Source organism: Poeciliopsis prolifica, unplaced genomic scaffold (genome assembly GCF_027474105.1).
Source record: "Poeciliopsis prolifica strain line A6 unplaced genomic scaffold, Auburn_PproV2 SCAFFOLD012, whole genome shotgun sequence".
Classification (NCBI taxonomy): domain Eukaryota; kingdom Metazoa; phylum Chordata; class Actinopteri; order Cyprinodontiformes; family Poeciliidae; genus Poeciliopsis; species Poeciliopsis prolifica.
Genome location: NW_026562387.1, coordinates 13,944,862 through 14,233,219, shown reverse-complemented (window position 1 = coordinate 14,233,219; position 288,358 = coordinate 13,944,862). Strand labels below are relative to the sequence as shown.

General features: G+C 38.3%; 9 protein-coding genes across 13 annotated transcripts; 3 read left to right on the top strand and 6 right to left on the bottom strand.

Annotated features, from left to right (window-relative positions):
• Nucleotides 1-58,101: 58,101 nt before the first annotated feature.
• myca (MYC proto-oncogene, bHLH transcription factor a) lies at nucleotides 58,102-60,568 on the bottom strand. Its single transcript, XM_055037631.1, has 3 exons — nucleotides 60,388-60,568; nucleotides 59,414-60,104; nucleotides 58,102-59,116 (listed from the first exon to the last, which is right to left on the bottom strand). The coding sequence occupies exons 2-3, from the start codon at nucleotides 60,069-60,071 to the stop codon at nucleotides 58,482-58,484; spliced, it is 1,293 nt and encodes a 430-aa protein (XP_054893606.1). The 5' UTR covers nucleotides 60,072-60,104; nucleotides 60,388-60,568; the 3' UTR covers nucleotides 58,102-58,481.
• A 9,848-nt stretch (nucleotides 60,569-70,416) lies between these two features.
• ankha (ANKH inorganic pyrophosphate transport regulator a) lies at nucleotides 70,417-84,407 on the top strand. Its single transcript, XM_055037790.1, has 12 exons — nucleotides 70,417-70,926; nucleotides 73,927-74,143; nucleotides 74,335-74,453; nucleotides 74,627-74,710; nucleotides 75,376-75,546; nucleotides 75,629-75,763; nucleotides 76,790-76,882; nucleotides 76,969-77,061; nucleotides 80,701-80,830; nucleotides 81,137-81,260; nucleotides 81,373-81,472; nucleotides 83,667-84,407. Exons 1-12 carry the CDS (start codon nucleotides 70,831-70,833, stop codon nucleotides 83,772-83,774), a joined length of 1,470 nt encoding a protein of 489 aa, XP_054893765.1. The 5' UTR covers nucleotides 70,417-70,830; the 3' UTR covers nucleotides 83,775-84,407.
• A 506-nt stretch (nucleotides 84,408-84,913) lies between these two features.
• LOC129364866 (uncharacterized) lies at nucleotides 84,914-96,712 on the bottom strand. 2 transcript variants are annotated; one of them, XM_055037789.1, is made up of 11 exons: nucleotides 96,423-96,712; nucleotides 95,125-95,333; nucleotides 94,116-94,652; nucleotides 93,193-93,360; nucleotides 92,711-92,959; nucleotides 91,567-91,643; nucleotides 91,351-91,457; nucleotides 91,111-91,254; nucleotides 90,437-90,568; nucleotides 87,156-87,425; nucleotides 84,914-86,777 (listed from the first exon to the last, which is right to left on the bottom strand). In XM_055037789.1, the coding sequence occupies exons 2-11, from the start codon at nucleotides 95,253-95,255 to the stop codon at nucleotides 86,568-86,570; spliced, it is 2,025 nt and encodes a 674-aa protein (XP_054893764.1). In that variant the 5' UTR covers nucleotides 95,256-95,333; nucleotides 96,423-96,712; the 3' UTR covers nucleotides 84,914-86,567. The 2 variants fall into 2 exon arrangements, with proteins under 2 accessions (XP_054893764.1, XP_054893763.1); XM_055037788.1 differs by having other exon boundaries at nucleotides 91,111-91,457.
• A 1,289-nt stretch (nucleotides 96,713-98,001) lies between these two features.
• otulina (OTU deubiquitinase with linear linkage specificity a) lies at nucleotides 98,002-99,966 on the bottom strand. Its single transcript, XM_055037679.1, has 3 exons — nucleotides 99,756-99,966; nucleotides 99,511-99,632; nucleotides 98,002-98,548 (listed from the first exon to the last, which is right to left on the bottom strand). Exons 1-3 carry the CDS (start codon nucleotides 99,867-99,869, stop codon nucleotides 98,146-98,148), a joined length of 639 nt encoding a protein of 212 aa, XP_054893654.1. The 5' UTR covers nucleotides 99,870-99,966; the 3' UTR covers nucleotides 98,002-98,145.
• Nucleotides 99,967-111,761: 11,795 nt separating this feature from the next.
• pou6f2 (POU class 6 homeobox 2) lies at nucleotides 111,762-195,541 on the bottom strand. 3 transcript variants are annotated; one of them, XM_055037954.1, is made up of 10 exons: nucleotides 195,428-195,541; nucleotides 194,538-194,725; nucleotides 177,059-177,156; nucleotides 170,384-170,603; nucleotides 149,508-149,836; nucleotides 133,380-133,517; nucleotides 126,081-126,290; nucleotides 123,509-123,662; nucleotides 119,883-120,051; nucleotides 111,762-113,811 (listed from the first exon to the last, which is right to left on the bottom strand). In XM_055037954.1, the coding sequence occupies exons 2-10, from the start codon at nucleotides 194,707-194,709 to the stop codon at nucleotides 113,304-113,306; spliced, it is 1,998 nt and encodes a 665-aa protein (XP_054893929.1). In that variant the 5' UTR covers nucleotides 194,710-194,725; nucleotides 195,428-195,541; the 3' UTR covers nucleotides 111,762-113,303. The 3 variants fall into 3 exon arrangements, with proteins under 3 accessions (XP_054893929.1, XP_054893928.1, XP_054893930.1); XM_055037953.1 differs by lacking the exon at nucleotides 195,428-195,541 and having other exon boundaries at nucleotides 194,538-194,878; XM_055037955.1 differs by lacking the exon at nucleotides 195,428-195,541 and having other exon boundaries at nucleotides 111,762-113,703; nucleotides 194,538-194,878.
• Nucleotides 195,542-202,408: 6,867 nt separating this feature from the next.
• On the top strand, nucleotides 202,409-219,436 carry vps41 (VPS41 subunit of HOPS complex). The gene is made up of 28 exons (XM_055037831.1): nucleotides 202,409-202,605; nucleotides 202,887-202,925; nucleotides 206,696-206,803; nucleotides 208,245-208,322; nucleotides 209,971-210,045; nucleotides 210,887-210,949; nucleotides 211,406-211,471; nucleotides 213,091-213,210; nucleotides 213,287-213,433; nucleotides 213,515-213,581; nucleotides 214,188-214,285; nucleotides 214,366-214,495; nucleotides 214,630-214,745; nucleotides 214,833-214,951; nucleotides 215,612-215,693; nucleotides 215,776-215,868; nucleotides 215,966-216,093; nucleotides 216,179-216,323; nucleotides 217,035-217,076; nucleotides 217,164-217,214; nucleotides 217,297-217,434; nucleotides 217,522-217,576; nucleotides 217,645-217,785; nucleotides 217,885-218,021; nucleotides 218,716-218,815; nucleotides 218,898-218,942; nucleotides 219,020-219,099; nucleotides 219,181-219,436. Exons 1-28 carry the CDS (start codon nucleotides 202,585-202,587, stop codon nucleotides 219,259-219,261), a joined length of 2,565 nt encoding a protein of 854 aa, XP_054893806.1. The 5' UTR covers nucleotides 202,409-202,584; the 3' UTR covers nucleotides 219,262-219,436.
• Nucleotides 219,437-220,806: 1,370 nt separating this feature from the next.
• On the top strand, nucleotides 220,807-236,365 carry LOC129364706 (titin-like). Its single transcript, XM_055037517.1, has 10 exons — nucleotides 220,807-220,831; nucleotides 223,180-232,492; nucleotides 232,577-232,676; nucleotides 232,783-232,885; nucleotides 233,849-233,918; nucleotides 234,023-234,154; nucleotides 234,387-234,476; nucleotides 234,584-234,727; nucleotides 234,815-234,999; nucleotides 235,333-236,365. Exons 2-10 carry the CDS (start codon nucleotides 223,181-223,183, stop codon nucleotides 235,499-235,501), a joined length of 10,305 nt encoding a protein of 3,434 aa, XP_054893492.1. The 5' UTR covers nucleotides 220,807-220,831; nucleotide 223,180; the 3' UTR covers nucleotides 235,502-236,365.
• Nucleotides 236,366-237,671: 1,306 nt separating this feature from the next.
• Nucleotides 237,672-248,446, bottom strand: LOC129364832 (uncharacterized). Of its 2 annotated transcripts, XM_055037731.1 has the most exons (5): nucleotides 248,370-248,427; nucleotides 247,574-247,733; nucleotides 246,593-247,241; nucleotides 245,604-245,760; nucleotides 237,672-245,238 (listed from the first exon to the last, which is right to left on the bottom strand). In XM_055037731.1, exons 3-5 carry the CDS (start codon nucleotides 247,226-247,228, stop codon nucleotides 238,886-238,888), a joined length of 7,146 nt encoding a protein of 2,381 aa, XP_054893706.1. In that variant the 5' UTR covers nucleotides 247,229-247,241; nucleotides 247,574-247,733; nucleotides 248,370-248,427; the 3' UTR covers nucleotides 237,672-238,885. The 2 variants fall into 2 exon arrangements, with proteins under 2 accessions (XP_054893706.1, XP_054893705.1); XM_055037730.1 differs by lacking the exon at nucleotides 247,574-247,733 and having other exon boundaries at nucleotides 248,370-248,446.
• Nucleotides 248,447-265,613: 17,167 nt separating this feature from the next.
• On the bottom strand, nucleotides 265,614-268,199 carry sox17 (SRY-box transcription factor 17). Its single transcript, XM_055037633.1, has 2 exons — nucleotides 267,707-268,199; nucleotides 265,614-266,800 (listed from the first exon to the last, which is right to left on the bottom strand). The coding sequence occupies exons 1-2, from the start codon at nucleotides 268,023-268,025 to the stop codon at nucleotides 265,908-265,910; spliced, it is 1,212 nt and encodes a 403-aa protein (XP_054893608.1). The 5' UTR covers nucleotides 268,026-268,199; the 3' UTR covers nucleotides 265,614-265,907.
• Nucleotides 268,200-288,358: the final 20,159 nt, after the last annotated feature.

Sequence of the window (288,358 nt, the reverse complement as noted above, 5' to 3'; positions counted from 1 at the left end):
TTATGTGTAAGATTTCTGCATTTATTTGATTCTCAGAATGCAGATAAGGTGCAGAACTGAATCAAAAAAAAAAAAAAAAAAAATCAATAAACCATGGCCGCTGAGTTAATTTGTCTCTCTAAAGTGTCTTCAGGTGCATTTGTCCTGAGATATTTTTCATGGACTGTGTTGCTTATGTGGGACAAAAAACAGCAGCAAAGGAAACTGCTTTGTGTTTCTCTGAAAGAAAACAACAAAAATACAAACATTAATCACTAAAATTTGTCAGAAAAAATTATTTTCTGACTTGCTGAAGAGGAGGTTCTAATGTGTGGCTAAAGAGGATTAGAGGAAAATGTGCTGATCCATAGTATTTCTACTGTATTCTTTTGATGGCTCAGTTGGAGCACAAAATGAATGAAATCCAAAGGTTTATTCTTCTTTACAAAGGATGCCAATAAGTATGACTCCCTGTTTGTGTTTTACTCAGAGGAAATCCCTCCATTCTCTCTTGGTTTTGGTAGATAGAGGGAGCTCCTCTCCTGTAGTTAGCTTCACTCTGATTGGGTGACTCACAGCTTGAAGATGAGAGTCATTCCAGAACCATTTATTTTTGCATTACTCATTGTTCTTCTCTGATGAGTCAAATGCAGGCTAAGTGTTGGAAGGCAATTATTTTGAAGTCTTTAAAAAAGAGATTTTATCAATTTTTTGTTGAACTTGTAAAGAGAGGAGATTGTGGGACAAACCTCAGCTCTTTTCTCTTTTTAACCATCTATTTATTTGATCTGAGGACGACTCAAATGAATTCTCTGTGCACTGACCAGCCATCTGCTCTAACCTTGTTCCATCGACCATAAACAAGCCGGCTCCATCAGTGAAAGAAAAAAGTCCTGGCCAAATATTTACCGCTCTGCGACCCCCATTTGGTCGAGCGTGTTCTCTGTTTGCATTTCAATGACCCACGGTCAGTGTCAGAAGGGAGACACGTGTGTCCCTGACGAGCTTTCCCCTGATAAGACGCCGGCAGAGGAGAAAAGGCAGCAGAGGGGCCTTGTGTGGATGGGAGTGGGGTGAAGGATGGAGCAAACACAGACACGCTGCTGGTTCACACATGAGCTCTGGCTTCAGTATCTCCACACATCACACAGCGCAACCAGCCTCCTCATAGCAGCTGATAGTTTCTTTTTTGTTTTCCGTTTCCTAACAGTTCATAAAGTAACCCCACTGAGGTGGAGGAGAGACGATTGTTATTCATTGGCTTATTATCTGAACTCCATTTAGTGCACCTCCCACTGCTCAGTGGAGCATACAGCAGTATCTTAAATCCCCAAGCCTCTTAATTACAGCTCATGCAAATCACAGATCACATTTTTTGTGAAAGAGAAAGTGAGAAAGCGGCTCTCGGTTTGTGTGTGCACCTTTTTTTCCCGCAGATATGAAATTAGCTGAGGAGGATGGGATTGTGTGTGGATTAGACAGACAGATTTCACCAAATGTGGACTTCCTACGTGTAATTCATTCTGGCGTCCTTGAAATTGCTACTGTGAGAAATTCAGCATCTGCAGTGCACACCCCTCCACCCCTCACCACCACACCATTATCACCACTCCCATGTTTGCGTGAAGCCCAAGTGCATGAAAGCCGCTGCTGGTGCTGCTGGTGCCGCTGGTGCTGCTGGTGTGGGTTTTTGTGAAATTTTTACCACTCCTAAAAAAAAAATTTAAGTCTTTGTGGGAATGTTTGACGTCTCAGACAGTTTGATGCCTCCCTCTGTGAACCGCTGATCCGCTGAAAGTGTGGGTTTCCATAGCATCACAAAAATGCTCCCTGCACTCTGTTTTAAAATAAAGAAATAGGGTATCCTGACAGGAAGCCAGCTTTTATGTTTTAATCTTTTTGGTTATTTCTCCTGGAAGTCTTTCAAAGGTGCGCTCTGAGGACGGAGTGGCCATGAACACATCCAGTATCGCTAGGAATTCAATAAATTAAATCTCATGCGGCTCGTTTGTTAGATTAAAAGAACCTTTTTAAAATAATCTTTAAGCAGGTATTAAACATACTTTTCACAAGTGGAAAACCATCATAAGTAACAGAAATAAAGGCCTGAATAAAGCAGTTTATGTGTAATTAAACTAAAAGCTTTCCCTTATGGGTGCAGGGCATCATTGTTGGTAACAGTGTCATTTTGCAATAAGGAAGCCCTGGGTTCAAATCATGGCTGAGGGTTGATAATAGATAGTGGTAGGGTTTATTAAAAAAATTATTCTGAATAGTAATCAGTCCAAAACGTTTTTCATGGGACATAAAATTCTCAATTTATTTCAAAAGACACCTGACAACACCAAAAGAAAGCATTTGAAAAGCCAAATTCTATTTGTTTCTGTAGCTTGTTTACTTTGGTAAATGACATCATCAATTAATTACCACTTTTTGAACTTTCCAACTATTAATTTTTTTGTTTCGTATTAAATATTTTCATAATCTGAAACAATTAAGTCTGACAAAAAAGGCAAAAACATCCAGATGGTGGTAAATACTTTTCGCTGCACTCCAGACGAAAGGTCACTTTTGTTGAAGTATTTTATTTATTTATACATTTTCCCCTATAGCACCTCGAAGCTGAAGAACAGTTTCTAGTTTCTTCCCAGGGCACAACCTGTATAATAAGACGTGGGCTAGGTGTCTCAACTCTCATACATTTCTTATAAATTCCCTTTAGAGTAGCTGCAGAGAAAAACAAATGGCTGAGTACATAAAAAACACATGAAATATATGAATAATATATCATTAAACATGGTGGTAAAATACCATAGGCAGAACAGATACACAGTTCAGGTGCTCATAAAACTGTAACATGACATCATAAAACATGATTTTACGCTGCAGTTTGCAAGATAAGAAGCGTTTACTCCAGTTAGAGAAATAGGGGAATGCAGTAATGCAATCTGTACGGTTAAAATTATGGCATCAAATAATTTAAAAGGTTTTTACACCAAAAGTGGTCATAAAGTGTCCAATAGCTGCTACCTATTTTCTGAAACTTAAAGGTCAAGGTCTGAGTTTGTGTGAAATTTATGTTTTTTGTTTTTTTTGCTGAGGCCCCACAGGACAGATAACAGAGAAATCTGTCAAAGTTCACATAAACCATCACAGAATGTAATGTGTACAGTGAGAGGATTATATCACCAATCACCTGATGTAAGAGGGATTGGGGGCGGGGCTTAGCTCATCGTGAACCCCGTCTCCCGAGGTTAAACACTGACAGACGTCATCATCTGCTCATCAGGGTACTTCTCCACGTGCTCAGATGTGCCTTAGTACCAAAACCATTGATGAACCGCCCACAGGTCCAGAACACAGCTCTGGTCTGGACCTGCACATATCCTGTTTTTTCATGTTTGGTCATATCACAGACACAGTTAAAACCAGCGTTCACACTCTGGCCTGAAAACTGTAAATCTTTCTCTGCTACAAGGGGCCATTCTGGGTCCGATTTCCCACTTCATAAAAACAGCAAAAATCCTCTCAGTCTGACAGGAGTCAGCCAAAGAGTCACATGATGAAGGGAAGAGGTCAGGAGATGATTTACACAACAGAAAAGGGGGGAAAAGTCAGAATGATCAGGGAAGCTGCACAGGAAGGTTTCTTTTCTTTATGTTTTAAGCAAATGTAAAGTTTGCTAAAGTTGTGAAAATTTCCCAAAAAGGAAGCAGAAAACTCCCCAAATTTATTTTTCTTTTCTTTTCTTGCTATTTCTTATGCTTCACTTCCAAGAAACGTCCAAGAATCCAGAGTGAACTAGATGCTTCTAAAATGTGAAGACAATAATAAAGAAGCTGTAGAGGACCCAGATACAGCAGGACAATGAAAAAGTCTTTACATTCTTTCTGAAAACACCTAAGGCTTTTTTTTATATTTCTGAGACAACTTTGGGAGTGGTCTAGTCAAAGTTTGAATGTGACATCTCAACATAAGCCTGGCTGGTGTCAGAAGATGTTGCTCTAGTAGTTCTCAAAATACTATTTTCTAAACTATACCATCCCCCAACAGCATATTGCTGCCACCCTTGTACTTTACAGCTGTAATGGCATTTCCTTTTTTTTTTCTACGTGTAACAACTGCCTCTAAATTCAGAAAGTTCAATCATTGTTTCTTCAGACAAAACATGTCTGCAAAAATTCAAATATTTAGATCTTTGTCCCAGTATGCATCTAATGGCTCCTTTCTCTCTGATTGGCCCATGTTGGTATTGGACTAATTTATGACAATGTATTTATTATTAGCTTCAGTCATCATCTTCACAAGCTCTCTAAGTATTGATTGGGAGTTTATACACACATTGTGCACCAGATTACACTCATCTCAACTTTATGAAAATGATAAGTCTAAAAAAATTAAAAGGGTTTAGATTTTTTTATGCGGATAATGTTAGGAAATGCCTTTTTTTCTTGAGTCCTTTCAGTAAAATTTAGCATTTTAGGGTAAAGTTATGTTTTATTTTCTTCTTCAGAAAAAGAGAAGATGAACACTGCATTGGAAGCAAATTTCAACTTTTCTCCAAGCATCAACATTAGCAAGCATGTCTGTGTTATTTTGAGGAGCTACGAAGCCTTTGTTACAACAAACTGCCAGTTCAGGTTAGTCCTGCAGTCACAGAAACAAGTTTTCCACCCAGATTCTTCTGCTTCTGAGTGATTTCCTGTTCATTTCTCCTCCTGCAAGCAAAGATAGCTTAAAAAAAAAAAAAAATCCAGGTGAAAAAGATCTGCAGTATGCAATCTCAGCACTTCAGGCCAGGTTAGTCTAAAGGCTGCTCTTTGTGTTTTTGGTTGCAAGCAACTGACTGCTACCTGGGATTACAGCACTCCATTAGTTAATCACCCTCCAGCTAAATCTGCTAAAGCCTCCACGCAAACAATAGAAAACATCCCATATAATCAAGCAGCGTTTTAAGGTGGCACTCAGAGAGATCACCGCTCCAAGCGTCGTTTAATTCACACCGCTTGTAAATTGGTTCGTCTCTGTTCTGACATCTGCTGAGTTTTATCTCTTGGAATGAAATCTGGCAACCACATGGCACGCATTTTAAGTAAATTACCCAACACATTCTTCTCCCCCTTCAGGTTTGTGTGATGACTTTATTGTCACTAAAAGGGGTTGCGCTGCTTTGATGTCCGGAGCTGTAACACTCCGCGGGTAGTAAACGTCCAAACAAGGAGGGAGCACGGCGTGGATTAAAGTTTTCCTGATTGCAGTTCTGTATCACTCACCTGCTCTTGACCCTTACTGCTTGATGTACCGTGAGTTCAAAGAAGTGGGTCAGTCTGACTACACTGGATAAAAAAAAATCAAAGGAAACATCAAAAAAGGGATGAGCTAGTCTGTTTTGGTAATGATTAATGATGCTTTTTGATTTAATCACATGTCAAAGAAGAGGTTTGCTTGATCTTTTGTGTACATTTTGTCACACAGGGTAAATATCCAGCTCAAGTTGTGTAATTTCTGAAGAAACTCATTCATAAAGCTTCTTATTTCCGCTTGCAGGCGTGACTTTACCCCTGATCTTCAGACACAATGATTTGAAAAGTCATAGGAGTGTTTATGACCTCTTCTCAGTCTCTCTACTGCTGAAAACGCTGGTGAGGTATTCAGGGAATGTGACTTCTCGGCACAGATCAAAAAGGGTTGAACATTAACTGAGTTGAACTCTTCAGCCCTCCGGTGTTCCTCACACAGTTTTTGCCTCTGAAGTTCAAGGGTCTGCCAGGAACCCTGTTCCAACGCCAGACGTCAGCAACAGCTTCGCCGTGCGGAGCGCTCACCCCTGAATACTCGTCCTTCTCCTTTCTTCCTTTGGTTCTCGTCAAACGTATTATGACGCCACCATTCAAAACTCCAAGGCAGCCATTCTCCCGGTTATCTTAGAGTTTCAGTGTTGCAACACGTTGTTTTGCAAGAGCTGCCGGGTCTTACCCAACCTGAGGTGATGACTGTTCTAGATGAACACCGGTCAAACACTTGCAGCGTTCGAAACTTTGGAGACTTTGAGTAAAAACGAAAGAGGCGCCTCCAGTATCAAGGAGCTGTTAGAGCAAAAAAGAAGGCCTACAGATAAATGAGCCAGATTAGAGATCATAAACCATTGCTCTTTGGTCTTCTCAGTCTTCCATCCGATTGTTGTAAAACGGCTTAATTTAACTAGAAGGTTCCGATAAACCAACATGAAGTTGTTCATACTAGTAAAGGTATAAACTACTTCACATGGTGTTAATAAATGAAACATGAAAGCCCCCTTCAGTCTGATACATTTAAATAAAATCCGGATGTTCTGTGAAGGTTTTTAAAGCGACACAGCAGCTAAGTTCAACACAAATCGTTTTTTACCTGTATGCATCCCAAATTAGACGTTTTCACAACAGTCTGAGCAACGCAATTTTAGTCCTTATACCCCAATAAATATTTGATCTATGGCAATATATCAATATTTTGCACTAAATCAAATATCTGATTGCTTTCAAACCGTCTGCAGTCTCATGTTGCATTTTGTCTGACTTTAATATTGTTGATGTGAGACTCGCGCTATAATTCTGCACCAGAAAAGGTCAGATATGGTAAATGGCTGAAAATTATGATAATGAACTTATGAAAGACGTCTGTGTCACTGACACACATAACAACCAGACCAATTCTGGCTCTGTTTACACATCCGAACAAACTTTCTTACAGAAGTTACAGTCAATACTCCACAAAACGCCATGTTGTGTTTTCTTTTTACTACTTTTTGTTGTGTTATGCTCCCATGATGATATTGTTGGATCTCATCGCTGAATAAACTTTAGAATTGTTCCATAAACGTCTCCATTTACTATTACTTCTGTAAGCTGTGTCACGTCCACCCTCTTCTTCTGCGCATACGGTTCACTTTGGGGTTGTCACACAGAAATCTCTTTGTGGTTGGACTGAATTAGTATTATGAGCAACAACACAAAAAATAATCCGATTTTGGCAAAAAATCTGAACTGCGCATCAAGACCTGTTGTGTGATAGAAGCCTTAGAGAATAGAGCAGAAAGATGTGAAGAAGGTTTAGGTTAAAAGACAATTTCCAGAAAAATTTCAGAAGTCTGTTCTAATCACAAGATTGTAATTGACAATGCTAAGACCCGCCTCCTGTTTCTGATTGGCTGTTTTTAGTTAGCAAGGCAGACAAGCCCAATTTAAAAAAAAGATTATCTGCCTTATAACAAATCTTCACAATATGGTGAAAGTTTCAATAAATATGTAAAAAAAAAAAGAACAAAGTTGAGTGTCAGAAAGAGCAGGAGTTTAATAGAGAGAGAGGCTCATTTTCAAGGTGCTAAACTGCGAAGTCAAATCTCTTTAAACTTAATGCTGTATTTTTTTTATATCAACAGTATTTTTATAACAATTGAAGTTATAAAATGGCACTATATGCTTGGAAAATATATTATATTGGCCTTTTGAATATATGTTCATGGCAAAAATGCAATACAACTTTACGCGTATGAATATTTCTGCAAGATAAACAAATTTTAAAATAATGAAATGAAAAGGAGATGGTGCGCAAGTTGTCTTTGGTGATAAAAAATAAAACAGCAGAAATTTTACTCAGCATCAGAGGGATTGGAGTCAAACTCTAATATGGAACATCTAGCATAGTTCCTGCAGAGTTCCTGGCAGCAGCGGCGGTTCTCTAATAAGTAGCTTCTGCTGGATTTGGGTGCGTGCCACAATTTGACAGTGAGGGATGAAAATGTCCACGCAGCAGCTGTAGGTCTCTGTCTTGGAGCAGGACGGGGCGAGAAGGTTGAACAATCCAGCAGGAGGTTGAACCAGCTTCCTGCTGTGACGCCTGGACAGATTTACGACCCGGCAAATGATACACTGAAGGAGAGAATGCTTGGAGGGGCCAGAAGACTGGGTGTGGAACAATCTGCATATCTGCCATGCTTCAGGTCAGAGGTTTGGGGTGGTCACTTTGCCACCTTGCTGACCTAAAGCTACTGGAGGAATGCTGTTTTATGGTGGCTGAACATTTGGACACCTCAAATCCAGATTGCAGAAGGTGTAATTTTCCCAATCACTTTTACAGCACAGGGACTCCACATCATGACCCTACCACCTTTGTGCTTTACATAGAGTTGGAGTTAATTTGCCCTTAATTTGTCATCTTTAAAAAACAAAACAAAATTTTTACTGCAACATAGTAAAAATCTATGTTGCAAACTATCTTCTTTTTATTCAAAATGCTCAAAGAGACCACTGTTTTTTTTTTACTGGTTTACTAGCATTTTTATGACTGACTTTTTGACACTTCAGGTCAAATTCACTCAGTGAAAATTCTTTCAAAGCAAAGTTTTTGACCAAATCCCTTGCACACTCAAAATGCTGAACATTTCTTGGAGCAGTCTTGTCGATACTCGTCTTCTTGTGAACTTGTATAAAAAAATTTATTTCCAGCTTTAAAAAATTGAAGGTGTGGGTGATCTGAGAAGCCTTGCATCAGGTCTCATTGATTTAAAAATTAAAAAATGATGCTTAAGTTTTCTTGGCATAAAAAAGGAAGGAACTCAAATTTATTAAAGTGAAAAGGGAACACAAATGTGAAAAACAAGAACAATTATTTAAATTTCAGTTTGTAGGGTAACCATTTATTCTTGTACTTGTATGGTATGCCAAAATGTGTAAAATATACGCACCATTGACAGAAACTTTGCCTATACAGTCAGGAAGTAATGTGAAGCTCTCTGAAATACAATTTACTACCAACTGTTATATTATTTTGAAATAAGTGTAGATTTTTTTTGTCAGTTTTTGGGGAACTTCCTGGTTTTAAATGTGACAGTGTATATTACTTCTGCCAAAAAAGCTCAATGGATGTTAAACTTTTACTGCATTTTCTGTACAGAATCACTCACTTCCTTCCTGCAGAATTTTCCTCATGTTTACTTTCTTTCCTGCCTGTCTTCTCAAAAAGATTTTGAAATACTTTCCCACAATGCTGGTGTAGTTTTGATAACATTTTCTCTTAATAAATGACAGCCATATTTGAAAATTGTATCTTTGCTTGATATTAAAATTAGTTTGGTGATCTGAAACATTGAAGTGTGACAAAAAAAAAAGCGAAAACAGAAGCGATCTACAAGGGGTAAATCTCTTTTCACAGCAACCTATGATGCTCTGAAGGTGTAAATACACACTCGAGTCTTGTATTTTTGCTCAAAATGCAACTAAACTACCAAAAGAGTTTTAAAAAATGAATCTATAAAGGATTTTAACTCATTGATTAGCATGAGCCCCACGAACCACCTTCAGTGGCTCAAGATGGAGAGCGGTCACCTTCATGACCTGCCAAGGTCGCGTGAACAGACTGAAATGGTAAACAGGCTGCTGCATGATTTTCCAGGGGACTCATTTAAAGAACCTTCAGTGGTATTTCTGCTTCAAGCTGCTGTTAATTAATGACCCAGGCTAGTGTATGTGTTTATGTTAATGTCTTTGTCTCAGCTCTTCACTTACTATGGAGGCTAGTTATTAGATAGCAGTCTGACCTCCAAAATCTTTCAAAATCTTTCCAAGAGGAGGGATTTATTTTGCTGACACGGCTATCTTTAAGTTGTGAAATCTGAACCAACAACTTTCCCTCCTAAAATATTAAAGAGATATTTATATCCCCAGATATTTATATCCCATTTCTGTCTGCCACGCCTCAAAATGGGTAACACAAGAGAACATCATGTAAGAAAAAGTGTGTGGATTTTATATGTAAATTTCTACTCGCCTAAACAAACATATTTGGAAGGAAAACACAGGCAGTCACTGCTTGAGAACTGCTGCAATAGTTTCATTTTGAGATGAAATAGTTGTTTTTGCTAATGCTTGTGTTAACCAGATGAAACGCCGCAAACAGATTGGGAATGAATAATGGACAAATGGCTGCGCTTAAGCATGGGGGAGGAGCTGTGATGCTCTGGGCTTGTGTCTCTTTGACAGTAAAGGGATTTTTCAACAGGAAGAAACCAGAAGTTCACAAGACATAAAGAAATCCACCTTCTTCTGTGGTGGTAATGAGCTAAAGAGATTAGAGCAAAATGGCATCATTATGAATGTGTCTATTTGTTGTTAATTACATCTTCTTGTTGTTATTTTGTTATTTTTATGTTATTTTATATGAAATGTTATTCCTCGTGTCTTTTTAAGATTGTGGAGTGTTTTGGGCATTTTTTGTGTATTTGTTGTTAAATTGTATTGATTCATTTCTATATGAACAGTTATTTCTCGTATTTTTGTTGTTATATTGCGTCTATTTGTCAATATTTTGTCACTTTCTGACTTCAGATTCTGTCAATATCTCTTTATTTTTTGGCGTTTTAATGGTAAATTTGTATCAAATTGTAGCTATATGGAAGCTACAGCTTTGGAAAAAATTAAGAAACCCCTAAAACCTAAGGGTTTTACCACATTGAAGACCTCCTTGTTATTCCACCAAATATTGATTTCTGAACTAGTACCAACGTTCCTGAGTTAAAACAGTTATGCTTGTTGTAAATTAATATAAGCATATTTTCTTTGCATCATTTGAGGTCTGGAAGCACTGCATCTCTTTCTCATTTTAAATAAATAAGTAATAGCAAGAACAATTTCCAACCAAAGTTTTGCTTGGAAATTCAGAGACATGTCAATAAGAACAATGTTCATTTTACTCAAACATACATCTAAAAAGAGTGAAATCAGAGAACTGATCATTTTAAGTGGTCTCTTAATTCTTTCCAGAGCTGTATTTAGTTTTGTTTTCATTTTACCTGTTTTATGTCTGGTTATTTTCATTATCCATTTTTTTGCTACACATTGCATTTCTGTATCTTTGTGGAGGCTTTTCCCTCTTACATGTGTTATCTTGTGATGTACAAAAGACTCACGTGGTTAGGTGGTGGAAGATTTTATTGCAAGACTTAAAACTTACATGACACAAAAACCAAAGATTTGTGCATCTATTTTAGAAGGTATCCCAGTCCACCACCTTTAGATACCATTAAAGGGATAGCAGCTCTGATGATCCTCTCCCAATTATGCGCTCTTGTCTTGTCCTGTTTTGTGGATGAGCCAAACCACACAGTGATGAATGTGCACAAAAAAAAGAAGACGTCCAGCAGCTCCTTCATTAGACTTCTTGTACCTGTCTCTGCTGGGATTTCTGCTGAATAGTGTCAATGTGAGGACCACAGAGATAAGATGGTTCCAAAGTAACTAGAAAAAAGTCCTCAGAGTTGTTCAGGATGAGAAAGCAGCGTGAATGATGTTCTCTGAAGTCAGCGTCATCTCCACCATCTTAACCTATCAATAGACAGAGAGTAAATGTTAATAGTAAAAGAACTGAAAATTATTGGAACGACATTGCCTGTTGTAGTATAAACATTTTTAAAGTGTGTTTGTATGCACATTTTCAGCTTTAAGGCAATTCCAAGTGCTTTATCTAATTAAAAGGAAGATGAAGCAACAAATAAAAACACTAAAGTAAAGAAAAACAATAACAATTGGATATTAACCAAAGGCAAGTATAAAGAAATTACATTTTAGCCTTGATTTAATGGACCTCAATGTACCAGCAGTTTTACAGTTTTATGCAAGTTTGTTCCAGATTAGAAGAAAATAAAAACTAAATGCTGCTTCTCCATGTTTGGTTCTAGTTCATGGGTTGGCGAATCGACTGGAACCAGAAAACTTTAGAAAGCTTTTTAACGTATTTTGGTCTTTAGCTACTCAGTAACTTATAAACAAACTAAAGTATTTTAAAGTTTCTGGTCTGAGATGTGCTCTGTTTTTGACAGTTTTAGTCAGAATTCAAGCTCCGTCTGGATCAGTCTGATTGGCTTTTTAGGCGGATCTGTGACGACACTGTTGCAGTAATCAATGCAACTAAAGATAAACACATGGAGAAGTTTCTCTAGAGCAGACTTGGACATTCGTTCTTTAATCCTAGAAATGTTCTTCAGGTGATAGAAGGCCTACTTTGCAATTGTGCTTTTATGTTTCTGGAGGCTCAGGTCAAAGTCCATCACTCACCCAGTTTTCGAACCTGATCAGTTTCTTGATCAGTCGGAGTGAAAGACATTCTCCAGTCTCCTTATTATCCACTTCATGGTGAATCTGAGCTCCAGCCATCTGGAAAAAGATTCAAACCACCTAAGAAGGACCAACACATGGAAAAACAGTTCTATTACTTCAGCCATTATTCAGATAAGTCTAAAATGCAATTGGGCTTGATTGGTTTCTAGTTTTAGTTTGATGCATTTGATTGATATTTGTGTTGATGGTTGAGGTAGTTGTTATGTTTTTCATCTGACTACAAGGCAAATTTTGATACAAGGACAACATTAAAGAGATATTTTAATTTATTGGTATTTTTTTAAGTGCTCACAGTTGTTTTCTTGTTCCTTTTTAAAACTAATTGCTGTTGTTGATAGTCATTTGACACATTTTGGCTTAAATAATGTTACACTTCATTGCTCATTTTAGTTGTTAGATATTTTCCAGGTCTTTGTAGCTATTAAAAGAATGTGCATAACTGTCTGATTGTTTTGCATGACTCAGTTCATTTGTGGCTTTCAGTAAGTCTAAGACTTTCCTGTAAAACATTAAAGCAGCAGTTTTTTTTTTTGATGTTCTTCAAAGTTTGTCTTGGATCGTAGAATACAAAAAAGTTAGACATGGTTTTAAGGTTTTGCACAAATTTTTATTTCTTCGCTGTTAAGTTTTCAAGAGAAAACTGTTGGACAGGATTCCACGAATGATATTGAAGATTGCAGGTCAGAGCTCAGCTAAGGTGGCTGTAAACCCAAAAACCAGAGGCATGGAGCTAGTCCTGTCCAAAGTTAGTAATGAAATGCATATTTGTGTGCACAGCAGAGATAGAGAAAGCCCTTCATGTTCCCTTCATCCGAGAGTCTCCTCCTCTGTGAGTCAACACAGCCAGCCTTTCACTGTCTGTCACACTGGCGCACATGATCCTCACAACCACAGCCATCATAATCAGCCCATTAACAAACATGGTGGCAGATTATCTTGTGGCTATGACTGCGCACAAAGACAATAATTGATTTATTCAGTTTAAATAAAGAACGGTCCTTCATGAGGTCAACAGCGTTATTCCCCTGCAGGCATTACTGAGGACAGGATCTTTTACTACGCATCGATTCATAAAATTCTGTGTCGTAGCTGACCTTTTTTTCCTACTGCATCTGATCTGTTGATAATAAAAAAAGGAACTGTGCATTAATTTTGTGTGCTGTGATGTTTGCACTCTGTGAACCCAGCCTCCTCTGAGCCTGAGCTGTCATTTGTGGATGTGTATGATTCTATGCTGCTTTGCCACAACTATACTCAGCCCATACAACAAAAGCTAGATCAGACATAAACGCCACCAGGCTGAAAATTACAAGCTTCCACTTGTGGTTTCTGCATGTGTGTGTGCGAGAAAAAAAGATGTCACATGGGACAGAGCAGCTGCCTCTCTCTGTGTCCTCATTGTCTCCACCGAGACTCCACAAATCCAGTGAACCGCCATTATCCAGTTAAATGGACATAATAAGGCTGCTGGAAGCATTATTAGATCAGGAAGTCCTGTGATGTCATGTTTAAGTGCAAGGAAAATCTCTGACCTAAATCTAAAAGTGTTTCTCAACTTCTTCTCTGAAAAGGTCACCTGACACCAAGAGCTCAAAAGGATTTTTTTTGGCACGTTTCTTAAGCTGTCGTTGCTTTTTCCTACCTGAAAGAGATTTTCTCCAAAACACTTTTGAACAGTGTTCATAATCAGTATAAATATTTTAAAAGTTTAATAAGACAAATGTCTAAAAATGTCTTTGTTAAAGTTGAATTCCCACATTCAATCATTCTGCAACCAACCAACCGACCAACTGGCCAATCTTCTGGTCATCCAGCCAATGTTTGGTTAACTAACTAACAAATATTCTGGTCAGCAAGCCAACTAACCAACTAATTAACTAACTAACCAACTGACCAATCTTCAGGTCGACCAACCAATCTTAAATTAATTAGTAACTAATTAAGCTTAACTAGTAATTGATGGCATCAGAGTTATGAATACAACCTCATATCTAAAGAGAACTTCTGCTTTAAGTAAAACGGTTTACTGCTTTACTTATAATCTAGTTAATTAATAATCTAGAGCCACAGAAAATTAAGCGGTGGAGCTGCACCAGTGTTGTTTAATTAACATTTCCTCCAGCTCCTAAAGTTGTGTCTTGGTCCATCAGTGGATCCCATTACTTGGGAAGTCATAAACCGGGTCACTCAGATGTGATTTAGGAAACTTTGAGATTTCAATCCAAAAAGATGTCTGAATGCCAGATAGTATATTTGCACAGTTTCATTTGTTAGTTATTTTTGAAAGAAATGTATGACAAATACATAAAAATCAACATACACGGATCATTAAATTGTCTACCTTTTGGCTCTGTTCCTACCTCACCAACACAGACCACATCTATCCACCTCCAGCTCCATCCTCTCTCTACTCATGCTCAAGACATCAGGAACATTAACTCCAACTTGAAACTGACTTGCTAGGGCAGAGGAAGTGGTCTATTTTTTTTCCAATTCAGAACTGAGACCTCATAAATCACGTGAGCACACTTTGAAATTCAGAGCTTTAAGACCCTAACAGAAGCACACAAGCCACAGAAAGTCCAAATAAAGACAATCAGGAGGTTTGATTAATTAAAGCGTTGAAGTTGTAAATAAATAATGTCTAAAAGGCATTTATCCTCCACCTTCTAAAGTAATAGATTGTCCACGATTAGTCACACTGATAAATTGATCATTTCTTTAGCTGTATCCTTCCGAAACGAATCAATGGGAGTTGTTCCTTTCCACTGTTTCCGCATGCTTGCTAAGGATGAGGGATTACTGCAATGCAATCAGCTGTCCAATGTGCGTAACTTTTCAACAACTGAATTGGACTGCACTGCATTTTAAATAGGACAGAACTGAATTTGAATCCATCTATATGACTGCATTCTGCTGGACTGAGAATCAGATCTACTTGTCTTATAAAGCAAATCTAATTCTGACCAAAACCACTGTATGATGAGATAATGAGCTCATAGCATAGAAATGAATTTCCACTCTAGCGTTGCACTGTTGGAGTTCAGATTACAGCATCAGAACCTGACATGCATGTTGAATGTCAGCTGAATTTGAATCCAACTATATGATTGTATTCTGCTGGACTGAGTTGGATCTGCTTGTCTTGCAAACCAGTCTTTATGTCTCTAAATCAATACACATATCTGTATATCTTTGTCTATTTCTAACTATCTGCTGCTTAACATTTAAAGGTCGTTGCAAGCTCCACTGTGTAAATATTGTGACAGTGGGGCAGTCAATGGGAATACTAGGTTTGTATTAGCTGTAATATGAGTGGGCAGTTTGTAGTCAGGGTGATCTCACTGAAACTAAAACCGCCACCATCCCTGCTTAATGATTAAAGCCACTGTATGGGGAGATAAAGAGCAGTATAGTAATGCATTTCCACTCTAGTGTTCCACTGTTTGGGTTGTTTACGCCTTTAAATACCAAAACCAGGGTTCAGATTGCAGCTTCAGAGGCTGACCACTATGTCCAACTGGCCCAGTCTTAAACACATTGGTGGTTGTCTGCTAGGTAAAATTTGTCAAAGTAAACTTTTAAAGCTATATTCATTTAATGTTTCAACATAGGAGGTAGTTTGTTTTGAAGTCAGGATGCAGAGATGCATTTTAAATTAATTTAATCTTCTAAAGTTGGTACAAAACTTTGAACTTTTCTACTCTTTCTCATTTTACACCCACAAATTTGAATATGTTTTATTTGGATTTTATGTGGAAGAAACCAGTGTGCAATTCTGAAGTGAAAGAAAAGCTTGCTAAAGCTGCTTACAAATGAACGGAGAGACATTTGTGTACTTCTGTTCAGCTTCCCTGAAATAGGTTCATTGAAGCTGTACTTCAGGGAAGCTGAACTTTTGAATGTTTCAATTTTACAAAACATTGTAAAATCGTCTTCTGGTGTAATTACAGTTGAACGTCTTCTGAGGGATGAAACCATTGTGTTTTTGCAAAGCAGCTCAAGATCAAATGGTTTGAGTATTGCGTAATATTCTCAATTCAATTTAGATCAAGGATATTGTAACACAGGAATGTGTCTTGATCAAAAACCATTGCATTGTTGCTTTGTCTGCATGTTTAGGATTGTTCATGATGTCCACACCACCATGCTTCAAGGTGATGTGCAGTTCACTGTTTGGGTTTGCCAAACAGTGTGAAGGCTGTGGGTGTGTGTGCACATGTTCCTCCTACCTTCTCTCTCTTCAGGGTGTGACAGCCGGATTGGTTGCAGCTGGAGCTCATCAGGCAGCAATCAGGAGGAGTATTTAGAAGAGCGGCTTTTCTTGAGGCAGACCACAGATGATTCACTCACTTCAAGTAGTAATCGGGCCTGAAGTAAACACTTGTTTGTGACTTTCATCTACTCACTTGCAGTCAATTTTTATGGATTCCTTCATAAGTCTTTCTGCCACTCAACAGGCCTTTCCTGGAAAGAAACAAAGGGAAACAATCATCTCTGTCTAATGGACTTCTTCGTATTTAATTAAATTTTTTTTTTTGTCAATTGCTTTCTTTTTGCTGCTCTTCCATAAAGGCCAGACTTATGGGAAGGCTGACATTTTTTTTTGTCTGGTCAACAGATTCTGCAGTTTATCCAGAGATGGGTTTACACTTGGAATAAATAACACACAATTGGACTTCTGTAGGAAGCTAGCACTGGATTTCATTAAAAGAATATTAAACTAAACTTATGTTGTCACCATATTGTAACATCTGCATAGACTCATAGTTGTTTAGCTGTAGCACACAGTTGGAGTGAGTCTATCAACCTTGTAGCTGAAGCAAAAAGGAAACTGCTGTGTTATTTTAGGGCCGCACAGCAAAGAATATGATCTACATTCTTTGAAGACTAGCACTGTTCCTAGAAGTGTCAGTGAGACAACAAACATAGCAAGGACTGAGGTAAAATTAAAAGGCTCAATGCATGAGGCATTTACACGAGATACGATAGCGTTCAAGCTGCAGAGTAGTGGTTTACCGCATCAAAATGAGCATGAGCAGCTTTACTTTCTTCTTAAAATCCTGTGAAGCAACTTCCTATGCTGTTGTGCAACTTAAATGTTAAACCATATGCCTTCTCTGAGACTTTCAACAAGAGAAGTAGGCTGTAATCGGTGCATGTTTCATCTTTCTGTTTTCACATTCCATGAGGTGTGAAGCCCACGTTAGGAGAATTTGAGCAGATGTAAGTTTGCTTAACTCGGCATTTACACACTCTCGCCATCTGACCCATTCCCAGAAAGAAAACCCCAGGAGGGCACCCACAAGACGAACCCACTTTGGACCAGCATTAAGCTGAAAACAGACAAGTTCAGGGGAAGAAAAAAATCATGCACTCTTTGCAACCTGATCCCCCGTCGTTCGCCTTTCTCATGGCCCTGTCTGAATGCCAGCATCTGTGTAAACGCTAAGGTAATTCACTCCCCGCTGTGAGCGTGGATGTAGCGTAAACCACTTTTCATTGCACACATCCTCTTAGATCAGCTTTGACTTCTTCCAATTGTGTCAAGACATATCATCAGCATAGCACTGCATAATTCAGGTGAACACTTTTCAGAAGAGCAAGAATGTTTCCCCTAAAGGACAGATACAGAAACAGAAAATGAGCCTAGGTTAACAGCCTGTTATAGTTTGATATTTCCCCTCTTTTCTTTGAAGAAGTGACTGACTGCTCTGCAGATAAGGGTCAGCCCCCAGACACTGTCTGAATCTAAATGACACCCTATAAAAGCGGCGCTAACTTTCTCAACAAAAACAACTTCCCCTAACAATGACTCAGACTGAAGATGCTGAACAGAATAGATTAAGTAAAACTGAAAAATTTCAATACCTAAATGATACGTTTGCCACAGTCATCAACGGACTCTTGGTTTTATTTCACTAGAATCAATAAATATCTTACTAGATTCTGTTACTGCTGCAGCTGCTGGGTGACAAAGGGAAATTACTTTGCAACTACTGAACCATGAAAGCTTAACTCTTTCACGATAAAACAAGAAAACAGGTGGAAGTTCTTACAAACACCTTGATCCATGAACAAATCAACTAAAAGTTGGAAAAAACTACAGACTTTCAGAAGAAAGTCTTCAAGGAAATTAAGTGACAGTTTGGTTAGTGCTAACGTTAAAAGACATCATAAGACGATCTGCATGAATGACTCAAGGGTTAACATTTGGATCTACTGTATGGTGTTACACCCAAAGTATTATTTGGTCATCCTTTGCCTTAAAAACCAAAGTTCCTCAATGAGCTCCTTTCAAAACCAAAGTGGAAGTTTCTGCAGCTCTGTTTGAGATGTTATAAAAATTGGTCAAGTAGATGTTTTACACAGTTGCCTTTCTGGCGACAAAAATAATAGACTGAAAGATCTCAAAAAGTAACTAATCACACCCAAATTAAGGAACAAATAAGAAACATTGGGTTATAATACCATTTTTAAGGCTTTGGAAGAGAACCAATATCCACAAATAGATTCACATGGAGCAGTGAACCTTTCCAAGAGATGTCTGTCTACCAAAATCACACCAGAGTGCAGCAACTATTTGTAGAGGTAACAAAATAAAGATAACCATAGCACTGCAGACTTCACTTAACCCAGGTAAGTCTGGTTCTCACGATGCGACGATAAGAAGACTCAGCAAAAATGGTATAAACAGTGAAATTCAAGGCCAAAACTAATGAGGACAAAAACACAAAAGTCCACCAAGTTTAGGACTGACAACATGGTGTCCATGTCCTACTAAATCATGACCTGGACCATTAGTAGTAGAACCATGAATCCTGCTTTCTGCCAGAAAACCCTGATGAGGAATGTCCAGCCAGACAAAGATCCAAAGCACATGAGCAAGCGCTCGTCTAAATACCTCAAACAACAAAAAAAAAAAAATTGAAAAATGGCATAACAAAAAACACATCAATGATGTCCTAGTCAAAGATAACAAATAAAAGTTTCTCTACAGTAATGTAAAATACTTACTGGTAGTTATTCAAACTAGTTTGAAATAACTGAGACCACAGCAGAGACGTTTGTTCATGAAGCACGGTACTAAGTTTGGTGGAACTAAACCATGCCAAGCGTTAAACTGTGTGGTGGAAGTGTGATAACTCTGGTTTCTTTTTAATCCACAGGACCATCAATGAGAGATGGCGCTAAGTTTCACAACATTGATTAATCATTTAGCATAAATTACAGTAAACCCTGTAGCTCAGAAACAGAAAATCTGGGAAAAAAATTGAGCCCCTCTGACTTCTCCTAGTGCTAAGCAATCGATCAGAGCATCGAGGACAGTCTTAGCTCAGTCAATCATGATTGTGTATGAGCTGCTCATTCCCCTTCCCTTCATCCCTTCTGTGGTACAGCTTCTTCCTGATAGCAGAGCCTGTCGTGAATGCTCATGCTACTTAGCATAGCCACCGATGACGGTGGATGAACAGATTTCCTGGGATGCTTAATTGTTTCTGTGCCATTAGCACATATAGCTGAGCAAACATGAGGACAGCACTAAGTCACTCCTCCTGGCTCTGATTGGTTTCTTCAGATGGTAAAAGTAGCTCAGGAAGAAGGTGGAGGATCTGTCTCACATTCCAAAATCACAGCATGGTGACAGCTTTAACTAATATGTAAAACATATATTTTTAAAATAAAAATTACTTGCTTGCAGCTTTAACATCTGTTAATATCCTGATCTGCCACAAAGCTCAGATCCTCTCAAACTGGACATGGAAACCAGTTTGAGACAACAGAGCACGTTTGCGATTTGGTAATTCACATATCAACCTGAACCAAACTGAAGAAAGTTTCTGAAATTTTATTGAGTCACTAATATATTTTAGTGACTATAAATGATCAAGGAGGAAATATGGACGTAGAGGCTGATACCTGAAAGCCACTTAAGACAGAACGCAGCGACCCACATTAAAAACGACCGGAACGACTGGGATTGTGCTTGGAGATGAAATCCAATCCCAATTCCTTCATAGTTTAAAGGTGAAACACAAACTAGAGAGGCTCAGGAGAAGAGGGTGTACCAGTCTATATTTCAGTTTCCTTGAATGAGCAAGGAGAAGTAACTGAGCCTTTTAATATAACCCCATCAGAGTTCATCCAGAATGACAGCTCAGGAGACCGAGGCTTGGTATGTATCTGCAGGGTGTTTACTCTAACCATTAGGCTCATTTTCGGTCGTATAATAACACTTTCTTTGATTGAATGTCTACTAATTTTACAGCCTTTCCGTCTATCCTTAGTAGTAATTTAAAATAAAAGTACCCTCTGATGAAGAATGATGGAGCATGATTCCTGGAAAGTGCTTTCCCAAGATGTGAGGAAGAAAAAAAAATCAGGAAGTAGCTGCCTGTGTGAATGCTCGGCTTTTTCAGCGAAGTCTTGCACAAGCGTCCTGGGAACACAGAGGTAACGGCTCACCTGCAACAAGTCGGGACTCTTTTTAATCTGCAGTTTCTTTGCTTCGGGGGATTATGACAGCTCACATGTGACTGAAAAAAAAAACTAAGATGGATGAGATACAATGTACTACTGAACTGTAGTAGCTTATGATGAGATAAGATTTTGTCACAGACAAAAATAAAAGACACACGTGTGTATGTTCGCACACGTGTGCACACGGGTGTAGTGAAACAGATCCTTTACATAAAGGGATTAAATGACCGGCAGCCTGAGCAGTTATTTTAATTGAAGATTTGCTGATGGAGACACTTTAGAGGCTTAATAGCCTTTTCTATTTTTACCCCCAGCACACCCTCACAGACCTTTGGTAGTAAAAATAGTCAAAGCAAAGATGAATTAATGTCATTATAACCGATATAATATAACTACTTCGGACCCACCTAGAAAGCTTCAGTGGTGAGATTTCAATTTGCTGCATCTGAGCCTGTATTTCTGCACACAAACCCTCAAAATCGACATTGTAAGAGAAGGGTTAGTTGAATGCATGAGCACCATTTCGGGGGAGTCCAAAAGGAACTGCAATGTGCATGCATTGCTCAGTGCATTTTGCAATCTCAGAATGTGCCCCAGCCGTCTGTTGTGGGTTGACAGAACAAATTTGTGAATGAAGTTCCCGCCATGTATGATTGTTAGGACAAGAGGAACAAGGAAACCGAGTGTTTCCTCTCTTTGGTTTCAGCTGTTGCATTTTCTTGTCAATGAGCTTCACAATGGCTGAAAGCTAAGTTTACTACACTGTCTGCGTTTATAGATATCCTGCTTCAGCAACATGCTGAGATCAAGCATATCAAAAATACACAAGCTTCTGCAGTGCAGCAGCAACACATATCAGGCAGTAACCATAGATTCATGTAAACTGTCCAAACCTCTAATAGTTCCTGTTTCTTTGTGAGTCAGACTCTTTGTTTCTCGGCTTCAGAAACTACTCTGAATAACAGTCTACAGTCTAATAACATGAAAGTCTCCGCTTACTTTTATCACAACTGCCATCCACCACTGTGTTTTAAAGCTCAGAGGAATGGAGGCAGCAGCAACCTCAGGGAATGACTCAGTTTCAGGTACACTGCAGACTCACCGCTTTATATCCCCAGCATTAATATATGCAAACAGATGAGTCAGAAGGCAACTTTCCCTCTTGGTGTACAGTAAAATCACAAGCTTTGACAGATTAAAACCACGCAGGATGTTTCAGAAGCCATCTCACTCTTGCTATTATTTTACTTATCGAGAAAATAGTTGAGTAAAATAAAAAGTAAATATATTTTTAAGGTATTAAACCTAGCAAAAGGTAAATACTACTTTGACAAAGTTGAGTCATTCTTACACAAAAGGACATTTTTGGCATAAAAACAAGATGAGAAGGAAAACTACAGAGACATCCATCCATCCATCCATCCATCCATCCATCCATCCATCCATCCATCCATCCATCCATCCACCCACCCACCCCCCACCCACCACCCACCCACCCACCCACCCACCCATCCATCCATCCATCATCCATCCATCCATCCATCCATCCATCCATCCATCCATCCATCCATCCATCCATCCATCCATCCATCCATCCATCCATCCATCCATCCATCCATCCATCCATCCATCCATCCATCATAAAAATTATTATTATTCCAATCCTCATCAGTACCTAATTAATAAAAATAAAATAAATTACTAAATTACTCGAAATAAATGTATTTAATGAAATGGAACCACTACTTACAAATAACAAAAAGCTAATAATTACAAATCAATAAACTTGAAATACTCTAATCTCTTAACATAAAAATTTTATTAAAATAATCAAATAAAATAAAAAGCATCATCATAATTAATTGATCTTATCAAATCAAGTCCCTCCACAACATAAACAAACATATAAGTAAATAAAATCCAACTAATAAATAAATTAACTAAGGAGTCAAAAAGTTATTAAATGCTACTTATAACAACCTGAGCTCATATATAAAACCACATGTGGAATAATAACAGCATGTTGATTATTGCATACAATGCAATAGTTTTTGTTATTTTACAACAAAACAAACTACTCTTCCTTTTTTGGCATAAACATCAGCTCACTGACATCATCACCATATCGGCAGCGTTCAAGAGTCAATAAACCAGATCGCTGCTCCAGGGAACATGTTTATGTTTTTCACATTTCAGTGGTCAGAATTGTTTCTTCTTCACATTTGCAAAAGAGAATGAGGTTAAACTCATGGTTCCCTGTCCATTCACCCGTAATGCCTGAGTGACGCAGGTTTCATCGTCTGCAGCAGTCGGTGGTAACGAACCTCGGCGGCTGACTGCGTGCAGTCCAGAGTTGTGACCACGCAGACTGCAGCCTGAATGAGGACAGCGCTAACAACAGGTTGCTGCTATCCACATTTAGACAGTTTATAGCTTAGGGAGCACGAAGTGCATCAAGTTTTGGTCAGAAACCACTAAAACATCTGCCTTTTTCTCTTTTGAATTCACACATTATTGCACACTTTAGGATGAAGTGTTAACTTTAAATTCACAGCGCGACTGACCGCCAAATAGCATAAGGCCAAATAAGTGGCTACAGAAAGCATATCCATCAATTATATGGCTATAAAACTTAAATCTTCAAACCTAAAGCCCAGCTGTCTGATGAGTCCTTATTAAACTTGCTGCTGGAAATACTCAGGCTTTAATGGAGAACAAACACCACAAAAATGCAGGAACAAGCAGACAGGTCAGGCAGAAAGTCACGGAGAAGTTTATAGCAGGGTTTGGTTAAAATAACAGCATGCCAAGCTTTTAATATTTTGTGGAGCACTGCTCTATCCATCACCTTAAAATATATTGTAAAAAACACATTCCTCGTGTGAAAAATAAATCAGATAAATTTCAGATAGGGGTTGGTAGGAAAACAAAACCCCAATTAAAGCAGCAGAATGTGACTTTTACAAAAATGTGTTTTTACATTATTGCTAAAACTGTCACTGTTTCCTGACAATACAATCTGAAACAAATAATCTGTGAAAAAAAAATTCAGCTCCACTACTTTCTCCCTGTAGTCCTACTGCCATCTGAAGAAATACACTGTATTACTGTCAATCACGCTTATATAAATGTGTGATTGACAGTAATACAGTGTATTACTGGAGCTGCTATGCTACAGCTCCTCCCTACAGTAAAACCAACCATGAAACGAACAGAGTAGTTAGTATAGCCACAGTTTTCCTGCAATATTAAGTTGTTTAACAGCAAACCGCCAATCTTAAATTTGAACATGCTGTGTATAAAAATGCATGAGTACCATGTACATGAGTCTGACTGACTGCACTAAGACCTTTCTCTGGCTCTGATAGGTTGCGCCTGACCTGGAGTTTGTATTTCTGCAAATGGCACTAGGACGACAGGGATGTGATAATGTGTCTCACATTATGCTCTCAGAGCATAGTGACAGTTTTGACATATGCAAAAAAACAAAACAAAAAACTGGTTTTACAGAAGTTACCTGCTGCAGCTTTAAGAAGTTCAAACACATTGTTTGTGATTGTAATGAGCCAAAATGTAAAAAGGTTATTGTGTAAGGCTCTATGCGTAGTAGAATGCTGTAAGGAATACATTCCTGCAAATCCTGCTAGCTAATAAAAATAGCCACTAGCTGCTGTTCAGTATATAAAATCCTGCAAAATATTTCCCACAAGTTGTAGAAGAAAATTGGAAAATAAAACAATATATTAATCAACATTCTTAGTGACAGAAAGTAAATTGTTTAGGCTCTGTTTGCATGTCAAAACATATACAAATCCCAATATGGGTAAGGTGTTTCATGCTATTTCCTGTTTAATATAAACAATGCTGCAGATATACTTAAATGTAACACACTTTTTGGATCTTCTGTGCATTACACAGAAGGGGCATTGATGCATTTCCAGTTGCATCAATAACAATTGATTAAAAATGCATGTTTGAATAGCGGAGTGGAGAGGAGAAAAAGCAGATTACATCATCCAGAAATTTTTCTCTGGCTGTGTGTTCATGAGAAACAGCTTAATAAAAGCAGAAAAAACTTTCAAAACATCAACAACAAAAAAAGAAGCAGGTGAGAAATCTCACCTGATCTGAGCCTTGCAGGCAGCGGTTGTGACACGTGATGTGCAAACGAGGTTGAACGCCTCGCACTCTTGGTGTTAAATGCAAACAATGCCACCGGTGGAGCCCAGCCAGCATGTGTGCGTATGTGTGCTGCATGTGTGTGTGTGTGTGTGGCGGAGTGGGAGTTTAACAAGTGAGTCGATAGCTGAATGGGAGAGAGCAGACCGCTGGCGCTGGTGAACAAACAGAGCAGTCACATCAAAAGGCCGAGGGCGTGAACACTAAAGATGAAGTCAGACGTTTCCCTGAAGTAAAACACCCTGAATGATGACAATAAAGAAAGTTATCGTTTAGATGCATTCCTTTGAACTGATTCAGGCAGGAAATAGACCAGGGTGGAAAGTCTGGATAGCCAAGGTTACAGGGATAATGTAACAGAGAAAGTAGTTATTTTATTGGAAAATATTAACTTTGTGAAAAGTGTCTCAAGATGAGGATTAAATCAAATCTATTGACAAATGCCTTTGTCCTTTACTTCACCCTAAAAGTAAAAACAAAAACTGGGAACATAGCTAACATTACACTTTTCGCAAATTTATCAGGTTGTAAAACAATGGAGTCAATTGTCCATGTTTTGTCACTGCAAACGTCAGTGTTTCTTTATTGCTGTTTTATGAGATACACTCCACTTGGTGAAAGCCTCAGAGTGAAATGAAAATAAAAAGAATACATGGTTTCATTACAAAAAACAAAAAAACCAGAAAGTGTGGCACACATATGCATTCTGCCCCCTCAACTCAATTAGCCCTCAACTCAGTTAGTACTCAAAATGGGGCAATCTGCTTAGAGGGCAATTATTAGTCATGCATTCCACAAATCTGAATTTTTTGAAAAAGTGACAATAACAAAGTTACTGTTGAAAGAAAACAAGTCCTGTATGACATTTTACATGAAGGACGCAAAGCAAACCTATGGAAGAAAACATTTTGGAGAACTTACCTCATACTTAGCACTTCTCTGAAAACATCAACCCCACAGTCACAGATGGTGGTGGCAGCATCATCATGTGGGCATGCTTTTGTTAAGCCAGTTCTGGAAGAAAAAAAAATGTTAGAATTTGCAAAAGATTTGAGACGACACGACAACAGCAATAAACAGCAAGAGTTAACGAGGGGCCCAGTCAAAGCTCAGTCTAATTGAGAATTTATGACTAGATGTGAAAAAAATAAAAATCCACAGATGCTCTTCAACCAATATGATTGACTTCAGGTATGTTGCATAGAAGAACAGAGGAATATTTCCAATTAGACATAAACAAGTTAACTTAGGCCATAACCAAGATATTTACATATGTCACAACTTTCCACAAACATTTTAAGATTTACTAAGACAGCTCTTTATGGGTAGTTAAAAGGTCAGGACCAAAATACATATGAACATTTCTTAAAAGCCATGTCAGTAAACATAACAGCATGTTATCTGATGAGGTGTCATAGTGGTGGGAAACTCAGCCAACCTTTACCATTCGTCTTTGTGCTCTGCTTACTGAGTGGACATCCCCAGTTCATTCATTACCTGAAGTCCTGCAGCAGCTATGCGTGGGTTGTGACGCCTGACAGCACATTCCTGTACAGCAGTGAAAAAAGAAAAGGGAGTAGGAGTTCACAGAGGTTTATTTTAATGAGCTTTGTGTTTGTTTAACCTCCTTCCTGCACCTCCAGATCCCAACATGAAAGTGAGCAGAAGTCAGAATCAAAAAGCTTGACCTGGCACAGTGTGTGTTCGCATGATTCTTCTCAGAACAGGCAAAAGTGCCCAGGGTGTTTTCCAAAGAAAGTTCAAGCATGCAAAGAAGGGACCTACAAGGTACAAGAGAAAGGGTGATAAAAAGTGACACGAAGCAATATCCAGTCTAATGAGCTTTGCTTTGCTTTGCTCAGCTGACCACATCTAAGAGTTTCTGGAGACTAGCCAAAGAAAAGGTTTTTAAAATCTATTAGATGGCTTACACCTGGTGTACTGCCAAACCTGAAGAATACCAGTCAAATGACCACAAACCAACTAAAGAACAATTTCAATCTCTTTGATATAAACTGTGATCAAAAGTCACTTTAGCACAGGAACTCCATGCTAATAATTTACACAAAACAGGCTTGTTAAATTTTACAAAACGTTACAAATCAGATTTTAGGAAATGTAAATGAGTTTACTTAATAATCTAAGTTTGCTTACATTAACTTATCTAGCATAAAGTATCTTAAATAAGCTAAGTTATCTTAGCATTAATATTCTTTATGATACATCCAGTAATATAATATTTCAAATTGTTTCCCACTTTTTGATTTAAAAAATATGTCATATGATCTTAAAACATTATACTAGCAGATGATAATGATTAAATTCATCCGGGCTAGTTACATGTTTTTGTTTGATTAGATAAATTAGCTTATATTAGCTATTGTGACCTAGATTTAATTTGTGCATCATATAGCATAAAATCTAAATCTAGTGCAACTTTAAAAAGTTTGTGTTTTAAATGTCAATTTTCAGCCTGTTTATTTGTAACAAAACATCAGTTTTGTTTTCAGAGCAATGAAGGGGACAGTAGTTGATAATTTAACAATAATATAAATATATTCTACAAATATATAATAGAGAAATTGTAAGGTAATCATTTCTCCTAAAGAACTTGTGAGTCAAACTTTAATAAACTTATTTGACTCTACTTGTTACTTTATAGAAAGTGGCATAAAAACAATCCCATTTCTACTTTTCTATCTTCCAGAATAAGCTAGCTGTGCTACAGCACTGAAGTTAGCTTGTGTGGAACAAAAAACAAACAAGTGGAGTTCTGAATCCAGTCGTGTTATTTCTTTCTTGCCCTCCTCTTTAACAGCTTTAATAAGTTCACTCAGCATCTCTGCTTGTTAATTTTGTTTCCTCGCCTGCTTATGTAACGTTAAAATTAGGTTGCCATGTTCACCACTTACCACAAGGGGGAGCTGCTGCCCAGGCAGCCCTGATATCTCCACCTATAAACACACCGCTTCAGGCACAATCGACTGAAGTCAACATGACAATTAAATTTTGAGACTGAAACTGAGAGTGAAAGATTTTGTATCGTTATTTATTCGCTGTTGCGCAGAAGAACGGTGCATGCACAACTATTTCAGCCTTATGGTTCTCAAACGAACGGTTTTTCATTCCGTTACCTTCGGTTTCATTTCAATCATTCTCAGAAATGTTTGGGCAAATGTGTAGATTACATAACTGGGGTGTTTTCAGGATTCAAGACATGATAAAATAACCCACTTTTGGTTTGTGGTGCACTAAACCCAGACACTTAAACCAATAAGGCAGTCGATGCTGTCAACAACAGTCGGAACAAGCAACCTCTATCGAGGACTAGCAGCTTTACTGCATGTTTTTCTCAATATTTTTGATGGTGTACATGCTCTGTTTCACTCACTTTTCCTCTAAAGTCATCATCTTTCGCATTTATTTTGAAATATCTCGTCAGACTTTTAGCTGATGGGAATTGGTGCCGCTACCGCAGCTGTTAATCACATGTAAAAACAACAACACTGAAATTCTCCAGTAAGGTGTCTTGTGGGTGTAAAATGAGCTGTTAAAAAGTACAAGTGGCTCATAAGTAGAGTGAAAGGTTTTCCCCTGTTGCAGTAATCAGGCTCCCTTGATTAACTGGATACCACACATAAAGAAAGCAATGAGGATACTGCTATACTGACAATTTCATTTATAAAAATGTGCATCTTTTTCCAATATTTGACAGTAACAAGTGCCTAACATGATCTACAAAAATGCTGAAAATAGGTAATTTTTAAAAAATGTATATAGGTTTAGGATTGGCTGCGAAGCAAATCCCTCCCCTTTTTCACTTGCATCTATATATAGTCATGTCTTGATTTCCAGGTCTCAAATATCAAAGTCCTCATGACAACATCAATAATACACAACAAACCTAAATGTAAGCTAAAAATGTTTCAAACATTCAACAATCTGACCTCTTGTTTCATGTAAATAAAACACCCTGCTGGCCCTTTAAGAGCAACTGTGACAGTTGTACTACTAGGTACTTCCCAAACTCAATGAACCACAGGGGGGCCCAGTCAGGGGTGTATCTGTGTCCTGTCAAAGAAAGGGGAAGTATGTACTATTAAAACTCATTTGGGTGTCCGTGTATGCTTCTAAAAGATGCTGTGAAACTGACACTGTCTGCTTCCATCTTTGCATCCTTCATATTTAGACCAAAATCCTCAATTGTGCGTTAATTGAATCCACAGCAGTGCGCTTCTGTGGCCCCAGCAGCAGCAGCAGCAGCTGCCTGCAAGACACAGAAAAGGAGACATGTCCTGAAATGACTGTCTGCGAAAAAACAACTTTCATCTCTCATAGCAGGTCACTGAGAAACACTTAATGCAAACATTAGTGTCTCTTTCACAATGAGTTGATCATCGTTAGAAATGCATTTGGTTTTTAGTAAACAGCGGGGAAAGACTCATGTCATGTAGCAAAAGAAAGTATGCACAAAATCTACAACAGTATACAAACACTCCATTGTTATATATTCAATTGCTGCATTTATATATTATATATTCAATTGCTGCTCCACTAAAACTGCTACAACAGAGAACTGCAGGTTTTAGCAGATTAATATTTGCACTCTAGTAATGTATTGGTTGCTAGACAATTTTAGTTGTTTCATCTTTGGTACATGTGTCCCAATAGGATGCTAGCCAGTTAGCAAAAGCTCCAAACTGCTATAAAACAAGTCAGGATCAAACCATTAGCCTACAAATCGGAGGAGGCAGCTGAAAAGAACTCAGTGTATCGATTGAGACTGAGTGATTTATATAAATATAAATAAAAGTATGAATACTTTTGCAATTTCATAAATATAGTTTTGAAAAGTACATAAACTTCAGTACTTTGGTGATTTCCTGATCACCCTTTTTCCTATTGGGGTTGGGAGTTGCTAGTTCACCCTGCACAAGTTGCCAGTCTGTCGCAGGGCAACACAGAGACAAACCATACACACACGCACCTAGGGAGAATTTGGAAAGACCAATTAACCTGACAGTCATGTTTTTGGACTGTGGGAGGAAGCCGGAGAAAACCCACACACGCACAGGGAGAACATGCAAACCCCGTGCAGAAAGACCCCAGGCCGGGAATCGAACCCAGGACCTTCTTGCTGCAAGGCAACAGTGCTACCAATTGCACCACTGTGCAGCCCCACTTTGGCAATTACATTATTTGCCCCCTTACATGCATAAACCAAGAAAATGTAAAGAGTAATTTTCAGATGGGAATTTAATTAATTATAGAGAAAAAAGCCCTCCAGATCATAGCTTGTAAGTAAAACAATACTGCCTCCCTAAATGCAACAGCTAATTGTTTCTGCTTATATCAAACTTTTGTTACAACTGTGAATTAGTTTTTTGCATCACAGTGGAGGAATTTTGAGCAGCTCTTCTTTCGAGATTGGTTTTACAACATGCCAAAGCATCTCATATATGCCTGGACTTCGACTAGGCCACTCTGAAACACAGTTGTCGATTTTTTTGAGGTATTCAAAGTTGGACTTGATGGTGAGTTTTGGTGCAAAGACAGGTGTGTGGAAGGTGACATTCAAGAATCGATCACAGGACGTTCTTCAAGAGTTTCTGGCAGAGAGAAAAATTAATGGTTCTGTCAATCATTTTCTTAAATCATTGCCTGAATATTGCAGAAGGATAATGATCGAAGAATATGATCAAGTCCATCTCTGCTACTTACTGGGAAAGAATATTTTGTAGTGATCTAGTCAAAGTCCAGACCTTGTTTAAGACCATGATCTTAAACTGCATGCTTATGCTTGTAAAACTTCCAATGTGCTTTAGTTTAAAAAACTCTACCAATTAGAGTAAAAAGCATTGTTAAAGGGCAAACAGTTTTTTATCTCATCACTTGAACAGTTTTTTTACATAGGTTATCTTCGTCTGAATTTAAAATTAATTTAATAACCTCAAATATTCATGTTTAAGGGCAGACATACATATTTCTTTGAAGCTCTTAAATGTCTGTAAAGCTGAACTAATCACTCACACAACCACTAAGCACACTTCTCTGGAACACCGTAAAGTTTTTTTTATCTTGCTCAATAATGTGTTGAAATGTGAACTGGAAGATCATCGCAACACAAAGCTGCATGGTCTGAGCCCCAGCAGCTTCATTTAAACTTTTAAGCAAGAAGGTAGCAGTCACAGTCAGTATCACAGCAGAGCTTAAGAAGCCTCTGGCTGAAGACAGTTTACTGTTCTTTGACAGAGATGAAACAACAGTAAACTCAGTGTTTTCCATAAACGTCTCATTTGGTGAAGAACCATCTTTTGCACAATCATCTCCAGACGTGCCAGAAAAGTCCCCAGAACAGAACCAGCCATCTTCAGCAGCTTGTTTTGCTTTTCTCAACACATTTTACAGGTTTTATAATTATAAAAACAACAACAACAACAAAAAAACTGTGATAATTGTCAAAAAGAAAGCGGCAATTTCATTATTATATTTAAAGGACAGACATGAATGATGAATCTAGTAAGGAGTTTCTCCAAGTGCCCTATTTTGTATTTTTGTTCTTTATTAAATTTTAAAATCTTATAATATTGATCATATTTTCTGTGATTGCTATGTGTATCTTTAACTAGTTTGCATTTTCTTGTGCAACTTTGTCACGTTTTAGATATGGAAGATGATTTCCTCTTTAAACTTGAAGCAGTTCATCTCAGCGGTTCAACTTTTTCGCTAAATGGTCAGTCTGTTGATGTGCGAATATGTCACTGACTCATTTAATTATCTCTTGTATTATGTGATTTTATTTAAACACAAACCGCTTGGTAATTTGTAATGACAGTGATGATGGCCATGCATTAATCTGAAAATTAAGTTATTTCTTTTATATATATATCTATATATATCTATCTATATATATATAGATATAGATATATATATATATATATATATATATATATATATATATATATATATATATATATATGTGTGTGTGTGTCTAAAATCTCAACTATTATTATTTTAGTTGAGATTTCAGACATGCCCCACAAAAAATTTAATTGGACAAACTTTTCGGCAAGTTTGTCCAAATCAACAATGCATAAAAAATAAATAAATTATTCTTTTACTGGATGAATTCTCACTGAACATTTTGTGAGAAAAAAACAACTGAATTGTACAGAATTACTACTGGCACAGTTAATTCTGTTCCAGCTGCCGCATATAAAGAGTCCATCAGATTTTTGCCTGAAATCATCTCAAACAGAAGACAGGCCCACAGCATCCTTGCTCCTCCACCGTACTCAAAACCAGGCATAAGGAGTTTTATTAGCTTTAAGTCCCTGGAAAATAATCGACTTACAGTAAAGCTTCATAAAAATCCTTCAGTAACATTTGGCTAAGATAGTCATTTTATGTATCCTGTCCAGCCCCATTGAGGAAATTTACCTAAATTACAAGTTTGAGTTTTCAAATTTATGAAATTGTAGGACCTGTTTATTTAAATCCTATTGGTCTTAAACAGGCCCTACAATTTCGTAAAGACCTTAGATAAAACTTCCAAACTATTTCACTGAGCTCATGTCTTAAACAAATACTTAATTTTACCCCCTATACAATATAGTATGTTTAATTTACTCAAACAAATGGTTGGATTTCTCAAAAATTGAGCTGTGCTGCTAGAGTGAACAAGTATACATGGATTAAACTGACTTATTTATTTATTTGCTTTGTAAAGCTTAAGGATGACTAAAATAATCTCAGATTTCTATTTTAAAATCAATAATCTTTATGATTGAATGAGGTTACTTATCAAGTTTTCAAGCATAAAGCAGAAGACGAGTACTTAATTGAACTCTCTCCTTTTAGGAAGTTGTAAAAGCCACGTCAGTTTGTCTCAGTGGTTGTAAAGCTGGGGTGGAAACCGCCTGAAGAGGAGGCGGTGACGTCGTAATGGACAGCTGTGTCTCGAACTGGAGCTGCTCCTCCACTTCCTGCACTTCAAGGCAGCACGCCCGCTACAGAAAGCCACTCAGGAAAAAATGCAGAAACCCGTCATAGAAGGCGATGAACTGTTTTACGTTCAAGTGGGTCGCACTGGCACATGGGGACTTCACCTAAGTGATGACAAAGAGCTGAGGATGGATTTGGGGTTTTGTCTTCAGGTGATGATTCAGTGAAATCAATGCATTAAAAGATGCCTCACTAGTATTTCTGAAAGTTATAGGGTTGATGTCGGAAACTCATTTTCTTATTAAAGTTGCTTCTGAATCCAGTCAAGTTGTTCAAACATGCAGAACAAGGAACCAGGCAAAAAAATAACTGAGGAAAAATAATTTTAGGTTCTATTCTTAGTGTAGAAATTAGAGATGCAAAACCCTTGCACAACCACCTCTGTTATTACTCATTAAAAAACATTTCACTGTTACTGAACAATCTGTTCTTCTTCACTGGTGTACTGTCCTGTAAATTATATTACATTTTACTACCCACATTTTTGGAAAAGTAATCCAACTCAGTGGCACATCCCTTAGATTATGAGTTAGATTTTTTTAATTTCTAATAACGCCACAGGATATTCAAGAAATCTTGTTTTTTTTATATACTTTTTACACTTTAAAATCGTTATTGCTGATGCACCAAAATTACAAAATTACCAAAATTACACCAAAATTTCCCCTTCGCTCTACATTAAAAGTCGTTCCTGTTCTGTTAGCACTTAAAAATGACCATTTGAAGTGGTCAAATAACAGAAGACATGCTTCCTCCTGCTGTCACGTTTCCAAACTTGTCCTATCATTCGCTGTAAAGTTGATTTCCTGAGCAGCTGTAAAAAGTGGCAGCAGAAATCCGGGACGCCACGTGTCATATCAGGGAATGTGTTATTTCCAGGAGCCTGACAGAGTATGAGAAGGAATGTGGGTGAGGTTAGCAACCAACACGGCTAAACTGGTACAGCTTTCTCCTCCTCCTCTTCTTCTTCTTCCAGTGATCTCACCCTATTTGTAGAGGTCTGGTATCTGAGCTTGGCTGAAACGTCAGCTGTGAATCACATGAACCTCTACACTGCGGCCCGGCTGGACCGGGGCCCAGCTTTGCTGCACGCTCATATCTGAACCGGCACTTTCACTAGCGTGCCCCTGCTATTTATAAGTGGAAACCAAACTAGCTGCTGCTAACACACTAAGCCATGCAGGAGCGCTTGGGTGGCATTTCTCAGTGTGACTCTAGAGCTCTGGGAAATCCCATTTTCCTCTGCTGCTGAATAAACCAGGTCAGCCACTTGATCGCTTGATATTGCTGGGAGGCATTGTCTGATCTGCAGCGGGTCATGCAGGGTACTGGTTGGCTACCGTCCACTGAAAACTGCAACGCCACAGCCAGAAATTCGCAGGAAGAAATATGATTGTTCTTTTGGTTAAACAAACAAATACTAGGGATAAATATCAAAAAAGTACAACAGAAAATAAAGCAGAGTAGTAGAAACTACACCTACTACACTCTCACCGTTCTCACACAGAGGAAAACAACCTGTTTAAAAACTAAGTGGATAATTGAAGTCAATAAATATACAGTGAATATTGAAAGAATTTAGTTAAAAAGACAGATGTCTGATATTTAAATGCCAAAAGAGATTGTGGAAAAACACCTTTGTATTTACTCTTAATCCATTAATAATTTATCTAAAGTAAAGTTAAGTTTTCCAAGAAGAATATTCCTGATATTTGTAAGTCGGTCAATCTGAAAATCAAGACTATTTAAGATGTTTAATAATGAATCTCCCAAAAATATGCTCTGGAATCAAGTCTACAGAAATGAAAAAAATTACATCTAAACTACTATCAAAATTACTTTTGATAATAATAACAATCACAAGTAAATATGGCAAATTAACTACTCTCAAATTAATCGCAAGATCCAAATTCTGGCTTGATACTTTCCATACTTTCTTGTCACTTTCTGCATAATTTGTTAACATACTGCTCTGTGTTTAAACTTCAGCTGCCCAAACACATCTTATGTGTTTGCAGGGTGGTGCAAACACATAACCAAAGACCAAATCTGGAAGAACATACATACAAAAATATATATTTTGAAATAATTGTTTTCATAGTTATTTTGCATTTGTAATTTTTGGGCACCAAAAAACATGCAGCGCTTTACAGCGCAACCAAACCAGGCTGTAGATATTTGCATCTTTCAGCTAGAATTTGGCAAGAAATGTCAAGTTATCAGTCAGAAGAAAGATAGAAAAAAAGTCTATGCTTTATGTGAAATTTAAATAACTTCAGTGTATAAAATAGTGCAAGTGTAATGTTTTGGTAGACTAAGATACTTCAGATATCAGGCATTCACACTGCAAACCAATAATATATCTAGCCAAGTGGAATATCTTTTATGCAAAATGGTAGTCATCATGATGGTAGAAAACAGCAAGGGAAATGTGGTTTAATGTTGCAATATTCAACAATAATATCACAATATCACTCCATGCAGGCCTATTGTGTCGCATTAAATCGTCTTGCAGTAAAGACAGTTGATCCAGCATTGACTGGAGAAAATATGGGAAAACAACGACATTATATAAACTGAATGTTTCTGCAAATCATAAAGAAACAAAAAATGTCACGACAGACTTGTTTTTCAGCAACGAGGCCGTTTAAACTGCTTTACATGAATGATAACCACACAAAACACAATGAGCAAACAAAAAATAAGCTTTACATCACAGTGGCAGAATAAAGAGAAGTAATAAAAAGCTGAAATTCAGACAAGAATGAATCTATTTTGCCGACAAAGCAACTCTAAACAGGTCCGGTGTTCGTCTGGATTTAAAGAAATTCAGCTTTTTCAGCTGTTTTGTAGTTTTCTAGAGTTTTTTTTTTCCAGTTTCTGGCGAACAGAAGTAATCAATGCGACTAAAGATAAATACACGGATGAGTTTCTTGAGTTTCACAAAAAGCAGCTAGTTAGAGATGCTGCAACGAAGTTGACCTCGACACTAAAGGAGTTGCGGGATTTTCAGTGAAACTCTTGTGTTTGTTTTATATTCAATATTTTGAATTATCCACCTGTCCACACCAAGGTCACCAACTTTCACAACCTGGGGAGCCATTTTGCAAAATGTAACCACAACAAAATCCTTAAAAAAAAAGAAAAAAAAGATTAACTTTCAGAATGTAAAATCTGTGTTTATTTCATAGTTTTATCAAAGGACAACAATTTCATTTATATTAAGAGATCAACAAACTATAATATAAATGATTATGAAAACTTTATCTTCAGTGGAATGTAGTTTGATGCCAAAGTTTATCTTTACTGGTCGAACTTTAGAGCGACAGTGGAGACGTTGAGCATCTTCAGACCCAGCCATCACAATAAAACTAGGTGGTGGCAGCATCATAGTGTTTTTCCTTTTGTTCAGCTGGAACTGAATATCATCAACCCACTTTCACCAAGACAGTTAGGATGCTCTGAAGTTGACGATTAAGAGGGATTTCATTGGACTGTAATACAGCCAAATTATTAAAGGAATGTGTTCAGGAAAATGCTAAATTGAAGGAATGGCCTAGTCAAAGCTCAGAACTAAATCTGACTGAACACATGTGGGGTCACACAAAAAAGCCTGAAGTTTTGCGAGTTTAGAGTGGACTTATACTACCAAATCAAGGCTTGGCATGAGGGCAGGCTGATTCTTGGTTGTCTTATAATCGCAGTCAACATCTAAGCTGAAACACTGAGCAACGTATGTTACCTAAAGAAGAAAGAAAAGATTTATAAGCCTGCTCTGAAAAAGCTCACTGCTTAATCTGGTCTGAACACAGAGAAAAATACAACTTTAGCATGTACAACTGGCTCAGACCTCAACGGCCTTTCAGAAAGCTCTCCAGCACCCTGACAAATCCACTTCAGTGGGTTAATGGGTCATGAAAGATCGGTTGGATCTGCTTCTAACCAGCTGAATGAAACAGCATCCCATTTCTGCCGCCCAAACCAAGCTGCTCCAGCTGCTTCTTATCTCAGCTGTAACGTGAACCGGCAGGAATCCGCAGTCAGTGCTGTTGCTGGCGTGAGCTTTCATCGGCAACAAGCTCATTACCCCAAAAACCTCTCAGGGCGAGATGAGAAGCAAGGCGGCACCTGTCAGTGCAAACAATCCAGGAGGAAGGTCAAAACTCTGATCTGGATTGTTCCAGAGCTTACGTCAGAAGATGTTTCTTCAATGCAGCACGGGACTCTCACCATTTAGTCATTCTGAGTTCAAGAAGCTGTTGAAGCTGCGGCTTCATTAGCGATCTGTATGTCTGACAGACAGCTTTCTCCTAGGACAGCCTCCAGGCTCCTTCAGAAAACAGAAAATTCTCCTCACAGTGAAACACTCTTATCCTGTGGAAGTGGGCTGCAAGATTCTTTTACGTTCAAACCAGAAATAAATTGGCTCAAGACGTTTGAGTTATTCTTTGTAATGAGTCAGCATTGCTAATGTTTCTCCTTACGCAGCTGCTCGACCCATAAAAACTCCATTTTCTGCTGCCAAGGACCACACATATGAAGAACTGGGGATATTCCAAAGGTCTTTTCCGGCCTCGCTTTCAGGCTTATGAATGGCAACAGATGAGGCCATGAGGAGAAACTAAAAGTGCCTCTTTTGAATTTTCTCTCTTGAAAAAATGTTTTAATCAAACTTGAACCCGGCCGTGTCAACTGGCGCCGCAATCAGGTTCAAGGCGCAGAGGGAAACGGAGCGCCCTCGCGTCGTCTTTTTTACACGAAGTCACCACAGCTGCTGCCGCTCTGCTGCGGAGGCCGAGCGAAAGGTCGGCTCTCCAGCTGAAGGTCGTAAATCCAAGACGTAAAAAAAGGAAAGACTTACGCACTGCTCAACAGGTGCAGATCCAGAATGAATGGTCACTCCTCTTTCGATTTTTTTCCCCTCCCTCCATAGTGTCAAGAAGAAAAAAATTAAAAGAGGAAGCTGGAGCTGGAACTTACAGTGCCTGGCAAGAAGAGGAGTTTGGCTGCAAAAGACAACACTGAGTGGTGCATGATCATAAAGTGGAAGGAAAATTGTCGTTTTATTTTATTTTTTGCAAATATAAATCTGAGGTGTTTAATTGCAGGTCTTTGAGTTTGTCTTAATCAGCATTTTACAGAATCCCTTTTATTCTTAAGTGTGGGCTTTGACTAGGCCAGAAGTCTGCTCTCTTTACAATCAAGAGACATTTTTGCCCTCATTCCAAATAAATGAAGCTTCACTAGAGCCACAAATTTACCTGACATACTACAGAAATTTTGTTGGTTATTTTTAAAGAACCACATTTTAATTTTGTGTTTTTAGTCTTTAAATTTAAGAAAAACTTTTTTTTTCCCCAAAAGAGAAGATGCATCTTTTCTCCTAAGGTATGTTAATATTTGTGGAAATGAAAAAAAAAAAATATTGGGTTACAAAAATATTACCTCATCACTACAATTGTTCTAAAAAGCCTTGCCGGCACCCGTTGTGACATACTGTGGTGGAAACTTAGTGCAATAATTCCCTGAAAAAAATGGTAAAACTGACATGCTTTATTATATGTACATTTAAAACATTTTCTTCTCATATACTTTATTTGTATTACTAAAATTGGGTTGTTTTAAGTCAAAATATACTAAGGTATTTATGGGTTTATCAAGGTTAGACATAAGATTGTTTTGGAAAGTCTTGACAAGTGACATATTCTTGTTCTGTTGGCAGTTTTATTTTCAGCAATATATATAGAAATTAAGAGCCCACTGCACTGAATTGAAAACGTCATGGTTTTGCCACCAAATATTGTTTCTGAACGCTTCCTGATTTAAAACATCAGCATTATTGTTTCTAAATAAATATGAACTTGTTTTCTTTGCACTATTTGAGGTCTCAAAGTACTGCAACGTTTTCGTTATTATAATCATTTCTAATTTTCTGGAAATAAATGCTACATTTTTGCTTGGAATTTCAGAGACTTGTTCATAGAACAAAAGAACAATGTTCATTTTACTCAAACGTATACCTATGACTAGTAAAATCAGAGAAACTGATCATTTTGAAGTGGTCTTGTAATTTTTTTCCAGAGCTGTACACCATTTGTGCTTTTCTATCTCATTTTTGAAAGGTGTTACGACTGGCGTCGTTTAATTATGCAAATATGACTGTGCAGGTGCCTGTCTCTGATTGGTTCCCGGAAGACGACGGAGCAGGTGACGGATATAAAAGCTGAAGATGCACTTCCTGTCATCCGTCCTCAGCTCATCTCAACCGGCCACAGCTGCTTGTCTGTAAAATCATATAAAGTCCTGGAGTTTGTAGGAGTGAGCTGCCGTTTATGTTTCATTAGTTTTCTCCTGTTTTTCTTAGTTAGGGAGGTAAGTTTTTGTCATTTGGTTTCTTTTAATTAGGTAAGTTGGTTAATATTCAGATAGTTGCCTTTCGTTTGTTGTTTTCGGCATTAGCTCACTCTGAAGTCATATGCTCCCCTTGTTGTAACATCTCAAACCAAAGATACATCCTTTTAAAATAAATAACATTGTAAAATGTTCAACTTTATGTGTGTTGGCTGCTTGAGATCTGAAGAGGATGGATCCTTCGTGTTATGACCTGGCCACCCCTAGACGGGGTCGTAACAAAGGTGAATGTTTGCAGTGTTGATATGTTTTATAACCCGACACTTCTCCACAAATTTGTCTCAGACTTATATACTGTGTTCCTTTGTCGTCATGTTTTTATTCTCCAATGTTTTGTTCTAACAAACCACTAAGATTTTAATAAACATCTGAATTTATACTGAGATTAAATCCACAGGTTAGATCAGGTGACTTCTGAAGGTTATTGGTTAAATCAGATTTTACTTGGGTGGTATCAGAGTAAATGAGACAGAATACAAATACCAGCAATCTTTTCAGATTGTTTTTTTTTATAAGAACAATGAAAATCATGCATAATTGTCTTCCTTTTTGACTATTATGTAGTAATTTGTGTTGGTTTGTCTCATAAAATGGTAATAAAATACAATAAATTGCAGTTTTAACCTGACAAAATGTGAAAAACTTCCAAGGGCTGCAAATGTTTTTGCAAGACACTGAAACAAACATCAATTAAAAACAACCCTATTATGTCTTGAATCATTTTTCAAGCATCAGATATTTATGAATGTATATTTTTACCGACCATCAAACCTTCAGTGAAACTACAGTAAAGCGATTTGAAGCCCATCTCATTCATTGGCTGCACCTCTCAGCTTCCTCATAATGAAAAGCTTTGACACATGAGCTGCATCCAGTGAAAGTGAAATAGTGACCATGGTTGTATATTTCAGCGTGGACGACAGGACATGAATAATGCATGCACGGTGGTGGTGTTGTTTTTTCTTTTTCTAGCATAAATCTGCAAACGGATATGCATTTAATTTCCTTACAAGCTGACAGCTTAACTTAATAAATAGGCAACTGTGATATACTTGTTTGGTTCTTTAAGTCAATTTGCAAAGTGATGAAGATGTTTGGGACGCCCCCAAGGAAAATTTATCTTTTGGGTTTCAAACACTGACACAACCTGAGACATAACTTCACAGAGATCTGATGTGGTCAGCTTGCAACTCACGATAATTATGTAAAAATCTACTCCTGAAACGTTATCTACTCCTCCTTAGTGTGTCTTTCTCAGCTTTGCATCCTCTCAGATACAAAGCGCAGAAGTTGAAACTCAAGAAGAGTCACTTGTCTTCTCCTCCACACTCTTTGTTACACAGATCAGAAATCCCACCCAAGTTGAAGATTTAAAATAAGAAGGTGTAGAGTTACATTATTATTTATTTATCCAATTATCTTTAACAAGCAGTTTCAATTCCTGGAGCTGAAAAGTAAATCTTCCCTGAGAACAAAATTGAGGTCAAAGAAAAGAGAAATGAGACAGTTGGTTGATCTGCCCAGCAACAGTGACCTGAAATTCAAAAGTACCCTTTTTTTTTGTTGCTATTAGTAAATGCATTGAATCTAAGAGCTTCCAGGTTACAGGGAGCAAAAGGTGTAACTGAGTAAAGAATATTCACGTTTAGCGATTTCCAGGTTTAGTGGAGTGCTTAAACAAGAAAGTATTTCTAAAAAACTAGTAACCCATAAGGCCATTTAAATCTAGATTTTCTTCTTCTGACATGTATAACAATATTTAGATATTTATATCACATATGTTACATTATTAAAACATGTTGTATGGAAAACTCTGAAGAATAAATGTTAAAAAAATATATATTTTCTTCTTTTTTTTTCATGCCTAAATGAGTTTTTTTTTATTTGCTCATTTATTTTTATAGTAAATACAGATGTTAGCTGATTACATAAAAAAACAAACAAATATTTAACACCAAAAGTGTGATTCTGAGTCACTAAGTGCTGATAACTTGTTGAACCACTGGCTCTATTCAGTACCGACTTCCTCTGGAAATGAACATATTTGTGTGAAATTGTTAGAAAACACATGATTCCTGTGGAAATCTGTCATATTAGCTAACGGCGATGTAAGACTAACTGTTCTCTTCAGCATTCGCTGAATTCCTCAAGCTTCGTTCTCCTTTTATGTCCACATCCAGTCATTAACAAACTTCCCGGACAAATCCAATAAAGGAACAACAAGCCTTCTCATCAAGCTGTCTGGCGGCACAACGTTTGTTTCCTGTTGTAAGAATGACGCTATTATCATAAAAAACCACCATTAAAATTTCATTTGACGTCTTCCCTCTTCCCGATTAGGAGAAACCACGCAAACTCAGGAGAAAATTTATTTAAAAGGAATCTTTTTTTTGCCTTTACTATAAAAATAATTACAGGTATTTTTTTGGTAAAAGTAAGTAAACCTGAACCATAATCTTGAGAAATTAAGAAAAATCTAAAATTAGATCAAGCTTAGAATAAATCTCTCAATAAGAAATATTCATTTTAACTGGCTCTTCAATGGAGGAGCTATATAAACACTATTAGTTAATAATTAATGACTCTCCTTTCCACTGGGGTTCACCTATAATGTGGCAAACAGGCCTATTTGTCTGAGCCACTGGCAACAAGTTTGGACCAGAACCCATATTTATCTTAATCCCACGCACAGACCAGAGGATGGCGGTAATGGAAAAAAGAAAAACCCAAAGCTCACTGTCAGAAAACTGCAGCAGAAATTGGTATTTAGGGGCTATCGACTCTCCATTAGAACCATTAGTCACTAACTGGTTGTAGAGAGAAGAAGAAGAAAAAAAAACATTCTCTGTTTCTGCTTAGAAATTCAAACGTGGAGTTTTATCAACTTCTCAGCAAGGCTTGGATAACTTGTGGTACTGGTTGCACTGGTGGACCTATTGTCTTTTCTTAGGTGCACCAGAACAGAAATTAACTGCATTGCATTTTTATGGGTTTCTCCCCTGCAGCAGTCTCTTTTTTTTAATTACTGTAAAAAAGACAGTTTTTACTGATTAACTAACAATCTGAACATAAAGTTCTTAGTTCTTAATATAAGTACCTTCCTGAAAAAAGGTTCTCAATCTGAACATTTCTTTACTTAGACATTTTTCTTACAAAGACTTATTTTGGACTTAAACTTGGTATTAGTATTTTCGATGGGTTCAGGTCTCAACTTTTCAATATTTTCTCTCCTCATTCATGCTACATCCCCAACATTCAACTCTCTGTGTGACTGCAGAAGCAAACACCTACAGAAGTTAAAGGAAGCGTCCACCATCTCTGATCGATTTAGAAAACTTTGCAGGCCTACTGTGTATCTGTTGACTTTTGTTAAACAGCCACCGATGATATTGAGAAATTAGTTTGCATGTGCGAATAAAGTCCTGGATTTGCCTCAAAAGATAAGAGGATAAACTGTAAGAGAACCACAAATGCCAACTGATAAGTACAGAGGAGGATCTGTGATGCTGCGGGCTTATGAATTAAATATACCAAGAAAATAAAAAATAGATCTATTAGTAAGACACATTTAAATTTACTATGAAATCTAACTTAAGGTATTAGAATTTACAACTGCAAAAAGGTAACTTTTTATTATTATAATGGTATTTACACTCCTTATCCAGATGTGCCAACAGCTGTGGATGGTGCATTAAAGGGTAAAGATCCATCTTCTTTTAGTGCGTAGTTTTGCAGAAATTTTGTGGCTGTGAAGCAGCAGAAGCTCGATGTGTTAAAGAAGGAAACATAAATATGCCTGAAAGTGTCTCAGAGTGAACTTCATACCAAAGTGACAGCTGATATATGAACCTCAAGATGAATGACCTTCTTAATTCACTAATCAATACCTTAACTTGTATTGTTGACCTATTGAGGATAAGCCCTCAAAAAAAGAATATTAACACCACTTAATGTGGAGTTTCCAATGAAGTAAAGCAGTCGAAATGAGAAAGTCTTATAACTGCTGCTCTGACAAAGCACCAATGCTTTTAAAAGGTCGTGACCTTAGCAACAGGTCTGTCTGGAAAGATGATACTGATGAACTTTGCCTAGTTGCTCAGCAAAAAATACTTTGCAATCCACTCATTCAGGTCATTTTTTCCTAACAGCCAGCAGCCTGTAGCAGTCTCTGCTCCACTGGCAATCAACAATTTGAGTTTATACAATCCAGAAAGCTTTCTGTAATTAGTTATGTTGCAAAGAATACAAAGTATTTTCGGTCGAGTTTCTAATGCACATTTGAACATTTGAAATAAGACAAAACTAAAATGCAAGTAAATTTTCAGCAAGAAAAAGGAGCTTGTTTGAAATCTTATTTAATATGAATGAAGAAGCACAAGTTCCACTGGCAGATTATTTTACTTATATCTAACTTTTTCAGCAACATTAAGGAATTAAAACGTTACCTGTAAGTTTTTTGGGATTATTTCAAGTGTACTAAGATACTTGGACAAGAAACTAGACCAAAAATACTTGGTAACATTTTATCTTTTTGAAGTAAACACTGGTTTGTGATGTATTATTGCTCCTTCTTATCAATGAAAGCACAAGTCCAGGCACACACTTTAATCCAGCTTGTTTTATCCAGGTTATAAAAGTTGGAGGGTCTCCGTCCCTTTCATTTCTCCATGCGCCTTTCAATCCTCTCAAACAAGGAAGGCTAAATATTTACACGTCAGGCTTTGCTTGCCTACCGATAAAGCTGAACTCACTCAACAGAGCAAATTAATATTTTTTTTTGAGGGGGAAATGGAGGGGAAGTTTCAGACAAAACACGATGACATGATGAGCACCAAGCCGCTTTGCGACGGCGTTCCCTTCCCGCAGGTTCGACCTCCTTTTCAGGACATGGCAGGGCTCAGAGACCCCGGGACCCGCTCGGCGCAGCATCACAACCCTGCTGACGCTGCGGTCTTCATGAAAAGAGGCAATCTGTGCGTTTAGAAATGGCTCAGGCCCAAAAGAGATTGAACAGAGGTGGGCTGGATCAACAAATGCAGAGCGTTTTAGACGAAAGCAGCTGAGAGAACAAACATCATCACAGAACAACGAGGCCGCCGCTAAACTGGCGTTAAACGTATTTTAATAACTGTTCAACCAATCCAAAAAGAGAAAACTTTTACCCGGAGACACACGCAAATTGAAGCGATTTTGTAAATTCAGCTTTCATTCATTTAGAAGCAGAACTGTATAAAGCACTGTCTATACTGTAAAATGTGAAATTATTTGATTTAATATAATTTTTTATTCAAAGGAGTTTGTTTCTGACATGAAACAAGAGGCATAAAACTATCAAAAAGATAAAACTATGTAAAATTAATTTTGAAATCACTTTTATTTACATTTTATTTCAAAAATAGGATATGGACAATTATTTAAACACATTTGCATCATCAATGGAGAAATATCTATAGCATTGCAGCCCTCCTGATCAAGTTCCTGCATGTTTCTACTAGAATGTTGATTTTTATGTTATTAGTGATGAGCTTTTGAAAGAGCTCCTTGCCATTGCCCTAATCTTTAGCTCCCTCCCGATTCTGAGTCAGATTTTGTGGCCTTAAAATAATAAAATGTGAAAAACATCCAGAGATTTAAACCCTTTTCAAAAACACGGACAGATATCTATTTTTCTCCAATGTATCTTTCTGCTTTTCAAACCATCCCAGGAAAAAGGCTGGAGGAAGAAATCAGTTAAAAAATGTCACCACGTGTCAAAACGCTTTCCATACATCATGTGCATGTAAAGCTATAAAACATCAAGGAGTTTTTACACCCAGCAGTCAAATGGGCTTCCCACTATACGACACGCTGCAGCAATCTCACACTAAAGGAGCTAAATCTAATCTGAGATAAATCAGCAGCAGCTAGAAATTACCCGTCCTGTTTCTGCCTGATAGTGAAAAGAACAACAGCCATCAGCAGGAAGAGGAAACAATGTCCAACATCACCACAGCAGAGGAGGAGGAGGAGGATAAGACATGTTAAAAACTGAAAATCCCCCATCGGCTGAACAATAGATTCAATTTGTACATGTGTAACAATTAATAGGGAGCGTAAAACTGTTCTCTCCATCCAAGATGTGGAATTCCTCATGAAGGGAACACAATCTGTTCTGCGGATGAAAGGCTCCCAGGAACCCGGCGGAGCGCAGAGGCTTCTGGGATGAGGCATTTCTCAGTCTGGTGCTGCATTTGTCTCGTTTGGCACAAAGCGCTGATTAGATTCACAATCTGGCTCATAAAGACGTCGCACTGTACAGAACTATACGGCTGGAGGGATTGAGGATGATAACAGGATGTAGTGCACATGTTTAACTGCAGCTGGAGAGCAATTTCAGCACAAATGAAAGCTGAAAAAAGTTTATCTAAGTGATGAGCATCCTTGGCCTGAACTGGTGTGATAATGAATAACAAATCTAGAACTGTGTCGCTCATAGTGGGAGCATGTTGGAGTAGGTCTGTCAGTTCAGATCCTGCAGGTGCTGCTCAGCGTTAAGAAAAATCTTGTGCATAACTATTTGCTCTCTCAAATTGTGTTTCCATCGGTGGCGTTGTACTTCATGTCGCTGATATAACAACGAGCGTAATACATACCACATTTCACCTGATCATGCATATTACCTGACTCTGGCAGCTTCTCCATCCTGTTGTAGTACTGTCTTTCTGTCTGCCTCTGCATTAGTAACACAATGAGTGCTCAACAGCAGGAGCAGCAGGAGGGAAAGAGCCTCAATGCAGTCCCTTAAATAGGGCCTTTAGGTTGAAAAGCTACCATTTGGGCGTCTATTTAACGAGCACATGCCACCAGATATGTCACCCTGTCAGAGTGCCTCCCTGCAGCACAGGGAGAGGGTTCAACCTGCCACACTGCGGACCCACCGATGCTGAAGAACCGGGCTGCTGCTTTTAGAGCGCTCTGCGACTTTGTAAAGAAGAAGAGCAGTCACCTGTAGATGAGACATCTTTGTCTAGGAGCATGCTCACTGATAAAGATAAAAGACACTGAAACCAAAAGGCAGGAGAGGTAGGAGCCCCAGGGGCCCCCCCATCTGTTGTGAGCAAATAAACAGTGAATGGGAATGAACGGACCCTTTCCCCTGCAGACATGCAGAACCATTAATCAGGACCAGGATGAGCCTGCTGGGTTCACACTGACAGGTCAGCAGCATCAGACTCTCCTCCTCCCCTCACTGTATCTCCATTAGAGCCTGGAGGCGTCAGTTGGCTGCCACTCACTATCACTGTTTTCACAACTGTCCTCCATGGATAACCAGAAGATAAAAAAGAAAAAGAAAAGCTGCAAAGGAGGAGCCGAATGATTTATGAGCTGCCATTTACTGCATCAATAAATAAACATTTGCTTTAGGACTGCTGTGACCGTAGGAGACTCAAGGAGCCCAGGCTGGCACACCTTTCCCATCGTAAAGGCTTATTGCGGTAAATAAACAGTTATAAAGTAGTGCTTACATGGAGTTAATGTTACAGCTGTGATCATCTGGGCCCCTAAAATGAGGATTTTCTAACTGACACGTTTTTACCACCAAAGTTCTCAGAAGATAGTTGTAACAAAATCTAGTAGTATAACATCTTATCATAATAAAACGGCAAAATATTTCTTCACTAAACCAACTTTCATTTTAACAATGAAGTTAAATTGGAACATTTCTGCAAAATGAGTCATTACTTATTATTGAAGGCACGATCATTGGTTTGGCTACCATTTTGTCATCAATAGAAAATTGTCTTTTCTGTCTAATTCTCTTTGATATTTAAACCTGGTGAATGATCTGAGGCACAAAGAGAAGAACAAAACACATTTTCAAGAGAGCAACTAGTTTTCCTTTCGAAAGTTTAGATGAGTTTAAATGCAAAGTTGGGTAAAAGCCAGGCATTTTTGCCTCTGGATTTATGTGAATCAAGCACATTCAGTCCACGACAAGCGCGGGTCCTGGTAAAATATTTACTGCTATTGCTTAACTAGCCACTGGGCTTTCTAGGAATATCATAAAAAATGCATTTCCATCCCGTTTGGGTTCGCACTAGAAAAATGCAAATGAGCTACATCTTTAAAACATGCCTGTCTAACTCTGTATCTATTTAATACTGATTCAAGAGAAGGCGGTGGGAGCATCATGCTGTGGGGACGCTTTTCTTCAGTAGCGACAGAAAAGTTGGGCAAAACTAGAAGAAAATCTGTTAAACGTTGCATGAGACTTGGGGAGAAATTCATCCTCCAGGTGGAGAATCAACCAAAACAATACAGCCAGAGTAACACTTGAATGGTTTGTATTAAAACATCTTCACTCCAGAACCAGAAATGTTCACACTTTTGCAACTCTGTGCTATTTTCAACCAGAGCATGCCCTTAAACCCAGTTGGCAAACACAACTTGTCCTGCATCCCCAGAAGTAAGATAAGACGAGTTCACCCCCCTGCACACTCCAAACGGGCTGAATGTGGAGGAGGAGCTGAAGGGGTGACAGGGTGCAAGCAAAGATAGTAAAAAAGGAGGGGCTCCAACAGTATGATTCAGCAGAGGTATCAATTCCCACAGATGGGAAGTTTTCTCCGATTGGCTTACAAAGGAGGGGGAGTGAAAAAGCAATCAAAGCCACTCCAGGGACTCTGCTGGTCAAAAATGAAGCACATCACTAAGCCTGCATGGGGCTCAAGCATGAGGTTTAAGGCGAAAAACAGAAGGCGAAAAATATAGCAGAGATAACTGAAAATGTCTGTCACTTGGAGAAGATTTAAAAGGAAAAGACTTCTTAAAAGCCTCTTAAAGTAGTCTTTTATTTCTTCGGATTACCTTCAGGCAATCTTGCAATGTTGCAGATCAAAATTCGTTTAGGCTTTCTCATTTTTAGGCAAAGATTTGTTCTTATCGTTTTTATTAAGGTTAATTCGCACCATCCCTGTTGAGTCAGCTTAATTAAAGTCTGATTTGTTTGTCTAGAAAGTCTGGATTGTTACAGAAGCTATGAATGCATGATCAAACTCTGATGCCAACAAAAACAAACAAACAAAAAAAAAAAAAACTCTGGTCCATCTAAAAACCTCTGTCTCTATTCTATTCTATTCTCTATTCTATTCTCTACACTGCCATTGATTTGAATGCAAATGTGACTACCAAGTGGACCAGAGACAGCTTCAAATGCAGAAGAGAACTATTGTCCAGGGCATACTGGGTAAATGCAACCAAAACAAACTCACAAGGTCTGCCATAGTGAAAAAAGTAGCTCATCATCTTTTGCAAAAGATTAAAGAAAAATCCCACAACTTCTAAAATCTGACATTATTCCATTTTTGTTTACATTTTGTGAAGAAGGTAGTCAGGTTCAGTGTCTTCTTCTCAGGTTTCCTTCCTTAACAAAGTCGAGATTCGGGCTGTTGTAAAAGAATATTTTAGTAATCGAATATTCTATTCAATATTTTTGTGATTGAGGAATCGGATCTCTCGCTCTCAAATCGTGACGACGCGGTCCCGACAGTGCAAAAGATATCGTACTCCAACCATTGCACCACCAAATTCAACAATCCTTATTTGTCCCCAAATCCTGACAAACCACTACACAATTCAACACCAAGCTACCAGCACAACAACTCATAGGCAGAAGTAAGATCATGATCTGGCCAGAACACAGTGCGCTAAATAATAAACATAATTTCATGAAGCTTCGAGGCAGATAAATTTTCCTCGAGGAATTTTGATAATCAAGGTACTCAAGTCAATTGAATAATTATTTCAGCCCTAGTCATGATGCAGCGCCACCACAGGTGAGGAGGAGAACAGCTTTTCTAAGCGTTTGTTTCATTTGACACAGTGCAGTGACATCAAATCACAACAGCTGAAAATTTAGCAAATGTTGCAATTTTGGTCCCCAATCATGTCTACAGAACTACTTGGTGTGAAGACACCCTTGCTAGCCTAGTTTCTGAACACCTTTGATAAATTGTAATCAATTAATCAAATTTTTTGTTTCTGAAGATTTACTATTAGGAAAATCTTAATTTTTTTCAACAATGGCTAAAAACATTTCCATTCAGAATGTTGTTAGCCAAGGCCAGCCTGTCTGGTTTGACAAACGGGTTTTACAGCCTCTAAGTATTTGTAGTTTGAATTCAGGTCAACTCAGAGAAGGAATGAATAAAAGCCAACTTTTGAAAATATTTTATCATTACCATTTGTGACTTCTTTTTAAGATCAGGAAGAGAGGAAAAAAATGAATTCAAATGCCAAATTCAATTTGGCATGAAAACACTTAGATTTTATTTTTAAAGCCAACTTTCTGCATTTTTTTTTTTTTGAGCCAGAGAGCCACTCAGCCATAAAAAGCCCTCTCAGCTCAATAAATTAACCAGTGTTGTGATATATATAGGGGAATTAAATGTCCTAACTCACATCTTCTAATTATCTTCAGAGTCATTTTGACTCTTTTGTAGACTGACTGGTAGCGGTCAGTCTTGCAACAAATCTCAGAGGCTTCTGACTAGAGACTGTTGCTGTATGAAAATCTTATAAATACCATGACATTCTAACACATCTGGGCAGCAGAGGTTATTTTCCACAGTAATTTTCCAGAAAACTGCTGAAACACACAGTTTCCATTTGTTCAAAGTTGCCTGTGATTAATAATAACTGGAATATCATAAACTGCTGTTTGTAATTGTTTTTGCTTGTTTGTTATTTCACAACACTTTGAATTACCTGATTTTATTTGGTTGAAAATGCATATAAATAAATTATTATTGGTGGATAAGATGGTTTGAACTTCCTAATTCTCTCTCTGCCTTTGGTTCTTTACACTTCTTACAGGAAGGGTCACAGCAGACTCTACCTGCTGAGAAGGCTGAGGTGTTTTGGACTGCAGGGGGCAGTCTACCACCCCATGTATGAAGCTGTTGCTGCACTGAAGAACTCCTACAGTGACAGACTGCTGCATCCCATGTGAACAAAGAAGCATTATTGTAGATCCTTCCTCCCAACAAGTGATAGATTTTATAACCATTATTGCTCCCAACAGATTAATGTGTTTCCATACGGATTTTTGTACATCGCTGTTGTTTGAACAGTTTTATGTTAATTGCCTGCTTTTAATACCCAAATACAAGCACAATTTGTAAATTTTTTCACTAAATCTTCTCAGATGCACATTCCTTTGGAACGGAGTTGTGCCTTTTAATTACTCCCCAATATTTTATGTTGTAATTTTGGCATAACTGCACTTTGTCTTATCCATAATTTTGTTTTTATATATTTTAATATTTGTTTGAATTTACATGCCTTGCAGCTATTGCACCAAAATTTCCCCAATGGAACAATAAAAAGTATTTATATTCTTTTCCATCCACGAGTACAAGGATTTGACTCTTATAGGTTATAAAAAGGACATCTTTCTATTCCACGAACTGTAAAGCTACATATGAAACGAGATTTTGGAATATTTGACAAATTTAAGATACATTGAGGATGCACACTAATTCCAATTAATAGCAGAAAAAAGTTTCAGGCCATGCCTCTGTTAGAACAGTGGTTTTATTATTACTCTGCAGTCCTTCCACTCCTTCAAACGCATCAGGCACCATAAAGTGTCGCAAGACCGGAAGATATGAAAGAACTTTGACAAAGCAGGAATTTTTACAACTTCCACCTAGGATCTAATCTTACATCAACACTCTGGAGGAGCTCTGAAACTCTTATCATGTTTGGCATCATTGCAACACCTGGGTGTCACCCTTTCACTGATGTGGATAAAAACAACAAAGGAGGTCCATCCATCTCGAGCTCCTCCTTCGCTGTCAGCTCCATAGGGGAGTATGGAAATTGGCCTAATAAACGTGCGGGCATGTTTTGTTTCAACCGCCAGCCCTCACGCTTGCACAGTGGCAGGACACATAAACATAAAATGTAGGTCAGTTAAACAGTTTGTGTCTGTTCTCCTCCCTGCATGCCTGATCTGGACCGACAGCGAGAAAATCCAACACGCCGGCTGCAGATTGTGACTCATCTCTCCCGGACAACCTGGGAACCTGGGTTGGACCTCGTTTTTCTCACTTTGTCCTCCTTCGGTCTACACCCCCTCCTCATTCCTGTTGAGCAGCACCGCTGTCTGAGGGGATCATGTTTCCTCTTCACTGACTGAACTCAGACCAAACACAGTGTTTAAAGCTGCGTGTCATTCTGAGGCATGAGCTGTGTCAGGATTCTTGCAGGGAGCAAAAAGAAGAGGATCAAGCAGTTACAGGATGAAAACACCCAGCATGTCGAGTTTTACAGTGGACCCCCGCCTATTTGCAGTTCAGCATCTGATTTTTTCTGGGGAACGTAACCATGAAATATTTGCAGAAAATTTCCTTTTTAGTGGATATTTTGTACAGAATATCTAAATACTTTGTCGCTAAGCATGTTGCAAGAAGCAATAAATCAATTAATTGCATGATAAATTAAAACAAGCTCAATAATTTACATTTGCATAATTTAATTGTTTTCTTTATTTCCTCTCTATCAAAAACTGGATGACAAAAGTCTTCAGTTTGTTGCTTTGGTCTCAATTTTATTTGCGCCCTCCAATGTCCCTCTGCTCTTGCTTATTCTCGAACCGTGTTCAGAGCTTTTATCTTTTGTTCTGTTTGATGAGTGTGTGTTTGGTCAGATGTTACGAGTGGGCACGGTTATGACCAATAAATGCTGCAGGTATTCCCAGGAGTTCTGCACTCGGGTTCTTGTGAAGTATGAAATGTCCTGCTCAGAAAGGACTTTATTCTTTTTATAGTCCTTATTCTTCTACCTTGATTAGAAGAACACATTTCTCCGTGTTTGCAGAATGTGTGCAGACCTTAGGGGGGACACGCTACACGCTTTTCTCCACCTTCTGTTCATTTTGCTAGGTATAATTAGCTTTTTTTCCCAAAATCAACGCCTTCTGCAGTTATCCATGACATTCAATTGTTACTGCGCTTTAGGCTAAGTATTCTTAAAATCTGCAACCCTGAGAAGACTGTTGTTGCGGGAAATTAATGTAGAATCCTCTGGACTTTTAAACTATATTTCATTTTTAGGTCATTAGGGGATAAATCTGATAGGTCTTATAAATGGTTTAGTGTACTCTTATTTTAGATATGTTCCTTGTTTGTGGAATCTGTAGACTGAGAGAAAGAGCCAGACCAGCAAGGATTTCACAGTATTTTCCTAGTGTAGAGCTGAAATGTGGGTGCTTCTGGATGTGTGTGTCACACTTAGTTCAATCCATCCCAAAAATGGTGATGTTACACTAGTACAACGGCAAGGTGCTACATCAAAGTCAGTTGAAGACAAAGACAAAATAGTCCTACCATTAAAGAACCAGGCCAGCAGCAGCATGCGACAAAAACCGCATCATTTTGTTCTCCGCCTTATGCTGTCCCCCAGGCAAACCTTTCCAACCTTCTACATGCAGAGCCACTGTCAGAATGTCTTGGGTGTGTTTGTTTATGCAAAAATCTACCCAAACTACTCAACTAACAAGTCGGTTTTTAAGCCAGAGAGCAGGTTGAATAGTTTTGAGGAGCGGTCGTCTGTACTGTTGGACCAAAACACTGAACTTCCCCATTTAGGTTCTGGTCCAATGGAGTGGGTTCTCGTTTTGGCTTCCGATAACATTATTAAAGCCAGGAAGACAGAGCACATCACATTTCTAAAGTCACTACACTGGATTCCTGTAGGTCAGCAAATAGACCTTAAAATTTATAAATCCTCGATTTAAAGCCATTCAATGATTTGTAAATCATTGAATGGCTTAGCACCAAAGTACATTAAATATCTGCTGCTGTTGTATCAACATTCTGGTTCTGGTCTGCTCTGCATTCCCAGAACCAGAACAAAACATGGCTGCAGCTTCTGTGCAGCACGGATCTGGAACAAACTTCCAGAAAACTGCAAAGCAGCTGAAATACTGAAACTCCTTTAAATCAAGGCTAAAAACCCATGGGTCTATAATGGCCTTTGATTAGCAGTAAATAGAATGTTGATCAACATATTTTTCTGATGATTTTAATGATATTTGACTAAATGTAATGTTTATTTATTGTTTTATAATTGATAATTGTGGTGTTTTTATGATGTAAAGCACTTTGAACTGCTTTGTTGCTGAAATATGCTGTAGAAATAAACTGAACTTAACTTTTCAGTGCGACCAAATTTCTATGTACTATATAAAATGCAGCTGATTGTTGTACTTTGATTAGCTCTAAAAGCTAATAAATAAATATATAACTATATGTATCTAAGTTTCATTTTTTGCATTTCATTACTGAAATAAACTTGTTTAACATATTCTAATGTATTGGTAGGCACCTAAAATACCGTACAATAATGAACATAAACATCTAAACACTAAATAAGACATCTCAAAAACTGTTTTTCTGCTAAATGTTTAAAAACCGCTGCAGAACCACAAGATGCAGAGCATGTGGACCTCCTCCGTCCAAACCACGTGGCAGCATATTCCTGAAAAGTCTCACATTCCCAAGCCAGACTTGAAGCTGGCAGCGAGCAGCAGGTTCATCCCCATTGACTTACGACACAGAGACAGATAGCACACGAAGTGAAGCAGGGCGTGAAGTTGTTCTATAAAACGATGCTGCAAAATGAGCGAAAAGATTCAGCTGGCAGACACGTTTAAGGAAGATCAGATGCTTTAATCTATTCCAGCTTCCAGGATGGAAAAAATACAGTCAGATTACATAAGTGCAGACCTCTGTGTCCTCGAGCCTCTAAGTATGTATCACTGCGGCGAGGAATTCAGCTTCCTGAACGTTTCCTGGAAATCACGCAGATCTTATATTTCAAGTTGCAAGACTTTAATTGTAAGCAGGACTTTAAGGATTGTTGTCGATGTCTTGGTCTTGCACTTTTATTTGCAATATTCCAAATGTAAAATAAGATAAACAGTTGCAGATTTATTAATATATTAGCCACAACTTCCAAGATTTTTTACTTTTTAATAACACAAATAAGCCACTCTGGTACTTTTTTCCATGATTAATGTATGTTTGTTGTAGTTTAATCATTTCTTCTGACTGCAAAAGTCCATATTCAGTTTGAATAAGCTCTAGCTCTTTATGTGTCCATAGAGTCGTTGGATATTGAAGACAATCTGTTAAATCTCTCTTTGTTTTGCTAAATTACAATAAAGAAAAACTCTGCAGGACGGTTGACACGTTGAAGGCCATCTGGATGACACAAAAGTGAATCTGCTGTAGACATAAAGGTTTTAATCCATTTCTGATGCAACAGTTGTTTCCAAATCTGGTGCAGATGCAGCTTTGGAAATGGAGGTAGTGACTCTTTATACTAATGTTTGGGGATTCCTAAAACACATTCAGGATGTTTACAATAGGGAATTAGCTCTTTGTTTTTCTTGGAACAAGATGATCTATGCAAATCAGTTTAAATACTTAGCATATGAAAAGATTCTACTGGATAATTCTTATCTATTCAAAATCTTACAAAACATGAGATCATCATAAAACACACTTTGTGTTAATTAAGCAATTTTAGCATCCCACAAAACAGACAATATGCTGCAAAGCTTTAAAAGAGAAACAATTCCTGACATTTCCTTCACTATGTTTTCTAATATTAATATTTGAAAACACTAGAAACAGCCCAATTACTTTGAAGGGAAAGGAATAGGGAGAAAACTGGTTCAAGTTACCAAAAGGTAATCATGGTAAAAACAAAACAAAACAAACAAACAAGCCCTCTGCAGAGCTTGTTTGATCGCTCCAGGCTGATCGTTGCCTGATTGAAACAAGATTCGAAATCTAAAGTATCAGGTAGCAAAGACAACACAAATCCAGAGGAATTAGTTGGGAAGCGGATTCATTCATGGACCGATTCATAAAAAGTAGATGAACACCATCAAATTAGCATAAGAAACTGTCTGCTTTACAGTAAAAAACATAAGGTTATATTTTGATGTGTGGAGGAATTGACACATCTGACAGAAATTCAAACTGCAGGACAGTAAGAACAATTCAACCACTCACCGTCTGATTCCGGTTTATTTCTCCTTAACCAACTTGTGATTTGTAAGCCAGTGAAACTGATCAAGACTTTGGCCATATATTTATTTATTTTAGTTTTTATCTGCAATTGAAAGAAGGTTACATTAAGTACTTTTGAACTGCCTTATTGCTGAAAATGTGACATATAAATAAAATCACCTTACCTTACCTAAGTGTTTGACAGAATTGGGCTAAACCTCAGTGCATGTATTTTTAGTGGAGCAGGAACTGGTTATATGCTGAAAATTTGGCCACAGAAATGTGGTTTGAAATGGCAGTTGTAACCAGGATAGAAAAATGTATTACTTACTTTACATCCAAAATACAGCTTACTGCTCTAGAGTGGGCTGCAAGGCAGGGCTGCATGACATCAGATAAACATCTTGCATCGTCCCAATATCCGCACTACTCTTTGTGAGCTTTAGCATCTCGCTAGCTGAAACGTACATCTTTTGTGGCCGCGGAGGGAGATATAATAACTTCTGTTATTTTTAATATTCAAATGGAAACTTTTTATTTAAAATTGGTGTTTCATTGGACCAAATGATTGTGGAACTTTCTTTAGTAGCTTGAAGCAACCAATAACTGACCATTTATTTCAAAATAATTCTATCCTGTTTCAGCTTTCTTGAGTTAACACCTGCCATCAATTCTAGAGAATCGAAAGAAACGTCAATGAAGTTCAGCTGTTCTAGTAGGATTTTCCTCATATTTGTTCATTTCCGTCAGTTTGCAGATGTTAGAAATGGTCAAAAGGATTTCACTGTACAAAGGCATCAGTCAGGAGAAGGATACACAAAATCTCCACAGCATTTTAAATACACAATGATCTCCTGCAATGCTGGCTGACACGCTATTGGTTGGCATTTGCAAAGCAGCCAGTACAGGAGTACCATTTCCTTTCCTTGATCCTGATTGGTTGTACCAAAAAGAGTAGAGTTAAATTAGACCGTGGATTGTAGCTTCTGCCACAGTCCTAAGGTGTGGTGCTTATTAATACAAATTAAGCTCATTTTGATTTGTTTGAACTATTAAATTAAGCTTTAATGAGCATTTTCAAACAGGGTCTCAAGTATTTGTGAATGTTAGGTATTTGCAGGTGACTGTGCTCCCTAATCTCTGCAAATACTGGTGATCCACTGTTGCATGTATGTAATGTATTAATTTATTCATCTACATTAATTGGTTAATGTCACATATTCTTCCCTATAGACAATAGAAACACTTCTCCAGAGGTTTTGTTTTGGAGCTCCACACCAAGACCACCATCTGGCCACCATGTCAAAACTTTCTGGAGACACCCCTGCTGTCGTGTCTGACTGAGGCTACACCCCATCCCGTTGGACTGTTTTTTTTTTTTTACAACACATATTCCCAAACATGGTTTAAAAATGCACTTTCTAAGATCTGTGCTTGCAGCATGGAAGGTTTATGCGACCCATAAAGAAAACCTGAGGATTCGAGACACATGTGCATTTCCACATAGCACTCACTGATGCCTATTGTCATCTTTTGTTATGATCCTGAACTGTGCTGCACAGCAACAGCAGAAACAAAGCCATGGTTGAAAGCAGCACAAGCATTTCTCTTTGTTAAATCCTGTCATGCCGAGCATAAAAACGGAATAAATCTGAAAACAGCATGTTTTAAATAGCCTGAGCTCCAAACTCTGCAGCATGACCAGGAGTTGATCAGACAATAGAGACGGAGCAAGCCGAGCACAACAATCCTCCTGAGAACAATCGCTGCACGCAGGTAGAGAGAGTCACATTCTCGGTTTATAAAATCCTCCATGCGGTTTCTATGCTCCCAGAAACCGCTTCATACGAAGTTTACAAGATGCAGACATGAAAGATAAACCAGCTTTACCTGCTCGTGCATCTTAGAAGAAGATTTAGTTTTAAAACCCGCTGCTGTGTCTCAGCTTCTGAGGCTCCATCTTTGTGGTCATATTCCGTTTTTATTATTATTATTATTAATGTTTGCACGATGGTGATGGTCGGAGGCGCGTCTCAACTCGAGCTCACTTCCATGTGCTCGCGACCAGGACCACGCGCTCACAGAGTGAGCTGGGATAGGGCGCGTGACGTCACGACGAGACTGGAAAAACAGCTCGAGGGACAGACTGACGTCGAGTCAGGTGTGACGTACAGGTGGAACCGACGTTTCTACGTGAAAATTAGGCATAAAGTTTTATTTTATTGATCAACTATAAGAAATGCATCACTGTACCGAGTGATGCTGAGTGAAATATTTTAGAAATATAGAAATATTTCACTTTAACATGTGAAATATTTTTTTTATCTAAATTTTGCTATTTTCAATGGAAATATTGTGTAAGTTCAAGCAGTGTTTGATCTAAATCTCAAAAATGATTTTTCAATCTAATATTTTAGGCTATTTTAAAATTTATTTACACATGTTTACTTAGTTACAGAATCTGAGCACATTTTCAAAGAGTGTGCACAAAATTTTATGGCATATTTAAGAAAAATGTCACTATTTCTCTACAATTTTGTGTATTTAATAAAGATATTAAGCCCTTCACATGCAGTTCACACTTTGAATTCCTTGCTCAAAAATGTTTTAGAAGTTATCAAATTTAACATTTTAACTGAAAAACAATTCAGATTAAAGTACTGTCACCTTTCATGAGCTGCTCGCTCCCTTTAGATAAAGATCACTTGCGTATCCTGAATATCACCACACCCAAATATCTGTCCAGCTCAGATGTAAAGGCTCCTGTATGCAGATCTACCTACTTTTCATTCTTGTTTACACCTGGATGTTTAGTGCAACACAAAAGAGGCAAATTCAAGAAAACATTTTTTTATAATTCAAAAGAGATCAAAGAACATTTTGCAAAAGAAAACAAAAAAAAGTGTGTCAACCAGACATTTGCAATTGAAAAATACATTTTCTTAAGAAATATTACCTATTTACAAAAACATAAAAATTTATATTTTACTTTGAGCCGTCTGTGAACAGGACAGACCCATTTTAAACATTTTATTAATAAAAATAAACTTTTAAATATTTTATCCACCCATAACTTCAGTTGAGGCAGTTTAAACATTGAAATCAAAGATTCCAAACAATTCAACCCATCGAACATCTGCATGCAACAACTGTACATCAATTCTTGAACTTTCATAACAAAAAAAAAAGAAAAACAAGTCTTAAATGTTATCTTTTAAACACGAGAACCCTCTAGCTGTGCAAGTCTCTGCTTTAAACGTTCACTTTTCCTCCTCAGCTGCTCCTTGAATGACAGGAGTCTCTGTTCGTCTGACTGCATGCTGTAGATGCACTCTGTCGCCTTCTTCAGGATCACCACCTTGGCCGCCTTCTCGTTGTTGGCCACCTCTGGGATCTCGTCTCGCAGGGCGAAGAAGCTCAGCTTGAGCTCGTTCCTCCTCTGGCGCTCCAGCACGTTGTGAGTCCTTCTCTTGTCGTAGTCCTCGGTGTCAGACGTCCGCGGGCTCGAACACTTGCGGTTGCTGCTTATTTGTTTGAGGACTCTGCTGGAGCTCCCTCCGCTCACTCCTCCTCCTCCTGCTGCTGCTGCTGTGGTGATGCTGCTGCTGTCCAGCTTCAGCCTCTTGACAGCCGGCTGCTCGTGCCTCATGGATGGATGGGCGGCATAATTATGCTGGTGAGTGGAGACGTGGCATCTCTTCAGCACCAGTGGGCTTGCGTGCCGGCTCTCCAGCGGGCTGGGGTCGCACCGTTTCACCGCGTGCCTTTTCTCTACGGTGACCACGTCAATTTCCTCATCTTCTTCCTCCTCCTCCTCTTCCTGATCTTCTTCATCCTCATCATCTTCTTCTACACAAAAAAGAATACAAAAACATTAATCACAACATGCAACTCTTTAAATTTAAATCAGCAGCCATGCTCTGGAGAGGGGTGTGTCTGCATGATGCATGCCCAGGGGCACATCTCAGTACTTTCTGAGGTGAATGCAGACATTCCAGTCACCAACCAGAAGAGGTGGAGGGGTGGAAGGGGGGTGGGGGAGGTGGTGGTGGTGGGGGGGGGGGGGTTCACTGCATAAACTCCACTTATATACAGAAAACGCCATCATTTTGGCGCCCCCTCTAGCGCAGCGCCCATTCAGCTTACCTGAGTCACTACAACTGCTGCTGCTCCCGCTGTTGGGCGGCGTGTCCAGCCCCAGATCCTTGCTGCGCACCGTCCCTGCAGTCTGCTTGGGCGTCTCCGCCACCGGGTAAGGAAAAACCACAGACGGATCAATGCACTCCGACGCGGACGTGTTCAGATCCTGCAGGTAGCTGCTGTTCATCCTCCACGCAGCACCCGCAGCCGGGTCCACTGAACCGGCTGCAACAGCGGCGGCTGCGTCTTTCCGCGCGGCTTGCAGCGAGGCCAGCCGCTCAGACACCACCTTCTTCAGCTTGGCCGCCGCCGAGAAGCCGCTCCACATGCAGTCCTGGATGATGATGGACTTGAGGAAGGTCTGCGAGTAGTCTGCGTCGCAGATGATGCTCTGGTTGACCACGTCGTCGCCGAGGAACTCGGTGACCATCTCCAGCTGGTCGGCGGTGGAAGGGAAGAGACTGGACAGGGACGGCCGGCGGCTCGGGGAGAGGGGAGGGGTCGGGAGGAGCTCGAATTTCTTCCAGATGTCTTCGCTCGGCGCCGGAGGCTGCGGCTGCTCCGGGTAGAAGTCCTCCTCCTCGTTGTCATAGTAGAAAAAGGGCTGCAGGGAGTCGTAGTCGTAATCGTAATTCTTACTCGCCAAAACTGAATTCAGCGGCATGATTCCTGTTATGGGGCTCTCCTTATTGCGAAGCTGGCGGAAAAAACAAGAAGAAGAAGAAGAGCAAAATACAGGTTAGGTTTGTAGCAGCAAACAGCTGTTTGGCTCCGATCCTCTAAGAGTGTGTGCAACATCACATGGTCACTCCAAAACACTGACCCCTGTGTGTGCGAGTGCACGCGTTGCATGCATGCACAGGTGCTGCTGCAGCAGGTGCATGCAGAAACTAGAACCAGTTAGTAAAATAAGTACTAAAGCCGGAGGGGGAACCCCGGCTTTCGCAATGACAACTCTGCAGATCCTCACTCATCCTTACCTTTCAGATTTCACACAGTGGGCGAAAAGAGGGTCTAAAAAACAGCGTGCAGGAAAGTTATTCCACGACGGCTGTGACATTAAATCCTTCCACGGAGGGCGTCGTAAAGCTCAGCGTAGTGGGTACGTAATGAACCATACGTACAGACGCGACTTGAACTGGACGACCCACAGCGCCTTCAAAGTAGCGTGATACTAGCAACTGCGCGTTCTGCAGCTGCTTATTTAAGCGGCCGCATCACTCCGTCTGAGATCCTTCCGCCAGTTTTTCCCGCGAAACGATGACCGGCGACGAAAATGCGCCACGACCCGGTTTTATTTGACGCTTTTACAAAACCTAAAGTAATTTGCACTCGACAAGGCTTCACTCCTTCCCACAAGACACAATGCGAACGGCAAATGTAGTTTTTGGCTGCAATATGTTTCGTTCTTTCAGGATTAAGACTGGGTCTAGTTATTGTGGGAGTGGGAGGGGTCATAGTAGTGTTGACGACCCACAAAAATACTAACAGACGGTAGTAATGACAGGTCGTTATGTCAGGACTGGGCACCATTATATTTTCTCTGCAGATTTTCAACGCAGGTCCACAAAATGTCCATCAACTCATCTTCGTCCTGGCAGGAAATCTGGCGAATTCTGGGTTTATGCAGAATCAGGTGGTTGGTTGGAGGTGAAATTTGCAAAGAAAATATATAGTAATAATAATAATAACAATAATAATGATAATAATTTTCCGAATTGTTGCACGATGGCGATTTAGGAATCTGTCAATTTGTTCTTATAATTTTGATTATTGCTGCACGTAATTTTTGGAGTTTTGACCTTTTTAAATATATATTTTTTTATTTGGTTCTCAATCTTCTGACTTGGCTTCCCAATAATTCAGACATAAATTCCTCATAATTACTACTTCTCTCTGTTACTGAGTCGAACAAGTCAGAATTACTTTTTACATTTTAGTCTGCTTCTGCACTCAAAATATATGCAAGCGAGGCAGAAAAGACTTTCAAACGTAGATGTCTAACATAATCAGCCCACAACTCATTTTTTTTTTACAAATTTTAACTCATTAGTGTAAAGAAAGGCGCAATTCCCTCTTCTTTTTCTATCAAAGTGACGCAAAACGCGTCATGTTTGCGCCGTTTAAACAACAGTTTCGCAGGATCACAGGTGCAGCAGATCACCTCGGTGTGTGTGTGTGTGTGTGTGCAGCAGCTGACAGCCTTGAACCAGCTGAAACAGGTGATTGCCACAACGCTGATTACCTGCAGTTTGTGGCTGCATGTCAAACATGCAACAACAGCTTCGAAATAAGTGTTCAATATTTACCGCCGTCCAGAGGAAAGACGATCCTCTAAAACTCGGAGGGATTGGCACCAGTTAAAAACAGGAAGGAAGCAATTAAAGTAATCAGACCCACACCGCAGTTGGACGGACGAGTGAGCACTAAGGAGAGTTTTTACGGACTTCGACCGCCCTCTGCTGGTGCATAGGAAGAGCGCAGGATCACAGATAATGGGTGGAAAAATCAACTGATGCATTAACTACAGTATAACATTTATTGCATTTGCATGAAGGAGGAGTGGACTTAAACTATCTTCGTGATTTAAGGAAATAATCTATGACTTTACTGAATTAAATTATTTTAAGATGTAGCTATTCAGCATCAGAACTAGGTCAAATAACCAAAAAGTGTACTCAAGTAAAAGTAGCACTACTTCAACATATTTTTACAAAAAAAAAAAAAAAAATTTAAAAGGAACTGGCCAAAAATTTACTCTAGGAAGAATAACAAAAATTGCATGTGGCTCCTTGAGTACTGAGATCCAAAGATCAATCATTTAATAATTAAAGTTCAGATGGACTGAAACATAGAGGTTATGTGGGGATTTTAGTATTTTAAAATGACAATAGTTTCAAACAATAAAATTAGAAAATTATTTTCCCATATATTATTTTCTTTCAATATAAACCTCATAAAACTTTAGCAAAAACTACAGATGTGCTTCATAAAAAATAAATAAATAAATAAATCATCCAAGTTATAGTAAAAAGTAGTTTAACAAAACATACTCCTACAAGTAATTTTTTTCCAAAAAGTTACTCAACTAAATGTAACTGAGTAAACATAAAGTAGTAACTGGATAAAATAGAGAGAGAGAGAGTGAAGAGTTTCTTCCAAAGATGCTTCACAATTAGACTAAGATTTGGGAAAATGTCTGCCTTAACCCAATCTTAAACCTTTGAGCCACAATATGTTTAGCACAAAAACATTTTTGAGCATCACCATATCCACAGCAAACCATGATGATATAAGTTTAGTTCTCTTCAGATGCAACTGGGAGCTTGGTAAAGCGGACAGAGTCATGAATAAATAAATATACAAATGCAAGCCAAAAGGAAATAAAGAATTTTTTTAATTTTCTAGAGTCCAGGCGTGCAGCCACACCAACAACAGCCTCCATGACTGAGAGAAATGTTAAAAGTTTCTCCTCAGGAAACTGTTGGGTTTTCTGCAGAGGGCTGTGCACAAGATACGTCTCCAATCAGATGAATTCAGAGACCTGTTGCAAGCAGATAAGTATAGTCAAATCACTGTGTGGGAGGTTCACCCCAACCACTGGCGACCGAATGCTGCAACTGAATCAAAAGGTATTTGAACAAACTACTAATTTAAGGACATTAACACTTTTGAATCCCAATTCAGCAAAACTGTAGATAAATTTCATGAGTTTCTCTTGTTATCAGAAAGAGGAGAAGGAAATCCCCAAACCGAGACTGAAGCAGATCTTCTTTCCTCGCTGCTCGGCCCTCGGAACCCTCTCTCTCACGCCTCTCCTTTCCTCGTCGAGGGATGCTGTGAGCAGGATATTGATCATAACCGGCAGGTTCAGTGGTGTGGCCGCTTTTGGTTATCAGCTCCGGATGTTTCCTGCGTTACCGTGTTTCACAGTGCCTGGGGACACAGAGGAAGGCTTTTAACAGGGACTGGCATCGTTTCCTCTGATAGGTGGGGACCCAGTGTGGTCGTTTGCTCCATCTCAGTGCTGATGGCAATGATCTCTAACCTCCAAATTAAAGAACACACCAACTTAAAGAAAGCCATACCAACAGTGAATCATGGCACTATTTAATCAGAGTCTTTATCAAGTTGAAAGAAGTTATGAAGAGTTTTGACCCTAAACTTTCACTTGTCTGCTAGAGAGGAACATGAAGTAGCAATGTATTTTTTAGGATCACAGTGTGTTAAAATTTAAATCCAAACCCACACAAAAACAAACATTAAACATGAAACTATCGATTAGAAATCTTTACCAAGGGAAAGATTTCTAATCGATAGAATTAGAAATTCTATCGATTAGATAGAATTTCTATCTAATGGCCTGAAAACTTTAACAAGGGAAGTTTTCAGGCCACACTCTACCTGACTGCAGTTCTTCACCTGCAGGAACACATTTGCGGCACTAAATCTAACAGTGATGATACCAGATGCTTGAATGTTTGAAAACCAAGTGAAGAAACTCAAAAACTAAACTGAGAAGCTAATTTCCTCCAAATCTCCACCTGCACATTCTCCTTCTTGGATGATACTCTTCAGGACATGCAAGACTAATTCTGCAGTTGGATTTCTCAAATGTTGAATTAGTCATCAGCTTGTTCAGCACACTTTGGAAGAAACAGCTTCCTTTGTTCCCTTTCTCTCGGATGCTGCTGGTCTGAACTTCCTTTGTTTCTGACCACAGATCTAACGATCTAAGCTGTGTGGCTTCGAATACATTTCAGCCTTCAGGCATTGTGCTGACATCTGCTCACGTGTTAAGACTGTGATGAAATCTAAGGATATGCATATTTTTGGGATTTTTTTTAAATACTCAAAATCTTTACATTCTTCTCAGTTCCAAAGTTTTGTTATTTGATTATAAAAACAGCTCCAGTGACATTTAAACGCACTCATTATTGGTGTGACTTTTCTGTTTATTTTGGGATTTTAATTATTCATTTCAATGGCTGGTTGTGATGAAACTAAGAACTCAGATTATTTCTAAAATAGAGGAACTAGATGAATACATTTGAAGTTCTTGCAAAAAACTAATCAACACAAGCTCAAAGGTACCAAAACAAGGGTATTATTTGGTAAAATGTCCATCAGCAGCAGAAGTTTTACATCAACTTGGTCTGAGAAGTTGCTGACAAAATGAGAAACCAAAACTTTTAGGATTGATATCTGCATAGGAAATATTTAAAAACTTCTGCGAAAAAAACTTTCAGAAGATTTTCCAGCGCTTGATTGAACTTCCATAGGCGGACAAGCGAAGATGGAAAAACCGATCCGTAATATTTGTGCTTCAAAGAGTATGCTTTCTAAACTTAATGCTTTGGGAAAAGAAAAAAACAAGTTTTCCCCATTCTGATTGTCTATATTTTTGCATGTGTGTTTCAGTTCAGTGTTTCACAATATCAAACAAATTTATAAATATTTGTCAACAGCTTCAAAAACGCAAAATGCAGTTTTTAAATAGAAGTGTTTATTTCTAAGTGAAAAAACCTATATGGTCCTGTGTGAAAAAAGTGATTAGAGCCACTGAAATAAATGTTAAAAAAATATCTAACATACAAGGAAAAAATTTGAGACTATTTGACACAAGAACAATAAATTTGGATTTTCCTCCAACTTATTTATATCGTTGAAAATTATTGTAATTTTTTGTGTTTTAGTTCTGATTAAAGATAATCAGGCTGATAATTTGGTTTGATTTGGTTGGCATGTTGCTTTCTTCTCCAGTTTACAACTTAATCACAACAATCTGTCACAATTAATCTCAAATTCAACTGTTTACATCAGAAAAATGGTTCTTAAACTTCTGCAGTTAGCCACATTCATTGCATGTCATTGACGTTTTTTTCCTTCACCAGCATCAGGAGAGTTGTCTCCACTGCAAAACCGCTGATGGTGTTTGACCAAGTTGTGCATACACTGCACATAAAAGCATTTAATGAAGAGCCAGACGGACACATGCTGATGTTAGGCAGGCGGACACATCAGCAGAGACGTATTGATAAATCAAGGCCACACTCCTCCTCATCCAGCCAAGACACGAGTCAGCATGAAGAGCTGGAAGATCAATAGCTGCACAGCTTCAGTCAGTGAGAGGACAACCCAGAGCTGGGCGGATCAATCGGCCTGCTCCAGAGCTAATTGTGTCATTAATTATTGATGGTAACAACTGACAGTTATTGACAAAGCCTGAGACAGCTTACATATACGGCATGGTCATGTTAACAGAGTGATGGGTTTGTGTTTTTATTCTTCTCCACTTTGATTCATTTCCCTTTGTGCTGGAAAGAAAGGTGAAAAAATCTCAGCCTCTCTGGAGCTCTGTTGTGGAAAAAAACTGAATGTTTTATTGCGGTAACAACGGGTTGTTAAGAGAAGCGTAACATAAAGGCAGCAGCTGCAGTTTCACATTGTTTCAATTCCTAATTCATGATTTATGGCACTTTACAACAGCGTTTGAGTAATGCAGTATTGAAAAGTTCAGTTTTTCCAGGTCATTCAGTGTGTAGTTGAAACCAGATGATTACACACTTCTGTTTCTTACCAACTGAGGTTAAATCAGACTAAATGGCTCGTTTCAGGTCAGTCAGAATACCAACATTATTTGTATTTGGGAAATGCCTCAATGAGAGAAAGAATACGTCAGAGATTATTGTACTTTTTGTCAAAATCAGAAGTTTGTCTACATTTTCCTAGCATTTTTAACTATGACTTGTGGGAAACCTTTTGGGTTTCTTTCCACAAACACTATAATTATGAGCCTTTGAAGTGGTCTAGTCAAATAAATTCAACTGAGATGGTTTTTTGTATTAATAGTTAAAATCATCATTTGAAAATACAATTTCTGTTTGCAAAACATTGTTTGATCATTTGTTACATTTAATTGTGATAAAATGAAGGAAAGAGAGTAATTTTTTCCCCACAGCTTCAGATGAGGAATTTATTCTCTAGAAAAAGGAAACTATTTTTGAAAATTGGCAAATATTAAGCATATTTGTGGAGTGTCAAGGCAAATACTCCAGGTGAGTTTTGTGTGAATGTACCTGAGAATGTCATTGAGTGCATGTCATCATAAACTTAAAATACAAAGATCCTCAGTTAAAACGTGGTTTTTATACATGCTTACTTATTTGGTGCAGAAAACTTCTTGAAAATTGATCAATTCACTGTTATTACTGGGGAATGTAAAAAGAAAAATAATAATCCTCTGTGTTCACTAGGGGGCTCCACACATTCAACAACTACTTTCCCCAATTTTCTTCCAACTTTACAATTTGTTTCAAAACTATATTCAACTTTCTCATTACAAGGCAGCAAAAGAAAAACTAAAAACTATTTATCTTTATTTATACAGTGTCATTATTGTCTTAGATTACACAGGTACTTGGTATCTTGATATAAATGTGTATTTTGTGTATTTTTTTATGATTTCTGCCTGCATAATAATACAAAACATATGGACAAATTTACCCAGAAGTAGTTCAACAGACACAAAATTAAACATATTCCATAGCCATCTTTATCTCCAGGCCCAAATCCTGCAGAAAACCTGTAGGATGAGCTGAAGAGAAGAAAGCATACTGAAAATATTTCTGAGGACAGAGTGATTTTGCAACAACGAAAGGTCAAAAGTTTTTGTTTGTGCTCTGAACTTTTGAAGGCGAACACTAAATGTCGCCCATGTGGAAAAAAGGGGCATACGAAGAGGAATTTGAAGAACCTCCGATGTCAAAGGAAACATAAAAAACAACTTATTCCGGTTTTCTTGCATTTATTTTAGGAGGATTTTCATCAGTCCTGGGTTTTCTGAAGCATCAATTACTTTAATATGTATTAATTTGATGAATTTGTATGATAATCAAGGATATACAGTGTGACAAAACAGTCAAACTCACATATCCATATGAGCCTCAACATATGACAGATGAAGAGGGCTCTTGTGTTTACAGTAGAGTATAGGGATATTTTTATAAAGCATAGCATCTTAAATGTGGAAATCTACATATATTTTTAGAAAAGAGATCATGAAAGCTGAAAATTATAGTAATTAAAATGCACTTATTTAAATTTGAACATTTTATTTTAAATTATTGACTGAAATACTTTGTGAAGGACAAAATTAAACAAAAAATTCAGCACCAGATACATCAGCTTCACCAAATCAAATAGCAGAAAAAAGATGATAATAATAATAAAAAAAATACACACTTGGACAGAAACATAATAAAAAATGGCGCTCCAAGATTATTTACATAATTCATGATCAAGAATGACCTGCCCCGGAAAAGCGGTGTGCAGTAACGACTCAGTGTGGCCACTAGATGGCAGACCACTCTTTCCTCATCGTCTGAAGACATTTTACATTGTGCAGATTTATTAAGTCATGTCATGATTTCCTAAATAAATGTGCATGTAATCTGTACTTGTCACCATTGTTGGCGTTTAAATACCTGGGGTTTCAACAATGATTTTCAAATAACTTTATTTCCAATAAAATGCCCTAGATTATGTTAAAGATCATTTTAAAAAACACATTTATAAATATAGTTTAGATTAAACGCATCAAAAGAAATTCTTGGCAAAAATATAAATATTTGAAAGCTTAAGTTTTTAGTTTTTTTTTTCTTTAAATAAAATTTCACAGCAATAATCCCAGTCCTTAAATCTAAAACGAATGGATTTCTTTTCATCTTTCATCCAAAAGCTAATTTTTGAACATGCAAATAGCAGGCTTATGAATTGTAACCAGAACAATCACACTATTGGAGCTGCTATGGTCACTGATAGGGTCACATGACATACTCAACCTACCCTCAGTTTAGTTCAGCATTTGAGTCTTTGAGGCTGGAACGAAGCATAAAGATGCCAACATGTGACCAGTTACAAGGTACGAATGGGTGTAAAACTACCTGGGCAATAATATCTGTACTGTAGGTGTTAGAAAGACGAAATCTGAGGTTAGACTCAAAGTAGCTAAAGTAGCTGCTCTCCTGTGTTGGGTCGTCTATTTGTGTAGCTGCTGTTTACTTTCTCCAACGTTGAGGCCTGACTGTTCATCGCTGCATTGGAACGATCATCCGACAGTACTGAGTTTGTGTTTGAGTGTTTTATTCCCCAGGAAGTGTCTTATTTAAGATACTACGCCAAGCTGCTGTTTTACCTGACTGATAATATATGCAAGAACAACGAGTTAGAATATGTCTTCTTTCTCAGTGAAGATTCATTCACTCTAATCATTTCTCAAGAAGAAGTGGATTGGGCTCATCAAGGGGTGGAATATATTTACTTGAAGGTACAATAATGAAAAAGTGCAAATATTAAAAACAAATTCCTGGGATATAAGCCTTTTAATGAGTCCACAACAACTATCAATGGACAATGATAAGAGTTTCACACAGAGGAGTTCAGACCTCATTTCTTGAGAGATATTAAAAGTTGTAGGACATTTAATACTTTTAAACACTAAAATGCAAGTGCAAACTGAGATAATATCCAGCTGCCTAATCTAGCACCAGGCAAATAGGTTTTGCCTGTTAACTAGGCTGCTCTAAGACGTTGTTTTTATTTTACAAGAAAACCACAAAGCTGCTTAACAACATGCAATTCCTTTTTGAGACACTGAACGCACAAAGTTAATTTGTGGGTATTATCTTTTTAAACAAGGCGTTTTTCCATAAAATGTCGTGTCATTTATTAAAAGCAAAGCGGATCCTCCTTCAGGCAGCAGACAAAGGCACAACAAGTTTGTGTTTTGACTGAAAATTGTGTAAGAAGCTTTTACTGTCAGTTCTCACAGCCATCAGTGCTTAAACAAATTACACAAAGGAACTTGGGAATCTGGTAAAAAGAAAACAAACAAAAAAGCAAAAACAACTCTGTTGTTGGTGACCATAATTGAAACCTGTAGACAAGGCTGGCAATATGACCATGTGTTAAGATTTGTTTTGGTTCCTTTTGTTCTTGTCAAGCAGCTGTTCCCACGTTCAGAAGTGAACTTTATCACCCAAACAAAGGCTTCACATGTTTATGCTGCTCACAAATTATAAACTTTCTGAACAAGAAAACAAGATCAAATGTTTTGATACACCACCAGTGACTTATGGTTATCTGTTCTGATAAATATATTCAAAAAAATATTTATTTTTTTATGCACAAAAAATAAATATCCATAGAAAAGCTGTCTTGTCTCTCTCATCATACATGAAGGTTATGTTTATGAAGTATAAAACAAAATAATGAATTGTAAAATTAATAATAAAATGTTAAATGTAAGGTATAATAATATGAAGGTAAACAAGACTTAATAATAATAATAATAATAATAATAATAATAATAATAATAATAATAATAATAATAATAATTTTGATATTTATGGAAAGAAATGCAGTTTAAATACTACTACGTTATTTAAAAATGGAAATAAAACATTTTTGGGTCTTAATAAACAATAAGAAATAATACAGCTAACATTAAGAATCATAAAAATCTAAAAGATATCATATCTGTAATAGTAATATGACTTTAATATAATACTTATGAAAAATTGCACAAAATATTTACACTACCTTTACTGTCCACTAGGTGTCAGATTTTGACAAACCTTTAATCAGTTTAGATCTGCTCTGTTTATCGTTAGCAGAGAGACTGTAGGCAAAAGGTAACATTATGTTTATGGGACCAAAGTACTGTACAGTGTGAACTATAAACATTATATTTAGGTGCAAACTGCTGACTTAGTCTTTAATTTAGACTAGCCAGCAAGGCTGCGTTTACTCTGCTTTTGTTGAATTGCTTGCATAAAGAGAAAAATGTGGGTGTATGTATTCTCCCGGAATAGAGTTGTTTCTGTGTGGTGACTCCTGTCTGCCTCTGCCTCTCTCTCTCTCTCTCTCTCTCTCTCTCTTTCTCTCTCTCTCGTGCGTCTGATGTCACCGTGCTGCCACACGCACCTGCGGGTTTGGCAGCAGCGGGATCCAGCCTTCTGGGAGGGTCGTGACTGCCCAGCGGAGGCGCGGCCAAGAGCGCAGCCAAACAATTTATTTAACCACCCTTGGATTATCGCTTCGTCAAACCGGGAGGCTATTCCTCCACCGAAACACCTGGCGGTACCCCACCCCCGTTTCCTCCTCCTCCAATCAACACCCCCTGTCTGTTCGAAGATGGTTTTCAAGGAAGATGCGCCGCTCTGAAATTCCCATTGACCTTCGGATCTTCTCAGCGGCGGCGCCAGCACCGAGCGACGCGCTGCTGCCGCTATCTCCTCCTAACACTCCCTGCTCTCTCTGACCGCCTCACTATCGTTGGATCCCTTGATTTTTTTTATTCCTCCTAAACAAACAAGACTGAGGCAGATGCTCCTCGCTCTGTCATCCCGGCGGCTTGTACTATGGTGGAGTTCCCATCTCTCAGTCCTTACTGGCCTCTCCTCCGCTTCCTGGTGCCTCTGGCTATCACCAATGTTGCCATCGACCTCGGGGAACAGGTAACGCTCCTCTTCTTCAAACACCGCTACAGAAAGCAGCACCCTCCATCCACCATTTCCTCCTCGCTAACAGTTGTTTGTTTCGCGTTAACATCATTTAAAACCAGTGGAACCTCTTCTAAATCTGACGCCGATCGTTCCATACATTTTTATTCGCACGACTGCAGCTATTTTAGCCTGCAGGCTGGTTATTCAACTAAAAGTAAAAAAAAAAAAAAAAAAAGGAGGCCTTTTTACGTCGCTACTGCTGCCATGAAACCCTGTGATTTATTATTTTTCTCACTTGTACTTGACATTATCCTCCTTCTAATTTGTTTATGTATCTTGAGTCAGCTGCATTTGTGGTTTTCAGAGCACAGATTAGTCCTGTAATTGTCATGTTTTCTGGTTTGGATATTTCCTGCCTCAGATGGGTTTATCTGATGGCATAAAACACACACTGAGGCTTGGAGATGTCAGGATTATGCTTATGTAATGGTTCTGTAGGATGGTATAAATAGCACACACACACACACACCAGGAAAGTGGAAATGGGGGGCAGCTGTTGTCACTGCTATCCTGAAGTTAAAGGGTGTTCTTAAAGTAGCTATAGGTACCATTTACTCAATTTTTAAAAAGTAAAATCCCACAGTAATAATTCCAGGTGCTTGAATAGGAAGCAACAGGATTGCTCATGTTTTCTGAAAGACTTTTACCTCTTTCTTAACGTGGTTTAGAAGTACCAGGATTATAAATTGTAGTTGGAACAATCAAGCCTTTAGAGCTCTGAAGGTAACGTAGCTTAGTGAACCCACTCTCGGTTTGGGTCTTTGTCACTGGATCCAAACATGTCACAACGGTTCCAGATAACCAGTGGTTTGCAGGACTGTTAGGAGAAGTTGCCTTCTGTTCAGAGATAATGTTAGACAAAGTCATGCCACTGCTCTGAGCTTATCTCCTCTTCAATGTTTCCACATATTTGTCATCTTACAGCTACAAGCCTTGATGTGCTTTGTTGGGATTTTGCGTGACAGCTCATATTTGTGAAGCAGATGATGCAGCATGATGGTGCCATTGCCATGTTTTACGGCAGGAGTTTGCTACCTGAGTCTCCAGAGCTGCGAGTCGCTCATTGGACCATTTACAATAGTTCTTAATAACTTAGGCTAAAATCAACTAATTGTTTTAAATAATTAGTTATTATTATTTAAATAATCATCTGAAACAAGTTTTCAGTGTTTCATTTGAACAAAAGGGACCAGTAGTGTTTTTTTTTTTACATAATTTTCTGCACATTGAATTATCCCATTCGAAAAATATATCCATCTTCTTTGCTTTTTTTTTATTTTTATACTTAAAAATAGAAATTAAGTGTTTACCACTGCAATGTATGGTTTCTTTCTGTTGTTTCAAGTTTTTCATCTTATAAAGCACTTTGAATGATCTGGTTGCCAAAATGTCTACAAATTTAGTAAATATTTATCAAAAACTTTAAAGTTGTTTGGTTATAAACAGCTTAGTGGTTGCTGGACTGAAAGCAAAAATGGCTACTTGGATTGCAAAGTTTGCAAATCTCTGCTTTAGAGTGTCGGCTTTCAAATTAACATTTGAAAATCCATGAAGCACATTTGTATTCAGGCCTCAGTCAACATATTCTGGAACCTGCTTTGCTTCATTTTTGAAGGTTTGTCTTTGCAGATGTTTTTCATTTTTGCCTTTTATGTCTTTGGATGCCTGGAGAGCAGCAGTTTTCTCATTTTGTCACAGACTCCTAGTTGGACTTGGGTCGTTTTATCTCCAACTCTTCAAGAGTTAAAATCCTGCAACCTTTTGATGCATTTCTGCACCAACACACCTGAATCAAATGAATGACACGTTAGCAGACCTTTGTACAACTAGATGCTGTGCTGAAGGGGTAATTCAGTGATTTCTTTCAGCTGTGTTATTTCAGAGGTGTAATTATGATGCATTTTATTTTAACTTGGAAATGGAAAATTCCAACTTCTCAGTCAAAAATTCTGAGGAACTCCGGCTACCTTCACTGCTAACGACTTGTAAGGCTGACTTTGCTTTTCAATATGGCCTCAACAGTAGAAAAACTAGGTGAGATCATGTTTGTTTTACAGGCTGTGTGTGTTAGTGACATTTAAATGTCACATGACTTCTGCTATTCTAAATTGAACAAACTAAAAGTGGTGTTTTTGTATGGAATAAAGCTTAAGATGACTTCTTTAAGAGGTACTGAAGACAATGTTTATGGGCGCCACCATATTGAAATTCTGACTTTTTAATAAGGACACTGACCTCAAAACTCAACTTCAAATCCCAGTTACCACTTTACAGAAAACTGGAACACAAAATTAAAACATATTGCCTTTTTATTTAAGCTCTTGTCTGCTTAGGTTTATTTTCCTGCTGGAAGATGAACCTCCACTCCTTATGTCTGTTGCAGTCTTAAACAGCATTTCTCACAGGATTCACTTGTGTTTATCTCCTCCATTGTTATATCAACTCCAACCAGCTTCCCTGGCCCTACTAAAGATAATGATGATGATGGTTTTGGGGATGATGTGTTCAGAATGATCTGCAGTGTTATTTTCTGAAAATCCAAGAACTTCAACTTTGATCTCATTGAACAAAACATCTTCTCTCCATGCCAAATAAAACATTTTTCTAACATAAAGGCCAGATTTATGAGCACGACTAAAGGTTGTCCTGGTAAAAGAATACTCCACCCTATAGCTGTTGATCTTTGCAGCTCCTCCAGCCTGTGGGGCCTTCATAAAACAGCTTTATCAGATAAAGTGAACTCTATAAACTAATTCAATTTCTTCTTTGTCAATTGCTTTCACTGGATTGTATATCATATTAAAACCATCTTTCTGCTTCTTTGCTCTTCACAATTAACTTAAAATGCATTTAAACCAGTATTCGCTACTGTTAAAAAGTTCAGGGTGTGATTACTTTAAGATGCCTTTATCTGAACTTATCTCTGGGCTTCATCTCCTCTGTCCCATCCAGGCTCTCAACAGGGGCATAGCCACAGTCAAGGAGGACACGGTGGAGATGCTGGCCAGCTATGGCTTGGCCTACTCCCTCATGAAGTTCTTCACTGGTCCCATGAGTGACTTCAAGAATGTGGGCTTGGTGTTTGTGAACAGCAGGCGCGACCGGAGGAAGGCTGTGTTGTGTATGCTGACGGCCGGAGTCATCGCCTTCGTCCTCCACATCTTGATAGGTGTGTGTTTAAGGGTTGGGATGATGACACCCTGCATTTAACCGTGTCCTGTAGATATTTTTTTTTGGGTGGATTTAGAAGTTTTTGGTGACAGCTTTATTTCTCTTGGGAGAATTTACAATCAGATTTTTATTTTTCAAAATGGTCAAAAGATCTCTGATCTATTGTCTCCTTCTTTTTTTTCCCTTTAGCATATACAGATTTAGGATACTACATTATCAATAAGCTCCACCAAGTGGATGAATCTGTTGGGGGAAAGACGAGAAAGGCGTTCTTGTACCTAGCTGCATTTCCTTTGCTGGACGCAATGGTGAGTGTTTGGAAAAGTGGGATTAATCCACATGTGGTATCATGTGTTTGAACGCACATGACCTAGAAAGGTTTTAATCCTTTAGTTCTGTTCATTTCTGGTCCCTTCAAATGAAAATAGAAAATGAAAGTTTTAAAAATGTAAAATAATCCTGTTTTTAATTTTTCTTCCAGGCATGGATTCATGCAGGCATCCTCCTCAAGCACAAGTACAGTGTCATTGTGGGTTCTGCCTCCATCTCTGATGTCGTGGCTCAGGTAACGAGATACTTTAGTTTTTTATTCAACGAGAAAAAATGCTTCTTTTCAGAGTTTCTACATATGAATAAATTTGGGACTTTATTCAAGTTCTCCCCAAATCTGGAAAAGGAGGAAAAGAAAATGAATGTTTGATAAATATTAAAATTCTAGGCTTTATTTCTTGTTTTGTTGTTTTGATCATCCATCCATCCACATGTAAAACTCGAGGCCCGGGAGCCAAATCTTGGTCAGCATGAGTTTTTATGTGGCCAAACTTTTTGTTACAAAATTTGGCAAGGAAACGATTTTGCTCATTTGCTGTATTAAAATAAATCCATCTAGTTTTAAATTATTTTGAGGTCGATCAAAGAAATTTATTCTTATTTATAAATCAAGGATTTGATTCACTGTCTTTCAAAATACTTGCTATATTCATCTGAGTTCAATAAATTAAACAAAAGCAGATTTAAGTGCAGAAAACTTAACTTTTATACATTCTGTTTATATCTATTTGGTTGTAAAAAGACATACTTTGTATTGAGTATCTTATAAAAAGTGTGACTTTCTGACATTTGAACTATAACAATCTGCAAATGTTGCAATCCAAAATGTTTTATAATATTAATATTGGACATTAAAAGCTCTGAGTAATTTTGACATGAATAATGTGGTGTTCCTTGCAGATTGTGTTCGTGGCCATTTTCCTGCACAGTAACCTGGAATGCGTGGAGCCCATTCTCATCCCGATCCTCTCCCTGTACATGGGTGCCTTGGTCCGCTTCAGCATCGTCGGTATCGGCTACTACTGCAACATCCATGACAACATTCCAGACTCCAGCGGGCTCGACGTTGGGGTAAATTCTGTCCCTTTGGAAAGAGGAGTTTTTACACGATGTGAAGAATCAAAATAAACAAATTGCTTATTTGTTTCTGCAGGGTGACGCAACAATCAAAAAGATGCTCAGCTTCTGGTGGCCACTGGCGCTCATCTTGGCCACGCAGCGCATCAGCCGACCTATCGTCAACTTGTTTGTGTCTCGAGATCTCAAGGGGTCCGCTGACGCCACAGAGGTGCGTGCATAGACTAGACATCATGCCGGCACCTCATTATCTATGCACATTTAAGATGCTTTTCTAAGCAAAGCTGCTCAATACCTCCTCAATACCTCTTCGGCTGTGTTTGGATGTCTGCACATCTGTACAAAGTCTTAAATTTCTGTGTCTAAAATTAAGGCATTAAAATGTATTGCATTTATCTTAAAAATATAAATGGCCCTAAATATGTTAATCACAGGTCTGAAATTTTGTCGTGGCAGAACTGTTTCATAATGTTTTTTGTTTTTTTCCGTGTGGAACTTTTCTGTCATGTAAAAGTTTGAGTTGCTTTCATACCTCTTCTTTGTTCTGTGACTTGAGGTTTTTGTGGCTACCGCTAACTAGCTCCTAATGTACCCTTGCTAGCTAGTTCAATAGCTTTTTGTTTCTATTACGGGTACAAAGCCAGGTTCTCAGTTTTTGCTATGCTTGATTGTAACATCTCAAGTTCCTCCAACTGTCCCATATATTTATTTATTCTTTTCAATCTTAAAATTCATTCAAAGTGGCATTAAAAAGGTCTTAAGTTTGACTTGCTGAAACCTGCACATACCCTGGATTTCCCCAATTGAAAAGCCAGACTTCCTCTGGAGTGTTCTGCCTCATAAAGGCCAGCGCAGCTACTAGAGACAATAAAAAAAAAAAAAAGCTGTTTACCAAAATGAACTGACTGGAAATAAGTGACAGTGCAGACTGCCAGTGGTTTGTTTGAGTGATTCACCATGCAAATGTTGAACTCATGGCATGATTACACAGCTCGAGAACATTCCTGCATGGCTTTGCTGTTCCTGCCTATTGTCGCTGGCGACACAACGGTGAGCTTCAAGGCGGCTGTCCAGAGATGAATCTCTAAAAAAACTTCTGGGAAAGTGAGAGGCGCCATGTGCGGCTCCCACGCTGGCTGTTGTTAGGTTGCCGAGATGGATTTAGCCGCGTGATATTTTTAGATTTAAAGTGACGGCGAGCGGGTGACTTCTACCTGTCCTGTGTTTGTTATTGCAGGCCGTGGCGGTGCTCACAGCCACATACCCAGTGGGTCACATGCCCTACGGCTGGCTGACGGAGCTCAGAGCTGTGTACCCGGCCTTTGACAAGGTAAAACAGACCCTGCAGTGTTTACAGTTTTATATATTGTAGATGTAGTGTACTGCATGATGACAATTTTACCTTTTTCACAACAGAACAATCCCAGCAACAAGATGAATGCTGGCAGCCCGGTTAACAAATCTCACATTAAGAAGTTTACCTTCTGCTGTCTGGCCCTGTCGCTCACGGTAAGCACAAAAATGTTCACACCCCATAAGAGTTTTCCCCACTTTGTCACATTGCAAACACAAATCTGAATGTGTTTTGTGCTAATTGCGACATACTCTGGGGAAAACCCTATATCCTTCTCCTTGCACTTCTCAATTAGGAAGTGTTTTGTCAGTTTGTTAAATAATATGCTAATTTGCATCAGAGTGAAGGTTTCTGGCTGTAAAATATCAAATTTCCTTCATAGTATGAATGCATGCAGCACTGCACTGTTTTAGCATTTTTTTCGGGGGGTTTTTCCAAATATTTTTGGCAACTGAGATGGACTTGAATTAGACTGACCAAAAACAGGAAGTGGGTTGAGAACATTTGGAATTATGGGAAAAAGAGAGGAAACTGAACAAAATGCAGTTTATTTATATGTCGAGCAATAAAAGCCTAATGTGAAACAGATTTTATGAAATTAATAAAACAACATAATTTATTCGGAGGATGATGTCATGTTTACATCATCCAAGATTTTCAGTGTTCAGATGTTTTCTTGTGTGAACAGTTTGCACCATGTCATGTGTTGTGAAAGTGCAACTGCAAATTAATGTGTATTGAATGAATATTTCAGTACAATAAAACCACAAAACTACTAAAAGCAACTAGAAACCTGCAGGTCACACATAAATGAGCACGTAAGCATGTTTTTGCTGCGTATGTTGAAATCCTTTAGCTTTGAAAAATTTTTATGATTTGACAACTTACTGAACTGGAGCATGTAGCCTCACAGTTGCAGAATTTTTCTTTTACAAGTTAAGGGTTTGTAGAAACTCTGAACTTGAATACTTCATTGGCTTGAGGGGTTGTTTTTGTGTAGAGGTGACAATCTAACGCGTGAAACTGTTTGCTCATAAAAGAGCATCGCTATAGTTGTTTTTGTGATTTGACTGCCAGTTTTTCATCTGAGGACTCGTACAACCAGCCAGGTGTTATCCTGAAATGTGCTGGAATTTCTTTATTCAAGCTGCTTGTAGTCGACTCAGTAAAAAATAAATTCATGCTAAGTAAATTATGAAAATCTTTAGACCTTACAGCTACATATTAATGCTCAGATATGGAGTCTTCATGAAAATGGTCTTGGTGTTGGATTGCAGTGATGCGGGCATCTACATTAGGGTGTTTTTTTTTCTGAAGAGTTTAGCATCAATCCCACCTCAGTTCTCAGCTGTGCAGTTGTGCTTTTGCAGTTATTCAAGTCACTTCTCTGCTCAAGTAAGGAAAAACAGGAAATCTGGGGTAATGTTTTGGTCTATAAAAAAACAAAGGGGAGGAGATTGTCACACCACATGTAGAATGCCAAAGTTGTCAACAAGAACATGAGGGTGTGTGCGGAGATCAACATAATCGTAACGTGTCAAGACCTGCTGTGATTGTGAACTTGTAAAGCAGTTGGAGAAAAAACTGCAGCGGAGCCGTAGTGTGTGTGACGGAGATCAACGTGTAACGTATAATTCAACCTTATGAGAACAAGCTTATCGTTTAGAATGTCTCAGCTTGTTGAGGAGACGCCGCAGTTGAGTCAGAGCAGAAGAAGGTTTTGCCCGAGGCCTTTCAGATTACTCTCATGTGACCGTGTCCAAGTAAAGTAATGACAGATGGTGAAGTAAACCAAAACTACTAATTAGCAAGTAATCCATTCCCACGTTTTGGCTCGGGAGATCGTCCAATCTTTCTGGAATCCTCAACTTTTCAGCTTTGTTTTTTCATTTTTCTGGTTTACCTTCTACCTGCAGCTCAAAGTGAGAATTAGCATCAGCTGAGAAATTGGAAAAACAAGTGATCGGTCTAGTTTCTTCAGCTGGGACTAGTCTGGAAACCAGAGCATTGGGTTTTAAACCCTTCATCAAGCAACTAAAGCTCTTGAAACACCTGAAGTCCTCAACGATTTACATCAGTAGATGTAAATCGATTTACATCAGTAGATTGCACAGACTTCTTATACTGAGAGATATAGTTTAAACACTTCAGTTAGGTTTGTAGCAAATGAAAACTCAAATTCCATTTTCTCTGAAGACTTTAAATTACATGTTTATAAAACATTATGAATTCAGACTTTTGTCACAAAATGCCAGAGATCTTCTACAATTGAGATAAATGTCAGAGATTCTCATCTACTTGTTTTACCAAAGTTCAAGTTGTAGCTCTCATAAGATTATCACTTAAACCAAATGTCTGATGTTATGTCAGAGAATATCTTTGTTTTAAAATTGTAGTTTCTTCCTTTAATCACAGAACAGTGTCCTTTTTTTCCCTTGCAGATTGAAAGTTTTTCAAAAACCTGTCAATATTCTACGTTTTTTTCTTAAGTGTGACATCAATCTAGACATTTCTGGGGGATTTTTGACAGAAAATACTTATTTATGGTATCTGTGGAGTTGGGAGACCCTGGCTGTTCGTAAAGCGTCCAGAGCTTCCTGAATGTCTTAGAGCCTGAGGCTGATCTTCACGCTACAATAAATTGTTTGTTGAGGTTCATGCAAAATGAACCTCAACAAAATGTTGAATTTATATACTGTACAGCACATGCACTGACTTTAATGATGTCGACATTTCTCAGTTCTCAGCTTACGATGATTTTAGTTATTGCTTAATCTGTCAATTATTCTGACGATTAAAAGGATGATTTTATTTACTCTTTAGGCTTCCTTAAACGATTTTAGAAATGCATTTAGATGTGAAAATAAACAATGAAATGTCCTTTTAAAAAAAGAAAAGAAAAATGCTATTGCCTAAAATACAATAACTTAGTATTCCTCTAGAATACGCTTGATAATTTTTTGCTGCATCTGCAGATAAAAGCAATACTCCTAACTCAGTCCTTTCTGCTTGGCTTCACATCAATATAGTGTAGTGCCATCAATTTATATTTTGGATCAATTAACGGGATAGTAAAGATTTTTATTGTTGTTCAGAATTTGAACCAAGTGAAACTAACTTTTGGGCTATTACAAGGGATTTTATTTATTTTATTTTTTTTTTATGAAAAATGTTTATTTTTTTTTATAGTTTGGCCTTAATTACTGCTTTATTTCAGCAAATGGCCTTTTTTTGAAGAGTTTGTATAATCCAGTTAATTAATTGATTACTAAGTTAGCTGGGAATTATTAGATTTATCATGATTAGTCTGATTAATCATTTGAGCCTTGTTTGTTTGTGAAAAGCTTTTGAAAGTGCAGCGGTTTAAAAAGCTTTGCTCTTTGGATCATCTCGAGCCGCTCGCCGTTTTCCATGACTGACTGAATCCACCAGCTATCTGCTGCTGCTCAAAGTTGCAACACTTGACGAGTCATCAGGAAGAGCTTCTGAAGCTGCACTATGATGCATCTGTGTCAGACAAATGCTCTACTTCCCTGTCTTAGTGGAGAGGATAGCGATCGACCGTTTTTTGAATCCATCTGATGGTTTCCAAAACGGGGATGTTTTATTCATGATCAGATGGTTTCCTCCTCGGATGTCCTGATCATGGTGCTTTGAGGTGTGATGCTAATACGACTCGTGCTTCCGCAGCTCCTTTGTTTTGCCAGAGCTTCAAAGGCCTGAAACATTCAGCTGCAGTAAAATCACTAAAGCAGGTCCTGAAGAATAATTGATCCGTTTGTTCCAACGCCCAGCTTTGCTTCGTGCTGTTCTGGACCCCACATGTGTCCGAGAAGATCCTGGTGGACATCATCGGAGTGGAGTACACCTTTGCCACGCTCTGCGTGGCGCCGCTTCGGATCTTCTCCTTCTTCCCAATGCCAGGTGAGGTCACAGGTCATGGCTCAGAGGGCAGGGCTCTGACTGGCCTTGAAATCTGCCTAGATAAATTAACTTGTATCCTAAATCACTGTAACAAACAAATCTACTGCTAAACAAATCCATGTGTTTTGTTTGATGAAATATAGTTTTGTTATTCCACTGCTCAATATAATCTAAGACTGCAGTGCATTTAAAGATCGTGGTGTTGGCGTTTCTCCCTTCTACAGTTTGTGTCCCTGGCCCCCATTAGACACGGCCCTGTGAGATGGGATGTTTCCCTGACCCCCTCCTTCCTCTGTGTGTTTGCAGTGACCGTTCGGGCTCATCTGACAGGATGGCTCATGACCCTGAAAAAGACCTTCGTCCTGGCTCCCAGCTCCGTTCTGCGTATCGTCGTCCTGATCATCAGCCTGGTCGTGTTGCCTTACATGGGGTAAGTGAACACCGCAGAGTTGACATGTAGCACGGCGTTTAGTGCAGCTGCTGAAAAAGAAGAACTCACCTTGTGGAAACGCGATAAAGATTAAATTAATCCCCTGCTGCAGGGTCCACGGGGCCACACTCGGCGTCGGGTCCCTCTTAGCCGGTTTCGTCGGTGAGTCGGCAATGGTCGCCATAGCAGCCGGCTATGTTTATAGACAACAGGTGAGATCACTGCAAACACGTTTTGAGCTTTTTTTTCCACCCCTGTATCTAGAACAAAGAGTTTCCTGCTGTCTTTAATTATAAGTGAGGCGTTCAGGTCGCATGGGAATGTTGACGTTTGTTTTTAGTGATGGCACACAAAGAGGAAAAGTCTGACAGGAAAGCTGGGAGATGTTTATTCTTGGCACTGATGGGATGTTCAAACAGTGGAAAGGATGGTAACCCGACAACATTGTTCAAAGTCTCTGCAAAACAGAAACACAAGCTTCTCTTTTTCTGAAATTAACACATTACTTCTAAAAAAAAGTTTTAACTCATAAAAGTATATAATGCATAAAAAAACAGATCACAATTAAAACATGCAATAAAAAAACAAAATAAATGAGGTTAATATTTTTATTGAATGTCAATTTAATTTTCTAAACATCAGGGATTTTTTTTGTTTTTTTTAAATATTTCATTCATTAACATAGTTGTTTGTACCAGGAAAAAATACAAAACAACCTTCTAACAAAATTAGCAGTAGTAATATTGTATTCCCTGAAGAAATTCAATGCTTAGCATGTATGGTACATTCACTGAAAAGCTGAAAACTGGATGATTTTTCTGTGTATTCAAAGTTATTGTCAGAATTAAGCTGTGATGCTTCTGTTACCACCGATCGTCTTTCTGATGTTTCTACAACCTGACTGGATTTTTACATCCAGAAAAAATGGCTAGAAGGGACTGTCTGATGGTTAAGAGTGAAAGAGATCACACAATGGTTGCAGAATAAACACACAAAACATACAAAGGCTGCTGTTTGTGGATACGCAACAATAAACATAGTAAATGGCAGAAACATCCAGAAGGTCATTGCTAATGCAACTCGCCTTTATAGTGGACAAATTAACACAATAAGCAGCTTGAATGTTATCAGAAAGCACAAAAATGACCTGGTCTGAAAAGAATATCGACGTTTTTGATCTGGAATGACTCCAGCGTACTGTGGAAATGTTTATGTCCTAAACCAGGTGGACCACATTTCTGCAGGCGTAGCCCAGAACACCAGAGGCTGCCAGTCCTGACTGGTGATGCTCATCTGCATTGTTTTTGCTTTTGATCTCCTTTTAAATTTGCAAAAGCAAAAAACAAAAAAAAGATTGATGTGAGACCTGTTCTGCGCTTTATACATTTATGATCAAATTCCGTCCCTTATGGGTTAATGGCAATGTTCATAGCACATAAAAAATAGCATATAATTATTATTCCTTGAACATAACCTGGATAATTATGGTTCCTGTTGTTATTGTTCCTTTTGTACTAATCTAACCGGTTGCTGGATCTTGGGGCAGGGTGTTTTTTTTTAAAACAAGAAAAATGCAAGAATCCTCCAGTAACACTTAAATCACCTTTAAGTTGACCATACACTTTTATCTAAACATAATAAATCATTTCACTGCATTGAATCGTTTCAACAACTGCAGCTCTATCCATTAAAATGTTTTTCATATTTTACAAAAAAAAATTGTTTCTGTTTTTAAACCTGACTTTTCGAAGGAGAAAAACCCTCAACAATTCAATATTTTCTAAAAATAAACTGCACTGATTTTTAGGCCTTGTTATTTTTGGAGGAATGGTACTCAAAAGCAAAAACCGACAGTCTTTACCCAAAACGGTACACTTATAAGTGTAATAAAAATCCAATAATGATATTGATAACCTAATGAAAAAACAAGCAGGATCTTCCATTTTGAGCCAGTAAGGTGCCTCAATGATTAACAAAAGTCACTGAAACATCAGATTTTTAAAAAGTTTTCAGCATTAATCTACTCGGTGTGTCAAATTTTTCCACATGTTTCAGTTTAATAAAGGAAGTTAAATTGATTCACGGCATCTTTAGAGTCGATATTCCGCTGTAACATGTATTGTTAGCTTCTCTAATCCACCGCATTTGCTTTTACTTCACTCATTTAAATCTGTCTGGCCGTGTGGTTAGAAAGCCAGGGTATCTTTGCAAATTCTTCTATTTTGCAAAGATTTACAGTTAGTGGAGGTTCTGCAGGGTTCAGTTTATTGTATCATCACGTAGGAGCATATTTATTTAACTGCTGCATTTTGACACTTATCAGCAGTATCTGCTGTGCAGCTGCAATCTTTTGTTCTCACTTTCTTTGTTGACGCCAGAAAGCATGTTTCTCATTCCTGTTCCCAGAGAAACAGCGAGATGTCCAACGAGCTGGTTGTGGAGGGAGGCGATTCCCCCACCCAGATGGACGCCATCGAGGAGCTCCAGGTGGAAGAGGAGGCGGAGCAGGAGTGAGCGTCCAAAGCACAGGAGGACAACCTCGATGAGGAAGGTCTGCAGAGGACGAGGTGGCTCGGACTGGGGAAAACGTCCTCGTCGTGTCGACCTGCACACTATTGAAACGCACACTGTAAAGAAAGCCATGCACCTCCAACCCATCGGTGTAAATACTGTCCCTGGTTAGCCCTGTCCCTTTAGCTGGGTGTTTCCATATGTTTTCACTGGTTAGAGGGAAACCGACACTGGAGAACCTTCTCCTCAGCAGCAGGAAGGATGAGCCGAGTGTGGAGTTGCCAAAAAAAAAAAAAAACTAGAGCTCAACATTTGGTTACTTTATCAGTTTAGATCTTGTTGGATTCAAATGCAGACACAATGTGGAAATTGTTGGGTTGTGCAATTGTGTTTTACATACTACGGTGTACAGATTATTGTTTATATTGGATTGTGTATATTTAATTGCTGCAAGGGGTCAGGAATCCCTCATCAAACCACTGCGTGTTCAAGAATAGCTCTGTTTCCCTTTCAGTTCAATCTGGGAGTTGGACCCACTTTGTTTTGCCAAACCTTTTTCCTGCTAGTATTCAGACTCGTGCTGTACATACTGTATAGGCATTCTTATTTACAAATAAATTGCTTTATTATTATTAACCTTTTCTGTTTTCTGGAATTATTGAAAACTCATAAATTTTAAACATGATTGAAGTCAGGACTTTCCTGCTTTATTCATTCCTAACTCGGGTGTGATGCGTGTTTGGACCTGATCGTGTCCAAGTTTCAAATTTGTCAACTTCAGATTGACGATGATGGACTGAGATGGTTTGGACAAAAATGTTTGAAGAAACATGAACCAAAGTTTAAAAGTCACTTATTTTGCATCCTTAGACAGGTTGGGATATGTGTGGGTTATGCAAAATATGTTCACATTTTTTATGTCTGTAAAGCTTAAAAAGCATCAGTAGAGCCTGCTGCTCAACCAACAAGAATACAGTTTTTTTTTTTAATCTACTGGCCTTTTATTTGAAACAGAATTGACAAAGTGGGAAAACATGGCGGGACTTGAACCTGTGATGACTGAGGCTTCCATCATGTGGTCCATCTCTGCCATATCGGCTGTGTGATGAACTTTGTCAACATGAACAGAAAATGGTCCAAAACTTTTTCCAAAATGTTCCATTTATTTCAATGCCAATAAAAACTGAGTGCAAGGTCAGTCCTGCACATGGCATAATAAATCAGACAAGTTTTAGACTCGCACCACAAATGACCAACATTCATTCACATTGTGCATCATTTCTTAGGCAACATGGAGGACCAAGCAAGCCTTTTTTTTTTTTGTTTTAAATCCTGTGGCTGGTGGTTGAAGCTTTTGCCATTTTTTTATTTTTTGCAGCAACATCGTATCTTTCCTTCCTTCAGCTTGGTTAAAGGCAAAATGTTACTCACTGAGTTTGACACACACAAAACACACAACAGTTAGAAATCACGCTTCTGACATGGTGGCCGACGTTAATCCTCTGAGTCTTCTGATCCTGTTCAACTTGATCTATCAGTAAACCCTTCATTGACTAATTCAGCCATCTTAAATTAACCTTTACACCAAATGAAAACACTTTTTCCCCACCATCAAAACAATAAATAAAACAACAAAAATCCAGTGTAAACATGATAAATTCTTTTTTTTTTTTAATCTCAACTGTTTTCCTAGCCAGAAAAACTGATCTGGGTAGAACTGAGATGATCCAAGAAAACTGGATGTGTACAAATACCAAAGTAGAAAACAAACTTCTTATAGTACAGTGCATACAAGAGCATTAGGGGAAACATCTTGTACAGGGTCTCAAATCACATTTAAACAGGAGGTGGATACATTTTGGGATATTTGCTTCGGTGTCAACTTGGCTCAGACGAATGACGAGAGAAAGAAAAGAAAACCTCCAGCAGTGGTGAGGATGGATGAGAGTGGAAAACAAACCGGGAGGAAAATGTTTTTCTTTTCCCACTTTATTCCCTGTCCAAATAATTTAGTCACATTCTTCCATTGACACATCCATTCTTTAACTTATTGACTCATCCAGCCACTGATTGACCATATATTCATCCATTATTTGATCCATCCATCCATTCATGTGTCCACAGATTAACAAGGCATCCTTCCATCCCATTCATCCATCCATGGTTCATATTTTACAGCCTGATCTCTGTTTAAACATTTGTAGTAATTTTGTATTTATTTTGTTTTTAAACAAATTAATTGAGAAGTCTGGAAATTTGACATAAAAAACCCCCAATAGAAACCAAAAGTATTTAAAGGTAATAAAATTAACACATTTTCACCTCAGATGCTCATTTGTCTTTTGTAAACTGGTCTGATCCACAAACAAAGCATCATTGAATTAATCATTTCCCTTCCTATATTAATTAATTATAAACTGTTTTCTTACAGAACTAAAACACAGAGTAAATCATGACTCTGTTCATGAATGTTCAGTGTGATTCAGGTTCCCTTGTTTGCCATCATTACAGTAAAAAAAAAACCTTTATGGCACAAAAAAATAAGATTATGGCAAAAATAAAAGGAATGCTACGATGGCATGAACTCGACTAACTCAATGATCTGTTCTTCTCTTGAGACAAGCTAACAGCCAACCAGCCTTGGTTTGGTAAACATACACAGTGGAGAATCTGAGACTTTTTGGACAGAAGCCAGGACGAATATATCCCAGTATTCCACCTGGAGTTGGCATAAACGTGCCACTCTGATAGACCTGAGGGGCGTTTGCACAGCAGGTGGGCTTTCTGCAGCGTCAATCAGCTGGCGGTCAGCTCCCTGCCGGGCTCAGCAGTTTCAGCGACTGGCACGTTGTAATGGCGGTCGTCCTCCGTAACGAGGCACACGGACGGCCAGTCGTCCCGGTGGTCGTCCGGGTAGAAGGTGACGAACTCCTCCGTGTTGGCCTTGTACAGTCTGTAAGCCTGAATGGTGTGCTGCAGGGCATACCCGAGCAGGAACATCTCCACCTGCACAGAAAGAACCAAAGTACAAAAACAAATCTCTTCAAAAGAAGTTGGAGAGACGAACCAAACAGCAGCGTGTTTAATATGCTGCCAAAGCAAAAAATAATTAGAAGGTGGAGTGGTTTTGTGGAGGGTGTAGCTGGAAAAGCTTTCATTAATGTGTTGCAAATAATTATATTCTCAACAGCTAAAAACACAACTCAAGTAATTGCATGTTTCACTGAACACAGTGTATGAAAAACCCTCCTCCTGTTCCAACACACATCCATGAACGCTGCTTTTGTTTGCAGTGCAGGTTTTATTCAAATATACTCAACAGTTCCAGGATCTCTATTTGTTGCTCAACATACAAACCCAGAGAGCGGCGTGTGTTTGCTGTACCTGCTCCAGCCCGGCGCTGAGGCCCACATGCCTGAGGTGGTTGGAGAGGAAGGAGCGCGGGCAGCCGGACGAGTCCCGCGCGAACAGCAGCCAGCAGAAGAGAGGGACGTCTTGACCCTCTTGCATGCGCCTGTGCAGCTCTGCTGCTCTGCCCAGCATCAGCAGCTTCAGCGCCTCCAGCATCCCCAGCTCCTCCTCCTCGCCCTGGAACAGCCGCTCGCAGAGCTGCTGCCGCTCCGCAGAGCCGGGACACTCAGCAGCCGCCTGCCACTGGACACAAATCAGAAATTTACTTTGTGATCAAGTCAATTCACAAAGTCAACTTGCTTCTCTATACATCTAAAAATGATCTTTCTTTACTATATTTAAAACTAAAGGGGAAAAAACCCACTTCATTTGATTTTTTTTAAATGTCCTATAAATCAATTTTTTACCTCTAAAATGAAACAAAGTTACCAATATTTTGATATCATATACAATGTATATAAATTGATATTTTAAAAATACTGAAACATAATTTTTTCATTAATCTAACCCCATTCACTTAATTACATATTTTCAAACGAAATAAAACATATTTAAAATTATTTATCTATTAAAATAGACAAACTTGATTATGTGTAAGTAATTTTACTAGTTTTTAATTTTCCATTAAACAAAATTTTTTTAAATTGTACATTTTACATTAATTATGTTTGCACATATTTTTTATATATAAAATTTTAAACATATTTTTTTATGTATAAATTCTTTAAATACTAATCTTAACAACAATAATCATTAGTGTATTTATACTATTTAGATTTCAAAAGAAATGACTAAACATTTTTCTGATTGATTTACATAATTTTAAAACGTCATATAAATTTTTAAGTAATAGCTGATTTTGGTATCAAAATAAACAGAAAATAAAATTTACTACAACTTGATTATTGTTGATAATTAGCAAATCGTTTTACTTACAAAGTAATTTCAGAAATAAAAAAAATACTAAGGGATTCACAAGCGTGCAAAAAAAAAAGAAAAAACTACTAATTAGCTAAATCATGCTTAATAGGTGATTAAAACAAATCAGTAAATCACTCTAGCCAAAATAAAATCATAAATGTGGAAACTATGATTCTACTGCTGAATCAAATGATGTGCATGTTTAATATTAACTGGTTACTGATTGCCAGTAACTAGGAGTCTGGTTTCAGTAGTGGTAGATTATCCAGGTCATCAACCCTGTGGGGGCTGCATCACTAGAATAGATCAGTCTAAGACTCTAAAGCAGGACCGGCTTCGCTGGATTCATTCCAGGTTTCTGACCTCATCCTGCCCACACTGAGCTGCTGCGACTCCAAGGAATTTACCACAACGCTTTTGGTGCATTGATTTACGCGAAGGTCACCCTGACCTCAAAAATCTCACTAAGCAGGTGAAACAAACAATAACTCAAACACACAAAAGTGCACACACACCTCCAAATTGCTCATAGGCCAATAGCTGGGAGACAAAGGAAAGCTTTTAAGTTTTCCACAATGGCAATTTAATTGCAAACTGTATGTGTTAGGCTCTGAAAATGATGAGAAGGAGAAGGAAAAGGCACCACTAGTTGCTCATGAAGTTGCAAGTCGCATATAAAAAAATTGCAACAATTGAAACTGATGGCAGAGGCACAGGATTGTCCAAGTTTCAATTTTACAGTTTGTAGCAAAACACCGTGCTTATACAGACGCAACATTTTGGTGGGGAGGTTCAAAAAGAAGCAGTGAAATATCGATTTGGAGAATGCAAAGAACATCATGATTGCCTTTTCACTATAACCAAATATCTCAAATTTGTCGCAATCCAAAAGCAACCGTGGAGCCGCTTATTTTTCTGCTTTAATGAAAAACTGTCTCAGAAACACTTCAAAAAGACTCCAAGTTGTAAAGGTTTTTAATAACTGAGGTCTGATCCAATAAAAATTCCTTAAGGAGATAAAAAAAATAACTAAAATACAAATTAAATCCGCAAGCGGCACTGGAGGCCCTCGCAGCGAAGCGTGGGGGTTCCAGCAATCCCACGCATTCGCACAGTTCCTGCAGCCGTTCGCCAGACGACACGCCCTGAAGTCTTCCTCAGCTCTCCCTCAAGACTCACAAGCGCATTTAAATTGAATTGCAATTTCAAGCTATTGGGCTCTTGAGAGGCTAACAAAGGTTAATCCTAACAAGTTTACTGCAAATAAGATGAGGCATGTATGATTTGGAGCAATCTTTCTACCAGCAGAAACAAAGACTGCACTAACTGCTCCACCAGCTCTTTCCAACAGGTGACTTCCTGTTGGAAGAGGGCAGAGCTAAAGTGATGTTACCAGTTGACCATGTGAATGCAATAAGCTCTGGTGTGTGATGATACAAATGAAGTTTGATGCAGCCGGGAGCAAGTGTGGGGAAGTTATTCCACCTTGATGTTTCATGGCAAATGGTCAGATTTGAGGCTTGACCACACCCACATCCTTTGACATAGGAAAATTTCTTTGATAACTTTTGACCTTCGATGCCTCAAGACTGTGCTGACTGAGTTTGAAGCCTGGATCTCGAAAGCTGTAAGACGAGTTCGCTCAGATACCACGTCAATGAAATAGACAAAATGGCAGTTTTGTTCCAAAATGGCCAAATTCTTGTTGGGTTTAGGCCATGGGTCCAAGAGCCTTTTTTGTTGGTCCTGACAAGATCCACATGTGTACCAAGCTTCATATTCTGGGTTAAAGCATGGTAAATGGTGACGTTAGAATTTAATAAGTAATGCAGCCCTTTTTTTCCTTTTACATACAACTGAGTGCAAATAAAAACAGGTAAGGGGACATTTGTCTTTAACCTGCAGTTTGACTCAGTTTCTTTGGTTCTGCAAGTTTCTTCAAGAAATGTAGAGAGAACAAGAACAGTTGAATCTTTGCTCCTGTCTTCTATCATCAGTTACTGATTTGGCCGCCATATTAAGTTCCTAGATGTATCAGATTAAGTAATAACTATCCTTGATATAATAGCACATCCTTTAGCTTCAATCAACAATATTTCATTTATGGAAGCACATTGTGTTCACTTTTTCCACTTAGATAAGCTGAACTGTTACATCACAGCAGAGAAGTGACTTTGAGACGACCTTCAGGAGTTACCATTCTTTAAGAAATACCTTAAGAAGAAGCCTCCCTTTAATGTAAGGCAGTAATCAAATCAAGCTGTGTAGATAACTGGACTTGAAAAGCTCAAGGGTTTACTGGTGTTTTTTCTGAGCTGATTTGCAGTCAGTACCGTTTTCCGGAGCAGCTCCATGTAGCCCTTCAGCCGCTCAGTGGGATCTCCACTGCCGTCTCCAGGTGCATGCTGTTCAGGAAATCGCCACTGGCCGATCAGCCCTTCCTGCACCTCGAGTTTTTTTGGCAGCTGTAAACAGCAACAAAAAAAACCCACAGAAAGTTAAAATGATCCATTTTCAGTGCCTCAAAATTTTTTAAAACTATTTTGGTTTTAAATCCAGGAAAAGTGAAACGAGAGATTGTAAAATTTCACTTTGATCACTGTTTTAATAAAAACTAATAAAGAATTACTTAAATCAAGCTCGTATTTCTTGCTGGAAAGTTACTTTTGAGTTAGTCCACTTGAATTAAAGCAAAACTAAGATATTTGCATTAGAAGCTACACCAGAAATATTTGGTATAATTTTGTATTTTTCAGTGGATCTCAAAGCCCTGTTCTCATTACTGCAGGAAATGTGAGTACATCTGAATAGGTGTGAACGAGGAAAACAAGTGACAAAATAATGGGCCAAATTTACAGCAAACCATTGTGAGACGCTACTGGATGGATACCCAAAACATTTGATCCAAGATAGAGTTTACAAGGCTGCTTCTCCTAAATAATAAGGAAACATAACCTTCTAAATTAAAAGAATATTTTAAAAAATGTTTAAAAATGTGAACCTTTACCATTAGAACTGTGTCGTCTTGCAGCCACTGAGGTACCTGGACACTCTGGGACAGCACCTGGAACAAGGTGGCTCTCAGGGCGCAGTAGTTGTCCCCTCTGACTCTCCTCAGGTGGCTGAACTTGGCAGACATCTCTTTGTACCCCTGCAAAAAAACAAAACAAAAACAGAAGCCCCTCAGACGTTGACAGATAAACCCCGTCCACCTACAATGTGAAACGCTTCTTCCAAAGCCACCAACTTTTCTGATGAGAGCACTTTTGGCAGTGTTTCCTTTCCATTCCCTCTCGCTGTAGGACAGTATATCCACAGCTGGAGACAAACTGCAACTGTCCTGAACCTGTAAGCCTGGGAGCAGACCACATTTCAGGTCAAAAATGTGAAGCGGGCATATAATTTAGATATTTCTGCATCAATTTGAGGATGTAAAGGCAAAGCAGAAACTGAGAACATTTACTTTCTGAGTCAGATGTTTGCCGTGGTGTGTGACTCATTGCAGACAACTCCTCTTCTCCGCGGTACAAGTCTTCCTCGCTAAAGGAAAACAAGTATTTAGTCATTTTTATGATTTATTGCAGCAAAACTGAACCAATAAGTATACAGCTGGAGTTGTTTCCAACACTGGTGGAAGAAAGGTTTTATCTGTGTAGCCGGTGCAGTAGAGTACACGGAGTATTAACTAAATGCTATAAATAAACAGAACCGAAATAATCACTAAGGTTCCGCTCCTTAAGAAATTAGTGACACAAGTGTTAAGAAGAAAAAATAAATAAATTATATATATTTTAAACGTATTTTTCTGAAGATTAATCAGATTTAAAAAAAAAATTCATTCAACCACTTAAGCTCATCTTATACTATATTTTAAAAATTCAAATGATTAATTTTTAAACTAAAAAATCAAACATTTTATTGCTTGAATGCAGTAACAAAGCATTCCTTTAGTGTATGATTGATTATTTGTAGAAAAAGATACAGCTACAGCTTTAAAAAAAAGCACTTAGCTCGTCCCTTCCTGTCTGACTTATCAATAGTCTTGATCTGTTGATTATTTTTTGGATTAACCGATTAATAATTGGATAGCAAAAGGTGCTTAATAGGATAATTTTTTTGACAGAATTTGAACCAGGTGAAGCTAAAACTATGCCAATATGCGTTTTCTTCAGCAGGGACAGGGAAGCTGCTCAAAGTTAATCTGAAGAAGGATGAAGCTAAATGCAGGTGAAAACCAAGTGTTATAACGGCCCAGTCAAAGTTTAGACCTAAATCCAATTAGGAATCTGTGGGAAGACTTGGATATTGTTATTACTGCTCACAGATGCTATCCATCCGATCTGACTGAGCTTCAGTTATTTATGAGGAAGAAAGGAAGCTCAGCAGGAAAAGTTGAAGACTGACATGCAGCTGTAATTATAAATAACTAAAAGTTGGATCCTCACAGTATTGACCCAGAGGGGTAGAATAAAAAATTCAAATTTATTTGTGTTGGTTTATAAATCACACTGAAGTCTGAGGTTGTAACAGGACAATCTGAATACTTTTTGCAAGACAGGAACTGAACCCTGAATCCACTTGAGAACCAAACGCTGTCTTTCAGAGACCTGTCATCCAGATCATCTTCCAATTCTGCATTGGGCTCAATGTCAGCCTGTACGTCTGAGGTTCCAAGCTGCTCCTGGATAGAAGGCTGTTTCTCAACCTGAAGATCCTCCATCTTGATTAAACCATCCTCCTCCTTGTCCTGTTTCTTTTCTTCATCCTTCTTCTCCTCTTCAGGAACTTTTTCTCCAGCTTCCCCTGGAGGACTCAAACTCTCAGAGACTCTGTTTTCTTCCTGATTTGACTGTAAGCTGCAGAGAGAATCCACATTTATATTCTCTGTATGTTATGTACTGCACTTTAATCAAAAGCTGAAGCAATATAAAGCTGCATGCATGCGGTTTTTCTGCAAATGCTGCAAGAAAAAGATGTCAGGCAGTCTAAGAGGTTTCTTGCTCCCCCTAGTGGCCAGGAGAATTAATAAAAGAAACGTTTTTGTAAACATGTCTCTTGTTTTCATTCAACAAAGCATGAACCTGCTGACCTGTCCTTGGCATCTGCTGCACATGCGGCCTCTGGCGTCGTGTCTGAGCCGCCGGAGTCCAGATTCTCCTGAGATGGGCCGACTCCTGCGGGCTCCGATTCAGACGCAGGAGGCTGAGCGATAACATGGTCTTTTTGGTCTACATGATCGACGTTCAACTCCACAGAACTGCACACAGAAAGACAAACATTTGTGCTGAATGACAAAACATCAGATGAACTTAATCTACTTATAGATATGATTGACGCCATTAATCATTAAAGCAGCGGTGAACTTGGGACAGCAGAAAGCAAATATTATGCAATGAAAGAACTGGTAAACTATGTCATTACTGTAAGTACATATAAAGATGTTTATTTCAGTTCTCATATGGAATCAGTTCTTTATTCTCACAGCAGTTTACTTAAAATTGAAATATAATAGCAAATTCATCTAAATAATCTAAATATATACAAATAAAAAAAAAAATTCTAAAGAACATTCAACTCTGGAATTGGAAAATATTTATAATATCCAAAATAAGCAAACAAAATACCTGAAAGAGCAATGACTGAAATGGTATATGAAAATACAGGAACTAAAATTGCGTTTCAAAAAATATTAATCATGCAACTTAGACAGGGAAAGCAGGCAAAAGTGCCACTTTGGATTTATGTTAAAAAGAAAATAGTGCAAACATTTGGTGCATGCAGCAAAGATACTGGTTTTTCAGCAATATTAAAGGGGAGCATCTCTAACAATAATTGTCCAAATAGAAATTAATTCATTATGTGATTAATTGAATTATTGACACTTTTGTAACATAATATCTGAAAGCTCAGTGTGTGATAAACAGCAGAAATCAAACCCAGTTGCTGATTCAATCCTGATTAAAAGGTTTAAAATACAAACATGGACTAAATGATGTTTCCATGTTAACCTACCACCTGGGAGCGTCTGTGTTTGTCTCCTGGCTGACTGCAGAGATGGATGCCTCCTGAGCGCTTGGCTCTGGTAATGCGTCATTATTTCGTGTGAACTCCTCCGTCGGTTTGGCAGCATCGCCTCTTGAACCAGCGTGAGAACCGCTCACCGTATTGTCCTCGGATGGCGTGTTTGTCTCAGGAGGGGAGAGGTTTTCTGGAAGGGCAGATTTGGGTTCTGGTGAGACGGGATCCGAGAAGTTCTCCTGCCCTGCGGTTAGATGTTGTTTTTCTGTTTTCAGCTCTTTGGCGGCGGTGGCGGCCAAAGCTTCCTGGGCGTCAGGTGCAGAGATGTTTTTCTGCGTCTGACTTAAAGTGCGTTGATCTGCAGCGGCATCTTTCTGTTCCTCACGTTGCGCACCGGCAGTACTGTCTTTGCTCGGCGAAGTGTTTGACTCCTGAATGTTTTCATTTTGTAAATGTCCATTTCCCTGAGTGGCGTCAGGTTCTCTGTGTCTGTTCTGGCACTTCAGTGGCTCCTCCTTGGTTTCCTCAACACTGCAAGACATAACACAGATGAACAAAGGCCCAGAACACAACAACACGGCTGAAATCTTCAGAAAAGCACAAATAAATGAGCAGCATGACAGAGGTCTGAGGATTCTCCCTGAACTGGAGGTGGAGAGGAAGCAGAAAATCTTTCATCACTTCAGCCACTTTTTAATTATCATCTCTTGACATCTGTCACCAACTCATGAAATGACGCTACTGTTTCTTCTTAAACTCTTTAAGGACAGATGGAAGTCCCCCCAGCCCTGCTTGTGGCCTCTAACTGGAGTTAAAAGTTATTTGTTGATGCAACCCGTCCTACAGATACCACAAGGGGAAATTTGCCAAATCTGAAAATCTCTTGCTTTCATCACAAAGTTACGAAGTTCTCTCTGCTCCCAGACCAGTTATATCTTATAGATTTATTCACTAAGAATTCACTCAGCAAACAAAACAGAAGTGAGAAGAAGCTGAATCTCACCTTGGGTCTTCGCCGTTTTCTGGACCACAAGCACCAGCACCTGAGGTCTTTGAGTTGTCTTTCAGCAAACCGCTTCGTTCCTCCATGCTGCCGCAGGGAAGTTCAGCTCCAAAACAACAACAGTTCCCCATCTGCTCGGGGGGCAGGCAGACCTGGAGTTTTAGGAGTCCATGGCGGGGGGTTCAGGGTCTCAGGAAGAAACCATGGTGCTGTTAAGTGAATGTAGAGACATGTACAGTCAAAACATGAAGAATCAGTGGCAGAAAAATGAGATGGAGCAATTCAAGCAGCATAACGCTGCTCTAATTCAGAAGTTCCAGATTATTTAACGTGCAAGGATGCGTGTTTTAGATGCATCTTCTTCAGTCCATATTAGTCACATGACTGCATTACTTCCTCAGCACGCAACAGGAACTTGTTACTGACAAGTCAGACCAGGTGCTGCAGAAAGGAAACACCTAAAGAATGCAGGACATAATGGATCCTGAGAAACACTGATATGAAGTATTATTTTTAGATATAAACCCACTTTAAAACACACACAACTGTGTGTGACTCAGCCGCTCTTGCTGCCAAGATTCCTCTCAGCTCAAGTTTATTTGCATAGCTCATTTCAGAAGTTCAAAGTGCTTTACACCATAAACATAATACAGGAAGCAATTATGAAACAAGCAATAAACATTACATTTCGACACATGCCTTCATCATAAAGATATTAAACAAGAAGTGTTCCAAGATTGAACCCTGGGGTACTCCACATGCAACTTCTGTATGCACAAATTAAAAGTCATCCACTGACACAAAGAAGTCCCTGTCCTTCACGTTTATTTCCAGATAAACTGCGGAGCATTGCTGTTATCTAAATCACATAACACAAAAGCAGCTTCAACGACCAAAATAGCATTTCTATGGTATTTGCAAAACTGGTCTCATCAGATTTCCCGACATTTGACTCATGGCCCACAGTCACATCCTTGAGCCTTTAGAAACCACATTTGCATTAAAAATCTTGTCAATACTATTCTCTGTTGACGTCTAGATGTTCAAACTAGATATTAAAATCCCAGTTTAAGACACAAAAACGATTTGAACACCTACAGCTGGATGAGACAACTCGAATCAGCCAAAAGAAATACCTCAGATTCTTGTTTATGTTCATGAATTAAGAAGAACACCTGACCAAGCTACGCCTCATTGTTAATATTAACCCAAGGAAGTAGCATGAATAGTCACAAGCTAGGCAAACTTAACAGCAACTACCTGTGTAGTAAAACTACAGTGATTAGAGGTGAACTTACCTTGTTTTTGTTAAACTGGAGATAAACTCCAAGCCCTCAAAGTCATGAAGCTTCAGTTCTTGTTTCACTTTTACTGAGCGGAGTTAGCCAGCTAGCTGCTGTGAACTTAAAACACAAACACGAGTGACAGCAGCTCATTCAAACCGCAGCTGCCACAGTGGGTAGCTCTCCTTTCCAGCGTGTCACCGTCCGTCAACACGGAACATTTCTGAAAACATCCGTATGCCCCGTATTTTGAACGGAACATCTGTTCACGATGATCCCTAGCTTAGCCGGAGCAGCAGGTCATGGCTCTTGTGATGCGCCGCTCGCGACGAGCCGGTTCTTTGTGTCGGCTCGTTGAGCTGAACGACTTGATAGGATTTGAAAGTCGTGAAACAAAACAAGTATCTTTTTAGTTTCTGCTTTTGGTAGCTTCCTTTATGTGCTAGATTATCTTCCATCCTCTCACTGCATCGTGAACAATCTCCACTACATTCGCGAACGTTTTCTAAAGCACACTGTATTACAAATATTGTTTGTTAAGCATAAATTTAGTGTTGACAGTTCTCACAACATCAGGTCCTTTATTCTGTTCTGACAAGAAATCTTCCATTTGTTTATTCCACCATAATCCTCATTTACAGTATGTGGTGTCCAGAAAAACATTAATGGGTAGCATTAAAAATTAATTAGTTTAAATATAGGCTATATTATTTTGCTTCTTTGTAATGTGAGATGAAATCCAAAAGTGTACAAATATAACTTACCATACCACTTTTCATAGTGGATGTATGTTAAAGTAGCTCTAATTTGTTCTTTTTGTAGGTTTTTGTTTATTTTTATTTTTTAAAGTGTTGCATGGTTGAACTCCGGTTTTGGATGCTGTGCAGATCAAAGTAGTTTTGCTCTAACTCTATTTCGTTTTCACTATTATTTTGATGCACAATTGTCTCAAAATCTTAAATAATACATGAACTACAACCCCAAACCTCAGAAGAGTTGAAAATGAGGCTTCATGGATGCAGAGAAAAAGATCAACCACCCTCTTCCATTGATAATAATGGGCAAGGATCCCTCTGCCTGGATTTCTAACAATACCACCAGAAGATATTTGTGTTTTACATATCTATATTCAAATAACAAACAAATAATGAAAGCAGTTTTAGTTTAGAAAGCTAGAAAGGGATGTGAGATTCAGAATTTCCAGCGGTTTTGATTTATCCCGGCCAGAAAATTCGGATCCAAGCAAAGAACCGGAATTCCCATCACAACACCGCTCGGTTGGAGCGCATGACGTCATAGCCGTGTACGCCGACAATTTTGCTGCAGCCAAGCAGCTTTTGGAAAACCCGCCTGCTCGCAGCTGTATGTTTGTTCATCAATATTAAATAAATAAAAAAAAATATTTATAGAATTTTTGCATTTTTATTTAATGAAAAGATTTATAAAAAAATCAGGATGGATTGAGAAAAATAAATGATTAATCTTCTCAATGCTGCCTGCTTTGTCTAGATGCCCATAAATCTGAAGAAGCAGGTCCATGATAGAATATTTGGTAACTTTATAGCTAAATTTTAAATAGAGAACACAGCAAACATGTGGTAAACATTGTTTTTTATATTGAAAAATTTCCAAAATAACTTAGAAAACCTGTATATACACAGTATTTACATGAAACTTATTTCAGTTTTGTGTATAAAAGTCTCTAAATCTTAGTCAGATCAGAGCGGTTCAAGTATTGTTACATGTTCCTCAGCTCCTCTATGTGGCGGATCAGGTCCTGCGGCAGCTCCAGCTCTGACGCTAGATCCATGCAGCGCTGCACGAGGAGGGCCAGACCTTCGGCTGACCCCGAGGCGGCGCAGCTGGACTCACAGCGGAGATTCTGCTGATTATGAGAACCGTCCAGGTCCATTTTCTGTTCGCTCCTGCAGCGGTCCGTCTCTTCGCAACCTGCAGGTTTCACCTCCAGATCCTCCATGCTCTCAGAGACGTCGCTCATGCTCGGAGGAGGGTTCTCCAGAGTTTTTCTGATGCCGTCGATGATTCCCTCTTCGTGCTGCGTCACTTGCTGCAAGAGGTCGACCAGACGAGACGGGGCGGGCTTTTCTGGATGCTGGATCTGGCACCAGCACCATACAGCGCTGCCACAAAGAGGACCCAGAGTCAGAAATACAATGACACAAAGAACAGAGCAGGACAGGATACTACTGTGGAGGGAGAGACTTCTGTCACTGCAAAAACAAAAGAGACTCAGGATGTTTCTAAATGCAAACTAAGCGCTGACTAAAGAAAGCTAAAGTCAGAATTTAGGGGTTTTAATTATCAAGCTGAACCAATTACTTATCCTAGTTGGATTGCTTATGTGACCAAACTTCAGTTTGGTCACATAAGCAAACTGAAGTATTTAGACGTTTTACTGGATTGTAGAGGAATCCAGTAAAGTATTAGTATCCCCACTAGTATTTAGACGTTTTACTGGATTGTAGAGGAATGATGCACCTTTTGGCCACCAAAAAGCTTCTGGATGTTTACTTGATTGCTTCTCTAACCAGAAATAATTTAGACCGGTTAACTTCCTGCGGCCGGGTTTATGACACGGTTCTTACATTTCTGACAAAGTTCAGCTAAGAAGTTTAATATTTTAATGAAACTCGAGCTGCAAAATAAATAAATAAATAAATGTTGTACAACATGACATGTTTTACTACGAAGACAAAGAAAATGTTCAGATCTTAAAACAAAACCAATCCTCTTATTTATCCAAAAGATAAATTACACTTTTGTTGAGTCTTTTCTAGAAACATGGAAATTGAAGAAAAATAGGTAGAATCTGGTCTGTTCTGACCATAACATTTATATTATGAAGGCATGAAGAGTAGTTAAAAGCCTGTATAAAAGCCAAAAGGTTTAAAGGAATTGTATCAAATCTAAAAAAGATGATTTTGTGTAAACTTCTGATTGTAATAAGTCTGAGCTCAGGTCTCTTTATATTAGGTTGGAACTGAGTCTGCGCAGAAGACCCAGCGAGAGTATTCAGGAACCTTTGAAGAACGTTCCTGATGTCTAGAGTATCCCAACTGTCAGATTTGTTTCATATTCTTACCTCACAATCCCTCTGAGTCGACCCACAGCCACAGTCTGAGCTGCTCCTTCTCTGAATCCCATGTTAAACCCCATCTGGAGCGAGGCCTCCTCCCCGGCATTCACTCCGTCCACATAACCGTCCTGTTCAACACACCGAGCAGCAAAAAAACTAAACAAAACAGAAAACAACAATAAGCCATAAACTGAAGTCATAGAGGCACATCACAGTCTCAGCTCGGACAGGTGAGCTAAGGCTAACTTCACCTTGATCCGTTTCTTCATGTTGGATGCCCACTCTTTACTCTGTAAATAAAGATCGTCCGCATTCTCGTCGAACACGTCTTCGCCGTTGAACGACGCAGATTTCACCCAGGACATCACGAAATCAGCTTAAAAGTCCGGGTTTCTGTAACTTCCGACGTCTAAAACGCATTTGAAGAGCCGGTGGTGTAGAGGCCAATCTGGCTACCTCAGCAATCCCTTAAACGTGACGTCACAAGATGTTGCTAATTTATTTTATACCGCCACCTGCTGGACTGGAATGGAAAGCCAGATTATATCCAAAAGAGAAGGGGAAAAAAAAAGAATAAATAAAATAAAGTAAAAATAAATACTTCTGTAAATGAGCTTTATAAAATTCTGGTTGTTGTTTTAGCTATAAAAAGTGTATCTTTGTTCATTTCTTAAAATTGTTTGTCAATGTTATGCACCGCAAAATACAAATACTAGCTTTACAGCATGTGTACATACCGAAATCCACAAAACACAATAAAGACTGAATAAATGGAAACAAATGTAACAAAAACTAAGTTTTCTTTTTCACTTTCAATCACATTTTCAATGGTTTTCATTCTGATTTTTGATTTCACTGTTTATGAAGGCAGTTTTACATATTTCTCATTTAAAGAATTACTATGATCTTTTTCTTATCGCAAATCTAATTCAAGCATCAGCAATTTCTGCAAAATTCAATATTGATTTTGTACTACAGACATAAAACCTGTCAGTTCTATTTAAGCCGATACGAATATTAATTATTTTAAAGCGCATTTGTGTAGTGTTTGGGTTTGGTCAGTGACTTTTACTGATAAAACCTGCAGAGGACGCTGCAGTCTCACTTTAAAAACGAATGAGTTTTCGCATTAAAATCCAATAACGAGATTATGTATTAGTTCCTTTAAGTTATATTAGTTTCTTTTTCTTTTAAATCCACCAAATGTTTTCATTTTTATTTCATGTTAAAATGTTGCTAGATTTTATTTTTAACGTACTCATAATTTATTAAAAGTAGCCTATTTTATACAGTTTTATCAGACCCAAGATTTTGAAAAAGCACAATTTAATTTCACACCATTTCCCCCATTTTAAAGGGAAAAATAGGCGTTTCTTATGAATTTATACTGGATAAATATCTGACTAAAATAACATTAAGTTGTTTAAATTTTTTGCTTAAGAATACAATAGAAAATAAATGCACTGTGTAAAATAAATGTGCACTTCATTCAAATGAATGTGATGTGTTTTAATGATTTAATAGTGTATAAGAAAAATAAATGAAAGATTTCATTCTTTGATATTTTCTCTATTAAAGCAGTAAAATATGTTTCAAGAAAAATAATTTTATATGCAGCGTTGTTTTTATGTCCAGCAGATTAACAATGCATGCAAAACAATGACTGACAAATACATTGAGTTTACGTTTCCACGAAAAATATGCTGTTAGAGCATCAGGAGCATAAATGGTCAACTCAAATCACCGTCCAGTGCATCTTCTGCTTAACTTTTCAACACAGGGAAATGTCATCTGTCATGACAAACACATTATTCACTCATCAATAATGCATCCTGTCACCTTTTTTCCCACTGTTGAGTACAGAGTGAGGGGAGAATAAAAATCCCTCTTGCTTTTTTTTTTTTTTAAGATTCTCTCATTCCTCATGCCAGGCTTTATGGAAAGAAAAAAACAACATAGGAGAGAGTGGATGGAAGTTAAAATGCATTTCACCTCGGTGGAGTGCATTTGCAGCTGCTCGGACAACAATGGCCCTGAGGATACAAGGAGGCCACAGCGGAGTTGTCCCTGTTCTGGAAATGGAGTCGGCCCGCAGGCCTGGTTCGCGGGCGCCACACCTTAAAGTCCGCCTCCTCCACCTCCCCTCGCTTTGCTTTGGAGAGTCAAAACAAGCAGCCGGGGCAATCACCTGACACATTTCCATCCAATTTCCACTGCAGAATGTGTTCATTTTCAGCCTAATGGCATGTCATTTTGCAGGAGCCTTTGGTCAAGAATTAATCCTGGAATCAAAACAGATTTTCCGGGGAGCAATCTTCCATCAAGTATTGATTTTTTTACACTCACGGAGCCTGTACTCCCTAATTTAACCTGACAGCCAGCAGCACAATGGACTGGGAGCACCTTGGCGTCTCGCAGAGGGAGCTCTCCTCCTCCTTCTTCTCTCCATGAAGTGAAAGAGAGATTGGGAAGAGGGTAAAAAGGACTCCCAGATGTCTAAAACAAAGAGCATTGCTTACAGAAAACAGAGATAAAGCTTCCGTCTCTCTGTTTTACCTCTAATTATGTTTTCAAGGATAGTGCAACTTGGGCAGGTAAAGGCTGAGAGGGAAGAGGGGAGAGTGTTCTGGGGCCATCAGCTATCATTATGGGCCTGTTGACATCTCCCTGTCTTTGAGTGATTCTCATCTGTGATTTCCCCTGGCCATTTTCCACAGATGCACGAAGAGGGGTTTCATCATGGCGCCATAAAAAAGGCCCAAAGTGTCCGCACAAGCTCCCACTAATAAGAAAGCAAAGATGTGTCCGACCATGTCACTCCTCTCTCCCATCCATATCCGCTCTCTTAAAGCCTTCAGATATGCAATCATTCTCTTTTCTCCCCTTCTTCCTCTCTGTCTCCCTCTCCATATGGGCTGTAAGTATACTATACCCTACGTTAGAGGTCAGCGGGATGAGAGGATGATGGAGGGCAGGGCCGGTTATTTTCCTCTAGCTCTTAAAGCTGCAATGACCCATGCGCAGGAGAGTTGCACTTTTGCCAAAAGGTTTTTTATGCGTTGCTTACAAACTGCCTAACAGGGGGGAAACTATTTCACTTTTTATCTGTTGCTCTTAACTCTTGATCAACCATTTCAGATAAAAAAAAAAAAATCTTTAAGGATGTTATTCTATGGTGGTTTTTATGGATTTCTGCAGTTGATTTTAAAGTGATAGACATCTAATGACTGATTCCTGCATATGTTTCAGTTTAACATTCGTTTTTGGTGCTTGGAATGAATGAAATGAGTTTCTCCACTCAATAATTTGTCTTTTTAAACTGTAGAAGGCTGTGAAGTGCTCTTATATAAACTGTTCATCAGCATTAAAAGTGATCAAAGTATCCTTTTCTTGCAAATTAACTTTGTACTGCAGTCAAGAAGGTGCATGTCGTGAACTTTCACCAAACGAAGTAGACAAATACAAAATCTGATACAGTAAGTTTATGTAAAAAGTAGTTTGAAAAAAAACCATAGGTCTCATAAATACTCATATTGAAAATGAGACATTTGTGATCAAAATTTTAACAAGCCAGCTTAGCTTTTGACTAGGCCTGTCACAGTAACAACTTTTACTGAACGATAAATTGTCTCAGAAGTTATTCCGATAAACGATGATATTTTGTGTGGAGACCATTTTCAAGTATTCAAATAATTGTGGCCTTTAATGTTGGAACTGAAAGACATTTTAAATATCCTAAATAAATAAACAAAACAATAAATCACCTTAATTATAAAATCTCTGTAAACAAAAAAAGCACCAGCCTGAAAACTTTGATCATCCAGTTTTTGTTAAAAAGAAAGAAAAGAGAAATTATTGAGCTCATTTTATTTTGTAATCTGATTAACTGATTTTATTGCAGCTCTCCTTATCTTACCTCCTTTTGGACTCTAAGGCGCAACTAATCTGGATTTATATTGAGCAACACAGATTTATCTATTGCAGCTACGACTAAACCTCACTTCAAGTATTCTGAAATATTTAAAGAGAACTTTTAAACCAAACTGTTGCTGATTGTTATTTTATTGACTCTGGGTGGAAGACTGAAGGTAGGTATGCAGCTTCTCCTGTGTTGAGATACTTTTGGAAAATCTTCCTGTTGCTGCGTGAAAATAGAGACATCACACACTAAAGGTGTGCATTCAAAAACTCGCTTGCTGCAAAGTTAAATGGACTATGGGCCGATGCAATCAGCTGCTCAAGTCAGACAGGTGTCTCTGTAAAGAGCTGGGCTATTAACTCTTCCACCTGCAAATACGTCACTGTGTGTCATTGCTAATAATGCTGGAAAAAGGCATAAAGAAAGAGAAACAACAGTGAAAGCAAAGGGGATCATATGCATGGCCGACCTCGATTGCATGTGAGGATTGGTAATTGCACCCCCAGAGGCATCTGGGTGTGCAGAGCAGCAAAGTGGGAGACGCCTGAGCAGCTCAGGCTTCACAGCCAGTGTAGCAACATCTCAACCCTGAGGAGGAAGTGAAAACAAGAAGGCGGAGGAGTGGAGGGTGAGGGATATACAGACAGTTCATTTACCCAGAACATCAGCCCCGCCGCACATTGTCTGAAAGATAAGGAAAGCGAATGCTTCATGCCTGATGGAAAACAAAGGCAGCAATTTAAAACCATCTGCATCCAACATATGCACTCTCTTCCTCCACCCTTCTGTTTCTGTGTCCTGGCTGATATTGAAACATAATCCATTTGGAGCGCCGACATGTCATTATATTTCCACCCGGCCTCCCCACTCTCCATCCGGGACAATTTCAGGTGGCTGCGGGTTGAGCAGGAATGTTTCATTTCTACAAGTCAGACGTTTGGATTCTTCAAGGAAAACACAGACAGGAAAGAAAAAAAAAAAAAGAAGAAGTGGAGTTTAAATCCTTAAAGTGAGCTTAGCTGCTCCTCTTAGCTTCTGCAGGTTCAGGGGAAGAAAAAGAAAATCCACAATAAATCACAAAGATTCAGAGATCAAAACTTGTCTTTTCTGCTCTGCTGTCTTCCCTAAAAAACATCACACATCACAAAGGCTTTGGTGCAGCCCTCAAACTACTGTAGCTCTTAGATCTCTGATGAGTAAAGATAGAAAGTATAGGTTTTCCAAGACAGAGTTTTCTAACTAAACTTTATGTTCTACTTCGACTCACATATTTATTCCATGTTTATGCTGCATTATTTCTACTGCACTACTGTACTTGAATTTCGTACATTAGGCAGTCATGAGAAAAAGGTAGGACAACGATGGCCTGTGTGCTCAATTTATACTGAAAAAAAAGTAAGAAAATGTCATAATGAGGTCTAATAAGAATGAGCTGCATGAGGCAGCTCATTCCAAAAAGAAGATTTGGAACATCTATTAAGATATTTAAGGAGGTTGTGATGTTGCACCCGCTGTGTCCTGATGTAAAACACATTTTTTATAGTTTCCATCACATCATAATGTTACTCTCTCATCACAAACATGCCTGGAGTGTCGCCTGGATTCGTTCAGTCATGTTTGAGAAAGCCTTAAATCTCTTGTGAGAACCATTTTGCGAAGCTCCTCCTTGGAGCTGCAGTTTCCTCCTCACACTGTGCGCCTCTCCCTCCACTCCTCCACTTAGCTCCTCCAGACTAGCAGCTGCTGAACTCATTGTGCAACCTACTCATCAGTCCATTGCTCCAAAAACATCTGTAAACAGCAGAATATCGAAGCATTTTTGTGATAACGTGCAGAAGGCGGAGTGTCGGAAAGAGTAGGAGCTTCTTAAAGAGACAGAGGTCCAATTTTGAGGCGTCAAATTGAGATGTCAAATTTCTTTTGAGTTTCAAATTCAGTTGAAAATCAATTCAAAGTACTTTATTGTTACTTTAATGTTTAATAACACAGCCTTCTTACAAGGAACTGAAGGCAACATGGTAACTTGATTGTGCTATAAAATGACACTTTAATGAACAATTTTTTTAACAGTCACAGCTGCAGAGGGGGGACATCCTGGACACAGGACAAATAAACATGGACACCTAACAACAATTTAGATAGAGTTAGGTTTAAATGTTTGAATAATAATCTAATCTAAGGTTTTGGACAAGGAGAACATGCAGAACCAGGCTGGGATTCGAACCCGGTAAGGTCTCTTACCAGAATCAGAGTTCTGTTACCTTCACAGCAGATGATAAAATCATCAAATTGTGTTGATGAGTCAAATTTACAGTTTTAAATTAAAGTTTCTCAAAGAGACACAGTCTCTTCTCTAATGTCGACTCAACCTCTTCCTGAAACTAATTTCTGACCTGCTGCCTGAAAAACTTTTCACTTTTCAGAGTTGTTTTATTTTAACTTTTATTTTACTCCCTCCATGTCAAATTTCGGAAAATAAAGTTTATAATAATGCTTTCTTTTTATGTGTTACATATGTACTTGAAGGCAAATATGTGAACTTTTCTCACTTCATTTTTATTTTTGTAATTACTCCTGTCATTATTTTTTTTTCCTTTGCTCACATTCTTGTTTTTTTTGTGTGTGTGTTCTTTTTGAACGTCTCCATTTCTGTCATTCCAATCCGCAGATGCAGCAGAGGTGAAGAAGAACGAAACAAAGACGCAGAAGCTTTGTAATTTGGACTCCATTCACTTTTTATTTACCAATCTGAAAGATGCATTCCACACAGCAATGCTGTGATCGATAGGCAAAGGTTCACTTGCTGTAGATTTTGATCATTTCAGTCCCTGAAATGTTTTAATTTGAGAAAATTCTTGGCATGAAAAAAAAAAACATTCCTTTGATAAATAAATAAAAAAAAAAAATACTTCAGGTGTTTAAAATGTCCTAACATAGAACTTACACAAGTAAAAGTATGAGGAGCATCCGTGAAAGGATTCAACTTTTGGTTAAAAACTTTAAATTGTGTACAGATGAGAGGAAGAACTTTTCTATCTTAGCAGATTTGTGACTGATAAAAGTCTTTCGCAGAAGCATCTCTTCACTCAGGAGCGCCGCTGTGCCGATGCAGAGTAAACTTTTTGTGTTTTTTCTCCCAGCATCAAAAACACTTTCAGACAGCAGATGCGGGTCAGGAGCTGCGTCTGCACAATTACATTGTTAATGGGGAAGACAATGAGAGTGGTGCGGACAGAAAACAAAAGAATAACAGAGGACTGCGCACACCTCAGCCGTCTGCTCGAAAATACACCCGGCGTTTTGAAACAAAGCAGAGAGAGCGCTGAGAGGAAGACGAGAGAGCATCTCCAACATCAGTTTTCAGTCTAATATTAATAATTTATGTTCTCTGTGCTTTTTATTATTATTATTTATTTATTTACTATTTCTTCTCAGCAGCATCCCTGCTTTTCAAAGGCATCATGGACAGGGAAGCTGCATCAAACTTTTGAGTTTAGTTTCAAAAGGCTTTCTCCTTGTTTATTTATATATGGCTTCGTCTATACGCTTGTCCTGTTGTTTCTGGGAGAAGCAAACACATCAAGCTTTGATGAGGAGCAAACCTGGCATGTACTCTTTTCTAATGAAGCAATTAAATCTTAATAAAAAGCAGATAACCGTTTTTGTTTGTTAGTTAGTTAGTTTTTTAAAAAAGGTAATTATAAATGTTGGGAACATAAGTTCATCTGTTGCTGCAGAAAAAATTAAACAACAAATGTTTTGCTTAGCAGTGATTTCATGATTACCAGAGTGTACTTCTGAATTAAGCTGCATCTTAAAGAGGTAGAAACATGTATAAGTGCATGTTTTAATTCATCTAAATTCTGCATGTTATTTTTCCAAATCTGGTCAAAGATTCTCAATTCGATTCCAGTCCAAACTTTGACAAAATTTGCATTGATCTAAACCAGAAGAGTCCAAACTGAAGCATAGGGCCATTCTCGGCTCTTGGAAAGATTATGTTCTCAAAGATTACACAGAATAATTTTAATGAAATTTTCAAAGTTGCCATCTAATTAAATGATTTTCTTCAGGTTTTGGCAAAACCTGAAGACTTTGCATGATGCAGCTGCACACTATTTTCAAAAAGTGAAATTTAATGTACAACAAAATATGTTTGCCTTGTTTTAATTATGTTTTTTTTCTTTTTTGCTTGCTGGTGACATGAAATTTGATTAAATTTAAGAGGGCAATATTAACCTATATCCTGTTCTTATTACTAGGACTGGATTTAAAAAAAAACAATCACACACCAAGAAAGTTTAAAACAACCAACCCTGAATATTGAGGAGACTCTATGACTTTGCTTTAACAGATCAGACATGTGAAACATCTTTAGTTTTTGGATTAGCAATAGTTTGCATGTCAACTTAGTAAAAATCAGGCTATTTATTTTCAGGAAATTATGATGTGTTTAGTTTACACAAATATTTTACTTTCTGTCTTTTTAGTGCAAACAAAATGTGGCCCTCGAGTGATTTCAAATTAATTATTTTTGGTTCGCTTGTCATTAATTTGAACTATTTAATTTTCTTTATCTTTCTGCTCATAGGTGAACCTCTGGTCTTGTGTTTTTTCATCTTGTTTTGAGGTTTTCCTCCAGGAACTTCTTGCATTTAGCTCTATGCATCTTCCTCTCAGCTCTGACCGTGATCATCCCCACAGCATGATGCTGCCACCACATAGCTGCAGCTGCTGCCTGCATCCACACTAAAACCTCAGTTTTTATGCTCCACTAATCTGAAACAAACTTCCAGAAACTGCAAGCATACTGAAACTCAGAGTTTCAGCAACCGAATAATTATAAACTGCAGTCCGTTATTTAAACCTGTCGTCACTTTTTTATTTTCCTTTTAGTCATTTAAAGCACTTTGAATTTCTCTGTAGCTGAAATTGCCTTGCCTTAGCAGGAAGTTGCACAGCGTTGGACGGTGTGTTCAGGGTCATGTGCAGAGTTACTGTCTTCTCACAAAGTTCAACTCTGGTCTCTTCTGTTCACCTTTGTCCACTTTCGGATGGTGTCGCCATTATGAGTTGTGCTAAATGAACATCTTATTGTTTTTTTTGTGGCTCTTCTTGTTGGAGGTGGAACCTAAAGAATGGAACAACCTCTTTTTGCTCTTTGACTGACTGTGAAGTCTGTTCAATAAAATGCTTAAGTAAAGCCTTAAGTTTCTATTGTGTTCCTGTTTTGATTTCTTTATTGGTTCAGTTCATTCCTCTGTTATTTTTGTGCATAAAGATTTCGGTTTCTTTTATTATGTTCATCTCTGTTTAGTTTAAGTGTTGTGATCTTCCTTCTCTTTATCTTTCACCTCTCCCTCATCTGCTTCCACGTCATTTTTTTAAAATTCAATATCCGGCTCTGCAAGCTATCTCTGCACTTGTTTCCTCCTTAAACGGCACCATGACATCTTTGTTTGTTGACATTTAGTTCTACTCGAGTAGAACATTTTTTATTTACTTCATCTTGATGCATCTGACTGTTTAATCTGATTATGTTTAAGTTCCTGAGGTAAAGTTCATCCTGTGTGCAGCTCTTGATGTTTTAAATGTGCTACAAAAATAAACTTTGACTTGAGATTCTTCCACCTGAGCAGTGGATCTCCGCAGCTCCTCCAGAGTTACTATGGCTCTCCTTCCTGGTTCTTAATTTAATTTAATTGTTTTTTTTTTTTTTAATTGGGCCTCACACTGAAATTTTCCAATCAAGTGACATTTGAAAGCAACCAATTATGGATTTTATTCACTGGGTTTACAGTAAACAAGGTTGTGTAAATAAAACATGCCACACTTTTCAGAAATTTGAAAATCGTGTATCGGTTTCTTCAAGAGAGAACAAATTTTGATTTGGTAAATCTGCAAAGTAACACCTCAGACTGAGTGGAATCATGTGTGGGAAAGACAGGCAGTACTGATGTTCCACTTCCACTCTAGAATAGTGATCAAATTTATCATTAAAAAACAAACTTTTTAATGATAACTTAAAAAATACACATTCTTGTTGCTTTTTTCACTCAAACAAATTGATTTTTAAACTAAAACTCATCTCCAATCAGTGACAGTAAAACTGCATAAATATGAATTTTCTCTGCCATTTTCTCAAATCAAGATTTTTTTTAAATACATAGAATAATAAAAAAATATGTGCTTAAAAAAATAAGAAAAAAAATCCACAACTATTATTCAGAAGACTGAAATTTTAGTCATCAATGGGATGATATGCAAAACCAATTTTTATTTATTTTCTTGCAAGTTGTGCAAAAAAAAATCACAATATTTGAGGTCTCACAATAAAGCTGTTAATAATCAGAAACGTATGTATTTTATAGCACTAAAAGGGAATCAAATTGAACAGGAACACAACCTCGAAAAAAAAGAAGAAACTCAAATTTCATGTCAAACAATTGTTTATTACTAATTATGGTACAAATCAATGTGACAGACTTGAAGCTTCCTTGTTTGTTTTTAACTATTTTTTTTCCTCTGTTTTGTAAGAAATACACAAAGTCCTGCTTAAACCGACCAAAACAGATATTGCTCTAAAGATTAATTACAGTTTTCAGTCTGTTAAAAAAAAAAAAAACAAAGAAAAGAAAACCAACATCCACAGAAGCTTCAGCTTTGGTTTCTAGTTCTTTGACTGCTAACAAAAGTTGCTTCTGTGGTTGTTTTGTAGACGAGAAACAAAAGAAATCTCAAATTGAATAAAAACCAACGCTGCTGTTGATATTTTTTCATCTTCTACGCATGTGGACGAGCTGTAAAAATAAAACAAATGTGGCCCAATAGGAAATGCATATAACACAGAGCGATGCATCAAAGGGAGGATGAAGAAGCCTTTCCCTCTGGTGCAGCAGTGAACATGGACACAGTGCAGAACAGCTGCTTGCCTGAATGGCATTTCTCTGATTTGCAGTACTGAGGAAAACCTCGGGTGAACTTCTGTGTTCCTGCTGCTCGTTTCCTTTCTGCTCGTGTTTTTAAAGATTGTCAACATCTTGAATCTACGTCTCTGTACAATGTGCATAACTATAGAGCTTTGGTCCACTGATAAAAAGTCGGCATAACTGAAGGCATAACTCCTTTCTGTGTCTTCTTTAAAATTTCTCTTGGTTTTGGTTGCAGCTTTTTTTTTGAGTGTGTGTGTGTGTGTGTGTGTGTGTGTGTGTGTGTGTGTGTGTGTGTGTGGGTGTGTGTGTGTGTGGGTGTGTGTGCGCGTGTGTGTGTGTTGTTTTTAAAGCCTCTGCGCTGATCCACGTGTGTACTTTTCTCCTTGCAGTTTTTCTCGGCCCGGCTTCTGCCTGAAATTGTTTGTTTACAATGAAAGCAGCAGAACAAATCTGTGGAGGTAAACGGATGCCTTTTTAAAACAAACCATTTTTCTATGACATTTACAGGATGCAGCAATTCTTCAGAGCGGGATCGAGGGTGGGGGAAAAAAAAAGAAGAAAAAATGCAGAGATAACCGACCTGGACGTGGAAGGATGTGCGTCAAGCCGACACTTGATTCTGAATAAATCGCATCAAATTTCGCCTCACTTCAAATTAAGTTCATTCGCTCTGACATGTGACACTTATCCTCAACATTCACCTCTTTTCTGTTCCTGTGAGGGCAAAAACATCCGAAGGGAGTGACGGATTGAGACTTTGGCTAAAAGAGTGATATTTCTGACAAGAAAATACAGCGCCTTGCTGCTCCAACTTTTTTTCTCATTTTGCTTCCTCACTAACCTCATACTTCACAGTATTTTATGTTGTAGACCATCTTAAAGCAAGTCATGATTGTGAAGTGGAAGGAAATTTGTTTTGCACAAATGTAAATAGAAAACCAGTCTGCACACATCAGGTTCAAGTTTAACTTTTTGGCTTTCATGCAAAATGAAAACTAGTTGACAGCTCTGTCATAGAGCTAAGAAGAACTTTGATTCATAAAAGGAATAATAAAGGCTTTCATGTTCATGTTTCCTCTCATAACAAAGGTTTTATTTTATTTAGTTTTTATTTGTTTGATAAAACCAAAGATCTGAAATTCTAGCTTTTAAATTGCTACATTTTTGTATTTTAAACTGTTTGTATTTTAAAAATGATTGGAGAGTCTTCACCGTGACATGAATGCAATCAGGTTTTTGGCAATACTTGATAGTTAATGTTCACAAATGCACTTGAGTTGTTTTGCAATGAAGAAAGGGGAAACAATTGCAGTCTGTATGTGACGTACTCAAAAAGAATTGTGGCTGTAACGGCAGAGAAATGGCAGTTCTGCCAACTTTTCTAAAATCTGGAACTTGCAAATATGTGCATGCCATACTTTTCAGATGTTTATTGTAAAAATAGATCAAGCATAATTTCCATCCTGCTTCAAAATGATGCTCTGGGTGACAAAATGTAGAAAAATCTAAAGGAGAAGTAAGACTTTTGCGAGGCGTTGCACCGTGCAACACAAAAAACTGAATGAAAGATTCAGGAATTCAAATAATTTCAGGAATCACTAAATAAAAAAATAAATCATAGTTGGAAGATAACCTTTGGACAGTTTAAATAAAAAAGGTGTAAGAAACAAAAATGAAGCTTCGTTTAACAGAAGCGATCTTTGCTCAGCTGAAAGGAATCCAAAATATGAAAGAAGCAAAAAGCCATTCTTTGTACAAAAGAACAAGTTTTGTGAGACACTCAAGTAAAAAGAAAAATAAAGCAAAGAATGAGCTTGGTGATTACGCGTCAACCCTACACATCTAGAAAGAATTAGGGCAAATTAAAAAGGCTCAGCATGTTCATTTTCTGGAAAAACTCAGATTCATGTGTTGGTTTAAAAATATCAGGTTAAATCTGCGGTCCGGTTCAAGCATGCAGAGGAAAATAAGAAACTTTTTTTTTTGTACAAGCTGTGGAGATGAGAAATTACAGAAGACACAGTTGAGGCTGTTTGACATGAATTTTTTTTCCAACACAGATTGAAACACTTTAGAAAAAGGAGGCAGAAAGCCAAGTGATTATAAAGAAATAAAAAGGAAAAGATCTCCCTCAGTCCTTGAGCTGAAGTTTGTGTGTTCTTTGGCTTTCAGGCTTTGGCAACAGAAACGAAGCTGCAGTATGACTCGACACCGAAACCCCTCGTCATTATGACCACCGTCGTTTTAAAAGTCCTCCGCTTCCTCCCCTTCATCCAGTTATCAATAAATACCTGTAAAAGTTGTACAAAGTTACACTGTGGCTGAAAATATTTATAGATGAAACACAACTGGAGGCAAACAACATTATAATGCAACAGCAAAGGTTCATTTTTTAGTCCCAAAACTTTACCATTGATTCGATCTGAAGACATTTTTTTTCTTCTTTTTTAAATATTTACATTCAAACAATGAAGGAAAAAAGTAAGAGACTGAAGATAAAATGTGTACTCACACTCACACATATAGCTTAGATTTTGCCAGTACAAATGTAAAAATTTAGAGCACATTTACATTACAAAATTATTCTTAGCAGTTAGATGCAACAGACTTTGGTAGATAGTGTTTGGATTTGGTTTCTCTTTACTAAATCCCTCCTCGTGTTGAACCAGAATTAGGGAGACCGTTCTGGATCTAAAACTCTTTAAAACAGCAAACTGTAATTTTTTTCTTTTCTTTTCTTTCTTTCTTTTTTTTTTTTTACATAATTCTCACATATTAATCTCTTTTTCATGTTTTTGGTTTTCGCAGAGGTCATTTACAGAACTGTGGTGATCACACTGACAACACAAAGTTTTCCTCCGTCCCGGTGACTCGGCAACATTTTTCAGTCCTCGTCCGCTTTATTTTTCTTTGCCTTTGTTTCTAATGGCTGTCGCGTTTTCACTCGTTCACTTGGGGAGCTCCTCTAGAGAGTCGGTGAGCGGGTCCATTGGTGCGGCCATGCCGAGATCGGGCTGTTTCAAGCGCTTTATTGTGTTTTTCAGGGCTTGCCTCTTGTTGCAGAACCACACACGCACCACCTCCCTGTCATAGTTCAGCTTCTCGGCTATTTCCGTCATTTCCTGTCCGGAGGGGTGCGTGTTCTTCTCAAAGTGGCTGTTGAGGATCTCCAGCGCCTGCGGGGTGAAAGAGGTCCGCCGCTTGCGTTTTTTCGAGGGCTCGCTCCCAATAAACTCAGTCAGGTTCTGCATGCCGGATCGGTGGCGGGCTTCAGCCTCGGCCATCCAGCGCTCCAGAACAGGCTTAATCTTCTGGGCGCTTTTAGGGGTGATGTCCAACTTCTCAAACCTGGCAGGATATAAAAGGCCAGGGTTCAGTTTGCCTGTCAGACTGCTACCTATAGTGTTCTCTTGGGCTTCCTGTGGTAGGAAAAAGTGGCTTCTCAGGATGGTGTGTCTGGGGAGAATTGAGAAAAAAGAATCTTACTCAGGTGCCCTGCCAGAACAAGGGATAAGTCGCCTGCCTTTTAGTCTCCTCAACCAGAATGCCACAGGGACTCAAACCAGGGTTCCTACACATCTTAAATGGAAATTATATTGCTTTCCAGACTGAACAACTAAAGTGATCAAAGTCATTTTTAACCCATTATTAGAACATAAATATAAATGAAGCCTGAAAAAACAGACTGGAAGGAGGGATGGATAACAAATTCTGGGAAACAAGTGGAAAGATGAATCAAGGAAAAGATGGATACACTAGATGGATGAACTAGAGAATGGATGAAAGAGTGAACGATTAGACAGTTTGATAAATGGATGGATTGACCAATGAATAGATGGATGGACCAATCTGTGAACTAATGGATTGATGGAAGAATGGATGGATGGACCAGTGGATGGAGAGATGAATAGAAAAGTATAAACTAGTGGATGGATGAAAGAATGGATGATGGGCTGTTTCACCAATGGATGAGTGAATGGACCAATGGATGGATGAAAGGATGGATGATTTGAGCAATGAACGCTTGGGTGAACCAACAGACAGACCAGTGGATAGATAGATTAATGGACAGACAGACTGATAAACAGATGAATAAATGAACAAATGGATGGACAGTTGGATAAATAAAAGATTTTGGATGGTTGAACAGAAGAAAAGATGAAACACTGATGGATGGATGGTTGTTTGAAAACTTTTAAGCAATTGGTTAATAAAGAAAGTCTGGTATTTTTTCATTTTCAATTTTATTTTTCCACACCTATCCTCACTCTAAATTGCAGATTGCGTAGGAACCCTGTGAGACAAACATCTCTGTGTCCATCTGTGTCCTGCTGCACCCAGAAAAACCTCGGCTGCAGCAGATGGAGGTGCAAAGCGCTGCAACTGTCTTTAACTGTCTGGCTCCAGATGTGCAGCTTCTCTGTCCCAAACTGGCAATAGTGGAACAAGGAGATACTGCAGATGGCTAAAAAGCAGATGCAGCTAATGCACAAAAAGCATGCCAAAAATGTAATAAATTTTTAAGATTGTTCTCAGAAATCAACAGCAAAGCAAAGCAGGAATTACTACAAATACATCCATTCTGACCCCAGATTCAAACCAAAACATGCACTTAGACGTGACATCATCATCAATTTACAAAAATACATTTTCAATCAAAACACAGACTAACGTGCTGTCAATTTCTCATGTTATATTTACTAAGAGCACATTCACAGACTGCTTGTGGAGCAAATCAATGAATGTAATAAGGCGGCTCAGCGACTGTCAGGTGCATTTTTCAATGTTTTTTCTTGAAAGGATTGCTCTCATAACTGCAATGCTTCTTTTGTATTTAGTTGGAAGAACATACCTGTACTGTGTATTATGCCTCATTATAAAAAGGATGATAAAAACGTATCTGTTTTGTATTTAGTAAATATACCAAGAGTGTGGTTTCTGAGCAAATAGATTTTTTCAGCTAATATTTTGCAAAATTCTTCAGAACTTGGTCATTGGAAGGATGGATGGATTTTGGGGGGAAATTTGATCTAAACTGACTTTTTTTTACACAATAAAAAAAAGAAATATATGTTCAAGGAGAAACAAAATCCACAAATAAGCAAATTTTCTGCTAATAATTTAAAGTTAGGTTCAACAGAAAAGTCTGAAAATAGGTTCACTGCACATGAGGTAGTGCAGCTGTACTGCTGGGAATCACACAGCAAGTGGATTCAAATATATTTTCAATTAAACTGAAAAGCTTTGGCGCTCTCCTGGAACCAAGAGAGGAAGAAAATTACAAAATGAACAATCCCTGTCAGACTGTCTTTTTGCTTTTGTCACAATAAACAATCTGATAGAAAGACACATTTTTTTGTTATTTTTAAATTAAAATAACAAAAAAAAAATCTTGTAGTAATGTTTCTTGGGGATGCTGCCGTTAACGATGACAAATATTCAGACATTTTTCAAATAAAAAGACATTAGATTTTCAGAATTTACCAGCAAATAGACTCATCAATGAACTTCAGTTGATAAAAGCATAGTTTTGTTCTTGTAAAGTAACTCCTCCTCCAGAATTTAGAAATGCTTTCCGTAAAGCGGCTCTTCCAGAAACAGCAGAAAGCCACACTGAAGCTGTGCTCTCTGAGGAACAAACAAACTAAAAAAGCCTTTTTTTTATGATGAGGTGAGCTGAGGGCGAGATGCCCATGCATGCATGAACTTCCTCTGTTCCTACACCTCATCGGTGCATTTCTCGTCGTCGACAGGCGGTATTATTTATAACCCCATCCTCCCGTCCTAAACACTGGAAAAAGCAGGGCTCCATTCTGAGGGAATACATTAGTAAATATGAAGAGTCACTGGAGACAGGACATTTTATGGATCAACAGGAACCGCAGATACTAAAATGAGCTGAGAGCTGCTCAGCTGGGGAGCACACTCCCCCCTCTAGAGTATCAGGAAGGGCGGGGTGTCAGGAGCCGGGCCTATTTCAGTCCAAAGGTTTGTAAGGAGTGTTTGGTCATTACTGCATCTGGTGTTTAAAACCAAAGCAAGAAGCTACCTGAATGCTAGCTGACTTCGATAACTGAATTAAATAGGTTGACTTTCCTGTTGTTTGAGTAATAATTGTAATTCAGTTATATAATTTAGTGTAATTTTTCAGCTGTGAAAAATCTATTTTTTAAGGCGGCCTTGAAGAGACTCCAGTATTTATCTGTTTTTCACTGCAAAGTCTTACCAGGTGTTTTTGATCTAGTTGTAAATACTTGAATTACTTGAATTGAGACCAAACTTTTTAAAAATAACTTTAGTTTTCAGCTAGATATAGGAGATTATTTTAAGTCAATATTTACTTACCATAGATTAAAAAGCACTAGACATTTTTCCGATTTTTTAAGTGAAATAATCTGCCAGTCAGTAATATTCAGAAATTACTAACTTAAAACAAGCTCCTGCATCTTCTTGAAAAGCTTCTTATAAAGTGGTTTCGTCTTAATTCAAGTGTACTAAGTTATTTACACTGAAAATCAAACAAAAACATCTAAGATTCAGTATTTCAGAAGTGTCATTTTTAAAATGTTCCTATCCCAAAACATGTTTAAACTATTTGAATCATCAATACACATCATCAACTCAGATTCAGCTCTCATTTGTGAAGGTTTAGACAAACTAAATCTGGAGGAAGTCTCAACCAAAACCAAAAGTAACATTTGTGAACAGAGAGAGAGTCAGAATCTACAGTCACCTGAGTTTAACTGTTGATAACAATAATAAGAAAACTATGGGTATAAACTACTTAAAATTGCCTGCTGGGTAGTACAAAAACTCAAATGCATCAACCAACTATTTAATTTTTGTCTTTCTCATAGTTTAGGTGAATGGCAAACCTTTATTTAATTGCATCCCTGACAGTTCTTGTCACACATGCTGTGGTAATGTGGGCTTTTGATAATTTATTTGAAGCTTTTTTTCTTGGTGGAAAACAATAAAATGAATATTTTTAAGCAACAAATAGGTAAACTAGTGTGACTTTAATTTCTCCATATTGTCTCAAATGTTTTACATACACACCTGCTAATATTTGATTAAACATGCCAAGGAGGCCTTATTAGAACACTTTTTGTAGTCCTGGCAGAATTTAGTTTGGATATTTAACTTCTCCGTAGAAGTATCATCACATTTATGTCCATAATAAGCAGTGATGGCATAGTTACTTTGGAGAAATAACTTCAATCTGACTACTGATTACTCCTTGAAACAGTAACTTAGTTAGATTACTTATTACTTGATTTGAAAACTAAGTTACATTAAAAGTAACTATTTTAATTATTTTCAGCAGCTGATAATAACAACAATGCTCTGCCACCTGTGATTTCGAAAAGTAGCTGTAATCTGACTACTGAATTTGAAATAGGAACACGTTAGATTACTCGCTACTGAAAAAAGTGGTCTGACGTCAGTAACACGTTACTAACTAATGCGTTACTGATGTCGCTGATAATAAGTGAATATAATTGATACATATAATTGGGTTGAACGCTCATTTCTGCAGATCAAAGTCAGAAAAACTAAGAAATGTTCAGTTGATTATAGGAAGAATCCTCCACAGTGCCCTCTAGTTTTCATCCATAGACTGGCTGTCCAGGTTGTAGATTACAAACTCTTTGGTACAAATATTGACAACAACTTGACCTTTACAGCTAATACAGTTCTGCTCTGTGCTAATGCTCACGGTATTTTTTATTAGAAATTGAAAAGTTTTAATGTTGTTTTGTTGAGTCGATTTTAATGTTTTCTTTTCTCTGTTGGTTGAAGAGCCTCGCCCTTCAGACTGAACGGCGCAGTGAAGATATGCAGCTAAACTAAAGAATACGTTTTTCCCAAGCTCTAAGGAACCATTCAAAAGAAAGGCTAAAGCATTCCTTGCTGACCTGACTTGCGAGACCCACACACAGACTGTAGTAACCTATGTTTGTGTCATGAATGTTGTTATTTTCATATTTTTGTCAGTTGTATTTGTACTTTTCTTTCCAATTTCCAAATTTCCCCCTTGGGGACAATAAAGTTTATCTTGATCTTGGACTGTATTGAGTCTAATCTGCAAAAGTATCACAAAAAAGTTACAGTACTTACCAACTAATAATCTCTATGGTTTTAAGGGTTCCTGGAGCAATCTACTTTGTTGTAATCAACAAATTCTTAACATGAAGCTGGATACCATAATTGATATTTCTAAATCTGAACTTGAAGGTGCAAAATAGTTATTCTTTAAGTTGCACTAAATATCATAAATTTCTGTAGAATCAAACCATATTTCAGTCGGCCTTTATTTGAGCAAAAAGTGCCTGTTTAGAAAAACTAATAAAGATCCTGGAAACATGTTGAGCAATGAAAACAGACAAGATGGAAGCATCTGTCAGTGTGTGTTGGCTGTCTGGGTTCAGAGCCGGAGCCCCAGAGCTACAGTGCCTCTCCTCAAACTCCATGTCTATGTTGATGTTAACTAAACTAAAGCATGTAAAGTTCCCCTGATTCTTCTTAAAACATCAGAATGTCATGTCTGATGTCATACTGACAACAAAAACAAAATAAAAATAACAACAAAAACCTCTTAGCAACATGCGTAACAGTGTTTATTTTTGAAGCTAATGGATTTTAATGTATGTTATAAATATTTGAATTATGTCTGTCTCTAAATATTTTATGTTTTTTTTTTCAACTTTAAACATTAGTCTGGGCCTGATGCACTATTTCACTTTTTATCGGCTGTTTGATGTTGATGTGATGAAAGTTTTAAAGGTGCGTGACGGCGCAGCGTCACCTAAACATCACAGGTTATCAGCGCAGCGCATTAAAAAGAGATAGGGAATCAGAATTACTGATGGAAAAGACACATGCTTTCACTGCTAACTTTCAGTATAAATATTAAAGCATACTTTGTGCAATGTAAGGAAAATTACTCTCCTATTTAGTTCTGGAATTTTATGAAGCCATGTAGCCCAATTATTCCGACCTGACAGTCAGATGTGGCTTATTTGGCTTCTTCATGCAAAACGTTAGTGAAGCAGAAAAACAGGACGAATGAAACACAGATTTTATGATTGCCTCATGAATACATAATGCCCCGTTTATGGCTAAACTGTACTCACAGTGGCAGTAAAATATGAGAATCTTATTAACAGATCGTTGCCGTCAAGCTCCCTCATGTTCAGGCAGAGGAAGCAGCAATGTGCCTTAGTAATTATTAAATGCTTTAAGTGCTTCTGGTAATACTTGTGTATGTATTTTGCATAAGTAACACCAGGCTGTCAGTGGGTGAGGGAATGGAGAGCAGGAATGGTGAGGAGAGCCATGTTGGTCAATTATGTGTTTAATATCTTAATAATGTCTGTGTGAAGACAGATTAGAGAGGCGAGCGCACCTGACAGCTCACTGACGCTGCACTGCATCATTTGACAGAATCAGGACAGAAGAATTAGAAATAAAACCAAAGCTTTCTTGTTCATCTTTTTGTCTTTTCTTTTTGCGTTTTCTCTTACCTGCAGATGGCGGACTGGCTGTATGCCGGCCCCTCGGCAGCGCTGAGCGCCTGGCCCACCTGGGTCTGTGTCAGGCCCAGAGACAGCCGGCGGATTTTGAATGCTTTGGCGAACTCGCGGATCTCCTCCAGGTTGACCCCGTCCACCTCACTGGGGGCAGTCTGCGGGTCTGCAACACAAACGCACGCATCTCATTTTATTAGCCCTCTGCTCCCCCATCGCTTATCTTATTTTCCAGAGTGAATGAGGCGAACGCGCCGCCGTGTGCGATCATGATGGTCTCTAAACAACCTTAAAAAATAGTCCTGCTCTGGGTCAGAACTTGTTATTTCTCTTTGCTGTAAACCTCACACATCTGAGAGATGTTTTGAAGAGTGGATTTATGTGAGGTGTGAATACAGGCTTTCATAGCTTTGGCTTTAAAGTGTAAATCTTGTATGTTACTGTAAAGCAGAGCATATGGACATAAACACACGACTGTTATTTTTTCTCAATAGAAAGAATGTGCTAAATTACAGACCTCTACAAATACGTATCTATTCTTAAGTCAACTCTCTCAGATTCAGATTAAAGCTGTTACTTCAGTATGACCTGGAGTGAAAATGGTTCAAAGCAAGTACGCTCCGGCACAAACACAGAAAATACACCAAAGAAATAAATGCAGGTCTGTAAACTTTCACTGAAGCATTTTTAAAATAATTTCCCTGCTAATAAAAAGTGATTTCACATTGTACATCAATGTCAGGTGCCCTGGCATCCTGCTTACCAAAGCAAAGTTTGTGCCTCTGAATAATTCATCCTGGTCATTATCAATGAATTATTAAAGAACTCCTCCAAGCGTATTTAAGCAAAAATCTATGAGGCTGCCATCTCGTTGTGCCTCATAAGTGACGCGCAGCATATGCGATGCAGCTCCAGACGTGTGAAAGCCACGAGGATGAGGGGCGACTGCAGACTCAGAGCACTCACAGCTTCTTCTGGTCCCATCATCTCCACTGTGATGAGCATTTCTTCATCATTCCCAGTGGAGGCTATTTACTTAGTAGATTGAAAGACTAATGGAAGCCGTTCTCCAGTGGTCCAGCCTCTGGATCCACATTATTCGTCAGATATTAGGTCACGGCTCAAACACGACTTAAAAGATTTGAACCAAGCTGCTCATTTATACTGACTAAGGCTTCTTAGAATAATCTAAAAAATGTTTTTAAGTTAATCTTACAAAAAAATTAAACCCCCAAACAGTTCAGAGACATTTTAAAAAAGTAAGCCTTATCAGAATATGATTCTTTGGCATAGGCCAAAAAAACAAATTCTTCTCGATGATAAATCGCCCTCATAATTATTGCAATAAAGATTTTTGTAATGAGACCATTTTGATAGATTTTGATAATGACATAATAATGGAAGTTCACCCTCTCACACGCCAATGCTATAATTTAGTAAAGAACACTCCACATTGGTACTGGAAGATACTTTAAATATTCAACATAAATCAATGAAAAACAATAAATAAAACTGAAATAAAAACCGCACACAACCAAAACCACCGAGCGTACTATGAGTGATGAAAATGATTGGAAAAGCTCTGGAGTTCAGTCCGTTATAACGTAATTGCATGGTCCTTTAAATGCCTGTTACAACAGGCATTTAAAGTTAATTTTTATTTGGGATGCAGATACCAATTTTTTAAAAATATCCTAAGCTGATCTGGACAGTTTATAACATTGATGTGTTATTAGAAGATTAATGATGACAGTATTTAGGATCTGAACTTGATTCTCTTAATAATTTGAGATAATTTAACATTGAAAAGTTTTTGCTTTGGTGGATGTTCAAGAGGCCAGTTACAGCTGATATTATCAGGTGAAACTAAATTAAGAGTTGGTGTAAGTGAGAAATTGTTTTTTTTCTAAAGTAAATATGTCTTGCTTTCAGAAAGAATAAAGAAAATGTAAAAAAAAAAGTGGCGAATAAACAGAACTTGTGCTGGTGAAGCTCATGTTCAAATTTCTAAATCTGTATTCAGCAAAACCAAAATAAATCCTGATTAAATTGTGTTTCAGTTTCAGCCTTTTTTCATGCAAAGAAGAGAAATCTGTGGATAAGTTAAAACTGGACATAAAACATGTAATAGTGTTAGTTGATCACATCAGGAATCATAAGGTGACTTTCTTGAGAATATAATGAGCCAAGAATAAAAAAAAAACACAAAATCAATATTCCCTGCATCTTGTTTATGATTTAGTTTTTCCTGTCAACATACATTCTTTGCTTTTCAATTCATTTCAGGAATGTTGTCTGTATAAGTACACATTTCATTTTCTCCAACTCTAACAGGATTTTACTTTGAATGACTGTAAATGATATTGAGAGGAAGTGATGTGGTTCATATTCAGTGTAAAGCATTAATCCTATTTACTGAAAAAGAAAAACTGGCTGGTAAAGATTTGTGCAGACCAAAATGGTTTATAAGATGTTTTCCAGGGCACCAGGAAACATAAACTAAACACAATGTCCACAACAAGTTGATCAATGGTGACTTGTTGTTTTTTTTTATTAAATTCAGTGGAACTATGGCGGCCTTTAAAATGAGTTTACATGGACTTTAGGAGAATCGACTCTGACAAATAACATTTATCTGAATAAAACCGAGTTTTTAAAGGCAGTAGCTGCCTGCTGACAGGCTGAGCTCCAATGATTTATAAGCCCCTGCCAAAGGCCAGCGCATCAGGAGAATGAAACTTTTGTTCATTATACATATCAAACGCCACTTTGGATAGTTTAATAAACCACAGAAATGACAGTCAACAGGAAGAAATAAAACAATCATTCAAAAGCTGTCTGCAAGGAGCGTCTATAAAGTTAGATCACCTTCAAGGATTTTGAGGGTTGACTGGAATTACAAACATTATCATTACTATTTTAAATTATTATGTTTTGTTTTAAATACAGTCTTTTTAGATTTATGTGGTCATCTCGCTCCCTTTAAGTGGATTCAATTATTATATTTTATATTCCACAATCCTGGGAGATGACAACTAAATCACCTTATCAGTAATAAATGTGCTCTTATTTTAAGATATTAATTTTTGTCAGAGCAACAAATTCTTTAGTCTCGTCTGCATCTGAAAGTGTTAGTAGCAATCATAGCAATCATGAAAATTTAGGTTAGGTCATTTAAAATAAATGTATTCAATTTGAAAATATAATTTTCATACAGATAACTGAGCAACAGAAGGCTTAAAAAGTAAAACTTTAAACATTTAAACTTGGTTGATAAAAAAACAAAACACTTCTTCCCATGTAATAAGTCAAAATCTTAATACATTCATGGTCAGGATTTTAAAACTGATGTTCACAGATGCTTCCTATCCAATCTATCAATAAGCTTGATTACTGACCCGAGGGACTAACTAAAAATGCACTTCACACTTTTCTGATTTGTCAAAGTTTCACTGCCAGCGATCTATTCCTTTGTTCTGGTTTTGACACCTAAAATTCAGATAAAACTTACTCATGGTTGCAATATAAACATATTTTGCGACAAACATTTAGTACTGATATAACTATGGTGAGCTGGTGTTGAAAACATTCTTGTTTCTCTGTGAGTTGCGTTGGACACTTACTGCTGACCAGCTGCCCCACGCTGAGAGCCGACGAAGATGAGGAGGTGGAGGAGGAGGAAGAGGCCTGGTGCAGAGGACTCTGTCTGTGGGGCATGTGGAGCAGGTTGGCTTGAGACGACGTAGGACCCGTCTGACCCTGCTGAGCCTGAGGCAGCTGGACACACAAACACAACGCGATGTGTCGGCAGTTTGTGGTGCAGATAAACATTACTCCTGTTACATATCGTCATCATAATAACAATTTACAATAATAATGCCATTATGGTGCTAAATTAGCCACTTAGATGCTGAATATAATGAGTGCTACCCTGTACTTAATAATGATGATGATGAATGTAGTTCCACTGGGTTATTGCTGTGAGTACTTCTGTCTGTGTTGTGCTTTTAAATCCATTTTCTCTACAGAGAAAAGCTGGTTAAAGAAATAGGAAAAGAAGCTCTTGTCAATTAATCTTGTTTTTTTTCTCATCAGGCTTGTGGTGTCGCTTGTAACAGGAGCCTGAATGTGGGGAGAAAACGTCTGGACGCAGCAATCCTCATATGAAACATAATTCATGAAATGCCAGCTATGTGCACTGATGGCAAAAACTGATGTATTTTTATGTTTTATGCACATTTGAGTTGCTTTTACAAGATCAAGACGGCATGTCTTTACTTTAGAAGCAAAAAAAGAAAAGAAAATCTGTCTAAACCATAAACTGGGCTGGTTTCTCTTCTCCTCTTTTGCCATTAATTATTTTCTCTGTGGCATGTGTTTGTTTGGATGGTGGTGGTGGTGGAGGGGTGTCAGCAGTGATGCACACACTGTCAGGACTGTTGACAGGCTCGGAGAATTATCTAGCTTCACTGGAAATATTCTAGACTGTAGGCTCTGACAACCGTAAATTATGCCCGTGGAACAATGTGTACACGCCGGCTTTGAAGTGCAGACACGAGCATAAACATTATTACAAATGCATTAATTCATTCAAGAGTATGATCTGCCGTTTCGGGTGCCACAATTACGTGTCCATCTTCAGAAAGAGTTGATCCATTCTGCACTGCAGAGGCCTTCAATGTGAACCTTTACCCTGTAATTCTGCTCTGACATCTTCATTATCAAGTCAATAACATTTCCAGCATCCATGCATCAGCGGGTGTGCATCTTATGCAGCATATAGATTGGAAAGTTGGGAGGGGAAGTTCTTCAAAAACACAAAACTGCAAGTTCTTCATGCAGCCTGCATAAAGCAGTGAAAAATAGTGTCTGGGTCAAAGAGGACAAACCAGGAGGCTTTTGAGTATTTCTGAAGGAGAAGAGCACTGGAAAACATAGGCAGGAAGGTTTGAGCTTTAACTGAGGTGATGAAAAGTGTTTTTACCCTTTAGTTTGTTTTTTTTGGGAAGTCTGCAAAGTTTTATAAGTTTCAGTGAGACTTCACAAATATTTTACTGACAAATATGCACAGACACAAGTTGGAAGAGGCAAGCATTCTTCTTTTTCACCAAAAAAACATTTTTATAGGTGAAATGATGCAAATAAGTGTGTAAGTGGGGAATACAATTCCCTGCAAAATGTTTATTTTCACATTTTATCACATTGAAACCACAAAACTTGCCACGTATCGCATAATTCTGATACGTTGTTTTCAACATCTCTCCAAATAAAAATCTAATTTGCGATTACAGTTCGACTTCCCCTCCAATTTTACAGTACTGCTTAAGGAATACTGTAAAAATATTGTGGACTTCTTTTAATTTGTTGATGTTATTTTTATTTTTCAAAGTTTAACAATTTATTTACCCAAACACATCACATGGGTCTGCAAATACTATTTAGTCGATTTGTTTGTTACAGTATCTTAGGAACCAGCCTAATTTTTATCAACTTAAAGTCAGAACTAATGAACAACAAATTGCAAACAACTGTTTATCTCATTTTCTCCTTTATGAAGAGTTTTTCTATGCAATTTACATTTATATGTAAATGTTAATTATTATGTAATCTCCAGGTTTGTTTTGTTTTTAAATAAACTTGAAACAATTGCCCAAAAATGTATTGATGACACAACAAAAGGAGAATTTCTATCATCTACTGATTGTGGATTTGAAATAAAATAAAACTAACTTTTCAGCTAGATTTAGAAGCTTGTTTATAATTCCTTAACATTGATGAAGAAGTATTCTACTTGTACAATATGTCACTAATGACTAATACTTTTTCATCAATATCAAGTAATTATTGACTTAAAACAAGCTCTTTTATCTTTCTAAAAACTTACATGGAAGTTAGGTTTGTCTTATTTCAAGTGTACTAAGATGTTTGGAGTTTAAACTACACAAAAAATACTTTGTAAGATTTTGTTTTTGCAGTGTATGAAATGAATGAATGAATGTTTTTGCAAGGAACAGCACTTTTAAAATCAGGCCATAATAATGAATAAACAAAAAACTCCACTAGGTGTTGCTCATTCCACAGTTTTAAAGCCAGCCCTTGATCAGTTTTGGGAGTTTAGGAGCGTAACCGGCTGCTCTGCAGGCGAGCTGCCTTCATGTGTGTGTTAGCATGTTCCTCCAGGAGTGTGTATGGTACCTGCTGTCCTGGCTTGATTGGTGACAGCGTGATTCCCTGGGTGTTGATGACAGGCAGGATCTGATTGCCGATCACTGTGGCGATGATCTGGCCTTGAGCGTTGGTCAGAAGCTGAGGCGTAATTGGCTGTACCTGCAGTGCTGGGTTGCCACCCCCTGATTGGCTGGAGGGCCCTGCAGAGTTGGGCATCAGTGGGATTGTTCCAATTATCTACAAAGGGGGCAGAGCGGAGACAAAATCAGCTGGGTGGTTTTAAAAAAACAGGAAGATCAGAGAGGCTAAACGCTACTGGAGGTATCAAAGAAAATGGATTATTATTAGTATTATTACTTTAAATCAGAAATGAGTCGGACATTTAGAGCATTTAATGAGGCTAATCAGAGCACATTGGTTCAGCGCAGTGGGACTTTGAGAAAGAAAGATGCAGAAGTGTCCTCTGATCATCTGTCACTGATGTGGTTTTACAGGCTGGAGCAAGTGAAGCCAAAGCAGACTGCTGGGAGCGCATCGCAAAGGTCAGCGCTGAATACCTGTGTGTGTGATGGTGCACACCACTGACTGTATTATCCATCTCCAGGCTGACATCAGCAAGGATGTGTGTGTTTTAGAGTGCGTGTGTGTTGAAGTGTTTTTGTCTGTTTCTGGAGTGAGGCTGCTGAGAAACACAGACCCCCGATTTCACCCAGGAACAAGTGCAAAGAAACAATAAGAGGGAGAGAAGAAGAAGAGAGAGACAGGACCTTGTGTCTCTAATCCAACTCTCAGGGTCCCAGGGGTACTTCAGCCCCCTCCTCACCCCACGCTCTCCTCTCCTCTCTTCAGTGGCTGTAATCAGGAAGGGCAGATCAAAGGGGGTGGCAGAGTGTCACTGCAACGTTTTAGCTCTCAGAGCTGCCAGAGTGTAGCCGGGAGTGGCGCTTTAGGGGGGACTTAGCGCCTCTTCACTATGATGAAGGTTAATGTCATCTGGGGACTGGTTCTGGGCAGCGGCCGTCACCCGGGCCCCCCTGCTGGCAGTGTTCCTCCACCACGCCTCATTACGCCAGAGAGCTACTCCACACGGACGAGGCGCCGTCGTTTTAAATTCTGTTGTTTGGAAACAAGGCGAAAGCTGCTTGTGCTAAAAAATAGCAAAGTCTTGGACTCGTTCTCTTTCAGTTCAAGGCTCTCTGCCAGCACACAGAGTATGGCCCCCCTCTCCTCTTCCTCTCGTGTCTTTGACATAATAGGGAGGGATCTGTGCAAGAAAGGTGGGCCGATGATGTGTAATTCATCCCTGCCACGGCTCATTTGCTTATGTTGCTTCGCATTAGGGAACAGATAATTTATCTCTCTCGCTCCCTCTTTCTGCTCCGGCTTTCCAAACTCCCTGTAATGCGCTCCTGCCACTTAGCATATTTTATTGCCCTGCCTGACGCCCGTGTCTCCAGAGTCCCACTGATCCCACTTTGCATGCCACCGTGGCACAGAACTTGTTCCGCTCAATTATTCATCATCATTGGACTAAGTGGTTGTTCTATAAGCATAATAAAGGAGCGGGAACCTGACAGCTCTGTGCTCGTCCCAAACCTGCCGAGGCCCCTGAATATCCACACAGATGTTTTATGGCTGCGTCACCCTGCTCCAGTTAGGCTGGATTTCTAAGAGGAGGGACCTGTCAGAGTTTGCTAGGGAGGCAGTCTTCACCTCATTGTTTCTGCAAGTTAAAGACGTTTGTGAATTAAATTTTGTTTTGTGAATCAATACTGGTAATTGCTGGTAATATTAAAAAAATAAATTTAAATCCGTGAATACTTCAGAATCAGAATCTGCTTTATTGACTGAGAGTTTAACAATTTAAGTTTGACTTTTCAAAGCAACAGTGAGAAGACATTAAGTAACTGAATGAATCCTGGATGGAGGAAAGATAAAGGAAAGGGCAACATAGCTTTACATGTTCAAGCACAGTCATAACATCTACTGTTGATGAATCTCAGGCTATTCAAATTACAGATATTGAGCCAAACCTTTCATCCTGATGAAAACTTGAATTTTATTCATTAAAACATTCAGACAACAAACAACATTACATTCATATGTAATGATTATGAACATTGTTAACTTACATTGAACAAAATTAGTAAATTAAGCGTATAGAAAGCATCATTTGTGAAGGTTGATGTTAAAAGAGCCCAACACGCCCTAAAACATAAATGAGGCCAAAGTTTTGTGTTATTCAAAATATAAAAATGAAGTTATTTAGACCTTTTTCAGTTGGCAGATTAGGGTGTAGCTTCACAAATTGTAGAACAAAATATGTGAAATTGTTCATATGGAAGTAGGCTTTAAATACAAATCCTATTTAAATTTGAACAAAACTGGAGAAAATTCTTTCTGAATAATGAAAGCAGATTTTTATTGAGTTTTTATATAGAGTTTTATGTTTTATTACTATCTTTCTCATTGTATAAAGAATCACCACTGGTTTGTGACACAACCACTTTACATGAAATGTTGGCTACAGATGATTAAAACTTGCCTTTTTAATGCAGTTCTCCAACAAAGCCTCCAAATTGGTTCAAATTTTTAGTAAACAGATTTTGAAAATGTTGACATACAAAAGCCTTGTACTTCAAAGCCAGTTTTATCTAAGTAAAAAATGTAATTACTGAAGTGTAAAAGAAATCAATGGTTTTAAAGTTGATAGGACTCATTAGTGATTATAGTACATTTGTCATTTCTACTCTCCTTGACAAGCATATAATATGATGTTTGCTAAGAGCTGCAGGAGCGATAGCCGTTGAGACGATCAGATTATTTTTATTCAAAAAAGAATTGAAAGGATTTTTTAACACGCACCTGAATAAAGTGCAAAAGGACAGGGGAAAGGGCAGCACCAGGGGCAGGATGAATACCACCACCAAGCGATATTATGCTAAGAGGCCGTTTCTCTCTTTTACATGTTCTTATTCTAAGTCTGTAGCACACTTTGACAACCAGCAGGAAACTCTCTTCAGGGAATTTGATAAAGGCATGGAGTAATTTCCATCCCCAAATATGATTGTGGGTTTATGATGCAGCAATTTCCTCCCACAACTATTTCATAAATAAGCAGCCTCCAGGACCTCTTTCTCATTTTTTGCTAAGTAAATATCCTTACTTATCTTCCATGTTTTTGCATGTTTTTTCACTTCCTGTGTTTGCCTCAGCTCCGGTTCATAGGATGGCATGTGTGAGAGACGTGCCTCTCTCCATCCAGCAGAACTCATTAAGATTATGCTGCTCTTGTTTCCAGAGAAATGTCATCTCATCTCTCCAGCCGGGGCAATCTGTGTCTTTAGCCATGGTCGCCAGGCAATATCTCTGCCCATTTTCTCTCCTCCACTGTTCATGTGGTGAATTGGGACCCAAGAGAGGAAAAATGTTTGGAAAGTCAACACACAAGTTCTCACTGCAATTTTAAGCTTCAGTCTGCTCTCAAAATCTGAGCAAATTAAAAAAATAAAACAGCTGCCTTGCAGGGATATGTCAGAGAGAGAATGCTTCCTGATTCTTTCTCTTTTTACTAATTAGAAGGTTAAAAATATAAAATGTAAATTATTTCTTTTAAAATAAAAAACCCTGAGACATTGAGCTGCACTTGTTTTATTCAGGACATGCCATGGTGAGCATTTTAATTACAACAGTGTGGCCAAATTCTCATAATTTTAAATATTGTTTTGAATTTTCATTTTACATTGTTTGCCAAATTTTTTACAGTGAAAGACAGAAATTCATTTTGAATTAACAGACAATACTTCTGCAGTGATCAGTGTTTAATTTGCAAAAACAATATCAAAAACTTCCAGAGGATAAATGGATGGAGGGATGACTGGATGGTCATCCCTCCATCCAGCTAATGGATCCATGGATCCATTAGCTGCATCCATGGATGTTTGCAAAGATAGACGAATGGAAAGACTGATGACTGATGGATTAATGAATGAATGAATGGATGATGGATGGATGGATGGATGGATGGATGGATGGATGGATGGATGGATGGATGGATGGATGGATGATGGATGGATGGATGGATGGATGGATGGATGGATGGATGGATGGATGGAGTGAATATTTTGTGTTATGCTCAAAACATTTTCAACATAAAAAAATGAGTTTGCCAAAGTGATTTCATTTTTGAAATCACTTTGCCGTTCAGTTGGGGAACGCAAAAACAGACCAAGGACCACAAATGGTCCCCGGGCCACACATTGGACACCCTTGGTTAGAAATAACTTCAATTGAATATCTGTCTGGAGACTTGTAAGTTAATGTTCACAAACTCTCATCAATAGAGAGTTTATTGATTGATGTTTGCAGCAGGATAAAAAAAGGTAAACATCTGTTCATCGGTTACAGTTGATCTGAAGGCTGGAGGCTCCAGATCACCTTGTGTTGGAGTTTAACTTTATCTGTTGTATGAGTCAACCTGTGAGTGTGTTGCTTTCAACATTAGTAGAATTATCTGCCCTAAACCTGGCTACAGGTCGCAGAGAATAAATAAGAGGAGATATTCATGCACAAAGCTGATACATGCTGATACAAGGTTGTTTCACCTGGTTTTGCTCAGTTTAGAGAGGAAATAGGCCTTCAGTGTCATTGCTCCAAATATAGAAGTAATTGGATGCAAAACCTGAAGGAAAAGAAAGATTTTACATTGCAAAAAAGAGAGAGAAAAAAATTGTGATTTGTAAAAAAGAAAAAGTATCTTTAGAGTGAGAGTGACTTAATAATTGTGGCTTTTATCTGCAGTCTTAATCACTGCTGTAGAGGCTGTGAGGATAAAAGAGCCTCATTGATTTTCCTTGGAGAATAAAAAAAAAAAAAAAGAAAAACTCGGGCCAATATAATTAAGGTTTAAAACTGAACTCCAAAGGCCCATCAGTCTTGACACTTTTCAAGGTTCTCAAAGCTTTTGCTTATGAAAAGGTCTTTTGACAGCACAGTAGAGGAAATTAAGTGAACAAAGACGACACACCATGGTTCAGATTCAAGGAAAAGTGATTGTTTACACGTGGAGCGCAAGGATGAGAGAGATGGCCCCCTGAATTGTAATCAAACTACACCTTGAATGAATAGAAAAAGACCCTGAAAGAAGGCACAAACCTTAATTTGTCTTACGTGAGTTGTGTATAATATCCTGCATTCAGGGGACGGGAGAGGCAGGACCTTCTGATAGGGGAGTGGATATTTCAGAGTCCTCGGTCTGAATAATGCAGTGGAATAATGAGGTGGGGAGCAAAGGCTGTACCCCAGGGCTTTGACCATCTCTGTGACCTGATTATGTCAGGAAGTGTCAGCCACCAAGACGCTACAAAAGCACAGAGCATGCCGTCAAGTCCATATCCTCAGTGATCTGTTCCCAGCGCTCCAGGCACCTTGTGAGCCAGAGAAGTCCATACTGTCTCATTAGCCATGTTTAGGATCAAGCTCTCCTTCTCGGACAATACTTCCCTACGAGGTCAGACCAGTGAACGCACCCCTGAAGGGTCCGATTTAAAAACAATCAGTTTACTTGTGTTTTATCACTCTAAAATGTCTCAAGCTGGATTAGTGTCGTTTTGTTTTTGCAAAGTCGACATGATGAGGACAGTGCAAGTGTAACACAATAAAGCAGCAGTTATTATAAATAAGAGAAAGTGGCATAAAAGGGCACAATGTCCACACAGTCCCGCTTTAATGTGAGCACTGTGCACCTGAGATAAGATGATTCATTAGATAGAGCCGAACAATGACAAGCATCATCGTTCAAGCCTCTGGCTACTGATGGAACAATTTTGCAGCCACCCTTAAATATGACAAGGTCAGCGTTTTACTCTGACAGGCGCATGCGGTTAAGAGAGGGAAGGGTTTGTTTATTCCCAAAATGCTTAATATATGGAGAGGTGGCAGCCAGACTGTGGACAAACAGCTTCAAGGCAGCACAGAAACTCACCGTGAGAAATCAATGAAGAAAGATCAGGAATGCAATACGGATGGACGGTAATGAAGTATATAACAAGATATTTTTGGTGCTTTAACTGTTTTATTTAAGAAGTATTTACATTGCCTAGTGAAACTAAAATTTTTCAAAACAGACTTTAATATATTTTATTGGGATTTTATGTGACATTCTAACATAAAGGAAGGAAAAAGATACATGACTTTATTTTGTTTTGCCAATAAAAATATGAAAGGTTAACTTGTATTTGTATTCAAGCCATTTTACGTTGACATCAATCCAACTTTGCATCATTTGATACAAAATGATGCACAGAATCCAGATTTCCTTCTGGATTTTGACTTTTTCTTGTGATTTTTGTAAATCGCTGATTATATGTAGATCCTTTCCAAAATCTACATTTTAAAAAAAACTGATAAGGAAAGGCATCACAAACTTACAAACTGGACAGAAAAACATTTTATTTTTAAAGAACTTATTTTTTTATACTTACCATATTGATCACAGGCAATAAACTTGACATTGAGAAATATCGCCATCTGCAGATTGGGGTTAGCATAACTTAAGCCCAACATTTTTGACGATTTTTGTTCGATAAAAATCGTCAAAAACTCAGAAAACTCGATAAACTCAGAAATTTGCTTTAGTGCAAAATGAAAAAGTGAGAATTTGTATCTATATATTTTTTTTGTGAATTTTCACTATTACAAAATTGTGAAACATATAAAAGAATTGACATGTGAATTGACCTAATAAAAACCAAGAAAATGTAACTGACAGGTCAGGCTTCAAAAAGAAAAGCAGCCAAAAGGCCTGGGGTAACTCTGGAGGAGCTGCAGACAAAATTTAACAAATTTATTATTTGTTTAGGAAAATTATTTGTGTGATTTTCTTTCAAAATGCTTGCTATATTTAGCCAAGTTTAATAAATGAGATAAAACTGGTTTGGTGCAACAAAGTTGTCTTTTCAGTCTAGATAAACATGGTTACATGGCTACTTATTATAAAATTGTGGTTATAAAAAGCTGAATATTTTTCCAACGTAAAAAAATCAGGTTACCAAATTTATCATTGAATTGAAGTTCGGAATCACACAAAACCAGTCCTGGGGCCATAAAAAGTCCCATGGCTGCATTTTGGACACCCTGGCTTAAAAGTAAATTCAATAAAAATTCAACACTTCCATCCACTTTGCAATTATTCAGTTCTTTAAAAGAATCATTTCAATAAAAGATCAATAAAATACAACACGGCTATGTGCTTTTTAATTAAAAAATGTGCAGAAGTTCAGGGGCATATTTTTGTATGTCTCTGTAATCGTTGGGTATTACACTCACCTGTCCTTGTGCGTTTGTGACAAGCTGCCCAGTGGCTCCTTGCAGGTTTGAGAGGGTGTTGCCAAACACCTGAGAACCAGCGATGGACCCCATAGCGGCTGCTGCTGCCACCGCTGCCTGGCTAGCCAGGGGGTTCAGCTGCACAGGGCAAAAACATAATTTATCAGAAAAACATCTACTCTTTTTTTATCACATATTTAGACTACAATACAAGTTCCTCGAAGAGGTTAGAAAATCGACTTCATTCTTCTGTTTTGCTGCCCAGGACAGAATAAGCAAACCGCTACGATGTCCAGCAGAGAGGGCCACGCAGTTTATCAAATGTTTCCCAGAGGTTGGTGCTCCTGGACCCAGTGGGAGGCTCCAGGGTAGGGAGGAGCAGTGAAAACTGGAGGGAGGCTGTGAATAAGTGGCCATTTTACCACTCTAAGTGCTTTCTCTGGCCTCTGGGGCTCCCCACGGGCTGAGTCTAGTCCTTCGACACGCAGCAATAGCCCACCCGCTCACTGCTCTCACAATAGAGCCGGGCAGCAAGGCTATGCATCACTGTATCGTCTGTCGCTTCAATAAACTTCGACTAAGAAATCCTCCTACTTCATAACACTCTAACAGAGTGATACTGTTGAGGCAGAGGAAGGTTAAAATGACCATCTGCACACTGCTGTAATGGACTCATCTGGTTTGGCCTGTGGTGGCAGAAAGAGACTTCTTGCGTTGAGAAGAGGCTGTAGAGCCCGCCACATTGCTCAGATTGCCCATATAAATCAAGCTAACCACTTATTAGGGGGCTGAAAATGCACTGCTGATTTGGTTGTACCGTAGTGGAGCGAAGCCTTATTAGACTGAGTAAGTAGATCAAAGACCGAGAAGAGAAAGCAGACCTCCCGAATACTCGGTAGAATAAAGAAAACCACTGTTTTCCGGCTGCAGCTCATACTGGTTGCCTACTTAACTCAACTGGGATGACTGTAAAGTTAAAACAGAATACATGGTTCCAGCTTTTCCAAACTCATTCTGCTGAGAATTCAGCTTTCTTCAAAAGTACAGATCCCATTTATTTATTTTATCCCACCACCATATATTATTACACTTTCTGAAATCAAATGATGAAAAAATGCCACAGAGCGATCAATACTTTTTCATTGACAGTAAAGGTTAAGCACATTAAGAATGACACTGCATTTGTCTTATGAAATCATATTTCATGTTGGTGGCCTCAAATTGGCCGTGATTGATATTGCCTCCTCTCGTCTGAAAGTCATCCAGTTTTTCCTCAATAATCGCAAGATTGTCTTTTATGTGTTTCAGTGGACGCCCTTTGGGAACCAAGAACATCTCTAGTGTTGGAAAAAAAAAAGGAAAACTCAAATTTGAGTCATTCTATTTTCTGTGTGGAAAGTAAAACTATGGTAAACTGTTAATAACTCATCTTACTGAAGTTCAAAAGCAGAAACACCAGACATTAAATGTTAGGATGTTCAAAGCAAAGCTCCGAGTTTATCACAGTTAGTTTTTTTCCCCACTCAACTGAAACCACATAAAATATCACAAGCTGAATTATGAAGTTGCATCAAAACTATCACATTGATAAAATTTGGTGCGTAAACTACTAAAACAGTCAGTAATAAGTAATTTTAGGGATATTATGTGTTTATTCAGGTAGATGAAATGTATTAATTTCAGCTACCTGCTGAAATGAATAAGTTCTGGTTCCTAACAACCACAAATTATGTGCTGCAACATCCAAAATGTGTTTGATTAGTGTGGTAATGTATACTTAATACCAGTGAGGGTCATGTGACACCTGGTCTTATTTTAATGCACTTTAAAGCTTCTTGAGTTTTAGAATATAAATGGTATTAATTATGGTAAAGCACTGAACTCCTACATGAAAGCATCTCCTCATTTAAATTCTTACGATGTCGTTATGCTAACATTGACTGAAACAGATAAATATCCTTTTCCTACAGAGCAACATGCTGAGAAGCTTCCTAAGGAGTGATCACATGAAACTGAGTAATTTCTCCTCTTTTCTAAACAGGAATTAAAACAGCTTGTTTGCGACTAAAGGAGCTGTGTTAGCGAAAACACTGGATCGTAAATGTTGTGATTGAGGAAGGAAAGACAACACGCTCAGTTAGGCAGAGTTAAACAGAGGCCACATATCAACACACTGATAATGTGATCTGCTCAGGCGAACACAGCCAGAGTCCCCCTGAAAATCTGCTTTGCTCTGTGTCATTACATGAGTGATAGGTTGTTGGAAAAGCCTTCAGATTGATTTGAAATATTATCATCACGTTTCATTCAATGATAGCCCTTCCAGGTGCTCTGTTATTCTGGTAAATCTTGGTGAAAAGAGAGCAGGCTTTGTTGCTTCATCTCTGACGCGGTGTAATATGGACGGCAGTTCGAAGGAGAGTCAGGAATAAGGAGAGGCAAGGCTGTGCTCAACACCTAAACAGGTGATTTTCCACCACGGTGACTCCTCTCAACGCCTCGGCAGGAGGCACAAAATGACAGAGTTGGGCTTGTATTTGTACTGATTGCATGTGTTGGAGGAGATAAACAGCGATCTTCCAGTTTGTGGAGCCTGCATGTTAACGATTGTGTTTCTTTTCATTCATTGTGAAAAGGCCGTGAAGAGGATTTTTGCCTGTTCAGACCTTTCTGGACAATTCCTGAAATAAGTTAACTAAAAGAAAGCAGGATTTCAGGTTTTTCTATGTATCTTGGTGTAGATGAGCTTTATTCAAGATGTATGAGAGAGCAAGACTTCCAGAAGATAACAAGAAGGCTATATAGAGATTTGCTCTGATATTTTCATATATAATAATTGAGATAAATTGCAATCGGCTTTGGAAATCAACCACAAAATTATAATCATGGTATTTCTGATTAAATAAATTCATTTAAAGTTCAATATTACCCAGGAACATCATACGAAAACTTTGCCAATGCAAATCAGTATGTTTTTAGATGGAGTTGGACAAACTCTAACAGATCTGGTTTCAGAGGAGCGTAAAATGTATTTACTATAATCATCAAAACTGTGTCAAAGTGGACCCAACAGGTTAAATTAACAGTCAGTACCACTCTTGTTTCTCCTTAGGAGGAATGTCCTTCATCTGGAACAACATGGAAGCTTTCCCAAACCCATCCCGGCCCACCATCCCTGCCTCCTCCCTGCTCTTCCCACTCCAGAGTGAATGTAATCAGCTGTGACATGAGAAAACACGTTCTCTGTCTGTCAGAACTCTGCTAGTCCTCTGCTGACAGTCCTCTACTGACTCTCCTTCTCTAACCCCCCGATCCTCTCCTCTCCACCCAGCACACACACACACACACACACCCACACACACCTAACCGCCTTGCCCTCCTCACATCCGCTGTGCTTATGAACATCAAAATGCCATTAGGCCCTCCAAAACACCTCTGGTCCCTTGGTTGGTGGGGCTTCACACTGAAGTTGTGCACTCCGAGCCCCGCGAGCTTGGACTATTGCTCACCGGTGGGCCTCTGCTCCGGCCGCTGTGAGAAAATAATCCCCAAAAAGAGCCATTCTGGAGGAAAAACACAGAGAAGTGAAAGACGGATGGAAGAACTGGGGCAGATAACACCCGGCAGAATACAATAACACTGCGTCGGGCGACAGTTGGAGGTTGTAATTGCTTAAGGCAGTGGAGAGGGATGTGGCGTGGAAGTGGAGGGGGCTGAGCTGGCATGTCGGGTGTTAATGGAGTGATGTCATATGAAAACTTCAGAATGACAGCTAGTTAACAGAGTGAGGTTTGGCTAATCAAATAAAATGCATTAACTCCAGGAAATGGCCGTGGCGGTCAGACTCAGAAATGGCCGTGTCTAATGAGGTAAAATGCAAATGAAGGAGGAGAAGAGTCGTGAAAACGTTTAAACTAACTATAAAGGGATGATGGAGTGCAGGACAGTGGCCGTCAATCTCCCCACTCATTACCTTCATGCGAAATTAACCAGAGCTTTAATCATTACATAAAATCAGCTCCGGCCCATTTGTTAATAATTGTAAAGGAACACTGGTTCAGAGTGAGTCCTTTGTCATCAATCACATCGCGCAGCACATTTCCTACAGTTAGGGAACACAGCAGGTGAAAATATGAAACATACCACACTATTCGCCTACTGGGGAATGATCTATAATGTTTAGCTGTTTCCAGATGTATTAAATCTGAAACTACTTGGTGATTAAGTATCCACAGGAAAGTGCTGACCATTTCAGCCTCATGAAGTGACATATCTGGTGCAGTTATTTCTGTACTACGTTGGCGCTGGGTTGGAAATCATGGCAGGAACCACTGTAGCAGTAAATTTACTGCTGCTCTGGCTATGATTATAAAGTAGCTACAAGGCTACGTTTATAGTCACAGTGAGAAAATGAGTCTTGAGATCACACTGTGGTTAAAATATGAGGTGTATTAACATTTTTCAGCCTTTGTGTCCAACATGTCTTCTTTCAACCAGGCTGATTACATCACATTTCTTTTGATTTGTGTAGAAATGGCTTCTCTTTTCACTCCGCTGCTGTTTGACATATAAATATAGCATTTGAATGACTTTAATATCCTTCTAATCAATGTCCAGTGATCTTTTGATGTCCTCAATTCAATATAGGAAGGGTCATCCATGCCGCAGCTTTATAAACACAATAAAGGTAAATGATTACTCCCCTCTGTGGTGTCCAAAAATACAGCCAGTAATGAAGAGAAATGGTAGAGTTTGAGGAGGAGGCCTGTCATGTGTCATTGGCCGACTCTAAGCTCGAAGATTAATCACGAGAGAGGGGCTCTGTGGCTAAGATGTGGTCACCCTTGATCGATAAATCCACCACACTCCCTTCCCTCCTCCTGTGGTTCTCTGCTTCACTGTCTGTCTCTACCTCCAAAAATACACCTCAAGCTAAATCAGCATAATGCCATGTATAGTTCCTGTGAAAAGTTTTCACACACACACTTCATGGTAATGAAAGTCACACTATTTTTGTCTTTTAGTGATGTATGTTAACTGTTTTCATTCCCGAAGTGGAACAATTGTGAAACAGCTTAAGTGATTTTGAAAACGTTTTACAGACTCAAAACCACATGCACACATTCCCACTTTCACTGACTTAAACGTTCCTTAGTTGTACCTCAAGCACACTGTTTTTACAGCCTGTTAACAAACTTCTCGTTTTAATTGTGGCTGGGCATTTGGCAAAACTTAAATTTAACAGAAAGGATTCTTTTCATAAATTTGTAGCTGCCCACAAAAACACAACAATAGGAGTCAAAGTGACAATTTCAAACATCAAGCCTGCATATATCGCAAGTATATCATCATCAAAACATCACAAAAGAGTGCTTGGACTGCAATAATTGTTGGCAAATATTTTTTTGTTATCATGATAATGTAGTATTTAGCCAGGTAGGCAGAATTTCGAAACAGCAGATTGTCATACTGGACACCAATTAGGAAGAAAGGAAATAAGACATACAGTGACATTGCCATCGCAATTTTTACCAGTATCATCGTAGGACATTTTAATATCATGCAGCCATAACAACTTTCAAGTACAGATAAGAATTATACTCGTAGCATTCACAAAAACAGGTAAAAGTAATAATGCAGGTTAGCTGTCAATAAAATGGCAGGAAAGCAGCATAACCTGAGGTCCTATATTCAAGTCATTTTTAACATGAGAAAAATACTGCAGTGAGTTATTCCAAATTTGTGAATCCCTAATTAGAGCTCTGTACCAGCAATCAAGTATGATGGTGGCAATATTATAGTGTTTGAGTGAAACTGGTGCATTGCATGTGGTTTTTGAAATGATGAAGGAGGAGAACTACTTCCAAAATTCTTCAACTTCACCTGAAATCAACAGCTAGATGGTTTTAAACTGGACCTGTTTTTAATTATCAGCAGAAAGTCATCATAATTAACATTAAGGCTTGAAAACATTAGTTTGTGCATAATTATTTAATTAATGTGTTTCCCTTTTTGAATTCAGTTACTGAGATGAATGAGCTTTTCAACCTGATTACCATGACTTTAATTTTGACCTTGTGTGGATTACAGAAAAAGCACAATAAGTTCAAACTTGTGTGCTCAGTTCTACTCAATATTTTTGTCAATCTACCAAGAAAAGCAAATGATGCAAATAAATCATTGAATGTTAAAGATGAAGATAACTCTGCGTTTTATTGATTACTTCCCAATTTGAGGCATTCATCCTATATTTTATTTGAGTCTCTTGACCCCGTATTTCATACAGGGAATGAGCGAAATAAAATCAATAATCAGATATTAAAAAGACAGAAATAGGAAAATGCTATGAACAAAATAAAACGGCTTTGGTCAAGTTCTTAAATCAAATAGCCCTCTGTAGATTGGAGGAGCACATACTAAATCTAACCTCAGTTTAGCCCAGCTAAGACACAGTGAAGAAGAAATTCTGATAATATCCTCCAGAGACCACAAATGGGACTTTTGACTTGGTCTACGAGGAGGGCATAATGTAACAACATTGCATTAAAAGGGTCTTTTTACAGCGTGGCGGTGCAGCGCGGCTGTATTCCTTGTGTGATCTCGGTGCTCTGTTTGCGGTCACTAATGGGCATCAGAAATTACAGGCAGTGGAATCGCGCCCCGCGGGGGGACTGCCTCCTCAGCGGAGCGGAGCACTTAGATGGTGTCTGAAAGGCTGCTGGAGGAGAAAGGGGGGAACTCAATGTCACAGCCCTGCCTCATAATTAAAGAAACCCTATTCCTTATCCACTGTTAGGTGAGCCCTGGCTCGGTGCTTCATCTGAGGGCTCCCATGTGGGCGTCTAATGCGAGTTGCCCCCGGTGTGCATGTGGGCTGATCGGGGGAGCTTTGCCTTTCTGCTGGGTGTCGGAGCTGGAAGCCCTCTGCCCATTTCCAGAGTAATGGAGCCAGGTCTATAAGATTCGCAGACCTCAGAAAGTGAAGGAAGTATCAACTGTGTGATGACTGAAAGCCCAACAAACCCAGAAAAGCCACAAAGTAAGTGGAAGGTGCAAAGTAGGAGCCATTTTAAAAGTGAAAGTGCCTTCAGAGTTTCCAAAACGATGAAATATGATAAATTTAAGTTTCTTCTTATTTAGAAATTCAAGGTTCATCGTTGCTTCTTAAGTCTGTAGATATTCTCCCTGCCTAATCCCTCATTTGAAGTAAATAAAAGTAGTAGAGCTGTCATGGTCAGGTTGTTTTCCTCATCTAGCTCCCATGCTTTATAATTATTCATATGAAATGCGGTGCTGTTGATGGGCAACAGTCTTATTTTCTGCTTCAGTCAACAGTGCACATTTGTATTTCTAAATTGTGCAGCGCTTGTTATGTAAGGCAATTTTCTGCCTTCTTAAGAGCCAGATCTGCTGTGCATTAATAAGAGTTGAGCTGAGGGGTCCTGTTCATACACCACACAGCCACAGCAAAACGCAGCTGCTTTTACTCAGATATACATATATACATATATATCCATATATATTCAAAATTTATGAGAAATGTCTGGATTTAAAACAGGTGTTAATCTGAATAATACTTGGCATGTTAGGATGTCTTTATTTTTGCTTCAGCTTTTCCAACTCCTTACAAATCAAATTCATTTCCTAAAAGTGTAAGGAATTTTTTTATGTTTTTAATTTTAGGATTCCTTCATACTTTGATGACAAAATAAACTTTTACAAACTACAATTTTTTTCTAAAGTATACCAACTCTATGATGGATTGGTGACCTGTTCACGGCGTACCAGAGATAGGCACCAACGCCCCACAACCCAGGCAGGATTAGTGAGTTTAGACAGTGAATGAATGGATGGATAGATGAATAAACAAATGGATAATTCTGTACAACTCAGATTCAGAAAGATGGATAAATTTATTGGATGGATGGTCGAACAGATGGATGAATACAGGACAAATGAATGGACAAATGGAGAAATGGACAGATGGATAGAAGGATGGATGGACAGACAAGAACATTTGTAGATGACATAGGGACCAAAGAATGAAAATATAAATTTTCCATACTCCACATCCTTTTTCCAGATTTATCCCAGTCTGGAAAATGTCTGACATTTAGTGACGTTCAGTTTGTTATTTTTCACAACTACAGATGTTTGACACCAGATGGACAGGACTCCTCACTCCCAAGCAGCTTAAGTGACTCCATTTCCGCTGACATGCCGCATTGTGAGTCGCAGCGTCCACATTTGAGCATGTCATTTTAATTTTGATTTAATATCCAGGAGAACAATCAGCAGCCGTTTCACTAAACTACATGAACACTGCGTTGAGCTGGAAAATCAATGATGTGGTGAGGAGGGCTCATTTGCTGCACATGCTATTACAATGGATGAAACACCCACCACCCATAAAAAAAACAGCAAATTGGAGACGGGACATATTAACTGTAAGCAGCGGGAAACAAAAGTAGCAGAGATGGATCTGAGAGTTGAAGAGCGAAAAAGAGGAAAAAAGAGGACAGAGGGGGCGAGGGCGGGACAGGAAGATGGCAAAGAGGTGAGGAAAAGATAGAGAGTGCACACTGCCAGGACTCTGAAAGGCTGTTGTAGTTGGCAGCAGCTGACCTTGGTGACGATGGCTTTTCACCAGAGGCTTCTAATGAAGGCTGATTGCCGGGGAATAGTGAGGGAGCCACAGGAAGGAGAGGACAGAGAGGGAAGGGGGAGCGGGAAGAGGGCTGGGAGAAAGAAAAGGATGGAGGAGAGACTCAAGTAATTGCAGCACTTGTGGGTTGAGGCCCCGCGGTACTATGATGTCGGGGTGCAGTGGGGAAGAAGAGAGATGTCTGTGGACACTTTGGTGGTAAATTGTGGAGCACGGGGATAGGAGGCAGGCCCCTAGGCTGTAATTACCCCTATGAGTGTGCGAATTGAGAGTGGACAGGCCCGGTGTGGAGCTCTGACAGCGATCAAGGAGACAACCGCGAGGAGGAGAGGGACAGACGGCAGGAGTCTGACAGACGAGGAAGACAGGACGCCTCCACCTCCGCCTGGCCCCCAGAAAACCAGCCAGGCAGACTCTGGACTGAGGTCAGAGGCTATTAGTGAACACACAACATGCTGGTGACAAGACAACTATGACAAGAACAGCACAGCTCAGGCTTCCTCCACATTTTTCATTACACATCTCCAGATCATTTCTGACTGAAATTTCTATTTTTTTCTGCATTTAAAAAAACACCAAAAAAAAAAAACCCTGGATATTCGGGCTTGATGATAAACTTTGAGCCTTCCTGAAAAGTGCATGAGCTTTATAATCTGTAAGTTTTCTAACTAAATAATCAAAGACCCAATGCTGCAATTGGCTTCTTATTTACAGGGTGTATTTATAGGGTGTTATGAGGTGACTCCTGCAACATCTGGACCAACTTACATCAGCTCTATTTTAAGACCTTTAACTCCAAGACTTGTCCATTAAGAAATTGAACCCATGATTCTCAAACCGGGTTGCTTTTGCTGGTATTCAGAAGCAAAAGCTGTATGAACAACTATCAAGATAATTTAACAAAATTTTTTTTGGAGAGTTGTATTAAAATGTATAGATACAATTAGTCAGCAGAGCAAATACATTATGGATAAATAGTGAATATTTCATTTTACTGTGACTATCAAATCATCTCAGACCTAAGGTAGCCATTTTGGATTTTGAAGTCAGGGTGAGTTGAAACATATGACTTCCCAAATTTGAATTCTGCCTTTACAAGACCTTTCTGCAAAATGTTCCCGTCCAAAAATCTGTGTGAATTTAAGATAATTGTACTGCATCCTTAAACCAGTCAAGATAATTGGATTCAAACTTTTACCCCCTTTTCATAGATTTAATACAACAAACTTAGAAGGTCAAATGTTAAAATACTATTTTAAAATGCAAGTCAGAATGGTGGTAATTGGAACAGTAAGAATCATGGACACCGAATACTGAAGGTGAACTGTAAAGGCATTTTCTTCAAAGCCCAGTTTGTGAAATTTTAAACTTTTTGTTCCTAAAACTTCCTAAAAAACAGAAGTTTTAATGCTTTGACATTTAAAGCATTAAGTTTAAGAAACACAAGTCCAGTTGAACTCGAATTTAACACTGTCAACAGATCAGGCAGCTAAAGGGCCTTTTTAAATTATTTTTTATTGAGTTGCCATTCAGTTAGGGAGGGAATAAACAAAATGCTGATGAGTAAAATGTTATATGGAGTTCTTGAGAAGTGTGATTTGGATAAATGTTAAATACACATTTAACCCCATATTATTCATACCCCTGCCACCTACCTGTTTTTTTTTACATTATTATTGAAAGAAATAATAATGTTAATTTTTCCCCAGACTTGAATCTGGTATAGAATCCATAGAAAAAGCTAAAGATGAGGGTGATGACAAAGAGGCTTTCCTAACCCAAACACTGGAAATGCATCACTACACATATTGACCAGTAGAAAACTGGTCAGAAATGAATGTCATACCAAATTTTTTTTCCATTGATTTATGAGAATAGTGAATAATTTTAGATGTAACATTTTTAATAAAATGTAAAACAAAACCCCCTATTTCCTTGTCTTCAAAATTTGAAATCTTCCAACATTGCTTTATTATCTTTCAAGAGATGCCTGCTTCATGTCCTCTTAGCAACAAACATATTGGCTGGATTAAAAAAACAATTAAAAGATTATTAATTAATTAATAAAAAAGCATCATCAGATTATTTTATTTATTAGAAAATGAAAGAAACTAAATCATCCAGCAAAATGCAAGGATTTTTGCATCTGCAATTTTATGTTCTCCACACTTATCCATGCCTAAAAGTTCTCAGTGGAAGAGCACATAATGTAATGTGATGAAAAAAAAAAAAAAGATCTGAGAGGGATTCTGGGGCTCCACAGGATGGCGTAGCAGGGTCAGGAGGGCCTGGGCACACTCACTGGAATAAGAGATTTGATAGGCTGGCCTAAGCTTCCCATTGCCACGGATCAGTATGTACTGCCTCCCCTTTTCCTGCCTGGGCTGATGTAACCCACTGGAGTGGCAAATTACACCAGACCTACAGCTGTAGCCCGACATTATGATTAATTTGATCAGTAATTTCTCCTGTTTTTCATTTTAATCGCCGCGACCATTCTGCTGTGGCAGGTCTTTCAGATCTAATTAAGATCAATTCCGGTGTAACAGACTTGGCGCGCCTTTACCCTGTCAAATCCCTGAGCTCTCCGGGCGTGGAGAAAACCCGCAGCTCCAATCAATCAACTTCCAGCAAAATCCAGGGCGCTCCTGCAATCAGCCCATTAACGCACTTAAGCAAATTTCATAATCCCCCCCCTCCTTTTATGTCTATTTGTCATCACTTTGGTGGCTACTTCAGGCAGCCACAGGCTGCATCCAACATCACTTTACACGTTAGGGAGAGAGCGTGACAAGGGTGGCGTAGAAAGTTAAATCCTTCACCCATTTAAGATAATTAACTGCAATAATCTAAGGCCAGGCTTTATTGACTAATGGTGACATGATCTGTTGTGGCAGGATTTGTATTCTAACAAGCATATTAATGAGGAAGGTAATGAGTTTTGTCACACAAATTAAAAAACAGAAAAAGCTCAAGGGATGTAATGAGTGCTTTGGATTTTCTCTGTACGAGTTTACAAAGAGTATCACACACCTCCCCTGAGAAACGAGCTACAATGAGACATTAATTGGAACATAATGAATGTTTGTCTCTAAGCAGCTTGGCATTATGTTTGCAGCAAATAGTTAAATGGCTGAGTGATCATACTTGTCTGGATAATAACAGCAGGAAATAGGGGAGTTATCATTGTATTATGGTAATTACGACCACACTTTACCCAGTCAAGTCCTCTGGGTGAAGAATGAAAACAGTGTAAATGTCCTCCTCCTCGGGGTTTATTTTTAACATTTAAAACCATAACCAAAAACTGGTAACTGCTTAGAACTGCAGTTAAAAGGCAAAGATTATTACGAGAGAATAATAATGTGTGGATGTCAATTTAAATCAATGTGTTCGTGAGTGGCGTTAATGTTTTTTGTAGATCTCTATGTTGTCATTAAATGAGGGTGTATTTTGGAGTCAAACACATTGTATTTGGCGTCTTAATGCAGAAGATAGTGGCAACATTTGCCTGAAAAGGCAAGTGTATAGGAATAACTGTGTGTTCACACTGCAAAAACACAAAATCTAACAAAATCAAGTATTTTTGGTTTAGTTTCTGGTGCAGATATGTTGAAATAAGAAACAGACTCATTTGAGTCAAAAACGTACTAGTCGCACTGCCACTATAAAATTAGTGTGGCTGTGCAACTGGTACAGTTTTGTTATTATTAAGAAACTGACTTAGAACAAGCTCCTATGCTCTGCTAAAAAAACTTACTTGTAAGTTAGATTTGTCTTATTTGAAGTGTACTAAGATATTTGCATTAAAAGCTAGACAAGAAATAACTTGAAAGAATTTGTGTTTTTGCAGTGTTGAAAGTTGAAGAAGTCATCACTTTGGTGGCTACTACAGGTGAGAACCTGTAGTAGCCTGCACAGGCCTGGTTCGCCCTTCGGTATAATTTCTAAATGCCTAAAGGTATACTCAAATGCTGAAAGTATTCATGGTATCTTGTTCTAGAGACGGCCATGTTTTGATGAGAAATGTGAAAATCAAGCCAAGATCAGAAGGAAAAGACTTCATGAAACTGCTGTAAGAGACTTGTTATTCACAGTGAGATTAGTCTTGTACCAACGTGGGCTGGAAGGAAACAGAGAGGAAGAAGCCTGGAGACATGTCTTTTGGTCTAATAAAACTAAAATAATAATATCTTTTGCCATGATGACCAACTTTACTTTTAGGATAGAATCTTGTGAACAAACTGTGAAGTTTGGCTGGATTACATTGTAGGACTGGTTTGTTGTGAGTGAAATAATAGCTAGCAGAACTAGCACTTTTTTTTAAATCAAATATATTCTTTATTTAAACTTAGCTCTAATACTGTGCTGAAAAGTCATAAGCAAGTTTTGTCTTATTTCAATGTATTTGCACTAGAAAATAGATGAAAATACTAGGTAAGATTTGTTTTTCTTGCAATGTAACCAGTAGGTTAACGTAATGACTAATGGTGACATGAGCTGTTGTGGCAGGATTTGTATTCTAACAAGCATATTAATGAGAAAATACACAATATAATTGTGTATTTTGGGATTTACAATAAATACTTAAATCTACAACTTCAAAAAAAATCAGTAATAAAACTGTTCTTATACTTTTTGGATTAAAATTAATAGCTTAGATTAATTAATTAGTCAATAATTTAATCAACATCAAAAAGTCGTTAGTAGCCTCCTGATGTGGCTCTAAGCCTCTACTCTGAGTTTCCACTCATTGACCTAAATGCCGTCAGGAGGTGGGGCTGCAGGTTAAATTTCACTGCAGCTTTGAAAGTGTCCTGAGGCCGCGGCCTGTCCTTCAGCAAGCGTCTCACTGGGTGACACTCTCTTTGGCAATCGCAGCAATGACCCTGAGAAACTAAGCCTTTTATGACAATTCTGCCTCTCCCATAAACAAACACACTCCATAATCCTATTTGATGAGGCAATATCCTAATGACACCTGATGTGGCCTCTTCGCCCCCTAAAGGAAGGTCTGTCCTCAGTCATCATAATCACCCACAATGTTGCTTTTAAAAGAAAACAATCTCTAAAAAGCAAAACTTCCTCAGGTGGATTCCAAGCACATCAAAAACTTAGGCGCAGCTGGTGGACTATCTGCTTTTTATGGCTTTGTGCTTGTTCCATCGCAGTTTGAATGCGCTAATCTGTTATTTTGGTCACTCAGACTGGATGGTGTGTTTAGCGCGATGTAGTGGCTGGTCTTTGGAGCCCATTAAATCCAGAGGCTGTTTTTCCTGCTGAGTCTCACCAGGCCATGACAGGGCCGAAGAGGGCTGCAAGGGGAAACAAATAGCCCAACTCATCCCGGCCATAAAGAAGCTCGCACCACAACCCAATAAGGGTCTGACGCTGATGAATGTGACCGGGGACGGAAAGGCGACCCTGGCCAGTTTCCACCAGAAATGAAACCACAGGGATATAAAATAGGTTATTATGGTCACACAGTGACAGGCAGATGCACAGAGGGGCAGAGATGGATGTTCAGACAAAGTGACTAAAAAGGAGGCTGAGAAGGAAGAGCAGCAAAAATTAAAGGATGGATTAGGCCTAAAGATTGATTACATGAGGAACAGCAACATGAATATGTGCATCTTTGATTGTGAAGTTCAATATCCTCAAGTGGATCAACAACATGTATCGTCTACTAGATCCATATAAACACTCAGAGAAGCTACCACTCTCCACTTTAACAGGCACTTGATAAATAACATGTGGGGAGTGAAGAGTTGTGTTTATTACTTGACAAAATTGAAACACTGACAATGATGCTATTCAGATGCTCACTTCAGTTTTAGAGGAAAGTTTCCTTTGAATAAAAATCACTTGTCTTTATGAAATTATTTATTTCATACAGAAATATTTAATTTACTGCTGCCAATCTGCAGCTGCTCTGGGGAGAAAGTCAGGCTGCACAGGTCAGTCATCATTGACAAATAAAAACACAAATTTCTAAATATTGAATTAATGTGTCTAAGATTCACATTCTGCATATGTTCATCATCAGATATTTACTGGAGAAATTCTAAAAAGCTTGCATCAATCACAAAAAAATAACTATGTAAAAAAAACCAGTAATGCTCTCCTTAATTCTTGTTATTCAATAACGTAACTCACATACAATGGTTACTCTAAGTTTATCCCGATTTGTCCTCTACAACCAACATGTTTGTGGTTTATGTCACTAATAGAAAGTTATGTCCCATGTCACTGTGTCCGTATTTGTCTTTAGTCTAATGGAGATGCCCAGATCAGGATTGTGTTCTCTGAAACTGATCCGAGTCATTTAAAAGTAGACATCTGTCAATACCAACATCTGATACAACATTAAGGCTAATTGAAAACTGAGAAGATGTAAAGTGAAATAAAATCACATAGTACATTTAACCAGTATGTTTGTTTGACAGTCAAGTGAGTGAAATTCCGTCAAATTATTCCCGTCAAATAAAGTGTTACCATTCTGTGATTATGGAAATTTACACAAAATCAACAGATCCTTCCATTTTCCAAGCTAATGCATAAATCTGAGTGTATTGCAAACTTCATGCAAATTTAGCATTTTATTTGTATTTCTTATTACCTTAGTTTTACTGGATGTCAAGTTATGGTCTGTTATTGATATGGCGAGTATCAAAATCAAGCTATTATTAGTTATTTTATACAAAGTTATTTAAAGAATAAAAATGTTTGTGTATCCACTCTGTCTGTTTTTTTTATTATATATGTAGATTTTGGAAGTTTTATTGAGGAAAAATTATATAAAAAATATTTATAAAGTAGTCGTGAATAACTGTTATTATTCCAACATATTATTATTTTCGGTCTATAATGCAGTTTTGGAACTCTTATACACAAAAATATACATGACTAGGATAAAACTAGTCATGTATTTAAGTCTGCACTGCTACCTTGTGTTGTGGCAAATTAAAAACAGTCAGCTAAAACAAAAAGTTATCAGAGGTTTCTTCAGTGACTGTAATGCAAACTTTTTTTGAAAAATCTCTCAACTGAAAAGCAGTCAATTTCTTTGAACATTTTCTTTGTAGAAATTCGGATATATTTAGTTATTTCTGTAATTATTAATAGCTAGAAAATACGAAACATAAATTCTAGATTTGTTCTAACCATCAAAGCAAGTACCAGTGTTCTTTGTAGTTTTGATAACAGCAGTCAAGTTGCATTTAAATAATGAAACAATGCTGTTAAAAATTGAATGTGGTTTTCTGTTTGTGGCCAATTTTTCTGCCATGAAATTAACAGGCAACGTTGGTTCATCAGTTCATGTAAACAATTTCACAACATAATTCACATCTAAAGTTTAGAAATGCAAACAAATAGCTGATTTGTGCACATCATGACCAATCTCATAAACAGTGATTAGCAGGGCTCTGTTAATCACAAGCTATGAATAGATGAAGACTCACCGGCAGCGGTATGGGCGGAGTGACGGGGGAAGGAAGGCTGCGAGCCGGCGACTGGTTCGGCCGGTGAGGCGGGGACTGCTGCGGGTGTCCAGACGTGGAGGAGCAGGTGGAACCAGGAGATGGTACAGAGGTGTGCTGCTGGCTGGGTGGGGTCATGTGATGCTGGGTTGACAGCTGGTTCTGGGTGTGGGAGTGGGTCTGTTGGTGATGATGGTGCTGCTGCTGCTGCTGCTGCTGTTGTTGCTGCTGCTGCTGCTGCTGGTGGTGATGCTGCTGCATCTGCTGGAGCTGTTGCAGGTGCTGGAGCTGGGAGTTCAGTGATGAGGTAGCTGTTGATGAAAGGACCGCGGGTTGATTTGTGCGTCAGATCTCAACTTTCACGCATACAGCACAACAAACTCAAATAAGTTTGTACACTGACAACCTGAAAACAAGTGTTTTAGCACATAAAAAGGAAGACCTCATTATTTGAGGAATATTCCGACACCTCAGAAAGATGCAGAGGTGTGGGTGACAAAAGGTGAACAGTGAGAGACACATGTAAATTGCGTGGAGCCACAACAAGGTCCTCCAGGGTTTTTAGAGAGCGAGTGAATTTAATTTAGCAAGTTGGAGGACAAAGCCCTTCAGCCTGACTGATATAACTGCTCTCTCCAGAGCCAAAAGTCATCATTGTTATATGGAGAATGACACAATCTTTGGTTTAATGGCTTAAAACCTCATAAGAAAAAGACATCCATCTTTTCAGAGAGTTCAGAAATAAATCCATTAACTAATTGGATCCAATAATAGCATTCCAGTAAAAAACTAACTTACTCACTTCAGCGCTTTACATTTTGAAGTGGTTTCCAAAAAAAGGTTAACCCTTGTCTTGTGCTCTGGAGCAAATTTTGTGCACATTTTGTGCAGAATGTTCACCTAATAATATAATTTTTTGTCTAGCATAGCCAAAATATTCTAAAGTAAATGCCTTGGCAAAATGTGACTTGACGCACTATTAGCTGTACCCAAACAGCTCAGCTCAAAGAATCCAGAAAATGGCAGAGAACCGGAAAGTTACTGGAATATAAAAGGTGAGATAATCCTGAACCTGTAAAGCTAATTTTCTGATTAATTACAGCCACTCCACATATTACACATCTACCAATCGAGGCAGAGATATTGAAGTATTTTCCAAGTCAAGTCAAATGACTAATATTAAGATTCTCTCAATACATATGCCGATTTCATTTTTGGCCTCTTGAACAGACTTTTCATTACCCTTGATGCCCGCACATGATGTAAATGTTTTGTGGCTGAGATGCTAAAGCTCAGAAAGTGTGGTGGGGACATTGAAATGTGCAAAAAGAAAATATCAAAAGTTTGCATTTTAAAGCACAAACATTCATTAATGTTTAATTTTAGCCAAAATGAAACATAAGTGTGTTTGTAACAACATACTTAACACCTGGCGTACAAAAAGGTTTAGAGCATTTTCTTCTCCATTCTCTGGATTTCTAAAATCATAAGGAAACTGTAAAGAGCAACATTTAAAATTGAGAACAAAATATAAGATTGCAATATTACTACTAAAAACTGCAATAAAATAATTGTGATGTTAAAATCAAGCTTAACAGATGACTGAATGTAAAACCACTTCTTCTTTACTCTTTTATGACACCAGTATCTTTATGTGTTGCATTAATATAGGTGATATTAAAATAAGCAAGCAAACACAGGTCTATTGAAGGTTTCAGCTCTGAAACTATAACCATTACAAACACATCCGAGATGACCTTCACACCGTTTTTGAAAGTCTCTGTTTAAAACATTGACCTTTAGATCTGAAGTTTTCTGTATGATGGATTGAACAAATGATTGAATGAAGATTTTCAGAAAATAAAAACTTGGATAAGAGCAAATCCGATTTCTGTTATCTGATATTTCTCAATATTACCATTGAAATTTCTGCAATTACCTTCAGTTCACCAGAAACTTTCCAATGAACCTTGAATCTCCTCTGCTATAACTATTATCCAGATTAATGGACATTTAAGCAATACAGTAGAATAATATCTACTATGAGTATAAAAAGATGTTTAATTTTCATAGAAACTACAAGATTGAAAGGATTCAAACTATCCGAGTAAAACAATAAAACCAAAATAACAAAATAGAACAATGCAAGACCTTGTCTTGAAAACTAATCAATAAAATATGTTGTGACATCTATTAGGAGTTTTATCCTTCTTTACTAACAAATTCCTCACATTCAAATTTACAAAAAAAAAACTCAGTGTAGAACCCTTGATTGAATGAAAAGTAGAGCCTTTATGATGAACAAAACGTTCCTTCAAACAAACATTCATAAAACACGCTGAACTATCAAAACTAGGTCTCGCAGTTTAAAATAAAGATGGAGCAAGAAACAATAGCTCTGAAGAGCGCTTCTTAACATCTATTGATAAATGCAGCCTTGACAGTGCATAGTCAAGATTGCATACATACAGAATCAATGCACTTAAATAATTTAAGTAAGCTTGTCTCATAAAAGATGAATAAAACATCAGAGCAGACATGTCTTTGATTAGTGGGGTCACTTCTACTCCAGGACAGGCGTGGATGAACATTTGATGAAGATCAGATCTCTCCTCACTCTGCAGAGGCTCAGCCGAAGGAAGCTGGCATCTCTCGGCCAGTAAACAGCGCACTTTTATATTTCTTCTACCTCCTGACACATTGACACCTCTCTCACACCCCCACCATGAATTATATATCAACCGTGCGAACAGCAAGAGTCCAATTCTCGCTTGAAATGTTGGGGCGAGTTGTCTTGCGAGTGCCGAGCCCCTGACAGGACCCGCTCTCTTCCTTTGCAACTTCGCAACGACAAAATGTTGAGTCCCCCACTTAAAGATAGAGTGAAAGAGAACAAAGATGGAGAAAAACAAAAGGGGGGCAAAATGAGATCTCTGTCAGAAAATTATTGAAACCAGACGAAGATCAAAGACGATTGAAGAATTTCCTGCGGCACCAACCATTACGCTGAGGAACAAGAGGCACAACAAAAGAATATGAAGCAAAAGAAAACAAATACAGAGGGAATATGGAAGAAGCCCCATGTGGCCTTATTATCAGGGCTACACTGCAGGTAACTATATTCTTTAACAGCAGTGCTTTATAAATTCTGTCATCTTGTTAAGACTGTCAGGACCACTGACCCTCCGCTCCTTCCTAACTGGCCAACTGGCATTCTGAAGCTCATTCTTTTAACCGCGTCCGTCTGATTGCTCTGCTTGAGCACATAATCCAAACGGCTTGTCTCAGCTAATTGTTTGTGCTTCTTCCTCCAGCAGACACAAAGCTGAGGATGAGAGTTGGAGCTGCGCTTATAATGGAGAGAGGCCAAGAGGGTGCTGTGTTCCTATAGTGCTCATTATATCTCCCACTGCCTCTTTGTTGCGTTTCATATTCACCAGCAGTCGTGTGCTGCACCGCGAGTGGCGCTCCCACTTAGTCACCAGGCCTGAGGTGGTGGAGGAGCAAGGGATTCTCTTTTGCTGTTGTCACTACTTGCCATATTTAATGCTTGTAATGAGGAAAGGGTGAGATCGCTCTGCTTTGTGATCAGATACAACCTGAACTGTGGCTTTTTGTGCTCCATTTAAATATTTAACAACAATCAGCTCAGACAGAAGTGTAAGGCCTCCAACCTTGCTGCTTTGAAGAACTGTCAGCCATCTCTCTTTTATTTTTTTCCTGTAGTGCCACAGAAGAAATCAACTGTTATCTTTGACTGTCCTGGCCCCGGGTTCTGAAGTGCTGTAGGACGAAAGAGACTGATTGTCAGAGTTGGTGAGGCTAGGTCAAAGCTGGCTCGTTCGTCAGACAAAATGCTATTTTTGTTTTCTGTGTGGTTGAGAAGTGAGATGGTGGAGAGGGAGGCTCTCTCATTACAAGCACTATCTCAGTATTCCTGCCAACCATCCTGGTACTGTGCTTTAGTCTCTGGGGTTCATTCACACCCGGCTCTTTGTTCCGCTTACACTGCATTACATCTCTGTTCACAACTATCCTCAATTAGCTGTAACTTGATGGTAAGTGTGTTTGAAATCAGGATCTTTGAATATGCAACTACGTTTAAAATGATGTCCAAGTAAACTGTGAGTTCTTCAACTTTGCACTAAAACACAATAATTAAAGGCGACCTATTATGATTCCTGAAACAGGTTAGGATAGGTCAAACATTCTAGGTACAAAGGATGTTCATTATATTTTTTTTTGACAAAATAATTAGATTTTAGTTTGGCCCGTTCGGCCTATTTTGAGTTTCGTTCAGAGCAAATTCTTTTAGGACTTCTTGTCACTTTAAACCCAAAGCTGGCCACAGCAGCTTATTTTGTTAGCTTGCACTAACAAAATAGCATCGAATTGCTTCACTTTCACATTCTGATCATGAATAGAATAACAATTTCTTGACATTGTTTGGTGAGGAATCACTGCTCATTGAGGGAGTTAGAGCCCAAAAATGTAGCTCCAACTCATTAAAATTGTGAAACAGAAATTTAAAGGAAGTTCTGAAGCAGAAGCTATTTTTAAGATAATCAGCAGTTAACAGTTGACCAGTTGTGGTATTTTCACTGGATTTAAACATGATGAATCTTTGACGTCAAGCTTATTCAAGATTATTATTTGACGCTGTCATATCAAATCATATTAAAGAAAAGTATTAAAGGTCACATTTATGGTCCCTTTAGAAATGCTAGTCATTCTAAAACATTTTTCTAATCATTTGTTTCGAAGTTGAAAAATACAAGCAGCAAACAGTTTAGTATACAATCTTTCTAAAGAGAAAAGTCTTCTTGGTAGTCCTTGGAAGATCTCGGCTACTGCAGCATGAAGAGTGACTGCAATGTCATATTAATTACATCTGCAAAAAAAAAGACTTTGACTGACTTTGATTTTGTCAAACATTCCATGTTTTTGACAAAGAGTCAGAAAAGGACAGAAACAGGCCTCTCATGTTGAAGGAATTTAAGCTATCTGGGCATAAAACTGAAAATGCAGCTTACAGACCTTGGAACAAATACATTAGGGTCATGGGACTGAATAAAGTCTCCAGATTGTTATAGTATATATATGCATGAATGCTTACTTCAAGTAAAAGCTATATTATTGAGAGCAACTCTGCATCACTTGCTTTCAGCATGAATATTAACTTAAGCATGAGTGGAAAAATGTTTTTAAAGTGCCTTGTTTGAATGGAAAACCTCAACCAAGAGCAATAAAAAAATAAGAGCCATGTACATTAAGAGGTTATCAGGCTGCAGTCAAGCGTGTGGGGACTCATTGGGATTGCATTGAGTGACCCATCCTGTATTTTTAGGATCTGCTCAGGTCTAAACATGCCTGTCATTCTCTAATGAGAAAGGTAAGCAAGGACAAACAAGCTTCCCATTACTGCTCTACCTCACGTTCTGCTGAGGAGTCCATAAAGCTGTGTCTCAATTGGCTTTTCAGTGAGTCACACTGATAATTACTCCACTGGAGATAAGGAGATTTAGACTCTATGAGATCTGGTAATTATGAAGTTGGTCAAAGGAAGGTCATTTTTTACTCCGCGGACTCGACCAGAGCAGTGGCACACTAATGAGACAGAAAAAAAAAATGCTTCTGCACTCGTGTGTTTTTGTTCAGTGTTAGCTTTTAGTTCAGAGGTCAGCTATTTTTAATATTAAATATAATCAGATTTTTTTGTCCTTTTTAAAATTCACAAACATTTTACAGTAATCAGACCGGGAAAAAAAAATGTATAAAGTAAAGGTGTCTTGAAAATCAAAGCATTTTTAAATGATGAATACTTCATTCTCAAGTCCAAAATAAAAACTACACTCCGTTTTTATGTCCATGACTTGCAAAGTCATGGGCCAGGCATTTTATTTTGTTGATCTAACAAATCTAATTGTTCCAATGTTTATGGCCAAGTCATTTGCTCGCTCACTGAGGGAGGAAAATTTCCCAGTTGGGACAACAAAATGTTTTATTCTATTGCTTCCCTTGCCTTTATAAAGGTCATATTATGTAAAATCCACATTTTTTAGTCCTTAAATACATTTTATTGTGTACTATGAGTCTCTAGAGTGTATAAAAGTTGAATATCTCTCCCACTGTTGTCTAAACATTTTTATATTCAGTTCATAGTTTTTTTTATTCCCTATTATATTTTTTGAGCTCAGTGTTTGCTGTGGAACTGCTAAATAAGGTCATGGACATCCTGCTAACCAATTCTGATAATAAACCATTTTTAGTTGTCCTAGACCACAGGTCGGCAACCAAACATGTTCAAAGTGCCATACTGGACCCAAAAAAAAACAAAAAACAAATCTGTCCGGAGTCGCAAAATATTAAAAGCCTTATATGGGGCTCATAATGAAGGCAACACAGGCTTTAAGTGTTATCAAAACGACTAAGTGCGTACATTCTTGAGCATTCATGATTAAATTCTACAGCATTGGAAAACGTTAAGAGCAATTATGTTATGTTTGTCCTACATAAACCATATTAAAACAAAAAATATATTTCCCACCCTCATCTTTTTCCATTTTCAAATATTTTTGGAAAAGCTTCAGGGCAGCGCTAAAAAGCCGCATGCAGCTGTAGAGTCGCGCATTGCCAACCCCCGTCCTAGACCATGTTCGGTTGTTGCGTGCATTTACCCACACAATTTATCACATGATCCATCAGCATCGGAGCCTCTTCCAAGTTCCTGATTAAATGGTATTTGGAAATGAAGCCACATCATTGGGGAAAATCCTCCTTGTTTGCCTGAAGAATTTTCCAAAAAACTTTCTTTAGTTGATGCTCAGTTTCTTTTGTCAACAAAACGACAAATACAACAAAGTGGTAAGCTGCAAATACTGTAACAATGAAATTACAAACTTTATTTTAAACTGTTTTAGAATGTATTGTTTTGATAGCAGAGGCATTGTGACTTCTGCTATTGTTAATGCTGTGTCCTTGGTTTTAGCATCATGTTTTGAATGCTGTCATAGTTTTTGTTGTGGGGATCACATAAGGAACTGGATTGACATATAACCATATAACCAGAGCCAAATTATCAATGAGTAATCTAAACATGCTAACGTTAGGCTAGCACCTATGAAAATGATCAACAGAAAAATTTTCGACATAACAACATAATCTTCAGGATTAAATTAGGGATTTAAGACTGCAGCTGAATGAGTTGAATCACATATATCCTTAGGAACAAGTTATAAATCTATGGACATTTTAGGTGATGCTCTTTCCTGTATCACAAAAGCTCAGTTAAGCATGCTGGTGCAGAATAATAAGACTGTCCTGCAAAAACTCCAATTGGAACAGAGTCACGATTGAAAAAAAAACACAAAACAAAAAAGCCTACTGTAGCATCCTGAATGTAGCTGTTGAGTGAATAAGTGTTAAATTGATTTATTACCAATGTCATTTACTATTCTTGTGTGTCTACTGGGGTAATTTACTGTCCTTTAAAGCTACTGACTTTTCAAGTGTATACATGCCACTGATTTATTAACAGCAATGTAATATTAATCGCAACAAATTTCAGAAATTATATGACTGATTATTATAAAGGACAAGAGATTTTGATTGGAGTATTCCTGACACAACATAAACACATTTAGATAAAAGAATAGTTTTTAAAATATTAGTTAATGTCAATTAATAGTAATGTCTATAAACAGCGAAATCAGAATAAGAAGCCTACCTATCTATCTATAGGGAGTGAACCAGTCACTGGTAGGGATTCAGAGATAATGCTTTCACGATGTGATGCAGGATCCAGGGCAATATCAAGCAGTGTTGTCGAATTCAACTCCGAGGGGAAGCATTTCAAAGAATCAAATCCTCTCCACGGAGTTGTTACACATACAAGAAAATCTCTGTGCACTTGATGATGTTGCCCTTTTGGTGTTGCTTACGCTCTGTTATTGATTTCCAAAGTGTGGCCCATAAGCTCCTGGGGCTTCCTGATAAAGTTCCTGGGGGTCCCAAGCAAACTGGCGATTGGTTTTCTTTAAGAATTTTACTTCAGGAAGAATGTGTGAAACATGTTTCTACTTTTTTAAACTGTCTGGATAAGAAGTAAAAACTCCCATAATTTATTATTTTCTTAATTTTATTTTAAGCTATAGAAAAATCTTAATAAATGACTCAAGACTTGAACAGAAACGAGCAGCAAATGTTTATTGGTGCATTTTCTGCTTTCAATTTCACTTTCAATTTCTGTTAATAAAGGTTGTGCTTTTCGTTCTTTAATGTCATTAATGTTTAGTTTTTGTGACTCAAGTCAAATTAACATATCTTGCAATTATAAAGAGATGTAAATTTTGATAAATGACACTTCATCTAATAATCATCTTTATGTTGTCGCAATGAAAATCTGATGACCTGTCTGGGGGTGTGCCCACCTGTCATCCAATTGACCCTATGACCTTACAAAGATAAATGGATGTCAACAACGGATGGATGAATGAAGCTACAATCTTTTTTTTGCACAAATCAGATATCTCCTCCAAACTTTTTGTATGTAAACAGGATAAAAGCACTTTATCATTCTAAATTAACAAAAGAAGTGAACAAATTTCCACTTCCTTTAGTTGTCTTTTAGTTTCTCACATCCCAAGCACCCTTAAACATCACCAGTCTGTAAAACTCAGTGAGGGCTCTTTCGGCTATTGTCCTTCGAAGTCCAGAAGGTGTCGGACTCCCCTGTTTTTTTTTTTTCTTTAAAACAGCCTGTCTGCCTGGTGGGACAGACCGGGTTATTACAGTGTGTTCATGGTCCCATCATGTGTCGTCAGAGCAAAGCGGAGGCCGCGAGTAAAAGCCTCATGCAAAATTTATGTTCATGCGGCTGTTTCAGTGGGTGGAAAAATCAATATTGCGAGCCTGATGCACGGAGATGACTGAGTGCTCTCTGACTGACAGTAAAAGCTGAGAGAGATTGAGCGGCTACATTTACTGTGCTAGAAATGGAGTGGCGTAGAGTTGCCCTAATAGTCTGGTTCAGCTCAAATTTGAATTTCATTGTGGATTATTTTTGTAGCAACTTGGATATTGAAGAGTTGAAGAATTACACCATTAGATAAAAAAATGGGGCTGTGAAAGTGCACAAAGCAAGCTTGTCTTCAAATGGTCTAAAACACATCTTGCATGTGGTTTTTGAGCAGCTACAGTGTTCAGTATTATGGGGTTATTAAGGCTTCCCTTCCTTCCCTTCTTGCACAGATATACAAAATGATTGTAGAATAATCAAAAGACAATGTGGGCATGAGAGGGACATCACAGGCCTTTTGTTCTGTGCTGCTCCGCTTACATATGCTTTTGATAATGTACCACACACACACATTGACGCACACACACTCTCACAGTGCATTTGGGAAGAAATGTGAGAAAAAGAAATTCAGTGGGATGAAATAACCCCAAACAATGGGATTTGCTTTCCATTCTTCTGCCTCCATCTTCTGTCTTTAATTATTCCCTTTGGTTGTCTGAGGGAGCGTGTAAGCACTTTCACACAGCACAACATGCCCGGCAGCACAACACTGTCTGCCTTAGTGATGTGGAGACTTCTGAGTGACACTGAGCCTCTTGTGATTATTAATGCTGTTTAATACAACACAGAGCGAGCCACTATGACTGAGGGGGGAAAGAAAAACAGATTTCAGAATGCATGCATTCAAATGTGATGTGAATGGAATTATGTACTACATGCACTTCAGATACGCAATCCCCCCACTGCTACATAAACAACGTGTTCGCCGTGAAATGAAGGATAATTTCTGCAGATGCAACAAAGAGAACGTGTGTGTGAACAGCATGCCCGCTGTGTTTTGTACACAGTGTCTAATGGACCCTCGGCTGATCCTGGTGGGATCCTTTTGTGCCGGTTTAGTAGTTTCTTCCTGAATCGCATATGAGATATTTGAGAGCCCAGCGATATGATGATGAATAATTTATGACTCTACGAAATGCTTATATGCTGCCTTGACTAGCAACAGGTTCAGCAAGGGGCAGCGGCAGTAAATGAAATTCCGCACCGGGACAATATATCATCAAAAGAAATGTATGCGCCCCGAAACTTACAAGCCCTTCTTCGGATGCGGACAAGGTGCCTGACGGGGCAGGGGGAGGGTTGAGGTGGAGGAAAAAAATAGAGCGAGGTGGAGAGGAGGATTTTTTTTTCTTTTTTTTGGTGGGATTTTGTGGAATCAGTCCTATTTTCATACCGGATGGTCTGTGTCTTTTAACCATTTCACTGCAGCTGGCAAATGAAAGCACCGGGGATAATTTCACAGTGAGAGCTCACTGAACAAAACCCCCCACAGTCTGTGGAAAAAGGTGCTAAGTCTACTTTATCACTGCGAATTACACTGGAGTAATTCAGCAAGCGGCCTTGTGGATGGGAGAAGGGAGAAGAAAAGGTTTTTTCCCCCCTCCTCCTTCTTAGTAAGGATTTCTTCTGATCTGTAAGTAACAGATCCTTCTCCTGTACTGATGCCACAGGATCCATCTGTGAGGTGTCTGCAGTTAGTTCAGAAATAGCACCCACGGGACGTACACGCTCCTCAGGCCTCCTATGGGACCTTTTAAGCTGCACTGATACTGATAAAAGCCCCCGCAACCTGCCCCCTAGAAACCTCGGCCATTAATTAAGGTAATTAGGCTCTGGTCAGCAATTAGTAACCACAGACGGCTTTTAGCGGCAGCTAAGGCATCCCCACAGGAGAAGGGTTTGGTTCCATACCATCTGCTGACAAATGTCACCGCAGACTCTTTGGTTTCACAAACAGGGAACTGGAGAGCTGTGTTTAAAAGTGACCTCTGTGTGATTCACGCTGCCTCCCAGAGCTTCACTGCAGCGTTTGTTCTTCGCGTTTCTTTGGTTCTTTTGTCTTTCAAACACAGAAGAATGAATTCTGAGAAAATCCATAAATGTTGTACACTGAGAGTGGGAAAAGGAAACACCAGGTGCACCAGGTATTGAGCAAAATTAAAACACATGGGCTGTGTAAAAAATATTGATTAGAGTGTAAAGCAACATGGATTTGCTTGTATTATTAACTCCATTATGGATCCATATTGACGTTATGATGGTTTACATTATAATGTTTAATACTGGTATTTTAAAAATGAGAATATTAAAAATGCTAGTGGACATATATTGATTACATAACAAAAAATACAGATACTGACTTCAAACAAGTTAATTAACTAAAAACAAAAAAACAAATGAGACAGTGATGACTGAGTAGATCTACTGAGCTTACTTAAATAAAAAAGGTTTTTTTAACCAGTTCGGAAATTGAATTGTATTGCTTGAGAACTAGGATGAAGTGGAATGTGGTTTGATTTTTTTTTCTTTGTGTACATGCCTTGAAATTACATATCTTATAAATCAATGCTGTTTAAACAAACTAAAGTGAAAATGAGTCAATGTCACATCAAGAGTAATCATCTCTGTCCTCATGCAACTGTGCACTGTGAAATCCACACTGCTGATCCCAAGATACACACACTGTAGTATCATCACTGCCATATGTCCAAGACAGCCACAAAATCAGTTGCATTTCCTTTTGTCTATCTATATACATTTTTCAATATGCCAACGTATATGAAGAAATAAAAATCTATGACAACAGCTTTACCAAGATCTGATTTAAGAACGGGAATTTTAAAGGATTCCTAAAACTATTTACAAGTTGCAGTAATAAAACTATGTGATAGCTATGCGCAAAGGCAATGGACTCCAATGACAACCAAAAACCACAAGCTTAAGTAGACAAAGTTATCCAGCTTTCTTATTTTGGTGAATTAATATAAATCCTACAATGTAGTTATTGTTCAAATGTGTTCCGAAGTCTGAAATTTAACTTATCGAAGCATACGGATAATTACACATACAATTGGAAAGAAATGTTAAAATATTGTGAGAAATGTTCTAAAAACAAACTTATACTTTAAATCATTTATACTAAAATCAAAACACCGGGTTGTGAGAATTATAAGGTGCTAAAAGTAGCATGGGCTGATGAAAAAAAGCTGAATACACATATTCAGCCTCAGATGACAGATCATGCAATAACTCACATTACCAAGGAAAAGGAAATAAAGGATGCAGCTGTGCTCCTTTACACAATTTCACATTTGAAGCAGTTGGTGATAACACCATTTTCATTTCGGTTCAGTCCCATAAAATTACCATTAACATTACAGCTCATGCAGAACACAGATAAATGTAAAATGTCACCCAGTTCTGCCAGGCAGGAATTCCAGTTCCAGAAGATTACCATCTCTGTCTGCTTCCTCCCACTGCACCTTGTTCTAATATTTCATTTACAACATTTCATAAGTTCATTTTCCCCTCACTGACCATGTAAATCATAAATCAATTCTCAGTTAAAATGCTTGACTACAGATTGTTGCTGAAAGCTTCTAGATGGCACCACAGCAACGATGCAACCCTTAAGCAAATCATTTGGAAACACTGCAGCTGGAAGAGGAAAGCAAAAAGTGGGATGTAATTCTGACAAAACAACTCTGGGGTCAAGCGGTCAAGCCATTTACTGGGGGCACTTTGAAATATAAAACAGCAAACCAATGTATGTTTTAATACAGAATTCAATACTGATCATTAGGTGGAACTTGGTCACCGGGAAATCTATTCGACAATAAAATGGCTCATGATAATGAAAAGATTGATTCTATTAATTATGCATGATTGTTATAGGGATACATTGTAAATATATGTATCAAATGACTTTATTAAGGAATCTTAGAATAGTTTTAGTGATTTTATGCTTGTCTATAATAGTAATTTTCCTATTAGGAAGAGGCCCGCTCCTGCTTTATTGTAAGTAATTCCTATATTTCTATATTGCACCAGGTTACAAAATAAGTAATTTAAGATGACTTTCGTTCTCTATAACTTCTTTAATAAAAAAAAAAGAGCCAAGTCTTATGTACACACAGAAAATTATTTTTGTCTCTCCAAAGCTTCCCTTGGCCGTCTTCATTTCTGATCTATGCCAACCCGCAGCGACTGGTTAGCATTTTCAGGGTGTATCTCTATGGAAAGTGGTTTTAACATTTAATAGCTAGGGAGACTCTATAAACCAAAGATCCACATATATCTAGAATGGCATTGTTCTTATCCAAAATAAGCAATTCCGCTCTCTCAAAAATTATCTTCCTAGAATAAATCTGGGCTTTTGAAATATCTAAAACTTATTTCTCACTTGTACAATTGTAATTCTAGATATGACATAATTGATGAAAGTTTTTATCTCTACAAGTAGTTGTGAGTTGAACCAGTAGTAAGTTGTGAGAAAATACATTGGTAAAATGGAAACTATAAATGGTTCATTTAATGCTCAAATGGCTTGCCTGGATGTCTACAGCAAGCTTAGTGTGCTACAGAAGTTGAAATGTGCTATAAAATTAAACTCGTCTACAGTCTAGTTTGGTTGGTGCCAATTTAATTATTGACAACATCTGCAAGGTGGATACAAATTAATGTATGGTTGACATCAAACGTCCTGAGGTATATTGCTACTTTTCAAGCACTAAAAGAAGCGACTAAAACTACAAATGGTACAGAACAGCAAAGGAGAGAACTAACATTATTGTAACTTGGCATGTTGTGCATGTTTTATAAAATGCTTCCTTTGGAAAACTTGTAAATTAGATTAATATAGTCCCATTTTGTACTGAAGATTTTCTGATGTTCATTTTGTACCCTGCTGTTTGTGTGAGGAATAAATATATGAAAGATATATCACAGATTGTTTCATTCTTTATTTCTTCTACAGTAGTAAGTTTTACATTGGGATTTATTATTCAAAAATGAGTATTAAGACTGATGCTAATGGAAGTCCTTAGGAACGATTTCTGTAATTCACTTTAAAAAAACATGGTTATGTGAATCTAATAAATAATATCTATGAGTGTGAAGCCTTGGATTTTATTCAAGACTGCATTTATATGTCAAATTCAAAACCTAGAATACAAGACTTTTTTTATATTAAAATGGGAAAATATGAAAACCATTGTAACACCAAGTGTCATATAATCATTTTTGTCTTGGTCTTCAGAGTTCAAGCTGAAATTTTGTTTGTTTCCTAAATGGAAAATGTTAATAAACATAATTTTACAAAATATCAGAAAACAGGTTGTGATAAGTGAAGCTACTTTATTTGAAAACCCAAAAATGTATAAACTGAGTTGTGAAGTCAGATTATACATGTGAACTTGACTTTCTTGAGTTGGATGTGTCATTAAGCCACTATAATAAACTGATAAGATGTAAAAAAGGATTAAATGTTTTTTTTTATGTATATGAAATCAGAGACAAAAAAAGCAAACAATTGCATTCCATATTTTCTGTAATTGTTGTCAAATTCACCCTCCTAACTCTCGCAATACACATGGCTCATTGTCTCCTTGAGCAAAACCCTTTGCAATAAATGCACCACTCTCTGTGTATACCCAGTGCAGACAGGCAGTGTGTAATGCACAGAGGCTGTCTTGTAGATTGTGTGTTTATGGCAGCAGGTTTGCAAAAAGCCTCCCTCTTTGTTTACCAGTGGGGGCAGATGTCAGGGTTTGCTGAGGAGCAGCAGAAACAGCCACATCTGATTAACAATATTATTGTTGTCTTCCACAGTGCCATGGAGAGTCGCCCTGCTCCTTTCTTTTTCCTCTGTTTCTTTCTTTTCTATGCTCTGGAGTCGGGTTGTCCTGTGGCATTGCTGCACCAGAATGACACTGCCACCATCCGCAGAAACAAAACATGAGTCAAGAGTCAGAAGCTTAAGACAAACAGTGCTATTGTTTTGTTCCAGGGAGCACATATGTGGGAGAATCTATAATAGTCATATTGTATATTCAAATAAGCTGTGGCTCATTTTTTGCATTTTCTTTTTAGTGTGAAAGTATAATAGCAAATGTGCAACCTGAATGCACAACACATGATTAGCATGTCTGCAACAAGTAAACACCAGGAGGTAAAATTCACTTACATCTCTGCTTCAAAACACATGAGGGAAACAATCAGTCTCACAGGAGTGTGCAAGTGTTCATGGGTGCATGTACAGTAAACCCCAGCATGTAAATTTGAGCTTTTGATCCTCACCCTCTTAATGCTCCTCTGTGGGTTTTGATTAGCTAACTTTTTTATCTTCTTTTCGTCTGTCATAACGACTAACCCCGCACATTTCCAAGCTGCTTATTGAAGACAAACAATAAAAACACTGGCAGATATCAATGGCAGAGATGAGAAGCCGGGTGCCGTATCTGCTGGGACTGCCTGGCGAACCTGCCTCTGCCTGCGCTTCATCTGCAGCAGCAGCTCTCACTCTCAATTATTTGGCTGCTGTCACAACAAATCAATCAAATTACCGCTCCAGGACTGTGTGCAGCTGCTCCTATTGCACCGCTAGTTGCATTAGCTTTGAAATGTATGAGGTCTACATTTTATCACTGTTATTTATTTAATGCAGCTCTCTCCCCTGTGAGTCATCCTACAACCACAGCAAACTTAAATCATTAAAGGACGACGTGGAATGCATTCTGCTTGAGAACACTTCAAATTAAACAGCGATAATCGAAGAGGGATGGGCCTGGGCTTTGCTGAGTTACGATGACAGATGTTAAGGTAAGAAAGTGTAGACTAAGCCCACATTAACTGCTTGTCCACACTAACATGGATACTTTGCACATGTATTCTCAGGTTTTAGAGTACACAAGTTTTGTTTAAAAAAAAAAAAACTAAATACATTTTCTTTACAAAAGTGATTCTTCTCAGTGTGTAAGACCAGACTGTTGTTCAAGCTCAATATTATTCCCAAAACATTTTTCACCATTACGACTGAATAGGATTTTTATTGACTGCTCAGCCTAAAAGAACCATAATGAAATACCATCCTTGCAAAAACAAACAAACTTGATTTTAAGCTAATACTTTTGGAGACAGCATGTCTTAATAGTTTTTATTATTTTTGGTGTAGATGTTGGAATCACCCTCAATAAGAAATTCAACATTTTGCTTTTCAAAAGTCTTTTATCTAAGAATATTGCAATTTCATATATTTCTTATGACGAGTGCTTCTTGTAGGAATACATTCTGAATTTTAGGACAAACTGTAGATCCTTTACAATTTTTCAAAAGACTTTATGTACTACTTTGGAAAAGACATGAAACTGTAATAGCCAAGTCTGTGCTGTCATTTAAAAGTAGATTTATGTACTATCTTTCTGTCTATGTTTTGGGGACAGGCATGACAATGCATGTGCAAAATCATAATGAACAGCAAAAGTGGGGATGGCTTCATCTGACCCTTTAATCTACCAACCACCCATCCTCCACAATATTATTAACTGGAGTGTGGAGGAGTCTGTTCTATATAAACAGAAGGCTCAGCAACATTAGGAAATTGGCTGAATGCCTTATTGACATAAATTCATGATAACTGGAGAGCTACCATGCTTTCCGACACTTAGCTTCTGCACATCATCACAATGTTTCTTCAGATAAGAGAAAAAAGCTGAGTTTAGATAATGCTGTCCCTTTAAGTGACCTGCCACGTGAAGATCTTATTAATTGAAGTCATACAACCTCACTTCCTTCTGAGTAGAAAAAAAAATATTGTTTGCAGGTATGAAACTACGCCCTGGCAGTTTGTTATGGATTCCTTGTTGGTATTTAGAATCACACTTTTCCTTTTTAAATGATGGAAATAACATTACTTTAAAAATTAGCTGGAGAGTAGCTATGATCTTTTCAATTTCTCAAAATGAAGTAAAACATACTGTCGGTTTGAGAGGCAGCAGCAAACATAGGAAGAATGTCTGATATTCTGTGGCTCAGAAAATGTAATGAGTGAAGGGACACAGTGGGTTTCTCTCAGCAGACAGAGGTTAAGTCAGAGGCCCGGCCTGTTGAGCTTACCTCTTAAAGGAGCAGCAATCAGCTGAGGCAGAAGGGATCCAGTCTGACATGTCTAACTAGTGTGGAAACATTTGGCTCTTCCCCCAGGAGCCCACCCTTTGGTGGTGTAATGAGCAGAGTGATTTCCCTAATTTGTATCATGCTGATCCCAAAAGCATCGAGCGACACCGTTGAGCATTTTCATCCAAACGACACACGCTCCTTTGATTGGCACTGACACGGCGTCTCATTACTGCAGGTGAGTGGGAAGCCGACCTCGGTGAGGGGAGCCTGAGTGCTGTTTTGTGTTTCCTGTGGACGAGTACAGAGGAACAATGCTCTCACCTCACCATTAGAACTTAGCTCTGTGATGTGAGGTGCTGCCTGGCTTTCCGCTCACAGCAAATGAGATGGGATGCGCTTATTAATATGAAAGCACTGCAGTAAAGCAGCTCCTTGAATTACCTTTGAGTGAGTCGTGGAAGAGCGGAGCAGACAGATGACTTTGTTCTGCTTGCTTCCATTGTGGATTACATGTACAACAGTTTGATACTGCTAGTTTTACAAGTATGGTAATCACACTTTGCTTGTTATAAAATCAAGCAGAAAGAATGCCTATTTAAAATGCAGCAAAAACTTTACCTCGCACAGAACAACAAATGTCCCCGAATGTTTTGTCTGTACGTGTCGAACACACTTAAATCTGAATTTATAAAAATCAAATATGATTTATTCTCATCTGCCGTCATATTTCTAGACCTCCAGCATGACCCAACCTAGTTTTGCCTCTGTGAAGTCAGCTAGAATTGTGTGCACTCTGTCATAAAAGATAACTTTCCCCCTTGTTTAGTTTCATTGGGAATTTGTTTTTACTGCATGTTTGCAGGCATAAATCATTTTGACAAATAACCAGTTACACTGGTGCCTGTGTTTACTGAGTCTGCCACAAGATGCTGCTCAGTTTTATTTAAGCAACTGCTCCAACTCTACAGCACAACCCCATTACAGTGATAGTTATTCATCACAGTCTGAGAGGGCTGCCCTCTTAAAGCTCGCAGTGGACCAGCTGGTTCGCTGCTGTCAACATCAGATCTCACAGAACCAACTTTGATAAACATGATCGGAACATGTGATCTAACCTCCATTTTTCTTTCTATGATTAGAGTTTACCCCCTGAGCTGTATCGAAACGTTTTGTACAGAATAAATCTAAGAAGTGTGTTGTGAGTTTGTACTTAGCCTTCCTTTACACTGACAGCCTTAAAAAAATCCAATGCAACATATTGTCTTCAGAAGTCACCTAATTAGTAAATAAAGTCCACTGTGATATAAATCTAGCTGCCCTGTAAATGCCTGAGAGATTTGTTAGAGAATTTTATTGAACAAACTGCATCATGAAGACCAAGGAACACAGCAGACAGGCCAGTGATAACAGACAATATGCACAACTGAAAACCTGCAAGTAGATTATACTCCACCTTTGGTTGTCCAAAGTGAAATAAAATTATATAAATTTGTTTTGTCCAGCATACCTGCTACCAGGCTAAAATTATTAAAACATTTCTTACTGGTCTTCTCTGTTTTTTGAAGCAATAATTAATTCCCACTGGACCAAAATCACAGTAGAATTAGTGCCACAATAAGAACCTTTTAGAAATAGTCATAGCGTTACAACAACAAAGTCATATCATCATGAATAAATTTATAATACTATTTATGACTTTGTTACTTATTATGGGAATAATATCATGACATTATGACTTTATTCTCATAATATTTTTTCTCAGCATGGCCCTAATACTCCATCATAGAAGAAGATATAGCTTGTGTAGCAGATTTACTGTTTTGCCAGAAATATGCATTAAAGGACTTCAGAATCGGAAAAAAAGTGATTGTGTAAAAATAAATGGGCTAAAACCCCACACCTACAGTAAATATAAAGCTCCTTTCATTCTTCGTTACTGGCTCCTTCCATTGCACTCCATTACTTCTTTCTATCTATTATTCAGTTTTTCCTTGTTGTTCGACTCCATCAATATCCTTGTGAGTTTTTCTTCATTTGGTTCCGACTTAAAGTATCATTATGACAATTTTACTTAACAGTGAAACTTAATTTTTGTCTGCTTTCTCCCAGCTTGAAGCTCCAAACCACCAAGATGCAGGCTCTGATGTATACCGTTCCCCCAACATAAACCGCCCACTCTGTGAGACAAACAGCCTTATTAGCTGGTCATTAACTGCCTCATTACATTTAAACACAGACATTGACTGGACTCCTCCCAGTGCCTCATTATTGCGCCTGGCTGCTGTCTCGTGTCTGATCTGACGCTAATTAGAAAGCAGCGTGTAAATGCTGTAAAGCACACTTGCTTCGGAGGTCGTGAAATGAGCTGACTGCTCCCTGGCGACAGTGCAGCACTGTATTATATGTGTGATTAATCAGGCCTGGAGCCCTGAAGCGGCTGAGTAGGGGGAAGGGGGAAACATGGGGGCAGAGGCCAGAGCCGCAGTTGTCTGACAGAGGTGCTGTGCCAGCAGGCCTCATTCAGCGGAGCTGTGATGAACTCAGACAGGGGAGAGTGAAGGAGCGCCTCATGGCCAGGGGGCCCCGGACACAGTCAAGACATTTAGCTTCACCCGTGACTTGTGTCACTTTCTCTCCACGGAGGTCCCTTCAATGCATCCCCTTCAGATAGGAGGACGTGCGAACAGGCGGTCTGTCAGTCCACTCGCTTAAAAAAAAAAAGATCTGCCACAAAGGCATTTCTCCACAACATATTTTTTTCCCCTCCATCTCTTCTGGCTGAAAAATTTCATTGGGACGCTGGGTTCAGAATCTCTTCTGGTTTGCGCCTCGCTGACAGAGAGGCGTTTGTTATGGAGTTCTGACACCCCGACGATGTGTTTGTCAATCAGTTCATCAGATCGCCAAAGCCTCTGGGTCGTCCCTCATGGACAAGAACGAAGATGTGTTGACGTGCGAGTCAGACTAGCCTGCCGGGCCCATTATCGTCCATTGCTGATGGATACATTGAAGGGCTTGTTGGGTAGATGCAGGTTTATTAAAAGCTCTGCCCACAGCAATGGCTGTTGTTATTTATGCATGTTTGTGTCCATTAGGCTTCTCGCTGCACATTTCCTCACTAAGGGCATCTGCCCATCCATTTCCCCACATGATAGCAGCATTCCCTGCACTTTGTGCTGCACTGGCATTATTGTAATCGGCATCCTAAAAACACACCGCTTTACAATTTTTTACATTAGTGCTGCTCCTCTCATCTAAGATTCATGAGTGACAGTTTTCCCATCCATCCCTCAATCTAATGGTATAAAAGAGACAATATTTTAAACATTAAAATGAAAACCATTTACAACTATGATCAAAAGAGAACACTTGGGCATTAAAGTTTAAAAGGTAAGGATAAGTACAGCCATGTGGATGGACAGATGAGGTGGAAAAGAGATAAAAAAGTGAAGTAGGGTGCACTCTTATGCACAGGAAAGAGGCATAAAGTGCTTCTGCGCTGCACTGCAAAACGCTGACCTGTAATTAATATGGTTATACCTCGAGGCAATTTCAGGATGGCTGCTTTTTGGGATACAAATCCCTCAAGGTTTCTTACCTGCTCAGGACCACTGTAAAGCATTGTGTAAAAAAAAAAGTTCCCATGTCAGAAAAGAAACATGCAAGTCTTAGTCAAAACAGTTATTTGTTGTGTCTTTTGCTACTTTTTTAATGTCTGTGCTCGCTGAATCTTCATGTAGAAAAAAAAGAGCATTTGTCAGTTTTGCAGCCATGAAGAAAATTGATTTTCAACTCCAGTGTTTTTTATTTCTGACCCCATCAACTGGCTGAGTTGTTGTCGATGCTCCCCTCTCCTCCTTTCCCTCCCCCTTGCATCGTCTCTCACCTTGCAGGTTCTGGAGGGGGAGCGTCATGATTCCCCCTGCAGCGGCAGCAGCCACCAGGCTCTGGATGTTGGCCGTGGGCAGGGAAAGCACCAGGCCCTGCTGTCCGCCGAGGTGTCCGCCTGCGTTGAAAGGGATGAGGATGGGCTGGTTCATGCCTGGCGCCGCCCCGGACATCACACCACCCACTGCATTGGCCAGTTGCTGGGCCACCAGGAGAGACTAGAGAAAGCCACACGGACATACAAACACTCACCATAATTGGCAAAAATGGGTGGCATTTCTTTTAAAAGTATAAATATATGTGTTACAAGTCATTTTATCTCAGACAGACATTTAAAAAGTGTACATTTTGTTAAATTAAATATCAAATCTTTTCCAAACAGTTGAGGGATCTGTCGACATTGACTTAGAAAGCTCAAATCGATAAGACACAGAAACTTTACTATGATATGTTTAACCTTCTTATCTGCTGAAGACCACTCTCTTTCTCAAAGTAGCAGCCTGACATGTTTTTGGCAAAAAATACGGATTCCTTTAAAAAAAAACAACAACACACTCTTAAACCTTGTGTGCTGATCCTATTAATAACACCTCCTTAAAACAGCTATCTTAGAATAAATACTCTTTGGAAAGTAACAGTATCCACACTGCAGTGTGTTTAGGTATGTTGTGTTCACTTCTCAGAAAAGATCAAAATTTTGAGTTCTCTGGTCATTTTTGTTATGTAAACATAATACAATCCTCATTTCTCGTTTTGAAACAAACCCCACACTTCTCAATTGTTCAGTGAAAAGTCAGAAATTGTTTACTTTATGTATCAAATGTTTGATTTTCCAAAGGGAATACAGTTTATTATTTGTCCTTGAGAATATTTAGGTGCAACACTAAATACTGTGTTACGATTTAGTCTAAAACAGTACATCACATTGCCTCAGAACCTAATTTTGCATATTTTGGGGTATTTTGGTTCCTGAGTTACATATAATATTGAAAAATGAAAACACAACATGTACTTAAACATTTATTTCAACAATTAATGAATGAATGGCATGAGATTCAATTAAAAATAATTTTATATAAATTTACAAAAGCATTGAACAGTTTCTTTGCTCATCAGCTCTGGTACATACCTCTCAATTTTCATGTTTTTTGACCAGGAAACCAAATTTTACTTGTTTCCCACCATGCTCACGTTTCAGTATTTTCCTGTAAATTTATTCTTAGTGCTGATAATTATGATTAAGTAAAAATTTAGCTGTATAAAAATCATGTGCAACAAAGAGTGGTGCACAGAAAATGGACATTTAATCTTAGCATCTGTGTTTCTGACTCATTTAGCGAGCAATTACCTTAAATCTGACTTCAAAATGCTGAACTGCGACAAATAAAGAATCTCTTACTGGATCTGGGTGAATGTGTTTAAATGGATGCATATGTCAGCAGACAGACAATGTGAAATGCTGTTTCAGAACAGAACTCCATCCTTGTAAGAAGGCTCAGCATTTATCTTTTATAAAGACAGAGAAAATAATTTTTTCCTCTGAACAAACCAGTGGCAAAATAGAGTAACGTGCTCAAAACAGGCAGAGCTTTTGAAAATAGCAGCAACACTTTGCTCTTTTACAGAGGGTTAGAACATGTCCATCCTTTGTCCTCTTAGATTTGTTCATTTATGCAAGTTAAAGTAGAATTGTTGCTGGAATACTCATGTGTTTTCATCAAAATAAACATCTCTCTATGATGCTTTTCACAGCAGAAACTCACTTGAAATGTGTCCTCCAAACCAACAGGTTTCCATTTACACATATTAGGGCTTTAAAGCAATGGTTAAAATCTGCAGAACTACACAACCATGACATATTTGAGTCAATCCGATGCAACCTTTTTGAAATTATGTCAGCAATTGTGCATGTCAAATGGATTTGTACAAACAACGTGAAGCAGGAGATATTGCAAAGTTCAACAAAAACTCCCAGCATAAACATGGAATAGAATTGTTTGAAATGAAATAATAAAAGCATTATGTCATCTTGTATTGCATTCATGGTAAAGTAGGCTTCCTCAGACATTGCAGGACACGCCTGGTTGCACCGTGCACACTAAAGTTCACAAGCCTTTAACTCCAATTGTCAGCTATCTGCTTTGTTTTGCATGGTGTGTCTACAGCCTGTGCAGGAAGCAGAGCAGGCTCGCTGGTGAGAAGAACCCACTTTGCTCTTAGGACCGGTGCTCCCGGGAGACAGGCACGTCACAGTGATAACCTTGCATGTTTCAGAGAGCTTGCACCTACTCTACGTGATCGCAAACAGATCTCAGGCCGCAGAAACAAATGAAAACTTGTTTGCGATACGGAGCTGTTAAAAAAGGGAGTTTGAGTGCTGCTGACAGGATTGCTCGCAAACACTGTAAAGTATTCCTCCTCCTCAACGTTTGCTTTGAAATACAGCAGCAGTGCCTAACAAATGACAATACGAAGCATCTGAGAGCATACATAATGGGATTTGTCATTAACTTTAAAAAATGAATTAATAATTTGAGTGCTCAAAGAATCCTCAAAGGGACAGAAACAGACGATGCGTTTGTTGGCTGCGAGTGACACATTTGTAATCTCGCTGCTTTTTTTTTGGACTAAATTTAATCTCAAATAGACGCTGCACCCAATCAAAGGGGATCCTCAAACATTTCATCTGTGAATCAAACAAAATGAGATTGGCCAGCTTGACAGTAAAGACAGCCACAGATGGAAGGGAATAACATTAAAAGACAATTCGACAATTATGAGATGCAGCGCTGATTTATTTATCATTACAGACAGCTTTGGAGAAGCCGGCAGCTGCCAATAGAAAGCGCAGCAGAAATCTCTGATGTTTAGCTGATCACAAGGTGAAGCGACTGCTAATGCACTCATCAAGATGTGACACAAGAACAAATTGAGTCAGAACAGAATTAGCTCAATTTGATCCCAACAGCATCACTAATACAAACAATTTATGCTCATTAAACTTAGTCACATTACTATGTTTCATTCAGAAACATCAATTAACATGTTTATTAAAGCTCAAATCTGAAAACTTGGGCTTTTGTTTGTATTCAGCTGTCTTGAGTCAATACTTTATAGCAACAGGTATTTTGCTGTGTGTCCTTATTAGTTCTCTGAATTTGGAGACAGAAATTTTAGCTCATTCTTCTAAACAAAATAGATCAAACTGACTGGATGGAAAATATATGGTTCTTGATTTTGCAAAACCATTCCACTTAGGGTGCATTCATATCAGCTCTGTTTAGTCTGCTTTAATTAAACTCTAGATCTTTGCATCGAAAGTCCAGTTAGTTTGGGGAGTTGTGATTGGGCAATCGAACTCTGACGCAGACAGTCCTCCACAATCCTGCAGGTATTATCAGGTATAGCCTATGGATGAATCCATTGATTAGTTTCACTACTGAGTGAAGCTAGTAATGGATTAGTAATGGATTAGCTTCACTCAGTAGGCTTGTTGCAGGAAAGTTTGTTGTTTCCTGCAACAAGCCTCACATAAGCTTGTTGAATCCTCTGTATGTCTTGTCACAAATCATCTTTCAATAACAGAAATCTTCTTCTACAAAGATTTATTGACTGCATAACTTATAGCTTTCCCACATGAGATCCAAATCTCCATGAGTTGTCATAAATATGCACTATTTTGTGATTGTCTATTCCATAAAACCTCCACAAAATACAATGAAGTTTGTAATTGTAATGTATCAAGATGTAGAAAGTTTTGTCTCTCAGTTTGCACATTGACTGAAGAACCCAAAGGATCACTTATCCAGACGCAGAAGTAGTCCACCTTTTGGCTTATGGCCTTAAAACTCTCTGCCATCCTCTCTGTAGGTGTTGCCGGAAAGCGGCTGTGCAACGCTTGACACACTTGACAGCTAAGTGTTGAGAAGTGGTCTCCTAGGGGTCACACGGACACACAGGCTGGGTTAGCATAGAGCTCTGGAAGAGGAAGCAGCCCCACTCTGGATGGGATGTTCTTCCCTGCCTTTTGGCTCATCAGGGGAGAATAGGCCCCTCCATCTGCTTGGCAGCTCTGGCACTGAGAAATTGCCCATAATCACACAGATAGCAGACTTTTGTCATCCTGACTGCAATTGGGAAACAGAAAGAAGGTAGATTCATGTTGGGTAAACTACCATCAGATAATGGTTGTTCGAACAATATCCGGCTCTGGGGCGAGAATCTATCACAACATATTGATCCTGGAGCAGGAGAATTGGGTATGGCATGCGGAGCGCTTTTGTTTCTGAAAAGTGTTAGCTTCACAGACTGTACTGACAGCATTAATATATTAGATGGTGACTGTTGAGAGCCGCCTGCTGAGGCTCAGACTGTAAGTGCTGCTTGTTTCTGCTGCTCTGCCTCTTCTGTTTTTTCTTATCTACATCTAAAACAGCATCTTTGACCAAATTCATGTCATAAAAAAAGAGCTGTAAGCACTTTTTTTTTTACTTAAAGATATAATTAGCTCTTTGCGTTCGATTTTCTTAACATTTAAAAATCCCTGACTAGAGTGAAAAGCTCTGATGTTTTCCTGTGTTTCCTCCTTTTTCTGTCTTGATGAGAAGAGACTCTCATTGAGCATAATATGAGATTTTTGAGTGTGTTGACTGGTGACATGGAGCAACACTAACGAGATAAATGTTCATTAAACATGCGAGGGCACCAGGCCAATAAATCCAATCATATAGGACAATGCCTAATTGAGCTATTAACAAGGCTGCAGGCTCAGGCTCTTTGCTCTCTGCTTGTTGTGACAGAGCCTGTATTGTCAGCTTGTTAGCACCACAGCTCAATTACATTTGAAGATGATATATGATGACTAAATATTTTAACAGTTCACACCGCAGCATTCAATGAGGGTGTTTATGTGTTTCACACACAACACAAACGGAAAGAGAACATGTGAAAGAAACCTGGTAGAAATTTTGCCCTTTCAATCTACAAGTTTTCTCTTAAGGTGGCTCTAAAAGGTGTAGTTTCCAATTAAGCTAACTTTGCTATAAAGTCTTAAAAGGGACATACTTTGTACTTCCATTTTGGTTGCTATTGCTTCTAAAAACAACACAAGCACTTACAACACAAACATCCAATAAGTTCATGTTTTTTGTTGTTTTGAAAATGAGCTGTTTTAAAAATGTACTGAATGTAACGTCACAAATCAGCAGGCACCACTTTTCACCTACCAACACCAGCAAAGCTCACCCTGTCTCTTAGCAAATCCAGTTGATTTCCAGGACATTTGGTCAGCTGACTTTAATGCTATACAATGGCTGCTGGAAAAGCTGATGTTGACTTACCATTCAGAAACCATTCTTGTTGGTTGTGCAGGGGGCTCCACTTCTGCTTTTCAAAGATGTATGGTTGTGTAATTGCATATCTGTTACAGACATGTTTATGTGCAAAAGTAAACAATGAGCAAGGGGGCACAGCCAGCAGCAGGCTATTTGGATTTTAAGAGTCTAGACGCCCTAAAACTTCTCATTCTGAAAGGAGCTCAAAACAGGCAGTCCTCAGCAGACTAAAATGCCATTATCTAAGAATGATTTTGTTCAAAAGATGTAATGACCATGTCTTGTACAGCCCATTGGCCTGTCCTAGCCTGATCCAATACACATAATAGGAGGGAATAGCAATATTTGTCTGTTTTTCAGGCTCGTCTCTTCAGGTCCAGTGAAAGAAAGTCTTAATGCTGCAGCACACCAGGATATGGTGGACAATTTTATGTTTCTAACTTCGGGGGAATAGTCATGGATAAGCTATGGATGAACTTGATTGGCCTTGAAAGATCCTGCATAATGTACTAAAGCAGACTTGATGAATGCCCCGGACCATCACAGGGCCATACAGAGGCACATACAACAAATAACCAAGCACAAACTCACACGTAAGGGCAATTTAGAGATGCCAACTAACAGTCATGTTTCTGGTTTCTGGGAGAAAGCCAAAGAACCCAGAAGGAGCCTGCAGATGCACAGGGAGAACATGCTAATTCCATGCAAAGAGACCCGAAGAAGGGATTCAAACTAAACACCTTCTTTCTATAAATTAACAGAGCTACCAACTGCTCCACCATGCAGTGCAATGAAAATAATTTAGAATCTAGATATGACTGGGATAGGAATAATTTTGGGCTTAACTTTATGCAGATGTGATGATCTGGTGACTGAAACTCAATTTGTAATAATTACTGACATGTTATGTACAGATACATTAATTAAATCAGATTATGTAATGAAAGGGATTCAGATGAAGCATCGTCTTGCTTCTTTAGTTTAACAAATTTAAAAAAAACATATACATATATATATATATGTGTGTGTGTTCATTTAAACTAAATGGTTTTCATTTACAACAAAAGGTGGGCGTTTACCATATTGTTTATAATTTTTCATTACAAATTTCTCACCATAATAAGAATTTCAATTTATCATTCTTCCCATAAATTTCAATTACTGTTGTTAAATAAAAAAGAAAACTTCAAAAATAGCTCATCCCTATTTACAACACTGAGAAAATGACAAAAATAAATACCCAAAACACATTTTTATCTTTAATAGCACCAATTTAATGAAATGATTCTTATAAACAAGAATAATCTTTTTTTCATCTGTTAATTTGTCTAAATTCTCACCTGTGGGCCCATTGGGTATCCTGGATGAGACTGGCCCAGATGACTCTGCTCAGACGGACTGCTGCTGGCGTCAGACTGAACTGATCCGTCACGAACTCCTGAAAAGGAGACGGAGAGAGAGCAGCACAGAAAAAGCCCAAATTAGAGCGTACATAAAAATTCAACCTGTGATCAACACAGACTTTCTAAGCAGATAAACACATAGCGAGCTGTGATATTACAGCGCTGAGTAGAGCGGGCAGCAGGGAAGGGGGTGAGGAGGGGAGGAATTTGTATTTAAGTGCTTTATCAATAACCACTGTAGCACTGAATAAATTACCAACCAGCAGAAAGACTCATTGATGGTGGATGATGCATACTGGCGGGTCCCCGATGGCCCAGATTACCGCAGAGAGATAGAGCTCCACCACAAACGCTGGGGCCATATTATACAGCCATTTACATCGCTGAGTATCACTCATCTAAACCCACTCCCCCCACCGCTCCCTCTCTGCTCTGAGCCTGCAGCTATGAGACACAATTAGACCTGTTTGCTATGAGGGCAGAGTGGAGCTGAGCAGACAGGGACATGATAATAAGCTTGCTGATGGCTGCAGGGAAAATAAAGGCCACAGATGATTGGTTATCATAGCAATCTCTATCTCACATAATCTCTCAGCAGTGCATCCAGCGTGGGCTGCTCTGAAAGGTCTGAGAGGCTGATTTGACCCTTAAACTTATACCTACATGATATCAGCGTCACATGATACCTCACTGTAGACACACCAGCTTTAGAAGAGGTGTTTCATCACAATGTAAGGGAATTTGGTAGTTGATGACTGATTTATGCTAGATGAAGGATTTCATGTTAAATACATCAAAACTCTGAGAATAAGACCTATTAAACTTATTAAACATTAAGTATCTCCCATTGCTTTTAATGAAATCATCGCTTAATTCTGATTATTATGCAAACTGAGAATAAAATATGTCTTGTTCAGGCAAAATAAAATAATGTGACACTGTTGCAAGGTTTTGTGCAACTATAACAAAGAAAGCTGGAGCAATGACGTCATTATTTCAAAAAAGACGTGGCTCGCATGTACACACTGAAGTATGAAACTACCGTTTTGAAAATTTTGGACTCTGTGACTCGTTTTCAAAAATTTTCCTCTCTGGTTCACATAGCCTACATGAGAATTTTAACTTCAATCCGGTAAAACAAACACTGACATTCTCCGAAAAAAATAAAACTAACTCAAAACTTAGCAAAAGTCTCAGAGCTAGCAATGTTTATGAGTTAGGAGAAAACGTTACAGTATGTTTTTTCTAGCGCAGAGTTGAGTGGAAGTACAGGAATACATGTGATGACTACTTAAAAGCAGTAAGTAGAAAAATGGAGAAGTAAGCAAACAAGAGCCAGACACGCCTGCAAACGTTTGAGCATTTAATCAGAAGAAGCGAGGAGAGAGTTTACTGGAGGTTTTGTCTGCCATTTCAGATATTCCTTCGAAGTGCAATTGAGGGCCGTAGGGACACGACACTTAAACACAGAAAACTGACATATTTACTTCAATTAAGATTTCTGAGAGTTTTAAAATAAAAATGATCAATATAGAAGTGCTGGTTGCACAAGGGGTTGTTGTTTCCAAGTTTCTTTGTGAGAAATACTTTGGTGTCAAGTTCAAATCTGGAACATTTATATAAAGACAATTTTCTTTTATAAAACATGAAAAACATAAAATTCTTTGTTTGCACATATTGTTTGACAGGAAAAGGCTTATAAAATCCTTCAATTTTCTGCTGAACCTGAGCACTCATACTTTGTCACCAAAATCACTTCTGAAAAAACAAATTACTTAGGCCTTTATTTTAGGAAGATGACATTTGGGAAACCTGAATAACATTGAAGGTGGGTCTATTTGGCTATTGATTTGTTGAATTTTTTTTATTCACTCTATAATTACACATTTTTGGGTTAATAAATTTGGGTAGAATGAAAAAGATGGAATTTAGAAATATAACTGCAAAAGTGAAATTTTGGAAAACCTAAAACTTCAGGAAAACGATACATCGCATTTCCTACAGCCATACCTATATATTCAGATTTAAATTTCTTTCCTTGATAAACAATAACCAAAAGCTGAATACCCCCCTCAATTTTGGGGGATGTTTGAAAACATGTAATATAATGGTTAATGAAGAACATAAGGTGAAGTAAAACGTTTGGTTGTGCTCTATAAAAAACATTCTTTCACTATTTGGATTGTAATTTGCGACCATCAAATTCCTATTATTTACAATGACAAGCATATTCACAGGAAGAATGACAACAGTCCTAATCCAAAAGAAAAAAGATGATCATTGTGCAAAACTTTGATGTGTGTCAGTACACTCACTACAAGACTACTGCCCAGAATTAGAAATATTCATAGAAAAACATGTATAAATGCATTTAATATCCACAAAACTTTAAGCTACACAAAGATGGAAGTGAATTAAAAAAAATCTTATTACATTTCAACTGCAGAATCAAGTTAAAGGAAAATCACAACTGTAAAAGAAGAGTAAATTAATGTTAGTTATATCTTTTCTTTCTTTTTTTACAGGCCATCCAGTGGTTTCAAGCTCTTAACAAAAACTTTCTTTTCAAGAGTCCTGCCAAGAAGATCTCATTGCATGTCAAATATATTTACATGGTACATCTTAAGCCCCCCTTCCGCCAACTAAAATCATTTCATCTTTGCATAAAATCCAAGTAATTGGTGAATGATGTGACCTACCAAATGAACCTTACGCATTTGATGGCTGATGCGAAAGCCCAAGGGGGAAGCCTGGTTTTTCTAGCTGGTTTCTACCTCTGGCTTGATGGCCCTGCTTCTCGATAAAGGTCCGCATCCTCCCGCTTATCAGCCTCGCAACGCTGCTGCTGTTTTGACAAGCCAGTCTCTTTTCACCAATTATTTCACCCATTACAGATAACTTTGTGCCTGCATGGCTCCACCCTGTGCACTCAGTATCTGGAATTAGGATCAATGTGAACATATCAGACTTTAAATCAAGTAAAAGAAAACATTTTTTGAAAATGTTTTTTTTCTTGCACTTAAATGTTTCAGTTAAATGTTTATCCAAAAACTATAACTATCAGACAAAGATAACCTAAGTAAATACAAACAAAAATTTTCATTTATTTATTTAGACCAACCTCAGTCAACACGAAAATATATTTGCCCTTTAATATAAAAAAATAACTGAAATTAACCATATTTATTGGTTTAATTTAGCTATAGATTTATTAAATAGAATGATCTTATGACAATAAAAAATAGTTGAGATCACAGTGACTGGCATCCATCAGTGTGGAAAGGGTCTCAAAGCCTGTGTGACTCTACCAAATCACATTGAAAACCATTATCCACAAATGGAGGAAACCTAAAGCTGCTGACCTTTCCTTGGAGTCGTCGGTCTAAATTACTCCAGGAGAGCATCGACAACTCATCCTGGAGGTCACAAAAGAACACAGAGCAACATCCAAAGCATCACACACCACTGAGGTCAGTGTTTATGATTCAATACTTATGACTGGTTCACACAGCAAGATAATTACGATGATTTTTGAGCCAATTTTTGATGTTTCGATTATCATGATGGCTCTAAAGATAATCTTGATTTTCCTGCTGTGTGTGGTATGTTAATAGTGATCTTATCTGCTTGAAAGAACATTGGTTATGCTTCTAATAAACATGTTGGATTGCCAACGTGTAGGGTATTCCCGAGGACAAGTGAGCACAAAAAATAGCATGGAGGCTTTTTAATGTGATGTGTAGCCAATCAAAAGGTGAACTGACAAAAAAAATTTGAAATATAAAAGACAAAACAACTGACATGTCGCACCAGAAAGTCTTGTGGACATCGGAGACGACTTTGTATTGTTTTTTCTGTTAAAAATAGTTCACAAACTATCCTTTTATTCAGGCTATCTCTGCCAGTATTAAAATTTGTTCTGTCACATCAAAAAAGCAAAAACAGGAAAAGTGTCATGGGGCAAATATCATTTTACTGAAATGTTACTGTACTTTGAAATTTTTTTTTATTAATTTAAGCCAAAACCGAACATCTAAAATGCAATGCTATGAGAGTGGATTTTATTACGTTTTCTAAGATTTTATTTGTCCCTCCCTTATTTTTTTGTACTGTAAATCAACTGAAATATGCAGCCGTCACACTGTGATGAAAACAGAAAACCAAACAGCCTTACTGAGTGACTTTAAAGGCGGTGAGTTATCAGATTACCATCATTGCAAAATCAATTAGCCAAATGAGGAAATTCAGCTTATGATAAAAGAACATGACAAAATAAAATGATCAATAAGCTCCAAACAGTAAAGCTGAGGACTTTCGTTAAGATATTGCTCATTAATAATGTATTTTATTTGATAAGCAGAGTGGGAGACCTGCCGCATAACGATTGCTTGATGCCTTTCATCACATCATCTCACAATAATTTAGAAGGCTTCATCTCTTCACAAATATCTGTAACGTTAACATGTTTATCACAGGAGACAAAAATCGATAATAAATAAATACTCATGCACAGATTCCCTCATAGGATTTGTGTAATTTCTTTAATAGCTGACTGCAGAAACGCCCAGGGAGTCAGTCTTCAATTCCTCTTTTATCACTAGGAGCTTTGTGCATGTTGAGCTTTTCATTTCTTAAGAAATAACCGCATGAATGATTATTTAATGTATTTCTAGATGGAGATTAGTGTTGTGCTCAAAAGGGGCTAAAAAGCATATTTCATGATCAAACCTTTGCTTAAAAGAAATTTCTTTGAATCTGTGATTGTACACAGGTCACACTGTGGATAAAATGGAATGAATGGACATATTGAAGTGAGGGGAGATGAAAGAAGAGGCCAAACTGTAGTAAAAACAGGGGAGACACATTCAAGCAGAACATTCAACATGTTACTTTGTTAACTTCCTGCACAAATTCTGTTTAAACAACCCAAGTGCTCCTAAATAGAAGGTTTGCATAGAAGATTTGAAGCCCATTTAGCCTATAAATATACGTCCTGGCCTTGACTAGTCGAAAACAGTCGTTCTCTTGCTGTCAATCTAAACTCCCGCCGACAGCGACATGACATCTCCATCGAAAATACTCCTTTATGTAAGGGAACTAATTATATTTATTGCAGAGCACGGGGTCCAATTTGATGTGACTTATGTCACTGAAATATTGCCAATATCCACCACCAAATAAATTCGCTTGCATTGATCACCAAAGTGGCCACTGGAGAGTGACTTTCAATGCAGCGTAGGGCAGAAGGCCTCTGCGATATGTGTGTGTGGGTGTGTGTGTATATATAAAAAGGGGGGGGTGCAAAGAGCTATATTTATTTGACTTCATTCAGCCTGTCTTAATGCAGGGTGCCCCAAGGACTGCAGCACAAAACAATTAGCCCGGATTTCATAAAGCAATCAGCATGCCACCTCGTCTAATGCAGCGGCTTCGTACATTGACAATCTGTATGAAATGGTGTTATTGAAAGCTTTGTGTTCACGTTAGCTTTCGCCTCGGTGCATTTATGAATCAATTTTTGCCCATAAAAGAAGCTTTAACACTTAAGCTATTTTAGTGGAAATGCATTATGTAAGTTGTCAAATGTATGAGAGAGCTCTGGTAACGATTTGAGCTATTCACACTGAACAGCCGGCCCCCATTTTTATAATGGGCCTTTTGAAAATGTCTGGCTGAGTGCATGAGTTTGCTATTAAGATGCTGTCGGTCATTTTTTCCCCCCTCCTCTCTCTTCTGTCTCTCTTGAAATGTAATCCATAATACTAGTGCTAAAATTTCAAAAGGATTAAATAATCAAATTTAATTACATTACTAATTGTTTGCTGAGTGAAATAATTACAGGTTAACACAAAGCAAAAATGGACCACATGAAATTATGATTTCAACATTAAAAGTGTAAAGTATATATATATATATATATATATATATATATATATATATACACACAATCCAAATTTATAGTGATTGACTTTAAAAAAAAGGGCAGGGTATTATATTTTAAAGGCCATCTGTGCACAATCTTTGATGAAAGATAAAAGCTAAAGCTCACATCAAGCATAGGCATCACAATAATTAAGTGAGTCTGAAGGGACCCACAGTTGGAATAAAATATAGCTTTCCCCAACATTCCTTCTATTGTTTCACACATTAACCCCTTCATCGTGACTCATATCGCTATGTCAGCCAGGTTTTTCTGACGTCTTTTCTGGTAAAATAAAATATTCCAAAAACTAAATTAAAATGAGAACATTATGTTGAAAAAAAAATAGTGGTCAAAATGTGGCTTAATTGTAGTTAATATCATCATTGCAGAATGCAATATTGCACCTTTTCGCCATTGACCCTTGCAGACAATGTCATGCTCTTCAGAAAGCATTAACTCCTGTAAAGTGTGTCAAACAGCTGATATTTAGTTGATTTCACAGTAACAACTGTCAACCATGGCTGTGCGTAGACTGCACAAACAAGCCAGGATACAAACAAAACTAGTCATTTTATTTCATATTTTTGATGAGGAAAGACGAAAACGATAAATACTGGCAGAAATCTATGTATTTGGAGGCTGGCACCAATCATTTTTTTACAAGGTAAGAAGATCAACAATCATTGCATCCAATGAAACAGTAATTTCAGATAAAGTCAGTTTGATCAAGTCAACAAACACGTCAGGAAGGAGTAAATATGGGCCGGTTTCTAAGCTAGATATTTCTAACTGTTGTCTGTGAACCCCAACCAGGTGTGTTACTTCCACAGACAAATTATCTTGACTTGATCAGGTAGAAACCATATCTATATTGGCAAAAACAATCACATTCACTCTTAAATATTTCCGTTCCTCACTTCAGATATCCGTCAATGTGCTAAAACATGACTAGTGACATAGTTGCAAAGCATCAATATTTTTGCTGTAACATTAAGTAAAAGATGACCACTTATATCGCTACAATGAGACTTCAAAAGTGTAAAATTGTGAATTGGGATCAGCTCTGGATCGCGGTTTGCTGTTTTGGAAACTCTGGTTCTGACCGTTTATGTTTGATAGGTATCTGTGAGTTGTTGAAGCGTAAAGGAAGCTCTTCGATGGAGTACAACCGCACCGCACACAAAGTTTAATTCCGTCAATACATCACAACGTAGTGTCCCAGAATGTTGTCAAATTGATTTTACTAATATTACTTGGAAAAAAAATTATTTGGGATTACAGAGAGCTGAAAGAGACGGGCCATTTCACTGCCATTCATGTCTCCCAGGCAAACCACAACCTACTGTTACACACAAGCAGAAGAAAGTATGAAGTGCAAGCTTTAAAGTGATTTACTTAACTCCTTGTAGAATGCAAGAGAGCCCAAATCACCTGTGATTTAGCTCAGTTTCATTACCCCCACCAAAGCCCTTAACAATAACACAGAGCATAATCTGCTGCCAATAACTCCAGGTGCTCTTAGTCAGATGGCTCCCTGTGGACCTAAGTAATACTCTGTTTAGAGGCTGAGGTGGAGAGGCTGCTTGGGATAGGTCAATAGTGATTCTGGGGATAGAAAATCACCAGAGACTGACTTTTGAGTGTCTGCCTGTAACACTATTACCTACATTAGCGCTACTGCTGGTGCTAGGAGAGCTGTCATTTCCTTAATTAAGAGTGCAACGCAGGGCAAAGAGGGAGAGGAGGCCACAGTGATCTCCCACCGGCCTTCGACTTTAAAACCTGATTCCTCACCGCACAAGGGCGTAGACGTTACAGGGGGAGGAAAAATCTATCTCATTCATTATTCTGGCTCAAAGCAGAATTACAGAGTTAGGGAATTACACAGGAGGTGGTGCCATGGAGTATGCTGAACAAAAAGGATTTTATACTTCAGCAGTTCTGTGACTTTTTCTGAGGTGATCATTGAGCCTCAAGCAGTGGAGGAAAGACTCAGGAGGACAGAAGGGGAAGAGGAAGGACAGGAGAGGGAAAAAGGATGATATGAATTATATGCATCTATGATGGTTAAAGATTTTGAATGCAAAGAAAAAGAAAACAGTGTCCTGCAAGTTTCTGATGAATCAGTGGGAAATCTACATGCAAGCACTCCAGCTCTCCCTCATAGACACGGGTCAACACCTAAATGCTCTCGGACAGGAGGGTACTCTGCTTCAGCTCTTACCTGTCTCTCCCTTCATGTTGAAGTGAAGCTGGAAGCAGCACAAGCACAAGAGGGACCAGAGGGAGGTAAGTAGGTGAGAAGAGGCAATGCCAAATTCAAAGGTCAAGAAGGAGGGATGGGTTGATGGAGAGGGGAAGATAGAAGAGGAGAAGGAGAAAAGAGGACTTAGGTATTCTTCCTAACAGGGGACTTCGGACACTTTGCACATGAGCACATCTGCTACAGAACGTCCCCCTCATTCCAAAGCAACATCAACCTGATAAGCTCAGGGATGAAAGAGGTAAATAATAATCCAAATGAACCCTCATCCTTTTACTGCCATCAGAGAAGGTGGGGCGCTGTGAGGAAGACTAGTTTTAGAGAGCTGTAAGCCTTTTAGGAGATGCCTGCTTCAATGTTGCTCCTCCCTCTAAATTACTTAAATGATATTTGCAGTAAATAGGATTCTGCTGCCGACCACCAAGTGATGAAAAAAGGCCTCCATCTCTGTCATTCAACTCCTCCTTGTCTATAGTACTGCAACTCAAATGACTACAGCTGAGACTACTTCTCAAACCTAAATGCAAAACAGTTGAAATGTTCAACTTTTCTCTCAAGAAGTTTTACATAAATTATTTTTAATCATCTGTTAAGTTCTTTACCATCTAAGAATGCTGAGATTTTAACAAGCTGTTCTATGTAAGAACTATATTATTTTTCCTATAACATATAGTAGGAAATATAATAGTTTCCTCTTACATGTTAGTTGTATAGTATTTATATTTAACATTTGAATATCTCATATTATTGTACTCATGACTTATACATTTTTTTATTTTCATTATAATCAAATTTTAAATTTTATATACTTTATCAGTAATCTTGTTTTCTATAAACATATTTTTTATATTCTGTATTATATTGTGGACTTATTTTAGTTTTTATTAAATATACTTATGTGTTTATATTGTATCTGAATTTCATAGCAAATATGACTTATATGTCAATTTTTTTTGTTTTGTTTATATTTTATATGTTGATTAATAAAACTTTAACACTGCAATTTATATTATATTTATATTTAACATTTGAATATTTTATATTAATATACTCATAATTTATATAAAACTTAATATTATTATTATTATTATTTTAATTCACACGTTTATACTAAATATAGTTTATATTTTTTTCTTCACACTTTATGCCTCATATATTTTAATATTTGTACTCTATATCATGTAACAAAATATATTTTGTAATATTTATATTTTTAAAAATAATTCAATCACAACCCAAATTAATGATTGTTTTAAAAGGTTGATTTTTTTTTGTTTTGCACTGGAATAATATACTTGCTAGTGGGACGTAGTTTCCCTGTGCTTGATCTGCACATCTGATTTTACTGAGCAATATGCGGAAGCTCACAGAGTGACAGTAAAAAAAGAGTGCATTGCGTCCATTATTATCTTAGTTTTTCACATTACAATTACTTTGTTTTCACAGAATTGTGCATCACTGAGAATGTAAAAAGCGCAATATCATTCCTGTAATATAATTTTAATTGTATATCGGGTCTTTTTTCTTTAAAAAAAAAAAAGCTTGCTGAGTTGTCTGGTCAACTGCAGGACATTTAGCAGTAGCTGGTGGGGCGTGAGGCCAGCAGCACACAGATTATGGTCGTGTGTGTGTAGGTGGGGGGCCAGACACCCACATGTCATGCTCAACACATCAGCCTGAACCTCCAGGCTATCCAGCGACCATTGTCCCACTTTGCCTCTCCCTTCCCTCCCCATTCTCAGTTGTTCCTTCTAACATTGAGAGCCAACAATGGTATTATTGGTACTATTAATCATAGTACCAAATAATTAATAAAAACTTTTATTTATGAAAAGTATTGTAATAGCTGTGACTGTATGCTCATGTGTTGGTAACGGTGGAGGCTAAAACACACTAACCTCTTCCACCAACCCTGTCACATTATTCTAGAGGAGCAAGCTAATAATGGAAGAAGGAACGGCAGGAAATAGTGTTGCTTTGAAGCCTATAACTCTATTCAAGAGAAAAGAAGCATCACAGTGTTATTCCACATCCTGAGATATAAAGAAAAAAAAACATAATAACTTCTCGATAGCCTGGATCTTCACTGCCCTATACTACCCCTTACCCCCCACTTTCTCCTGCCTACACCCCCTCATCCTCCAATACACCCACCTCTCCTGCCTCAATCTTTGGTTTCAAAGGAAGCGAATCAGCCAGAAGGACAGAAGGTTATGCATTAGTACTGGTCATTGCTCAAAGAGGTAACGTTATAAATAATAAAGGCTTGTGAAGGACACAAGGGTTGTGGGATGCATCTCCTGGTTCATGCCACACAAGTCAAAGACAAGACTGTAATTTCAATTCTGAAAATGTGACCCTTGCAGCTTCAATTACATCTCAACAACACCAACCGTGTCCATGCCAGTCGATGGGATTCCTCTTTGTTAGCTCTGCATGAAAGGCATGGTGATATTGCTTATGGTGCATGTGCTGCACATACATTTACTTTATTTATTTTTTCAAAATGATTCTTCAACTTAAAGAAAGTACATTGCTAAAGTAAATGCATAAGGAAATTCAATCTATTTTCTCCCCAGCTGTCTATAGAACCTGTAATGTTATTGTTTCTATTCAAGACATACAAAAAAGTAATCACAAAAGCAATGGGTTGAACTATCTTGTCAATTATTTTGAAGTTTTGTGTGTTTTCTCAAAGTCATTTCTGCATAAGCAAGCATCCGTGGAGCCAGATGACCTTTGCTGTTGTTTGTTATGAAAACAAGAAGTCCACTTTGTACTCATCCTCTCTCCCTGTCCTCCGTACCACTCAGTGATTGTGTTGGTGTAGCCATGGGCACTGTGGGTACATTAGCAAATGTAATACACCTGCTTTATAGGCACGCATTAGGCTTGTTTTCAAGTGTGTGCAGGCAGCTGAAATCCCCATAATGAGATCCACCTCCTGGGGAGAGACTTGTTCCCCCGCTCGCTCTACTTTATCCGTTCTTATTTACTCGGCGTGGCCCATTCAGCGCCGGGTTTGCGCCTCTTTATTACTTAACCTCACCACATAACATTACAAGGCTCTTTGCATTAGCAAGCAGCCTTTCCCACCATGCATCCTGCTCACTGAGCTGATTACACAAAAATAATAAGAACTCATGCCTCAAGCAGCGCGTGTTTGTGTGTCTTTATGTCTGACGTGTAGATGAAAGATTTTTACACGAAAGAAGGGTCTTTTATGTAAGACATGTGCTGTGCATGGGCTAGTATGAAATTCTCATGGTATGATAACCTTGGATAAAAATTCTACCGGTTACGGTATGCACTGAACTAATTATGAGCTACACAGTGGAGCAGGTATTGGCATTGTTGCCTTGCAGCAAAAAGACTGCTTATGAATCCTGGCCCGGGGTCTTTCTACATGTCCCATACATAACTGGGGTCTCTACAGGTAATTCAAAAGCCTCACATACTCAAAATATGCATCATTGGTCTAGATAGCTAATCTATGCAGCTAGATAGATTTGATTTTCAACTAGAGATGGTAAAGAACTTTCCTGATGCTTTGAAAATACTTTACCCATCCTTTAATTTAGCATCAAATCATACACCATAAATCTGATGCCAACTTCAGCTATAAATTCTCTTCTAGTGTTTGCATATACTGCATTCACCACAAGGAATATCCATACCGTATGACATGTGAAAAAGCAATAGAGTTTTGCATATATAATTTAACTTTGGTACCTGTACTTTTGTAATTTTATAAAGAGCGACATCAATAAAATCATAAAAGCCAATGGATGTATGCAAAAAGAAAAAACACACACAATTGTAGTTTGAAATAGTTAGTTTTTAAAACTTTGAAATATTTTCAGAGCTTTCTTCCAGCCAACGGACCAACAATGTGCAGCGACAAGCTGGAAAGAGACAGGTTGTGTTCATTTCTAAGCTTTAGCCACTCTTGCACTTTATACAGCTTCTCACTTAAAGGAGATTAGACCAAGTTTTATTTTTGCAAATTCAAAGCCATGCTATAGAAGTAACTTGATGCACCTTCATAGTTTTTCTAATTTTCATTTATTTTTGTTTTAAATGTTGTTGTTATTGGTTTTTACTTATACTCCATTGCTGAAATTCTGTTGTGGAGCACTTTGTAATTTTTATGATGTGAAACATGAAGTTTTCTTACACTGGGAAACTAACCTGCATAGCACCAAACATGTTCTTAGGCGGTTAATGAGTTAAACTTACTGGTTTTTTTTTGCAGAAATGCTAATTTAGTACTAGAAGTATCACAAAAATATTATACTCACACTGTTTTGTCAATCATAGGTCATGAACTTCAAAAGCAAATGAGCAAAACAAATAAAAATAATGTTTACTAAAGTTTTCATCTTTCAAATAAAAGTGATGCTGACAGTACAAAATGAAAAAACATTTGATTGCATTTCTGAAGTGATTTTTAAAATGAGTCTGAAATAGAAAGACACACCACACATGTTTTAAAGATTCAGTTGTGTGTTAAATAATCCAACTGAAACACATTTCACCACTCAAGTGCACAATCTGTACATAAAGTCTAATTACCCTGAAAAAAGTGAAATAAATAAGACAAAACTGCATTAGGGTAGTTGTACCTTCCATGGTGGACAGATTTTTTTTTTTTAGCTGAATGACCTCCAATACCAGAAATCAATGAAGATTCATTTTGGGAAGGGGGATGGTGGGTGGTGGGGGGTCTCTAGGTGACCTTTGTGAAAATGTACCATCATTTTTGGCAGAATCCGTATAAGTGCAGACCATTTCATGCAGACAGTAAGTGTATGAAATGAGTGCTCCTGTCTTTCCAGCCTGGCTCTCTTTGACAGCATGATGATAGAAGCGTCACATCCTTGGGAGAGTAAATGCAAACTGACAAGAGATGAGTCTTTGGTTGCTGAATATAATACAGAATTGTGCTCTGAGTGTCTTATTATCTTGTCTGTTGATGTTTGATGGGGGGAGATTTGGTTGAGAAGAGAAGACAGAAACTGTAGGCATCCAACACCATCTTGTCCTTTCACAAAAAAAAATAAAAAAAATTGCTTGCCCCACTAACCACAGCTTTCCCACCTAATGTCCACTTCTACTTGGAATAAATACAAGGCAGCAAGATGTTTGTTGTGCCTCGTAGCCCCTGTTACCTGAAGTGGAAGACTATTTGCACAGGCAAGCTTTTAGGAAGAGAATGACCCTTTCACCACGGCAGTGAGCATTTGAAGGCTGTGGAAGGTTGACAATATACTGGAGACAAACGTGAGTGCTGCGATTGTTTACTACCAGCTGACTTCTGCTTTTCATACTGCCACAAAGCCTTACAGTATGAACAGTGTTAAGACACTAATGTGAAAGGTGTACACTAACTCTGTGAGACACAAATGTTACGGTAGGTTTGAAGAGGAAAATGCATGCAGGGTCATTTTAATCAGACTTTGAGTAAAATTTCATAAAAAGTCTGAAAACTTTAGCATTCACACATAGACTTAATGATATTGTCAAGGAAACCCAGTGAACCTTCATCTAAGAAACTGCAAATCTCTCTTTATACAGTAAAACTCTAACTCATATATATCCTTAGCAGATTTCAATCATAAAAGTTTTCATTCACCTGAAGCTTATTTCTGGTAGTAAATGGGACAGGCATATCTTAAAACATAATCAAATAATTATGTTTTTCATTATTTTCAAAATAAATAAATGAGCTTCTCTGTAATATTCAAATTTATTGACTTGGTCTGTATAAACTTGAAAATATTAGCTTGATAAATTTCTGTATGGTTTAGAAAATTCTATTTTTAACAAAATAACATCTTTTGGTGAATGAAATCTTCAGCAATAAGCCATGGTTTAGGCGTTCACAGGAATAAAGAATGCTAATAAAGTAACATTCTGCTAAATGTGTATCTCCAATGAAGTTTTTAAACCTGCAACCCAGGATAGGGTTATTTGCGTAATTACCAATTTGGTAAAACTTTTTTCACTTTCTACATAGATTTTTGAGCGTGGGTATAGAAATTATTTTCTGTTCTTTCAAAAGTTACCTAAACTCAGGAAGCACTGCACTTGATTTTTTTATTTTTAGCCAGTGGTTTTGTCTAGGTTGTTTCTGGTTGGAAGAAAAAAAGAAGGGGATTTGCTGATGGGCTCATTTATGCCCCCCTCAGAGAGGTAATGGTACTACCTACCTCATCTCCTGCTTTTTCACTGCTGTTTTACAGCAATAAATAAGATTTAAAATAAAGACATACAAAAAAAAAACAACATTTAAGTTTAAATATGTTAGATGCAAATAAATGACTTCTAGCACAGATGGAAATTACATAAAACTAATATAAATACATATTTACTTTTTTTGTTTAATGATTAAAGTTGAGGTATCACCACCATTAAAATCTGATATAAATTTGAATAAAATTAAGGAGTTTTTTTAAAACTATTTGTGAACTTTGTTCTGAAGGTCTACAACACAATGAGGTGGTTAGAGCGTCTGACAATCCTGAAACTGGATCACTCTATAAGAGTGCAAAATATATTTATGTGAACAATGTGGAGAGTCAGAAGATAGCGTCATCTCTTAATTCTTCACCCTACCCCAAAAAACTGCAAGAATGTAAATATTGTGGCTTCTTCTCAGCTCGAAACCACATGAAGAGAACCATGAAAACAGAGTAAAGTCTGGTTTAAATTTGCAGAAGAATTTCTTCCATATTTGTGCTATTCATGATAATTAAATAAGCAAATGTAGAGGCATAATTTCAAACATAGATGTTGACATATAGAACTCAACCAGAACCAATAATATTATCCAAAATGTTCCGCACTTTATAAAATGTCTTTATAGATTTGAAGTTTATAGAACATCTGAAGAATCATTCTGTTTTTCTTTTAACATTTGTTTTGGAAAAGCTTCATAGCATCTAATGCAACCCATTAAATAAAAAAAATGCTTCAAAAATATTTACACTGACAAAACTAACTAATTTTAAAAAATCTTTTCACATGAGGAAAAACAAATTCACTTGAAAAAGTATCACATCAAGCATCTTCTAGTTTTAAAGCTATTAAACACAAAGTTCCTCTATTCCTCCTGTTTATCCCCCCAACACAGGACACAATTTGCTTGTTAATTCTTCAAAAATCATCAGGACAGCAGCTCCCAAACCATAGCAGCTGCTGGCACAGCCCAAGGCTCTGCCACTGGGCAGGGACAAGCGTCCCACAAAGCTTACAGTGCACAGAAACGGGAGTGGTTCAGATTAACAACATGCAGACTGAGCAGCGTCCATCTCCGAGTGGACTGTTCAAGGAAAACTTTTTAATTCCTTTTATCCCCAACACCTTCACGTGTTTCTGTATGAAATTTTACAAGTAGTTATCCAGAAATAAATACAAGTAGGGAAAATAAAAAGTTGTGCATCTAGTGGCGCCAATGTATATGAAAGGAGAACCCGAAACAAGCTAAGTGAGAAACATTAGAGGAGTCAGATAAAAACTGATCGAACAGGCAGAAAGAAGAAACTTGATGCTTATTAAACCAAATTGCAACCCGTTCGAGACAAATCCTGCAGTGTGCAGTCCTTGTTTAGAGGACTAACCCGAGGTTATTACTAAAATTTAACAGAGAGCTTAACTCTGAGTTCCAAGTCAGAGGAAAATTTGGCTCTACTGCCTCCAAATTCTTTGTTTATTTTTCTGCCTCAAATGTTTGGCAGCCTCAATCCAAGGAATCTCTGGCATACTTTTTGCCACTTCCCAGGCAACATAAACACACACACACGTACACGCACTCACACACACAAAGAGTCAGCAAGTGAGTCCCGTTAACAACTTTCATTAAATCCTGACAAACAAGTAAAACACACAGTTTACTGCAGTGTAAATTCAATATAACCGCCACAAAAATAACTGGATGCCAAACTCTCGAATGACACATTATACACTTTCACACAGCACGGCAGCAGGGATGTACACAACTTCTGATAGAGAAATAAAACAAGCCATGTTTGCATAAAAATATACTCTAAAGTTGTCATTATCCACTTAACAAATGTAGTAACATATAAAGCTACAAATAATAACAATAAAACATATGAAAAGATAAGAAAAGGAGCTCTGTAAGTGCTACGGATTATCTTTGGTTAAAAAGCTTTGTACAAAAAAATCTCACCTCAATAAAAGAAAATGTCACAAGAACGGTTAGAATCTTTTAATTATAGGGAGAAACTCGTTCAATTGTCAGTAAAGTCATAAATTCAAAAGTAATTTATTTGTTCTTTGCAGCACATTAATTATATACTCAGGAATCAACGTCATGTCTGTATTAATTTTCAGTCATCCTGTTATATTTCTAATAAAAATAACCATAAAATATAGGCCTAAGGGTTAACATTTTCTTTAATTGAAAATTCTAATTAGAAAATCTTCAAGATTATTAATTCATTCATTTGGTTTATTGATTCATAATAAGGTCCAGTGATTGAATCACTCCACACAACTGATTAATAAAAAAAGAGTCATATACCAAAACATATTTTCAATTAATTAATTTATTTAGGATATTCAAAGTAGCCAATTAGAAATTTAGCATGTATTAATTAAAATTTTAATCTGCAAGAAGAAAAATTATATATTAGAATAACAATTAAAACCTCTGTTACATTATGAAGGTGATGCATCTATATAGGGCAGATATTAATGTCACTCAGCACTACATTATAGCCCATTTAATATACATTTAAATTATCACTCTTCCTGTATTTTATTGGGGTGGAACTACCTAGTGAAGCACAACTTTATTAGAGTTGTAAAGGCAAAAATCAGTAAAATTAGTAATTTCAACTTTTTAAAAGATTTTATGTAGATTTGGTGCTACTAAAAATAAAATGTGGCAGGACTTATAGGAAACTAAAACAAAACACTGATAACATTCACAAAAACTATATTCAATTTATCTGATTTTGGATATAGCCAATTCCACACAAACTTCCTCATTCAGCTTTAAAAATTAAGTAAAAGAAAAAAAGTTTCTACACTTCTACAATAAACCACTAAGAAAGTTCAACTTGCTCATTCATGCACTTAGTTTTCTGCCTGACTCTGCACCTGTCCCATCTCCTGCAGCTCTGTGCTTCCACTCTGAGCGGACCTCAGTCGGAGTCGAGCCGGCCGATAAGTGGACCCGGAGGTTTGCAGAGTAGACTCACCGTACAGCTTGCTGGGAGTGCCCTCTCTGTCCGTGGCCTCCGAGGGCAGAAGAAGGGGCTCGTCGTTCAAATCGCTGTCTGGGGTGGCCGCTTTGTCGTCCGCCCGGAGTTCTGCCGCGCTCATGTCGCTGCGCAGGGAGAGCAGCGGCTTGCTCAGCTGCCCTGTAATCATCGGATCCTGATGGGAGCTGGGAGCGCAGGTGGGAAACAGGGAGGAGAGGGGGGAAAAAGGAGAGAAAAAGCCCCTGGTTAGATTGCTTCAGCGTCTCACCCTCAGCGACTCCTTCTCTATGTCTCTACTCTCTCTCTCTATACCCCAGCTTCACCTTCCTATTGCTCACTCATCACTCTCCCTCTCTCTCCTGCTCCCTCCCCTCCTCAGCTCCCTCTTTTATCCGAGACTGGTGCTTCCCCGCTGATCCTGCCGGCTGCTGCCTGGTGAAGGGATGTTACGGATCGCGTGGCTTTGCCATCGTGCCCCGCAGACCTAAAACGCCCATACATCCATCTCTAAGGGCTCACCGCTACCTGACATGTGCCTCGTCTTCGCCATAAGCAGAGATGACAGCTATTTACAGTGAGGTGACAAATAAATGAATTTGGAAGTATGTGAGCTAGAATTTATATCAATTACGTCAATTTTCACGTTTAGGGGACATAAAGTTAAACTAAAGGTGACATCTTGCTCTGATGCAAAAGCCAATTTATACTTTAAGTAAGACATGAAGCCAATTATGTTCATTTTTTAACAAAAAGCAGCAATCGGTCAAGTGGAAAACAATGTGAACCATTAATAACTTCTAAAAAAATGATCAGGGCACATTTAAAATATTAGAAACTTAATTTTGGAATTGCTTCAAGAAAATTTTCCAAAAAATAACTTTTCCTACCTCGCCAAGCTCCAGAAGAAAACGTCAAAAACGAGGTTTCAGCAAGCTCAAAGCAAAGCCACCATGGAACAACCCGGCGGTCAGAATGTCCTTCCCACCCAACCAGGAGCCGCTTCTTCAACCTATCTGTGTCTGAATTGCGACCACGCGTTCAAGCCGGAGGTAACTTCCAAAGAAAACCCCTGAAGATGTCACCTCCTCCCTTTTCCCTCTCCCTCCCTCTGTCTCTTCCCCCTTGTGTCTTCTGACTAGAAAGCTCCTCAGACAGCGTTCACCCCACCTCAGGCTCAGAGGCGCAGTGCAACCACGGCCCTCTTTCTTATTTATGAATCAGCTCCAACCTAAATATGTCTAAGCACAGGACAGGTGACCAGCACATATATATATAAGCGCAGAAAAAGGAGGAGAGTGAGGGTCTTATTTCCTCCCTCCTCACCCTTTGTGCGCATCAACAATCCCCTGCGTCAATCAGGATAGTCGATGACTTGCTGCCCACAGGGGCCTTTTTAATGTGCCCATCACGGCAGTCTGCCCTTTCTGATATGACACATGATAATCTATGAAAATGTTAATCAATAGAAGTAGTTTAAGCTGTCATTAAAATCCGTGAGCCGACTGGTCAATACTCATATCCCTGGTAACAATGTCACTACTCATCAGGGCTTCATTTGCGGAGCACTTAAATGTGGGACGCTGCACATCGATGCGCCTCTCCGCCTGCCGCCGTAAACACATTTTCCCCTCTGTCTGAGCCTGGCCGCGCTCTGCATGCATTCGGACCCACCCCCCACCTCCCACCGCCCACTGCCTCTTCTTTGAGTTGCTTGATAGGTCCACTGGAGGGCAAAATTAATACCTAATTGAATCTTGCAGTCATCAAAATAATCAATAGTTTTTTATTATTTATTCTTCACAGTCTGTTGACTGTTTGAAAGCTCCGAGGGACAGCGGAGAGCACAGGCAGGCCCTGAAATTTCTACCGTTTCACAATGTAATTTTCACTGGGGCATGAGAGTTTGCAAGACCTATAAAAAATGAGAGCAGTGCTTTTTTGTCAGGAGGTGGAGGGGAAAGAATAAAGGAAAAATGGGAATCTTTGCCCCAGCAGCTACAATGAAAAATAGAATAAACAAGCTACTGACACTTCAGAGAAGGGCATGGTCCTTTCTGTCCATCCCTCCATCTTTTTCCCTTTCCCCTTTTCTCCTTATTTCATCATATCAGGAGTGTGGCGGTACCTCTCTAATGCTGGCATTTCTCTTCCTGACAGACTCCAAACAAGTGCTGGGAATGAGATCACAGCTCTAATCTTCCACTGGCCTCTAAGGCTGTAGGATAACAGGGCAGCACATCTCTCACCATCTTACATAGCACATAATTACATCCAAAAGATGAGCTTTGCCTATTTGCAATCATGCCATCGAACTGGATGTGTATTTTAAAAATTTAGGTGATGAGTTAACATTCTTACCTTTTGTAAAAAAAAAAAAACATAAAAATAAATATTAAAATTGTGTTATAAAGGAATCCATCACTGGTTTCAATTAGTGATTGTATAATATATTTAGGTATCAATTTTTAAAGTCATAGAGTCTCATAAAAGTATTCATACCGCTTAAACTTTTTTTATGTTTTGCCAGCTAAAGTGATAGACTAACAAAAAGTATTGCAAAAGTGTGAATGATCTAAGGTTTTGCAGTTTTTCTGCTGATAAATATCAGAAAAATCACAAATTCATCTGTGACATTTCCACAGTATGATTCAGCCACTACCATATGTTACCGTTGGGACGGTGACATATGATAGAGGCCCACATTGCCCTTTTTCCACCAGAACCTTATCTCTTACTGGGTTATAATTGTTTTACATTAGTAACAGTTACATGGTACCAATTCCCTTTTACAGAAACTACTTTACTGAGGTTACATGCGCACAGAGTTGAGCTGAAAACATGACATCAGATCACTGAGTGGCTAAGGGTTGGAGTCACTGCTTGTGTCTAAAGTTTAATTTACAAGAATCATGCCCACCATTTGTAAAACTCAACAGTGACAACAGTGAAATATGTTGTGTTAACTGGTCGCATCGCAAGTTATCAAATTAATTTTATCCAAGTAAATTTTTTAAGTTGTCATGTTACGCAAATGTCAATAAAGTCAGTCTGACCAACTTGATTTGACTACAGGTCAACTTTTTTTAAATCTGGAGCAACATTCTCTTTTTTTAGGGTAGAGTTGTGTTGTGTTGTGTCGCGTCACATTACTTTTTGGACTTTGTGGCTGCCCTGCTACGGCGACTCCACCCAGTATTCAATTGCTAATGAAAACGACATTAACAACACTGAAAAAAATTCCTCCAAATAAAATCCTGTCTCTCTTTTCAGGTAAAGAAATTAGCAACTTCTATTGACTGCTTGATATTAGAGAGTATATATAAAAGCTTCCACACAGTGTTTAATCACAGAAAGCTTTGAGATTCATCACAAACCTTAGAAGTTTAGCTCATTATTGGATAGTCTGCTTTGTCACTGCACATATGTAAAGCTATCCTGCATGTTTGATGAAATACAGGTGCTTATTAGTTTTGCTTGCAAAAGCTGCCCCTATTGCCAGTAGTGGCAAGGCTTCATATAATTTGGAGAAAAACGTCTAACAGATTCTCAGCTTCTGCTCCAAAATCAGCTAGATTTGAAGGAACTAATTTTATGGACTGAGTTTAAAACAGTTACTAAACACTTTAAATAGTCAGACATATAAATGCAACTGTTTTATCTAAATTGGTCTTTCTATGACACGCCATTGGACTTGTTTTAGTTTTCCTTATAGCTTAGTGGCCTCTGATGTTTTTTATAGTGTGTTCATTTTTTTTAAGTATTTTTGTCCTGAGCTGATTTTATTGTGCCCAGGAGACCTTGTAAGCAAAACTTTAAATCTCAATGGATATTTTCTGGTTAAATAAAGTAATAAAAACTGTCTTTGTAGGTTTGCAGTTGCGCTTTCTTTGATTTCACAATGGATTAGCCATTGCTCAATGCCTGGTATGGTTCCCTGCTTTAAACTTCTCCACAGTTTTATTCTTCTAAGTCTCATGTCTCAAATTTCTCTACATACCTCAGAGCCCCTCACTGCATAGCTTATACTGAGATCATATTACACACAAGCAAACTCTGTTAATTAGGTGTCATTTGAAGGTAATTGGTTGTACATGATTTAATTAAGGCGCACAGACTGCATTCGACTGCACACCACTCTTTTCCTGTTTTTATTGGAGAATAAACTGAAAACCATTTCTAATTTTTCTTCCACATCACAATTATGCACTGTGCTGACCTACACAAAAAATACCACTGTTTAAAGTTTGTTGCTGCAGTGTGACAAAATGTAAAACAGTTCTTTGAGTATAACTGTTACTTTGTCACAATTAAGCAATAATGGGGGACAAGGTCTGTCTCATTTCCTCTCTGTTGGATCAGGGTGGCCACAACGCTAAAACAGGTTGCAGGAACAAGAAAAAACACTCAATGCCCCCCTCTTCATACCCTCACAGGCAGCAGAATCGGTAGTTAGTGGGGTCCTGAGAGTCATCAGATATCTCTGCTAAGTGCTGGTGGTCTTATCAACTTCCTCCAGCTGAAAGGAACTAAATGGGGAATTTTTGTTTAAAACCAAACATGTAAAGAACATTTATAGGTGTTCTAGACATATTCTGTTGCATTTAAAATTGTACAACTCCATTAATAAAAGAAAGCTATTTTCTTTGCTTGATATTTTTCAAAGATGTTTGTTTAATCTTGCTGTGTGATATTATCTGTAAAACTAAAATCAACAAGAAGATTTTGCAGGAAGAAGTTATGAAGCTGAGTTTGAGCAAGGTATTTTGTTTTATTTATCATTTGGTGGTTGAGCTGCTCTTAAACTTGGAAATAATGGAAGTTTCTCCAATTCAGATTAACCTTCTGTTTTCAACAAAATTATTTTTTTTTTACCTATGAGACTAAAATAATATAACACTCTGCAATTGAAAAGATAATCCACTGCTTCTTGTTTCCTTATATGTTGAAAACCAGCATAAAGCTGTAATTCACTTGCAGGTTAAAAGGACTAATAAACAGATGCATTCTTAATTTTCTGTCATAGTAGGCATATTGTAATTTATTACAACTTTTTGAGTGGTTGTATTTTCAATTTTTCATGAGCTACTTGCTCCTCTAGATCTTAGTGTACATCAAGAGATCAGTAACTGGCAGGGCTAATGAATTACATATAAAAAGCAAATAATTAATATTTATTTTTTTTTTATGTTTTTTTAATCTTGTTTGCTGGAATGTGCAAATATTAAGCAGATGTAGTTTAGTAAGTCAACCATGCAAAGTGGTATCCACTGACATAACAGTATGCTTTAACAAATGCTTTAATGGCTGGAGTGAAAATATTTTAAGTAGTTTCATTATTTTTTTATCCACTTTTATGTGCAAATAATTTGAGGCTCCAAAATATTTGACATGGATGTCAACAAGAGAAAACATATTGATGTTTTTTTCTTCTGAAGTCTCATCCTACATGTAGTAATTCAACTGAAAATGTCAAAACAAGATAATGATGACAAATGAAAAAATCTGAAATGCATCTAAATAACTTAATTCTGTTTTTTTATGATAGCACACAAAAAAATAACCAAAAATATGACAGCCCAATTATTGCCACATAGCTGTTTTTTATTATTTCTATGTGAATTCACACTGGGTTAGGTGCTGATGCTTAATGGGATTTGGTAGATGATAGTTTGTCTCCCCCTTAGGGTTATTAACCAAACTGTTTCTCTATATCCTGCTGCATTTGAATTGATTCTTGCATAGAGATTTACTAATGCCACTAAACTTGTATCTTCACTGCATGTGAATATATGACTATTAATTTCAGAAATTTAAACATAAAGATTCATCTTTTTAAAATATTGTTAAAATTTGTTGCTTCAATTTCTCCTTATCCATCCTTAGATTAAAAGCTAAATGTTGAAAATCCCCCTAAACTTTAGGTGATACTTTTTATTTTATTTTTTTTAAGCTTGTTAATATGATCAACAGCTATGCCTCTCTCCCCCACTAAAGCTAAAATGCTCCCCAGTGGATAGTCGGTGGGGCCAGTGAAGGCTGAGGGCTATCAAAGCAGTGTATTAAAAGGAGCTCTTTGAAGCTTGTAAACCGCCGTGCCCAGCAGGTCCACAACAGATAGGCGCCTCTGATTGGTCAGGTGTGCGTGTGTGTTTTTGTGCTAGATCGATCCGTGGAGCTGACATTCTGGAGCATCAAAGCTTTCGGTCCACTAATATGACTCCTCCTATGTGGGCAAGGGTTGTTTTTTATTATTTTCCTTTTTTGTTTATGAGCTGCTTATGCCTTAGAGGGGCAAGTCTGTGATCATTATGAGTGAACGGTGTGCTTTCATGGTTTGGAGAAGGAGTGAATACATATGAAATCAGGTGATACTTACTCACCAAATACTACAAATACTGATTAACAGGAAGAAAGTCAGAGAATCATAGAAGAAAACCATTAACCGCTGGCAGCAGAGGGGCGACACCGCAGAGATTCAAGCATAGCTGCTCCTCAAAGTCAGTTCCCCCCCCCCCTCTCATTGCCTCTGGAGACCTGTGCCACATACACACTCATGAAAGGTGTGAAAATGTGATTTCCCAAAAAGGATTGGTAATTCTTCGTAAGGGTGGAAGCAGCAATCAATAAATCATTGCTAAGCAGATTGTACAGAAAAAAAATATATCCCCCCTCGGTATCAGTACATTAGGATTCTCCTGAGGATGGATGAGGCAAGACGGAGGTGTGAGACAATCTCAATAAAGAAGAGGCAAATCATACCTTTGGCATTCATCTGGACTACGGCTGTCAGCGGCGTGACAAAGGATCCGCGCGAGTCGACCAATGTCTGAAGGGTTCTTTCAACATCTTCCTCAGGAATGTCTGCAAATATGCATAAAATAGTGTTAAGGAATATTACAACTTACATTAAAAAATCTCTGAACTTGTTGGGACATTTAGACTCAAATAAGTTAATTTGACTTTGTTTCTTTGTGAAAATGCACAACCACGTCTGGAAAGTATTTGGGTTTTGAGGGAAAAAAATGAATTAACAAAACCCTTATATAGATCCCAGGTTGCATTAGTAGTTTCTTGGAATTTCTACATCTAAATATTTTACTTTGAGGTGTTCATAATGTAATATTAACATAAATTTAAAACATACCGTGCACAAAGTAAATGCATAAGTATCAAAAATCTCTCTGCAATAATAGATATTACAAGTTAGATTTTCTTAGAATGAATAAGTGGTTTTGAACCACAGGTAGTACACAGCCTGTTGCCACCACCACCAAGCTTTAGGTTTCACACTTGTATAGATCAATTTCTGGTCTACTTTCTTACTTCCATAGCATTTGTGAAAATTGCCTTTTAAACTGTATGACTTGGGTAGATGTGATATCTTTCTTCTTGATTTTCACAATGATTTGGCTTAAGGATGAAAGTTATCAATTAATGAGTTAGTATAAGCAAGTTTATTGACGCTGCGTCGCTGGCTCATTGCTATGAAGGTGATAGCTTAACTCGGTTGTTTATATTTCAAAGTAGAACCGCATAAAGTGCATTTGCGTTCCATACTTGCCCACACCGGAATTCCCACTTTTCCCCGCATTTGGCCAGTGACAAGTGCTAATTTCCATCACCAATAATGGTTGAAGCCATTATTGGTGTGGCATTCTTTGAAAAAATAAAATATAAAAAATGTCCAAAACACTAATGGCAAAACTTGCCTTATTTGAAAACATTAATAAAATATCTTCAAAAGCTTGAAGGTAAAAACAAACAACAATGGAAAGGAAAAGGAGAATCTTTTAGTCCTTACTAAATATTTGGCGATCATCCACAAATTTGCAGTAAGACCACAATACCCATAAGACTTAGCGGTCGGAACTCAGTCATGTGATTTCATCGACGACCGAGAAGCTTGCTTCGACAACAAACATTATCGTGTTGTACGGTATATTGAAAGCTTTCTTCTTGAACCATTGTTTTTCCCTCTTAGCTAATATGTATTTAACGTTTTGAGATAAAATAACGATTGGACATAACGCTGTTTGTCATCACAATGGCGGAAGTTGATGAGCAGGTAAGCTAACAGGCTAATTTTGATGCATTAATGTGCAGTTTTATAATTTCATTACGGAGTTTATTCTATTAAAATGGCAGGTTGACTTTTTAAGAGATATTTAGTTAGTCATTTATTTAATTTGGAGTACGTAAAACATATCTTAGATGCTGTAGCTATGCTATTGCGAGATTTCTGTAATTCTATCATATTTAGTCCAAAATTACAAGTATATATCATCCGATCTGGCTCTGAAAAGTTAGTTTGTTTAAAGAAACTCTTGTGTGTTTTTTATTTTCCAGGAAAGGAAGCAGAGTGAAGAATTCACAGATGAATCTGAGGTAAAGCTCGTCATTACATCATTTTGCACTGATGCTTTCTTTCTCTTTCAAAAACAGAAGCTGGGGAAATGAGTGTTTGAGTAGTTTGGTGTGAAAGTAAGCTTATAGAGAGGGAAAAAACAACACAAGGCAGAAATGTCATGCAGTTGCACCAGTATGTCTGCACAGAAATGCATCAACAACATATTGTTAATGTCAGAGGGGTGTGCATAGTTCTGTCAAGCCTGGATGATTTTTAACTTGTATAAAGCTCTGTGTCCGCTGAAAGGACTGTAATACATCAACACAGCTTGATCCCCGAAGGATCTTTGTCAAAGTTTGAGAGGTGTCAAACACTCATGAATTACAGATGGTTTTCCAGATCTTTCAACGTTATGACTGAACTTTGGCATGTTACAGTACACCTGTACTCCGGTGAATCACACGCAGACTAAATAAAACATGACTTCTACACGGCAGCCGTGTAGAAGCTGATTTTTAAGTTTCTGAGAGGGGAAGCAGAGATAAAATAAATAATTAGAGGTCAGTTATGTATGTTTCTCTCAAGAAAGTCACAGTGAGCTAAAGAAAAGCATGGAAATCCATAAATTATGTGGAATATTTAATCCAATATATGTTGCTGTTTCTGCATAAAATGTATAAGCGGCTTAAATAAATGCTGCTTTTGAATGCAGCAATTATAAATTATAAACTAAACATATAAATTAAATACAGTTGGTATTAAATTATAAATTAAATACAAACTGTTCTGTGAGTAACATAGAAACATTTGTCAGTGTCTTATCCACTTTAAAGTCAGAGAGAAATAATTGTAGTTCATTTTCAAATTCTCCTCATTATAAGTCTGACTGAAAATGTATTGTATTCTGAAGAGCCATTTTGCTCTCAGGCCAGCCCCAAAATTTTGAGAAGCGTTCAGTAATCTTTCATGAAAAGATATTTCATGAATTGTGTTAAATAGCTACTTTAGGAAATTTGTTGTTTTCAAAGAACAACCATTTTATCTCTATTCATAGGGTTTAAAGTAAAAAAAAAAACATCGAGAGGTTAATATATTTTTTTGGATGGGATAGAGTTTATTTAAAGAAAAAGGAAATGTATAGATTTTTAATGATTTCTATCTACTTTTAAATATTTTAATTTGAAATTAATATTTTTAGAGTCCCTTTGATTGCTACTTGTAACTTTGACTTGTTTGCGTTGTCTTGTGCATCATTGGAAAAGAACTACTTTTAGATGTGGGATGTGATTTCTTCATGAAATCGCCTCATTTGAAGTGATTTAAGTCCCTTGCCAATTTAGAGTGCTTTCACACCATTCCTGTGTAGTCTACTTTATTCAAACTCCGGTTTGTTTGCCTAGAAAGTCTGGTTTGTTTGGGGAGGTATGAATGAGCAATCGAATTATTATGTGGACCAATAAAAGCGAACATTGGTTCTCCTAAAAACCTACATCTCCGTTCGATTGAAGTGAACTCTTGCGCAGTTTCCATTCCTATTTGAATGCCAAGCAGGGCAGACATTGCTCCAGAATCAATAAGCGGACTTTAGTGCTCGGCATTCTGGGTAAATGCAGGCAAAAAATATTGTACGTGTCTCGCGCTCCTGGGAGAAATGGTTTGTGGTCTTTTGCCAAAGAAAAAAGGAAGATCCTGAAGCTGCTAAAATTTGATTCCACTTTATTTTTGTTTAAATTTTGTGAAGAAGGAAGTTGTGCTTATTGCTTCACTGGTTCTTGTTGCAGCGCCACCACAGGTGGAGGGTGAGGGGAACAGGTTTTTAAAGGGTTTGAATTGTTTGACGTTGCATTGTCAAAGCGAACCGCAACTGCTGAAAATGCAACAAAAGTTTCAATTTTGGTTCCCAATCGAACCAAATCTACTACGAGGTGTGAAAACATCTTCCACCCCCTTGAATGGTGATAGGTCAGCCTGTCAAACTGCATGATTTATTTTCTTTTGTAAAATTTAAATACAAACTGTTTAGGGTTTTGCAATGACCCCGATGATGACCAGAAGCCAAAATTGATTGGTATGTTAATAAAGTTGTTTCCTAGTATTCCAGGTTTTGCTGGAGTCTTCACCTCGCCAGGTCTTTGTCCTTCTCCTTGCACTTTGGGAGTCAGGTTGAGCCAGAAGCTTTTAGATCTCTGCGTCTTCTTGTGAAGATTTGGGGTCACGTCATTTCTGTTTTACATTACACTTGAAAGTATTACTTCTGAATCTATTTGCTGTCCAGACTTGCATGTTATATTTAACACAGCTGGATGGTTAGCTACATGCCACATTATTTTCTTGATATTGAAGGAATTATTTCCTCAATCTTTGTCGAGTGTAATCATTCCGTCCTGTTTTATGCTTCAGGTAGAATGTTATCCTTGACGTCGTCACATTGAACGGTTCAGCATGTTGTATTTAAACTGACAAGAGGCAAAAAAGCGGCATAAACGATTACAACACAAAACCCGGTTCTTTAGTTGACAAAAACAAAAAGCAACTTACAAGAGATAGCAAAAGTTTTAAAATGGGTATTTTCTCTGTGGGGATGAAGTTTGCCTTTGTTGTTTGATACGCCTTTGAAACCCGTGACAAATGCCCTCGCATCAGAAATCTCACAACCAGAATACACAGGAAATAGCCTAGATATGGCGTTGTTGAGTGGGGAAGGATTGTTTTTGAAAATAACATTTTTTCCACGCTATTGTCCCCCACCTCCAAGCCAGAAGCACATAATGGCAGACAATGTTTTGAGTTGATGCACCCTCTGGGCAGCCACAGACTGTGCAGCATTGGTTATAAACCGAATTATGAGTAATATTCAAGCTGTGACCGGCCTCCAATGTGGACTCATGCTGCAAAGTGTAACACAGTAGAATACCTTAAGTTTGTCTTATGAAAACAATAAATGCATGAATTTCACTGGGGACGAGCAGCATCAAGAAAAGAGAGATGATTCTTTTTCTTAAAGCATTTCATGCAAATTAAAGCAAAAGTAGATGTGTGCACACTATCCTTTAAAAACCTATTGATTTAATACAGTGGTACTTGCTGTTGATTGCAGTGAGAGAAGATGTTATTTTTACTTTTTCAGATTTCTCATAGGGTGAATAAAAATATCTGTGAAAAAGTATAGAAAATAACATGCTGTGTTAAATTCATTGTATTTTTTATGGTATTTTCTATGTTTGCAGCATTTTTTGTTAGCAGTGTTTTTTCTGTTGCATTTGTTTTTGGTTAGGAGTTTGCATCATTCATGTGTTTGCAGAGTGTTTTGCTGTTTGGTACGTGTTTGCACCTGTCAGCCACAGTACTTTTTCCTGTTAGATGATAACATGGCCTCTCCTTACATATTATATATAATCTTTAAAACAAAGAAAACAAATTTTTCTGAATATATACTTTTTTTCTTTTTACCACACTTGTACAGACACTAAAGCTAAATTTTCCTGCCTTATATTCTGACTATCTCACTGGTTTCATTGGCTATTAACTACTGTTTGACATTGGTGTTTCAAAAATAACAATCCGTTCGTGAAAATAAGATGTTGAGAAATTAATTGTTAACTTAATAGATGCATTTGAAATTGTAGATAAAATGACTTATCTTCATTTTCAACACAAAATAGTGAATGGGGGACATTTTGTATATTCCATCTCACTGAATCATGGACCATTTTCCAAGAAAGCGCTCAGAAGTTTTAGAGGTGACCCTGTAGTAATGACTACCTTTTAAGAACGTGTTTTGTGAGAACCTATCTCCTGTCTCCACAAGGAGGAGGACAGCGAGGAGGAGCCCAAGCTGAAGTACGAGAGGCTCTCCAACGGGGTGTCTGAAATCCTCCAGTCCGACGCAGCCAGCTGTATGACCGTCCACGACAAGGTGAGGGTGATAATCCACCGCCCACGAGAGTGTTTCAGCTTCAAGTCCAATCATCTCCGGGGGGGGATTTTTTTTTTCTGTTTACGTGCACATTTGAGAGATGCCATCTTCAAAGTTGGTTTTCGTCCCTTCTTGCTGGATCTGTTGAGGCAGGCCATTCTTTTCTCACCTAGCCTCCTTTTTTCGTCCCTCTCAGGGAGGTGCATCAGAAGGCACCATTGTCTTTTCCTCTGTTTTTTTCCCACTTCTTTCTCATTTTTCACTCCTTTCCTACTCTTTGCTGAATGTAGGATTTTTTTTTTTCTTTCTTTCTTTTTTTTAAGAGAGCCACTCTTGGCATGATGTTTAGCCGTCGTGGCACCACCAGCACACCCTCACGCCTGAGCAGAGCAAAAGTCAAGCCCAGTTACGTCTCCTCACCTGATGTTTTATTAACAACAATTGATTTTCATTTATTTATTTCTGCTTTGAGGATCCAGGCCTTTTTTTGTGTGTCTTCTCCACCAAAAGTAGCCACAAAGAAACACTGCGTTTGTTAAATCATAAATTGGATTCAACTGTTTTTTTGTTGTTGTTGTTTTGTTGGTTTTTTTTGTAATTTTTGTGTTTGTGTACCTTTTGCCATCCAGCTACATGTGTAGCCCTCTACACCCTCCAAAGCCAGCAGCAGCACACGCCGCCTTATGTTGCCTCATATTTTAAGTGTCTGAATTGGAATTTCATTTGAACAATTCCCATCCTGATAAATCCCTTTAAAAGTCGCTCCGCCTCACAAGGCTGAACCTTTTATTTATTTATTTTTGGTTATTTTATTTGGGGAGATTGCAGGGGGCTCTGTCTGACATGCTCAGCTGTGCCTGTAAATATAAGCATTTCATTATAGACTGCACTGAAGCATGGTGGGCTCGCCGCACATCCACATGCTGCTCAGGAAGGGAGGGGGATTAGGAGACGGCATGCAGCAGGGGCCAGGCTGGAAGAACACACACTTAATCTAATGCTAGAAGCCCCCGGTTTCTGTAATTTTTTTTGGCCCCGTGGACTTGCATGCACACACACACACACAGATCCGCAGTTGTATGGACACATGCGTCCCTGCTGAAGCCTTAAAACACAGAAACCAGTTGATGCTCAGGAGAAGAAATGAGTCAATCCTGGAAAAGAAGGTGATTGGGTTGCAAGAGGAGCATGTAGAGTGCATTTATTATGCTTAAGCATTTTAATTTGAGGGGGGGAAATGCCATTTCACACTGTCTGCTTTAATAAATAGGGCTTTTCCACTCCCTGCAATTTCACAGCTTTGCCTCCAAGCCCACCCAATCCCCACTATGACCACGTTCCAGAAAATATTTTTATCCATTCCCACAGCCAACTTTTTTTTCTTCTTAAAATTGTTAAATATCTTCTTGTTCAACTCACTTTTTGTCTATTTTTTTGCCAGTTTCTTGCCCTTGGGACCCATTTCGGAAAGGTTTTCCTACTGGACATTCAAGGAAATGCCACTCAGAAATATGACGTTGTGAGTATGAAGTTCTTATATGTTTTGCCCTGTTGTATTTTAGCAATCAACAATCATTGGAAGTGATTGCTGTGATGCAGATAAACATTTTTTCCTTTGATTATTACAAATGGCACAGATTGTTTTTGGCATGTCCTTTTTACAAGTTTTATATGGTTTTATTGTCTTTTGAGAGAATGTAATAAAATAAACTTCCCAGGAGTATGCATAATTTTTAGTTCAACTGTAACCAAAAAAGTTGTTCTTAATTTTTGTAGGTTGATCAGAGCGTCAACTAAGTTCTCATGAGTAATCCTTCACTAAGTCATTTGTAGGGAGGTACTGAGGCCACATATATGCCAGCTGAGAAGTAAACCTGCTCATATTTACAGTCCAAGGCGCAATCATAAAAGTTTAACTGGAACTGCACCAAAGTAAAAAGAAAAAAAGAACATTTTGCAGGCACGCACTGGGAGTAGGAAGATGAGGGAATCTCAAAGGCCTGCTGTTGGAGCAATAAGCAGCAGTTAAAGTGACACCTAGGGTCACTGAGTCGCCATAACAACAGCTGGTTTAAAGCTTTTGTACACATTTTTACTGGAATGCCTTTAAATACTGGAGGGCGCTATGAGTTCTTTTACATTCTCGGCTTGTATAAAGAGAAAGAGATTCAGATCGTCTGGGTGACTTAAAGGCTTGACGGAAAAATTCTGCCACGTTAAAGCTACTCCATTTGTAAAAAGCTAATCACAGTTCAAACAAAGCCTATTTTGTCAAAATCTTTGCAGCCGTCACTTTCACTTAGAATAGTTTTTGTCTTTATTGTGCATTTATTAAACAAAGATGTCCAATTGAAATCAGAAATGTATTTCACAAAGAGCCAAGATGGCAGCTTATAATTTCAGTTAGTGGCCGATTAATATATTTTTGTTAATCTGAAACAGATGTGTTAAAGCAGAGAAACAATTATAACATGTAGCTTTGAGAACCTGTATGTTGTGTGGAGATGTGCTTCAAATATTTAGGACTTTGCCTAACTCTGTTATAGTTTACCAAATAAAACTCACATTTGTCATAAAGTTTTCAAGAGTTGGGTGTCAATCAGGGAAACAAATCAAACATTTTTATTCTGTTTCTTTTGATAAACATAAAATAGATAAGATGTTTTTTTTTGTTTGTTTTTTTTTTATTTTTTATTGCTTTGACCTGTATGAACCGTTCAAAGCATAATTTGAGTGCATAGCTTTGAGCAAGAATGTAATTTGAAAATCAATAATCAGGACTAAATTGATCAGCACAAAAGCATCTGTTTTACATTACAGTACCTACACTCAAGCTTTAAACTGCTTCAAATCTAACTTTCTGCCAGATATAAATCATTTCTTAGGAAACAAGGAAGCTGAAACCTCTGAGTTCAAGCTATTGGCTTTAAATAAGAGTCTCGTATTTGATAATCATCACAATTTATCCTTTCAACACTTCCAGTCGATAACATTGGACTTGTTTTTGTAATCTAAAATGTTATTAGTGAACAAATCACAAAGTTCTTTCTTTTTACCTTGAGTCTCAGAGCTTCTTTCTATACTAATTTCTTACTTTTCATGGTGATTAAAATCAGAAATATTTAGTCGGTTAAACTGAAATAAATGCTATTTTGTCCCATCTGCAGAGTTCAGTGAAGATCAACCAGATCAGCCTGGATGAAAGTGGGGAAAATGTGGGCATCTGCTCTGAGGACGGGAAGGTGAGATCCATCTGTCCATCGGTGCAGGTTGCAGATTCTTGATCCCACAACTTCTTTCCAATCAGTCATTTCCATCTTTATACTCCTCTTATCAGTCTCAAACTTTATGTTAATGATCTGAAAGTTTCGGAGACAATTCTTCCACATTTAGAGCATTAACCTGAAGTTTTATCTCCTTGTAGATCCACACATAAATTTTTGTCGCAGTATTTTGAAGAGCAGTTTAACGGATTGCACGCTGATGCGTTGAGCTGTCAGTCAGCCATCAGCCCTTCCATGGGTGTCATCTCCATGTTCTTGCTGTTATCTTGTCTCTTTCCATCATTATCACTACCCTTCATGGATGCAGTCAAGATATGCTCTGCGATATGGCGCTGCCCCCCTACTTTCAGCAAAAACAAGATCTTGTCGCATAAAAAAAAGTACGGCAGACAATTAAAGCTGATGCAACAGCAGTTGTTCACCACCAGTTTTTCAGTTTGCTGTTAATCCTTTGAAATTTAACTTAATCCGTAAACATTAATGCGAAACAGGAGATGGCATCTAAGTTTTATTATATTCCTCTGTCTTGGGAGAAACATGCTCAGATGGCCTACTCTAGCAAACTGAAGCTGTGGTCAAGTCCAAGATTAGGACTTCTGTTCTAAATCCTTCAGGGTTTAAAAAAATCAGCTTCTCCACTAATTGGTGACCCAGAGGAAGAACAGGGCGCCAATCAAACTCTTTCTCAACCACTTTTTCCCCCGCTGGCCTTGGATAGTTGCAGAGACAGCAATTAAAGGAGAAGCGTTCAGTAATTCACCTCTGCGTTTGTGTTTCTGCTGGCTCATCTCTGTTCCAGGTTCAAGTGTTCGGCCTCTACACGAGAGAGGGCTTCCATGAGAGCTTCGACTGTCCTGTCAAAGTATGTTTCCACCACCCTTGTAACTTCTTTTATCATCTTGCAAAAGTATTCACACTCCAAGCTTAGGGCTACGCAATGTGACCTAAAAATAAAATGCAGTGCTCCAGCAGACATTTGAAGTCCAGCTATTTTGAAGTCTCAAATGGATTTAGATCAATATATTACACACATTTGAACTCTTTAATAATTACATGACTTCTTAGGCAGGTGTTTTTTTATGTAGGATGCTGAATGGTAATGCACACCAAATGTATTTTTTATATTTCTTTTTGTAAAACATTTTCCAGACCATGTATTATTTTCTCTGTACTTTTTTAAAAGCTGCACAACTTTCCAGTGATCAATCTTACAAAAATGTTATTAAATATGTTAAAGTTTGTGTTTGTAAAGTCTTAAGCTCTGAGGAAAAAGCAGTGAATGTTAGTGATGGTGAAATCTCTTCTTTTCATTTTGCAGGTTGTTGCTTTACACCCTCAGTTCAGCAGATCAAACTACAAGCAGTTTGTCACTGGGGGCAACAAGGTAGGTTTAAGCCTTACATTCCCCCTCCCACTAAGCGGTCATTACATACAGTTTTCAGCGTTTATAGAAATTTTTCTGCCATAATAATTCTTTCCCGATTGCGTCCGGGTGAAACCGATTCCCATAAAAAAAAAAACTAAGTGACTTTGGCCCGGCTCTGAGGCAGAACTCGGGCCTTTTGTCTAGTGTGAAAGGCTCTTACTTTTCTGTCTCTTTGCTGGAGTGCTCTCGGCAGAGCCGGCCATTTTCACAAAGTGCTATTCTCTCTGCAGTGTTTCAAAAGCAACGCTTTACGAGCGCAGCAAATAGATGCTATTATAAAGAGGCTACATAGTCTTAGGGTTGTCTTTGGGAGACATGTATAGGTGAGATGAATTTGAACATTAGATTTGATTTCTGTAGGAAATCAAATCTAATGTAGGATATGCGTATTAAAAACGGACATAGTACAATCGAGCTTTGATCTCACGTCATAAATAAGGTGCGCTGACATTTACACAGCAGTGTGAGGAAAACTTTCTCCGTAAAACTCCATTATTAGCATTACTTTTCCATTTTCTTTCAATTGCTGTTGATTCCTCTCCCTTCCATGTTGTGAAGGCCTCCACAAGGTGCCTGGGATGAAAATCAATAAGCCTCAATGGGCGCCACATCCTGTCAAAGGAAATTCAATTTTGTCTCCCCAGTTCTTTTGTCGTATCATCTCTTTGTAGAGCAAACTGTTTATTAACATAGCCCAAATGCTGAATTAAAGCGAATTCTACCTCTTTGGTCACAAATCTGCACCTCTTTTGGGTGGGGGGCTTTATACAGTTAGGATGCCGACAATGCGGAGACTGTGCAGAAGGTGAGGCTGTGAATTCCATCTGTAATGATAACACAGACGCTGATTTTTAAATATGCTTCATTCTACATCTATCTCATTCTCCCCAATAAATGGTGTGCAGCCAAAAGAAGCAGTCGGCATCATGATGAGAGATGTGAAATCATGCCTTTAATGCAATGCATTTCCAACACTGCCTTTATGGCTTCCACATGGTCTGCTTGCAAAATTTGTCGCCCCATATGTGCGTCCAGAATGACTTCTTCCATCAGTGAACGTGAAGCTTGTCCTGCTTCACTGGAGTCAAATGAACAATCTGTCTTAATTTTCCTTGTGCCAAAATACTCTTAAGTGAAATTAAGTCTGCACACAAAAAGGAAAAAGCAGGTTTTATGACATTATGTACAGTGAGAATTGAATTTATGAGACTTCTAGTGGTACTTAACAGACTGAGCTACTGTTGCATCAGTGCAATATGCTGTTAATCTACTGCCCTCTGTAGGTTCGACTGCAGTACTGCGCTCTAGAGGTTGAAGTCACAGTGGCATGAATACAGCAGTAGTGCTGAACTTTGAGCTTTTCCACTTTTGATCATACTGTTTTTACAATTTTTTTTATGTATTTTGAGATTTTATATGGTAGGCCAAAACAAAGTTACACTTAATTCAGACATGTAAATAAAATCAAATTAAAATCCAAAAACAGGTTTATTGTCAAAATGTGAAAAGGTTCAGGAAATATGAATAGTTTTACAACCACTGTCCAGTAGACTCTGCACCCGCTTTTCTCCTTTAAGTTGCTCCTGTATGAAAGAAACTGGCTGAATCGCTGGAAGACGCTGGTTCTGCATGAAGGAGAGGGAGCGATCACTAACGTGAAGTGGAGAGCCAACCTAATAGCCTGGGCCAACAACTTGGTAAGCGACAGCTTCACAAATCTCAAAAATCCAGTTACAACTGCATGGAAGCTTATGTTGGAAATTTTTTTTCCAGGGTGTAAAAATCTACGACTTTAGCACCAAGCAGCGGATCACCAATGTGCTGCGGGATAACGTGAGTCTGCGGCCCGACATGTACCCCTGCAGCCTGTGCTGGAAAGACGACACTACTCTCATCGTCGGCTGGGGAACTTCCATCAAGGTCTGCTTCTTGTTCATTTCAGAACTTATTTCAGACACTTCCCGCTGCATGCTTAAACGTCGTCTTGTTGTTTCTCCTCAGATTTGTGCTGTGAAAGAGCGAAATCCTACTGAACTGAGGGATCTGCCCAATCGCTATGTGGAAATAGGTAAAAGAACCATGCAGCAGTTGAGCAAATATCATATCTGCTGAAGTTTTACAGAGGTTCACCCAAAATTTCTCACCAGTTCTGTGTGATTTAGAAATCTTCCTTCTTTATCTTGATAATGAATAGAATTAAGAGTACAGAAATTAGTAAATGCATCTGTGTCTGATTGTTTATGATTAGCTAAATTATTAAGAAAAATTACAATTTTAGTGTCAAGAATACATTTATATTGAAATGTATTTATCACATCCATAAAGTACTTTTTTTTAACATTGTGTAGCTTGGTGGTAATTAAAACAGGCCTATTTATTTTGCCTCTACAAAAAGATATTTCTTTCTTTTTGTTTTCTTTTGTTGTTGTTTAATTTTTTTGGTTTTGTGTGCATTAAGATATATAGATGTAATATCTATATCTTCAAATTATCTGATATTTGTTTATATTTTATTGTTTTTGATCTTATTCTGTCAGTTGATCATTCTAAGGTTTAGTATTAATTATTAAGTAAAATCATGGAAAAGGTGTCAAAGAATTAAAATATTTAACATTTCGCACCCTAAACCACTCAATCTTTTTTTATGTAACTCCTAACATTCGGCTCCTTCCAGTATCTGCATTTGAGACGGAGTTCTTCATCTGCGGTTTGGCGCCGCTGGCGGATCAGCTCGTCACCCTGTTTTTTGTGCAGGACCCCATGAACCAGATGGTAAAGCTATACCAAACGTGTGCATTAACAGAACTTAGACAGAGAGGATTAGGAGGATAAACCGTTATGTCTCTATGTAGGATGATGAAGATCGTGCAAGGCCTCGTCTCGACATCATCCAGCCTCTCCCCGAAAGCTGCGAGGAGATCTCCTCAGATGCTCTCAGTGTTCGCTTCTTCCAGGACAACGAGTGCAGGGATTACCGCCTCGGTGAGAGCATCAAACTCGCCCTGGGAGAAATGTCACCCTGCCTTCTTCTGCAGTCTGATTTTATTATACATCGACCACCAAATGTCAGCGGTAATGCTCTGCACGCAGAGCCATAAATGTATTTTCATTAACAGAACATTCAGAGGGAGAGTCACTCTTCTACATCATTAGTCCCAAAGACATCGTTGTGGCTAAAGAGCGAGACCAGGACGACCATATCGATTGGCTGCTGGAGAAGAAGAAATATGAGGTTTGTGTTGCTGAACTTTACCCGAAGGTTGCTAAAGGTTAAAAAGGAATGTCAAGAGTTTAATTCTGCATCCTTTGTCTGAGACAGGAGGCGCTGATGGCTGCAGAGATCAGCTTCAAAAACATCAAGAGGCACGATGTTCAGAAAATAGGGATGGCTTACATCAATCACTTAGTGGAGAATAGAGAGTATGACGCTGCTGCCAGGTCAGTACTGAGTTTGTTGCAAGTTTACACTGGAAAAAGAAACAAGCATATTCTTTCAAATGCAAAAATATATTCTAAAGAGAGAAATTTAGACAGGTTTTGCCAGCTTGATCAATCTGAATCTAAATGTTTTTACTTAAAGAGAGTTAATTTGGGTATATTTACTAAAGATTTAAACATTAAATTATCAGGGGGTTTCATTGAAGTGGCAAAGCTGTTTTTTTCCAAAGTGGAATAATTATGCACATAAATCTTCACTTATTTTTAAAAAGAAACGTCGGATGCACAAGTTTATAGTGTAAAAATTATACACAGAAGCTCAAATATATACATAAGCCACTGTAATTGTCGTTGTCTGGTCAGATATTTGGCCCATTGTCTGGGTAAAACTGGTAGACTAATTTAAAATAATAACCTCATATGAATCAGCTAGAATAATGTCTGGGCCTTTGGAGGTAATATGATGTTTGCCTGAGTCACCAGGCAAATATCAAACCTTGGAACATCAAACTCTTTTCATGTTTCCATCTAGCTTTTATTTGAGATGGAGATTCTATTGAAGCTGGACATTTTTCAGGCCGAATCTGTACATCATGACCTACAATATTTTCTGATTATTGTTGTGATCATGAAATGTTTTGCTTGTGTTTTCACTTGCAGAAAATGTCAAAAGGTTCTTGGAAAAAACATGGAGTTGTGGGAGAATGAGGTGTACAGGTTTAAGACCATTGGACAGCTGAAGGTAGGACTGATTTATTTCAAACAAACCAAAACATTTTTAAAGTTGCTGTCATGTCCACGTTTAACCTCTCCTTTACCCTAAGGCTATCAGTCAGTATCTACCGAGAGGAGATCTGCGTCTAAGACCGGCCATTTATGAAATGATCTTGCACGACTTTCTAAAAACTGATTATGAGGTGCTTTGTCTTCTCTTATAGTTATTTCATTGTAAAATGATGCATTTCAGTGATCACTTACTTACTCTCTCTATTTCATCTGTCTACTCTCAAAAAGGGTTTTGCTACACTGATCCGGGAATGGCCTGGAGAACTTTACAACAACATGGCCGTTGTTCAAGCTGTTAACGATCACCTAAAGAAGGATCCCACCAACAGCATACTGCTCACCACGCTGGCCGAACTGTGAGTGACCTTAACACAACCACCATTTTGGACATTTAGCTAAAATTCTTAATACTTTTCCATTTGCGGTGTGATGCCACCTCAGGTACACTTACGACCAGCGCTACGACAGAGCCCTGGAAATCTACCTGAGGCTGAGGCATAAGGATGTCTATCAGCTGATCCACAAACACAACCTGTTCTCCTCCATCGAGGACAAGATTGTCCTCCTGATGGAGTTTGACAAAGAGGTGAGACGACAAAGCTGATATCTAATCAGATCTCAAATCAACTGTTTTTTGTAACCTTTCCACTTTCATTTTAAGATGTATCTTGCCCAACTTACTTTAAATATCTATATAAATTGTGATAAGCTGTATGAATTAGTTTGAACATATTTAAGCTACAGCTTGGTTGAAACCTTTCTTTTTGAATCCTTCAGCTAAAGCCATTGTGTGCAGATAGGTTAGTAAAGTTCCAAATAACTTTACTGAGTGAAGATATCAGCTAAGAGAAGGGTTTAAAAAACAGAACTTGTAATAAATACTGAAGGAAATATGTGACAACAATGATATTACAAAATCGTTCTCCAAAAGCAATGTCAAGATGAGAAAATTTTGCAGGAGTTTCCAGAAAATGCCGGTTGTGCTCTGTGCGTGACAACAATCAACATGAGACATTTTCTTAAAATGAAAAATGACTAAATTGTCACAGTACTTTGTGGCAGTTGAATTTTATGGATGAGTATCTAAAGTTGTTTTAAGCTGAGTATGAGTTTAAGGTAGTGTATGCTCATACAACAAAATTATTGCGGCTCATTCACATTTTTCCAGCAAGGTATGGGATATATGTCACATTAGGAGTGGAAACTGTTATGAAGTTTTTTTATGTTGTAACTTTCTTATTTCTCAGAAACTATGCATACAGTTCTGTTCACATAATGTATAATCTTATGTTGTTAGAAAGCTGTTGATATGCTTCTCGACAACGAAGACAAGATATCTGTAAGTCCGCTTGGCGGTTTTGAATCCTTCTGTTCTTTACAGAAGTGCGCCCTCTGCTGATGTCTTCTTCCTTATTTCTTCCAACAGATAGACAAGGTGGTGGTGGAGCTAGATGGAAGGCCTGAGCTGCTGCATGTGGTAAGTTGATTTTTAACTGTTGAAGTCTGAAGAATCAAACTAATCAGATAGTAAAAGTTTTGTCGCTCTTACCCCGTCCCAGTACCTCCATAAACTGTTCAAGCGGGATCACCACAAAGGCCAGAAATACCACGAGAGACAGATCGGTCTGTATGCAGAATACGACCGACCAAACCTCCTGCCTTTTCTGAGGGATAGCACCCACTGCCCTCTTGAAAAGGTGCGCCCTGCCCTGGAACATGTTAAAGTTAGTGAAGTTAGCAACAAACAATTCATAACCTCATCTTATTTTGACTTTATTGCTCAGGCTCTTGAGATTTGTCAGCAGAGGAACTTTGTAGAGGAGACTGTCTTCCTGCTCAGTGAGTATTGATGGATGAACATGTTTGTTGTAGGAAATGAGAAAACTAATCCGCTCTGTTGCTCACAGGCAGGATGGGGAACTGTAGACGAGCCCTCCAGATGATCATGGAAGAGTTGGAGGATGTGGACAAAGCTATAGAGTTTGCTAAGGAGCAGGATGACGCAGAGCTGTGGGAGGATCTCATATCTTACTCTATCGACAAGCCACGTAAGACGCCCTATTTCCACCACTCTAATTGAAGCTTTAACCATCTTCTTACCATCTCAACCGATTCATTTCTTCTCATGTTGTGTTTTTGCTTTCCAGCTTTCATCACTGGCCTCCTCAATAACATCGGCACTCACGTGGATCCCATTCTGCTCATCAAGCGCATAAAGGAGGGGATGGAGATCCCAAACCTGAGAGACTCACTGGTGAAAATTCTCCACGACTACAACCTCCAGGTTTGTCCAGTTTTTGCTTCATCTAATGTTTTTTGCAAGAAAGAATGAATGAATGTTCAAACATTGTCTATGATTCAATATATACTTTATTATCTAATCCATTGCAGAACTATTCAGACTTTTTCATATTTTATCATGTTACCAACACAGACTCAATTTTATCAGGATTTATGTGGTGGATGACCACCAAGCACTGATTGTTATAAAAAAATCTAAAATGTATGACCTACATTTCTTTCAGCCACTCCAAGTAGAACCACGTTCTGCTGCAGTTATAGCTGTTAGTTTTGTGCAGTGTATCTTCACCAGCTTTACCTGCACATGGAGGTCTCTGGTCTTTTACTGTCTCCATCAATTTCTACCTGAATTCCACCGCTTTGCTTCATAATGGAAATGGTGTGTTCAGGGTGAACTTTAACAGCTGGTATACAGATGGAAATGAGTATTTTATTACCTTTTAGTTTCCTTTACATTTAGTATATAGACCCAAACCTTTAGTTTTGCATCTCTTCTGATCATCTCTTTCGTCTTTTATTTGCTTCTTAAATACTCCTTAAACATCTTTAAAAAGAACAGCTGAAGAAAAATTACAAATTTGTTTGTAATTAATATATTATGATTGATCCAAAACAGAAATTTTATAAGATTAATGTAATAATCTTTAAATCAGCTTTTTTTCCCACCCGTTTCCAAGATTCTTCTTCGGGAAGGATGCAAAAAAATTCTTGTGGCCGATTCTCTCTCCTTGCTCAAGAAGATGCATCGGACGCAGATGAGAGGAGTCCGGGTCGATGGTGGGTCTTTATACTGATGAAGTGGATATAATGGACGTTAACCTAAACTCATAAAAATACTATTTCTGTTTTGTTGTTTTAGAAGGGAACATCTGTGAGTCGTGTCACAGCACCATATTACCCTCAGGTAACGGGACACTGTTGCTGCTGCATCCAGCGGTGCTATCATTGTTTGTCTACCCTGGATTTCTATCTGTGTTTCAGATATGGCCCAGCCGTTCAGTGTGGTGGTGTTTCACTGCAGACACATGTTTCACAAGGAGTGTTTACCATCTTCAGGAACTGTAAGTGAAATCTATTAAGTTTGCATTACATCATTATTTGTTTTTCTTTCATTTTTTTTATCTGTAATTTTCCTTTCTTAGATTCCTGGCTTGCAGTTTTGTAACATCTGCAGTGCAAAGAGGCGACGACCTGGAAGTGGGATACTTGAGATGAAAAAGTAACAGGGTGCAACTATTGATCCTGTTTGTCTCCTTTTCTTCTCAATGCATTGATCAATAAAAATCCCTTTTCCCTCAGTAGCTGTATATTTAACTATAACAAGTGTAAAATGATGTGCTTTGTTTTGCTTCCCACTAATGTTATTTGCTGAAGAAGAATAAAATCATTCAAACTCTGTCTTCAGTTTGGGTCTGATTGTTCTGCAGGTAACTAAATCCTGAGCAGGATAAAATGAATACAGACCGAAGACTTTGTCTGAGCTACAGAACAACAATGAGCAAATGTAGCTGTGTAACATTTATTTCTTTAATAAAAAGAAATGCTTTTTCTTTTACAAACATTACTCCTTAATGTTTATGCAATAAGCAGAATATGTGTGCTAACAAATGGACTCAATAACATTATTGGCTACTCAATGACCATGATATAAACTTCACATTTTATATATTAAAATTTCACACTTTTTAAGACGTAATCCCTGAGTTTCTGTTTTTGTCAATTTTTAAGGAATAAGTGGATAGATATTGAACCTGTACAAACCAAACTATAAAATGAGGGGTGGAAAATCATACCTCAGAATTGTGAGGTATGATTGTGTAAATTAGAATTCTTAGAATTGTGTAAATTAGGGTGGTAATTTTTGCAAGCAAGCAGAATTTAATTTTATTCAAAAAATTTTAATGACCCAAAAGGAAGATTCTGTATTGCAGTAACTCAAATCATCCAAGCTTCTTTGAAAAGTTATTATAGAATCAAACGGCTGTGTACACAAACGGTCTCTAGATGACTACTGTCATTCATGTCTTTACTTTTTCCTTCATAATTGAAATCGTGTTTACAGAGTCCTGATTTTCCTGTTATCTTCAATCATATCCTTCATGTTCACTTTCAAGGTTAAATGTTCCATGTCATGAAGTTGTCACCAGCTCTGTGCTCAGGCTCGTTAGACATACCAACCTCTGAAAAGCGCTTTATACTACTACATCCAACCTCACTCATACACATGTATGATGACTGGTAGGCAAGTTGCCCACATGGATAGGTAGCAGCAGGAAGCTGAAATTGAACCCACAACATTTGGATTGCATTAAATCTTACAATTTTGGAAAGCCATTCATTGCTGTTCAGCCATACTGTAACTTCACCTCATTTCTGTAGTTTGTCTAAATGTTGACAAGGCCCCCAAAGTTGGGTCATCTTCAAGTTTGATATAGAGGTTGCTGCTGTTTTGAGGCAATAATACCCTCTGGGCATTGGCAGGTTGCCCTTCTCAACTTCTATCTTTTAAGATTGACTCCAAAAATGAAGAACCTTATTTTTACAGTGTGAGGAAAGACATTTTCCAATAATATACTTTTTATGGACACATACTACTCTTTCAAATGTTTCAAGATGTATTGCCATAAAGAAATACAGCAATGTTCTTTCATTGTGTGAAAGGGTAGATTTGGAGCGCGAGCAGGCAGAGCGTGGCTACGTCACATCCGCGGACTCTCTCCGGAAGTACAGTTAATTTTTATTCACACAGAGAGAAAAAAAAACACAGCTGTTGTTGAGAAAGAAAACATCAAAGTGAGTTTATCAGGTACGTGTGATGGTTTTGCCTTGTTGGTGAGCTCGGTAAGCCTCAGTGGGAGCTGTGCTCAGTGTGTGGAGCTGCTGTTTTGTTCTTTGTGAGTCTCGCTGCGCTCATTTTTCTGCGAGTTGGCAGCAGCTAGCGTTAGCTTCTCGCTATCCATCAGCTAACTGACCATTTCTGACTGCCTGCTCTGCTCTCACTGACAACTACCTCCCTCTTCTGTTAGATTATCCCTTAGAGCATTTATTAAAATGAGTAATATGTAGATTGGACGTCGTGTTACTTGCTAAGCAGGTACTTTAATTCCAATTTTTCTGTTTGTGTCCACCATTAGCCTGCCTTGTTGCATGCATGATAAACATCAGCTGCAGATCTATGGTGTAATGCATGTTTGGCCATGAGTTTTAGCATGTTTATGTGTTGTTTTAGCAGAAATTTAATTTAAAATGAAAAGAAACAGATAATTCAAAGTCTATTTTTATCAATAACTGTAAGAGCAATTTGCTTTAGGTAAACTGCTTTGAAAATAATGTTTGTACGCTTATAGAAATCCTTGTTTACCTTTTTTGAAATCTCAATTTCAAAAAGATTTAGAATAGACAAAAATGTAATATCAGACAAAAATGACTGTAGTGAGCAAAAAACAGTTTTCAAATAATTATAACATTTACTGAGGGGAAAACACTCATGTATAAAAGAGTAGTGGATTCTTAACCCTATTAAGGGGTTACATTAGTATAAGAAAAGACGATCTCTTCCAGAGCAGCTAATCATATTTGAATACAGACATTGTTTTGGCCACTCCAAAACCTTCATTTATTTTTTTAAATTTCTTATTTCAAATCTTTCCTCTTGCTGGTGTGCTTTGATTTATTGCTCTTTTGCATAAACAAAATGTTCTCAAGCTTAAGGTTCTCAAGATGATGGCTGGACATTCTCCTAAGTAATTTTCTGGTTTAGCAGAAGTGATTAAGTCAGTTATGACTAGTCATCCAGGTGTTGTAGAATATGTATGTAGGGAAAGCAATTTCAGCCAGATATGATTTGACTCTTGATACTCTTTGGTCAGCAGAGGATTTTACCTCACAATCTTTCCTTATGCTTGTTTTGCTCTGTCTATATTTCTGTTTTTGACTCATGAACATTTAAGTGAGATATGTGAGGTGCACGGTGCTTCAGATATTGTTCTGGGCTATTTTCTAACCTCTGGAATGAGTTGTCAATGCCTGCTGCTATTATTTAAAGAGCATTATCAAAGAACAGTTATTATGGGTTTTGGATTGTTGTCCCTTTTGACCACCTTCTTTTGTTTGCGTTTCAGTGTTTGGAAATGAACTGTTGTTGCTAGTTGTGAAACAGCTTCACATCATAATATCATGTTTGACAATTGCTAGTGCTACTGTGACTTTAAGTTAAAAAGTCTTACTTTGAGATAAAAATAGTTATTTTCATTGTGGTGAAATGTCTTTGTTTCGTTTCAATCCACAGTTTAAAAATGGTTCAAATTTGACTCTCCAGCAAATGGAGCTGATGCAGATTAAGATGTTTTTTATGACAAGATTTTTATTGATAAGTTTGTGTACCTAGTTGTAAACGTTTTAGGTGCAACAAGATGGATTTTTATTTTATTAGTAATTTCTTTGCTATAATTTTAATTCCATAGTAAGTAGAGATGGATATCTAACACCTTTTTATTCAGATCAGATTTGGGCACACCTGTTCATTTAACTTGACTTAAGACAGTACGGGTTGTAGAAGAAGTCTCCTTTTTGTTATTGAGACCAACGAATTCTAAAACATTTGAACTAAAAAGGACAGAGATCTGTACATCTTTTATTGAGGCAAATGTCTGAGACCCTTTTTGGACCCACTGTAATTATCTTTGGTACATATAGGATGTTTAAGTTATTACTGTGCAGGTAAAAAGGAAGTGATTCACTATTATTATTTTCCCTTTTTTTCATAGAAAGAAAATAATGATAATTTTGGCCCACTGTTCAAAGGGTTTTCGCAGGACTGCCAGCATTTTATTTCATCTAATTGGAAAAGTTCTATACTGGAGGATGGAACTTATCAAAACAGGGTGTTCTAAATTGATCCTATCAAAACTCATTGATAAAGAAAGCTAAAATAAACAGGTTGTTATTAAAAGCACAATCCTAGGACTCAAAGTGTCAAGCAAAGATGAATTTACCTCGACCATTGTTAAATATCCAGCTAGAGTGATATGGACAGATGATTCATGACATTGATGCTCATTTTTAAAATTTTTTTTTAATTTTATTTTTTTTAATTTACAACACTGAAGTCCAAGACTCATTGTGTTTTTCTATTTCTTCAGAATGCCTGCCTCTAAGAGAGAATTGTCGCCGCCTGAATCTCAGCCCAAGATGAGGAAGGTGGAAGAGGATGGAGATGATTTACAATCCAAAACTGGACCAACTAGCAAATCTCCCAACACAGAAACCCAACAAGTTAAGAAAAAAAGATCTTCTATGGAAGATGAAAATAATTCATTAAAACAGAGTTCTCCTTCAAATGATTCCAGTCCAACTCCCTCAGACCCACCTCTTAAAAAAGCCAAGATTCAAATAGCCACAAGTGCCTCCTATGGAGAAGCTCCCTCAATGCAAGCTAACTCCAAAGATTCCCTGAAGCGGACTGCCTCAACAGAATCTGATGAGGGGCTGAGCAGCGACACATGTAAGGTGGACTTGTTCAGAGAGCGGGATGATGAAGACAAGGCCCGCTGCATCAAAAAATACTCCAATAAAGTCAAAGCTAAACGCAAAGCAGAGGAGGGTACGTCTGATCCACCGGACATGAGTCACGATTTATCACCTGCATCATCCGATTCTGTACAGATCGAGCACAACTATGGTAGAAACTCTGATTCGACATCTTCTCAAAGTTTAACAGATACTGATCAGCAAGAAACTTCAGTTGATGCATCAAATCTGTTGGTGTCTGAAACAGAAACGGTTGACTCGACAGCTGAAGAAAAAAGACTTTTGGAATTTGAAAGCAAAGAAAACAAAACATCTTCAAGAGAAAATGTACTTTTTTCCTCTTCTGAGGTTGAGGAAACGATAGATACATTTGGGTCCACTGAAATCATAAAGGGTGTAGATAATGAAACACTATCATCGTCAGAGGAAACACTATGTTCAGTTCCTGAAGATGTGAATTCTAGCTGTGGAGGTGAAGGTCGCTTTCCATTGAGCTATCAGTCTCCTTCTGAAGAAAATCAGTGCAATCTAAAATGTGAAACAACAGAGGGTGAGCAAAAGGAACCCGAAGCAGGAGGAGACCTGAGTTTTGAAAAGGTACACAAAGTGTCATCGGATGAAACAAATTCCCCTCCAATGACGGAAAACTGTAAACAAGAAACACAGGTTGATAAAAAAGGAACAAAAGCAGACCCCTTAACATCTTTAAAAGAAGAATCAAATCCTGAAGAGGGACACCGTAAGGCTCTGGGAACAGATGGTGACTTGTGTGAGGATTTGAACAAAACACACGGAAACTCTGAGGAAAGACTTAAAGAAAGCAGCAGAGAAAGGGTTGACTTACAGTCTCCTTATACTGGTGCCAGTACTGATCTTCCTGCAGAAGAACAGAATCATAGCTTGATCCGTGAAACTCAGTCTTATTGTCAGGAGATTTACGATAAAAATCAAACAGCAGACCTTTCTGAAAATATAATCGTTCCACTGAATCACAAAATTCAAGACAAGGTGACCAAAGTAGAATTTTCAAACGTAGAGAAAGATACTCTTACGATCATTCAATCTGCTGCTGTACCAAAGATTCAAGATAAAGAGAATTTACCGGCTTCAAATCCAAGTGCTATGGTTGATTTACAAATCTGGGAATCTACTGCCAACTCATCCACAGATTTTCAAAAGCAGGAAAATGTTGGAATCATGGCAAGCAAAGATACTCTAAGTGAAGCAGAGAAACAAAATATAACAAAAATACAGATAGGAATTACACCAGAGATCATAAATCCTAGTACTCCAGTGGAAATGCAAAAGCAGGATTTTCATGAGGTCAGGGAACCTCCAGCAGTTGTATCTACACAGAACCGTGATCATGTTACAGTTGATAAATGTGAAGAGATGAATACTGTTGAATGCTCTGGAAAATGTCAGGGTCAAAGTGGGATGGAAACGCAGCCTGTTGCAGTGTTTCAGCTTCTGGAACATGAACCGGAAATACAAGTGCAGGAGAACCAAGTCAGTGAATCTACCACTGTAGAAAAAGACCCAAAGTCTCCAGAATGTTTTGCTGCAACAGGTGAGACTCTGACAGAAGTGGACACGCAGACCTCTACTATATCCAAGGAGGTCTTTGATAGGACTCTGACAGAGCAATCACACAATCAGATGAAACAGCTGGTCAGTGAATGCACCGTTGGCATATCTGATAAAGCTCACAAAGATCTGGAGAGTGCAAATGATGTTACTGAGACTCACAAGAAAGTAAACAAAGAAAATCAAGTTATGTTAGAGGCCGTGTCAAATATTGCTACTTTAGAAGAAATCAAAATCCAACAGTCTAATGAACCCAGTGATAAAACTAACACAGCAAATACAGATCTGGAGAATGCAATTGGCTCTGCTCAGAATCAAATAAACACCGAAGAAGCTGCAGACTCCAAGGATGAGGTCTGTAATATTGCAAGAGTTCAAAGCCAGTTGTTTACTGAACCCATAACTGAGATACCTGAAGACGCTTACAGAGGTCAGGATGGCCCCTTCACTGCTCAGGCTCAAATCAACATTAATGACCTGTCTGCAGCAACATCTGAGGAGGTCTCAAATATTACTCTTACAGAAGAAATGCAAACCCAGGCAAACAGGGAACCTACTACAAAGATAACTGAAGAAATTCAAAAAGATTCAGTTAGTCTAAAGTGGGCCCTTCAGACTCAAGTCCATGTTAATGTCACACCTGATCAGGTTTCTGACACTGCATCTATTCAAGAAATGCAAAACCAGATTGTCAGTGAACCTGCCATTAGTGACAAAGCTCATGAAAATCAGGAAAATACTAGGATCGCTGTAAATGCTGCTGTTGAAAGTCAAGGAGAAGAACATTCAGAGATTGCAGCTATTACCGTTACTCAGATGGTAAAGCCAACAGACGTTTCAAGTGTCACACAGATTCCAGTTAAAGTGGATGTTGCATCCGAAGATGTTTGTAACATGGCACCTGTAGAAGAAATCCAAACCCAAGTGGTCGGTAATCCCATGATTGAAATATCCAATGAATATCAGTTAGAAACTTCTGGAGAGACTGTTTCTTTATCACCGGAGTTGTTGCAAAGCCAACTGGTAAATGAACATGTTATTGACATGAACAATAAGGTGCAGGAAGATCCAGAGCATGCAAGTTTTGCTCCTCAGACTCCAATTGAAATTGATGTCACAGAAGAACTTTCGAACATGGCACCTGCAGAAGAAATGCAAACTGAGATAGTTAGTAAATCCCCCTTTGATGTATCTGATGAACATCTGGAAAATGCACATTCTAGAAGCAGTGAAGATGTTGCAAGTGTTTCTGCTCAGACTCAATTTGAAGCTACCTCATCATCAGAGGGGTTGCAACAGCAACCGATGAGTGAACCTACCACTGACATTAGCAACAAGGTGCAGGAACATCTGGAAGTTGCAAGCTTTGCTTCTCCCACTCTAATTGAAGTGGATAATTCTGAGAATGTCTCCAACATTGCACCTGTAGAAGAAATGCAAACCCAAATAGTCAGTAAGTGCTCTATTAAAATGCAAGATGGAGCTCATACAAATCTGGAAAATGCTAATTCTACAACCAGGGATGATATATGTGTTTCTGTTGTTTGTCAAAAACAAGCTGATGGAGGAATTGAAGGCACATCAGTGGAGGTCTCTGTAAGAGCATCTGACGGAGAAATGCAAACTCAGCTGGCCATTGAATCTAACAATGACATAACTGATGAATACCAGAGGAATAGTGTTCAATGTGTTTGTGTTGATCAGAGTGAATTGCAAGCTGACGGAGAAATTCCTGCCACCTCACAGATGCAATCTAACTATCCTCCAATAGACAACATGCAAACCCAGATGGTCAGTGAACCTAACATACCCAACAAAACACAGAAACACCTGGAGAAAGAAAGCTGTGCAACTTGGACTCCAATAGAAGTTGTTGCGGAGGAGGTAGACATGCAAACACAACTGACCAGTGGACCTACCACTGACATACCAGAGGAAGTACAGAAAGATTTTGAAAATGCAAATTCAGCAGCTCAGACTCAAGTAGAAGTTGATCCCACATTAAAATTCTCAACTGTTGGATCTTTTGAGAAAATGCAAACCCGTCTGGTCAGCGAACCCAATGTTGGCACACCAGATAAAGATCACGACAGTGATAAAACTTCAAGTCACCAAAGCAGCTTTGACATTACTTGTGCTCCTGAAACTGCTCAGAGTCAAGTAGAACCTGATAAAGAAGTTGTAGCCACACCCCAAGAGGTCTCTAACTTTCCTCCAATGGAAGAAATGGAAACACAAACAGTTACTGAACCTATTACTGAGATACCCAGCGATGCGCAGCAGAATACAAATGGTGCTGCTCTTCTGGTAGTGGCTGCAGGCTCACCCAAGAAGGTCTGTAACATTGCCCATACAGAGGAAATGCAAAGCCCGAATTTCAATGAACCTATTCCAGACATATCAGCTGAACCTCTAGTTGAAAATTACAATAAGGTAAATGTGGAAATTGTGACTGTAACACAGATAAAAATGGAAGTGGACACAGGAGTAACAAAAGGGAGTCTAGATTCACCCTCTTCACTGCATAGAAATACAAATCAAACAGAACTTGACACTTCAGAGAAGAGTTTCAAAATTGGTTGTGTGGTTGAAGCACATAGGCAGGAAATTGTCAATGTAAGTGAACAAACAGCAGGAGATAATTTTGATGAAGTTCATGATGATGTGATGATTGACGACAAAAGTGTGAACAAAACCAGCTGTAAAGAATGTGTGACTGTAGAAGATAATCCAATACAATCTGAAATGCAATACACATCAGCATCAGAGGATTTTATAGCCACGTCATTAACGGGAATGCAGAAAGAGAAAAATCGAGATGAAATTGACGTTTTGAGTGCAGCTGTGGAAATGCAAAACCAAATGAGTTGGGATGTTGAGAAAAATGCAGATTCTATGACTGTAACTACTGCAGAGAATAAAATGGAAACTCACTCTGACGCTGCAGTTAAGAGCTTTGCTTCATATTCTACTACTGAAACACAAATCCAGCAGATCTTTGACGGAACTCAGTCTGCAAGTGACACAAATGAGGGTAATGAAGAAGTGACCAAGGCAATGGAAGAGTTTGTTGGCGAAGGTGAGAATAAAATCGAAATGATTACCATTCAGCCTCTTGAGGAAATTTCTCAACAAAAAATGGTAGTAGAAATAAAATCTCAGAAGAGCCTTGATGCAAGTCAACCTACTGAAGACTCAAACATGACCATTGAAAATGAGACCAAGATTTTCAAAGAATCCCTTGCTATTGCTGGGAATCTAATCAAAATGGAAATGCAAACACCCAAGCCTCTGGAGGAGATTTTTAAACCAACGGCTCACATACAAATACAAAGCCAGAAAGCTCAAGAGGACCTCACATTGTCTTTTTCACCAGCTCCTCCTGAAATACACAACCAGGTAAGCACTGAAGTGACCGAGCCTGTAAGAGAGGCGAAAGATGTTGAAAAATGCACTAGTATTTTTGAGAATACAATGGAAATACAAGCAGTACCTCTTGAAGACATTCCTCAACAAATATCTCAAAGACAAACTGACACTCAGAAAAGTCTTGTGAAGGAGATTGTCAGAAATGTATCTAAAAAGCCCCCAGAAAGTTTTCCCACGATGAAGAGTAATGAAAATGAAAATCAGATTTCTGAAAAATGTGTCATTGTTGCCAAAAATCCAAATGAAATAAAAATTCAAACAACAATAATACAGGAAATATGTCATGGAAATGATAAAAAGAATGTTGGAGAATGCCCTAGAAGTTCTGATGTTTCAGAAGAGGTAGCAATGCAGAGGACAGAGGGACAGGCGGAAATTTCCCAACCAACATTTACAGAACAAAAGCATAGCCAGAGAGGTCAGGACGTCACTGAATTCACTGCAGACACCCAAATTTCAACTTCATTGCTACAACCTGAAACACAAATCCAGACGCTTGACCTTTGTGTGGAAAATGATAACCAGACTACCAGAAAAAGTCAGAGTATTACTGAGATTCAAAAAGAAATGGAAGTAAAGAAATCAGAGTTGCCTGAAGGGATCTCTCACTCGTCATTTATAGAAGAAATACAAAACCAGAGAGATGAGGTCAGCGAACTGCCAGTAGACCCTGAAGCAGAAAAAGACGCTCCCCTTCCTGGGAGAGCATTAAACTTTTTCTCTGTTAATGCTGAAGTTGTCAGACCTTCTGTAACAGACATGCATGCATCAGAAACCCCTGCTGAGATTTATATTGAGAAATCTGTTGTTCAACAGCAAAGAAGCAAGGAGGTTGCCGAAGAGTATGGAAATGAAAACAAGGTCACCTCTTTACATGAGAATGTTCTAGAAACTGAAACTAAAATGGAAACGTCTGCAGAGATGGGCGAAATTTCTTCTCTCGAAACTGCAGCTGAACACCACAACCATATGGCAAAAGAAATCAACGAACACACCACAGACATATCGGACAAAGAACCACTTCCTGTTCCTAACTTTGAAGTTACCAGGATGACAGAGCCTTTCGCTGAGGATATAGGAACAACAACCTCATTAGAAGACGACATAAGAAGACAAGTAATTGATGAAATCAGTGTTGACAGACCTGTTAGTAATCTTCAAGAAGCTGATGAGAGCAAAGTAGTTGTGTTGGTTTGTACCCAACAAGATGAGTATGGTGGTGTTCAGGCATCAGAAGATGGGATTCGGTCAGCTAATGAAACAGAGGTCCATTTTAATGAAAACCAGGTAGTTTATGAACCAATCAGTAGTCCAGAGAGCAACAGTGGTGGTGAAATTTATACAAAAATTGAGCTGGGTGGTAGCATTTCTGTTCTGGACATACAGAACACAGAAATCCCCCTCACTGTGGGTGATGGAGCAAACTTTTCAGTCAATGATGTCAAATTAGGAATTATTCACCCTCAACAAGAGGACAAAGAAGAAAGTACTGTTCCAAACAGCCAGGGTTTGGAGGAAATGGAGGTTCAAACTACTGGGGAGGTACAAAGTCCCACACATGCCCAGTTGGAGCAGAGAAACACAACAGCAAACATTTTAAGTATTGACATCAGTGCTACAGATGACGGTGCAGAAAAAAGCGAAAGAAGTGCCATTCCAGAGTCCACTAGTGTAGTGGAGTTTCCCAAGCAGGTACAAGAAAATGCTAGACTTCAGGACGCACAAACCCACAGTGAAGTTGAGATGACAGATGGTGCATCCGAAGAGTATGTGATCCTGGAACCTGTTTTGGAGAGTGAAATTCACTTGGATATCCTGACTCAGGCTGCAGCTGAATCAGGATTGGCAACCCCTCCCTTGGATGATGGATTGCTGGGTGAAGAGCCAAGTCAAAGTATTTTAAATGGCTCCCAGAAGATTGGGATACATGAAACAACTGACAAGGTTAAAGATGCTTCTGAAGCGAGCACAGAGGAAGTTTTACCTCAGGATGTTTTTCACAGTGCTCAATATTCCGAAGACCATACCTCTACTGGCAGTATGGATGCAGAAATGTCAAATGCTGATACTCAGCCCTCAACTAAAGATTGTGATGTAGCAATAATAGAGAGCGCTGACCACAACTTGGAGCTACAAGAAGTACAGATTCTCCAGGATATTGAGATTGGTCGAGAGATTGTTGTGGCAGAGGAGGATGAAGAAGACGATGATGTTAAAATAATAAACCCATCCAAACAAACTTCTGAAGACCCTCCAAAGTCTGAAGAGAAGGTAGTAAATAAAAATACAGATGTAATTAGCAGTACTTTGAAGGAAAAAAATGAAGACGATAAAAAGCTACCAGAGGTGGAAAAACCTAAGAAACAAGAAATGAATACACAAGCAAGAACCAAAGCTCGTCTTGCGGCGTTGGCCGAACAAAAGGCTGCAGAGTCAAAGAGAGCAGCACAACGACAGCAACTGAACCTCCTAGCGCTCTGTGAAGAAATTGCAGAGGACATTGCCACAGACAGCATGTTGTTGAAGAGGATAGAGGAAGAAAAACAAGCAGCAGTAGCAGCAGCTGCCAAAGCTGAAGCCAGCAAGAGGGAACAACCAGCAGTTACCTCACAAGATGCAGAGCCAGATAATGTTGCAAGTCCTGCTGGACCAGAAGGGAACTCCACTTTGGTGACCCCTGCTCTGGAGTCATCTGCTGTCCAACCCTCTACGGCAGAGTCAGTTGAACCCAAACCAGCCACAGAGCCTCAGAAAAGGCGCTTCTTTATATCGCAGATTTCAGTGCCACTGAAAGCCCATGAAAAGAAGAAGCTGACCCGATATCAGAGACTCAGGCAGGTTGAGCTGCAAAGGGAGAAAATGTCTTGGGCTCGTGTGAAGAAACTAAAATCTGATCAAGCAAATCAGATGTTTTCAGACATTGACTGGCAAGCACCTTTTTCTGACAGTTTTTTAATGAGTCCCATAACTACGCTTCCTCCACCAGCGACGAGTCCATCAACAACATCCCCTACAAGCCCTGCCCCTGCCAATAAACCTGCTCCACTAAAACCAGAGTCCCCTAAGCCTGAGCCAGCTGCAACAGAACCGATGAAAACAGAAAATTCTCAAACTCAGCCCCCTAAACCAGAAACTACCAGAACTGAACTTTCTAAGAAAGAAACAGACAAAGTTCAGCTAGTAAAAGCTGAAACTACCAAACCGGAACCGCCTGTTGTTGAAGTTCGTAGAAGCACGAGGCAAAGCAGGGCTCAGGCATCTCAACCTGCTGCAGCTGCTGCAGGGCCTGCTCCGAAAGTGACCCGGTCTGCAGCCAAGAGGACTCTGCCAGCAGTTCCTCCTCCCATGCCCAATGGACTTAAAGTTCAAAAGCTGAAGCCTGTAGAGTACACGCCGTACAAACCCAGACCCAAGTATTCCCCAGATGACTTTGAATTAGATGACGACGACATGTTGCTAGTTGCTCCAAAAAAGCCAAATCAGCCCACACAACCGCCTCGCCCTGGGATCCCTGCTCAGCGTCCCGCACCTTCATTAAAACCAACTGGTTCACCACAACTATCCAACCAAGCAAAACTGAAAGTTCAGAGCACATCTGGGCAGATTTCAGCTCAGTCAAAGTCCACCACTGCAGCTCAGCCTCAGATAAAGCCCACACAAATCAAGCCTACCGTTCCAACCCCTCAGTCAAAGCCTGCATCTGCAGCTTCTTCCAAAACTAACTTGGCTGCAGTTCAGCCCACGCCCACCACTACGACCCCTCCATTGTCAAAAACAACTGGTGTAAATGTAACGCTGCCGAAGCATCCAGCTCCAACAGAAGATAAGCCACCTCCATTGAAGCCTTCAGTGGCTTCAGTGCCTCAGAAGCCCGAAAATCCCCCAACCCAGGAGAATACGAAAGCCGAGGTAATTCCAGATTGATTTGTTTTAATGTATTAGTACCAGTATTATGAACTTTCTATGACTGACGGTTTTCTTTTTTGTACACAGGATACATCTGGTTTGTCTTCATCAGTTTCTGCCTCTTCCCTTACACTTGAGGACAGTACCAATATCTCTGATACAACAAAGTGTGAAGAAATATCTGCTGGTTTGTTGTTGCTGTTGTCATCTCAATTCAATCAGGACAAATCTGCTACTTTTGCTTTCAACCTTTCAAACTTCTCTGTCTTAACATTAACCATGCTTCCATTTAGAATCCCTTTCTTGTCCAGCAGTTACTACGACCGATCCGTCTCCAGGGACTAACACAGAATTAGCTTTGACAGAGGAGAAGACATCAGAAAAGCCCTGCCAGCAGTAAGAATATTAATTTTGGTTGTTCACTGTCTAGCACTCCCTGACTGACACATACCCCCAAGTGAAACTTGTGTTGATCTGACCAGAGTTCTTGCAAAGTTGTGATAAGTCTAGTGTTTTATATGACTATTTTCCAGGTCTGGATAAGTATGGAAGGAGAAACCAGAGTATGGAAAAATATCTGTTGCCTGATATTAGTTTCCCTGGCTATCTATTTGTTTGTCTTTCATCCATCCATTTGTCCAGTCATCCATCTGTTCATCTATTGAACCATCATTTCCTCTATCTCTCCATCAATTTGTCCACTAGTGTGCGATCCATCCTTCTACCCAGAAGTCTTACATTTTGGGCATAGGTGTTGAGATATAAAAAGGGCACCTTATTTGTCACTTGAAGCATTAGTAGTGTGAGATTTTTTACAGGCCACACACTACACCAAAAAACATTTCAAAAGGGCATTTTTTGGTCCATAGGAAAAGAGCAGGTGCTCTTGCACCACCTAGTGTCTATCTGTGCCCCATTCTGAACTCTTACCACCCATCCATCCAAGTATCTATTTTCCCATTTATCTGTTTCTCTATCTCTTTGTCCAGTGCCATCCGTCCGTCCGTCCGTCCATCCATCCATCCATCCGTTTGCCCAATTGTCTTAGTATATTCACCCACCCATTAAGAGATGGGTGATGGATGGTGTTAGGAAAATTATAATTTGCGTCTTTGGTTGATTCTTGTAGGTTGGGGAACAAAATAAACCCAACAGATGGGTGAATAGACTAAGAAAATTGGAAAAAAAAAAAACATTTGTTTGTTCATCTGTTTGTCCAACCAACTATCCATGCATTCGTTTCCAGGCTCCATAATTAAAACTTGACTTCCTTAGAAATATATTAATACTTGAAAAATTTGCTAAAATGTTCAGGGATCTGACTTAGAAGAAAATTACTGATGTGTGTCTGTTTTACAGTGGGGAGGAAAAGCCACAAGAAGCAGCGACTCATCAAGAGGTCGACAAAGATGGCACTCAGACGGTAATTGTGAGCAAAAAACGTCCCTTTCATCATTTTACAAAAGATCTCATATAGATTAAACAGGACTACTGTTGCATGTTTTGTAAAAACTGTCATTTTTTGTCTGCCAGGATGTGGGACAGAAACATTTTGGGCCAGAAGCCTGCAGCGTGTGTGGGATGCTCTACTCTGCTGCCAACCCTGAGGATGAATCTCAGCATTTACTGTTTCACAATCAGTTTGTCAGTGCTGTCAAATATGTGGTGAGACCAGTCTACATTCACATGTGTCGAGAATCTTTTCTTCACATTCATTTTTATCTGCTTAGCTCATATTTTGTGCACAAGGTATGAGCTTGTTCTTGTGCCTGTCCTTAAACCGGAGTGTCCTTAAACGTTTGACCAGTTTAAGGGCACTCCAATTATTGTGATTGATATGGATGATCTCAGAAAATATGCAATGTTATTTTAATGGTTCAATATATGTTGTTTTCAGGGGTGGAAAAAAGAGAGAATCATGGCAGAATATCCTGATGGCAAGATTATCCTCGTCCTCCCTGATGATCCCAAATATGCTCTGAAGAAGGTCTGTTTCATGTGTCGGGCCATTGCCTTCATGAACAATGCAGAAGTTAAACCCTTGTGTGTCATTTTGGACCTGCTGTATAGCGTGATAATTATTGTCCATCTCAGGTGGAGGAGATCCGGGAGATGGTGGACAATGATCTTGGCTTCCAACAGGTGGAGACAAAGTGTCCCTCACAGACCAAAACCTTCCTCTTCATCTCTATTGACAAGAAAGTGGCTGGATGTCTCATAGCAGAGCACATCCAAGAGGTACAAGACTGTAGGCTCTTAAATCTAGCATAACCGTTTTGTCTTTGAGGCTTTTGAAAATCAAGATTTTCTCATATCCATTCAAAGGGTTACAGAGTGATTGAGGAGGCTCCTCCTGAGGGCTCAGAGGGGGAGAAGGTGATGTTTGAACGTCAGAGAGCTTGGTGCTGCTCCACTACGCCGGAGCCGGCCATCTGCGGCATCAGTCGCATCTGGGTGGTCGGCGTGATGCGGCGCCGGGCTATCGCCACACGCTTAATTGAGTGCCTAAGGTTGGTCTTAGGATTCATATTCAACATTTTCACAGTTTACGAGCAAGTCCATTGGAATTTTAAACTAAACTATGAAGTAGAAGGAAAGGATGAATGGTTTTAAACATTTTCCACAGGCAAAAATCTTAAAGTGTGGTTTGTATGGAAATATGTTTCTTCTTTTTCTGGTGCTTCTAAATAAAATTCACTGCAACACTTCACACTTTGGTTGAAAGTTGATAACTATAATCTTTCTAAAATACTTTCCAACATCTCTTGGTCTAACACAAAATAATGCATTTTACAAACAAAAATATTTCTTACATTATTAAAGTTGCTTTTCTTTTTACACAGGAACAACTTCATTTACGGTTCCTACCTGAGCAAAGACGAGATTGCGTTCTCAGACCCCACGCCCGATGGAAAACTCTTTGCCACTCGTTACTTTGGCACATCTCAGTTTTTAGTTTATAACTTTGTGAGCGAGACCCGTTCAATCCAGCCCAAAACTGACTCGGTATGACGGTCTGATGGAGGAGGTGACGATGGATTCTAACACGAAGTCTTCACAGCATGACACAAATTACTCCAAGAAGTCGGTGATTGGACTAAAACTCAGGATGACAACTTTAACTCTTCCGGGCATAGTATTTAAAAAAAACAAAAAAAAACTATTTTCTTTAGATTCTTTTTAAGCAAATGGTTGGTTTTGTTAGAATACACATGCATGAAATGAGAGCAATAGAGCTTAAAGAGCATATCATTTCTGTGTTCAGCAAACTGAAACATCTTTTAAAGCTGAGTGAAGATGAGAGTCAGGATCTCCTGGACGGTGACGCTGCCATCGTCTCTAGTTTTTGGGTGTGAATTGTAGTTTGGAGCATTCATCATGTGTTCCTGTATAAACCGAGCCATATACTGTCCACATTTTAGCTTTTTACCGTCTCGTTGTTTTTAAGTTTCACCAATATTCTCTTTGTTTTAAATTTGCTTTGTTGATGATTGATAATTGTGTTTTATTTACCTCTTGACCACATACCCCCTCCCATCCGGCATACGGATTTTTATTAAGTTAGTGTAGAGAATCATCCTTATTCTTTAGCAACAAATTGAAATTTATATCAAATCATGTAGATTTATGCATACTACGAGATTTATAACGGAAGATGAGAAAGATCTTAAACCTGTGTTTTTTTGTTTTTGATATTAAGGTCCAGTCTTCACATGAGGGTTTAGATCACACTGATTAACAGCATCATCTCTTAATTTCTTCATCGTTAAAGCGGTCGCCTTTTAGAGAGACTTTTTGTGTAAGAAAAACAAGAAGAAATTGATTTATATAAACCTCTTATGTAAATATTTATTTAAATAAACCATGTAAAATATTTGTTGATGCTGCCTAGTGGTGATTATTTTTCTTTTAATGTAGGAAAAGCAGCACTTGATGTACACAGAGGTAGGTTATCGATAAATGTAATTGAAAGGTTATTTTTGTTTAGAAATACAATAAAAAACACAAAATTCAAATTATATATATGTCTTGTACACAGAGTAATTTATTTCATTGTTCACTTCAGATTATTATGAATAGGGATGCACCAATATGATTTTTGTCTTGCTGGCAATTCTGGTCATATAAAAACATAAATATTTAGAATTAGCTTTTTACAAATATCGTATAAAATATTAGATCCTATTATATCTATAGAATTGTTGGATCCTATGGATGTAAATTCTAAAAGATTGCATCTATAGGATCCACTGTGGATCTAAAGAGGGACATGCTGTTTCACAGTTATAGTTAGACCTCTTCAAGAGACAAAAAAGACTGGTGTGAAGTCTTGCTAGAAAATGAAAGCACGATTCATAAAGCTTTTCAGTAAATACAGTGGCAGAATTAAAGTCCATGTTGTGAATATGTCTTGATTTTTATGTATTTATTTAAAATGAGGTTGAAGTTCAACTCTTAAATTTGGCTTCCCCTCACAATCCTCTCAAAACTGCAGTTGCATATAATACTTTGTGCACCTTTTTTTTCCACTCAACTTTCCAGTTGTTCATAGGTGTTTAACATGTAATAAAATCCCAATTTCAGTAAAAATAACAAAAGAAAAATGTCCCAGTTGCTTTCACACCTTTACCTTTTTTTCTTCCATGATAAGAAAATCCTTTTAATTTTCATTAAAAAAATCCCATTTGATTTTTATTAGCTCTGAAATACTAAAAAAAAAACACACTTAAATACATAACTATAATTAAACGAATTATTAAAATAGACACATTTTTCTATGACCTTTAAATCTATTGGAATCTATTCGAGTCGTGTCTGTTTTAAATGGTGGGAACTTTCTTGCTTGAAGATGTAAACACTCCCCTCTTAGCACATTCCTCGACGCTCCTGTCACAACATGGGGCTGCTCGATGGCAACTTCTGAAGAGCCAAACAGTCTTAGAACAACACAAACACTTCCTCAAACAGAGGGGGACAAAACAGAGTTCTCCACTGACTCCTCCTCAGGAGTTGATACGAATCAACTCCTGAGGAGGAGACAAACAACAGAGCCGAGCTTGTCTTTCACTCAACGACCACCAATGGCATTTCTTTGTTGTTTGGTGCATAAAGGTCATCTCAGTTGAGAGGAACAGTCGAGCTATGAGGCTGATTTAGGCTGTCTGACAAAAAGACGAGCAGGTAGTTGCAAACACACTTTTATTCTTACACAGCTTAAAAAGACAAAAAACAATATCACAGCTGCCTGAATGTAAAGCATAAGTCACTTCATCCTAAACGTAACATTTTTGGTCCAGCTATTAAAAACAAATATTTACACAATCACAGCATTTACAAGTAATTTCTACGGTTCGGGTTCATTTTAAGAAAAGAAACCAGGTTTAACCTGAGCTGCAATTGCAGTCCTCAACTTCCTCAGTACTGCTTAGATTGACTTTGTTTCCAGACTTTTGCAGGGACTTAATCTTGCTAAAGAGTTTTAAAGTGAGATTTCAGTGAGTCTGGGTGATTTTTTTTTTTACAGGCAAATACAGAAAATACTTAAAGTGGACAAACATATGGTGTGAACGCTTTAAACTAGAGTTTTCTATCAGGCAGCCACACGGTCATATTTTTGTAATTTCCCAATCTTTTCTTTATCAGCATTTTTGCCTATTTTCTGGACATCTCTAGTTCCTGACCAGGTTGTTTGTTTAAAAACTAAAAATACAGGGCAAAAAAGCTATTTTTCACAAATAAAGGAAAATAAATTGGAATGAGTCATATCTTTGCAACAACCTAAAAACAAATTGCCTACGGAAACATATTTTCCAAAGGGAGTTTATACCTTCATAATTTGAACCTGATTCAAATTTCTTTCTTCAGGCTGACCTGAAGTATAAGGTAACTTTGTAGGCCTGAGAGCACCAACAGAGTCTACAGATGCATATCAGTAAAATACAATGCTAACTAAAATATTGAACTAAAAAAAGCCTTTAATCAAACGTACCACAAAGTCTTAGAATATGTAACTCTCTCCATAATAAATCTACATAATATACGACTGAAGTGTTTGACTTGGAAGAGGCTTAGAAAATAAAATTCTGCTTGGGGCGCCTACACCCATAGATCTGTCACTGATTTTATGAAAATGTGTGAAAAAGCAATAAAAATCCAATGAGAAGCCTGAAAAACTGAAACCTGTAAACTCTAAGTCATCATAGACTTTATCACACAACTTTAGAACGTAGTGAATTCACAGCCATGGTATGGTGTTTTACATGGAAGTTAGCTGAAATTAGTTGACATTCAAGGCCATGGCAAAATTTAAATGTAGGCACCAAAGACAATATTACTCTGTAACCCTGTGCGCTCCTTAATATTAGCTAAAACTTGGCGTAAGAGGTTCTTTTACTCTCACAGTATGGGACAATGCTCCCCACAGAAAGAGTACAGCAAGTCCAAAACATCAGGCTCTTGAATTCTTCTATTAACAACTTGACCTTTCCCAGGCTGCACCACCACAACCTCGCCATCAGATGGCAGCTCCACCAGCGGGTGCACTTTATTATCTTTCATCTTAAAGTCTGCAACACCAATGCCGGGCAAGGTCCCGTTTCTCTCTGCCCATGTTTTGCTGTTCTCTGAAGCATCTTTTGCCTCCTCATCACTGTCTTCAGTCTTGCTGCTCTTGCTTACAGTGCTCATTTCCTCCTGACACACCTCTGATTCGCTGGCATAAGGCAGAGAGAAGTAGGTGCACTTTCCAGGCTGGGATTTGGTCTCGTCTTCTAACTCTGGCTTTGCACTGAACAGTGAATATGGAGTCTTCTCTTCTATGTCTTTATGTAATTCGTCCAGGTGAAATGTGTTTGTAAAGGTTTTGTTTATTCCAGCTGGGTCTGACACTGACTTTCTCATTGATGTGTTTTCTCTAAGGAGCCAACGGCCATTATCAATAGGAACACTGTCTCCAGGCCCCACTTGTGCATTGAAAGCAATGCATTTTGTTGCTTCACTGAAGATGTCCAGTGCAGAGGAGGAATTGAAGTAGGATAATTCAGACATTGCTTTGGATCTAGCTGCATGGAATGGTGAAAAGATGCTTGAAGGTTCCCTCTTTGTCTGATCCGGCTCTGAAAGGGGTCTTTCACTGGCTTCTTCAGGTTCAAGGTCTTTTTTGCCATAGAGCATTTCGATTGCCCTCCTCACGAAGCCTTTTGAGATGGATTTCCGTGCCGAGTCATCTTCCGCGCTCGATGGGTCGCTGGAGGTCTGAGACTGATAACCTCCACTGCTCGAGGTCTCTCCTCTCAGCTCAGATAATTTGGGACTCAGGAAGTCTCTCTGCTGGATGTCTTTGTCACTCCTTGCTAAAAACATTTCCCTGATGGATCTGACTCTACTTCCCTCAGGCTCTGTGGTTATGACACTGCTCGAGTCGTAGCTGAAAGACAATGATGACTGAGGAGCCGATTGCGTGCAGAGAGCCAACTCGGACATGGTTGACTCAGACGGAAAATCTTCTGACTCTGGAGGGGTTTTTCTTTGAGAGAAACGTCTGATTGTTGAACTTTTTGGTACAAGGTGTGATTTCTGGGCTTCAGCCACCTGCTTTTCTAGTAGTGTCACTCGCTCTGCAACAGTTTGCATTGTGACTTCTTCAGACTGCTGTTTAGGACTTTCCACAACTGTCTCGTCATTTGAGTCTTGCAGCTGTGCTTTCAGTGAAATTTCCTGATTTTGTGCACAGCTTTCCTTAAACTTTTTAACTTTTCGTGCTTGCTCCTCCTCAAAACTGCAGTCTTTTTCACAGTAACTTAAATTTTCTTCAACTAAGCTTCTCTTTTGTTTATCTTCATCATTTGTCTGCACTTTATCCACATATTCCTCAAAGCTGCTGTCATCATTATCACTGTCATCAACAGCAAATCTAAAAATCTTTTCTAAACTTTCAGATATTACCAAACTGCCGTCCTCGTTTTTGCTGCATACATCAGAATTTTCTAATAGATCAATTGAGCCTCCTTCAGGAGAACTTTGCCTTTCTGGCTCCTCTGTATACTGGGCCTCATCTTCTGAGCTAACCTGATCTTCCTCCGGCTCCTCTGTCAAAGCCTCCAACTCTCTACCTCTTTTGGTTTCTTCTACAAACTTAGGAAGGGGTTCCTCCTCCTCTTCCTCATTTCCGGACAAACTTTCTTCAATAATAACCTGCAGTTTTTTACAATCAACTTCTGGCTGCTTGTCCTCTGAATATGTTTCTTCTACATCTGAGCTTCCTGTACTGTCATCGGTACTTAAACTTAATCCCATACTGTACATTTGGCCTTGTAACACCATACTTTTAGTCTCTGTTGAATTTTGCAGTTTTTCTCCACCTCTGTTTAATATTGCCTTATTCTCTTTTACATCAACTTCTACATAATAGTTTGAGCTTGGCTGCTTCTCCACAGGCAGATTACCAAGGTTAGAACTTGCACTGATCTCTTGTTTTATCTCTGGATGTGTAACTTCCGCTCTCTTTTCTGTACCTTGCTCAGAATAATCTTGATTAGCACTTGGTATCATCTGAGTTTCCTCATCTGGAGCTGATTTAGCATTCTGAGTTAATTCTGTCTCTAAGTTTTTCTTACTTTGTGTTAGCTGCCTACAATCCATGTATGGCTCTTGCTTCACTGGTTTTGTCTCACTGCACACGTCTCCACTAGTTTTTGTCCTTTCTTGTGTTGATTTCTCACTCATGTATGCCTGTTGGTGCTGCTCATGCCTTTTCAGATTGTCTTTGGTTGCTACATACTTGCATGACTGTAAGTTTGGAGATGTGGTCCTGCAAATATGCTTTTCTTGTGGAATATTTTTGGTATTAGAAACAAAATCTGACCAATCTTGGTTCCCATTGTCCTCAGTGGCTTGACTTAATGGTTTGTATTTTGCTGCTTCAGAAAGCACAGCAGTTCTGTCCATTTCTGGTTGTTTTGGCTGGTTAATGTCAGTTATTATTTGAAAAGTAGACCTCATATCAGCATTTTGTTTGTCATCTTGAGCAGCACAGTTTTTATTTGAGATGTTTTGTGTGTCTTCACAATTGTTTTGGTGTGCCAACAGCCTCGGTGTGGCAGAAGGCATATTACCTCTGTGCTCACCATCATCTTCTGAACCTTCTGAAAGGGAAACCAACTCTTTCTTTAGCTTCTGAGGAATGTCAAGGTTTTCAATAATCTCATTGATAACATGTTCTCCAATGCCACAGTCTAGTTCAGGAACTGCTACAGTCCCAAGTCCAGCTTCTGAAGTGTCAGGTGTTAGGCTGCGTGTTTTGGATCTGTCACCAAGTTCCTGGAAACCCCTCCAGCTTTGCAGAAGCTGCATTGAAGCTGATTGTTGCAAATCTGATAGACTTGTTCTCAGTCTTTGGGAGTCTTCGATGTTGGCAATTTCTTTGAGAGAATCAATCATTTTTAGTGCCTCTGCACAGCTGACGTTGTTTGCGTTTAGCTCTTTCATAGTCAGGTTTGTCAAGCCTTCCTTCAAGGTCATGACAGCCAGAAAAGCAAGAAGAACTTTAGATGAGGAGCCAAATGTTGAGGCCACATGAGAGGAAAAGTCAGGCAAGCTGTTGGACTTTTCCAAACAGGATGGACGTTTATTCTTGGTAATTTGTCTTATTGATTTTATTGAGTAGCAGATCTTCTCAAGGACTGGCTTCATGTTCGACTCTGGTATTACAGATATATCTTGATCTCTTCCTGAGACCTTAACGTCATCACTGTTATCAGCTTCCGTCTGTGCTGTTTGGTGGATTTCTATTTGGGATGATGTTTTCTTTGGTTTCCTTTTGTGTGGTTCTGAAGGGCTGTCCAAAGAGGTGTTTCTTGGAAGCGGCTTTTTGCTGAGTTTTTGCCTACCAGGTGATGAGACCGTATCTTGAGATTTAGACCATGGGGAGGTTCTCTGGAGTTCTTTTGTTTCATGGTGTTTTCTCTCTGTTAATGGGCTAGCATTGGGTGTTTCAGGTTTTTGTGGTCCTTTATTTGAAAGAGCTTGTCTGTCCAGGAGACGTCTAGTCATTGGTGATAGTTTAGGAGAGGTATTTTGAAATTCAGAGGATTTTTTGTTGTAGAATTTCCTCTCTGGAGATGGACTGCTTTTTAATTTTGCTCTTTTCATTAAACTCTTAGGCGGTTGTGTCTCAATTTTTGATATGTGAAATGGAATATTACCCACAGCAGATGTTTCACTTGATAGAATACTGGAAGAAGACATTCTTCCATCTGAGGTTAAGCTAAGTGGAGACACAGAGGTACAAAAGGATGGCGTGCCAACCTCTAAGATTGGTTGCTTGGTCTCCTCTGATGTGACTTCAATCTGTTGTGTTGTCTCTGTTGAACAGATTTCATTTCCAGTAGTGCTGATGGGAGTGGATAATGCTTTGCTCTCTTCATTGCCATTGTTATGTGAAGCATATTTATCCACAGTGTCCTTTCTGAGAAATATTTGTTTTTCCAGAGAGCGATTACTGACCAAAGGAGATCTCTTAATGGATGGTGTTCTGAATAATTCTGCTCCCTGTTGATTCTTGCTCTGAGAAGATGATTTTTCCAATGTGGTATTATCTGGTGATATGACCTTGTCAGAAGTAGGACTACTACTTAGTGAATAATTATGTGATCTTTGACTGCTCATAGGGCTGCTGCTTATAGATATTTCATCATTTGTGAAATCATCTGCATTCAGTAGATCAGGCGGTGGTGGCGGTAGCTCCATGGAAAGTGTACCAGTAAGTGTGGCCATGTCTTCTTCTGTCTCAGTTCTCGGTGGAAGTGTTTTAGAGCTGATCCCATTTAGGAGAGGAGTAGCTTGTGTATCTTTCTGGCTTAAACTGTTGTAGTTTTCTCTATTTGTGTGTGCTGTATAGTTGTCAGAATTGTTTGGCCGAACTCTGGTTTTCTCCTCCGCAGGCACTGATTTGTTTTCGAAAGACTGTACTCTATGCTTGACTGATGGTGAAATCACATTTTCTGGTGAAGAGAGTTCAAAGATTCGGCTTGTTTCTGATGTTTCCTCTGAAAATGTTCCTACCTTTTTCTGTGTTTGCAGAGTTAACCGTCCTGATATTTGACTTTCTTTGTCTTGGTTTGATGATGGGTTTGATTGGGCCTTCTCAAGCCAATTCTCTACATACTCTTTAGCAATAGAACTGGAGGGGTAAAATGATTGCAATGGCACACCTTTATAAGTATGCAAGTATTCATTTTTACTCAGTTCTTTCTGTGAATGCCTTGTTTCATTTTGTGTGTTAAACAATATTTGCTTGTTCTTTTCTTTCAAAGACAACTGAAGATTTAAATTTTTAGCTTTTCGATTTGGTAAGTTTTTCCAGGTTGGGGTCGCTCTCCTTTTTATGCTTTTTGTTGTCTTTGTTTTAGCTCCATAAATTTTTTTGATGAAGACAGCACTTGAGAAAGGTTTCACTGTTTTATGTTTTTCAGCTGCTTTTGTTGAACTCTTCCTTTGTCTCTTACCTGGCGTCATTACCAGCCCGACATGTTTCCCAACCAGTTTAGGTTTTGAGAAAACCCTCAGATCTTTCCCAACCTTTTTTTCTCCAGACTTATTGTGACTCTTTGTAAATTGCTGGAGTGTTTCTGTTTGTGCTCCTTGAACAGATCCAGCTTTTATAGAAGCCAGGTGCAAATCTGATGTTACAAACCTGCTGTCAGTTCTGTACATACTAACTGGCTCAAAGGCTGGTGAAGGTGAAGGTTCAAATTCATTTGTGGAGCAAAGCTGCCTGGTTTCTGAGGTCGCTCCAGATGCAGACATGCCATGAACACCAACATTTGCAAGAAAATTGTCATGACATGTCTGTTGTTCATATATGTGCAAGACTGCTTCAGTAACTTCCTCTCCACTGGATTCAGTCTGCATAATTTCAGTGGATTTGAATGCAGACATATCTCTGTTGTTGACATCCACAGAGCCGTGTCGTCTTGGTTTGGGAACTGGTTTTGTCCTGTTCTGATTCTCCATGTAGAACTCCTCTGTTATTCTCCTGTTCTCTGTCTCTTCTCTGAAAATATAAGAACTAATCTTTCCGTCTGCAATCTCATCCACAGTTGCAGATTTAATGCTCTCCACAGAAGATTGGAGTTTGCTTATTTTCTTGCTCCCTGGGGTAGGGACTCTTCTTGATAATGGCAAAGACCCAGTATGGTCTTTATGATCATCCTTCTCCTGAAAAGTGTCACTGACAGCTCCATTTCCAAGTGATGGCGGATCATCATCATTATCCTCTCTGGTTCTGTCCTTATAGATAATGTCTGTGGAAGTGGCAGAAGTTTGAGAATGATTTGAGCAGACCTCTTGCTCTGGATCTGGCAAACATGCCACATCAGCCTGATCTGCAACAACTGAACGTGTCAGGGTGGTTGTCCATTGAACAGTTTCCTCTTCTTTAATCGTCAGTCGCACCTTCATCTCCACCGTCATGCTGCCATCCTGATTCACCCGAAAGGACTTCTCGATGTTGTCATCATTTGGCAGAATGCGGTCCTGCCCTTCTTCGCCATTCCCGTTGCCAAGACAGGTTTCCTCCTCCGTCTCTGCCAGAGACTCCAGTATTCGATCTGAACCCGACTCAATGGAGTTAATTGGGACGTCGCAGGAGCTCTCCCCAATACTGTTGTGAATCTGATGGACGATGTACCTCTCAGATGACGTAGAGAAATTCCTAGACTTTGAAGAAAATGAAGGTGTCATTTTTTGAGCTTTTTAGAGAGTCCAGAAGATCCAAAAAGAGTTTTAAAAAGATAGAAAATTAAAAGTAAAAATGCCAGAAGTTTCCAGAGAAGCATGAAGGGAGAAAAGGAAAGAATAAGACACGTTAGACAGACTGAATGGCTGCTCCTCAAGAACATTAGCCAGCAAACCTGAGCTTGTAGGTCATGTAAAGCATTACATACAATATTATCACCTCAGCACTTTCTCAAGCTTTATCCCTTGAGGGATAGCAGATTACTGCAGCACTTATACGCCATGCTAATAAAAGGCTAGCAAACACATTTCTTTAAAATACATCTACAATTGTTCTCCTAAATAAATAAATAAATAAACCAACTTATTTTTTACTTACAGACTGATGTCTTTTGTCTTTTATAAACCCTCTGCTTGGTAGGTCGCTTTGTTGGACTTGGAGATTTATCTGCACCATACACTGCAGGCTTGAAAGGCTCCCTGCCTACAGCCACCACACTTCCAGAGCACAAAATCAAACCTGGAAGACCATTAATCTGAGGCAGACAGAAAATAAATATTTAATCACTTTGAAGCACTCCGTCTCTGAGTATTCCGTGTTACAAATCTTTATTAAACATTTATCCATTCTTTTAACGTGACCATGCAAAACATTCTTCTGTTTCTTCATGGGATTTTTGAGGTTGCACTTGGATATAAATGAGAAGCAATGTTTAACAGTTCTACAAAATTCCCACATCTTTCAACTTTTCACACTTTGTCATGTTACAATCATAAAGTTTAGTTTTTTATAGGGAAATGATGTGTTAAATGAACACAAAGTAGTGCAGATTTATGAAGTAGAATGAAAATGCAATTCATAATTTCTTGATCAAAGTCTTCTGCAATTGCTAACATGTTTTCTTCCAGGATCCCTCTGTATTTAGCTCCACCCACCTTCCCAACAATTCTGACCAGATTCCCTGTTGCTGGTAGCTCATGGCTGCTCCTCCAGAAATGCTCTGAGTGCCCAACCTATCACTGCTAGGTTGCAGCCAGACATGACTATTCTTTCCATTTTAAGATGCTGGATTTAACTGTGGTCAGTGAAATGTAATCAATTAATTAGTTAGTTCTTGAAAGTGATTTCTTGAAAATATCAGTACAATACAATGAAGTTTGTAGCATGACACAATGTGAAAAGGTTTAAGGGCTATTAAGGCTTCTGCAAGGCGCTGGAGGTATTAGATGAGTTGGCAAAGAAGCTTTTCACTTTTTCACCTCATGTGACAGTCACTTCGTGCCACGTTTAAGTTCATCTTAGTACTGTAAAGGTCAGTATTTGCACAAAAGGAATGACTGTGCATGGTAGTGACGGAAAACTCTTACCTGTCGTCCATTCGGAGTATGTAGTTTGCTCACATGGAACTGCATCAACTCTGAGATGTGTCTCAGTATAGACTCATAATTTGGTGTAGTCTTCTTGTGTAGCACTACAATATGCTTGATGGAAGGGTCTCCGTTGCGGAAAACCACAAGTTTTTTGGGTGTACGAATTACCCCTATGCTGTCTCTGAGAATGTTTTTCCTGCCTGGGAAAATCCTTGCTGTCCTGTGGCCAGAACTAACAGGTCTCACATGGTACCAAGGTGGTAGCCTCCTCCGGGCCAGGGCCAGGTCAATGGGCTTGACTTTCCTGGTGTCGGAACAGATGTACGATTTCCCATCCTCCAGCTGATCTAGAGTATTGATGCCGTGTATCCCTCGAGGAGTCGTGATGTTCCGGACTCCAAATGGCAGGGGAACCTTCTTGGAAAGACTGTCCAAGAGCGCATCAAACGTTTTAAAGGTCCGGTTGTTGATAACCACTCGAAGGCCGCTGAACTGAGGATCCCCACTTTTGTAGAAGCAGACCCTCTTTGACAGGATAGTGCTGGTGATGCTCGGGTGGTGCGAAGTGTCAAAGGTGTGCCCGCTCCCTGATGTCTGGTCAGGGAGGGTCCTCCGAAGCCCAGTTTCATTCATCTTCTCTGGTTGACTGCAAATGAAAATTTAAGAAGACATTTAGAAAAGAACAGGAATTGCTATCTTTGTGTTTTATTGCTTCTACTTCCTAATCCAAGTACACTACTATAAAAGTTGTACATGCCCTCTTCTCACCCACTTCCTGACCCATTGCCGTAAACTTAGCAATAGAGGCTGGTTAATAAAATAACTTTCCTTCTGCAAACAAACAACATAATGATCTTTACCTGGGTCACTGACATTTGTGTTTTGTCTTAGTGACAACACAATTTATGACTGAAATGCACTCATTGTCTACTTTACTATGGGCACTGCATTACTGGTGCCATGTCGGACCTCTTTTACCTTTAGAATTTTCTTCATTATTTGTGACATGGATTCAACGCGGAGGCAGTAACACATCTGGATTTTGTGTAAATTGGTTGGATTATCTTGAATTGACATCTGGAGATGATTTAGGCAATTGGAGAACAGTGAACTCAACTGAAGTTGGAGAGGATTTGACCTGAGAAGACAATAAATGCTGGAAGTAAGTAACATGGCACACTAAATGAGTGCCATATCAGAAGGTCTTTGATGTGGCAGTTAATTAAATATCTTGTTTCTTATTCCTCTGCTAAGAAAATTTAATTACATTTTAGCACATAAAATTTTGCCGTTTCAAGGGTTTGTAAACATTTTTATTAGGGGCTTTACTAAGGTTGTGTTTGAGGCAACATAAACAGTTCTTGTAAACACCTGATTAACCTCTTGCCAAGCATATGTTGTTTACTTTGTCAGGTTGTGGTCATCAACTAACATGACCTACCTTCTGCTAAACACATCGACGCACATACATGTTTTTAAAGAGCTAAAGAACCTTTTTGTTACCGTTTTCATAAAAAAATTTTATTCAATCATTTCATCATAAATTTTAAATAATTTTGTCATTTTTAAAAACATACTTTTTATGTACAAAACCACATGATTAGAGTAAAAGTAGCAGTAGAACTTTTCATCTTTTTTTTCTAAATGTAAGTATTTTCAAGCACTTCCAGTAAAACCAATGCTTATCTGATACCTGCAGCACTCAAAGTACAAAGCAGTAAATATGTCAAACAAAACTGGACTTGCAAACAAATGGAAACAAAAAAAAACTCACCTTTACTAACATAAGAGTCCCAAATATTTTTAAAAGATCCATGGATTCTCATTGCGTGCTGCACTGCACGACTGTTGCTGAGCTAACTGACAGTAGGAGTTTATTCCAGGAGACACCATCATTGGCAATTTGCTTAATCTTTGCTCAGAGATAATCTTCACTGCAGGTGCAAAGCTTGGAAATCCTCTTTGGGAAGGTGTGTCACACCTTATGGAGCTGTCATAGCAGGCCCAAGAACTGGTCCAAAACCCACTGAGATAAATTACACGTTTTATTTTTAAATTGATTTTGTTTAGGGACAGCATTAGAAGTGGTGAGGAAAAATCTTCCAAAATCATTACCAGAGGCTGAAATTGTTTAAACATAATTTTTTTGTGTGTATTTGTAGATATTTTCTACACAGCTCTGCTGTTTTACATCGAGGAATAAAATAATGTGAGCAAGGTTTTCTGAATAACAGACGGTAAGTTAGTGTCCACTAATAAAATACGAGCAGGTCTGTAATCTCATTAAGGACCTCTTTCCAGCATAGGGATTAAAGTGTTTTCGATTCTCAGGACCCTTACAGAGGAGTGCTTGTTTTCAATATAAAAGTGTAAGATGTTAAATAAAATTTATGACAGTAATAAAATCCGTAAAGTACTACGAATTCTTTTTATGTATTTTTTGTCCTTTTTTATAAATACGACTTGCAGTTTTTGGAAACTCATGATTATTTTTCTCCAAAAGTTATAATGTTACCTGACCAATAAAAACACTGCAGTTTTTGATGTCTTGAGCAACATTTTCATCCTTCCACTAAATGTTCCATTAAGATACTTGTGTACAACTCTCAATAAATAACCAGCTTCTTTCATAATTGCTTCTTTCATAATTGCATTATGCATCCTTCCATCCATGAAAAATGGGTCAATTATTGGCTTATTGAAGAAAATCAATAGCCATTCTATGCCTAGCGCTAAGTTTGCTTATACATCTGGCTGGCCCTAACTAAAGCTTTTTCAAGCGGATGTGAGACGGGGACACTATTCAGACAGCAAAGATGAACATTCTTATTATAGCAAATGCAGACTTTTATTGTACTCTTGCAGTGACACTGTGCTGGTTTTGGAAATACAGTTCTGTTTAAAGGGATAGTAAACTCTAAAAGATTAGATTGAACCGTATTACGGAGGAGGGTATTAGCTGGTCATGCATATCCTTCACTGTGAACTATCATGAGTTGCATAACAGCAACCAAACCCGGAATGAACCAAATCTATTTCTGTAGTAAAACAGATTAGCGTACGAGGGGATGACTTCATTCCACAGTAAACCTGTGGCCGAACGAAAGGAATCAAAAGCTTTTAGAGAAGTCATCAGATTTCAGCTGCGCGTAAAAAGCTAAAGTGATCCCTCTCTGTTGCAGTGTTTACTTTAAACACTGCAACAGTGTAACACTGCAAATATCTCAGGTGTATATGAAACAGAGAAAATGTGCTGTAGGAAATCATTTCTGCTGAGCCCGACCAAACTGATGTTCAGGAATGCCACCGGACGCTTTCATTATCCCAGTCAACTAAAAAAAAAAAAAAAACAGTCACAAAAATGTGAAAAATCCTACAAAGGAAGCTGAAGGGGGAACAATGGAGGAAGCTGTCAGTGTAAACAGGTAGGCCCCAAGCCTGCCCGTCATTCCAGCTCTCCACAGCAGAGATAAGGATGCTGAAAGCGTGAGGGGAAAATGACTCCAACAGACTTTTGTCATGCAGTCGTGTTTCCTCTTGTGTTTTATTGCTTGACATCATATAGTGTGTATTTCAGAGGGGACATCTGCCACATGTCATATATCTGTTATATGATGACGTCAACCTACCAAGGTAATAGAAGGAAGCAAACATTGGGCCGTAATCTATACAACATATTTCTTCTTGTTTTGAATCTATTTTAAATAAAAATAAATCTGCCAAACATACTTGACTTGAAATGAAAACCACTCCACTCAGCATGTCATACCAGTTAAGGTGTGAAAATAAGGAATTTCATAATAAAACAGCTGACAATGTTAAAAAGTTGTTCTCATCCATGTTTAAGAGTAAAATCACATGCCGCCAAGACAGAGATATCAGTCCCTGCGTTCCGCTTGTATTGCCACTTCAGCCCAGGCCTATTTTTACGCTCTCGCGACTATAGAGAAAGTAATTGGCGCCACATTAGATTCAAACCTATGCTGTTAATGGGAAAAAATGTGTGATATGTTTTGGCTCTTGTTCTCTTTCTATATTTGTCCCAGTGTCCTCCGTGCAGCTGCTCCTCCAGATCTGTCTCCCAGTGTTCCCATCAAGCACCTCTCTTCAGCCTGCATATACTTCTTCAATTCGAGTGTCTGCCAGCCTCCATCAACTCCTGCTTAAAGCAGCAAAAATACTCTTGAAGGCGCATTTGAAATGCCAGCAGCGCGCTTTGATGTGTAACCACACTTCAACTCTGTTGTGTCATTTAATATCGAATATGTGCCTCATTTCTGGCCCTTGAGAAAATACCTTCCATTGCAGCTGTCATGATTCAACAATTTTGTGGCCAAACAGCATTTATAGGAAGCAAACTTGACTAAAGTTGATTTACTTTAACATTTTTATTTTTTTATACCACCTAAAAACATTTTTAATTTTGCACCAACATGTTGATAAATTCCTCTTTTCCTCTGGGGTGTGTTTAAAAAATGCATCCTGGCCCAAGTTGAGTCAAAACTATGCTTACTATTCAAAATTCCTTACAAGTTAGATGATGTTGAATCTATTTTTCCGCCTCCTAATTTCCAGTGGAATTCCCAGATTTTGAATGAAACTGTGCCAAACAGGACTCAGGAGGTCAACCCACTGACCGTACACTCCCCTCCAGTCTTTTTGCACAGCCAGGAGAGGTCTCCACCCCATCCATTTTGAGCTCTCCATATCAGCTGTGCCAAGCTTTTAATCTGCCTGGTGACATCCCAGTGTTTCCTGCATAGGACGCAGGGAGAGATAAGCACACTCCTCTGGGCGGTAAATCACTCCGCACTCCCGCTCCTGCTCTGTTATCTCCATTATTCAATTAGACTGCGCTAAAATTCGCCATAATTTCTGGTAATTGTAATCAGAGACTTGGAAGTTATTTTTAATATTTACAAACACCAAAGGAACTAAATCAAATCTAAAGTATTTTCTGCAGTATCTGGTGAGCTAAGTTAAAATCAAAACTGTAAGATATGTATATATTTATATATATATATAGTTATCCATGTTGATTAAGTAAAGTTTCATGTATTTTTTTAACCTTTCATACAGTTTATCAATGTATAAAACTGTCAAAATGATGTGTTAAAGAGTATCTGTGTTTCATTTACAGCACCCAGGCAAATATTATAGCTTATTGTCCTGTTGTTGCCTAAATTATTTACATTTTTAATTTCAACAACATATTTCTTCTGAGTAAATTTAATGTTGTAGAACAGCCAAGCCAGAATCTTGAGAATATAAAGAATAAAGTGATGGTAAGGAGGCTTTCCACAGAACTGGAGTTTATCACCAAAGATAATCCTCAAAATATCAGTAAAGAAAGAGGAAAGAAGCATTTCATCAGTTTAATGCCATGGCAGAAAGATTCTCAGTGGCACAAAAGAGCAGAAATTTTGTTCAGATGAAAATAAAATAATGTATGTATATTTATATATGTATTTTTTTTCTCTTATATGACACCGCCTGCCTTATCTTTTGGGAAATGTGTATCGGCTTAACTGTAGCTTTGACTATTTTCACAATAATCGTCTAACTATCTTGCAAGTTTACTCATTTGTCTCAAACAACTGAGCAAAGTCTCAAGCTCTCTAATTTTATTTAATACATTTTTTGTTAATAGTTTATAATGTGATGTCAAGATAAATGTTCTCAACTCCAGCACACCTGATTGAAATGATTGCATTAGCTCCACAATCATTCCTCTCCCATCCGGTGCGACAAAGGCCTGCTAATCACCCATTCATCGGACTTGGCCTGGCCCAAGGTTGCATGGAGCTTTAAGCAGAATCTTTCATAGAACTCCTTTAGAAATATCTACACTGAAACCATCAAATCAAATGTCATGATTATTCTCTTATTCTCAAATTTAAATATAAACATTTTAGATCTAGAGGCCGTGTAAAGATTCATGCTTTTCTGGGAGGATACTGATGGTTTGGTGCCCTTAATAATCCATTTTAATATATTTGAACTGTACATTTTCAGCAGAACAGTAGGAAGTCATGTTAACACCAGCTAAAATCTGTCACAATAATCTCAACAAACAACAAAGTATGAAGAGTAAACTGCTGTTTTAGCTAAAAATCTAGACGACATTGTCAGATGTGGGAATTTTTGTAAGTGCATATCTTCTGTGTTTTTGTGATTCCTGTATTATTTGCAGAGTAGAACCGAGGTTCTAAACAAAGATTCTCAGTCCGACTGTTCTGTGTTTCTGTTTTCTTGCTGCAACCTGAAATGGTTCGGATGTTTGAAGTTCTTCTCCCCAAATTCTGCAGAGGACATTTAATGAATCGTCAAGTTAAAATGCATCCAAGATTTCAAGAATTCAGCCAAACAACCACTAACTCATTAATTTTTGTATATTTTAAAAAAGCATTTTTAACCACATGCTACAAGCATATTAAGGAAATGTTATAGATTTCAATATGCAAAAACGTCAGTATATTTATATCACAATTAGATATAATTTTTGTTATAACAAATGAATGAAGGCTTTGGAGTGACCTAATCAAAGTCCTGTCTTTAATTTAACTTACATGATAGTTGCTTAACCCCCTGAAAGTGCCTGAATTAAAACAGTCATGCAAAGCAGAGAGGAAATTTTGACCAGATTGATGAAAGAAACTCAGGTGGTTATAAGTTGTTAGTTCTTATCTAAGGGCCAGGATAATTTTGGATATGTGTTCTCCTTTTTAAATGAAATCATCTTTTGTATTTATTTTAGTTATGTTGATTATTTTTTGTAATAATCTGAAACATTTATTTATGACAAGTACTTTTTCATAGATCTGTAGGTCTTGAGGCAGAATTAAATTATTTTCGTTTTATATAAATAACCATAAAAAAAGAGATTAAACTGATGTTTTATTATCTTAGTTGCATATATAAATAATTTCAAATCAAAAATGATTTTACTGGAAAGATAAACATATGAGCTTACAGCAATTTTGACAGAAAAACTGAGTAGGCAGCCGAATACGTGGGCTGTCAGTGTCTCCTCAGTGTTCAGCGACTATCAGCAGCCGAGCCTCTCAGCAGAAACATTAACATGCAGAGAATGTGGACTATTATTCTCCAGGGGACGGTGGAGGGCAGGGTCCTCTTCATCAAATAGCTCAGTACCCTCCCACTGTGAGCCCTGGAAGGCCGGTGGCTGAAGGCCAGCCCTCTGACGGGACAAGCTGACTACACGCGACCCAGATAGCAGCCCTGGGTGCGGAGTGATTTATCCGTCATCAGACAACCTTCCTCTGATTAAGGGTCAGTCACCGAGTGACAGAGCTGAGTGGAGAGGTCGAGACAGGCAGCCTCTGTGCGCGAGACGCTGGCATCCTGACCGACCGACACTCAGATGAAGTTTCCAGGCGCTGCTGAGCTGAACATTTTGACTTGAACATACACACTTCTACCGATGGGCATGTACAGGAACAGCCCCACGGTCTTTTTTTCAGCCCCTTCTCTGTAGTTTATATATGTTGGCTGACTTACACACATTTAAATACTCACATACCAAAGCCAAGATAAAGACTTATTGAGCTGGCCTTGACTTTCCCTGAACCTGACAACAAAAGGATGTGGTAGATCTGAGTCGCCCACTGTTTGACTTGTCTCTGAGGGGTCTTAAAGATCAGAGGTCTTAATGTTCAGGGTTCAAAAACAGGTTACTGCGTTCATCCATTTTTCATGGAAATGCTGTCTATTGTAAGCATGAAAGGGAGTTCTGCCTGAGGTGACTCAAGCTTCCTGAGTTTCTCCTATCAATCCAGATTCTTTAGTCTCTTACTTTTCAAATTGTTATTTGCATTGTATGATTTTATTGTAAGCTAAAGAAACACCTTTAGAGACTATAAGACTATAAAACACATTCTGATTCATTTTTAAACTTATCATTTATTTCATTTTCATCACCCTACCATCAGCACTGATGCTTGTGCTTTTATGTGGTTGCTATGAATGTGTTTTTGTGAAGTAATTTATTATTTTAATATTTGTGCTTCTATACTTTGATGAAGCTTATATTCAAAATCTATCTTTACATGTTTACACGACCCAGGGTTGTAGGAAGCCCAAAATATTATTTCATTTATAAATTATATTTCTGTTAATTTGGATTATTTAGAGAAAAAATAATTTTAGTTTCAATAATTTCAATAAAAAAAAGATCTCTAACACAAAAATTTGATTATCCATGTAATCAGGGGAAAAATCGCTGACTTGACAGTTGTCCAGCAGACAGTGGTTATATATACAATGAAAGTAAGACAGCATAGGTCTAAACAGACTGTTCACAAACAACAATGTCCAGGCATACTGATGGAAAGTTGAGTGAAAGTGTGAAAAAAGGATATTATTAAAATTTGGTTTTATGTACCATAATGTTTCTTCTTTTTCAATTAAACTGAATTTATCAGCTAAAACTATATAAAAAAATCAAAGTTAAAATACATAAATGTTTAAAAGCTTTGTATGTATTAAACTCACAAATGAGTTTCATTTGAAGTAAAATGTGAGAATATATAATTAAAATACAGCAGTAAACATGAACAACTGGCACATTAGTGATCATGTCCTTTGGGGAGTTAAGTCTCTCTTGGCCCAGTTCTGCAAGGAGAGTTAAAATAAAATGTAGAAGTTCTTAAATAGACCCGATATTCATTCCCACACTGAAAAAATTTTTCTTTCAAATCCCTAGATTTATTTTACTTAATCTTTTCAACGAAGGAAAGAGATCCACATGGCTAAATAACTGATCTTTAAAAAAACTTAACAGTGCTAAATTAATAGCGTCCCCCAGAAATCCCATAAAATAAAACAAACACTATAATTTTTGACTGGAAACTGTATTTTCTAAGTAAATTCTCTAGTGCAAAGTTTTGTATTATTACTCCATTACTTGCTGATTACCAGAAGTACAAAAATTACGCATTGACCTATTTCTCTCCAAGTTGTCACTGCAAGTTATCACTGCATTTAAATATGGTTATTACATATTATATTGGGAAATTGCTCAGAAAACACTTTGATCTGAATTTTTACAGAAATAGTTTCAGAGAAACAACTCAAATGTTCAAAACAGCTGTTACTGTTCATCTCCAATGATCATGAACAAAAACTACAGGTTTTTAAATTGGTTGTACACATCTTTACCAGAGATGCAAATATGTGTGGACAGTTGTGTGTTTTTTATGTTTAACATCTTCGATCATAAAGAGTTCCAGAATGTTTCTGTCTCAGGATGTAGTTCAGATTTTCATACAGTGAGACAGAAAACAGTCGCTGTGGGAAGCTGAAAATGGCTACCAGCACTGATTGAAATCTGAACAATACTCTATACAACAATCCCCTGGCTGTCCATATTTTATGGCCTACATCTGATTTCTGCAACACTATGGGAAACAAGACAAAACCAGGAAATGATGACGTCATGTGTAAAATTATTCAGCATTTGTATTTTCTCCATTTACATCAACTATCAGATTTGTCCTCACCTCCCAGAAGGCCTAAAGCCCTTCCATTTCCACCATTAACGTCTCCCAATTCAATTTTAATAACCTAAAAAACAGCAGTGCCACCAGACTGTGTCATCAAGTGTTTGCAGTAAAATATTCCCTCTTGCTAAAACCATTCTTGCACCAAACATAAGACATAAAAACAACATTTGACAGCGCAGGACAGAGTGAAGAGAAGCTTAAAATACCCTGCTGTGCGTCATGGTGGTAGGATTTATGTCAGGGATTATTAACTCACCTGTATCCGCGGTCCGCGCTGGCTCACGTGCCTTTTACTCCTTCATGCTGAATGACTGCAAAGATCATGCACAACAATATGAGGGCTGGGTTTTTATCCACTCTGAATTTGACAGAAGCACAGCACAAACTGTACGACACTAAGACATTAACTATTTTGGAACATTTACTTCTTATTCCGGACTAATAAAGGATAATTTAGTTTTTTTCTTTCAGTATTAATGCATTGGTGATTAAAAAAAGAAAGATGATTTTTCACAGAATTATGACATGATCGGTCAAAAATCTAAGTTAAAATAGAGTTTTTCAACATTTGCTTTTTTGGTCAATATATCATCTATTCACACTTTTAATCTATTTATTCATAACATCATCAACAAAATAAAAGAAAATAAATAGTTTTGTATAATGTTGTTAAATAGTTATGTATTCATTTTAAAAAACAAATAAGTTATTTAACTTCAGCCTGTTCACAAATTCTTGTACATTTGCAGAAAGGGTTAGGTTTTAATTTGACATCACAAGTGTATGTCATCCTGTGCAAAGCTGACCCCTGGTGGCCATAACTGTCATCACAACTAAAATGCTCCACTTCTTCTTCTTTTTTTTTAAGCAACTTCCCATTTTGATAAAACGTTATAAGCAGTGAGTTTTCATTAAGATTTTTTTTTTAACAATCAGACTCCTTTGAAATAGTGCCAGTGTCTGATGAAGCAGACCGGTCTCAGTACAGAGCAAGAGGAGGAAATCGATGTCTGTTTTTAGAGAACCAGAGGTGAGCGGTTTGTTATTTTAGTAAAAATGTGTTTGATATTTGTTTGAAGTCCATAATCCAGGGTCATGGGTGGAAATACTTTTCCTGTGTAAGAATCCAAGAGGGTTTCTGAAAGAAGAGAAACACCAAAGCTTTACATTTTTTAAACAACCTTCTTGCTATATTTTGGCTCAATGTACTCAAAGTTTTTTGTTCAATACAAGTATTCCTCAAATAATTATCTAAGTGGATTATTTTGTCTTTAAAAATGCAGATTAAAACTTAACTTTTTAATGCACTGAATGCATGATTTTTTTATTTAATAATCTAAATCCTCTAATTAGTTTTTGTGTCAGAATTTCAAAGCTAGATATTACTGATTGTGTAAAATGTTATTAACATAGGTTCATATGTTAATAATATTAAGACAATCAGATGTTTGGACGGTGGTGAGTCAAAGTTTAGACTCAATAATAAAAATGATGAACCCCTTGAATAGCAGAGAAACACGTCGCATCAGCAAAAATAAACGTGTCAGCTGCTCAACAAACGCATGCACACAAAGACAAAGTCATTCTTACAGAAATACAATGAGACAACAAAAGCTGTTGACCCAGGTCATGACATGCTGCCCTCTCCCTGCTTTATTTAGACCATATATTTATGTATTTTTATTTTTTAGGAAGTCCTACCGGTGATTCCCAAAATGGGGCCAGTGGCGTGAATTTCACAGAGCATGACTTCCTCTCGGATAGAGGATGTTCCCAGCCAATCTTTCATGGATGTAGCAAACAGGAGTCATCAGAACGAGGAAGTGGAGACAGGTGCTCTCTGGAAGACCGAGATTGACAGAAAGAGAAAAACAACAACAGACAATGGTGTGCATTTATCTTTGGCTGAGCTGCAGCTGAGCTTTTTTTATTTCCATGATTTTTTGCAAATCAGCATATATTTCCCCTAATAGCCTATTCTTGTATCCCAAACGCTTCCAACCCGGCAGTGTACTGTTATTATTTATTAATAATAACAGTATCTGCTACTGTTGTTCGCAGGTACATGCTAACAAGTGTATCTGTTGTTAGCATGTAGATACAATCAAGTTAGGCGTTTATTAACACACCTTTCACACAAAAATAATTTGAATAACTTTCCTAGTTAATGTATTGTTTGAATAAATTGTTTTATATTTGTTGACATTAAATACCACATGTAATAATTAATATATATTAATTTATATATATTTATTAAATATATAGAATCAGATATTACTTACTTGCCTTACATTTAGTAGCTTAAATGTTCCCAAAATATAGGACTTTGTCTTCATTTAGCTATTTCACCTGCTTCACAAACTTTCAACTATATTCATTCATATTTATCCACACTGTTTAACATTGGTAGGTAAATTCACACAATTGGTTGCCATTCTCTAACTTAACTTAGCAGTATTTCATCAATAGCTCACTAGTTAGTGCGCAAACTTTTAATCATAAAGATAGGTACACAAGTTTTAGCAATATATTAGGTTAACATAATAATTGTATTGCTTTATTTTTACAATCATGTCTTTTCTCTTAGTCCATTCATACATGCATCTCTTCTTTTAATATGTTCAAAAGTTAAACATTTATGTTTTAATTTTCTATTTTACCTAAGCAAACCCTGACCTTTGTAAATTTGGTACTTTTAGATATTTTGCAATTCAGTTCAGTGCTGCAAACTCATAAAGCTACAGTTTTTGTAGTTTTAGTTTTCTACTTTAAGGCACCTTGTCAATTTTTTGACAGTTATTTTCTGGATTTAACATTGGCTAACATCTTTTATACTTGTTTTTCTGTTTTCTCTAAGACTAGATACCCTACAATTTTACGTAACAAATTGGCAAGCTAAATCAGCAATTTGTTCATTGTTTATTTCAACAGATTATCAATTAGTCACATACAGCATTGATGTCACTTTTTCATTTTATTTTGGTAATCTTTTAACATTTTGTGTCCACCTTAGTTTTATTGTGTTGCATGATAATAGCATAATGTTTTGTTTCAACTCAAATCTCTTCAAATTTTATAAATTACTGTATTGTTCCCTTGACTGTTTTTTAGTTTGTTAGTACTAAATTTTGCAGTTAGTCATATGTTTTTTGCTGCTCAGCATTGCTCACCTTCCTTCCTTGGTTCATAGGAAAGGAGGTCTAGAGGTAACTGGAAGTCTTGAAAGAAGACATTAAGACCTAAAGAGAGCAAACTTTGGTTGTAGTCTGCCAACACATTTTTGCCTTCCAAAGAAAAACAGTGAAGAGGAAGCTGACTGCTGATGTAGTCATCTTGTACTCACTACCCGCTTCAGTGTGAGCTAAAAATTGTCCAGAGTGCCACCAGGGGATTCAAACAAAAGAACAGAGAGTACCGAGCTGATCAGGAGTTGATTCAGCTCCGTGTGTCAATTCCTGACTGAAACAAATGTACCAGTCGGCTATGAACAATGTACTCCAGCGCCAAACCAACACCTTGCATTCTGCTTTGGTGCTCAAAACTTCCTTTTCATCTTAGGGTGCACATTTTTGCCCTACTTTAGCACACTTCTATATTATGTCTCTAAAAGCATATTTTTATGTTTTTTTCCCCCTTTAAATTACAATCCAATGCAGTTTTATATAGATACATGATTGCATTGGTGTCTTAAGATATTTTAGCTTTATGATATACATTTTTTGAAATTAAATTATAGGTGTGGTAGGCATAGAGAGAAAATTGTCTACGATAATGTTAAAAATTGCATACAGCTGTTACACCCTATGATAATTCTCAATATCAGCTTTTGGAATAAAAATAGTAATTTGTTAAACTTTGATACTTGCAAAATAAGAAAGAAAAAGACACGTGAAGTTACCTGCTCAGTTTATCAATTCATTGGTGAAGTAATTATAACTTCAACATAACAAAAGTAGGAATGCAAGCATTTAAAAGAAAAAAAACAATCTGTATCAGTGAATCTATATTTAGTAGGGGCACAACTGGACGCTGGTGAGCCAAGCAGAGACCATAAAGGCGATCAGGCTGCAGGGGAACAGCATTTGCCAGGGATTATGAGCAACCAGCCCTCGCTTTAGACCAGGGACACACCCTCTTCTGCAGCTGTCTTGCATGCTGTATTTGCAATCTACTATCAATGACTTAATCAGTTTGGGTCCCTGCAACCTCTACTTGTCTGTTGCTCTCTCTGAAACCTGGCCAGGGATTATCAGTTCAACATTTGAGTAAAAATTATTTGCATGTGCATTTTATTTTTGCAGGTATGTGTGTCCTGACATATTACAAAATGTTAGGCTCTTAGGTTTTGACTGTATGATTCATACAAAAGCAAATGATTACATACATATAAAAAATACCAGGTTTTTCTAATTAAATGTTTGTAAATGTGTGAAGAGAAGTGCAGGTAAACCTAAGTTATCTAATAAGTAAATGTACTGCTATTTCTCATATTGTACAACTTGAAAAACTTTAATTACAATTTTTGCTTAGTCATTCTTTTGAGCCACTATTTCCAAATGATGTCAGATAATTGCTTGCACATCAATTTCTTGCTTCTTTCTTATGTTCATTTAACAAACTCATCAGGTGTTGATGCTATCACAGCAAAATGATATGGAGCACTACCCTCTGGGTGTATTTGTGCCATAGTTGGTCAGATGCAGCTGATCCTGCTGGCGTTGTCGTGTTAAACTGCAGGCTACGCTCCTTGTGGGTTGATGAATCTATGTTTGCTGGTGAGTATTTGTGAAAGGCAGCTACCTGAGATGAGATTAGAGCAGCGCAATGATTAAGAGCTTCTGTGTTAATGTAGACGCCCGTGCCTCTGTAATCTCCCCAGTGCAAACTGCTGGCAGCGAGGCCCCAGGACACGCAAACACAGGGACACACACACACACACACACACACACACACACACACACACACACACACACACACACACACACACACACACACACACACACACAGAAAAAAAACAAACATGGGGCTGAGGAAGTAGGAATACCTTCATAGCCCTGATTTCCTCTTAGATGTGCTTCATTTGGAGCAGCTAAACTCCTGTTTTAATTTTTCTCTTTTTTTGGGAGCATGAAGGAATAACTTAATGAACAACTGCCTTAAAATAAGTGAAAAAGAAGCATGCATATGCTTGCAATCCTTTTTTCTCTGATACCCCTGAAGAAAATTTGTTGTAAAATTAGGGTCCACATAATTAGGGTCCATGCAGTTTAATTTAATTGTAATCGTAGCTGCTCTTTAAAGGCTTTGGATGTTTGTTAGAGAATATTAGTGAATATTAGTGAACAACAACAAAAAATTTTTTATGAAAGCCTGGGAACTCAGCGGACACGTCAGAGAGAAAGCTGGTTAGGGATTTACAGGTTAGGGTTTGCGTCTGACTTTTAAAACCCAAAATTAGGTGCAAAACTACACAGCACCCTGAACACACCTAGTGAAATATGGTAATGGCATCATCATGCTGTGGGGAGAATTTCTTCAGCAGAGAGAGGGAAGCTGGTGAAAGTTGATGGGATGAAATACATAGAAATTCTAGAGGAAAAGCTGCTGGAAACGGAACATAAAATTGGGGCAGATGTTCATCTTCCACCGGGACAGCGACCCTAAACATGCGGCAAAAACCACGCTGTAAACAAACATGCGGCATCATTTGTTTACCACGCTGTAAACAAACAGGTTTACATTTTACCAGTAGCTACAAAATTAAATTTTGCTCGAACTACAAAAAGAATGTATTTTTATAAACACATACCCAATCAATAGATTATGGTATTATTCAATAAACTAAATGGAACACACTAAATAATGGATTAGACAAAGATTCATGTTTACCACTTTCATTTTTGTTTTTCTTAATCATGATAAACTTCTGCTAATAGCTAACGAAATGAGCTGCTCATTTAAAAGAAGAATTTTGCATCAAATCAATAAAAAAAAACTATTTTTAAAAACAGAAAAGTGAAGTTGATGGATTTTATGTTTTATACCTGCTCAAAGGTTAGTATTTCCAACAGGTAATTTTAATCTGATAAAGGTGATTCATTAGGATTTATTTTCTAACTTATTGAATGTGACTCTCTGACAGACAGTCAGTCAGACTGCCCAATATGGATGAACTGTCGCTGTTTTTACAACTTTTCTCATGAAAAACATTTCTTGTTTGGTTTTGTATTAGCCACAGTGGAGTGGCCAAAGACCATGTGACTATGGAGTCGCAGGGTGCAGACCCCTGGTTTAGATCAAAACATGTCCACGTACTGGGGTGGTCCAGTCAAAGTCCAGATCTAAATCCAGCTGAGATTCTGTTGCAAAACTTTAAAACTGATTATCAAAGATGCTCTCTAATCTAACCTTTGTCCCATATCTCTGACATTTTTTTAAAAAGTATTGGCTCAGTGGAGGTGATTACAAATGGCCAATTTACTTACTCTCTCTTTGTTGAATACAGTCATATTTAATAAATTAGAATATGCTTTCTGATGAGGTTCATTTGTTGAATGAATCCATAAAATACCAATGCAATACATTAAGTTTTATGGCAGCAAAAATTTTATGAGATAAATTAAGGATAAAAAATTGATAATTATAAAAATAAAATTATATTTAAATTATATAATTTAAAATAATATAATAATAAAATTATAATGATAAAATAAATACATTAAAATTATAAAATGATTATAACATTATTATTTTTTGAATAATAAAATTATAATCAATCTGAACAGACAGTTTTTACCAGTACCCCTCCAGGTCAATCAGCCCCGATCAGTTAGTGTTACGGGGAAAATATCGTGATTAAAGATGGGAGGTCTGTCTGTGGCAGGTGACCCCCTCCACCCACTCTGCTTAAAGCCTCAGGGGATTGAGGCCTGAGCCTGTCGTTATGCGCCCATTAGCTGTAACAACAGGGAGAATAAACCTGCCACTCATCTGCAGACTGAATTTAAACACATTCACACCAATTACAGAAGATTCTCCTGACCGGCCTGGGGGAGAAGAAGTCCGTTTAGGGAAGTCAAGTCACGCCAGGACATCTTCAACAAATTTACTCCGGAATTTAAGTTGAATTTAAAAAAATACACCAGCTAATTTGGCAGATAGATGACAGTCTTCTGATTCATTTCAACTAAAGAAGATACATATTTAAATGTATTATGGGAAACCCAAGAAAACACTTTGAAAACTCTCAGCATGAACAAAGCACGTTAACATATACACCTCTGGAGCATGTTTCCTCTGAAGTGCTAAAAATGGATCTCCAGGTCAGGGTGATTGACCCCTGTGAGAAGAAGCTCTTCCTTTTGAAATAGGGGGAAAATCTCTATTTATAAAGTAGGCGCTCTTGTTGGATTATAAATACACTGACTCATCCCTCAAGGTTCGGTCTGACCACGTAAAGATTTTTGCCTGATAACTTTGATTGATGTCAAAGCACCGTGCTGGCTTTAGTGGGTAAATATATCGTAGCCGTTCAGGAATACCCGCGGAAATAAATCCTGATGTCACCGCTGCGTTAATAAGCACAACTGTGGAATAGATGAGGTCAACTTTATCTCCGTGAAGGTGTAGTCCACTTCGGTGGATTTTTAATGACCCCTCAAGCATTAATCAGAAGAGACTAAATCATTTACGGACAGGATATCCGGAGCAAAAACCACACTCCTGTGCTGAGAAAACAAGGCGTCATGTGTAACACGGACGTTGGGATTACCTCCATTCCGTCTGGGCCAGGAAGTCGGGTTGCAGGAACTCCGACCGCTGCCCGGCTTCCAGGTGAGTAACTGGAGCTTCAGGTGGATGTGGAAAAGTAAAATAAAATAGCTCTCCTTTAACAGTTTGTCCTTTTAAGAGCTGCTAACGGAGAGCAAGGGTGATGTATTTGCCCCGGGCCTGGATTGGTACGAGATTCTACCGGTTTGACAATCTGATGCAAAGATATCACGATATCTTTGCCTCATGGTAAAAATTATACCCTTGATATCACAGTAAAAATATAAAGAATTTTAGCAAACATTGACATTGTGATCTTGTGTCTTTCACTTTAAAAAAAACAACAACAGGATATTCCTGCTTAAATTATGCATTTCAAGGGCTTTTAAAGATATTATAATGTCATGCAATATTTAATGACTACCTGTTTATTACACATGGAAATATTTCTAAATTGCGTTGTTTTAGTTGAGAAATAAGGTCAACTAAATTAAACTTTGTAGCTCCTTAATGGAGACTTAAGTTTTTACAGGAGATGTTGACAAAAATACCAGTTGTACGCATAAAAAGATGTGTCTTAATAAATAAAAAAAATCATCAAATAATTGAATTAACTTCAGTAATTCAATTCAAAATATTAAACTCATCCATCCATCCATCCATCCATCCATCCATCCATCCATCCATCCATCCATCCATCCATCCATCCATCCATCCATCCATCCATCCATCCATCCATCCATCCATCCATCCATCCATCCATCCATCCATCCATACATCCATCATCCATCCATCCATCCATCCATCCATCCATCCAAGAATATAAATTAAAACCAATGAAAGAGGCACATTTTTAGACTCCCTGCAACAGTTTTACCTTCCAACAAACTTTTTCATGATGTGCCTAAAAACGTGATAAAACTGTATAATGCCAATAAAAAAGGATTTATAACGTTGAAATGTCAGCCCATGGACGGCTTGAGGCATCTCTAAGGTGTCAAGGAAGTCTATGTTCTTTTTTAGGGTCTAGTGTTTTCTCATCTTCCTCTTGGTAGGTTTTCATAGATTCTCTAATGAGTTTGGGTCAGGTCAGTTTGCTGGCCATTCAAGCACATGCCAGGTATTGGTACTTTTGGCAGGGCCGGTGCCAACTCGGTGTAAAATAAAATCTTTGAAATAAAATGTGTTTTCTGCCACACTTTTTTCTTCCTCTAAATTTTCATCTCAAATGAGTTTCACTTTTTTTTTTTCTTTTTGTCTCGCAGTGGTCCACCTCGTCCAGCAGCTCTGAAGTTAAAATTATTTTCTTACAGGAGCCTCCTCCAAATTTTTGCTGGATCCATGAAAATTAGATTAGATAGAAACTTTATTCGTCCCTTTGGGATTTACCCTCAGGGGAATTGTGTTGTGGAAATAAAGGGAAAAGTATTGTGGCCGATTTTTAGCCAGCTGTCTAGTAGTTTGCAGTAACAGGTGGGGGAAGGGAAGTCACCGAAAACTGACTTTATTAGCAGTTTTCAAACTTTTAAAATCTCAATATACTTTAATATTATAAAGTATTGTAAGCAGCCCATGTTCAGTTCTCTGTTTTATTTTTAAATAAAAACTTATTGAGTAAACATTTCTTCTTTTTAAGTTCTTACTCTTCGTATATTGCCTTTTAAGTGTCGAAAGGGCACTTAAATAGGAATAGGAATAATAAATACAAACGCTAAATATTTTTGCAGTCATTTATTTCCTAAAAGTGCAAAAGTATAAAAAAAACAACTCAATATATACATATATTTGAAACTAGTGACTGTACAATATTTATAAACAAAATATCCCTGCAAGAGAAGAAGAGACAAGTTAAAACCAGTGTTAAGATTAAAATATTCCAGGTCTTTTCTAACAGTTTTTGGGCAGATACAGTACAAAATCTCAGGAGCTTCATTGTGCCCAGTGTGTAAAATAAAGATAAAAGTATTTCTGTTTAAATTTAGCTTCAAAGATTGTGTGTCCTTTGCAGCAAGAGGAGGTTAGGAGCTGTTGTAGCTGCAGTAATAGACGGCTGTGCTGGCGTCTGACAGCACGGATGAAATGAGGCTCTCGGGTCCTTGCATGCCGCCCTCGTGCGGCCCATATGGCAGGCCCGGCATGTCTGTGCGGGCCGAGGAGGACGAGCTCAGGTACTGCTCAAACTCGCTGCGGTCCACCTCGCCCAGCAGCTCTGAGTGGTGCATCTGCTCCATGCTGTCCGCCGAGTGAGAGTGGGAATCGGGGGGAGGGGAGAGCTGTCCTGCCCCGCCGGAGTGCCGCTTGGGGTGGCCGGGGCTGCAGTGCTGGGTGTAGTACATGGCCAAAGGGTTGGGGCAGCTCATGTAGGACGGAGGGGGCTGCTCGGGAGCTGAGCCCGGGTGGCGGTGCATGATGGTGGGGCTGCTGTGGTGGCCAGAGAGTGGTTCATGAGGTTGAAAGTCTGCCACCTGAGAGTGGTAAGGGTATGCTGGCATCATGTGGCAGTCCTCCTGTGAATGTGGAGGGAAGAACATGGAATCTGATTCTACAGCGTCCAGAGGAGAGGTGTCAGGAGTGGGAAGGCTGTACGGTTCGTAAGAGGGTCCCCCGAGCACCTGAGCGTCCCGATAGTGGCCGAGCGGCTGGGGGGGAACCTGGAAGCCGTGCTCATGGTAGCCCAGACCCAGGCTGTCCATGCATACCCTGCCGTCCCCGGGCATGGACGGGGCCTGGTGATCGGGAACACCGTGGACCAGAAATCCAGAGTCCAGCCTCTTGATCCGCTTCACCTGCTTCCGCCGCCGGGGCCGGTACTTGTAGTTGGGGTGGTCCTGCATGTGCTGGACCCGCAGCCGCTCGGCCTCCTCCACGAAGGGCTGCTTTTCTGTGACGGGAAGGGCTTTCCAGGATTTCCCTGCAGGTCAAGAGGAGCGGATCAGTGATACGTCAGCAGATACTGTACATGGCTTTGGTGATGCACATAAAAATAGCCTGTTGCCATTTTAGGGGAATAGGGACAGGAATTTGAGGTTATACCTGTGGCTTAACTGGCATAGTGTTTAAAAACAGGACGATAAATCAAATATCTGGAGGGGCCACCTGATATTCGCAGGACACCTTATTCTCACCGTCTTATATTTGTACTAAAATTGAGTAATAATAATTTGGGACAGGAGAGTACATGTTTGCAAGAAGGTGCAACATGTATTGTTTTCTTATACTTAAAACATTTTTGTGTTTAGCAGACCAGTATTTATAGTTGTGTATGTCTTCATTTCTAAATAGAAATATTGTTGTACAAAATCTAAATGTTTAGTTAGGATCATCAGTGTAGTAGAAAAGTACATTTTGTTGTATTGCACTAGAATACATGTATTGAAGAGTGTTGTATTCATGTAATGTGTTCATAAACTTAAAAGAATTATTTAACTTTTATGTATTTGGATCTTGTGTCAAAGAAAAGTGTTGGTTATGAATAAATATTTCTCATTCTCAGCTCCTACAGCAGCAACATAAAAACAGTAAACTCTGTTCTGTTTTTTGATGTGGTTGTTTTCCCACCACAAGGTCATAAGTGACCCCCAACTTAGTCCACCCATTGAAACGTTTTTTGAAGCACCCCTGCAAATATTAGACAACCGAATGAGAATAGCGATTTAAAGTAGTCTAGTAATGACTAAATGAGCGAACTGATCCGTTCTGATAAAATAAAAATATGTAAAAGTCAGTAGAAATGATTAAAAGTAACACATTCTAAAAGCTGAATGCTGTGTCAGCAGCAGAGACCTAAATGAAGAAATAAATATTTAAATGCACTTACCTAACATTTTGCTGAGCTCCGCGTTGTGCAGGTCCGGGTTCTGCTGCGCCAGCCTCTTGCGCTCATCCTTCGCCCAGACCATGAACGCGTTCATGGGCCGCCGGATCCGCGGCTCGCTCTTGCCGCGTCCCTGACCGCCGGAGCCGCCGGAGCCGCCGCCGCCGCCTGGCGCGCACGGCTCGTTTTTCACCTTGCTGTCCCCGAGAGGACTGAGCGGGTCGGCCCACTGGCAGTGTCCCATTCCAGGCATCATGACTGACATCGCGCACCTTGCCTGGGTCTGATCGTCGCTGGCGTAACCCGCATCGGGACTACTCATTTCTGTCCAAACTGGTTCTGGAAGGTGTTTGGAGAGGCGCCCGGACTGCGCGCAGGAACCACACCACAGCAACGAGAACAAATAATAGAAAAAACAAAAAACAAAGATTTTGGACTCTCTTGTGTTAAAGTTGGAAAGGAAGAGAGAAAGTCGCAAACAGATGCAGCAATAAGTGTAAAGGTAGACAGAAGTCAGCAGTGAATGTGAACAGTGGTGCGCTATAAACTCATAGGCAGCCAATCACCGGGCGGAGGGAGTGCCCACTACTACAAAGGTGTAAAAAAAAAAAAAAAAAAGTTCACGTCACACCCGACTCCGACCGGCTATACTCACTGAGGGTCCTGGCTACCACACTTCAAATGTATATTCGTGAGAGCAATAAGACTCATTTAAGAATTTAACAGAAATGTATCAAATTTTGCACCAAAATGAGGACAACCTCTCAAGTATTCACAAGTCAGTATGTCAACCCCCACACACACCCAACCCCTATCGGCACTTTCCAGGTTAAATACGCAAAAAAGATTTAATCACCAGTCTGTGTATTGGCCTGTTAACAACATTAGAGGCTCGAATCAGCGGACTCAGCCTGAGGAATAAGAAGGCTGTGTGGCTTCCTGAGCCTGAAATCACAAAGGTCACGTTGACATTTTTAGAAGCTGCATGTATGATAAGAACATTTAGAATATAAGACTACGAGAGAATATTTTTGATGTAGAGACGTTCTGTTATGGTTTACACAATCATACAGGAAAGTGCTGACTTGTCAGACATTCAACAGACAGTCCTTGATCACCTCAACAAGGGGATGACAAGATCACTGATGAAAAATTGGTGGAAGGAAAAACTGTTGCATAGAAGTTGTAATGTTGCACCAGATAACCACAAGTGATTCACTGTTCTAGTTTTCTCAAAAAGAATTTATATATATACAAAATGTGTGCATTTTGTCATTTGACATAACAAAATGCACATTTTGTCATGTCATCAGATGTGTGCAAGGAGGCTTGCTTTTAGGAAGGCAGACTCCATTTGGACTAAACGAGGATTTAAAAACAGCTAAAGAAATATAAAAATGAACCATGACATGCCAAACTATATCTGCAGTCAGGCTGATAGATTTCACAAAACAGTGGCCAGTAACTTTAATCAAGTAGCACAATTTGATTATGCAATAAAAGCTTACAATATCATGTTTTTCCAACTCATAATATGTTTTCTTTATTTAAAGTGGAGGACTGCATGACTCCTTGTTTGAGGTTCCAGTTTCCGTAAAATAAACTTTACAACTCACATGGTTGAACTGACAAGAGCAGATAAAGATTAAATAAACAACATTGAATCCTTTCTCAGTTGAAATTTGTAGCTTGTCAAATACGTTCATCTTCATAATTTTGAGTTAATTCGTGATTTTCTGCTGCCGTAGACTGCAGATCCAGACCATCACACCTCCATCACCATGTTTGACTGTTCATAAGATGTTCTTGGTGACGATCCAGTAAACTGGTCACTTCTGTGGACCTGCTGTTCAATTTTCCAGTCATTTCAGTGACTTTGCTTCTACTTTTCTTCAGTTTCTTTCTTTTTGAGGTCGTCTAACCTACTTTGTGTTGACAGGCAGTTTCTATGTAATCTCGAATCCCGACGTTTTGGTTAGGCTAAATAAATTGAACTCAACTTAATTTTATTCTCACTCTGATGATCTTTGTCCAACATTAAAATTAGCTTAACCCAATTAATGTCACAAACAAAGTCAACAAAGTATGATACTCTGCGCAACTTGAGTGCTACAACTGGATTTAGTGGGTTAGTATTCCATACAAATCTGACTAAAAATATGCTAATGTAATATATATGATATAGTAAAAGTATTAGTTAGTATACTATATCATATTATTTTAAAAATAATCAGATGATTGTATACATATGTGCTTGGATTTCTGTCTTGAACAGTGCTACTTGTACTCAAGATAATTTTGGAGAATCTCCTATCAAGTCATGACTATTTATTGTTTCCTATTACTTCCCCTGCATTTGTTCTCAATCCTTCTCAAAGTTTAGAAAAAAATGAATGTTCTACTTCTGTTTTAAACTCCAAGACGACCTGAGCTACAAGTCGAGCATAAACACTTTTAACTCCTGTTGCACATTCTGATGCCTAAACTGTGACTGTGTTAGCTTAGAGCACTTTCCCCCCGCACTAAGATAACACCAGGAGCTCAGAGCAACCTGCTGCACCTGAAACGTCTAGACTTGGAGCTATTTCTGCTGCAGAGAGTGAAGCGCCTGTTTGCAGGCAGAAATCCAAACACCACCCGCAGGCGGCCGAGCTCCTTATCAGGGGCTGCAGACCCCGGCCTGTCAGCTTCATCTTTTCTCGGACCATTCCCATCTTGTTGTGGTCTGCAGTCATGTCAAAAGGGGCTGACAGAAATATGAGAGATGCTTATGCAACCTTTGCATGCCCCCCAGCAGACAACAGCATGGGACTCTGGAGTGTTCCCTCCAGGGGTTAGTGGGAGGGTGTTTTTAACCAACTTAGGTCCCGATAGGCGTTGCATGGGACAGGATCTTGACCATAATGCTGTCATCATCTATTTTATCACTCGTGACCTGATACGGTTTTCCCCCCCTTCGCTCATTTGAGAGAAGAGAAAGAGGGACCCCTTTGTGTGTGTCTCTGAGTGTGTTGACATGGGCGTGGGTATGAGTGTGCCCCGGCCGCCTCTTGCTCCGTGTGGGAGTGAAAAATCCTGGCGTTTGATGGGAGAAGTCATAAAGTCTGGAGTCGAAGCCACACTTCCTCTGCAAGGTGAGGTTGAGAGTCAACCCAAAGGAGGGGAGGAGTTGGTGAGAAGGGGGCGAGTTGGGACGGAGGGGGGGAAGTGACACGCCTCATATCCCCGCTCCTCTTCTCTGCAATCCCCCCCTTCCACCAACTTGTACCTCCAACAAGTCCCCCGCCCCGTGCCTGGGGAGTCTGGGGCTGGGTGGGGGCCAGGGCTCCCGACGCCAGCCTCTGGACTCCGCGCTGAGGGAGAGGTCACTTGGCTTGCTTACACAATGGCATTATCTCAGTTCCAGCCTCGGCTACTGCAGCGGTGAGCACTTCCTGTCACTCTGCAAGCACTTCCTGTCCTTGGCGCAGCAGCACAAATTGTCCGCCTTCCAAGTGAGTTCTGAAACACGAGTTGAGCGGCCGGTCGCCAGTCCTGCTGTATAAATGTCTGTGGGTGGCTTTCTTGGGAATTGCTGGCTCCTTTGTGCTGGGCTGCAGAGGAGGACCAGTGTTAGTTTAAAACATAGGAACGGAAAGTGTATATATGTTAGCACTCTGCGCTGATCCCCTGAGCTGCTCAAGCTGCACAAAAACACAGAGTTCAAACCGCGCTCAGCTAATTGGGAGCAAATATAGAATCTCCTGTTCATTATGTCGATGATTTCAAATGGCCAAAGGTTGACCACTTGCCAAACAATGGATGAAAGTGCATAATATTTAGTTTTTTAACATTAAAAATGCTAAATAATTTCATTCTTTTCTTTTTTTTTTAGCCAGCATAGAAATACTTTAGGGATGCAGTGTTTGAATGAAATATAAACAATGTCTGTTTTAGTCTGTCTTCAGCAACACAGATTGAAAATCTATAAAATCCTAGAACATTTCAAGGTGTTTCTTTCTGCATCACTTCCATTTGCTGAAGAGCCACATTTCTAGCAGTCTTGAATTATTATTGGATTCCACCATAAATTATTCTAAGGCTCAAGAGTCACACTTTGGACAACCCTTATCTAACTAGATTAGTCATTTAAGTAATAATGCAGTAATTGCTCAATGCAATTCACTAATTTACTACTCATAGAGGCTGAAATGTAAACATCGTCTGCTTCTGCAGTTTTACAGTGGACCTCAAAAGCGTACACATCCATGTTTTATTGCCAGTTTTATGACACTATAATAAAAAAATCAATCAAAACAAATAACAACAACAAAAAAAAAACAGCATACTGACAAATCTGTTGAGAAACTTTTATGCATTTTATACTGCATTTAACCTCTGCAACTGAAAACTGTGCATTTGTCAGATGGAGATAAATAACATTTAAAAAGCAACAAATACTTTGCTCATGCACCTTTTAATTCAGCTTCAGCACCCAACATAATTAGCGTAATTCTAAAATCCTGAGTACTCTTTATTTTAATTGCATCGATGTGATTTATTAAAGTTACATTGCCACATTTTCTGACAGAAAACCAGGAGTAGAATAGAGGAAGTGTGTTAAAGAGGACACAAAACCCATCCCTATGACAAATTGTTTGAATGTTTGAAAGAGTTGGGAACAAAATAGTCAAAATTGCTTAGAGTACAAAACGCCAATGAAGAGAACAAAAAAGTATGTTTCACTTCAAAAGTGAAACCAGTGTAAAAACAAAATATATCACAGTGGTTTGCGGAGAAAATCTTTTTTCTTGGTGGCATTAAAACACAATTTTTGTTATGTTTCGGTGAAGTTAACAAAATTTTGACACAAAATCAAAGGGTCCTTCATTTGGTGTGTTTGGTCTGTTTTTTTATTCTGCTATAATCCATCACAAACAGAGAAATTCTGACACATAAATGAATAAGTAATACATCTTGAAACTGTCTTTGTCACTTTCTTCATTTCTGTTGGTTTTATACTGAAGTGTAGAAGCCAAATCCTAACAAAAATCACTTTAGTGCTTTACAAGACAAGCCGATCCAATTCCTGTTTCATCCAGTTCCTATACAGGTCAATCCAATTCAATTGATCTCACAATGCCGATTAACTGAAAAACAAACAAACAAAAAAACATTTTGCATTGAATTGTCTAACTTCCAGTTTCTTAACTTTGTTATTTACTGTCACTGGATGACAGCAGAGAAAAAGAGTTGAGTGCCCAAAGGTCTTACGTAAGACCTGTCAGGGGTGAGAACTTGTTTCTTTCAGGTGTGATGTCATTTGCCCTATTTTAATACTTCTGCAATTTTGGTTTCACTGCACTTAATGAACAACAATAAAACAGGCCTTCTGTGCAAACCTTGAGCCGTTGGTTTTGTATCTACCTTCAGGTGAGAAGAGACTGTAAGCAGAATCTAATTTGGGAGCCAATTTTAAATTCATAAGATGTAACTTGCTGATTTTTTGCTGATTGCAATTTACAGCTTTTGGAAACCCAAAATGTGGTGTTGAAAATATATAGGATGAATATAATACTATATATTATATATTATACTTGGATAACTACACTTGGATAACTTGGTAGTTATCCAAGTCAGCAGTCACTGACACCCTCCACAACCAGGGATAGCCTCAAACACCCACTACTAAACAAACTCAGAGAGATCTATGTGAACATATTAAATGGAAAGTTAATTGGGGAAAAAGGCATAGTGAAAGTAAAAAATATAACTAAACTTTTTTTTAAAAATCTCATCTTACTTCTGAGCAGTTTGACTTTAAGTTCTCATTTGCTATAAGGTGTAAAAATCAACCATTAACACAAATTAATTCTTTAAATGCACCACTACCTGTGCAAAATTCAGCAAAATGTTTCACTTTTTGAGTTGATGAAAAATATCAACTTTCACCGACATGTAATTTCAGCCCATCTCTCCTTTGAGTTATTTTGCACCAACTTCGATGGATAAAAACTTCAAGCTGTTTTCTGGTGATTTGGGAGTCGATGAATTTGGTTGGATGAGTCTTAATTCCCAATTCAAGTCCACTAATCCCAAATGAAGAATGATTATCTCACTCCAGCATAAAATCTTTGAGCTACGGTAAATTCCCCTTTCATCCATCTCCAAATGAACACTTCTGTTCCAGTTGATTTTACCACACTCCAGTAGCTCTGCCCAAGAAACAGGAAGCAGTGACTTACAGAGGTGATTAAGATCCCTGGTTTCCCAAATAGAATTGTTTTTTTATGCTGATCAGTAGGTGGTACAAAAAAAGCTCTGACCTTTTGGGAAACACACCCATGGTCTTCGCGTCACTTGACACAGCAAACAAAGGTTATGCTGGAATCTTGTACACAGAAAAGTGGGGGTGAGTTTATTATGATTGTTCCTCTGCATCCTGCAAATACCTGATGTAATGGAGATGTGCTACATTCAGAAGTCCAGCCTGATCAATTTCTTAGAGTCTCTCTCCTCTTTTAATTCTTGTGCTGCTGTTGCTTTGTGTTGCCATGAAATTAAGTTAGCACAAGATACCAGACAATTACACATTTAAATAAGCATTTAATTAGAATTTGTGGGAAGCAAGATAAAAACATATTGTTTGCTAGCCACAACATCACTAACAATGCTATGGTTAGCATCTGTTTGGAGCTTCACCATTAAAGTTTCAAAAGGCCAATACAAGTAGAAAAATGCACTTAAATTTCCAACATCATCCGCAAATAATAAAAAACAAAGATAATGTTTTGGAAAAACTGTATTCTATTCTTGAAAAGGTAAACAAATAGTTAGGTTTTCACCATTGATTTTGGCAGTAAGAAAACCTTAGTTGGGATACATGCTAAAAACTGTGTGAGGAGTTCGTGAAGTGATTTGTGCCAGAGGGTGAAATATGCCAGCACTTGCTCCAAGGGAAACAGAAGAATTGGGTCATGTGACCACACATCTTTGAAGAGTCAATCATTTAACTCGTCCTGCAAAGAAGAGAGCCTCAATGCATGAAATGATGGCACATTTAAGTAAAATAAATTAATAAAAAAATCTGTAATGCCTTTCACAAAACAAACTGTGGTGAAACTATGATTTTTGGCAAGATTTTGATCACCTGTTGTTAAAAATTTACATCATTACAACTGGATCTGGATATTTCCTCAGCCAACAGAGCCTTCATAAAACAAAGTTTATAGATTTAAAGCCTTTTCTTTATTGCCCACCAGACCAATAGGGTGCTCAAATGTTCACTATTGCTCACTATTGTGTGCATTAGAACACAACAGAATGATGGATTTTTGTCATTTGGACTAAATTGGATAGGTTCCCGCTTGTAAAATGACATATCTAGAGAAGTCAAACTATTGAATAGTTTTATAATGATTATATTTGCATGATTTGAAATATGAAATGATAAAGAGAACATCACAATTCAATGGAACATCTCATTTGATTGTAGACATGCAAGAAAAAAAGCAACAAAAACAAACAACCAAACCCACTTTAAACTGGTGCATACATCTGAAATCGTACAGTGTTGGTCTTTTACTACCATCCACGATTATCAGCTGTTAGAGAGAAATTCTTTAGATTGTCTGAAAAGCCTCTGTCTTCCTCCCAACACCTGCTCTAGAGGTGTTTCAGGATGGGGGATGGTGCTTTGCTGCTCCCCATTGAAAAGATTAGGGAGGGGAGAACAGAGCAGGTGTGTTGTCAAATACCGATTCTGGAAATAGAAATGACACATTTTCTGTAAGTTTAGACGCTAATAGAGTCACCGAGGATATTTTTTTCTATCTTTATTACATTTCTTTGTGTGCCATCGGATGTCAGTCAAACTGTGCCAGGAGGATTTTGTTGAAAGAGATGAAAATGTAATACTTCAATGAGGAGTAGTTTCTGCTTTAACAATGCATGATTGCCGTTTGATCTCAAGTAACCTGAAAATCACCCCGATTGAGGAATTGCAGATATGAGAGATCCTCTACGGCCTGAAGTGGTTAAATTGAACATTAATGCAGGATATGAGAGTCTGGTCATGGGTTATGTTTTTTCCAGAGGTCACAGTGTAAAACTCTGACCATAAAAAAACTGGGGACTTGAAATTATTGCAAATAACAAAAAAAAAAAAAAAAAAAAAAAAAAAAGCAGGAGGTAAAATGAGAGAGAGAGAGAGAAAAAAAAGCTATCACACTGTGTGAAACTTTGCGTCCTGCTCGCATGCACACAGATGTTTTTATGTGTTATTGCTGGTATAGTATTCCCCCTCCCTCAGGGGATTTCTGGGAAAGTTTTCTGACCAGAGAGCACACACACTAACCTTGCAGAAAGGGTAGCACTGGGATGTTGTCTGCCGTGAACAAGTGGGGACACAAAGGAAGCCGACTCCACTCTTGTCTCATTGTTCTGGAGGCGTTAATCTGTCGGGGATCTGCTGGGAATCAGGTGGGAATCTACTCAGCCCTGGTGTGTTTATTGAACGAGCCATTCCTCGTTTTGCAAAGACGGGACCTTTCGATGTGTTCACCTTCTCACCCTTTCGCAGCCACCATCCTGCCCTCCCACCTCATGAAGATGCTCTGATTATAAAACAATTTCTTGTTTAGTTCTGCTGCTCAGTTTGGAGATGAGCACATCCGCCTTATCTTTTCGTCTCTGTATGTTTTACAAAATCTCGAGCTGCGGTCCAAGACAAACCTTAAATATTCCTTTAGTCATGCTAACATGAGGATGTTTAGAAACTGTTCACCACAAGTTGTGGCGACCTCTGGGTTTGAGCATTGCCAGAGGTCAGCCAACAATACAGCGGAAGCAACAAGTAAAATAATCAAAGTCTCTTTCCTGAGTACATCCATTGAGCTGTGGTTTCTACTCATATGTGTAAGAGGGTGACAAAATATACATTTGGAATCACAGTCATTCTTGGCAAAGTTTAAATTCAATGGTAAATTTGCTTAAACGGCAGAATAACTACTTTGTTTTTTAGATAATTTATTTAGATTTTTCAAAGCAACTCAGAAGTTTATATATATTATGATTGCTCTGGCTTTAAGAAACAATTTGCCAAAGCATTTGACCATTTGAGTTAAATGGAAGCTTAACTCAGGATGTTTCTTAAAGAAACACCTAAAAAACCTGCTCCCTAATGTCACATCTTCGGAAAAAATCACCAACTTTGGTTATTGCAGTTTACAGATGCCACATGTATCTCTTGAGACTGGTATTTGCAACAATAAACACTGTAGGAATGTCCAGAGAACATGCCATAGAAAGGAAACGTGTTCTGTGTCTCAGTGGTTAAATGGTTTTAGTGAGAAAAGCTCGGATGAAACCCAAAACAAAAGATGCTGACTCAGTTACATCAGGTCTGTTTGTCAGAAGGAATGGGCCAAAACTCCAACAAATGATGATGGGAGTGTTCTGGAAGGATACCCAAGTTATAAAATTTACTGAGAAAATTGTAGTAGAAAATTGTAGTTTCATCCCTGTATGAAAACTTCTCAATTTGGAAAGTAAAAATAATCTTGAAATGTTATTTTATTCCTAATATGATGAAAATATGTCAAAAATTTCTCACTGTAGATCATACTTACATTTATTTTCCTTACCTCATTAGGAGATATGTTCAAGTGGATTTTTTCTTCCTGCTTGAAATTTGGCATGATTTGGATCAAAAGCTGTGCAGGAAAACTCATCAACTCTGTCCCCATTTAATATTCATATGCCACAGGAAAAAACAAACAAACAAAAAACTACCATATAAAATTTATTGACTGGCTGATTAGAAACCAGTAATAAATTCAGAGAGGGGAACACCCAGGCTTCGTCCATTGTGGAGGTCAGCCACAGGGGAGTCTAGATTCTTTTCATCTCTTCACTCTAAGTCACCCGACTGTAACCCTTCCAGCCCACCAGAGGATCATTGTCCTGTCGGGGGCTAATTGAAGCCTGTGTTTATCATTTTTATGACTTTATCCAAGAAGACAGAGGTACGTTAGACTTCCTCTCCTTCAGGTCCTGTGACAGATCGGCCGCATTATTAGGGTCAAGCTCAGCCCCCGTTTTGCCTCGGCATTGTCTCCAGTGGTGCTATGACCATTCCCAAACTGATAAGGTCTGTCTATTTTGGGCCTTTCTTTCTTCTTTTTGTCCTTGGCATCTAAATGTAAACCCAGAATAACCACTGTGGTAATTAAAAACTTAAACTACAGGATATAATTAAGAATTTTTCTCATTTTTTTCCAACAAATAAAAATAGATTAAGTAAAAGAAGACTGGAATCAGCTCCAGTCCTCACACAACCCCTGCATTTGCTTGTACTTTTATGACAAAATAAGGACAAGATTTTAAACAATTATAGATTTCGCATAAGCTACATTATTGGCTTCCTGACTACCACCAACCGTCTCCACACAATGACCAGCTTTTGACCTCTGAGTCAAAAGAAATCCCTGAATAAAGCAAATCTGTGCTTCCTATTGCCAGTCTACCACTGTTTAGTGATATTCTACTGCGTTAAGATTCATATGTCTGAGACTAGCATATTTATCAACATGTCATTTGATAATTATATTCTTAAATCTGAAGACAACCCTATACAGTTGCAAAGTTCCCTTTTGCCTTGGATTGGCCTCCGGTAATTAAGCTAGCTATTTTAAGACTGTAGTGTTTTACCCTTTCATGCATAGTGGTCACTACAGTGGACATCTGTCTAAAAGCCAGTTTCTTGTGCTTCTTGTGGTTTTTCATGTTATAAATGCACACAGCCCACTGAAGTGGACATTAACGCATCATAAAATACACTATCACATGCTGGCCATCAGCTGCAAATGATGGCCAATTTTTGTTAAATCCAATAAGGCTGACAGACAAAAAGGCAGGCCAACCGACCTTTTCTCTCCTCTTGCAGGTAAAAAAACATATTGTGACATCAGATAACCCCTAAAGAACAATACTACTGATTTTTCAAATAACAACTTTGTACTTGGAGAAAATTACAGTTGATCACCTAAAAATAAATAAAATAAAATAAAATAATAATAATAATAAAAAATATATATATATATATATATACAATACTTTGTTTAATCATGCAAAAGGTATCGAGGAAATATACTGCAAAGTATATGAACATTTTGTTTCAGTAGGCTAACATTTTGGTGTCAAGCATCCTCTTGGTTGTCCCGGCTGCTTATGCATATTTTTCTTCACGTTTTCCTTCCACCAAACTTCCTGTTAGTTGGATACAAGATTCTTGACATCCAGTTTCTTTAGCGATGAGCTGTTGTTTCTTGCCCTCTTGTGAAGGGTGACAGTGTGTGTCTGTTGGACATGACACAATATATTCTGAATTGAAAATCTGGATTTATTGGACTGAAACCAAAGTAAATCTCTCTGTGCATACAATTTGTTTGAGTTCCACTTTTCTAAATGCACTACTAAAATAAAAAAAAAGAATTAAATCTTGATATGTTGTGGTGTACCTGGCCCTCATTTCCTTATCCTGCCTAGAAAGTGAAGTCAGTTCTTTTATTATACAAGCATATGGGTTAATTACTGATCAAACTTTCCCGACTTGTATCTGTCAAAGAGAGACAGTGAGGCCTTTGTGTATGACAGAGTGTGAATTGATTCTGCAGTTCATCCTAATGTGCAGAACCCTTTCATGTGTGGCCTTTGCCTTGTCAAGGCGCTGAAGCGTCAGGCAGAGCCAACCGCTGATACCCTTGAGGGTGCTAAAAGGGCAAAGGGGTGATCCTGGGTGACCAGTGTCGATCGATGGCTGCGAGTGTGACCAGCGGCCTCGCATCCAGCAGGAATCCGGATCAATAGAGGTGAGTAAGGAAGTTTCAGAAGCTCAAGATAAGAGAGAGAAAAAAAAAAAAGATCCTGAAAGTTATCCTGAGGTGTGTGGGGGGAAAGAAGATCATAAGACCAGTTAAATATGGGACTTTTTATAGTTGGTCCCTCTTGCTGTGAAATAGTGCGCTGTCATTTCTGGAGATTACAGAACAAATACTCCCAAACTCACGGCTGGAACTTCCTCATAGACGCTGCAACTTCTCCTTTAAAGCACTGCGGTTAAAAGCTCCTTAAAACTGTTTTCCCACATCAGCTTCCATCTCTGAGCATCTCTGTCACGAAGCAAACCATGAAATAAAACTGCAGCTCAAGCTGCAGATATTTTAAATGCATATATTGGAGCTTGAACTGATTTTAGTTTATTTTGCATTTAATGCTATTGATTGTTGCGCTGAAATGACTGAGGAATGCACCTTTTTGTTGTTTTTACACAGCTGTGGTTTTATAGAGGAAATGCACTGTGTGTGAGTGCTTCCTCCCTGAGTTGTTCCTTTTACACCGGTGCAGTAGGAACAAGAACCAACCAATCACTATTTAAATTCACACATATTTTCTTAAATGTATTTTTCTTCAGGTGAAATCAAAAACCTCTCTGACTCCAACCTGTGTTAAATTAACATCCCACAGTATTCGCACTGATTCAGACTCAGAGATGAATCTCAGGCAGATGGATGGGTATCGAGTTCACAGTTCGCATAGAGAAAAATTCATCACAGGTGTGAAGATTTGGCTTTCACCTTTTTTAAAAATTAGGAACAAAGTAGAGGCTGACAATTGTATGTTTTATGCTGGTATTTCTAGCATGAGCAGTACGGTGGTGTGAAAAATCTGTTTTAGTCTAGTTTTAAATGCTTTATATCTTCTAAGAAACTTTAATATTATACAATGATAACCTATAAGAAAATGTATTAAGCTAAAAAACACATCTGAACCAACTTGGCTATTTATGAAAGTTGATTTGCTCAGACTTCTAAAACTAGTTGTGCCGCCCATTAAGTAACTTTGATGGGTGACTCTAAAGCTTTCATGTTGTCCAACTCTGACACCAGCAAGTCAGACTTGCACTCGCTTTGGATCATTATCCTGCAGTTTTCAGTTCTGCAAAATAGCTAAATTTAGTGTATATAAAAACATCTACAAAAACCCAGATTGCTGATCATATTTAAACGTTCTTGGTGATCATCAAGATGTGTTTCGGCTCATGTGAGTTGGGTTCATTTGTAGTTTCACAAATCATCAAACAGACTTTAACTGCAGCCAGGCTGGAGATGTAGTGTTGGGTTCTGTTGAAACCTCCTGAATGAGTTGTCGATGAGCCCTTGGAGTAATTTTGTCTTCCATGTTTTCTCGATTTGTGGATCATTTTACTCACTGTGGTTCACTGGAGTCCTAAAGTCTTGGAAATGCCTCTATGGCCAATAACTGATTAATGTCCATGACTTGTTCTCGCATTTATGTTGGGTTTTAAAGTATTTTAGCTTACTTTGTGTTGTCAGAAACGCTCCATCTTAGTGATTTATTGAGACTATACCAGTATTTAATGTAATCAGACCTGGGTGTGGCAAATGAAACTGATCAAAAATTGGGTTAAATTGGTTTCTACATAATTTCACAAGGGTTAAATGTTCACACAAAGCCAGATTGGTTTGGAAAATGTTTTCCTGTAAAAATTTGAATCATCATTTGAAAACTGCTTTTTGTGTTTATTCGGGTTATCTTTGTCTGATATTAAAAGTCTGTTTGCTGATCTGAAACATTTAAGTGAGAAAACAAAACAAAAACAAGAAATGTGATTCCTCATGTGAAGTGGTGGAATATTTTTTCATAGTACTGTACGTAGTGCAGAAAGGACAGATGATTCTTAAAATTCACTCAACTACGGGCATTTTTTTGGACTGAAAGTACTTATTAACACTTCTCAGAGGTCAGGTGAGTATTTAAATCCAAAAAGGGAACACAGTAAAACACACAGATTGCCTCGGTTTATACCTGTACAAACCCCACTGCAAAATGTGCATATTCCCTATGTAAGAAAAGGTCTTTGAGGTGCTGACTGGGTGGCTTTTGTTACCTTTGTACAAAGCCAGAAAAGCTGTTTTCCACTCTCACCAAGCCGACATGCTCATGTCAGTGTGTGTCAGCATTACTTCACCGATTACAAGAGCGTGATCTCCTTCTTCTTGCCATCAGTGGAAAAGCAAATAAACACATTTCCCAAAATGTCAGAAGCTCCTTCAGCCTGCCCCGCAGTAAACCTCAGGCAAGGAGTGAGGAGATATTGATGAGGATCATCAATAGTTTATTCACACAGGGCATTGTGTGTAAATGAACCGAGGAGATAATCTCATCAGGTGAACTCTGGCACCAGCAGGTTTGTGTAAACACGGCATGTTTATAAACCCCACATGCATAAAAATGTGATGAAAAAGCATTGATACACTGGCATAGGATCTGCTCCCCACAGATTCTTCTTTAATTTTCCATGGTGTTTCTTGTCTGTACCCACAAGAGCAGAGAAAAGGTGTACTGCTGATATTAACTTCTGTGCTAGTGCTAAGATGGTTTCTCTGTGTAAGAATGCATATTAAGGTGTCAGTTTATTTTGTGTTTGAAATATTAGGTGATTTTAGAGGGAATCAGTGAACAGTGTTCATGTCTTGTTTGCCATAAATCTCGACAAAAAAATAGAGGTTTAAATCTGGAATACATATAAACGTTAAAGCAAAATGAGGTTTTTGTGTGGCCACACACACTGAAATCAGGTCTGTCACATTGTGGGAATAGCAACAGAAATAGAAAAAATCTAAAATGACACAGCTTGAAAAACAATTAATGTGAAATAAATGATTATAATTTAGTGAGTGTAAAAGTGAACATTTTGAACACACTAGCATACAGACATCCAACTCAAGATCCTCATGAGTGAAAACAACCATGAACAGCAGATGAAGAGTTTCTCCAGATGATCTTGTCTGGCACAAGCCAGTTTTAAGTTATCGTTTTTATGTAAAATCACAGTGGACTCACACCTAGTTCAGTGTTTACTGATTCACCCATTTGCAGATTTTTCAATGAAACGTAACTCAGAGTTTTTATTGTAGATTATATCAAAAATATTCAAAAGAAAATACAGCTTGGGAAATTGAAATACATACTTGACAAAGCAAAAAAGAAAGTGTGTAGATATTAGCTTCTACAGTAGAGCGAGGATTGTCTCCAACATGTGTATTCATGCACATTGAGGTATATTTGGTAGATGAACTGTTAAAATACTTACTTATAAGTTGTGTGAGGTATTTTTAGGTGTCAGCTGTTGTCCATAATCCCCTAAAATACAGAGAATCCACTGAATTTGTTCTGTACTTCATCTCCTTTTGATTGAATGTTTGCAAACCTTGCAATAACTTCCAGCACTGTGGTATTACCTGTCAATTAAGAAATTCATGTACTAAGGAATGCTCTTGAATCGAAACAAAAGATGCAGGATTCATACATACACAATGTCCGCTGCTTGGTATTCCTGAGATTATTCCTACGCAATTCCATGGGAAAACTCATATCAGGAAACATGGGGAAAGTCCCTCTTGATATCACTGCATTCAGACAAAAGCCCGGCTACCTGTGCTGACAAACTGCAGTGCATGTGAAACAATGGAGACCCAGGAGAATGCTACATCTGCTGCTGAAAAATGTCATCCACATATATTCAGATCAATGGCTGTGCTGTGGCACTTATGGCTCAGGAGTAAAATGTTGCGTTTGTTGCAGCAGGTTTGGTTCTTTTGGCCCAATATCATCCAAAACATGGGTAATCGCTGCAAGCAGTGGAGCAAGAGGTCTTATCAGATGACCTTGTGGCCTTACAATAACAGTGTCTCTATCATGCCTCAGCAGACATCTATCTGGCAGCGGTGTAATAGAAAAACAACAAATACGCCCTGCGAGCACCCGTTGTTTTCTCAAGATGTTTGTATAAGTCCGGATGGACTTTTACCAGAATTGAAAGAAAATATAACAAAGTAGGGAAGATTTTCATTCATTTTCCTGTTGAGGGCAGTTCAAAAAAATTTAAGTTTGCACATTTTATGACAAGCTTTACAGCTTTGGCCTTGGACTGAATCCTGCCTCTGCATCAAAAGACACAAATTTACTGAGTAAATCAAAGCAGACAATTTCCTCAGCTTAGAGGAAAATCCCTCAAAGGAGAAGGAGCTGATAATGTCCCAAAGTACCCGCAGCTTCCTCCCAGATAAATAAATACATAAATAAAAACATGCCCGGCCACTCCAGATTTATTGTTCCCCTGCAGGCTGTGAAGTAGAGGCTTATATTGTTTATAATAAATAAGTCCATTAACAGATTTGGCCCAGGTGGCGTAACAGAGGTCTCTGTGACATCCCCTCACCACCTCAGTCCCAGTGGGGCCAAACTGCTACCATTTATGGCGGTGATAGTCAAGGAAAAAGGAGGACCGTGGAGGGTAGTGTTGGTCTTACTGGGCCGAGGCTGTGTCACGTTTTGTGGAGTGATAAGAGCCGGAGCAGGAAGCCGTGAGAGGGCAGGAAGGAAGAGAGCTTAGGTCTGGAAGGAGAGCGGGGAGCTGCAGAGATGGTAGATTTGGGTAAGGTGAGACGTCGGAGAGCAGAGCAAAGGAGCCTAAAGAAAAGGTGAAATATCCTCCTGTGCAAATGTGGGGAAAGCAGACAGTTGCTGTGCATGTGGTGCTCGGTCTCTGCAGTGGTTCGTGCACGCAGGGAGGTGAGAGGAAGCTCTGCTGGGAAGCGAAGGGGGAACCTGGGGTCCAGGGGGGAAGTGAGTTAGTGACTAAATTTGGTCTAAAAAGCCACGCTACACATACACCTGCTTCCCGCAATCAAACAGGCCACACAATGATGACAGAATCAAACATCAGGGTTTAGTCTATCAGCACCTAACACCAAGAAGAACGAATAAAAAATACACTTTTTCTTAAAATCACAGTCGAAGGTTTTTGTAGAGTTTTTCCGCGACTCTACCTTCATGAACAATTTTGCGAGCGTAATCCACATGCTTCCTCCTCCACCTGCAATCACATGCCAAATTTGATTTGTTACAATATATCAAATAAGGTCATGAAACTAGTACTGTGAGAGGATAATGTGTCACAGTTTTTGTCGACACAGGATGACTGAGTCGACAAAGAGTGGTCACAAAACAGCCAGTTTTTAAAAGTCCCGTTTACCACAAAGCACATGCAGGACTATTTGCGAAGAAAGTACTCTGAGCTTACACACAAAACCCTTTGTTTAGTGAAAACAACCACTGCGCACCACCATGAACACACCAACCACATGATGAAACATGGTGGTGGCGGCACCATGCTGTGGGCATGCATTTCTTCAGCAGGAAAAGGGAAGCTGGACAGAGTCTGTGAAAAACAGAATGCAAGGAAGAAAACGAAGTGCACCATACCAGATTCATGAGTTGGAATGGTCAAGTGGATGAGTTCAAGTGTTTCGGAATCTTGACCCAGGACACGCCGGAGGGACTAAGTTTCTCAGCTGGCCGGCCTGGGAACGCCTTGGGATTCCCCCGGAAGAGCTGAAACAAGTGGCTGGGGAGAGGCAAGTCTGGGCATCCCTTCTGAAGCTGCTACCCCGTGACCCGACCCCAGATAAAGCGGAAGAAAATGGATGGATGGATGGGTGGATGGCATAGTCAAAGTCTAGACCCAAATCCAAGTGAAAATCTGAACTTTAAAATTGATGTTCATAGATACTCTGTTAATCTGGCTGAGCTTCAGCTATTTTTGGCAAAACATTAATTCTCTCCTTGCATAAATGACTGACGTTGGACACTAAATTTAGTTTTTATTCGCAAAAATGTTGAAAATAATTTTTGATTTTGCGCTAGTTTGAGCTGGTTTAACACATCGCATCCGATTAAAGTACATTGGTATTGTGGTTGCATGGTGGCATAATATTGAACGCTGCTCTCACCAGGAACTGCAATTTGCATTTAAGTTGAGAGGTTAAATAAACTTTTTAAAGAGCTCAAATTTGTCTTCCTTGTAATCTGGGGTCAGCATTGCACAGCAACAAGTTGGGGACTGAAAGCTTCATCATGCTTTTCAGGTATTGCATGAAGGGACTTTAACCAGGCGCACACCTTCCAACAGCTATATTTCTGTTGATTTTAAACATCATATTATGTGTTAGAGATACTGTTGCTGTTTTATTGTATCAATACTTCATCCCAATGTGATTCATTCACTGGTCAAGATTCAGGTTTTAATACGTTTTCATTTAATTATGAACAGGAAATGAGATAGATATCGCTAATAAAATAAAAATCAATAAAAGAAGTAAGTAAGACCACAAATATAGAAATATAAACATGTTCCCCTAAAGACAGTTGCACTAACAGTTGATTCTTGTTCTGCTCAAAACTCCAGGCTCAAAATTATAACAGATCATGCAAACACTTCTCTAAACCCTCGTCCCTATTGCATTGCAGTGGACCTGCACCTGCTAACCATTCAGCACTGGCTGATTCACTTATTTTCAGATTTTTCTGGGGATGTATCTCCCAACTATTCACTGAAAACCTGCCATAAAACAGCATACCGTGGTATGTTGTTTTATGAAGTTATTTTTTTTTTCATCAGTCTTTTTTCTCTTTTCAAAAACTGGGAATGTTCCATTCTTCTTCTCCAGAAATAATACAGAATTTTCCTCTTAAGCTTGACTCAGGAGCCACTTCTTGTTTAGGTTTGAACATGAAGGCCAACAAACCTTTCAATGGGATTTTACGTGATAGCTCAACAAAAATAATGCATGATCGAAGGAGTTGAAGAAAAATAATACATGGTTTTTAAGGTTTACTAATAAAAATCTCAATAGAACCAGCTTTGGTTGCAGTTACTCATGTAAATTTGTAATTATATGTCTCCAATTGGCTTTGTAAGTCTAGAGATATGTGTGATGTTGCCACTCCCATGTTTCAAAGTCTGTGGTATCGTCTACATGGCATGTGACAAGCTGGACTTCTCCCAATTCCTTTCATTTAACAATTACTTTCATGTTGCCAATTTTCAACAAAAACTTGGGAAATTTGCAGCGACTGGTTGTCATGTCTACAGATTCTCACTCCTGATTTTTGAATCTCCTCCGGTGTTTTCCTGGTGACTGCGTCTCTGAATAATCCTCTCTTTGCCCAACCTGTCAGTTTGTCAGAGGACAGCGGTCTGTTGCACAATATTTTATGTAGTACTTTCTTAAATACTATTTGTAAACATTGTTAATCATCTCCAACTTCACAATTGTGCACTACTGTATGTTGCCCCATCACATAAAAAAGATAGTAAATTGCAGTTTGTTGCTGTGACATACTCAAACATGGAATAGTTCTGGAGGTGTGAATACTTCTGCAAGCCTCTGCATCTGTCAACTGGAGCAGAACCAGCTGCTCCAGGAAGTCCATTGTCTGGTACGTCACCACCCCACAGTTAGACACTTATCTTATACAAAATAGACATAATGTTCTTTTGGTGTAGCTCAGACTTTGGTTAAATTAACGAAAGAAAATATTTAAATCCTTCAGGATAAATTTTAACAGTTTTTTTTTTCAAGGTTTCAGAGGAAGTCAGCAGCAGTCTGTTAAAAGATGAGATAATTATGAAGTCTGATTTGATTTTCTCCATTTTGAGATCTCCCAGGTGAGAATATCAGCTGCGAGGTTCCACCACACATTCATCCTTCACTCTGTTTTTAATCAACCTGCTCATCTAAAAAGGATTTCTCTATTTTTGAGATTTTAATCCAGGGTTCTGAGATAATCTCTGAAAAACTGAGGGATTGGAGGAGGGAAAAGCACGGAGGCATCAAAGCCATTCAGCGTCAGCTCTGCTCTCACATTTTTACACCCACAAGGTATCCAGTTGACCAATGAATCACACTCCTCCTGTAATTCCCTCTTGGAAAATTAATTTTTGGAGCCTCCAGGATCGGTCATGTAGGTCAGATAGTCGACTCTGTTTGGGTCGATTTTCAACCTGACATTTTTTTCTGTCAGGTTGAAATATGGAAGGAGTTAACGATGGGCAACCAAAATCTTGAGATATGATGTCAAATGGAAAGGAATCCATGAAGAGATATTTGGTCTATGCGGCTTTAAACACCACATTATAAATGTGTAATACCTTTTTATTGTACAAAGAATAGTAAATTAAATATTCTTATTTTTTTTCCTCACCAGTATGTGTTTCTTAACACGTTTTGCTGATGATTTATGATCTTTGAAGAGTCAGCTCAACTGAGGGAGCCCTCTGCTGGTTGTGGCAGGTACTGCACTCCATCAGAGGCGCTACGCTGGTGGAGTTGTGCTTATTACCTCAACTGTATAAAGTTTTTAAGCATTGTCTTCCACTTTATATGCAGCAATAAGATATCAGTGGAAATTAATTGTTGAATTTGAGTCAGTAAGTCATTCTGGGAAATTATATTTAAGGTTTTTTAAAACAAGCCGAGTTCTGCAAGTGTAGTGATGCATCAACAAAACACAAAAAAAGAATGTTTTGCAATCTTATAGTTACAAATTACTTCAAGGGAGAGCACAAAAAACAGCAATCTTTTTTTTTTTATTTGACCGTGTTTTGCTCAAGTGAATTATAAAAGCATTTCTATAAAATGTCATTAGACTTCAAATTGTAGGAACATAAAAGCTAATATTTGCTTTCCACAGAAAAGACAAAATGAAAATCATTGTATTTTACTAAGAATGAAAACCCCTTTAATTATA

Bases quoted from the DNA above. Each gene is read 5' to 3' on its own strand.
- LOC129364866 (XM_055037788.1), bottom strand. From the start codon at position 95,255: ATGGGGAACTGTTGTTGTTTTGGAGCTGAACTTCCCTGCGGCAGCATG. The intron at 87,426-90,436 runs GTACTGACTGCA...ATTTGTGTCCAG, and splicing joins TGGAGCTGCTCCGGAAAACG to TGGCAGGCGGCTGCTGAGTG. The intron at 86,778-87,155 runs GTACAGCAAACA...CTTTCTGTGCAG, and splicing joins TCAGCGCCGGGCTGGAGCAG to GTGGAGATGTTCCTGCTCGG.
- LOC129364706 (XM_055037517.1), top strand. From the start codon at position 223,181: ATGCCTGCCTCTAAGAGAGAATTGTCGCCGCCTGAATCTCAGCCCAAG. The intron at 232,493-232,576 runs GTAATTCCAGAT...TTTTGTACACAG, and splicing joins AGGAGAATACGAAAGCCGAG to GATACATCTGGTTTGTCTTC. The intron at 233,919-234,022 runs GTGAGCAAAAAA...TTTGTCTGCCAG, and splicing joins ATGGCACTCAGACGGTAATT to GATGTGGGACAGAAACATTT.
- pou6f2 (XM_055037954.1), bottom strand. From the start codon at position 194,709: ATGATTACAGGGCAGCTGAGCAAGCCGCTGCTCTCCCTGCGCAGCGAC. The intron at 149,837-170,383 runs GTGAGAGACGAT...TTTCATCAACAG, and splicing joins CCCCCTCCAGAACCTGCAAG to CTACCTCATCACTGAACTCC. The intron at 123,663-126,080 runs GTACCATACACA...TTGTGTGTCCAG, and splicing joins CAATCAAGCCAGGACAGCAG to CTGCCTCAGGCTCAGCAGGG.
- sox17 (XM_055037633.1), bottom strand. From the start codon at position 268,025: ATGAGTAGTCCCGATGCGGGTTACGCCAGCGACGATCAGACCCAGGCA. The intron at 266,801-267,706 runs GTAAGTGCATTT...CTTGACCTGCAG, and splicing joins GGAGCTCAGCAAAATGTTAG to GGAAATCCTGGAAAGCCCTT.
- vps41 (XM_055037831.1), top strand. From the start codon at position 202,585: ATGGCGGAAGTTGATGAGCAG. The intron at 211,472-213,090 runs GTAGGTTTAAGC...TTCTCCTTTAAG, and splicing joins TTGTCACTGGGGGCAACAAG to TTGCTCCTGTATGAAAGAAA. The intron at 216,094-216,178 runs GTGAGTGACCTT...ATGCCACCTCAG, and splicing joins CTCACCACGCTGGCCGAACT to GTACACTTACGACCAGCGCT.
- LOC129364832 (XM_055037730.1), bottom strand. From the start codon at position 247,228: ATGAATGAAACTGGGCTTCGGAGGACCCTCCCTGACCAGACATCAGGG. The intron at 245,761-246,592 runs GTAAGAGTTTTC...TGTCTGCCTCAG, and splicing joins ATACTCCGAATGGACGACAG to ATTAATGGTCTTCCAGGTTT. The intron at 245,239-245,603 runs GTAAGTAAAAAA...CTCTCTAAAAAG, and splicing joins AAGACAAAAGACATCAGTCT to CTCAAAAAATGACACCTTCA.
- otulina (XM_055037679.1), bottom strand. From the start codon at position 99,869: ATGTCCTGGGTGAAATCTGCGTCGTTCAACGGCGAAGACGTGTTCGAC. The intron at 99,633-99,755 runs GTGAAGTTAGCC...TGTGTTGAACAG, and splicing joins ACATGAAGAAACGGATCAAG to GACGGTTATGTGGACGGAGT. The intron at 98,549-99,510 runs GTAAGAATATGA...TCTTTGTGGCAG, and splicing joins CGACTCAGAGGGATTGTGAG to CGCTGTATGGTGCTGGTGCC.
- myca (XM_055037631.1), bottom strand. From the start codon at position 60,071: ATGCCGCTGAATTCAGTTTTGGCGAGTAAGAATTACGATTACGACTAC. The intron at 59,117-59,413 runs GTAAGCTGAATG...TTTTTTGTGTAG, and splicing joins CAGCAGTTGTAGTGACTCAG to AAGAAGATGATGAGGATGAA.
- ankha (XM_055037790.1), top strand. From the start codon at position 70,831: ATGGTGGAGTTCCCATCTCTCAGTCCTTACTGGCCTCTCCTCCGCTTC. The intron at 74,144-74,334 runs GTGTGTGTTTAA...TTTTCCCTTTAG, and splicing joins CGTCCTCCACATCTTGATAG to CATATACAGATTTAGGATAC. The intron at 75,764-76,789 runs GTGCGTGCATAG...TTGTTATTGCAG, and splicing joins GGTCCGCTGACGCCACAGAG to GCCGTGGCGGTGCTCACAGC.